This window comes from Manis pentadactyla, chromosome X (assembly GCF_030020395.1).
Source record: "Manis pentadactyla isolate mManPen7 chromosome X, mManPen7.hap1, whole genome shotgun sequence".
Classification (NCBI taxonomy): Eukaryota; Metazoa; Chordata; class Mammalia; order Pholidota; family Manidae; genus Manis; species Manis pentadactyla.
The window spans coordinates 34,846,773-35,135,130 of record NC_080038.1 but is presented as its reverse complement, the minus strand read 5'-3'; the positions used below and the strand labels follow the sequence as shown (position 1 = coordinate 35,135,130).

General features: G+C 38.8%; 4 protein-coding genes and 1 long non-coding RNA gene across 8 annotated transcripts; 2 read left to right on the top strand and 3 right to left on the bottom strand.

Annotated features, from left to right (window-relative positions):
• Window positions 1–77,376: 77,376 nt before the first annotated feature.
• Window positions 77,377–89,366, bottom strand: LOC118917478 (uncharacterized). The gene is made up of 3 exons (XR_008995249.1): window positions 89,227–89,366; window positions 85,497–85,680; window positions 77,377–80,048 (listed from the first exon to the last, which is right to left on the bottom strand). It is a non-coding gene; the product is annotated as an uncharacterized LOC118917478 (long non-coding RNA).
• Window positions 89,367–89,683: 317 nt separating this feature from the next.
• Window positions 89,684–169,364, top strand: MED14 (mediator complex subunit 14). 2 transcript variants are annotated; one of them, XM_036895346.2, is made up of 31 exons: window positions 89,684–89,915; window positions 94,340–94,366; window positions 96,693–96,798; window positions 102,316–102,489; window positions 103,150–103,279; window positions 103,749–103,877; window positions 104,173–104,280; window positions 104,786–104,918; window positions 113,855–114,005; window positions 114,503–114,614; window positions 126,994–127,119; window positions 130,927–131,005; window positions 134,181–134,340; window positions 137,654–137,848; window positions 138,219–138,353; window positions 141,198–141,274; window positions 146,261–146,421; window positions 146,506–146,652; window positions 147,348–147,439; window positions 148,388–148,540; window positions 148,856–149,125; window positions 151,725–151,865; window positions 154,177–154,288; window positions 156,909–157,040; window positions 158,610–158,792; window positions 159,741–159,976; window positions 161,926–162,105; window positions 162,199–162,306; window positions 163,706–163,831; window positions 164,224–164,416; window positions 166,936–169,364. In XM_036895346.2, exons 1-31 carry the CDS (start codon window positions 89,701–89,703, stop codon window positions 167,007–167,009), a joined length of 4,365 nt encoding a protein of 1,454 aa, XP_036751241.1. In that variant the 5' UTR covers window positions 89,684–89,700; the 3' UTR covers window positions 167,010–169,364. The 2 variants fall into 2 exon arrangements, with proteins under 2 accessions (XP_036751241.1, XP_036751242.1); XM_036895347.2 differs by lacking the exon at window positions 156,909–157,040.
• A 1,965-nt stretch (window positions 169,365–171,329) lies between these two features.
• Window positions 171,330–195,572, top strand: CXHXorf38 (chromosome X CXorf38 homolog). 2 transcript variants are annotated; one of them, XR_005026812.2, is made up of 8 exons: window positions 171,330–171,595; window positions 171,755–171,889; window positions 184,445–184,564; window positions 185,776–185,925; window positions 186,217–186,396; window positions 192,953–193,115; window positions 193,559–193,652; window positions 195,356–195,572. XR_005026812.2 is itself a non-coding variant. In XM_036895348.2 (7 exons), exons 1-6 carry the CDS (start codon window positions 171,380–171,382, stop codon window positions 193,112–193,114), a joined length of 963 nt encoding a protein of 320 aa, XP_036751243.1. In that variant the 5' UTR covers window positions 171,330–171,379; the 3' UTR covers window position 193,115; window positions 193,559–195,572. The 2 variants fall into 2 exon arrangements, 1 of the variants encoding a protein (XP_036751243.1); XM_036895348.2 differs by having other exon boundaries at window positions 193,559–195,572.
• Window positions 195,573–205,205: 9,633 nt separating this feature from the next.
• MPC1L (mitochondrial pyruvate carrier 1 like) lies at window positions 205,206–207,297 on the bottom strand. Its single transcript, XM_057495590.1, is given in 3 exon segments — window positions 205,206–205,858; window positions 205,861–205,995; window positions 205,998–207,297. Coding segments are annotated over 3 exon segments (411 nt in total). The 5' UTR covers window positions 206,089–207,297; the 3' UTR covers window positions 205,206–205,673.
• A 34,053-nt stretch (window positions 207,298–241,350) lies between these two features.
• ATP6AP2 (ATPase H+ transporting accessory protein 2) lies at window positions 241,351–269,125 on the bottom strand. Of its 2 annotated transcripts, none has more exons than XM_036895374.2 (9): window positions 268,921–269,125; window positions 263,268–263,398; window positions 261,500–261,631; window positions 249,186–249,281; window positions 248,895–249,032; window positions 247,949–248,002; window positions 246,869–247,018; window positions 245,923–246,042; window positions 241,351–242,410 (listed from the first exon to the last, which is right to left on the bottom strand). In XM_036895374.2, exons 1-9 carry the CDS (start codon window positions 268,958–268,960, stop codon window positions 242,216–242,218), a joined length of 1,056 nt encoding a protein of 351 aa, XP_036751269.2. In that variant the 5' UTR covers window positions 268,961–269,125; the 3' UTR covers window positions 241,351–242,215. The 2 variants fall into 2 exon arrangements, with proteins under 2 accessions (XP_036751269.2, XP_057351272.1); XM_057495289.1 differs by lacking the exon at window positions 268,921–269,125 and adding an exon at window positions 266,529–266,727.
• Window positions 269,126–288,358: the final 19,233 nt, after the last annotated feature.

Sequence of the window (288,358 nt, the reverse complement as noted above, 5' to 3'; positions counted from 1 at the left end):
CTATCCAAAAATATGGGGACTAACTCGGAAGCCTTGTGGCAAAACTGTCCAAGTGAGTTGTTCAGAATGTCTTGTGTATGGGGTCCGTCCAGGTAAAGGCGAAAAAATCTTGGGAGGGGTCCAGAGGGATAGAAAAAAATGCGTCTTTGAGATCTAGGACTGAGAAGTGGGAGGCTGAGGCAGGGATCTGCAATAAAAGGGTGTATGGATTTGGGACTAAGGGATGGATAGGGACGATGGCCATGTTAATGAGGTGAAGGTCTTGGACAAGGCAGAAAGATCCGTTGGTTTTTTTAACAGCTAATATGGGGGTATTAAACGGGGAGTGAGTGGGTCTGAGGTACTTTTTGTTTAAAAGATCTTGAATGATGGGTTGGAGGCCTATGAGGGCCAAAGTGGTTAGGGGGTATTGGGCCTGACAGATATACTGAGAGGGGTCACATAATTTGATAGAGGCAGGAGGACATAGAGCCATGGAGGGGCTTGTAATGTCCCAAACTTTGGGATTTACAGGGTGTATGAGGGCGGAACTGGAGTTTTCATTGGGTAGAGGGGGGTCGTCAGCTATGAGGGCCATTAGAAAGGGAGTACTGGGGGCTGTGGGAGTGGATATAGTTATGGAAACATGGAGGAGAGAAAGGATGTCTCGTCCTAGTAAGGGGATGGGACACTGGGGCATAACTAGGAAGGAGTGGGAGAAAGGTATGGGATTGTCTTGGATTGTGCATAAAAGGGGGGGGGTTTAATGGGAAAATCTGTTTACCTCCTATCCCGACTATAGGAGTAATGGCAGGCGTGGTAGGGCCCCGGTATTCTCGCAAGACTGAGAAGGTGGCTCCTGTATCTAGGAGGAAGGAGATGGGGCGACCGTCTACTATTAAAGTAACCCTGGGCTCCTGTTTGGTGATGGAAATGATCGGGCAAGAAGCCCCCGGGTCCCGTCAATCTTCTTCTGCCAGCCCCACTACAGATGGCTTAGGATGGGGGTTGTTCGTCCAGCCTCCCCTTCGGGTGGCTGGGCAATCAGACTCCCAGTGGCCCTTTTTGTGGCATCTGGGGCATGGGGTAGTAGCCCTTGACTAATGTCCTTCTTGTCTGCACTTGAGACAAGCTCCTGGGGGGTCTTGTTTGTAGAGGGGCGCCCAGGTTGTGGTTTTATCAGCTGGGCCAACATTTGGAAATTGGCCTGATCAGCCTTTTGTTTACGGCGTTCTTTCTCCTCCTCCCAGTTATGGAAGACTTTAAAGGCCACTGTTAGGATCTCAGTCTGTGGAGTAGCGGGGCCCTGTTCTAACTTTTTGAGTTCAGCTTTAATGTTGGGGTAGCTTTGAGCCAGGAAGTATGTCATAAGGACATGTCTCCCGTCAGGCGTTTCTGGGTCTAGGCTGGTATACTGTAATAGGGCTTGAGTGAGTCTGTCTAAGAACTCAGAGGGTGTCTCCTCCCTCCTTTGAATTATGTCTTGGAGCTTTTGAAAATTGACTACTTTACGAGCTGCCTTTTTCAGACCTGTTATTAAGCAGGAGGCAAAAATATCTCGAGAGCGGAGACCCACGGCGTTGTTATAATCCCAGTGTGGGTCTTGTTCGGGGACGGCGGTGGGGCCAGGGGGATAGGTGGGGTCAGTCCTGTGGGTTTTGGTGGCGTGCATTTGAGCAAAGTCCCAAACTCGTCTGCACTCTTCAGGAAGGAGGGTATTGGCCAGGAGCATGAAAATGTCATGATGTGTGAGGCTGTATGACTGGAGGGTCCATTGAAACTCTTTGATATATGTCGTGGGATCAGTGGAAAAGGAACCTAGGCATTTCTCCAGTTGGGCTAAATCTCCTAAGGAGAAAGGGATGTGAACGTGCACGATGCCTTCGGATCCTGCTACTTCTGGGAGGGGGGCAATAATTTTGGGAGGCCATCGGGACCGAGTCTGAGGAGGACTGAAGGGTTCTGGCTCAGTCTGTGGGGGAGAAATAGGTGATGGGGGCAAAGACAGAGGAGGCTCCTGGAAATTAGTTGGAGGGGGGCTGAAAGGCTCAGGCTTGAACTGCACGGGGGGTGAGGTGGGGGACGAGATGGTGGTGGAGGAAGGGGGAAGGGCTGTTGTAGGAGAGGAGGGGGAGGCGGCGGCAACAGCGGTGGTGGAGGAAGGGGGAGGGGCTGTTGTGGGAGAGGAGGGGGAGGCGGCGGCCGCAGCGGAAGAGGGTGGAGGGGTTGTAGGAGGGGGAAGGGAGTGAAAGGGAGGCTTTTGCAGGGGAGATGGCTTGCAGGCTAGGAGAACTTGGGGGGAGGCAGGGGGAGGAGGCGGAAAGCTTCGGTATAGGGAATCTCCTTCCATTTTTTCAGGCGCTGGCAGTAGTTAAAGAGATCGCGAGTGATATTAGGATCAAGAGTTCCCCTGCGGGCCATTGGTTGTTATTGTTTAGGGGCTATGTCGGCCAATCTTGGGAGCGGTATTTGCGGAGAAGTTTTGGTTTTATATCAGGCGTCAGGGAGAGGGTGGCTAGATACTTGAGCAGGCATTCAAGAGGTGAACTTCCAGGGAGGGATGAGGAGGCTCCCATGGCTAAAGGACAGAGAAGGAGACAAACAGGGGAAGACGAACGGAGATCCTCGGACTGGGAGCAGACCGCAAGGAGACAAAGGGCATCCCCGATGATCCTTGGTGGTCTGCGGAAACTCGTATACGAGTCGGTTTCTTAGGAAGTGTGGGTCGTCACCCAGACTTCTCTAAGAAGGCAGAGTGCCGGAGTCCGAGGAACCTAGTACTAGGAGTTTTCGGCGGAAGGAATTTTCGGCGGAAGGGTGGGGGGGGCGAAAGGAAGCGTTCTCATCCGCAAAGGAGTCACCTCGTTTATGGCTGTTGGAGGAGGGGCCTGAGGGTCTGCCGCAGCCGTGAAGGCCTAAGGCGGGGAGAATTCCCTCCTCGTCCCCGAGCGTCAGGGCCTTGCCGGACGATCACGGTCAATGGCGCTGCGATAGCTCGGGGAAGAGTGGCCCGCTCTGGGGGAAAAATTACCCAAAGGCCAAAGAGGAGTGGTGAGTGTGAGGAGCCAGCGCCGGAAAAAGAGGACGAGGGCAAGCTGCTGCTGGTGTCCGGGGGAAGATGGGGCCCAGTTGGGGTGTCCCGTCTCCCGGGTTTCGGCACCAATGAAAGGAACGGAGCAACACACAGCAGCGATTCACCGGAGAATTCCGCTTTATTAGGGAAAGGTGCTGGGTTATATAGGAAGGGGCATGGGGTGATTGTGGTGTTACTTCTACGGGGCTGGTGGCTATTGGCTAGGTGCTGGGATTGGGAGGGGGGCGAGGGGTGATTGGGCTTCAGGTGGCGCCGGCGGGAACCGAGGACCCGGAAGAGAAGCAGGAATTTCGCCATCTTATGGGTGGGGGCCCTTCAATGAGTATAAGTAAAACCAGGAAAATCTGAATAATATCAGTGGATTGTATCAATATCAATACCCTAATTGTGGTATTATAATACAGTTTTCCAAAATATTAACTTTAGTGGAAACTGGGCAAAGCATACATGGGATCTCTGTATTATTTCTTACAATGCATGTGGGTTCACAATTATATCAATAAAAACTTCAAGTAAAAAAAATATATATATAACTTACTGTGGGGCAAGGCAAAGCATTTGGAAGCTACCACAGTACTCTGTAAGGAACTTAAAGTTCCATTCCCCACACAAAATTTTTATTGTTTCTTCCTCAGCTCCATTGTGCTTATCACTTTGTTTTATAATTTTCTGTAGACTGTCTGCCTGATCACACTGGTCTACTTAATGCAGAAGCCATGATTTATTCTTTGTAACCTTAGTGCCAGATCCATTTAAGTCCCAATATGTTTTGGTGGAATTATTCAGCTGTATATACACGGTGCAGTTTTGCATATAATAAATCTTCAATAAATTCAGTTGATATGAACTAAGATACAGTGTAGTACATGCAATATCTTTTTGCTTTGTTTCTCAGCAGAGATGAGAAGGGCTCCTGATCCTAGCAGCATTCTTCTCACCAGGACAAAGATAATGACAGTGAGGGCATTTCTCTGCCATGTCTTTCCTCTGTGCAAAGATGCCATGGGTCATTAGTTGACCATCAGTTTAATAAGAGCTCTTCGGGAGAGAGAAAAGAATCAGGTAGTATGTTTGATTTCAGAAATAAAACCTAAGGTCACTGTGACCCTTTGACTCAAAGAACGACAGTAATGAAAGAAAAGTGACCTTATAGTTGGAAAAGCTGTCTTTTTGTCCTGGGAGGTACAGGTTGGTTTCCTGAATTGGATACTGTAAGGAAAAAATAAAAACAAATTTTCCCTCAAGTATAGGAGGTAACTACTGAAGAAAGTGAATTACCATGTCTGAAGTGAGTGAGTTATACCACATGACCACAAAAAATCTGGAGTGTTTTCTTAGCTAATATTACCCACTAAAACCAAAGGATAGAAGATTATGCGTTCCTGCTGGCTGATGCTGCTGACAGCATGTTGTTTGGACAGAATCCCAGGAACTGCTGGCAGAAGCCTATTTTCCCTTTAACTCTTTAACTAACTGCTAGTGCATTCACTGCCTTTATTGTTCCAAATTCAAGCGTTCTTAGGGACTTTGTTCGAGTCTTCAGGATAGCTCTTGTTCCTAGTTATGACCAAAATAAAATCACTTCCTTCTATGCGATGATTTGGTACTTGCTACCCAAAACAATTTCTGGCTTCTTCAAAAAAATTCACCTCATTGGCCAGCAACAGATTCTTGGAATTCTTCTTTGGCAAAAGGAATTCTCCTTTCCAGCCTTCACATTTAAATGCAAATAATCTCAGAGTGGGGATACAATTTGCTGTAATGTGACCCAGTTTGTCAGGGATTAGCAATGAATCCTTGCTTGCACAAATACAATAAAAAATTAAACATGTATGAATAATGGACTGTATTAGAGACCATGGCCTTTAGAGCCTATTGACAGAGAATAATTTCCTTTGGACACTCATTTTCTGGCGTTTGTTGAACAAGGGTGAAGTGCAATAATTTTTTCTGTTTTTTTTTCTTAAGAATTTTTCATCTTTATTGAAGTATACATAGTTGATATACAATATTACATTGGTTTAAAATATACAACATAGTGATCTACATTATTAAATGCACACCCCAATTAGTGCAGTTACTATCAACACAGAAAGATGTTGCAGAATTATTAACTATTTTCTGAATGCTGTACTTTCATCCTCATGACCAATTTATATTGATTGAGATTTTGTGCCTCTTTATCCCCTTCACCCATTCCTAGTGTTTGAGTGAAGCATTTTCTAATTCAAATAGATAAATAGTCCCCTTTCCATGTCCATGTTCCTATCCTTAACATAAATGGAGAGTCTAAATTCTGTTTTATTATGACACATTTAGGATTAAGGAATATGCCCATGGTTAAGCATTTTGTTATGTAAAACAAAGCAATCCCCTAGAAATAATGTTATATATGGTTCTGGAAGCACTGGATCAGTTCTGTATGCATTTAAAAAAATCATTTTTATAGTATTTTTGCTCATCAAATGTAATTTGTACCTTAGGCATTCCAGACTTCCTTCTTCCCACCATATTCCTGAAGAAGAAAACACAATTGCACTCTAACACTTTAAATAAAGTATCAGAAAATGTTCATATGCCAAAAGTATTCTCCTAGAACGGCATGAAGATGATTTAAAATCAGCCCCCTTTTTAAAGTACCTGCTACTGGTTACATTCAAAGCAGGGTATATTGAAGTGCTCAGGTCAGGCTTGAAAAACTTAGTTTATTCTTTCTTACCAATGTGCTGCTTGTAACTGGTTCTTTCATTTTTGACATTTTAATCTTTAATGTATCCAAGTTCTTCTTGCTTTTATAAGTCTCCTTTCTCTTTAATTCAGAGTTTTTTATATTCTTCAATTGTTTCACTCAAATTTTGTTTTCTTTCCAAATATTCTGCTTTTTCTTTTTCCATTTGCTCTTCTATCTCTTGGACACATTTTTTTGCACTTCTATTTCTTATTTTTCCTTGTTTATTTTGGTATAAGTCTCATTGATGTAAACTGTGGCAGTTGCTTTTTCTTCCTTTGTGTGGTTGAGTGCCAGGACAACCATTTCATGGTTCCTTGCTAGCTCCTCTTGCTTTTCACTTCCAGTTGTCTCCTAATGTTACTGGGAAGAGTTTCCAATAGAAAATATAGTCTGTTGAGCTTTATGCTTTCTGTTAGGCTGGAGGAAGGAAAAACAAGGACATGCAAACAGAACAGAGAGATGCCATAGGGGGAGAACAGACCAGACCCCAAAGTCCGTGCCTTATATGGAAAGGGGACAGCTCTTCCTGAATTCCATCCTTCTGATGTGCCAACTAAGACCCGGATGTCAGCCTCCTCCCTCTTGGAAGGAAAAAAAGTTTCTAGTTGTCTATTATGTCACCTTTAGCCAATCATACCTCTCCACACCCCCTAGGATAGCTTGCCCACTCCTCCCCCTCCTAATCCCTTATAAGCCCCCACCTCCCTGACCGGGTGTGACTTCCCTGGCCTGTGTTTCAGACCATGGAACATCACCCGGGAGTGGCATTCAAATAAACTACCTGGCCCTTTGTTGCCTCTCTTCGCCTGCTTATTTCAGCTAAAATTTATCTTACACTTTCAATTTCCAGAAGATCAATTGCAGCTTTTCTCATTCTTAACAGCCATAGCAATATCCTTAAGAAAGGTCCTAGCTTCTTCATTGCATTCAAAATAGTCACTTTGCAATGATTGTTCTCTGTGCCATGGCTACAGGAGGCACCTCGTGTTCACCTTTAATTTTCACAACAGCTTTGAGGCAGGTCCTTTGAAGTGCAATAATTTTAAGGTAATGTTCAATTCAGCACCTACTGTTTCATGAACTGAACTAGGTATTGGAGATACAAATAAATAGTTTCTAGGCTTAAGGACATCAGGATGAGATGCAGGGAATAAAATATGTGAAGATCAATTATAATATAAATGCTAAGTGTTGAAGGGTAACAGAATATGCTACTCCAAAATATGCCACTGTGACGTAAGGATCATTTTGAGTTGAAGGCAATTGAGAAGAGGCAGATACAAGAAAAGCTCTCTTTCCTGCTCCTATTTGCCTAAAAGCTGGACATAATTTATAAAAGTGCTCTGCCTCCTTTCTCTACCAAGAAGGACATAAGTTAATCACCAGAGACAACTCTAGATCCTTATCAGCTCAGAGACAGGGCCAAAGGAATCTACATACCAAATTTTACTAACTAGCCCTTATCTTCCATTAGATCTCTCCATACACTTGCTTTTCCACAATTTGCCACCCTAGAAACTCAAAATCCTTTTCCTTTGTCTTGTTACTTCTCTAAATATTTATTGATCTTTTATTAAGATGCTATATAAGCCCATGTGCCAACCACTCCTTTGAGTTACTCATCTCTGAGTGCTCCCGTGTATATGTGTGTTCATAAATTTCTGCTTGTTTTTCTATTGTTAATCTGTCTTTTGTTAATCAAATTTACAGGGTCCTAGTCAATGAACCTAAGAAGGGTAGAGGGAAAAAAGATAGGTGGAATAAAGTGAACCTTTATCTTTAGCTGATATCACACATAAAACTTAACTTGAAGTGGCTCAAAGATCTTAATATAACAGCTAAAACTATAAAACTTCTAGAAAAAGAATTGGAGAAAATCTCAGTTTTAAGGTAAGCAAAGATTTCTTAGATGGAAAAAAACATGAATCATAATACAAAAACCTTTGACAAAATGGACTTTCATCAAAATTAAAATGCTACTCTTCAAAATACAGTATTAAATAAATGACAAGACACAGAGAGAAAATATTCACAATACATCTAACAAAGGACTTACATGTTGAATATATACAAAAAATTCATAACTCATTAGTAAGACAAACAATCCAATTAATAAATCATGGAAAGATTTGAAAAAAGACTGCACACACACACACACACACACACACACACACACACACACACACACAAAGATACAAGAGACCTAAAACTAGTAAGGAAATTGAATCAGTGATAAAAAATATCCCAACAAGAAAAGTCCTGTACCTGATGGCTTCACTGGTAAAGTCTATCAAACATTTAAAGAGGAACTCACATTAATCCTTCTCAAGCTTTTCCCCCAAAAAATTGAAGAAGAGAGAACACTTGATACCTCATTCTATGACACCAGCATTACCTGGTACCAAAGTCAGAGAAAGCACTACAAGTAAAGAAAACTAGAGACCAATATACCTTATGAACACTGATGTAAAAATCCTCAACAAGATACTAGCAAACTTGATTCAGCAGCATATTAAAAGGATTATATACTATGAGTAAATGGGATTTATTCCTGGAATGCAAAGATGGTTCAACATACAAAAATCAATCAAGATAATATACTACATTAACAGAATGAAGGGAAAAAACTGCAACACGATCATCTCAATGGACATAGAAAAAACATTTGACAAAATCAACACCCTTTCATGTTAAAACACTCAACAGACTAGGATAAGAATGAAACTACCTCAATATAATAAAAGCTATATATGAGAAAAATGCAGTGAACATCAAACTTCAAAGTGAAAGGCTGAAAGCTTGCCCTCTGAGACCAGGAGCAAGGCAAGGATGCCTGCCTTCACCATGTTTATTTGACATAGTACTGGACATTCTAGCCAGGGAAATCAGGCAGAAAAAGAAATAAAGGCATCTAAATGGACAGGAAGAAGTAAAATTATCTCTGTTTGCAGATGATATCATCATATGTAGAAAACCATAAAGATTCCAGAAAAAGACTGTCAGAACTAATGAATACATCAAAATAACAGGCTACAAAGTTAACATGCAAAAATAAGTTGTGTTTCTATACATTCACAATGAACTATCCAAAAAGGAAATCACAAAAATAATTCTATTTATGATAGCATAAAAGGTAAAAATACTTGGAAATTAACTAAACCAAGGAGGTCAAAGACATGTACAATGAAAACTATAAAACATTGCTGAAAGAAATTAAAGGACATAAATAAATGGAAACACATCTCATGTTCAAGGACTGGAAGAACTAATATCACTAATATGTTAATGCTATTCAAAGCATTCCACAGATTCAATGTAACCCTTCTTCAAATACCAGTGATTTTTTTTCCTGCAGAAATAGAAAAATGCATCCTAAAATTCATGTGAAATGTTGAAGGGGCCCAAATAGCCAAAACAATCTTGAAGAAGAACAAAGATGGAAGTATCACACTTCCTGATTTCAAAATGTATTCCAAAGCCACAGTGATCAAGGGTCACCTTCCATGATAAAAACTCAACAAATTAGGTATAGGAGGAATGTACCTCAACATAATGAAGGCAATATATGACAAGCTGACACCTAAAATCATACTCAACAGTGAAAAGTTGATAGCTTTTCCTCTAAGACCAGGAACAAGAAAAGGGTGCCCACTTTTGCCACTTTTATTCAGTGTGGTATGGGATATCCTGTCAGAACAATTAGGCAAGAAAAAGAAATAAAAGGAATCCAAATCAGAAAGGAAGAAGTAAAATTGTCTTTGCAAATGACATGATCTTATACGTAGGAAATTCTAAAGACTCCACAAAAAAACTCTTAGAACTAATAAATGAAGTTAGTAGTTTCAGGATATAAAATCAATATACAAAAGTCAGTTTCATTTCTTAATAAATGAATTGAATAAAATTTCAAGATACAAAATCAATATACAGAAATCTGTTGTTTCTATATTCAAATAATGAACTAGCAGAAAGAGAAATTATGAAAACAATACAATTTACTTCTGCATCAAAAAGAATAAAATTCCTAGCACTAAATCTAACCAAGCTGGTGAAAGACCCATGTTCTGAAAACCATTCAACATTGATAAAAGAAATTAAAGATGACACAATTAAATTGAATGATATTCCATGCTCATGGATAAGAAGAATTAATATTGTAAAAATGGCCATACTAACTAAAGCTAGTACAGATTAAATGCAATCTCTATTAAAATATGAATGGAATTCCTCACAAAACTAGACCAAATAACCCTAAAATTTCTATGGAACTACAAAAAACTCTGGATAGTCAAAGCAATATTGAGAAAGAGGAACAAAGCTGGATATATAATGATCCCTGATTTCAAACTATACTACAAAGCTACAGTAATCAAAATATATGGTACTGGCCCAACACTAGGTACATGAATCAATGGAACAGAACAGAGAACCCAGAAATAAACCCATGCATATATGGCCAATTAATATATGATAAAGGAGGCAAGAATATATAATGGAGAAAGGACATAACAATAAATGGTGTTGGGAAAACTGGATAGCTACATGCAAAATAATGAAACTGGATCACTTATCTTATATCAAGTACAAAAATAAACTTGAATGGATTAAAGATCTAACTATAAGACCCAACATCATAAAACTCCTAGAAGAAAGCATATTCAGTAAACTATTGAACATCAGCATTCTAATTTTTTTCTGGATGTATCCACAAGCAAGGGTAACGAAAGCTAAAAATAAACAAGTGGGACTACATCAAACTAAAAAGCTTCTGCAAAGCAAAGGAAACCATAAACAAAACAAAAGACAGCCTATTGAATGGGAAAGTATATTTTAAAATGATATATCCAGTAAGAAGCTAATATCCAAAATATATAAAGAACTCATACAACTTAGAACCAAAATAACCCACAAATAATTTGATTAAATAATGGGCAGAGGATATAAAGAGACATTTTCCTAAAGAAGGCACACAGATGGCCAATAGACACATGAAAAGATGCTCGACATCATTAATCAGCAGGGAAATGTAAATCAAAACCACAATGAAATAACACCTCACACCAGTCAGAATGGCTATCATCAAAGAAAACAAATAAGAATGTTGATGAGGATGTGGAGGAAAGGGAGCCCTCATACCCTGCTGGTGGGAATGAAAATTGGTATAGCCACTATGGAAAGCACTACAAAACTTTCTCAAAAAACTAAAAATAGAAATACCATATGAACCAGCAATTCCACTTCTGGGAATTTACCCAAAGAAAACAAAATTACAAATCTGAAGATGCATGCACTCCTATACTTATTACAGCCTTATTTACAATAACAAAGATATGAAAGCAACCTAAATGTCCATCAGTAGATGAAGAGATAAGGAAGAAGTGGTACATATATACAATGGAATATTACTCAGCCATAAAAGAGAATTAAATCTTGCCATTCATGAAAATATGGATAGACTTAGAGGGTATTATACTAAGTGAAATAAGAAAGACAAAGAAAAAAATACCATATATACACAATGGAATATTATTCAGCCATGAAAAGGACATCCTGCCAATTGTGACAACATGGGTGAACCTGGAGGATATTATGCTAAGTGAAATAAGCCAGACACAGAAAGACAAATGCTGTATGATCTCACATATGTGGAATCTAAGAAAGTTGAGCTTAAGTTCAATGGTGTAGAATTGTGTAGCAGAATGATGGCTACCAAATATCAGGGGTTCAACAAATAGGGAGATGTTGGTCAAAGGTACAAACTATCAGTTATAAGATGACCAGGTTCTGGGGATCTAATGTACAGTGTGGTGAATATAGTTAATACCACTTTGTATACTTGAAATTGGCTAAGAAAATAGATATTAAAAGTGTTCTTGGAATGGAGAAGGAGGGGCAGAAGATGGCGGCGTGAGTAGAGCAGCGGAAATCTCCTCCCAAAACAACATATATCTATGAAAATATAACAAAGACAACCCTTCCTAGAATAAAGACCAGAGGACACAGGACAATATCCAGACCACATCCGCACCTGAGAGAACCCAGCGCCTCGCGAAGGGGGTAAGATACAAGCCCCGGCCCCGCGGGAGCCGAGCGCCCCTCCCCCCAGCTCCCGGCGGGAGAAGAGCAGGCAGAGCGGGAGGGAGACGGAGCCCAGGGCTGCCGAACACCCAGCCCCAGCCATCCGGGCCAGAGTGCAGGGCGCTCGATACTAGGAAAACAGGGCAGCAAGAACAGTGAGCAGGCACTGGAGGCTGGGCGACAGAGGGCATAAGAAAAGCGCGCGACCATTTTTTTTTTTGCTTTTTTGCTGTTTTGTTTTGGCGAGCGCTTTTTGGAAGTCTTAAAGGGATAGGGACCCCAATACTAGGGAAACAGGGCAGAAAGACCGGTGAGCAGAGGCCTGAGGCTGGCACTGCAGAATAAAGAAAAACGAAAGACCACCTTTTTTTTTTTTTTTTTTTTAATTAAAAACTTTTTTTTTTTTTTTAATTAAAAAATTTTTTTTTTCTTTTTTTTTTTGGTGGGCGTTGTTTTGTTTTGGTGGGTGCTTTTTGGAAGTCTTAAAGGGGCAGGGCGGGTCACTTAATCCAGAGGTAGGGAATCCGGGATCTCTGGGCACCCTAACCCCTGGGCTGCAGGGAGCAGGGAGGCCCCTTACGGAGATAAATAGCCTCCCAGCCGCTCCTGCTCCAACGCGACTCCACCACTTTGGAGTAGCTGCCCGAGCCAGGCCACGCCCACAGCAACAGCGGAGATTAACTCCATAGCAGCCGGGCAGGAAGCAGAAACCCTGTCTGTGCGCAGCTGCGCAGCACAAGCCACTAGAGGCCGCTGTTCTCCCAGGAGAGGAGGGCCACAAACCAACAAGAAAGGAAGTCCTTCCAGCCGTCACTCGTCCCAGTTCTGCAGACTATTCCTATCACCATGAAAAGGCAAAGCTACAGGCAGACAAAGATCACAGAGACAACACCAGAGAAGGAGACAGACCTAACCAGTCTCCCTGAAAAAGAATTCAAAATAAGAATCATAAACATGCTGACAGAGATGCAGAGAAATACGCAAGAGAAATGGGATGAAGTCCGGAAGGAGATCACAGATGCCAGAAAGGAGATCACAGAAATGAAACAAACTCTGGAAGGGTTTATAAGCAGAATGGATAGAATGCAAGAGGCCATTGATGGAATTGAAATCAGAGAACAGGAACGCATAGAAGCTGACATAGAGAGAGACAAAAGGATCTCCATGAATGAAACAATATTAAGAGAACTGTGTGACCAATTCAAAAGGAACAATATCCGTATTATAGGGGTCCCAGAAGAAGAAGAGAGAGGAAAAGAGATGGAAAGTATCATAGAAGAAATAATTGCTGAAAACTTCCCCACGCTGGGGGAGGAAGTAATCAAACAGACCACGGAAATACACAGAACCCCCAACAGAAAGGATCCAAGAAGGGCAACACCAAGACACATAATAATTAAAATGGCAAAGATCAAGGACAAGGAAAGAGTGTTAAAGGCAGCTAGAGAGAAAAAGGTCACCTATAAAGGGAAACCCATCAGGCTAACGTCCGATTTCTCAACAGAAACCCTACAGGCCAGAAGAGAATGGGATGATATATTTAATGCAATGAAACAGAAGGGCCTTGAACCAAAGATACTGTATCCAGCACGATTATCATTTAAATATGAAGGAGGAATTAAACAATTCCCAGACAAACAAAAGCTGAGGGAATTTGCTTCCCACAAACCACCTCTACAGAACATCTTACAGGGACTGCTCTAGATGGGAGCACTCCTAGAAGGAGCACAGCACAAAACACCCAACATATGAAGAATCGAGGAGGAGGAACAAGAAGGGAGAGAAGAAAAGAATCTCCAGACAGTGTATATAACAGCTCAATAAGCGAGCTAAGTTAGGCAGTAAGATACTAAAGAGGCTAACCTTGAACCTTTGGTAACCACGAATTTAAAGCCTGCAATGGCAATAAGTACATATCTTTCAATAGTCACCCTAAATGTTAATGGGTTGAATGCACCAATCAAAAGACACAGAGTAACAGAATGGATAAAAAAGCAAGACCCATCTATATGCTGCTTACAAGAAACTCACCTCAAACCCAAAGACATGTACAGACTAAAAGTCAAGGGATGGAAAAACATATTTCAAGCAAACAACAGTGAGAAGAAAGCAGGGGTTGCAGTACTAATATCAGACAAAATAGACTTCAAAACAAAGAAAGTCACAAGAGATAAAGAAGGACACTACATAATGATAAAGGGCTCAGTCAAACAAGAGGATATAACCATTCTAAATATATATGCACCCAACACAGGAGCACCAGCATATGTGAAAAAAATACTAACAGAACTAAAGGGGGAAATAGACTGCAATGCATTCATTCTAGGAGACTTCAACACACCACTCACCCCAAAGGATAGATCCACTGGGCAGAAAATAAGTAAGGACACGGAAGCACTGAACAACACAGTAGAGCAGATGGACCTAATAGACATCTATAGAACTCTACATCCAAAAGCAGCGGGATATACATTCTTCTCAAGTGCACATGGAACATTCTCCAGAATAGACCACATACTAGGCCACAAAAAGAGCCTCAGAAAATTCCAAAAGATTGAAATCCTACCAACCAACTTTTCAGACCACAAAGGCATAAAACTAGAAATAAACTGTACAAAGAAAGCAAAGAGGCTCACAAACACATGGAGGCTTAACAACACGCTCCTAAATAATCAAAGGATCAATGACCAAATCAAAATGGAGATCCAGCAATATATGGAAACAAATGACAACAACAACACTAAGCCCCAACTTCTGTGGGACACAGCAAAAGCAGTCTTAAGAGGAAAGTATATAGCAATCCAAGCATATTTAAAAAAGGAAGAGCAATCCCAAATGAATGGTCTAATGTCACAATTATCGAAATTGGAAAAAGAAGAACAGATGAGGCCTAAGGTCAGCAGAAGGAGGGACATAATAAAGATCAGAGAAGAAATAAATAAAATTGAGAAGAATAAAACAATAGCAAAAATCAATGAAACCAAGAGCTGGTTCTTCGAGAAAATAAACAAAATAGATAAGCCTCTAGCCAGACTTATTAAGAAGAAAAGAGAGTCAACACAAATCAACAGTATCAGAAACGAGAAAGGAAAAATCACGACGGACCCCACGGAAATGCAAAGAATTATTGGAGAATACTATGAAAACCTATATGCTAACAAGCTGGGAAACCTAGGAGAAATGGACAACTTCCTAGAAAAATATAACCTTCCAAGATTGACCCAGGAAGAAACAGAAAATCTAAACAGACCAATTACCAGCAACGAAATTGAAGCGGTAATCAAAAAACTACCAAAGAACAAAACCCCCGGGCCAGATGGATTTACCTCGGAATTTTATCAGACATACAGGGAAGACATAATACCCATTCTCCTTAAAGTTTTCCAAAAAATAGAGGAGGAGGGGATACTCCCAAACTCATTCTATGAAGCTAACATCACCCTAATACCAAAACCAGGCAAAGACCCCACCAAAAAAGAAAACTACAGACCAATATCCCTGATGAACGTAGATGCAAAAATACTCAACAAAATATTAGCAAACCAAATTCAAAAATACATCAAAAGTATCATACACCATGACCAAGTGGGATTCATCCCAGGGATGCAAGGATGGTACAACATTCGAAAATCCATCAACATCATCCACCACATCAACAAAAAGAAAGACAAAAACCACATGATCATCTCCATAGATGCTGAAAAAGCATTTGACAAAGTTCAACATCCATTCATGTTAAAAACTCTCAGCAAAATGGGAATAGAGGGCAAGTACCTCAACATAATAAAGGCCATCTATGATAAACCCACAGCCAACATTATATTGAACAGCGAGAAGCTGAAAGCATTTCCTCTGAGATCGGGAACTAGACAGGGATGCCCACTCTCTCCACTGTTATTTAACATAGTACTGGAGGTCCTAGCCATGGCAATCAGACAAAATAAAGAAATACAAGGAATCGAGATTGGTAAAGAAGAAGTTAAACTGTCACTATTTGCAGATGACATGATACTGTACATAAAAAACCCTAAAGACTCCACCCCAAAACTACTAGAACTGATATCGGAATACAGCAAAGTTGCAGGATACAAAATCAACACACAGAAATCTGTGGCTTTCCTATATACTAACAATGAACCAACAGAAAGAGAAATCAGGAAAACAACTCCATTCACAATTGCATCAAAAAAAATAAAATACCTAGGAACAAACCTAACCAAAGAAGTGAAAGACTTATAGTCTGAAAACTACAAGTCACTCTTAAGAGAAATTAAAGGGGACACTAACAGATGGAAACTCATCCCATGCTCGTGGCTAGGAAGAATTAATATCGTTAAAATGGCCATCCTGCCCAAAGCAATATACAGATTTGATGCAATCCCTATGAAACTACCAGCAACATTCTTCAATGAACTGGAACAAATAATTCAAAAATTCATATGGAAACACCAAAGACCCCGAATAGCCAAAGCAATCCTGAGAAAGAAGAATAAAGTAGGGGGGATCTCACTCCCCAACTTCAAGCTCTACTATAAAGCCATAGTAATCAAGACAATTTGGTACTGGCACAAGAGCAGAGCCACAGACCAATGGAACAGACTAGAGAATCCAGACATTAACCCAGACATATATGGTCAATTAATATTTGATAAAGGAGCCATGGACATACAATGGCGAAATGACAGTCTCTTCAACAGGTGGTGCTGGCAAAACTGGACAGCTACATGTAGGAGAATGAAACTGGACCATTGTCTAACCCCATATACAAAAGTAAACTCAAAATGGATCAAAGACCTGAATGTAAGCCATGAAACCATTAAACTCTTGGAAGAAAACATAGGCGAAAACCTCTTAGACATAAACATGAGTGACCTCTTCTTGAACATATCTCCCCGGGCAAGGAAAACAACAGCAAAAATGAGTAAGTGGGACTATATTAAGCTTAAAAGCTTCTGTACAGCAAAAGACACCATCAATAGAACAAGAAGGATCCCTACAGTATGGGAGAATATATTTGAAAATGACACATCCGATAAAGGCTTGACGTCCAGAATATATAAGGAGCTCACACGCCTCAACAAACAAAAAACAAATAACCCAATTAAAAAATGGGAAGAGGAACTGAACAGACAGTTCTCCAAAAAAGAAATACAGATGGCCAACAGACACATGAAAAGATGCTCCACATCGCTAATTATCAGAGAAATGCAAATTAAAACTACAATGAGGTATCACCTCACACCAGTAAGGATGGCTGCCATCCAAAAGACAAACAACAACAAATGTTGGCGAGGCTGTGGAGAAAGGGGAACCCTCCTACACTGCTGGTGGGAATGTAAACTAGTTCAACCATTGTGGAAAGCAGTATGGAGGTATATCAAAATGCTCAAAACAGACTTACCATTTGACCCAGGAATTGCACTCCTAGGAATTTACCCTAAGAACGCAGCAATCAAGTATGAGAAAGACAGATGCACCCCTATGTTTATTGCAGCACTATTTACAATAGCCAAGAATTGGAAGCAACCTAAATGTCCATCAATAGATGAATGGATAAAGAAGATGTGGTACATATACATAATGGAATACTACTCAGCCATAAGAAAAGGGCAAATCCAATCATTTGCAGCAACATGGATGGAGCTGGAGGGTATTATGCTCAGTGAAACAAGCCAAGCGGAGAAAGAGAAATACCAAATGATTTCACTTATCTGTGGAATATAAGAACAAAGGAAAAACTGAAGGAACAAAACAGCAGCAGAATCACAGAACTCAAGAATGGACTAACAGGTACCAAAGGGAAAGGGACTGGGGAGGATGGGTGGGTAGGGAGGGATAAGGGGGGGAGAAGTAGGGGGGTATTAAGATTAACATACATGGGGGGGTAGGAGAAAAGGGAGGGCTGTACAACACAGAGAAGGCAAGTAGTGATTCTACAACATTTTGCTATGCTGATGGACAGTGACTGTAAAGGGGTTTATAGGGGGGACCTGGTATAGGGGAGAGCCTAGTAAACATAATATTCGTCATGTAAGTGTAGATTAGTGATACCAAAAACAAAGCAAAAAAAAAAAAAAAGGGCAGTTCCTGTGTGGTAACCTCCAACGAGTTCTACACAAGGGTATAAAGGGCATATAAAAGTGTAGGCAAAGGGTCTGTTTGTGTTTATACAGAGGATCAAAGCCTAATTGGACTACCCCGAAAATGAACTAAGATACGATATGAAAAAGAACTTCCAACATCTGCACTCTCTGGAAGACTCATGCCAGAAGATGATCATCAAAAAACCCCAACAAAGATCCACGCACTGCTACAGCTGTAGATGCACTCATCCCACCAGTTCCTGGACTTGCCATGGGAATGAGGAAGGAGATATCTAAGCTGGCCTGTGCATACAGTAAAACAACAAATTTGACTGGATCTATACTGTTGGAACTCAACCAAGAATTTGGAGAAGTGCAAATTGTAGCGCTCCAAACTCTTACAACTACAGACTATTTACTGTTAAAAGAATATATGGCATGTGAACAGTCCCCAGGAATGGGTTGTTTTAATTTGTCTGATTTCTCTCAGACTGTTCAAGTTCAGTTGGACAATATCCACCATATCATAGATAAGTTTTCACAAATGCCTAAGGTGCCTAACTGGTTTTCTTGGTTTCACTGCAGATGGCTGGTAATTACAGGTATGCTTTGGTTATGTAACTATACTCTTATTATGTTAATGTGTGTGCGCAATTTAAGTAGTAGCTTAAAACCTATATATGCTGAAGTTACTCTACAAGAAGATATGTCAAAGAAATAATCAATCTTCCCATGTTTTCTTCCGCCTGCTACTTCTATAGCTTTTCTTCTTCCTTCCTAATTACAACCCTTAAATAGAATTCGTGCCTCATATCAAATTTACCGAGTATCATAACTCCTCCAAGTGGTAAAGATACCTCAAGACAAATGCTGGGCATAGAAGCCACAGGGCATAAATAGGCAAAGAAGTAAAAAGCTAACCATTTCAAACAATACGGCTTCTCTCTCACTCACGAACTTTACATTTCCCTGTATGGCCCCGGAAGATGACTGGTTAGCCAGAGACGGGTAAGATTCCTCAAGGGAGGAACAACCTAAGACAGGCACAGTCGCAGGGGGGCCATCAGGTGAGAAATTGGGGATCAACAGAGGTGAGGCTTAGAACCTCACCCCCCCCGTTCTGAGAGAAATCTTCTGCATACGTGGATGTTTAATTGCCCTTGTCTAGCTTGGATTAACACATAGTCTACAGGCACACACCTGATCATCTACATTTGCTCTCTTACAACACTAAACTATGTTTTCTACCTTTATCTTGTATCTGCCTACCACTTCAGCATTTTATTAAAAATAATAATAATAAAGAGAGAAATGTGGTATCCACATATAAATCAAGTATAAAAACCAAATGAGTATTCATATTTGAACTGACTGTTTAGAGTTCATAATGCATGAGCAAAACCGAAAGTTTCTGTGATGACTGCCCTTGTACTGTTCACTATGTAACTTATTCATTATGTAAGAATTTGTTCTCCATGTAAGAACTTGTTTGTTATGCCTCAGAAGATTGGAGACTGATGAAAAGTGGGCTTGGGGTGGATTAATGATTGTGCATTGAGCATTGACTCCCCTATACAGAATTTTGTTGTCGTTAGCAACCATTTGATCAATAAATATGAGAGATGCCTTCACAAAAAAAAAAAAAAGAAAAAAAGAAAGGACAGACTTCCAATGGTAAAATAAATAAGTAACCGGGATGTAATGTATAGCATAAGGAATATAGTCAAGATATTGTAACAGCTTGGTAGGGTGATAGCTGGAACCTAGAATTATGTATATAAATGTTCTACCACTGTGTTGTACACTTGAAACTAATGTAATGTAATACTGTGCGTCAACTACCCTTCAATAAAAAATAATTACTTAAAAAAAAAAAGTGTTCTTGGACTTCTAGCAAAAAAGATTGCAGAAGAGGAAGGCAAGGCAGAAACCTCCTCCGACATACACACTGAGGAAGCAATTACAGCAAAAACAACTAACCCTGAAAACGACCTGGAGACTGCAGACAGACCATCTACACCTGGTGAAGAGAAGGATAAAGTGGCAGAGCTGTGATCCTTTGGGACCCAAGCCATTCCCCAGTCACAGCCCACAAGTGGGAGGGAGAGGAATGGAGTTGAGGTGGGGATAAGGGCTCAGGAACTCTGCACACCTGGTTTGGAGATCTGGTCTGTGCACATGAATCCACATTGCATTTGGCTTTAGTGATTAAAGGGGCTGGACACCAGGGAGAGTTGGAGCACTCTAGGAGACTGAGACTCCTGCCAACTGTGGAGGATAGGCATGCCCCATCAGTCCTGCCTAGACCCAACACAAAGGCAGCAGTGTGAAACATTTATCAGCAGCAGAAAGGGTTCCAGAAGGTGGGGGTTGGATGGAACTCTCTCCACAGGAGAAAGGGCAGGTGGACACTTCCCCAGCCCTCCCTCAACCCAACTGATCAGATGCTCGTGGGAGCTAGCACAAAATGCTCCATCCCCCTTGCTAGCAGTTCAGCCTCTAGGTGCTTCTCGGTGCACCCACCCACCCACCCATCCACCTGGCCTGCTATCCCCAGAAGCAGTCAGACTTTTCTGTCTGGCATGCAGGGGGAGACTTTGCTAACTGGCAGATGGAGGCTTTCCCAGTTTTCCCCGCACTATCTCAGCCCAGCTGGGGAGGTGCCTGCAGGAGCCAGCTCCAAACACTCCTTCCTCACTGGCAGCCCATCCCCTTGCAGTGCTCTCCTGTGCACCTGCCCCACCCACCCCATTGACATAGCAGCATGCCGTCACTGCCAGGCAGGCAGAGGGTGCCCCGTGTGCAATGATTGTGCAGAAACACCACTGCATGGCTCACAAAGGAACTCTGCTGACAGAGACCAAACACTGACAGCAGACAGGCAGAAAGACGGCCCCACCCACAGCCCACCAATACTAACTGTGGCTCTAGTGCAAAGGAGAACCAGGCACTTGAGAGTAGAGTCTTGAGCTTCTGAGCACCACAGGGTGCCTTCTTTATAAAGCCATTACTCTCTAGGCCAGAAAATATAGCAGATCCATCTAATACAAAGGAAGAGACACAGAAACCCAGACAAAATGAGGAGGCAGAGGAATATGTTCCAAACAAAACTACAGGATAAGACATCAGAAAGAGGGCTAAATGAAACAAAGATCACCAATCTTCTTGATAAAGAATTCAAAGTAACAGTCATAAATATGCTCACAGACCTGTGGAAAAGTATTGATGATCTCAGGGAGGATTTCAACAAAGAGTTGAAAAAGAGCCACTTAGAGCTGAAGAATACAGTAACTGACATGAAAAATGGGATGAAGGGAATGAATAATAGATGGCTGGAAGTAGAGAAGACAATCAATGAGATGGAAATCAGGGAATAGGAAAACAACAAAGCTGAGTAACAGAGAGAAAAAAGAATCTCTAGAATCAAGAGGATGCTAAGAGAGCTGTGTGACAATTCCAAATGAAACAATATTCACATAATAGGGGTACCAGAAGAAGAAGAGAAAGACAAAGGACTATAGTCTCTTTGAAGAAATAATGACTGAATACTTCCCTAATCTGGGGAAAGAAATAAATACCAAGGTCCAGGAAGTGCACAGAGCCCCTAACAAAAGGAAATCCAGGAAGACAACTTCTAGACATATAGCAAAGATTAAGGATAAACAAAGTGTACTGAAAGCAACTAGAGAGAGGTAAAAAAATTACTGATAAAGGCTACCCCAAGAGACTATCAGTAGATTTCTCAGCAGAAACCTTACAGGCCAGAATAGAGTGGTATGAAATATTTAATGTATTGAAAGGGAAGAACCTACAGCCAAGAATCCTCTACCCAGCAAAGTTATCATTCAGAATTGAAGGAGAGATTAAAAGTTTCCCAGATAAATGAAAGTTAAAAGAATTTACCACCACTAAACCAGCCTCCTAAGATATGTTAAAAGGACTTCTATAGATGGAAATGTTCTTAAGCCTAAATATTTTTTTTCATCAGTGAAAATAAACGCATAGTAAAGGTAGTAGACTAATTACTTAGTAAGCAAGTATTAAGTTAAAAAATAAAACAAAAGTAGTAAAATCAACTATATACAAAATCAGTCAAGGGACACATAAAATGCAGATTATGACATCTAATACATAAAGTATGGAGGAGGAAGAAGAATAAAAAAGAAGTACTTTTAGACTGTGTTTGAAATAGAGTGATCAAATACAGACTGTTATATATTTAGGAAACTATCTGTGACTCTTATGGTAACCACAACCCTAAAGCCTATAACAAATACAGAAAATTAAAAAAAAAAGAAATCCAATCATAACACTAAAGAAAACCATCAAATAACAAGAGTATAAGAGAGGAACTACGAAAACAACCAGAAAACAATAAGATGACAAAAAGTACATACCTATCCATAACTATGTTAATGTTAATGGACTGAATGCACCAATTAAAAGACATAGGGTGGCAGAATGGATAAAGAAACAAGGCCCATCTATATGCTGCCTATAAGAGACTCACTTCACACCTAAAAACATATATAGACTCAAAGTGAAGGGATGGAAAAAGATATCTCATGCAAATAATAGGGAGAAAAAAGCTGGTGTAGCAGTACTTATATCACACAAAATAGATTTCAAAACAGAAAGTAACAAGAGAAAAAGAAGGATATTACATAATGATAAAGGGGTTAGTCCAACAAGAAGATATAACCATTATAAATATCTATGCACCCAACATAGGAGCAGCTAAATATGTAAAAATACTAACAGAACTAAAGGGAGAAACAGGCTGTAACTCAATCACATTTGTCTTTAACACAGACTTTAACACACCACTTACATTGATGGACAGATCAACCAAACAGAAAATAAATAAGGAAACAGAGGCACTGAACAATAGACTAGGTCAGCTGGGCTTAACAGGCATATACAGAACATTCAACCCAAAAGCAGCAGGATACACATTTTTCTCAAGTGCACATGGAAAATTCTCCAGAATAGATCACATATTAGACCATGAAAAGAGCCTCAATCAATTCAGAAAGATTGGAATTGTACCAAACATCTTCTCAGATCACAATGGTATGAAACTAGAAATAAATAACAGAAAGAAAACAAAAAGCCCACAAACACATGGCAGCTAAACAATATGCTTCAAAATAATAAATTGATCAATGAACAAGTCAAAGAAGAAATCAAGCAATACAGGAAACAAATGAAACCAAAAATTCAACAGTCCAAAATTTGTGTGATGCTGCAAAAGCAGTTCTAAGAGGGAAGTACATAGCAATACAGGCCTATCTCAAGAAACAAGAAAAATCTCAAATAAACAGTCTAAACTCACAAATAAAGAAACAAGAAAAAGAAGAACAAATGAAACCCAAAGTTAGTAGAAGGAGAGACATAATAAAGATCAGAGCAGAAATAAATAAAATAGAGAAGAATAAAACAATAGAAAAAAATCAATGAAACCAAGAGCTGGTTCTTTGAAAGGATAAACAAAATAGATAAAACCATAGACAGACTTACCAAGAAAAAAAGAGAGTACACAAATAAACAAAATCAGAAACAAAAAACTACTAGTCACAATGTTACAATGGATACCACAGAAATACAAAGAATTATTAGAGAAGTCAATGAAAAATTATATGCCAATAAATTGGACAACATAGAAGAAATGGAAAAATTCCTAAAAAAGTACAACCTTCCATGACTGACCCAGGAAGAAACACAAAATCTGAACAGACCAATTACCAGTAATGAAATTGAGTTGATAATCAAAAACTTCCCAATAAACAAATTCCAGGACCAGATAGCTTCTCAGGTGAATTCTACCAAACATTTAAAGAGCTAATACCCATACTTCTTAAAGTATTCCAACAAGTAGAAGAGGAGGGAATACTTTCAAACTCATTCTATGAGGCCAGCATCACTATTAATACCAGAACCAGATAAAAACACTACAAAAAAAGAAAATTTTAGACCAGTATCCCTGATGAATATAGATGCAAAAGTCCTCAACAAGATATTAGCAAACTGAATTCAAAAATACATCAGAAGGATTATACATCATGACCAAGTGGGATTTATTTCAATGATGCAAGGATGGTATGATATTCACAAAGTATTCAACAGGATACACCACATTAACAAAAACAAGGATAAAAACCACATGGTCATCTCAATAGATGCTGAAAAAGCACTGGACAAAATTCAACATCCATTCATGATAAAAACTCCCCCCAAAAATGGGTATAGAGGGTACATACCTCAAGGCCATATATGACAACCCACAGCTAACATCATATTCAATGGAGAAAAGCTGAAAGCTTTTCCCCTAAGATCAGGAACAAAACTAGGATGTCCACTCACATCACTTTTATTCAACATAATACTGGGAGTCCTGGCCACAGCAATCAGACAAGATGAAGAGATAAAAGGCATCCAAATTGGTAGGGCAGAAGTTAGACTGTCATTATTTGCAGATGACATGATACTTTATATAGAAAACCCTAAAAACTCCACCAAAAAACTATTAGGACCAATCACTGGATTCAGCAAAGTTGCAGGATACAAAATTAATACACAGAAATCTGTTGCATTCCTATATACTAATAATGAACTAACAGAAAGTGAAATCAGGAAAACAGCTCCATTTACAAGTGCATCAAACAGAATAAAATACCTTGGACTAACCCTAGCCAAGGAGGTGAAAGACCTGTACTCTAAAAACTATAAGACACTCGAGAGAAATTAAAGAAGACACAAATAAATGGAAATTTATCCTGTGCTCATCAAAAGCATGAATTAATGTTGTCAAAAACCATCCTGCTCAAAGCAATTTACAGATTCAAGGCAATCCCTATCAAAACACCAATGGCATTTTTCAATGACCTAGAGGAAATAATCCTAAAATTCATAGAGAACCACAAAAGACCCAAAACAGCCAAAGCAATCCTGAGAGAGACGAACAAAGCTGGTGGTGTTATGCTCCCTGACTTCAAGCTATACTACAAAGTTAGGGTAATGAAAACAGGATGGTACTGGCACAAAGGGTAGGTTGAGGGGGATAAAAGGGCACAAAAATTCTCAATTAAAATATAATTTGGTCATGGGGATGGTAGTACAGCATGGAGAATATAGCCAATGATTCTGTAACATCTTTCTATGTTGATGTAACTGTATTACTGGGGGTGAGCATTTAATAATGTGGGTAACTGGTGAATCACTGTGTTGTATAAATGAAACTAATATGAGATTGTAGATCAACTATACTTCATTAAAAAAAGACAAAAAAAGTGTTCTCAACACTAAAAAAAGCGTTCTTCCCACTAAAAGTGGGAAGTATGTGAGGTGACATGTTTGTTAATTAGTTTGGTTGTGGTAATCATTTCACAATGTATATGTATATCAATTATCACACTGTATACCTTAAATACATACTATTTTTATTTGTCAATTATACCTTAATAAAGCTGGAAGAAAAAAGATATACAAATGGTCAATAAGCACATGAAAACATGCTCAACATTATTAGTTATTAGGGAAATGCAAATCAAAACCACAATGAGATACCACTTCACATATAATAAGACATCTGTCATCAAAGAACTAGAAAATAACAAGTGTTGTCAAGGATGTGGTAAAATTTGAACCTTCATATATTACTGGCAGAAATATAAAATGGTGCGTCCACTGTGGAAAACAGCTTGTCAGTCCCCTCTAAAGCTAAGCATAGAATTATTATATATCCAGCAATTTCATTCCTAAGTATATATTTAAAAGAATTGAAAATAGGGACTCAAACAGATATTTGTATGCCAATGCTCATTGGAGCATTAGTCACAATCACCAAAAGATGGAAACAGTCCAAGTGTACATCAGCAGATGAATGGATCAACAAAAGTATATCGATTGGTATATCCAACTGTGGAATACTATACATTCATAAAAAGTAATGAAGTTCTGATGCAGGCTATAACATGGATGACCTTGAAAACATTATGTTAAATGATATGTTAGACACAAAAAAAGACAAATGCTTTATGATTCTATTTATATGAAATATCTAGAATAGGCAAATTCATAGAGACATAAAGTAGACTAGGGCTTACCAGGCACTGGGGAAAGGGATAATGGGGGAGTTACTGTTTAACGGTTACAGAATTTCTGTTTGGGATGATGAAGTTGTTTGAGAAAATGATAGTGGTGGTGGCTGCACAATATTGTGAATGTAACTAATCCCACTGAATGATATACATAAAAATGGTTAATATGGCAAATTTTGTCATATATTTTATTGCAATAAAAATTTTTTAAAGAAGACTGAATGAAGAAAACTAATCTAAATAGTACTATACCATATGTATCCTTCATTAGGAGACAATTCCCCATAGGTCTCTCATATTTTTGTACATCTTACAAGCAAGGCACTGACTTTGTTTCGGACTTTTTTTTTTTTCAGGAGGTGTACAAGGAGTGCAACCCTGAAAGACAGAGATAGTATCTCCTTCCAAAGAAAAGGGCAGGCATGCTCACTGTCCAGTATAATAAAGTAATGTTTCTATCCGAAGCAAATGGGAGGCATATTTACTATGAAGTATAATAAAAATAACAGCTCCCTGTGGAGTGAAGGGCAGGCATGCTTCCTGCCCATTATAAAGATTTAGATTCTCTAAGCTCAGAGTTTCTGCTCTGAAACACAACTCACTGCATGTGCAGGTGTCACCTGGTCCTCTCTACATTGCCCTGTGAGAATTTGTCAAGCAGACATACAGATTTGGCTGGTAAGAGGACAATAAGCTATCTTGCCAATGGGTTTCAGCCCTGAACAAGTTCACTATGGATTTAATGAGACTGAAAAAATGACAATGGAACATTCTTGGGGTGAAAGAGTTTATACCCAACTTTATTCTCATGGTGGCAGGTCAATCACTAGAATCCTGTCTATTCAGAGCAAGTCTGTGTACAGCAAGCTGGTCTCTGCCTCTGGGCCACTCTGCCCCTGCAGCTTTCTCAGTCTCTGTCCTTGGAACTGCCACCACTCCAATCTCTGCTCTCCTGAAGCTGTGCCCACTGTGTGGCTGTGTTGCCCAGAGCACTGGTTGGAGCTCCTTATATAAAGGCAATAACAACGTATTGCCCACAGTGTAGTGAGCAAGCTGACTAGCGCCAGGTGAGAATCCTGGCCACAGGAACTTTCATTTTATCCACAGAGGCATTGACTAGTCTTCAGGTTCTTAATGCCTTAGATTGGGTTTATAATTCTGGTGAAGGTTAATCACTGGAGAGTGAGAAACTGAACCTTGATAGATTCTTACCACCAAGCCTGATCCCCTGTAAAACTCCCTTTATTTGAAATTGTGTGAAAATGAAAGAGATGTTATATTGATGAGTCAGCAGATACCCTGGAGAAAGGCAGAATCCTCCAAGACTGATGCTATGCAAGCCAAGCCCAAGTCAAACCCAACAGCTTCAGTCAGGAAGCCACGTGGCTATCACTATTGAGTGAAGTGGTCCCAAAAGTTGAAATTGATAGTGTCAGCCATAAGAACTTTGCTATTCAATATAACATGTTGGATGGGCTAAAAACATTGGAAGTCTGTTTGGTTGTATAATGAACTGCTGCAACACTGCTCAAATGCAAAGCCTTTTTTATTTAATAGCACCACACCACTCTCTCCCTCCATGTCCCCAATCTCTCCCTCTTCCTCTACCCCAATCTTAGCCTCTTTAGGAAGAAAGATGATTAGAGGTGGGGCCAAGCTTTTATTGACCCCATGGGGGATTGTAAACCATATGCACCCATCTAGGGGAATTTGGGGGCAGTGAGGAATTCAAATTCTTATGGTTCTGTTGGATACAGGTACCGATGTCACTGCTCTACCTGACCTAGGGAAGGAAAAGGCCCTTAAATCCAGCTAATGATGCTTAGGTAGGGTTCACAGTGGGGAAGGAAATCTAACTTATGGGTGGGGTCCATTGGGCCAATTTAATATACTGTTGTTGCTTTCACTTCTGAATGCATAGTAGGAAATGAAGTGTTACAACCCATCCCACAAGTATCAGAGGGGATTTTCCATAATGGTAAGAGCAGCAGGGAGAGAAACACTAGTGGGAAGTTGTCTTAGTTGAAGCTGCTATAACAGAGTACTTTACATGGAGTGGCTTATAAACAACAGAAATTTTTCCTCACTGTTCTGGAAGCCAGAAAGTCCAAGATCAAGGCACTGACAGATTCGATGTCTAGTAAGAGCCTGCTTCCTGGTTCATAGATAATCATTTTTCTGTGTCTTCACATGGCAGAAGTGGTGAGGGAGCTCTCAGCATCTGTTTTATAAGGGCACTAATCCCATTCATGAGGGCTCCATCCTCATGACCTAATCATGTCCCCAAGGCTCCACCTCCTAATACCATCACATTGAGGCTCAGATTTCAATATACGGATTTTAGGGGGACACAAATATTCAGTCTATAACAGAAATGTAAACAGCTTCTCAATCCACCTCCCTGTCTCCTTTTTGGTGGTCCCCCAGTGTGGATAAAATGAGAGTTTCTGTGGCCAGGATTCTCACCTGGCCATGGTTGACTAGCTCACTGCACACCTGTGGGCAATACATGGCTGTTGACTCTATAAAAAGAGCTCCGCCCAGTGCTCTGTACATGACAGGGTGGTAGGGCTGCAAGGCTGCAGGAGAGCAGAGGAGAGGCTGGAGTGGTGGCAGTGCTGCGGACAGAGGCCCAGAGGATGGCTGTGTGGGACGACTGCAGAGAGGGCCGGAGGAAGGCTGTGTGGGACAACTGTTCAGAGAGGCCCGGAGGACAGCTGTGCAGACAGAGGGGCCCAGAGGCAGAGACTGGCTTGCTGCATGCAGACTCTCTCTGAGTGAACGGGATTTTAGTGACTGACCTGCCACCTGGAAATAAAGTTGGGCATAATACTTTCACCCCAAGAACGTTTTGCTGTCATTTTCTTTGGTCACATTGAATCCATAGCGAACTTGCCTGGGGCTGAAACCCATTAGCAAGACACCCAGAAGCTTATGAACCCCAGGTAGAGAAAGGGAAATCACAGCCCTGATTAAAGGCTTAAAGGCATCACAGGTGGTAAGTGATACAACATCTGAATACAACAGCCCTGTATGTGAAAAAAGACTAACATGAACTGAAGGCTTATAGCAGATTACTGCCAACTGATTTCAATTGCTGCTCCCATAGCCCTGGATGTTCCAGACATTGTGACTGTGACAGAATCCAGTACTCAGGCTGATGACACTTGTTACGATGTCTTAGACATTACCAACACCTTTTGTGCCACCTTACTGACACTTGATGATCAAGATCAGTTCACATTCACATAGCAAGGCCTCCCACATACATTTATAGTAGTATTCCCCCAGGGGTAACTAAATCTTCTGCCATTTGCCACCAGTTGGTGAGTCACAATTTACCCTTTGATGTACAAAGCTTTCACTATATATATGATACCTTGTTGGCAAGTCAGAAGCCTCAGTCTCAATGACCTTGACATTACTGCTGTCACGGAGGAGTAGCTGATAAACCCTGACAAAATGCAGGGGTCTGCATACCAAGCAAAGTTTCTTGGGACTATGTGGGTAGACTTAAAACACTCAATGCCCCTGGCAGTCAGAAAAACTGCTGTCTCTTTGGTCTTACAGACCAAACAGGACACCCAGCACCTTATTAGGCAATTTAGGTAGTGGAAGTTGTGGCTCACCCAGGCATGCTACTTGGTCTTTTATATCATCTAACCTGCTAATCAGCAATCTTTGAGTGGAATTTATACCAACAGACCATGTTCGACACTGTCTTGCAAGCTATGGCGTGCTCTTTACCTTCAGGGTCCCATAAACTTAATGATCATGACAGATGATTTTGCTGATTGAAGTCTCTAGCAAAGGCAGGCCACCTCCACCCAGAAGTGCCCTTTGGGGTTTTGAACTAGTTGCCTCCTTGACATGGCTACTAGAAACAACCCTTTTGAAAAGCAGCTATTAGCTTGCTACTAGCCTGATATTCCCATTCTGGGGCAGGTCAACTTGAACTCAATGACTATCAAGGTGAGATGGGCCCAATAAGCTTCACTTGTCAAAAGGAAATGGTATATTCAAGAAAGCAGCTGGCCTGGCCCAAGAACCACCTCGACTTTACATGAAAAAGTGACAGCTATCCTTTGGGGGATAATTTATCCCTACCTCTATTGGCTGAAGCAAAGCCACTGGCTCAGTGGGAGGATCTTTAATTCACAGAAGTTCCTCTAATGCCTGGGCCTGGTTCACTGATGGTTCAAACCAAAACCTAATGATGTCCACTGGGATTCTGCCGCTTTTCAATCTCATCACCAGCTATACAGAACCAAACATGAATGTGGCTCCACTTAGTGGGCATTCTTATAGCTCTGACCAGTAGCCCCTTTGATTCACCTTGTTATATTTTTACTAACTTATTGGCTATTGCCAATGGCCTAGTTGCTTGGTCTGCCACTTGGAAAACTATAAAGACACCCCTCTTGGGGGCTATGTATTACAGAAACAAATCATGATTTCTGATCAAACCATCTGAGTTACTCATGTAGATGCCCATGAAAAGGTCAATTCTCTGATGAGACCAACAAAAAGTCAAGCCTCCAAGGCCCAGATTATCATCAGTGCTGCTTAGATCAAACATGGCAACACATCTCTCACAGACAGGGCACAAAATAGTTTACGTTTCTGATGCAGAGGCTAAAACTGCATGCCAGACTTGTGACTCCTGCTGAAAGCTGATCATTTGTCTCTCAATGCAGGAGCCCACATTATGTGGGATATTGATTCCACATGCTCCTGAAAGATTGACTGCATTGGACCTTTGACCCCTTTCAGGCCTATCAGTGGAACCTCACTGCTGTTGACAATTTTTCACGTTATTGTCCTGCTCTTTCAGTCTGATCAGCTGAGTTGAAACAAATCACTGTGGCCCTTGAAGCTAATCTGCATCATGTGCCCTCCTGATCTATATACCATAGTAAGGCAGTTTGGTCACTGAATGCAGTTGTTCCCAAAAAGGAGATATTCCTTCTCAGCCACTTCCTGGGTAATGATCAGAACAAATGAACTGGGGTTACAGAAACCTATTTTGAAAATTCAGGATTCCATCCTGACCATTTCTAGGCATGATGCTTCTTTCTTTCCCTAATGGCAATCCCAAGCCAGCCTGGTTGGTATACTTTCTGGGTGGCAATTTAGTCCAAAAGGATCTAGGGGATTGAAACTTAATTCTGGTTCAGTCATCTGGATTCTTTTGTTGGACTGCCATGGTCTAGATCATAAGGATATGACCACTTGTTGAGTACACTGCTCACTGAATCTCCCTACAATGACCCATATGGGCCAAAGTGGGGGAAATAATGGTCTCTAAGTTCTAAAAATGTCCTTGGCCCTCTTGCACTTGCCCCTTGTGGACAAAAGGTCTGGGTATGATCAGAAAAAAGTGAAGTTATAGCTACTGGAATGGGTCACACTAATTTTGTGCAGATGGAGGGAGAACAACAACACCAGCACCTGGGGAGGGAGCACCTCCTCATACCAAGATGAGCAGAGGAGGGAAGGACACTAATGAAACCTTGTCTTTTAGAACCACACTGGAGCCTTGTTCTCATGAAGGAAAATACCCTGGTGTAGCTCTCCATAACTGCTTTACTTGTGTGCTTCAAAATTTAATTGACTGCTGGGTCTGCTGTCCTCTGCCAGATAGCTCCAACCACAATTGGATCACCATTGCCTTTAATCTTACTGATGACCATAGCTGCTAAACTTTCACACAAAACATCTGTCAGCATCTCCAGATGTCCCATTCCCAAGCCATGACTCATTCCACAGGGTGGACAAATGCCATTCAACAGGTGGTATGGACAACAGAACAGATTTGATAACTGTCCTCAGGCTGACTTTCCAAAAGTGAGGACGAGACTCGATTATTCGAATAGAATTGGGAACCTAAGTTGTAGCAGCTGCCTGGGAGGCCACAGTGGAGGCACTGTAAATCTGTGTTTCCTGACTGATGTAGGTCTCACTGGGGTTCCCCAACAATTGTCAAGCTTAGATTGACAAGTATCCTCGTGATGTCCCTTCGTTGGTAAGTACAATAATAGTCCATTCTTCCACCGAGGGAGCTCTTTATCTCTCATCCCCACCATGCTTCTTGTCGAGAACAATAAAAGCTCCCGTCAGCATAAAACATTAGCACAAGCCTACCACTTTGGCTTTGGCTTTTTCTTTAGTTCTCCTTTCCCTCCCAGATGTAATTACTTTACCTCAGCTGTACATTTTAAAGGATTTTTGTTACATTTTATCCAGAATCCCCAGGTGTTTGTAGTTGGAAGTTTTTAAGATAACTAGGATAACAGGCATGCTATACATGAAACAGAAATGTCCTCTCTGGTTTACTTCTTTCCTTTATTCTATTTTTTCTTTCATATTTATTTATTTATAATTGAAATGTATTTTAATAGAATATTTTCTACTCAATTTTTTATTCAATTTATAAACTGAATTTAATTAAATAGATTTTAATAGAAATATAGTTGATATAACAATATTGGCTTCAGGTGTACAACATAGTGACTCGACACTATGATTACTAAATGCTCATCACAATAAGTGTAGTTGCTGTATGTCAACAAAGAAAGATACTACAATATTATGGACTATATTTCCTATGCTGTATTTTCTTCCCTGTGACTTACTTTATAATTTGATGTCTTTTCCTCTATTCTATATAGCTCTTCTCAACCTCTAAGCATCTGCTGATTCAGTTTCTGCTTCTTTGTAACCTGAGTTTATTTTGCCCTAAATGGTCCCAGTAGTAATTTATGGCCTGTCTCTAGACATGTGCTCATCTTCAGCTTCCTTTACCATCTGTTTCATATTTTCTAAAAAGAGGTAAAATATGATAGAGTATATTTGACTTTTCCCTACTCAATTCCAATTTGACTTTTTGGGTAGGCTATATCAGAGATTCTTGGACTGTCCATGGATTGGCTGCTCTTTAGTCAGGTGTACAATGGCCCAGTCAGCTGTGATGATGAGCAGTGGTAGGGAAGAGAAGCACACTGGGACATATGGAACAAAATAAGAGGTGGCTTTCCAACAGGAGCTGAAGGCAGAGTAGTTTCCCTTAGAAGGAGCTATGGCAAGAAAGACAAGTGATTAATACATCAACCACTTTGGAGCCCTCATCCACTTTTTGGAGGGAGAGGGATCAAGAATACAATAGATTGGTGAGTGACTAGAATGTGAAGAAGTAGAGACCATCAAGTATGAACTATCTCAGAATGAACTTTCTTTTTTCATTGGGTCTTTTATTTATTTATTGCATATATTTCCATATGGAAAATGGAGGAGTCTTTGACTTCTTTGCTTATGAATCTCTTAAAAGAAACTAAAACAAAACAAACAATATAAAAACTACTTACCTTTTCACATATTTGGAAGTTATCTAATCTTTTTCATTATAAGTTTAAACAGTTGTAAAGTATGTGTATGAGTTCTAGGTAAAGGCTATATGCTGTCACAAAGAGATTTCCAACATTTAGTAGCTTAAAGATGTTTATTACCTTTTTATATAATGGTTTTAAGTTTCAGGCTGGTAGGACATTCTGCCATCTTCAACATATGGCTGCTAATATCACTCAATATTATTCTAGCCGGCAAAGAGAAAGAACAGAATCCCAAGGCCAGTGAATTTCTTTTAAGCTAAGGAAGCTGAAGTTATATCACTTCTGCTCACATTCCATTGGTGAATCTTTGTCATATGACCATGGCCCAGCTGCATCAAAGACTGGGAAATGTAGTCCCACCTCAGGCAGCTCTATTGTTAAAAGATAAAGGGATTTAGTAAGAGTGGTTCCTCCAGGTCTGTATAGGTATAAACAAAAAGACCAGTTATCTGCTCCCTCCCTACCCAATATCCAATGGTGATGTGGCAACAGAATAACCATAATGAAACCCCCATTTGGAAAAAGAAAGAATTAGAAATACTATTAGTCATTGAACCATAGTGATTATTAAGCCCACTTAGCACATAATACAAAAACTCCTACTCCTCACACTAGATTAAATTCCTTGACTAGCCTCTCTGTCCTAATTCTGCTGAGTGGGAGAATTCCTATGATCACTGTCCTCTAGGGGGCCTGGCTTTGTTCTCTAGGAATTTCTTCCTTGTCCATTATTCTCCATGATCACATATGAAGAGGAAGTTGGGGAAATACTCTCCTTGGGAGCTGTATTCTTTTCACAACCTTGTTCTTGCTGTTGTAAATTTTCCTAAACATTACCATCCTCTGTGTCATTTAGAGGGTTGGTAATGCTGTATTAGTTAACACTCCACTATTGTCTCTGAGACTTCCCAAGCCATTAGCAAGTTTTGATGCTCTTACTTCTTGATCCTACCAGAAGAATTTGAACCTTCATTAATTAAAAATTTATGCCATGCTGCTCTGTGCCTTTTAAAAACAGTAATTTTTCATTTCAATGTAAAATAATGCTATAATATTTTTGAAAACTTCTAAAATGGCAACTGAATTTAACATATATAGTATCAAGAGTGCATATAACCCAACTGAAGTGATGGCAATATGAATTACAATTGCTAAATTTCTGCATGTTTCAATAATTACAAATATATCAGGACAGATGCTTGACAAACAGAGATTTTAATTCACTATCAATTGTAAGACACTCTTAATTTCTAGAATGTTAGAATGTAAAAAACATGTGTCTTAGAATTGCTGAGTCAAAGATATGTTTGTACCCTCATGTTCCTTGCCCCATTATTTACCATAGCCAAGACACAGAAACAACCTAAGTGTTCATCAAGAAATGAATGGGTAAAGATGTAAATATATACAGTGGAATACTATTCAGCCATAAAAAGAGGGAAATCCTAGCCATTTTCAACAACATGGATGGACCTTGAAGGCATTATGTTAAGTGAAAAAAGTCAGACAAAGCAGACAAATACCTGATTTCACTTATATGTGGAATCTAAAAGTCAAAATAAACAAAAAAACAAAAAAAGGAAACTCATAGTAAAAGAGATCAGATTTATAGTTATCAGAGGCAAAGAGTAGGGGAATTGGATGAAGGTAGTTGAAAGCTACAAACTCCCAGTTTTAATAATCAGTACTGGGGATAGATGATTATAGTTAACAGTACTATACAGTATATTTAAAAGTTGCTGAGAGAATAAATCCTAAAAGTTCTCATCACTAGGAAAAATAATTTTCCCTTTCTTTTCTTTTTCTCATAGCTATATGAGATGCTAGATATTAACTAAACTTATTGTAGTAATAATTTCACAATATACGTAAGTCACATCATTATGCTGTACACCTCAAACTGCATGTCAATTATATCTCAATAAAACTGAAAGGAATAAAAAAGAATTAATAAAATGTGAAAGTAGGTGTCTAGCTGGCTTCCCAGTCACTTTCACATGTGAGTATTTACAACCAAAGTAATTTTCTGGACATAATTCTTAGGCCTGCTTTACTCTTTACTTTCTGATTGTTTCCATGCCTCTCATCTCTTAATGTCAGCTAACTTGTTGCCACCTGAAACAATAGATTTAATGGGAGGAAAGGTGATGAATATAATTTGATTGTTTTTCTCAATGTTTGACACAGAAGTTTTAATGAGTCTTTAAGTAAACTTTGAATAAGAGATTTATCTCTTGGGTACAGAAGCAGCTGGATTTTCTAACCCTGTGAGGCTTTGAGGCTTTTAATATAAAGATTCTCTCCATTCCCTTCTAATTCTGCTTGCAAAGTGACTGTTTCTTGCCTAAGTTCATCTTTTTATTTTAATACCTTGCTAAAGCAGTAAGAAACCTGGTTCTTGCCCTAAAGTTATGGGCTTGGTAGGCATGTGGTCTGCCTTCCAAGTTAACATAGGTAACAGTCATATCAGTTGTCCTGGGATCCCCGGCTTCCTAGCTTGCACTATTTATTTCTTCATCATTTGCTGCTTAGGCATATACAAATGCTGAAAATTTTAAGTTTTGTTATAACAGTGCTCCACTTTGGTGGTACCAATTCCTGTATTAGTTAAGGAGGGCCTAGCTGTTTTAACAAAGAGGCCCCCTAAAATTTAGAGGTTTAAAAACAAAGAAGTTTTCTTTCATGTCACATTCTGAGCTGAGAGTTTTAGGTCTCTATGTAGTTGGACAGGACCCAGGTTGATGACAGATGTGCCATTTTTAATATGAGATTTCTAAGGTCAATGTAGTCATTTACATTTCAGCCAATGGGACAGGAGAAGGAAGGATCATTCAAGGCCAGGGATTGTCTCTTAACAAATATACCTGTACTCATGGAAAAAATTATAAAGCTTTATTAGGAAATATAAAATATCTAAATGAATTGTAAAGATCTACCCTGCTCATGGATTAGAAGACTAATGTTATAAAGATGTCACCTCTCACCTGCATGATCTGTAGATTTGATGCAAACTCAATTTAAACCACAAGAGACATTTCATGGAACCTGAGAAGCCAATCCCAAAATGTATATGTAATGCAAATGGACAAGAATATCTAAATTACTCCTGAAAAACAAGGCAAGGAGAACTGCCTTGCCAGATAAAAAATCAAGGTAAAGGTATATAATTTAAGACAGTATGTACAAAGTACATACTGAGTACAAAGAGACCAATGGAACAGAATTGAAAGCCTAGAAATAGGTCTACATAACCATGGATATAGCACATAGCAGAGCTGGTTTTCCAGATCAGTGAGAAACGATGCACTTTTTAATAAATGGACTGATACAATTGGATATCTGTGTATAAAAAGAAAAAAGAAATCAGACTCCTATCTTACACTGCACAGAAAAACTAATTCCAGGTAGACTAAAGATACTGCCAGACAAATTTATGAATCTTTTTTTCTCTCATGTCAAGCCAGAGTGGGACATTTTTGATCAGGGAGCCATTCAGATCTCTTTTCACTCATTTATTTCAAAGATGGTATGTGCCAAAGAAAATAGGTCTGTCGTGGTCACATACTGCTCCAATCCCTGCCATGACCTCTTTGGGTTCTATAGCCTGTAGGTTAGACTGGGACAGCAGGCAGGGACACAAAAGGAAAACCACCTCTGCTTGCAATGCCAGGACAAATATACACAGTTCTGCTGTCCGTGCTCTAGCCTTAGCAAGAGAGAATTGGTTTTACAAAGCCATGTCCACACAAGCAGTGGCAAGGAGAGCACTAACCATTATCTGCTGACAATCAGACTGGATTATTCTGGCCAATAAATTTGTGTGAGATCAAAGACCTAAATGTAAGACATGAATCCATCAAACTCTTAGAAGAAAGTATAGGCAAAAATCTCTTGAACATAAGTATGAGCAATTTTTCCTGAATACATCTCCTCTGGCAAAGGAAACAAAATAAAAAATGACAAGCTGGACTACATCAAACTAAAAAGCTTTTGTACAGCAAAGGACACCATCAACATAACAAAAAGGTAACATACAATATGGGAGAATATATCTATAAATGATTTATTCAGTAATGGGTTAACATCCTAAATATATAAAGAACTCATATGGGTCAACACCAGAAAAACCAAATAATTCAATTAAAAAATGGGCAGAGGTCCTGAACAGACATTTTTCCAAAGACATACAGTTGGCCCACAGGCACAAGAAAAGGTGCCCCACAGCACTAATCATCAGAGAAATGCAAATCAAACCATAATGAGGTATCACTTCACACCAGTTAGGATGGCTACTATCCAAAAGATAAGAAATAACAAAGGTTGCCCAGGATGTGGAGAAAAGAGAACCCTCCCACACTGTTGCTGGGAATGTAATTTGGCGCAGCCACTGTGGAAAGTAGCATGGAGGTTCCTCAAAAAACTAAAAGTAGAAATACCATATGACCCAGTAATTCCACTTCTAGGAATATACCTGAAAAAACAAAATCCCTGATTCTAAAAGATATATGCACCCCTATGTTTATTGCAGCATTATTTACAATAGCCAAGATATGGGAGCAACCAGTGTCCATCAATAGATGAATGGCTAAAGAAGTGTTACATATACACAATGGAGTATTATTCAGACATAAAAAAGAAAGACATCCTGCCATTTGGAGCAACATGGATAAACCTAGTAGGTTTCACTTATTTGTAAAATATAAAAACAAAACAAAACAAAATGAACACAATAGCAGTAGACTCATATACATTGAGAAGTAACTCATGGTTACCATGAGGGAAGGGCTGGGGTGGGTGGGTGGATGGGGAGGGTGAGGGGGACAAAGGGACACAAAAATCTCAATCATAATATAAGCTGGTCACAGGGATGGTAGTACAACATGGAGAATATAGTCAGTAGTTCTGTAACATCTTTCTACATTGACAGACAGTAACTGAACTAGTTGGGGTGAGGATTTCATAATCTTTGTAACTGTTGAATCGCTATGTTGTATTCTTGAAATCAATATAGTATTGTATATCAACTATACTTCAATAAGGATATTTAATTGCTTTTGAAATTGTTTCTTCAATGTTCAACTGATATTTCTTTCAAAAGAGAACTATATACTATGTATGGTACAGCTCAGCTTTATGTGGGTTATACATACAATTGTTATTTATTTTGAAATATTTTGTGAAAGCTCCTACTTTGCTCAGTTCTTGGGTAGTGGGAAGTATTGCATAGTTGTTAATAGCCTATATCGCATAGATACTCCAAGGATTAAGGAAATCCTATATAAACCTGTACTTTATGTCAAGACTCATTCAGATGACAGATTCAGTTACTAGAAATCAAGTGATTTTCTCTAATAAAGCACCTTGTAGTTCCTTCCTCTTTGTTCATTTTTTTCCCATTCTTCTAAAAACAATCTAATAAATAGTTGTTAGTGCAAATAAGGTAGAGAACCTAGGCAGAAAATTTTATTATAAACATAAATTTGGGGTTTAAAATCCATGCCAAAAAATGCAAATCACATTCTAGATTATGTAGAAAATAAATATTATTGTGCTGATAAGAGCATATTTAGTATAGCTTTTTGGTATTTGAGTGAATTTTGTATTTCTTTTCTGTTTAAAATATCTGTGGATAACACCTCAATAGCAATGAGCATATCTGATGCCCAGACCTCCCATTTGTAGAAATTATATCACACTAAAAGGATCCAGGGCTCCTTGGAGAAGTAGATGATTGTAGGATGGGTAGGGAAAGTACAAGGGGGCTTAGAATATCTTGTGACAGAAAATATGGAAATATTCTAAAACTCATGGGGTCATGTGAAAGGAAGAAGGAAGGCAGCTTGAATGGGATTCCCACTTGCTAAATATGGGACAACTTGAATATCAAAATGAATAATTACTGGAATAGATTATAACACATTGAACAAAAAAGGAATTCAAGCCAACATTACTCTTTTAAAAAATTATGGGGTAGAGGAGGAGGTAAAGAGAAAGTTGTTCATCGAAGAATGCCAACTAATAAATGTAAGATTATTAGAATTAGAAAACCAACATTCTGCAATCACCATTGTAACAATTGATTCAGTCAAGACGTACTGAGTGAAAGCTTTTTAGGGAAGACTATATTCACATAATCTCAAAGTACCACAAGTCATAATTACTAGTTACAAAGAGAAAAAAAGGTACCTTTATAAATGGAGAGGTCTGGTGGCTACCACTGGAACCCAAATGATCAAACAATGTCACCAAAATGAGAAAATTTTACAATATGTGTTCTCTGATGTGATGTGCTGAGACAAATTGTGAATGAAGTATTCTTGTCCAAAAAACAAAAAAGATTCTAATCATAAGGAAAAATTAGACAAACCAAATTCAGGAACATTATGCAAAATAGCCAACCTAGATTCTTCAAAAATGTCAATGCAATGAAAGATTTAAAAGCTCAGGGATTATCTTTAAAAGCAAAGGAACATGACAATTAAATGCAATGTGTGAACTTTAATTGGATCTTGGATTTTAAAAACAGTATAAAAGACACTATTGTTATTGGGGCAATTGAAGAAACACAAATACGGAATGCATATTAGATAACAGTATCACATCAATGTTAAATTTCCTGAGTGTGGTAATTTTCCTGAGTGTGATAAATGGATTACAGTTACATAGAAGAATGTTTTAAGAAAAATGTGCTTGAAGTATGTATGGGTAAAATGTCAAGATGTCTGCAACTTATGCTTAAAGCTCTTGGCTCCTTCCCAAAAAAAGGGTGTGGATATGCATGCACATGCACGCATGTGCACAAAAACATATTTAAATAGAAAACAAACTTAGCAAAATGTTAACAAATGGTCAATCTAGGTAAAGGGTATGTGGATGTTCACTGCACTACTTTTACAACTTTTCTGCAGGATTAAAATTTTTCAAAATAAAAAGTGTTGGAGAACGAAAATAACATGTAAAAAAATGAAAGAATATGCTGAGCCAAAGATAAAATTCAAGAGGCAAAATTGTGATGGGTGAAGTTAGAAATCAAATAAGCACAGAAAGTCTAAATCTATGACTTCTCATGACTCTGTTCTTATGAATCTGCCCTACTGCCTCTGCCTATTTTATTATTGGCCACATATTCTTCAAAGTAGGAACCAAACACACTTCCATAATGCTAGGATCATAAGCTCTTGACCTTGTGTCACAAGAAAAAGATGTTTGAGAAATTCAAATACTCTATAACTTAAACTGCTTTGTGTTTTCTTTCCTATACACATGGTCTCCAGGCCCCTCTTGTTTGAAGGGCTGACTTAATTTTATTTTCCTTGGCTGTATGTTTGTCATACAGATAACAGTTCCCACAGGCTGGAAGGAGAGCTAGATGTCTGCAATTTCAGTCATTTTGAAGTGCATTTTTGAAAGTCAGAGAAAATTTCTTATCTGGTTTGCAAGGCTTCCTTTCTCTAACATTTATGTGAACGTTTTCTGGGCATATTCTGCTTCTGACTCCTCTCTTTTCCCTCATGGTTTCTGCCTGTCCTGATAACCTAGTAGAATACCGCTGCTGATTTTCTCTGTGTGTCACCTGTGAGTATGTGTGTGTACTCCTTCTCGCTTCCTTTGCTCATTATTTATTCATCATGGTAAGTACTTATTTAGGTAGGTCACTTTATTGTAAATGATAGTCTTACAAATGTTTAAGCAGATGAGCATTTGTACTCTAAAGGGCAGGAGGGATGAACAAGAGACACAAAATGTACCACAAACAGCTGGATTAGAAAAGATAAACACAGGCCTGGAATCTCTTCTTGTATCTCCATCATCTCCTGCCTTTTTTATTTTAGAATTGTCCCAATCTCTTGTTTTCAATGGGCCTTTGATATTTTAAATACCCTTGTGATTGTTTTGGAATCTAGTACCTTGAAAGTGAAGCAAGGTTTGTTTGCTATTTTTAAGCAGGAACCATAATGGCTACAAATATGGCTACCCTGAACAAATTGAAGACAGGAGTCTGAGAGTTACAGATCCACACTAGGCCAGGGCCCTGACTGGTCAACCAGTTTCTACTGAGTGCCTAGCATTTGTCAGGTACTATGTTTGGAAGTGGAGGGAAAGACTAAGACACAATCCTAACTTAGCGGTCCAAAGTATTCCATATCAGGTTCACAATGGTCTCATCTGAAAAAGGATATTTGGAAGAAGATGATGCCTACCACATGGATTTGAGTACATAATTTAGGAATTGTATTCAGCTGCTAATAACAGACATTTAAAAAAGGATGACTTAAATACATTGGGAGGTTATTTTTCTCTTTATTTATTTATTTATTTATTTTTATTATTTATTTTGGTATCATTAATCTACAATTACAGGAGGAACATTATGTTTACTAGACTCCCCTCTTCACCAAGTCCCCCCCACATACCAAATTAATCACTGTGCATCAGCGTAGTAAGATGCTGTAAAATCACCACTTGTCTTCTCTGTGTTGCACAGCCCTCCCCGTGCTCCCCACACACACACATTATACATGCTAATTGTAAGGCCCTCTTTCTTCTTCCCCCACCTTCTCCCTCCCTTCCCACCCATCCTCCTCCCCAGTCCCTTTCCCTTTGGTAACTGTTAGTCCATTCTTGGGTTCTCCAATTCTGCTGCTGTTTTGTTCCTTCAGTTCTTTCTTTGTTCTTATACTCCACATATGAGTGAAATCATTTGGTATTTGTCTTTTTTCCACCTGGCTTATTTCACTGAAAATAATACCCTCTAGCTCCATCCATGTTGTTGCAAATGGTAGGATTTGTTTTCTTCTTATGGCTGAATAATATTCCATTGTGTATATGTACCACATCTTCTTTATCCATTCATCTACTGATGGACATTTAGGTTGGTTCCATTTCTTGGCTATTATAAATAGTGCTGCAATAAACATAGGGGTGCATATGTCTTTTTCAAATTGCACTGCTGCATTCTTAGGGTAAATTCCTAGGAGTGGGATTCCTGGGTCAAATGGTATTTCTATTTTGAGCTTTTTGAGGAACCTCCATACTGCTTTCCACAATGGTTGAACTAATTTACATTCCCACCGGCAGTGTAGGAGGGTTCCCCTTTCTCCACAACCTCACCAACATTTGTTGTTGTTTGTCTTTTCGATGGTGGCGATCCTTACTGGTGTGAGGTGATATCTCATAGTGGTTTCAATTTGCATTTCTCTGATGACTAGTGATGTGGAGCATCTTTTCATGTGTCTGTTGGCCATCTGAATTTCTTCTTTGGAGAAGTATCTGTTCAGCTCCTCTGCCCATTTTTTAATTGGATTATTTGCTGTTTGTTTGTTGAGGTGTGTGAGCTCTTTATATATTTTGGATGTCAACCCTTTATCGGATCTGTCATTTATGGATATATTCTCCCATACTGTAGGATGCCTTTTTGTTCTATTGATGGTGTCCTTTGCTGTACAGAAGCTTTTCAGCTTGATGTAGTCCCACTTGTTCATTTTTGCTTTTGTTTCCCTCGCCCAGGGAGATATGTTCATGAAGAAGGCGCTCATGTTTATGTCCAAGAGATTTTTGCCTATGTTTTTTTCTAAGAGTTTTATGGTTTCATGACTTACATTCAGGTCTTTGATCCATTTCGAATTTACTTTTGTGTATGGGGTTAAACAATGATCCAGTTTCATTCTCTTACATGTAGCTGTCCAGTTTTGCCAACACCAGCTGTTGAAGAGGCTGTCATTTCCCCATCGTATGTTCATGGCTCCTTCATCATATATTAATTGACAATATATGTTTGGGATAATGTCTGGAGACTCTATTCTGTTCCACTGGTCTGTGACTCTGTTCTTGTGTGCCAGTACCAAATTGTCTTGATTACTCTGGCTTTGTAGTTGAGCTTGAAGTTGGGTGTGAGATCCCCCCCACTTCATTCTTCCTTCTCAGGATTGCTTTGGCTATTCGGGGTCTTTGGTGGTTCCATATGAATTTCAGAACTACTTGTTCCAGTTCATTGAAAAATGCTGTTGGTAATTTGATAGGGATTGCATTAAATCTGTAGATTGCTTTGGGCAGGATGGCCATTTTGACGATATTAATTCTTCCTAGCCAAGAGCATGGGATGAGTTTCCATTTGTTAGTGTCCTCTTTAATTTCTCTTAAGAATATCTTGTAGTTTTCAGGGTATAGGTCTTTCACTTGCTTGGTTAGGTTTATTCCTAGGTATTTTATTTTTTTGATGCAATTGTGAATGGAATTGTTTTCCTGGTTTCTCTTTCTATTAGTTCATTGTTAGTGTATAGGAAAGCCTCAGATTTGTGTGTATTAATTTTGTATCCTGCAACTTTGCTGTATTCCAATATCAGTTCTAGTAGTTTTGGAGTGGAGTCTTTAGGGTTTTTTATGTACAATGTCATGTCATCTGCAAATAGAGACAGTTTGACTTCTTCTTTACCAATCTGGATTCCTTGTATTTCTTTGTTTTATCTAATTGCCATGGCTAGGACCTCCAGTACTATAGTGACTAACAGTGGGGAGAGTGGGCATCCCTGTCTTGTTCCTGATCTTAGCGGAAAAGCTTTCAGCTTCTCCCTGTTCAGTATGATGTTGGCTGTGGGTTTTTCATATATGGCCTTTACTGTGTTGAGGTACTTGCCCTCTATACCCATTTTGCTGAGAGTTTTTAATCATGAATGGATGTTGAATTTTGTCGAATGCTTTTTCAGCATCTATGGAGATGATCATGTGATTTCTGTCCTTCTTTTTGTTGATGTGGTGGATGATGTTGATGGATTTTTGAATGTTGTACCATCCTTGCATCCCTGAGATGAATCCCACTTGATCATGGTGTATGATCCTCTTGATGTACTTTTGAATTCTGTTTGCTAATATTTTGTTGAGTATTTTGGCATCTATGTTTATCAGGGATATTTGTCTGTAATTTTCTTTTTTGGTGGGGTCTTTGCCTGGTTTTGGTATTAGGGTGATGCTGGCTTCATAGAATGAGTCTGGAAGTATTCCCTCTTCTTCTGTTGGAAAACTTTAAGGAGAATGGGTATTATGTCTTCTCTGTATGTCTGATAAAACTCCACGGTAAATCCACCTGGCCTGGAGGTTTTGCTCTTGGGTAGTTTTTTGATAACCGATTCAATTTCTTTGCTGGTAATTGGTCAGTTTAGATTTTCTATTTCTTCCTTGGTCAGTCTTGGAAGGTTGTATTTTTCTAGGAAGTTGTCCATTTCTTCTAGGATTTCCAGCTTGTTAGCATATAGTTTTTTGTAGTATTCTCTAATAATTCCCTGTATTTCTGTGGGGTCCGTCATGATTTTTCCTTTCTCATTTCTGATACTGTTGATGTGTGTAGATTCTCTTTTTCTTTTTATAAGTCTAGCTATGGGCTTATCTATTTTGTTTATTTTCTCAAAGAACCAGATCTTGGTTTCATTGATTTTTTCTATTCTTTTATTCTTCTCAATTTTATTTATTTCTTCTCTGATCTTTATTGTCCCTCCCAGCAGATGTCCCTCCTTCTGCTGACTTTAGGCCTCATTTTTCTTCTTTTTCCAGTTTCGATAATGGTGTCTTTAGATAATTCATTTGGGATTCTTCTTCCTTCTTTAGATATGCCTGGATTGCTATATACTTTCCTCTTAAAACTGCTTTTGCTGCGTCCCACAGAAGTTGGGGCTTTGTGCTGTTGTCATTTGTTTCCATATATTGCTTGATCTCTATTTTGATTTGGTCACTGATCCATTGATTATTTAGGAGCATGTTGTTAAGCCTCCATGTGTTTGTGAGCCTTTTTGTTTTCTTTGTAGAATTTATTTCTAGTTTTATACCTTTGTGGTCTGAAAAGTTGGTTGGTAGAATTTCAATATTTTGGAATTTACTGAGGCTCTTTTTGTGGCCTAGTACATGGTCTATTCTGGAGAATGTTCCATGTGCACTTGAGAAGAATATGTATCCTGTTGCTTTTGGGTGTAGAGTTCTATAGATGTCTATTAGGTCCATCTGTTCTAGTGTGTTGTTCAGTGCCTCTGTGTCCTTACTTATTTTCTGTCTGGTGGATTTGTCCTTTGGAGTGAGTGGTGTGTTGAAGTCTCCTAAAATGCATGCATTGCATTCTATTTTCTCCTTTAAGTCTTTTAGTATTTGTTTCACATATATTGGTGCTCCTGTAATGGGGTTCATATATATTCATAATGGTTATATCCTCTTGTTGGACTGACCCCTTTATCATTATGTAATGTCCTTCTTTATCTCTTGTTACTTTCTTTGTTTTGAGGTCTATTTTGTCTGATACTAGTACTGCAGCACCTGCCTTTATCTCCTTGTTGTTTTCATGAAATATCTTTTTAACATCCCTTGACTTTTAGTCTGTTTATGTCTTTGGGTTTGAGGTGAGTCTCTTGTAAGCAGCATATAGATGGGTCTTGCTTTTTTATCCATTCTATTACTCTGTGTCTTTTGATTGGTGCATTCAGTCCATTTACATTTAGGGTGATTATTGAAAGATATGTACTTACTGCAATTGCAGGCTTTCAGTTCATGGCTACCAAAGGTTCAAGGTTAGCTTCTTTACTATCTTACTGTCTAACTTAACTTACTTATTGAGCTACTATAAACACAGTCTGATGATTCTTTATTGCTCTCCCTTCTTATTCTTATTCCTCCATTCTTTGTGTGTTAGGTGTTTTTTGGGTATGTGTGCTCTTTTGTGTTTCTGTTGACTGCTTTTGTGGGTAGTTGATTTTATTTTTTGCCTTTAGTTCGTATTTGATTGTTCCGCTTTCTTTGCTGTGATTTTTATTTTTTCTGGTGACATCTGTTTAGCCTTAGGAGTGCTTCCAGCTAGAGCAGTCCCTCTAAAATACCCTGTAGAGGTGGTTTGCAGGAGGCAAATTCCCTCAAGTTTTGCTTGTCTGGGAATTGTTTCATCCCTCCTTCATATTTAAGTAATAATCATGCTGGATACAGTATCCTTGGTTCAAGGCCCTTCTGTTTCATTGCATTAAATATATCATGCCATTCTCTTCTGGCCTGTAAGGTTTCTGTTGAGAAGTCTGATGATAGCCTGATGGGTTTTCCTTCATAGGTGACCTTCTTTCTCTCTCTGGACGCCTTTAACACTCTGTCCTTGTCTTTGATCATTGCCATTTTAATTATTATGTGTCTCAGTGTTGTCCTCCTTGGGTCTCTTCTGTTGGGAGTTCTGTGTGCTTCTGTGGTCTGAGAGGGTATTTCCTCCCCCAGTTTGGGGAAGTTTTCAGCAATTATTTCTTCAAATACACATTCTATCCCTTTTTCTCTCTCTTTTTCATCTGGTATGCCTAAAATCCAGATATTGTTCCATTTCGATTGGTCACACAGTTCTCTTAATATTCTTTCATTTCTGGAGATCCTTTTATCTCTGTGTGCATCAGCTTCTCTGTGTTCCTGTTCTATGATTTCTATTCCATTAATGGCTTCTTGCATCTCATCCATTCTGCTTTTAAGACCTTCCAGAGATTGTTTTATTTCTGTATTCTCCCTCCTTAGCTCTTGCATTTTTCTCTGCAGCTCCATCAGCATCGTTATGACCTTTATTTTGAATTCTTTTTCAGGAAGATTGGTTAAATCTATCTCCCCAGATTCCTTCTCGGGGAGGATGTCTGGGTTAATCTTGTCTGTATCAAATTCTTCTGCCTTTTCATGGTGATAGAGGTAGTTGTAGGCAGTTGGCGCATGTGTCAGCTGGGAGAACCAAGTCCGTTTCCACTTGCTCCTGGTCTTTCTTTCCTGGGAGAATGGTGTCCCCTAGTGGCTTGTGCTGGTAAGTTGTGCGCAGATGGGTTCTCTGATTCTTGCCCGGCCACTGTGGAGTAAGCTCCATGCGGTTGCTGTGGGTGTGGCCACTTTCAGGCTGCTGCTCTGGTGTGGCGGGGCTGCGCCAGACAGGGAATGGCAGGAGGCTGTTTATCGCCATGAGGGGCCTCCAAACTGCGCTGCCGCCCAGGGGGTTAGGGCGCCTGGAGTTCCCCGGGATTCCCAGCTGCTGGGCTAAGTGCGCCGGGATGCATCCATCCAGCTGTGATGACCCTGTCCCTTTAAGACTTTCAAAAAGCACTCGCTTTTCTTTTGTCCCAGGGGCACCAGCTGTGGGGACCCGCTTGCAGGTTTTACTGTTCCATTTCCCTAGTATCCAGCACACCACCCACTATATGTCTGCACTCCCAGTGCAGACAACTAGGGCTGGGTATTTAGCAGTCCTGGGCTCCCTCTCCCTCCTGGCTCCAACTCCTCTCCTCCCGCTGGGAGCTGGGGTGAGGGGCGCTCGGGTCCCACCGGGCCAGGGCTTGTATCTTACCCCCTTCATGAGGCGCTGGGTTCTCACAGGTGTAGATGTAGCCTGGCTGTTGTCTTGTATCTTCTGATTTCTCTTTTAGGAATAGTTGTATTTGTTGTATTTTCAAAAATATATATGTTTTTGGGAGGAGATTTCTGCTGTCCTACTCATGCCGCCATCTTGGCTCCTCCCTCTATTTTTCTCTTTTGCAGGCTGATGTAGGTAATCTAGTAGTAGCCTGACAAGCCCATGAACTCATCCAAGCCCCAGGCTTCTTCTGTTTTGCTGCTTTGCCTTTTTTAGCACACAACTTCCGTGCTAAAATTTGCTTTGTGGTTGCAAGGTGGATATTGCAACTTTAGCCATTGTGTCTCCATTCCAGACTAGAGGAAAGAGGAAGAATTTTATGATTGAGATTTTTGTGCCCCCTTTATCCCCCTCATCCACCCCACTCACCCACCTCCATCCCTCCCCCATGGTAACCACCAGTCACTTCTCAGTGTCTATGAGTCAACTGTTATTTTGTTTTGTTTTGTTTTTAGATTCCATAAAAAAATGAACTCATGTGGTATTTGTCTTTCTCTGCCTGGCTTATTTCACTTAGCATAATACCCTGTAGTTTCATCCATGTTGTTCCAAATGACAGGGCTTCTTTTTTTATGGCTGAATAACATTCCATTGTGTATATGTACCACTTCTCCTTTTGCCATTCATCTATTGATGGACACTTAGTTTGCTTCCATATCTTGGATATTGTAAATAATGCAGTGATAAACATAGGGGTGCATATATTTTTTTGAACCAGGGATTTTGTTTCTTTGGATAAATTCCTTGAAGTGGAATTACTGTGTCATATGGTATTTCTATTTTTTAATTTTTGAAGAACTTCCATAGCGCTTTCCACAGTTGCTGCATCAATTTACATTCCTATCAACAGTATGGGAGGGTTCCCTTTTCTCCACATCCTTACCAACACTTGTTATTCTTGTCTTGTTGATATTAGCCACTGTGACTGGAGTGAAGGGATATCTCATTGTGGTTTTGATTTGCACTTCCCTGATAATCAATCAGTGATGTGGAGCAGCACCTTTTCATGTGCCTGTTGGACATCTGTATTTCTTCTTTGGAAAAATGTCTGTTCAGGTCCTCTGCCCATTTTTTAATCGGTTTATTTATTTATTTATTTTCAGTGCTGAGGCATATGAGTTCTTTAAATATTTTGCATGTTAACTCCTTGTTGGATAAATCATTTATGAATTTATTCTCCCATGCTGTAGCTTGCCTTTTTGTTCTGCTGATGGTGTCCTTTGCTGTACAAAATATTTTTAGTTTGATGTAGTCCAACTTATTCATGTTTGCTTTATTTTCCCTTGTCCAGGGATAAATAGCCAAAAAACAATTTCTCGTGGTTATGTTTGAGATTTTTTTTCCTATGTTTTCTTCTAAGAATTTCATGGTTTCCTGTCTTACATTTAGGTATTTGATCCATTTCAAGTTTACTTTTGTGTATAGAGTTAGACAGTATTCCAGTTTCATTCTCTTGCATGCAGCTATCCAGTTTTCCCAACATGAAATTGTACCTATTGAAGAGACTGTCTTTTCCCCATTGTATATTCATGGCTCCTTTATCATATATTAATTGACCATATATGGGTGGGTTTATTTCTGGGCTCTCTATTCTGTTCCATTGATCTGTGGGTCTGTTCTTGTGCCAGTACCATCCTGTTTTCATTGCTATGGCTTTGTAGCATTGCTTGAAGTCAGGGAGTGTGATACCCCTAGCTTTGTTCTTCTTTCTCAAGATTGTTTGGCTTGCTCCCCTTTCTTGTTTGTCTATAACTTTCCTCTTTGACAGCAAGAAACCTGGACATACCATCCACCATCTGTTTACTCATTTGTTTAACCCTAGTGTGCATGTATAGTGATTTGAAAAATTATACCCACACAAAATCCTGTACACAAATATTTATAGCAGCTTCATTTGTAATGGCTAACAAATGGAAGAAATGAACATATCTTTCATCAGAAGAAGGGATAAAGAAACTGTGATACATCCATACAATGGAATACTATTCGGTAATAAAAAAGGAATGAGCTCTTGATTCTTTCATCAATAGGGATGAACCTTAAGTGCATTCTACTAAATGAAGGAAGGAAGAGAAAAAGGCTACATATTGTATATATTGTATGATTCCATTCATATCATACTATGGAAAAGGCAAAACTATAGGGACGAAAAACAAATTAGTGGTTGCCAGGGGTTATGGAGACTGAGTTGATGGCTACAAGAGAAACACACAGAGGAACTTTAGGGTAGATGAATTGTTCTGTATGTTATTGAGGTGATTGATACATGACTTTGATTGGAACTGTATAGAATCCATAAAACTATATATTGCAATGAGTGAATTCTAATGTATGTAAACTAAAAAAAAGGAAGCTGACCTGTGTAACTTTGGAAAATGTTGTTTTAACTGGAAGCTATAATGCTATAGAGAAAAGAAACTATACATAACCATGGTATTTTAATTGGCAAATTTTTCTCTCATGAGGGTATGAGTTAAGAAATATACTATAAGTATAAGGATATAAACTAGGTTAAAAGGATGGAAAAAGATATAACATGTTAACACTAATCAAAAGAAAATGTGAGCAGCCTTAATATCAGACAAAGATTTCAGAGCTGAGAATATTATCAGGAATAAGGAAGATGACTTTATACTGATAAAGAAATCAATTCATCAGGACATAATCCAAAATACCTCCAATAACAGAGCTTCAAATTACATGTGGCAAAATCTGAGAGAATTGCAAGGAGAAATAGTCAAATCCACAATTATAGCTGATTTTAATACCCTTCTCTAAACAATTAATAGAACAGCCAGAAAGAAAATCAGTACAGCTATAGACAACTTGAACACAATAAGCCAATTTGCCCTAACTGACATTCACAGAAATGCCATCCAACAACAGTAGAATACACATTCTTCTCAGCTGCATATGGAACATTTACCAAGGTAGACCATATTATTAGCCATAGAACGAGTCTCAATAAATTTAAAAGGTTCTAAATCATATAGGATATATTCTCTAAAGACAATGGAATTAAGTTAAAAATCAATAACAGAAATGTATTTGAAAAATCCATATACATTGAAAGATAAATAACATACATCTAAATAGCCCATAAATCAAAGAAGAAATCAAGAGGTATATCAGAAAGTACTTTGAATTGAATGAAAATGGAAACAACATATCAAAATTGTTAAGTCACTAAAGCAGTACTTAGGGGGAGTTTTATAGCACTAAACACTTAATATTGGAAAATAAGACAGTGAATCAATTACATCAGCTTCCATTTTAAGAAACTAGAAAAAGAAGAACAAATTAATGCTAAACTAAGCAGAAGAAATGAAATAATAAGATCACAGTAGAAATCAATGAAATAGCAGAAAAATTATGAGAAAACAATGAAATGCAAAGCTGCTACTTTGAGTGCAATAAAATTGATTAGCTTTTAACTAAACTGATTATGAAAAAGAGAGAAAACACAAATTACCAATATCAGGAATGAGAGATATAAAACCACTACAAATTCTACAGATATATAAAGGGTAATAGGGAAATATTATGAACAAGTCCATACCAATAAATTTGACAACCTAGATGAAATGGACAAATTCCTTGAAAATACAAACTATCAGTGTTCACTTAAGAAAAAAACAGAAAACTTGAAAAGTCCTACATTAAATAAATGGAATTTTTAATTTAAAACTTTTCTACAGAGAATAGCTGGCCTAGATGGCTCTACTAGTGAATTGTATGAAATATATAAGGAAGAAATAATATCAATTATTTGCAACTCTTACAAAAAGTTGAAGAGGAAGGAACACATCCCAACTCATTCTGTAAGGCTGGCATTACCTTGATATCAAAACCAGACAAGGGCATTACAAGAAGAGAAAATTAGAGGTTAATATCCTCATGAACATAGATGCAAAAAAATTTAAACAAACTTTTAGCAAAGTGGATCCACCAATATATAAAAGGACCAAGTGTTCTTTTTCCCAGGGATGGAATTTTGGATCAATACACAAAAATCAATTGTATTTTTATATACTACTAAGAAATAATCAGAAATTAAAATTTAAAAATACCACTTAGAGTGGCATCAAAAAATATTTCAAACTTAGCAATAAATCTATCAAAAGGTGTAAAAACTCTGTATGCTAAAATCTACAGAGCATTGCTGAGAGAAATTAAATAAGACCTAAATAAATGGAGAGATATACCAAATTCATGGGTCATAAGATTTATTATTAATATGTCAGTTCTCCTCAAACCGATCTATAGATTAAATGTAATCCCAATTCCAGCAGGCTTTTGGTAGAAACTAGTGAAATGGTTCTAAATTTCATATAGAAGATCAAATGACCTAGAATAGCCAAAATAACTGAAAAAGAGACAAAATTAAAAGATTAAAACTTGATTTCAAAAACTTATTACAAAGCTACAGTAATGAACAATGTGGGATTCATGTCAAGGTAGACAATTAGATCAATGGAATGGATTATGGTACTGAAATAGACCTATGCATATATGGACAGCTGATTTTTGACAACGAAAATTCAGTGAATAAACGATAGTCTTTTCAACAAATTGTGCTACAAAAAAAGGCTATCCATACATTAAAAAAATGTATTTGACTCCACACCTCACAGCATAAACAAAAATGTATTCAAAATAGATCAATGGACCCCAAACAGCCAAAGCAATCTTGAGAAGGAAGAATAAAGTGGGAGGGATCTTGCTTCCCAACTTCAAACTCTACTACAAAGCCACAGTAATCAAAACAATTTGGTACTGGCACAAGAACAGACCCACAGACCAGTGGAACAGAATAGAGACTCCAGACATTAACCCAAACATATATGGTCAATTAATATACAATGAAGGAGCCATGGACATATGATGGGGAAATGACAGCCTCTTCAATAGCTGGTGTTGGCAGAACTGGACAGCTACATGTAAGAGAATGAAACTGGATCATTGTCTAACCCCATACACAAAAGTAAATTCGAAATGGATCAAAGACCTGAATGTAAGTCATGAAACCATAAAACTCTTAGAAAAAAACATAGGCAAAAATCTCTTGGACATAAACATGAGCAACTTCTTCATGAATATATCTCCCCAGGCAAGGGAAACAAAAGCAAAAATGAACAAGTGGGACTACATCAAGCTGAAAAGCTTCTGTACAGCAAAGGACACCACCAATAGAACAAAAAGGCATCCTACACTTTGGGAGAATATATTCATAAATGACAGATCCAATAAAGGGTTGACATCCAATATATATAAAGAGCTCATGCACCTCAATAAACAAAAAGCAAACAATCCAATTAAAAAATGGGCAGAGGAGCTGAACAGACACTTCTCCAAAGAAGAAATTCAGATGGCCAACAGACACATGAAAAGATGCTCCACATCGCTAGTCATCAGAGAAATGCAAATTAAAACCACAATGAGATATCACCTCACACCAGTAAAGATCGCCACCATTGAAAAGACAAACAACAACAAATGTTGGTGAGGTTGTGGAGAAAGGGGAACCCTCCTACACTGCCGGTGGGAATGTAAATTAGTTCAACCATTGTGGGAAGCAGTATGGAGGTTCCTCAAAAAACTCAAAATAGAAATACCATTTGACCCAGGAATTCCACTTCTAGGAATTTACCCTTAAGAATGCAGCAGCCCAATTTGAAAAAGACATATGCACCCCTATGTTTATTGCAGCACTGTTTACAATAGCCAAGAAATGGAAGCAACCTAAGTGTCCATCAGTAGATGAATGAATAAAGAAGATGTGGTACATATACACAATGGAATATTATTCAGCCATAAGAAGAAAACAAATCCTACCATTTGCAACAACATGGATGGAGCTAGAGGGTATTATGCTCAGTGAAATAGACAGATGGAGAAAGACAAGTATCAGATGATTTCACTCATCTGTGGAGTATAAGAACAAAGAAAAAACTGTAGGAGCAAAACAGCAGCATAATCACAGAACCCAAGAATGGACTAACAGTTACCAAAGGCAAAGGGACTGGGGAGGATGGATAGGAAGGGAGGGATAAGGGGGGGGAAGAAAGGGGGCATTATGATTAGCATGTATGATGTGGCAGGGGGCACGGGGAGGGCTGTACAACACAGAGAAGACAAGTAGTGATTCTACAGCATCTTACTAAGCTGATGGACAGGGACTGTAATTGGGTATGTGGGGGGGACTTGGTGATAGGGGGAGTCTAGTAAACATAATGTTCCTCATGTAATTGTAGATTAATGATACCAAAAAAATAGATCAATGACTTAAAAGTAAAAATTATATAACAATTAGAAGGAAACATTAGAGAAAAACGGTGGCCTTGAGTTTTGCAAATATTTCCTTGAAACAACACCAAAAGCCCAATCTGTGAAAGAAAAAAATGATAAATTGTATTTGATCAAAATTAAAAATATTTTTTCTTCAAAAGATAGTGTTCTGAGAATGAAAATATCACACTGGGAGAAAATACTCTAAATCATATTATCTGATAAAAGGCTTGTATTTAGAATACATGAAGAATTCTCAAAGCTCAATAATAGGAAAACAAATCAATCATAAAGTGAAGGATTTGGACAGATGCTTCACCAAAGATAAACGGATAGACAATAAGCATATGAAAAAATGTTCAAACTCACTAGTTACTTAGGAAATGCAAATTAAAACCACAATGAAATACTACCTCATATAATTTTGAATGGTGAAAATTAAGAAGGCTGACCCTACCAAGAATTGGTAAGGATGTGAAGGAACTGTAACTTGCACATACTGATGATTGGAATGTAAAATGTACAACTGCTTTGGAAAACAACTTAGAAGTTGCTTAAAAAGTTGAGCATATATCTACCCTATGATCCACCTATTTCATTTCTATGTATTTATCCAGAAGAAATGAAAGCATATGTCCATACAAAAACCTGTACATGAATTTTCATAGCAGCTTTAATTTAATAGCCCCAAATTTACTCAAATATCCACCAATAGGTGAATGAATAAATAAATTTTGGCCTATCATTCATATGAAGAAATACTATTCATGATTAAAAAGGAATAAACTATTCATACATACAATGACACATATGAATCTAAAAGTAATTATTCTAAGTGAAATACAGACAAAAAGAATACACAGTAGTATAATTCCATTTATATGTAATTTTAGAAAATGCAAACTATTCTACAGTGTCAGGAAACAGATCAGTGGTTGCATGGTGGGTGGTGGTGGTTATGAGGAGCAAGAGCAAGAGAGAGGAGGATGAGGAAAATTGGGTATGCTGAATATGTTCATTACCTTAAATATGGTCATAGTTTTATATATACATAAATTATCAAATTGTATACTGTAAATATATGCAGCTTCTTATATATCAATTAAACCTCAATAAAGGTGTTAGAAACAGGATTTTACAATGACTGCTTAATATTCATTGCATAGTTATCCTTAGCCATATTCTCTTTGATTATCACCAAACTTTTGGTATTATCTTTGTTCATAAATCTTTGAATATATTTTAAATTATTTCTTAGGATAGTAAACTCCTCAAAGTGGAATTACTGGGTGAAAGAGTGTTAGGGTTTTTTTTTGAATGCTTGAAATAGTTTGGCAAATCGCTTTCCATAAAGATTATGGCAATTTACACTTCTACCACCACTACGTGAATGGGTCATTTAAAGAAAATTGTGTTCAGAATTCACTGAACTCTTCATAAACTCACTATTTTGCTTTCTGAGCAACACTTACTAATACTATTGCCCTGGTCCACAATTATCTGAAACTATTTACCTCTTGCTCAATTATCCTTAATTTTTGCTTGTTATGCTCTGTCACTGCTTGATTTCACATTCTTCCATCTTTAAAAAAATTTATCAACTTTATTGAAAAATAATTTACATATAATTCACCCATTTAAAGTACACAATTAAATTATTTTTTAGTAAGATTAAGTTCTGCAACCATCACTATCATTAATTTTAGAACACCTTTATCACCTCAAAAAGAAACACTGTATTTATGAGCAGTCACTCCTTATTTCCCCCCAAACTTGCCAGCCCTAGGCAACCCCTTATCTACTTTGTCTCTATGGATTTGTCTGTTCTGGACAATTCATATAAATGGAATGAATACAATATGTGGTCTCCTGTTACTGGCTTCTTTCACTTAGCATACTGTTTTCAAGGTTTATTGATATTGTAGCACGTATCAGTATTTCATTCCTTTTTTAGTGCCAAATAAATTCCATTGTATGATATACCACATTTGGCAATTCAATGGAGAAAGAATAGACTATTCAACAAACAGTATGAAAGCAATTGGATATCCATATGCAAAAAAGTGAACCTGGATCTAAGCTTCAAACCTTATCCAAAAAGTAACTCAAAATGAATTCCATATCTAAATGTAAAACACAAAACTGTAAAACTTTTATAAGCAAAAACAGAAAATAATCATTGTCAGTGGTAAGGCACAGATTTATTAGACATGATACCAAAAGTATGATCTATTAACAATAAAAGGACTTATATCCAGCATATATAAAGAACTCTCAAAACTACACAATAAGAAAATAAACAGCCTAATTTTTTAAATGGATGAAAACTTAAAATACAATCCAGTGGTCATATTCCTGGGCATATGAAAATTTATGATCACAAATGATCACAGCAATGTTATTTTGAATAGCCAGAAACTTGAAACAACCAAAATATCCCTCAGTAATTGAATGGTTAAACATAGTGTGGTACATCTATACCATGGAATCATTACTCAGCAATAAAAAGTAATGAACTATTGCTGCATGCAACAACTTGGATGGATCTTGACAGTATTACATTGAATGAAAAAGACCAATCTCAAACTGGCCTGTACTATATTATTCCATTCATATACCACTCTCAAAATAACAAAAGTATAGACATGAAAAACAAATTATTGGTTGCAAAGGGTGAGAGATAGTTGGGGCAAGGTGCATGGCTATGACTATAATAGGGTAACACAAAGCAGATATTTGTGGTGATGGAATAGTTCTGTATCATGCTTTCTGTGGTTACACAAATCTACACAAATGACAATATGGCATAGAACTACACACATACATCATAACAATGTCAATTCTTGGTTTTGATATTACGTAATATGTAACCATCGGAGAAAACTAGGTGAAGAGTACTTGGGATCTCTCTGTATTAGCTTTGTGATTTCCTGTGAATTTATAATTATTTCATAACTAAGTGTTTTTTTTTAATGGCAAAACATTTGGACAAACATTTCACCAAAGAGGATATATGGATTACAAATAAGTACATGAAAAGATGTTCAACATCATTAGCCATTAGGAAAATGTAAGTTAAAACCACAAGGAAATACTACTAAATACCTATTAGAATGGCCAACTAAAAAATACTGACAACCCCAAGTGCTTTTAAGGATGCAGAGCAACTAGAAGTATCCTACATTATTGGTGGGAATGCAAACTGATACAGCCATTCAGGAAAAAGTTGGGCAGCTTTTTATAAAGTTAAACGTAAGTTAACCATATGACCCAGCAATCCCACTCCTAGGTATTTACCCTAGAGAAATGAAAACTTACATTCACTTATATTCATCTGTACATGGATGTTCATAACAGCTCTATTCATAAATGCCAAAACTGGTAACAACAAAATTCCAAAAACTGGAAACAACCCAAATGTCCCTCAACAGACGAATGAATGAACAAATTGTGAGACACCCATATAAAGGAATTCTACTCAACAATAAAAAGAGTTACTGACAAATCCAGCAACTTGGATGGATCTCAAAGGCATTGTTCTCCAATGTTTCAAAAGGTTACATACTGTATGATGCCATTTTCCAAAAGACAAAACTGTAGTGAAAGAAAGACGAGTGGTTTCCAAGAGTTAAGGGTGGGGCGCAGGAATGACTGTAAAGCAAGTCAGCAAACTTTTTCTGCAGAGTCACATAGTAAATATTAGGCTTTGTGGGCCTCATATGGTCTCTTGCATATTCTTATTTATTTTTGTCTGTTGCTTTTGTTCTTTTCACAACACTTTAAAAATGTAAAAACCACTCTTAGCTTTGGAGCCCTAAGGAAATAGGCTACTGACCAGATTTGACTGAGATGTAGTTTGCCAATGCTTGCTACGATGAGATAGCATGAAGGAGTCTGGAGTAGGGTGTTTGTATCCTAACTGTGGTGGTGGTTAAATGAATCTATAAATGCATTAGATTCATAGAAGTGTGTGCACACAAAAATGTCAATAATATTTTATGTTAAGAAAAAAGCCCCAGTGACCTATTAGATCAGTTAATCTCTGTCACAAGAGAGATCAAAAATTGTCTTTTCCCTAAGATATATATTATAGATCAAGAAAAAATTTTAAAGATATGGCTTCTTCATATCAAATTTACCAAGTATCATAATTCTTCCAAGTGGTAAAGATACCTCAAGACAAATGCTGGGCATAGAAGCTACAGGGCATAAATATGCAAAGAAATAAAAAGCTAACCATTTCAAACAATAAGGCTTCTCTCTCACCAACTTTACATTTCCCTGTATGGCCCCGGAAAATGACTGGTTAGCCAGAGACGGGTAAGATTCCTCAAGGGAGGAACAACCTAAGACAGGCACAGTCGCACGGGGGTCATCAGGTGAGAAATTGGGGATCAACAGAGGTGAGGCTTAGAACCTCACCCCCCCTGTTCTGAGAGAAATCTTCTGCATATGTGGATGTTTTATTGCCCTTGTCTAGCTTGGATTAACACATAGTCTACAGGCACACACCTGATCATCTACATTTGCTCTCTTACAACACTAAACTATGTTTTCTACCTTTATCTTGTATCTACCTTCCACTTCAGTATTTTATTAAAAATAATAATAATAAAGAGAGAAATGTGGTATCCACATATAAATCAAGTATAAAAATCAAATGAGTATTCATATTTGAACTGACTGTTTATAGTTCATAATGCATGAGCAAAACCAAAAGTTTCTGTGATGACTGCCCTTGTACTGTTCACCATGTAACTTATTCACTATGTAAGAATTTGTTCTCCATGTAAGAACTTGTTTGTTATGCCTCAGAAGATTGGAGACTGACGAAAATTAGGCTTGGGTTGGATTAATGATTGTGCATTGAGCATTGACTCCCCTATACAGAATTTTATTGTTGTTAACAACCATTTGATCAATAAATATGAGAGATGCCCTCACAACAACAACAACAACAACAACAAAAAGTACACACTTCCAATTGTAAAATAAATAAGTAACCGGGATGTAATGTATAGCATAAGGAATATAGTCAAAATATTGTAACAACTTGGTATGGTGATAGCTGGTACCTAGAATTATCATGTATATAAATGTTGAATCACTATGTTGTACACCTGAAACTAATGTAATGTAATACTGTGTGTCAACTACCCTTCAATTAAAAATAATTATCTACAAAAAAAAAAAGATATGGCTTCTCTCTATTCTATTTATAAAATTGCTTACTTTAGTAACTCCCTCAATTAAAATGGCACCCTTGTGTAACTGATAGAATGAATTCAGTTATAACTTATTAAGTTATTAAGTGATGACAACTGTTTCTTTCAGGGTAGGAAAGGCACATGTCATTCTCTGTTATGGAGACAGAAATGCATTTAGCACTTACAATAATGTCCAATTTATTAGCTGACCAATAAACATTTAAGCTCAAAGCAGTATGTGAGCTTCAGTCTTTAAATAGCAATTCAAGCTGAATTGTTTTGAATAACGTGCCCTTGTGAGTGTCAGAAATTATAACTTGTGCTACAAAGAATATGCCCTTTCTCAAGTTTTCCAAACTAGAGAAGAGAATCTGACACTTAGTTGAATGCTCTGGACAAGAGGATCACTGTGCCACAGCAGTAGCACTTTTCTGCAGGCTGTGGTTACTGGCAGAGAGAATACTCAGCATTTTGTATTTAAAAAATTGGGAGAATTGACTTCTGTGGTCTGGCCAAATGAATAAGTTTTTAATGCTCCCCTAAAAATAGTCTTTAAGAATATTTCATCTTTAGTAGTGATTCTTGTGGTGGAGTGTGTACATACCTGAGGGCTGGGGATGCTTTAAGAAATTATATAGCCTAATAGCAGAATCACTGGCTTGGTGAGCCCTTTGAAAAATAATGCAGAACCTTTCATCTAGGTACTCTTTCAAACTATACTTATCAAGTATATACTTCAGATAATCATGCCACATACAACAGAAATCTTTCCTTACATTTCACTCTGGACCCAAAAGGATCTCAAAGTTAAGCATAAAACATGAAGTATGAAAGGACAATGGGTTTTTCTGTCCCTACAGGATAGTGTTATACCAATGGCTGGCTTGGCATTTCTCTCTGTGTTTCTTTAGGCACCATCTCTTCCCGTCATCCCCAAGTGCTGCCCCACACTCGAAACCAAGTGCTTGTGTTTATGTGATAGACCTTTTTTCTCTTTATGCCCCCCAAAATATGTTCATGCAGTGAAAATTTATTGAGCGCCTACTATGCACCAGGTAATAGTCTGTGCTTGGCTTATATAAGCAAGCTAAAGTCCTTTCCTTCATAGAGCTTGACTTCTAGTGGAGGGAGAGAGACCACAAGCAACAAAAATGATAGATAAGTAAATTATATAGTATGTTAGATACATTTGGATTGCTTAAGGTGACTGGTTGGCTGTCTTTGCCAAGCTGCTGCTAAGTTATAATTCTCCCCTTCTTTTGCACCATCAGTTTTCCCCTCTCTACTAGACTATTCCATCAGCATACCCACAAATAAGTTGTTAGTTCTTTAATCTTAAAAGGAAGCCCTCTCTTGATTCACTCCTTCTCATCACAGCTGTCAGAATGGTCTTGTTAAAACATAAGTCAGTGAAACGACTCCTTCCAGTACCTCTGCTTGCTCAGTCATATTCTAAGACCTCATTATGGGTTGGGCATGAGCTGCCCTCAATTACCTCTCTAACCTCATTCTTTTTTTTTTCTTTTAGGTCTCCAATGTCTTTCAGTAGGGTTTTACTTTTGTTGATTTTTTAAATTACATTTTCAGCTTTTTATTTTGAAATAATTATAGATTCATAAGAAGTTGCAGTGATAGTAGAGAGAGATCCCAGGTACCCTTCACTCATTTTCCTTCAATAGTTACATCTTATCCAACTGGAGAAAAGTATCAAAACCAGTAAGCTGACATTGGTACAATATGTTTAATTAATAATAAATTTATTAATTTATCATATTAATACATAAATCTAATTTATTTAGATTTGTGAAACTACCACTGCAGTCAAGATACAGAACATTTCCATCACCACAAAGAACTCCTTTTTGTTACTCCTTTATAGTCACATCCACCTCTTTCCTACACCACCCCACAAACTTTAACCCCTGGCAATCACTAATTTGTTCTCCATCTCTATAACTTTGTCACTAGAGAATGTTATATTAATAGAATCATACAATACATGACCTTTTGAAATTAGCTTTTGTTCACCTAAGCTGCTGCACTTATTAATAGTTACTTTTTATTGCTGAGTAGTATTCCATGGCACAGATGTACCACAGTTGTTTAACCATTCACCTTGAAAGACATCTGACCTGTTTCCAGTTTACGCTATTACAAATAATACTGCTGTGAACAATCATGCATAGGTTTTGATGTGGACATAGTTTTTATTTCTGGGATGAATGCTCAGGAGTGCAATTGATGGGCTGTATGGTAAGTGTATATTCAGTTTTTCAAGGAACTACAAAACTGTTTTCCAGAGTAGTTGCAACATTTTACATTCCACCAGCAATGTATAAGAGGTTCTGTTTCTCCACATCCTTGCCAGCACTTGTTGCTGTCATTATTTTTTACAAGTTTTACTGAGATATAATTGAAATATAACATTGTACATGTTTATGGTATACAGCATAATAATTTGATATGGGTATATACAGGTTTCCCCCACTATCCGAAAGCAGAAGTTTCCTAATAAAACCTTTTACAAGCCAAAATGACTTAAAGCAAACAAGCAATTACCATTACCATTAGTTTATATGGAAAATATTTTGAGTGTTACCAGACCCAAAAAACAACCTCTCTCTTAGGCTTTTCTGATAGGACATATCTTGCTCAGAGATGCACAAAATAAATTGAGATCAAGCACAGATGTGAACAGACACAGTTCAAAGCTGTGGTAGTTTGATGACTGAGAGGCTGAGCGTAGTTGTGGGGAAGGAGCTTGGCGGCCACTCTCACTGCTGGGAGTTTGCACTGCCTCTAATATGGCTCGCTGCAAAATGCTGAACACTATTCTCGCTTTTTGCCTCTTTTTGTAAACGAAAATCTTTGGATCTCTTTCAGTTAGTGAAAACAGGTACTAATGAAGGACTTTTGTAAAATCAAACTTTCGAAAAGCAGGGAATGCCAGTATTGCTAATGATTACTACCATGAGTTTAATTAACATCCATCATTTATTCATTTGTCAGACCACAGATGTCAGTTCTGTTTATACTGTATACTGTATTATCTCACTTACCTGTGGGATCTAAAAAATCCTAACTCATAGAAACAGAGATCAAATTGGTGGTTGTCATAAGCCAGGTCAGGGTTAGGGGGTACAGGAGATGAGAGAATTGGGTGAAGATGGTCAAAAGGTACAAACTTCCAGTTATAAGGTAAATAAGTTCAGGGAATGTAATGTACAGCATGGTGACTATAGTTAACAGTACGGTATTGTATATTTGAAAGTTACTGAGAGCAGATCTTAAATGTTCTTATCATAAGGAAAATAAACTTGTAACTATATGAGGTGACCTCAACTCTTATTTCTCTTGCATTCACTTACTCTGTTCCAGCCACACTGGCCTTCTTGTAATTCATCCAACACATCAGACAAGCTCCTGTCTCAATGTTCTGGCATTGTTCTTCCCTCCGCCTGGAATGTTCTTTCCCCTACTACTCTCACTTCCTTCGGATATTACTTAATGTCACCTTCTTATTCATCTCCACCACTGCTACTATCACCCCTGCCCAAGACACACTAGTCTTCTTCCTGGCTTTGTTTTTTTCTCTTTAGTGCTGAGCACTATTGATACAACTCTTTCTGTTTCTATAACTTCATTTATCCTGGTTTTGTTTATCCCACAGAATATGATTTTATGAAGATATGAATTTTAATCTGTTTTCTCTTTAGTCTGTGGCTAGAACCATACCTGGTACATATTAGGTGCTCAATAAGTATTTTAAATGAATCACGTTGCCTACTCTATTTTAACAGGACACTACTGGCGGCCTATTGTGCTTTAAGGTCTACATTGTTGGTCACTGGGCAAGTATTTTCCATAAGCGATTTATTCCACTTCCTTCAGTCACAGCATTTTGGTTTTATCAGTAGGTATAACTCTAAATAAAAAAAGATAATTTTGTCTGTCAGATCCCCATTCAATGTATATATAAGAATTGGGAATGTGGGCTCTTCCTTCTTTAAGATCTAAGGACTGTAGATTTTAATGAGCCAGGGTTTTGTTTGTTTTGTTCTTAGCTTTACATTTTTTATTCTCTCAGCAATTCCCTTGTAATCTATTTCCTTTCTTGTGTCATTCATCTTCTTCCACTTCCTGCCCTAAAAAATTTGGGAGACTGGTTGATATCTAGGAAACCTACAATCTTTTACCTTAATCACTTTTTCAGTGTTACCTCAATTTTGAGCAGGCTTAAGTAAAAAAAAAAAATTTCTTAGCTACTGATATTATTAGACATACAGTTTTATTCATCAAGCTCTGCTTACTATAAATCTCTCTCCTCTGACAACATGTACAAATTGCTTTGGTGGGATGAGGAAGGAAGCAGGTGAGGCTTCTGGAACTAGCATCTGTGTTCCTCAAATATCAGAATTGCCTGATACTGTTTAATGAGGCACTTGTCCATTAATTTTAAGTTGGATTTTCAAGTTATTTGGACATCATTGCTTGGCAATGTATATTTAATTTTCCTGAGTAAAACTTTAATTATTCTTCCTATAATTTTAAAGCATAACCAGTCATTATGGTATTTCATCGGCATATACTAGGCAGCTGGATAAATATTTTAAACTATATTGATTTAAAAATTAAAAATTGCTTTCAAATTTATGTACATTAAAAATATTTTGCAAGTATATATGTTTCCTTCTATGGCTCCTAAATAAAATACAATGACTAAATAAATATATTACTTTTTATTATGAAGGCTCAGTATTCAAGATAATGCTCCTTGTTAATCTTTACTTTTCTGATTATTTGTAATTTTTATAAGGTTACTCTTAACTAATGAACTGAAATTAACAGTTCCACACTTGGACACCATTAAATAGCTAAGTGTTTTAGGGATATTTTAAGGTTTAAAACCCATGACTTTATGCACTTAGGGAATTTAAAACAAAAGCATAAAGTTATTTGTGGAGAAATTTAAAATGTTACATGATGGCTGAAATAAAATTCTTGGAATAAGAATAGTGTGTGTGGAGGTGGGTTTGAAATATCCAAAAGACCAACATTTTACTTTTTAAAAATGGAAATTCCCTGTCTTAGTCACTAAGAATTATAATCACATAGCATGCCAGATTTAAAAATATTTATTTTTAAATTTGAATCTATAGATTTACCTTCTTATAAGTCATCTTATGGTACAGTCAGAGAGGCACAGTGATTTGCTTTAAAAGTATGTACCTAGAGCTTCTAGATTACTTTTACTGGTTTTAAATTTGTTGGACTTTATTGAGTTGTTACTTATACTCAGGTCATGAGTATTTACTTATTTTACTTGTCTTCTGATGGCAGTTGTGAATAAAATCCACTCTCAAGGTCTCCTTTCTTGAACAGAGAATATACTATAACAACAGGTCTCATTATCCCATCATGATAAGAACCTCACACATCTTTATTTGAAGGATTCAAATTACATCTATTGCAACACCAAAGCATGAACTCACTAATAAGCTTTCTTCTCCACTCATACTTACCTGAATAAAATATAACTCCAGACTCCATAATGTAACTTAATTTTCATTAAAAATTTAGAAAAGAAATTAGCAAGTTGAAGTAGTAGAGGTGAAGAGTGTCACTTTTTTATTGTTTACTCCCTGTTCATACCCAATTATTTTTGCCACCTGGTGCACAGAAGATATGGTCCAACCAAAGGGATTCTCTCTCTCTCTCTCTCTTTCTCTCTCTCTCTCTCTCTCTCTCTCTCTCTCTCTCTCTCTCTCTCTCTCTCACACACACACACACACCTGTCACAGTCCTGGTCCCAGTTTCCCATTTTTATGGTCAAGTTATACAGCTGCTAGATTTCTTTTGAGTTATTTGTACAACAAAACTAGATGATAAATTCCCCCTGCACCCACAAAAAACAAAAACAAAATATGAGCAAGTTGGGACAAACTGGTGACAGCTACAACACCTATAGTGTCAGCTTATGTGCAGAAAGAAGCACAGGGAAGGAACAAACCTCTCACTATCCTGAGGACAAAAAAAAATCAATGGCTACTCACTGAAAGCTCATAGAGCCAACATGAGGACAGGAACTAAAACTGTAAAGCGCTTAACATTCCAATGGCAGTTAAGTACCATGGGTCTGCAGTAATGTCTAAGAGGACTAAAACAGTCTGATTAAAACATATGAGCTCTTAGAACTAACCAGCGAAAGTGTCCTTTGAGGATAAAGATCCACATGAAGAGATCCACTGATGAATCTAAATTGAACAGGATAGAGACAAAGAACAGGTCCAGAAAAGTAGGATAGGGGAAGACAGGATAGAGATCTCAGAAATTAAGCCACCATAATTTTGGGCACTTCACAAAAAAAAATAGGAGAGAGCTCTAGCCATAAAGTTATAAAATCCATGCCTCTCTTTTAAAAATTCTGGAAAACTTAATTTACCTGAAAATAAACAACATAATAAAATAGAGGACAGAAACTACCTGATCATCTTGATACAGAAAAAAAGCATATGACATTCATAATACAAACTCTCAAAAAACCTAGAATAAAGGGGAAATTCCTCAATCTGATAAAGACATGTACAAAAAAACTTGCAGTTAACATCATACATAATGACAAAAGATTGAATGTATCCATAAGATTGGGAACAAAGCAAGAATGCCTACCTACCCTTGCCACTCCCCTGTTGCCACTTCAACACTGTACTCGAGGTTCTGGCCAGTACAATGAAGCAAGAAAAATAAAAAGTATCCAGATTTTAAAGGAAGAAGTAAAGCTGTATTTGCAGATGACATGATCCTATATGTAGAATCCTAAGGATTCACACACAAAAAAACTATTGGATCTAATAAATAAGTTCAGCAAAATAACAGGATACAAAATCAATATATGAAAAGCAACTGCATTACTATTTGCAAGCAATAAACAAAATAAAAATTAAATTAAAGAAACAATTCCATTAACAATAGCATTGAAAAGAATAAAAATGCTTAGGAATAAATTTAAGAAAGTAAATGCAAGACAGGTACACTGAAAATTTAAGAATACTCCTGAGGGATTTTTAAAATTAAAGTATCATTGATATACAGTCTTATGTTGGTTTCAATTATACAACGCAGTGGTTCAACAGTTACCCACATTATTAAATCCTCACCCACAGTAGTGTGGTCACTATCTATTAATGTAGTAAGATGTTACAGGATCATTAAATGTATTCTCCGTGCTGTACTATCATCCTTGTGACCAACCTGTATGGTGATTGTGCCCCTTTATCCCCTTCACCCTCCCCCCAGCCTACCCTAACCCCTCCCCCTTGGTAACCACTAATCCCTTCTCGGTGTCTATGAGTCTACCGCTATTTTGTTCCTTCTAAAAACACTGCTGAGGGATATTAAAGATCTAAACAAATGGAGAGACATCCAATGTTCATGGACTAGAAGACTCAGTATTGTTAATATGGTAATTCTCCCCAAATTGATCTATAGATTTACAAAATCCCTACTAAAATTCCAAGAGATCTTTTTTTGATGGGAGTTGACAAGCTGGTTTTTGGGTAACAATTCTGCATTTATTTCACAGTTCTCCACAGTGCAGGTCTTCTGAACAAAGAACATGTTTGAACAGCAAAGGCTTTGGAAGCTAGTGATTTAGAAATATGTCTCCCAAAGAGACATTTGCTTAAATTCCAACATAATAAATCTACAGACTTTTCCCTCCCCTCCCTAGAGAAAATTTGTTCCCATTCCAGAGTAAAAATGAAGTCATTCTCTCTCTCTCTCCCTAAATGGAAGGACAGGCAGATGTCCCAGAAAGCCTTACATAAGCATCGAGTCTCATAATTTGTTTGGGGTGTTCTTTCATGCAGTGAAATCCACTATATGTGCAGGTAAACATCTGACCCTCACTTGTGTTGCCTTATGGAGAACTGCCATATGGGGAACTGATACAAGATGCTACTCTAGGTGCTGCTTTTACTGTGAGTAATAAACCACCTGTATCCCTGACACAGGGCTCTGATCTCCTGTTTGAGTATATGTATGTGAAACTGTGACGATCTAACTTAGCTTGAAAGTAGGGTAAATCTCAGATCCTTCACAGATTCTGATTTAGTATGGATCCTAAATTAATACAACAGACCTAGAATACCCAAAACAATTCTGAAAATGAAAAACAAAGTTGAAGGACTTTCACTTCCCAGTTTCAAAACCTATAAACTGTAGTTATCAGTACCATATGGTGTTGACATAAAGACAGAAAAATAGATCAACAGAAAAGAATGGAGAATATAGAAATAAACTTTTCTGTTTATGGTTAATTGATTTTTTTCTTTGTAGATAATTATTTTTTATTGAAGGGTAGTTGACACACAGTACTACATTAGATTAGTTTCAGGTGTACAACATAGTGATTCAACATTTATATACGTGATAATTCTAGGTACCAGCTATCACCATACCAAGTTGTTACAATATTTTGACTATATTCCTTATGCTATACATTACATCCCGGTTACTTATTTATTTTACAGTTGGAAGTGTGTACTTTTTGTTGTTGTTGTTGTTGTTGTTGTTGTTGTGAGGGCATCTCTCATATTTATTGATTAAATGGTTGTTAACAACAATAAAATTCTGTATAGGGGAGTCAATGCTCAATGCACAATCATTAATCCACCCCAAGCCTAATTTTCGTCAGTCTCCAATCTTCTGAAGCATAACGAACAAGTTCTTACATGGAGAACAAATTCTTACCTAGTGAATAAGTTACATGGTGAACAGTACAAGGGCAGTCTTCACAGAAACTTTCGGTTTTGCTCATGCATTATGAACTATAAACAGTCAGTTCAAATATGAATACTCATTTGATTTTTATACTTGATTTATATGTGGATACCACATTTCTCTCTTTATTATTATTATTTTTAATAAAATGCTGAAGTGGTAGGTAGATACAAGATAAAGGTAGAAAACATAGTTTAGTGTTGTAAGAGAGCAAATGTAGATGATCAGGTTTGTGCCTGTAGACTATGTGTTAATCCAAGCTAGACCAGGGCAATAAAACATCCACGTATGCAGAAGATTTCTCTCAGAACGGGGGGGTGAGGTTCTAAGCCTCACCTCTGTTGATCCCCAATTTCTCACCTGATGGCCGCCCTGAGACTGTGCCTGTCTTAGGTTGTTCCTCCCTTGAGGAATCTTACCCGTCTCTGGCTAACCAGTCATCTTCCGGGGCCATACAGGGAAATGTAAAGTTGGTAAGTGAGAGAGAAGCCTTATTGTTTGAAATGGTTAGCTTTTTACTTCTTTGCAGATTTATGCCCTGTGGCTTCTATGCCAAGCATTTGCTTGAGGTATCTTTACCACTTGGAAGAATTATGATACTCAGTAAATTTGATATGAGGCATGAATTCTATTTAAGGGTTGTAATTAGGAAGGAAGAAGAAAAGCTATAGAAGTAGCAGGCGGAAGAAAACATGGGAAGATTGATTATTTCTTTGACATATCTTCTTGTAGAGTAACTTCAGCATGGATAGGTTTTAAACTACTACTTAAATTGCGCACACACATTAACACAATAGGAGTATAGTTAAATAACCAAAGCATACCTGTAATTACCAGCCATCTCCAGTGAAACCAAGAAAACCAGTTAGGCACCTTAGGCATTTGTGAAAACTTATCTATGATATGGTGGATATTGTCCAACTGAACTTGAACAGTCTGAGAGAAATCAGACAAATTAAAACAACCCATTCCTGGGGACTGTTCACATCCCATATGTTATTTTAACAGTAAATAGTCTGTAGTTGTAAGATTTTGGAGCGCTACAATTTGCACTTCTCCTAATTCTTGTTTGAGTTCCAACAGTATAGATCCAGTCAAATCTGTTGTTTTACTGTATGCACAGGCCAGTTTAGATATCTCCTTCTTCATTCCCATGGAAAGTCCAGGAACTGGTGGGATGAGTGCATCTACAGCTATAGCAGTGCGTGGATCTTTGTTGGGGTTTTTTGATGATCATCTTCTGGCATGAGTCTTCCAGAGAGTGCTTATATTGGAAGTTCTTTTTCATATCGTATCTTAGTTCATTTTTGGGGTAGCCCAATTAGGCTTTGATCCTCTGTATAAACACAAACAGACCCTTTGCCTACACTTTTATATGCCCTTTCTACCCTTGTGTAGGACTCATTGGAGGTCTCCACACAGGAACTGCCTTTTTTTTTCTTTTGGTATCATTAATCTACACTTACATGACGAATATTATGTTTACTAGGCTCTCCCCTATACCAGGTCCCCCCTATAAACCCCTTTACAGTCACTGTCCATCAGCATAGCAAATGTTGTAGAATCACTACTTGCCTTCTCTGTGTTGTACAGCCCTCCTCTTTCTCCCACCCCCCATGCATGCTAATCTTAATACCCCCCTTCTTCTCCCCTCCCTTATCCCTCCCTACCCACCCATCCTCCCCAGTCCCTTTCCCTTTGGTACCTGTTAGTCCATTCTTGAGTTCTGTGATTCTGCTGCTGTTTTGTTCCTTCAGTTTTTCCTTTGTTCTTATATTCCACAGATGAGTGAAATCATTTGGTATTTCTCTTTCTCCGCTTGGCTTGTTTCACTGAGCATAATACCCTCCAGCTCCATCCATGTTGCTGCAAATGGTAGGATTTGCCCTTTTCTTATGGCTGAGTAGTATTCCATTGTGTATATGTACCACATCTTCTTTATCCATTCATCTATCGATGGACATTTAGGTTGCTTCCAATTCTTGGCTATTGTAAATGGTGCTGTGATAAACATAGGGATGCATTGCTCTTTCTCATACTTGATTGCTGCATTCTTAGGGTAAATTCCTAGGAGTGCAATTCCTGGGTCAAATGGTAGGTCTGTTTTGAGCATTTTGATGTACCTCCATACTGCTTTCCACAAAGGTTGAAGTAACTTACATTCCCACCAGCAGTGTAGGAGGGTTCCCCTTTCTCCACAGCCTCGCCAACATTTGTTGTTGTTTGTCTTTTGGATGGCAGCCATCCTTACTGGTGTGAGGTGATACCTCATTGTAGTTTTAATTTGCATTTCTCTGATAATTAGCGATGTGGAGCATCTTTTCATGTGGCTGTTGGCCATCTGTATTTCTGTTTTGGAGAACTGTCTGTTCAGTTCCTCTGCCCATTTTTTAATTGGGTTATTTGTTTTTTGTTTGTTGAGGCATGTGAGCTCTTTATATATTCTGGACGTCAAGCCTTTATCAGATCTGTCATTTTCAAATATATTCTCCCATACTGTAAGGTTTCCTTTTGTTCTATTGATGGTGTATTTTGCTGTACAGAAGCTTTTCAGCTTAATATAGTCCCACTTGTTCATTTTTGCTGTTGTTTTCCTTGCCCGGGGAGATATGTTCAAGAAGAGGTCACTCATGTTTATGTCTAAGAGGTTTTTGCCTATGTTTTTTTCCAAGAGTTTAATGGTTTCATGACTTACATTCAGGTCTTTGATCCATTTTGAATTTACTTTTGTATATGGGGTTAGACAATGGTCCAGTTTCATTCTCCTACATGTAGCTGTCCAGTTTTGCCAGCAGTATCTGTAGAACAGACTGTCATTTCGCCATTGTATGTCCATGGCTCCTTTATCAAATATTAGTTGACCATATATATCTGGGTTAATGTCTGGATTCTCTAGTTTGTTCCATTGGTCTGTGGCTCTGTTCTTGTGCCAGTACCAAATTGACTTGATTACTATGGCTTTACAGTAGAGCTTGAAGTTGGGGAGTGAGAACCCCCCCTACTTTATTCTTCTTTCTTAGGATTGCTTTGGCTATTCGGGGTCTTTGGTGTTTCCATATGAATTTTTGAATTACTTGTTCCAGTTCATTGAAGAATGTTGCTGGTAGTTTCATAGAGATTGCATCAAATCTGTATATTGCTTTGGGCAGGATGGCCATTTTGACGATATTAATTCTTCCAAGCCACGAGCATGGGATGCGTTTCCATCTGTTAGTGTCCCCTTTAAAATCTCTTAAGAGTGACTTGTAGTTTTTAGAGTATAAGTCTTTCACTTCTTTGGTTAGGTTTATTCCTAGGTATTTTATTTTTTTTGATGCAATTGTGAATGGAGTTGTTTTCCTGATTTCTCTTTCTGTTGGTTCATTGTTAGTGTATAGGAAAGCCACAGATTTCTGTGTGTTGATTTTGTATCCTGCAACTTTGCTGTATTTCGATATCAGTTCTAGTAGTTTTGGGGTGGAGTCTTTAGGGTTTTTTATGTACAGTATCATGTCATCTGCAAATAGTGACAGTTTAACTTCTTCTTTACCAATCTGGATTCCTTGTATTTCTTTGTTTTGTCTGATTGCCGTGGCTAGGACCTCCAGTACTATGTTAAATAACAGTGGGGAGAGTGGGCATCCCTGTCTAGTTCCCGATCTCAGAGGAAATGCTTTCAGCTTCTCGCTGTTCAATATAATGTTGGCTGTGGGTTTATCATATATGGCCTTTATTATGTTGAGGTACTTGCCCTCTATTCCCATTTTGCTGAGAGTTTTTATCATGAATGGATGTTGAACTTTGTCAAATGCTTTTTCAGCATCTATGGAGATGATCATGTGGTTTCTGTCTTTCTTTTTGTTGATGTGGTGGATGATGTTGATGGATTTTCGAATGTTGTACCATCCTTGCATCCCTGGGATGAATCCCACTTGGTCATGGTGTACGATCCTTTTGATGTATTTTTGAATTCGGTTTGCTAATATTTTGTTGAGTATTTTTGCATCTACGTTCATCAGAGATATTGGTCTGTAGTTTTCTTTTTTGGTGAGGTCTTTGCCTGGTTTTGGTATTAGGGTGATGTTAGCTTCATAGAATGAGTTTGGGAGTATCCCCTCCTCCTCTATTTTTTGGAAAACTTTAAGGAGAATGGGTATTATGTCTTCCCTGTATGCCTGATAAAATTCCGAGGTAAATCCATCTGGCCCGGGGGTTTTGTTCTTTGGTAGTTTTTTGATTACCACTTCAATTTCATTGCTGGTAATTGGTCTGTTTAGATTTTCTGTTTCTTTCTGGGTCAGTCTTGGAAGGTTGTATTTTTCTAGGAAGTTGTCAATTTCTCCTCGGTTTCCCAGCTTGTTAGCATATAGGTTTTCAGAGTATTCTCTAATAATTCTTTGTATTTCTGTGGGGTCCGTCGTGATTTTTCCTTTCTCGTTTCTGATACTGTTGATTTGTGTTGACTCTCTTTTCCTCTTAATAAGTCTGGCTAGAGGCTTATCTATTTTGTTTACTTTCTCGAAGAACCAGCTCTTGGTTTCATTGATTTTTGCTGTTGTTTTATTCTTCTCAATTTTATTTATTTCTTCTCTGATCTTTATTATGTCCCTCCTTCTGCTGACCTTAGGCCTCATTTGTTCTTCTTTTTCCAATTTCGATAATTGTGACATTAGACCATTCATTTGGGCTTATTCTTCCTTTTTAAAATATGCTTGGATTGCTGCATACTTTCCTTTAAAGACTGCTTTTGCTGTGTCCCACAGAAGTTGGGGCTTAGTGTTGTTGTTGTCATTTGTTTCCATATATTGCTGGATCTCCATTTTGATTTGTTCATTGATCCACTGATTATTTAGGAGCGTGTTGTTAAGCCTCCATGTGTTTGTGAGCCTTTTTGCTTTCTTCATACAATTTATTTCTAGTTTTATGCCTTTGTGGTCTAAAAAGTTGGTTGGTAGGATTTCAATCTCTTGGAATTTACTGAGGCTCTTTTTGTGGCCTAGTATGTGGTCTATTCTGGAGAATGTTCCATGTGCACTTGAGAAGAATGTATATTCTGTTGCTTTTGGATGTAGAGTTCTATAGATGTCTATTAGGTCCATCTGCTCTACTGTGTTGTTCAGTGCTTCCGTGTCCTTACTTATTTTCTGCCCAGTGGATCTATCCTTTGGGGTGAGTGGTGTGTTGAAGTCTCCTAGAATGAATGCATTGTAGTCTATTTCCCCCTTTAGTTCTGTTAGTATTTGTTTCACATATGCTGGTGCTCCTGTGTTGGGTGCATATATATTTAGAATGGTTATATCCTCTTGTTGGACTGAGCCCTTTATCATTATGTAGTGTCCTTCTTTATCTCTTGTTACTTTCTTTGTTTTGAAGTCTATTTTGTCTGATATTAGTACTGCAACCCCTGCTTTCTTCTCGCTATTGTTTGCCTGAAATATGTTTTTCCACCCCTTGAATTTTAGTCTGTACATGTCTTTGGGTTTGAGGCGAGTTTCTTGTAAGCAGCATATAGATGGGTCTTGCTTTTTTATCCATTCTATTACTCTGTGTCTTTTGATTGGTGCATTCAGTCCATTAACATTTAGGGTGACTATTGAAAGTTATGTACTTATTGCCATTGCAGGCTTTAAATTCATGGTTACCAAAGGTTCAAGGTTAGCCTCTTTAGTGTCTTAATGCCTAACTTAGCTTGCTTATTGAGCTGTTATATACACTGTCTGGAGATTCTTTCTTCTCTCCCTCTTGTTCCTCCTCCTCGATTCTTTATATGTTGGGTGTTTTGTGCTGTGCTCTTTCTAGGAGTGCTCCCATCTAGAGCAGTCCCTGTAAGATGTCCTGTAGAGGTGGTTTGTGGGAAGCAAATTCCCTCAGCTTTTGTTTGTCTGGGAATTGTTTAATCCCACCATCATATTTGAATGATAGTCGTGCTGGATACAGTATCCTTGATTCAAGGCCCTTCTGTTTCATTGCATTTAATATATCATGACATTCTTTTCTGGCATGATAGGGTTTCTGTCGAGAAGTCTGATGTTAGCCTGATGGGTTTTCCTTTATAGGTGACCTTTTCCTCTCTAGCTGCCTTTAAAACTCTTTCCTTGTCCTTGATCTTTGCCATTTTAATTATTATGTGTCTTGGTGTTGTCCTCCTTGGATCCTTTCTGTTGGGAGTTCTGTGTATTTCTGTGGTCTGTTCGGTTATTTCCTACCCCAGATTGGGGAAGTTTTCAGCAATTATTTCTTCCAAGATACTTTCCATCCCTTTTCCTTTCTCTTCTTTTCTGGTACCCCTATAATACGGATATTGTTCCTTTTGGATTGGTCACACAGTTCTCTTAACATTTTTTCTTTCCTGTAGATCCTTTTGTCTCTCTCTATGTCAGCTTCTATGCGTTCCTGTTCTCTGGTTTCAATTCCATCAATGGCCTCTTGCATCCTATCCATTCTGCTTATAAACCCTTCCAGAGTTTGTTTCATTTCTGTAATCTCCTTTCTGGCATCTGTGATCTCCTTCCGGACTTCATCCCATATCTCTTGTGTATTTCTCTGCATCTCTGTCAGCATGTTTATGATTCTTATTTTGAATTCTTTGTCAGGAAGACTGGTTAGGTCTGTGTCCTTCTCTGGTGTTGTCTCTGTGATCTTTGTCTGCTTGTAGTTTTGCCTTTTCATGGTGATAGGAATAGTTTGCAGAGCTGGGACGAGTGACGGCTGGAAGCACTTCCCTTCTTGTTGGTTTGTGGCCCTCCTCTCCTGGGAGAACAGTGACCTCTAGTGGCTTGTGCTGGGTAGCTGCGCGCAGACAGGGCTTCTGCTTCCTGCCGGCTACTATGGAGTTTATCTTCGCTGTTGCTGTGGCCATGGCCTGGCTCGTGCTGCTGCTCCAAAATGGTGGAGTCACATTGGAGGGGGAGTGGCCTGGAGGCTATTTATCTCCGTAAGGGGCCTCCGAGCTCCCTGCAGCCCAGGGGATTAGCTTGCCCAGAGATCCCCGGATTCTCTACCTCTGGATTAAGTGTCCCGCCCTGCCCCTTTAAGACTTCCAAAAAGCACCCGCGAAAACAATACAACGACCAGAAAAAAAAATTTTTTTTAATTAAAAAAATAAAAAAATAAAAATAAAAATAAAAAATGGCCACTCGTTTTTCTTTATTCTCCAGTGCCAGCCTCAGGCATGTGCTCACTGGTCTTGCTGCCCTGTTTCCCTAGTATTGGGGTCCCTATCCCTTTAAGACTTCCAAAAAGCGCTCGCCAAAACAAAACAGAGAAAAAAAAAAGTGGCTGCTCGCTTCTCTTATGTCCTCCGGTGCCAGGCCTCCGGTACCCGCTCACTGTTCTTGCTGCCCTGTTTCCCTAGTATCCAGGGCCCCCCGCACATGCACTGTGTCTGCGCTCTGGCCCGGATGGCTGGGGCTGGGTGTTCGGCAGTCCTGGGCTCCGTCTCCCTCCGGCTCTGCCTACTCTTCTCCCGCTGGGAGCTGGGGGGAGGGGCGCTCGGGTCCCACGGGGCCAGGGCTTGTATCTTACCCCCTTTACGAGGCACTGGGTTCTCGCAGGTGTGGATGTGGTCTGGATGTTGTCCTGTGTCCTCTGGTCTTTAGTCTAGGAAGAGTTGTCTTTGTTATATTTTCATAGATATATGTGGTTTTGGGAGGAGATTTCCACTGCTCTACTCATGCCGCCATCTTGGCTCCAATCCCCTAATTGATTTTTGACAAAGGTGTCACGGCATTCAGTGGGGGAAATGATTGTCTTTTCAACAAATGGTGCTGGGAATATTGGATATCCACATGCACATCATACTAAAAAACTAATTCAAAATGAATTAGAGACCTAAATGTGAAAGCTAACACTATAAAACCTGTAATAGAAAAGAGGAGAAAGTCTTAAGTTCCGGTTAGGAAAAGATTTATTAGAAATGAACCCAAAAGCATGATTCATAAAAGAATAAGTTAATAAATACAGTGTCATCAAAATTCAAAACTTCTGAACTTCTATATTCAAAACATCACTAAGAAACACCAGTAAACACCACTAAGAAAATGAAAAGAGAAGCCATAGACTGGGAGAAAATATTTGCAAATCACATATCCAGATAAAGGACTTATGTATCCAGAATATACAAAGAATTATTAGTAAGAAAATAAAACAATTTTATAAATGGACAAAAAGCTGGACTTGTTCCCTACACCTAAACAGTACTACTGCTAAGAATGATTAAGTGATTAAGTAGGATCCAGAGCCTCCATAAAAAATATCCAGATACAATCAAAGATGACTCACTATACCAAAAATCTAGGACAATCACAACAGATGCCAACATTGAGATGACTCAGATGTTGGAATTATCTGACAAGGATTTTTAAAGCATCAATCGTAAAAGCATTTCAATGAGCAATGACACCCTTGAAACAAATGAAAAAAAATTCTCAGCAAAAAAATGGAAGATATTAAAAAAGAAGAAGAAATTATAGAACTGGAAGATGATTACTGAAATAAAAAACTCACTGGACAGATTCAATAGCAGATTGGATAGGACAGAAGAACTAATCAGTAAACTCTAAGACAAATAAATGGAAATTACACAATCTGAAAAACAGAGAGCACTTACATTTAGATCTTTGATACATTTTGAGTTAATTTTTGTACATGGTTTGAGGTATCAGTCTAAATTCATTCTTTTGCATGTGGATATCCAGTTTTCCAAGTGTCATTTGTTGAAATGGCCAATTGATTTTTGACAAAGGTACAAAAGCAATTCAATGAAGGTAGGACTGTCTTGTCAAAAAATTGTGCTGAAACAACTGGGAATCCACAGAAAAAAGGTAAGAAAAAAGTGAGACTTGACCTAAACACCACACCATATACAAAAATGAATCCAAAATGGATAATGGACTTAAATGTAAATCTATGAAACTTTTAGAAGAAAACATGGGAGAACATCTTCAGGACTCAGGGCTATGTGAAGAGTTCTTAGAAACAACACGAAAGCATGATTCATAAAAGAAAAAAAATAAACTGGACTTCATCAGAATTCAAAACTTTTGTGCTATGAAATACTCTATATTAAGAGGATGAAAAGACAAGCCATAGTGTGGTCAGAAATATTTGCAAATCACATTTCCAGCAAAAGCTTTCTTTGTAGGTTCATTTCTAATAAATCTTTTCCTAACCGGAACTTAAGACTTTCTCCTGTTTTCTATTACAGGTTTTATAGTGTTAGCTTTCACATTAGGTCTCTAATTCATTTTGAGTTAGTTTTTTAGCATGATGTGCATGTGGATATCCAGTAAAGAACTCTCAAAACTTAACAGAAAAAATCCAATCATAAAATGGGCAAAAGTCATGAACAAACATTTCACCATGGAAAGATATGGGTGGCCAATAAGTACATGAAAAGATGTTCAATATCATTATTCATTAGGGAAATACAAATTTAAACCACAATGAGATATCACTACAAACTTATCAGAACAGCTAAAACAAAATATAAATAATGATAGCAAATGATATCACATCTCCTATAGAGAGAAACTAGATCTCTCATATACTGGTAGGGGGCATGTAAAATGGTGCAGCCACTCTGAAAAATAATGTGGCAGCGTATTAGTTACCTAGTGCTGCCATAACAAATTAACACCACGCTCTTGTTAGCTTAAACAACAGAAATTTATTCTCTCAGTTTTGAAGGTTAGACTTCCAAGATCAAGGTGTCAGCAGGGCTCTACTTTCTCTGAAGACTATAGAGAAGAATCCTTCCTTGACTCTTCCTAGCTTATGGAGGTTCCCAGCAATTCTTGATTCAAAACCCTGCTTGTTTGCCAGGGATCAGATCTGCACTATGATCTACAGGTGTACAGGTGCACCACTCCAATCTCTGCCTTCATGGTCCCATGGCCTTCTCCCCTCTGTGTGTCTCTCTATCTAAGTCTCTCCTTCCTTTCTCTTACTCATCAATCCAGTCACTGGATTTAGGGTCCACTCTAATCCAGTATGACCTCATCTTCACTTGATTACATCCTGACTTTAAAATACTCTACCTCCAATTTACCTTTCCAATTTCACATGTCATTGCCAGTATTTTAATCCCACCTTGTTTTTGATATACCAAAATTAATCATTATTGTCATCTTTGTTGTTTTTTTAGTAGTCAATGTCTATTTATATTTATCTGCATATTTACCAATTTGTTTCCGACATGTTCACCAATTTATTGGCTCACCATTTCTTCCTGTATCCTACCTACACTGTCCTTCAGGATTCAAAATATTTCTTTCCAGAGTGAATCCTCTAGTGGTTCTTAGGGTGACAGTCTGTGAGTGATAAGCTTCTTCAGTCTTTGTTTGAAAATGTCTTAATTTTGCCCTTCTTTGAATACAAAATTTAATCACATGGTGTGGCAGCTATGAAAATATACCACTCAGATCTCTTGCTACAAGGAGTGTAATTGACAGATGGCCTCAGCTGCTGTACTCTGAATCTATCACTGTGTTAGCATACAGGCCACACAAGCCCGCCCACACTTCACACAGGCCGCTCTCAGTCGGTGACTAAGCACGGCAAGGATACTCAGGCAGGCCCATTCCAGCAAGACATGTGAATCCTCTGACAGGCTACTTTCACTTAAGGATTCCTCGTCTGCCTGGCTGAACCTTTCTTAGAACTCCCCTGCAGTCTTAGAATCTGCCTGTGCAACCCTGCTTCTTTGCCAGGGGGTCAGATCTGCATTGTGATCTAAAGACTCTTCCACCTTCTGGGGCTCCCTCCCCCTTTACACTCATAGGTATTGCCCCCATCAGTCTCTTACATGTCCAATCCCATCTTGGCTTCTGCTTCTCAGAGGACCTAGACTAACACACATGGTTGGTAAATTAACCAATATAAAATATAGTCTCACTCCCAGCCTGGCCACATCTACTGTTTCTCCCCACCACAACCACATTCACACAGATGTACTACTTTTCATCATTTTTTGTGTGTGTACCCTTTCAGTTTTTTATGGAAATATAATAAAATATGAACATATAGCCTTACTTTCTTCTTTCTTATGCAGAAGGTACCATAGCATAAACACTGCTGTAAGTCTTAAACATTTTTATCTTCCAGGCCTTTTAAACTTTGAAAAATACTTTCAATCTTTGTGTCCAAGAGAATTTTGGGACATTTACTCAAATCTGTTTTATGGTTCATTTAGTCTCTTTTTATCTGTGTCTGGTTTGGTTTTCAACTCACCCACTAAATTGCTTTTCAGTGCCTGTATTTTTTATCTTTTTACTTCTATGGTTATTTTCCCTAATCTATCTCTTCTTTTTTCATAGTGTCTTGTCCTTTCCTTAGTGTTTTGATTTTTCTTTTGGGTTTCTAATTATCTAAAATCTAAGAGAATGATTTTATCTTCTCTTTCCAATTTTATTCTATTCTCTCTGGTTGGGGGGCTCTACTCCTTTCATTTATTATGTTTGTTGATTTCTGTTTATGGTGGGTTGTTTCCTCGTGAGGCTTAATAATTTTTTATTGTAAGTTCAGTGTGGTGGGGCATTTATTTTTCTTTGTATAGCCAATGCAACCTGGGATCTTCACCCTTACTTTTATCAGGCATATCAATTAGGGTACCATCAGAAGAGAGAAATCTGAACATAATTAGTACAAAGAACTTTAACCAGTTAAAGGTGATTATTAAAAGGATAAAGGAGAACTCTGAAGAACACAGGAACAGCATTGCAGGGAGCAGGTACTACTTCCAGAGTTGAGAGAAAAAATCCAAGAACAAAAAAACGTGAAAAAGCACTACCCCTTGTCCACCCACAGGCTGAGACTCAGACACTGTCAGAGAGGGTGCAGCCCACTGAATGATGGAAAAGTCCTCTGAGGTGCAACAGATCGGAGCTGCTCCACAGCTGGCAGGTCCAGGCTGGTGAACAGGAAGCTGCTGGCCAGAGTGCTGGTGAGCTGGGCCTGGCAAACAGAGAAACTCACTGTGGGATGTGTGCCCCTAGGTCTTCTGTACAGGGTTAGCAAGGATGCCTCCTGCTGGGAATCTGGTGAAAACTGCTGAATGGTGGGCACCACTTGGTCTCCTGCACACCACTGGCAGTTGCAAGATAGGTTCAGGAAAAGAAGACACCCCAGACCAGGGAGAGAAGCCACTGCCTCTGCTATATTCTCTGCACTGTTCCTCCAGCACCCTCACATGACAAAGCCTAACATTACACTATCCAGCCACGGAGAAATGTTTACAAGGTCCAGTATCACACACAAAGCAGGGCAAAGAAGGGTGCATTTAGAGCTGAGAAGCCACAAACTGATAACTGGCACATCAGGTTCTCGACGACGTTTTACTGGACCAGGACAAATTTTTTAAGTTGATTTTATAGCTTGGGATTACTGAACCATGTAAGTAGTATAAATTTGGGCTTCAAACCCAGAAGGGGCATATCCCTGGGGTTTTAACTTTTTAGGTAGACTGCCTCCCATCAAAGCTTCTCTACAGGATTGCCTGTTCATAAAGCAGGACCCAATTCTATGTGGCATGTAATCATACAACCATAACAATGTCCATGCAAGAATACTTATATGTTATGGTACTAAAAGTATTACACTACAGATTAATTCAGATAACTGAAACCTATCTAGAACCTCTCATTACTAACAATGCCAAATTCATTCATGGATAAAAATTCATAGACAGAATAAAAGAGTATTTCAAGGAAATAACCAAGAACAACCATGACAGAAAATTAGCAAACTCCCCAAATGGAAGAAACAGTTAACATAGCAAAACTAAGGAAGATTTTAAAATTAAGTATAATATCCCCAGAGAGATTCCAGAGGAAAGTGAATAAGGGAAAAGATATAACTACACCTTTGAGAAATGAAATATCTGATCATTGAAATAAAAACTCAAATGATGGGCTAAAAAGAATAACAAACACACCTAGGAATTATATTAAAAATATTTACTGACTAATATGACTCAGGTATCAAACAATTGGACTATGCATCTAACCCATTAGAACAGTATGCCCTAACAGTGTATACTGGCTTAATTTTAGCTGTAAACACAGATGACAATTGAGCCAGGAGATTTTTCTACAATACAGTACATAGGGACAAAACAATGAAAAGTATAAGAGACATATCAAGAGACATGGAGGATAGAACCAGAAGTTTAAATAATCACATAATAGTGATCATTCATGGGTAAAACAGAGAGAGTGGAAGGGGGGAAAAAAGAGTAAACAAAATATCATTAGAGCTCAAGATACCAGTCTTCAGGCTACTAGGTCCCACCTAGTGCACAAATGGGTTTGTTTTTTTTTTTTTTACAAAATCCTCCGCACCTAGATATATTATGGTGAAAATTCACATCTTATAATTTAAAGAACATCCTACAGGCATTCAGAGGAAAAAAAACCTGATTACTTATAAAGAAATAAAAATAAAACTGGCAACAATGGATGCTATGAGACACTATCTTAAAAGTTCTGAGGGAAAACTGTTCTGATCCTAGAATTTTATACCAAGCCTCACTTCCATTCAACCTGAGGGCCAAAAGAAATATTTTTACTTAGCACTTCTAAATTGTTTTTCCTAGACACCGACAACTGAAAAATTTCTCAGTGCCTAGGTATGCAAACTATTTTTTAAAGAATTATTTGAAGATGTACTAAGGCAAAATAAATATGAGTCAAGAAGGAAGAAAAAAGAAAACTAAGTAAATACGCTGCATCCTGAAAAAACAATCAACAGTCCAACTCAATTGCCAGGTGATCTCAATATGTGAGGGCAGAGGTAGAAAAGGAAACAATTCATGTTAAGGTTCTTGTTTGTTTGGGTATTAGTGCGGAGTTAGAAACAAAGATATACATATTTACTAATGTTACATGTTTAAGAAAAGTAAACTTAAACAATGTAACAGGAACATTTGAAACAAACAGAATTACTCAGTGAATTGTTTGTAGCATTATATTTACATCATGGCCTGTTAGGTAGGCCCATCTGAAAATGGTCTCTCATAGCATCTTTAATTTCAATTTTAAAAAGGCTATCAGGAAAATAAATAATAGCTAACATTTATTGGGCAGTTACTTCATGCCAACACTGTTTTAAGTACTTCATATGTATTATTTCACTTAAACCTAATAAAATAACTCTATAAGACAGAGAAGGGGTCATTATTCCTATTTTATGGATGAGAAAATTGTGTTATAGGGTAGATAAATAACTTGCTCAAATTAAGTAAGGATTTAAACTCAAATAGTCTGATTTCTTATCTTCTTATGTACTATTTTGCTGCCATATTGACAGAACCTTCAGTTTTACTTATTTATTTAATAACTTTTTGAGCACCTCTGAATTTCAAGGCAGAGGGTGAGTAAAGGAGGGGAGGCTAGTTAGACGTCAATCAGATGCTGTTCCTATTTGATTTACCCTCTTGCAGCCAGTGGATATAGAGAGAAAGCAGTACGGCATAGCGTTAGAGAATGGATTTTGGCATCATAAAGATGGGGCTTAAGCATCGCTCCAGCACTTACAAACTAGGTGCTGCTGACCAAATTAATTAATCTTTCTAAACTTTGGTTTCAACAATCACAGAATGGGAATAACAATAGTACCTACCTCATTGGATGGTTGTGAAGATTGAGATAGCTATGTAAAGCACCCAACCTATTGTTATTTTAGCTGATAATAATGTGCCTTGGGAGCTCAGAGATAATTTCCATTTGGGGAGATTAGGGAACACTTCATGGGAAGTTGTGAAGAACAAGTAAAATGTTTAATATGTAGAAATGGGAAGAGGTCTTTTCAGGCTGAGCTAGTTATCATGAGCAAATGCATGGTGGCAGGAAATTAAATTAGCCAGATCATACAGTACATTAAAGAGAATATTAGTAAATAAAGCTTGAACAGTAGTTTTGATTTGTATTTTGGCAAAATAAATGAAACAAGATTATAAACTCCTGGCAGACAAAACTTTTTTGATTTCCTCCTTAATTTGCTAGCCTGGGTCCCACTGACTAGCACTGAACAGCATAAAAGTTACATGTGTTTCACATGTGGTGCTAGGCTAACCCAGTGTCTGTACCCATCTGCTTTTACCCTTGCCTTGCCTCCATTCTAAAAGCTACAAAAAGCCTTGGTTTTCCAGTCTTCCTAGCAGCCAGGAATGGCCATGCTTTATAGTCTGACTAACTGTAAGCAGAAATATGATGGAGGGCTTCTGGAAGAGTTTTGCTTTACAATGAAAATGATAAATATTCTGGGACTATTTCTTTTTCTCTACTTCATGTCATGTCTGGAATTACAGCAACCATCTTGTGACCATGAAGTACAGAGCAGAGGATGCAGATAGAGCTGAGACACTGAACCTGTTCCCCAGCAGAGACTTTATTATGTGAGAAAAATGAATTCCTGTCCATTATTAGCCACACTGTCTGTTCCTGCAACCAAAATCATTCCTAGCTGATACAATAGGAAATATTCTAGCTTTGAGAATTTTAAAACATTACATGGAACTCAGACAGGGTTTCATTTATTCTATTTTTCTCAAGTCAATACCCACAGTCCTAATGATTTTGAAACCTAATCTACTATTTGCCTGAGGTCAGTTTAGAACTGAGAAAGTCTGTAATGGGCTGCGACAACTACATACAAGAGACAGATGGGTTCAGTGTTCAGTACCACTACTCATCAATATAGGTTTTCACATGGTCTCTTAAATCCATTTAGTATTTGTTCTATCTGGAAAAGTGTTCTGTTGTCAAAGAGAAAATGCTTTGACATTAAATAATGACCTACAATATCAGAATAATCAAGTGTAACATCCAGAAAGAGGAAATAACTGACTGATATGAAAATGTAGCATGACAGAACTGTTACTCTGCTGCCAAATATAAAGCAATGTAGTCTAACTTTCCTGCAGTGAAAAAATTGTTCTACAGTGATTCCAAGGGATGATAAATATTTAACCCAATACCTGATTTCAAGATATAGACTCACCCACATGTATTTTTATATCTTGGTGGGCCTCATCAAAGAGTTTGGGTTCAATATAATCTAAGCTCCACTACAAGAAATACATTTTTGGTTGGGTTAGCAAAACGATGAAACTGAAAAGTTAATAAAACATATAAATTATATTACTGAAGAAATGACAACTTCATAATATTTGGCAATCTTATTTTGGACTCTTGGCTTAGTGAATATGCTGCTATAACATTATACCTATCTTTCACTAGTACCTAAATCAACAAGCTTTTGATAACATTCAGAGGAAGTAATCAAAATTTTGGTATTCTTCATAAATAACAAATAAAAACCAAAGTTGTAATTCACATTTTCCTGAGGAGCACCGCTTTCTCCCTAAACTTTGCTTTTAGTTTGGAATTATTTAAATGTACATGTTATATGTCTTTGAAAGTAAAACACAGTTTATTACATTTTTTCTTTCTTTCTCATAGACATAACTATTGATCTGTATTAAATATTTCTAGATTATGCACACCATGAGAGAATGATTTTTCTGATCAGTTATCCTTAAAGTTTCCCAAGTGAGGAAAAGAGAAAAAGAAAAAAAATGTAAAAGAAGAGAAGGAGCCAGTTTTAGAATGAAATTATCACTGTAAAAGCAAAACACACACTTCCAACATACAGTCATACACACACACTTACAACAGTCATCAGAAATGTTTTAAACAATAACTTGGGGCCTTGATAATTTTATCAAGTCATGCCATTAAAAAGCCAGTACTTATTAATGCTTGATATATAGGGAGAAAAAGTCTCCCTTTAGACAAGCCAGTTTCCTCATAAGGTTTATTCCTCTTTGTTCAAAAGCACCTCAGTGAACAATCTTATTCATGTCAAACTTGTCCAAAGTGGCCATTACAATTTCAAATTGTCCTTAGTGAAGTTATGCCAGAAGTTAGTACAAGTTTATTAGCAAGCAAACCCATGAGAAATTGGCTGACACTCAGTCAAACGTAAAAAAAGAACAGAGTACAATGTATCCATGGAAGGAACTCCCATGTATCCAACATCAACTTTAACAAACGGCAACATTGTATCAGTCGTATTTCAATTATCTCCCCCAACTATTTTTCTGAAGTATTTTAAAAGAAATCCTAAACACTTCATTTCACTTGTAAATATATGTAAGTCAATCTTAATCCTAAACAAACACAATATAAATAGAACTACATTGTATAGATGAAGGAACATACTGATCCCATTCATTTTTAAAGCCAGATAGCTAGGCACTATGCTGGGTGCTGGGAATGTCAGAACCACATGAGGGCAGGGGAAGACAAAAAGTTCATATGTTATTAGGTGAAAAAACAAATACAAAAATTATTACTTCTAAGTGATGATGATGATAATAGCTAATATTTATAGATCACTTACTGTTTTAAGCTCTTTGCAAACATTAACTCATTTATTCTTCATAATCATCCTCTGAGGTAAATACTATTGTTACAGATGAGGAAACTGAGGTCCTGAGAAGTGAAGTAACTTGCTGAAGAGCATTCAGATTGTAAGTGGTCGAGCTAGGATTTTAATGTAGTGGTCTGATTTCAGCAGCTGTGCTCTAAGGGAAGAAAAGAGAGATGACTATTGTAATATTGTGGTAAACAACAATGCTATTTGTTCAACAAACCATTTCATTTTCTTCCTAGACACCTTAGGAAAACTGTATTTCCTAGCTCCCTAGCATTGAAAATGGGCCATGTGACTACTGGAATGTGGGTGGACATAAAATAAATCTGGTTAAACTGACGGCTTCCCAATACAGAAGGAGCCTGAATCTCTGGGTTACTACTTAGAGGAGAGCATTTCCATCAGTTACATCATGACTGAACTTTGTGAGCACCACAAATAAACTCTTACTGTGGTAAGTCACTGAGATTTTGGGGTTTCTTATGGTCCCTTGTGTAAATTATACTAATAGAAACATTTTAAGTTAAAACTTAAAAAAAATCATGGAATATTTTTTAAAATATTGAAAGGTACAGAATACATGAACAATTGTATCCCTCTCCCCAGATGTGAGATATTAATATTATTGCATTTCCTTCAAGAAAATTAATATTGTTGCATTTCCTTCAAGAAACCACTAGATGTAACTAACAGCTAACAACCAATAAAGCATCACCTCATCCTTTTCCTCTCCCTAGAAGTAACTACTCTCCGGAAGGTGGTGTCTATTATCCTCACTTACATTTTTTACTTTGACTACAATATATTAAATAAAATGGTTTTTTTGTGTTTTAAAAATGGACAGAAATGATCATTAAAGATTACTTTTTGAGACGTATCCATGTTGGTACATGTAGGTCTAATTCATTCATTTGAAGTTATGTAGAAATATAGTAATTTACCTATCCATTCCCCTACTGAGAGACAGTTATGATCTTTTATATTTTTCCTCTGCAAACAATGCTGCAGTGAACGTCCCTGTACATACTTAATATCATAGTCAGGTAGTCAGGGGGGTGGGGCTCACTGAGGATTTTCTCATTTGAGCCATACTGGAAGAACGAGAAGCCAGCCACTTGGGAGCCAGGAAACAAGTGTTTCCAGTATCTAGAACAGTGGACAAGCCCTAACAACTTAGAGAATGGCACATACTAGACCCAGCCGGGTTGCAGTGTAGTGAGTGAAGTAAAGAGTGGTAGGAGATGGAGGTGGAGAAGTAGGCAAGGGCCACTCTGTTAATGGCTTTAGAGGCTACAGTAAGAAATTTTTTTTAAAGTGTTCTCATTTTTTTCTAGGTTGGTAAGACCATACTCACAGTATTGTGAGTTCCTTCAACTTCACTATGAATGGAGCATCTGTTGAATGAATGCAGTTACTGCTTTTGCTCTGCTTTGGAGGAACTGACTGCAATATCTTATAAAAAAGAAAATTACTTTTCAATTCCTTTCCCACTCTTTTGTTGTGTTTAGGGGGCAGCTGTATGTTTTCAAAATGAAGCTGTATGGATCACAATTTCGTTTTTCCATCAAAAGAGTTTAAAAGGAAATGTTCTTTTTTCCTTCATATTTTACAATTAATTTGTTCCTTTTATTAAAGTCTGATTGACTTCATGAAAGGTCTAAAGTGTTTAGGTCACTTTAGGAGCTGAGGAAATATGCTCCTAGTTCTGAAACCATCTGAGGTGTGATAAAATTTGGTGATGATCAAATAGAGGAACAACTGAAAAATGTGAATGAAAGAATTATGTACACAAACTACAGTGCCGAACATTGTACTGTATGCTTTAAAACTGTAAATTACATTACTTCCAAAAGTGGTTTGGATGTGAGTCATTCCTTTAGTAACGCAGCCAAACAAGCTAACATTTTTTTCTCCTTTCCCATTCATTTCTTCTATTGGCCTAGTGGCTATTCTACCAGTTTGGGAGGTAGGCTATCTCCTTTTTCAGGAGCTTTCCTACAATACCTCCCCATCAACAAACTCTACATCAGCAAGTCTCACAGTCCTATTCCTATATTTTGGCCCTATTTTCTGTTAAAATATCCTTTGAAAATAACTAGTACTTTTCAATTTTCAAAGGTGTTTATTCAAACTCACAGGAAGAAAACCTTTTCTGATGGATGTGGGTGAAATTTTCTCTTTTCTAAAACAACCCTCATCCACCCATTAATTTTTTTATTTTATTTGCAAGTTGGCTGTACCCTGCGCAGGTAGAATCTTACCACCAAATAGAATGAATACCAAAGGGTATGGTATATAACTGTGCTTAATATATGCAATAAGTAAAATCCTACCAACATAACACAGAATCAGAATCAGAGGGTTAGGAAAAGACCTTAAGGATCATCTTGTAGAACGACTTATATTTTGTGTGTGACCACAAGAATATTTTAACTTAAGTCAATAGTTTTCAAAACGGGGAAAGAACTTCAATAAAACAAATAAAAACAACTGCAAAAGAAATGGTACTATTGTAGTTAACTTATAAAAAAATATTTGTTCCCTGAGGTAGCTTGCATAGGGATGAATGACGGTCTCTGTCCCCCAGCAACTGCACCTGCAGTGGGTATAAGTAATCTCAACGCCTTTTGATAAGTACCATAACGACACTGTGTGCAAATATGCTTTAGGGCCACAAAAAAGGGAGCAAGCAATTACACTCCAAAGGTTACACCTTCAGAAGACGTAAATGGCCTTCAAGAATGACGAAGAATTACACAAGTGGACAAGATAGAGAGAGTATATTAACCTTAAGGAATAGTAATAACATCTCTCACACCGGAGAGTTACATATAGAAATCTGCAAAGAGATGTTTGAAAAGGGTCGCGGCAACTGACACTTTTAAATAGTGCATTTCTACCTTAGCTGAACATTAGAATCACCTAGGAAGCATTGAAAAGTCCCAAAGCCCAGACTTCACATCAGACCAATTAAAGCTGAATCTGTGGGAGTGGCATGAGCATTCGTAGGCACAACATGTTTTAAAGTCCTTCCCTTCCCGTGATTCCAACGTGCAGGCGAGGTTGAGAATCACTGTTTTAAAGCAGGAAGCAAAATATTAAACGTGTATTTTGAGGGGGGAAAGTGGCGGAAGGACATAGACTCTGAGCTGAAATCTCTTGAAAGGCAGGACAACTACTGCAAGAGCAGGGAACAAGAACCTAGTGAGAGCCAGTAGTAGAGGATTTAAAGGCCGTTTCTGTGGCAGAGCTCCCGGGATTTGGAGATTAATAATGAGATCAGCATATATCCAATTCCATTAAACGAAGTTACTCTGTCAGCGGCCCTCCTTCCTACCCCCAATCATATTTCCTTGCATCTTTTCCCACAGTCAAAAAAAAAAAATGACGGGAACGTTTTCTATCCCACGAAAGGCGCATGGGCAGACTGTGGGAAGTGCAAAGATGTGAGAAGTCACCATCCCGCAGCCAGTACAATTCCTTCGTGATTCCAGAACCACAACTCACGAACATCTCGGGAGTGAGGCCTCCCCTGCCACGTTTACGCCCCGCAGAAAAGCTCTGATAGATACCTCGAGGCAAATTGGAGCCTTTAAAACCCCAGAGGCGGCAAAGGCAAGGGCAGGGCAACCACTGACATTCGTGGTGACGTCGCAGGTCTGCCCCCACACCATCTTCCGGCTGCGCTGTCCCCCACCTTTCGTTTTTCCTGCCCCAGCACCGGGGCCGCTCCACTCCTACGCGCCCCCAAGCGTCCCAGCACCATACAGCTGGGACAAAGGCACAGGTCTCTGTCGGAAGCCCCTGCAGTTCTCCCTCCTTTCTGCCTCACGACTTCCGCTTTGGGCAGTCAACATGGATGCTGCAGCTGCCTAGCCAACGGCCACTGATCGCTAGTGGAGACTCAGCCACCCAGTGGCAGCCGCCCTGCTTCCCCGCCCTCCCCGCACCCCCTTCCCCGCCCCTCACCCCTGTCCCTAGGGCTGCCTGGCTCATCTTTACATGGGGGCGGGGCCTCCGCGGTCTGCGCTCGGCTTCCTGTTAAGAGGCGGCGCGGCGGTAGGCAGCTGCCACTCTGCCGCGCTCCCACATCATCGTCCGTTGACCGAGCGCCCAGGAGACGTAAGGGGCTTATCTTGTGCCGTCGCACCAAGCCTGGCTCTGTGCCGCCATGGCCCCAGTGCAGCTGGAGAATCACCAGCTGGTTCCACCCGGAGGCGGTGGCGGGGGCAGCGGTGGCTCCGCTTCAGCCCCGGCGCCGCCTCCTCCTGGAGCCGCGGTGGCGGCGGCCGTTGCGGCGGCGGCTAGCCCTGGCTACCGGCTGAGCACCCTGATCGAATTTCTGCTGCACCGGGCCTACTCGGAGCTCATGGTATTGACGGACCTGTAAGTGCCGCGAAACCCATGCCTGCTGCCCAGCCCCCGCTTCCCGCCCAACCGGCTAAGAGAGATTCGCACCTCCCTCTCCTCTAGAGGCTGCTGTTTTGTCCTCTCCGCTGGACTGCTTGGTCTAGGATTTCTGAACTGGGGCTCAGCGGAGGTGGAGGAGAAGCTTTGCATTTGGGGTCTTTCTGGAGATGAAGCCAACGAGATTTGTTAATTATGCATGTTGTTAGACTTTAACTGAAATTGCGATCCTTGGGATTTTTGCTCGAGTTGCTCACAGAACCCCATTGATTAGGGTTTTAGTAGTAATACCTTAAAAAAATCCCCAAGACGGGAAATCTGTTTCACAGCTTTTTGACCATACATTTTAAATGTAGGTTATAATTGTTTCTGACAAAGTTTAAATTCAGGAGATTCAATGTATTTCTGGAACGTTTGAATGTGTTTGAAGTTTTCACGCGTTTTCTCTAAGTAAAGATTATTTTGTAACTGGTCTCCTGTTGTCTTTTGGAGTATAAAGGGAGTTTATAAAATGCTACCAGTAAAATGCCTTGGGACACGGTTAGGTTGTAATCCCTTCAGAATAGGATCAGAATACACTTTAATGATTTTCAGTGTATGAAGAAACGGTGGTATAAAATTTGGGGGTGTTTATAGTTTAATTACGGCTTTACATTTAACCCAGGTTCAGAAAAAGTAGGAATGATTAGTTTTTATCTTTGATCTATTGCTAGACTCCAGATTAGTGTTTTCAATTGAAATATGTAGATATTAGGCTGTGAAGTGTCACAGTAATTTGTAACTAGACACTTAAAATATTTGTAGATGACTAAAAGAATTAAAATAGGTCCCACTTAATGACGTAAAACATTCTCACTCAGTTTGATATACCATATATTTCTTTATTGAATGGAACAGAAAGCAGCCTACCCTTGTCTATTGAGAAACTTAAGCAGCTGTCATGATTAGGGATTATTGTAGTAGTATACTTCTCTACACCATTTATTGTTGGATTTCATAAAAGTCCGGAGTATCCATAAGGAAATTTCATGTATGTGAAGGTCAGCTGTCCTATCATATCTATGGAAAAATTTTGAAAAGTGCTAACAGTGGTTGTGTGATTTGTATAATTTGCTTTTCCATAAGGTATTTGTAGAAATTCTTTGAATTGTGTTCTTTTCATTGTTTTAGGACTTAATTATGAAGAGAGAAACATCTGTTTTATTGCTGTAGAATAAATATATAGTTTGTCCCCCACCCTTTATATAATGATGACTCTCATATTTCCAGCACAGCATCTCCACTGAACTCGAGACTGTTTATTCAGATGCTTACATGTAAATACCTAATGGACATTTCAGTGTAATTTCAGTGTACCACCTCCAGAACCAAACCGCTGATTCCACGCCATCCTCCCAAACTTTTCCTGTCTCACTAAATAATATGTATCTCCATTCTTCCTGCTGTTGCTTAGGCCAAAAATTTTGGAGTAATTCCTGGCTCCTCTTTCTTGCAGTCTCACACTCAGTACATCATTAAGTCTTGTCACCTCCAACTTGAGAATCTGACCCCTTTTAAACATTTTCATCAAGCGTTAATCCTTTGCTTGTGTTACTGCAATAGTTTGCTTAGTGGGTGTCTCTACTAGCTACTCTTGCCCTCTTGCCCTTCTATAGTTTTTTCTCCATAAAATAGCCAGGATGACCTTTTTAAAACTTCTTTGCTCACAAGTCTCCACGGGTGAATTTTTCCCATTAAATTCTCCGTGGTCTACAATGATAATTCTAAAAATTAATTTGTTGAGCCCCCAACTATGTGCCAGATATTGTTCTAGGCCCTAAAGGACTCATTTAGAGTAAAGTTTTAATAGTCGCCTATATAGGGAGAGTGACCATAAAATGTATGGACCAGATCAGGGCACTTTTGTGCATGAAAGGTGGTGCTGTTAATAATAATGTTGGAACAACACGCATAAACTGGGACTATCTTGGGGAAACCAGGACCGGTAGTCATCTTACCTTTAAGGCCCTTTGTGATCTGTGCCTTCTCTCCCTTACCACTTTAACTTCATTTCCGAAGACTCCTTGCTTATTCTGTTTCAGCCACACTACCCTTCTTAATGTTTCCCGATATGCAAACACACTCTCATCTTCGAGCTGTTGCTCTTTCCCGGGAAATCTGTGTGGTTTGCTTTCTCATTTCCTTTAGGTCTTTGTTCAGATACAACTTACCAAAAAGACTTTTTGAGAACGAATACCCAGGAAAAATACTCTGCCCCTTCAGTCTGTCCTTCTTTACTCACTGCTTTTTTTTTTTTTCTACAGCACTTACTGCTACCGGACAATATTGGTTTATTGTCTTTCTTCTCCCCAGTGGAAGTTCCATGAGGACAGGGATTATGATTTGTTTGCTACTTTCCCTAGGGCCAAGAACAATGTCTGGCACATAGTTGGTGTTTAATTGGGTTAATACATTAGTGAACAAACTTGTAGAGTTGTTATTATAGACCTTGGAGAATTTAATGGGAAAATTCACTGTTGCTTTTGATACATAGGTCTATAAAATAATGTTTTTCGGTTTGTGGTAACCAAAGTTAGTTTAGGAACTTAACTTGTAAGTTCTTAAATCATGTATTTTTGCTTGTTCCAGGCAGAAACGGTCAGGATTAATGCATTAATGTAAACCCAGTGTTATAGGTACACTTCATAAGAATCTTATTTCTGCTGCATTTGATTCTCATCTGTAAATGATTGAAAGCAAAAAAGGACAGACCTGGCAATTTTGGGTGATTTGTTTTTTTGGCCCTGGATTTTTGTTATTTTTTTCCTTCTGCATATCCACTACTCCCCCCCTGCCCAGCATACATGTTCTCATCTTGGAGTTTACACTCTGCCTTGACTTGTAGAGACTTAGGTTCTACTCCTTTTTTAAAACCTGTTTTAATTAAAATCAGAAAATGCCAGGATCTCAGTCATGTCTTTTCATGTGGTAAGACAAGATAAACATGTCTTATCACACTTTGGTGTAGTTTTTGTGATGTTCTATCAATTTGCATTTGGGGGCTTTTACCCCAAAGATGGATTTGATACAAAGGAATTTTAAATAGGAGGAATTGTTATCCATAAAGGAATTTTAAATAGACAAGAGATGCAGGCAGCAAGACCTATCCTTTGTCCCTGAAATGACACCACCTCTGATCCTTTAGGGTCTCTGGGGCAAGTGGAAAGAGCTGGAACAATTCCTGTTCTTTCTGCCCCCAGAGGCTCTACTCTTGTTTCTCTCCCTACTGTACACATGCACAAGCATCCATGGTTTTCATTCTCCCTGCCTTGAGGACAAGTGTTGTGACTTCTTGAGGAGTGTTCTCTGGAGCTTTCATATGTAGAAGAACTTGCCAGAAGTTACTTTTACTTCTAGTCCTGTAATAAGACCTTAATTTCTGCTTTAACCTCTGGTCGGCTGGTCCTTTCAGCTCCCAGCTGGTTTCCTTTACCACTCAGATCCTAAGTTCAGCTTCCATTTCACTGTATACGCTAAGGAATGTAGTTATCTACAAGCCAGAGCTCATTTTAATAATTTTCCCTCCTTGCACCTTGAATCTCTGGAAGTGGTTTTAATTTTTCAGCACCTGTGGCATGTGGGTAGAAGAGGACCCAAGCATCTCAGTGTGTATTCTTCAAGAACTGATTAGATGTAGGGTAGGCTTTAGAGTTGTTCAGGCTGTTGAATCTGGGACCATGGGATAGAGGTTCACAGAATAGAAGGGAAGCACACCAAGTCCTTTGCTTAGCATCAGTGGATGTGAAAGTGTTAAATGGTATATGTTATCAAGGAAATTAATGACATTGGTTGTTAGCTGTCAGTACTGGAGAACTAGAGAAAAGGAATTCAGAACCTTGCTGGAGCTGTTTAAAAGTAATCATTTACATCTAGCCACCGTGCAGTATCATAAGGACTATAAAACCCTTGGCTGACACTGGCCCTTTTGTGTGCTTAGCTTTCAGTTTGGCCCACCATAACAAAACATGGCATTGCTTGGAAGCAAGGTTTCACTGGGTACAGAGGAAGCTAGCAACCAAGTAGTACTCTGCATCTGTGACCATTTTGGGCTGAAAGGAATATTTTCCCTGATTCTCTATGATATAATGTGCTAATGTAAGACTTAGGCTTTTTAATGTTTGAGGTTCATGTAATACCTTTTGAAGTATTTTGAATGGAGAGAAATGTTCCTTTGTTGGTTTTTCCCTTAGAGCCATACTGCTGGAACCTCATAAAAACAGAGTAGGTGACCACACAAGCCTATAGTGGCTATTTATCCACTTTTCTGAAACACAAAGATATTTAATAGAGTCAAAGTAAAGACCATTACCATATCTTGATGAAGGTACACATACATTTAGTCAATTTCTTTTTTTTCTTCGTAGACTACCAAGGAAATCTGATGTGGAAAGGTGAGTATGAACAAACCTTAAATCTGAGTCTGCGTTGATGTATCTATGGGTGTGTGTGTATGAGAAAGAGTGAGAGTGTGTGGGTGGGCATGGGTGGTAGGGCTGTGGATCAGACAACTAAGTCCAGAATTTCTAGCATGATTTTTACACCATGTGTTTAGGGAGCCCTGGGAAATGTAATTTCCTCATTCTTGACAATTCCTGGTGTGAGACCAGCTCTGGACCTTCTGCTCTAGAAACCTTTATTGAGTCACTGACCAGGTCAAGTCCTTGAGGGGGATTGAAAGATGTGTAGAAGATACAGACCTTAATGGAAGAAGCAGAGGAGCAGACTGACTTTAGAAAGTTGGCTGCTAATTTACCATTTGCTGCAATGGTGCTATTAAATATCTTTAGAGAATTGACATTTGACTACTGCTTTTCCTGTTTTATAGTTAGAATTTTCATTCAGTTGGATTTGGGGGCTTAAGGCAAAACTGAACAGTATGTTTCCATAGACCAAAGTAACAAGGTAAATTAAGGTTTCAAAAAAATCATGTGGTGGAGATTTAAATTGTAGCCACAGTATGGGCTACTTGACTGTATCTTTGGCACTACTTCTGCTGCTTGGTTGATTTTTTTTTGTTGTTACCAAGTCACTAGGGAGTATTTTAGCATTAATGACTACACTCTATGCCCACCCTCAATTGACCTTTCTGATAGATTATACATATTTTGAAAATGTAGAGGTAGAAGAAATGTTTGAAGCATACCTGTGTTAGGGTTTAGCTGGTCAGTTTTAAAGGAAGGAAATGAAAGTTGGGATTTGTTCTGACCCTTCTGGGGTAAGGAAATGGCCTTGAAAAACCAATTCATGCTGTGTATCTCTTGAGACCGTGTTGTCAAAAAAAAAACCCTTGTATTATAATAGTTTACAAAATGGGGTGTCACCTTTTCAGTAGAGGAGCTCATTTGAGAAAACAGAGTTAATACACAAATATGTTTTGCTATAGGAGGGGAGCAGAGACCTTGCATCCTCTGTAAGCTGCTGCTGACTTAGAGTGACAGTACTAAGGCTCCTAGCATGAGGTGGCTGCCAGATCTTAATGTACATTTAACATTTCTGCTGTGTCCTGGTCTTGCTTTTGATGCTCTGCTTGTTTTATCTCCTAGGATCCTTCAGAGACACTGGCAGAGTCATAATCATATCTGTCTTGATTCTTCTCTTTGTACTACCAATAATCATATTGCTGGCTGAACCTAAAGGAAGCCTTTCAGGTTATTTGTGGGCTACGTATGTGCTCACAGTAGGAGCTAGACTCTGTTGTCTTCATTCAGAATTATACTTCAGCAAAAACGTATTTTGGTGCATTGCATCATACTATTGCTATTGGGGAGATGCAGAGATAGGGGTTGGATCTGTAGGTCATTGAACACTGTACCAAGATTAATAGGTCAGAGTCTACTTGGAGGGAGGTTGGTGTCCACCCAGGTCCTGTCATCAGTCCTGGTCTGTTGAATATTTTCTTCAGTGTCTTAAAGTAAAAGATGAAAGGTATGCTTATGAGTTTTGTAGTTGACATGATGGTGAGAGATTTAGCTCACACATTGAGTCACTATGTAAAGCTTTTAAGGCTTTATGGGGAGATGATGAAAATGCTGATTAGTATTGGAGAGAAAACATTGTAGAGGGTATAGCATAAAAATAGATACGTGACAGACCTTCTAGCTTTAATTATTAGTACTCAACTTACTTTAACTTTGCTTGGATAATTTAATATCTAAGTATGTCATTGAAATTAATTTGGTAAGGAGTTATATAATTAAGTTCTTTCATTATACAAATTTTTAAATCATTCTCTTGTAAGATGAGAAATGGGCCCATTTGTAGAAATAATACAGTTTCAAGCTTTGGTAAAGATCTACTTCAATTCCTTTCTCTTAACAAAATGGTCACTAATTTATAACTTATTTCAATTATGAAATTCATAATTGAAACTCCTAATTTGGTCCCCTCTATAATCCATTATATAGTAATGTTATACCTGTGAATTTAGTGTATTTTAGTAAACAACTTCTATTATATCATAAAATTAACATTAAAAATGTGATTCATTGCTAAAACATTCCATTGGATTTATTACTCAAAAGTAAAAAAAAATGAAGCATATGTAGGTGGTATAAAAACTATGACAATAATTCATATTTAGATAAATAGTTTAGGTGGTTCATTGTAATGGTTATAAGGTTGTAAACAAAGATGGATTCATATTTTAGCTCAGATGAAAAAAATTGTGAAATACTCTTTCAAATCTGCTGATTCATTAAGAATTGTTTTATTTTATAGGAAAATAGAAATAGTGCAGTTTGCTAGCCGGACACGCCAACTCTTTGTTCGATTATTAGCTTTAGTAAAATGGGCTAATAATGCTGGCAAAGTGGAAAAATGTGCGGTGAGTTAAACTTCTGATTTTATTTAAGATAACTTTTTGGAATGTTAACTTACAATAGACACAGTTTCTAATTTTAGCTTTAATTTATATCTGCTGATTTTACTTACATGAGTAATCATTGCTATATGATAATGTATAATACATTTCTGTAGAAACTTAGTATTTGTTCATGGACACCTGATCAGAAAAAAACTGATCAGAAAAAAGGAGTAGGCAATATCTGAAGACATCATTACACTGCAAGATATTAAATATGAAACTTGAAGTAAAGGGGGAAAACAGCTTACATTTGTACCATTCCTTAGAGTTTGCAAATTACTCCCTAAATTTTGACTATTGATTCTTGACAACCCTCTGGTAATGGCAGAGTTGATATTTTCTTCTTATTTGACAGATGAGGATATAAAGTTCCTAGAAGTTAAATGACTTATTCAAGGTCATTGATCGATGAGCATTTATGAGTTCATTTGTTTATTCATCTACTCATTCTCCTAACCTTTATTGAGCACGGGGTATTGGGGATGGTGGATAGAGACTTAAATAAGGCACAGTCACTGCCCTTAAGAAGCTCATAAGCTTTTGACTGTTTAATCACTCTTGAATTCAGAGGGGTCATGTGTAGTGAATTCTACCAAAGGTGCTAAAATCTGTTTTTACCAAAAAAGTTTTAAGCTATGTTTAAGAAGTGTTAAGGAGGAAAAACATCAATAGGGATTTTGTGTTGTTAGCCTGTTGAGCTCATAACTTGGGGAGGATAGTGTAGTGTCCACAGAGGAGACATACAGTTACTCCCTCCTGTTTTACTTCAGTTGCTTCTAATGAAGAGCATGGAGTTCATATTGGAAAGGGTGGAGTAATTACTATAAAATGAATGAAGTCCTAAAATAATGAGAGCATTTATTCACTTTAAGATCAGCTTTCCAGGCTTAGCCCTGCAAGGCTAAGTAACCTAGCCACTGTCAATTGTATTTGGAAAGTGGGAAAACTGGGTAGATTCTCTAAGTAAGCTTGACACTGATGCTCAAATTTCTTTTTCCATTTACTTATGTAGTGACTTATAAGAATTTTACCAGTTTTTATAGGTGAAAGCAGAGAAACACCTTTACATTGGTTAAATTATATTCGAGTCATTTTTAAATTCTCTTAAGTTTATCAGAATTCCTGAATAAATAAAAATTAGCAGCTACTCAGTGTAGAAGTACCGTAATAAATTTATTTTTCATGCTCTGACAAGCTAAGTTGAAAATATTTTTATATAGTACTATTATATTTGTAAATCTATTGGGTTTTGCCTATTCCATAAAATTCCACTCCAGAAAGAAATTTAACACAATTGTATTTCTGCCTATGATTTCCTGACATCTCACCATTATTTTAGTCCACTGCATTTGCTGTCCTCAGTGTCACTAGGTTCTCTAATCATTAGACATAAAGCCTATATGAAAGTTGATAAAGTGAAAGAAGAAAAGAGGTTATGAAGAAGTTGGAGGATTTGAAATTCTAGAAAAATGTTATTTTAAGTTAAAAAAAAAAAACCTGATTTTCACTGAAGTTAATGTCAATTCCAGCTCTGCCAGCTAAGCCAATGACAAGACTGGTAGAATTCTGTAAGACACATTCTAGCCACATACTCTTTGTGTCTAGGAGCAAGCTATCATCCTTTCTGTATAACACAGATCAAAGTTTGTTTAGTGGGAGAATATTTTGTACCAAATACCATTTTCCTTACGGTGGCGGGGGGAAGATCCTTTTATTCATCTGTTTGTTGATGTGATTGGGAAATTAAAGTTTATAGACAGAAGGTCATTTGTACACTGTAAAGCATCATTCAAAGAATAGTTTTTATTGTAAATATTAATAAACAGACTTATTCCAAGCTTATTTATCAGAGAGTTTACAATTCACTTCGTTGTTTTGAAAATTTGGGCAGCAAGTCTAATGAATCTATTTTGGCTAAAATGAAGAAGCATAGTATAGTATTTCTTAAAAGCCTAAGGTTTCTTTTCAATAATTATTTAATTTGGGATAATGTTTTCTTAAAGATGTTCAAACTTTCAATGAAAAGTTATGTATTACTGAAGTGTATCAAATCCAAGTGTTCAGTTTTTCAAATCTGGTATTAAATCCCTAATTATATCATGGGTATTTGAATTACCTGTTTGATTCAACTGAGTTATGCTTCAGTAATAAAATATAAAATGAAATCCAAAACTCTTGGTTTTGATATTATATCATATTGTATTCATCTTTCATTAACTCATAGTATAGCATAGCATTCTTCTATTCATTTTTTGAATTGGCTTATCAGTAAGTCACGTTCTGAATATAGTCTCATATTTAACTTACATAAAGTTTTGTTATTTTTGTTTTGTGAATGTAGATACAGATATGTTTATGTGAGTGATAAAGTGCATCAGCTAGGGAATCAAAGGATTATTCATGTTTTTACACTTCTGTTCTCAACCGAATAATTATTTTACTAGTCTCATTAGAGGTTTTTAACAGATAATGATCTTTGGCTATGCCAGACGTATCATATGTATAGCTGAGTGTATAAATACAGCAGTCCCCGCTTATCCGTCAGGGAGATGTTCTAAGACTTCCAGTGGATGCCTGAAACTGTGGATAGGCCCAAACCCTATATATACTATATTTTTTCCTACACATACATACCTATGATAAAGTTTAATTTATAAATTAGGCACAGTAAGAGATTAACAACAATAATAATAAAATAGAACAATTATAACAGTGTACTGTAGTAAAAGTTACGTGAATGTGGTCTTTCTCAAAATATCTTATACTCTACTTACCCATCTTCTTGTGGTGATGTGAGATGATAAAATGCCTATGTGATGAGACAAGTGAGGTGAATGATGTAGGCATTGTGACATAGTGCTAGCCTACTATTGACCTGACAATACCTCAGAAAGAGGATCATCTGCTTCCAGACTGGTGTTCTGTGGGTAGTTGAAACTACAGATAAGGGGGAACTACTGTACACAGTTTATAGAACTCTGAGTAATGATAAAACATTCTGGATCAAGTTTTATCTAAGAAAAAGAGAAAATATCTCTCATTCTCCTAGAGTTTTTTAAAAAACAACTCAAGATATATTTAACTATATAATCCACCCATTTAAAATGTACAATTCAGTGGTATTTAGTATATTCATGGATAATTGCAGCTATCACCCCAGTCAATTTTAGAATATTTTTATGGCCTCAAAAAGAAAACCTGTACCCTTTAGCTGTCACCTGCAAGCGCCCCCCACTCCCCACCAGCCCTAAGTAACCACTAATCTTCTGTCTCCATGGATGTGCCTATTCTGAATATTTCATATAAATGGAATCATAATACGTGGTGTTTTGTGACTGATTTCTTTCACTTAGCATAATGCTAAGGTTCATCTATGTTGTAGCATGAAGCAGTACTTCATTCTTTTTTATATTTGATTTTATATTTGAAATGTATGGATCTACTGCACTTTATCCATTCATCAGTTAATGGACATTTAGGTCAGTTTTGGGCAATTATAAATGAGGTTGCTAGAAACATTCATGTATAAGTTTCTGTGTGGACGTATGTTTTCATTTCTCTTGGTTATATACCTAGGAGTGGAATGGCTGGGTCATAAGGTAACTATGTGTAATCACTTGAGGAGTTGTCAGACTGTTTTCCAAAATGGCTATACCATTTTGCATTACCACCAGCAGTGTATGAGGCTTCCTCATAGACTGTGTGAAGGTGGTAACTCATTGTGGTTTTGATTTGAATTTCTCTGATGACTATTGATATTGAACATCTTCTCATGAACTTTTGGCCATTTATATATATTTTCCTTAGAAAAATGTGTATTCAGTGCTCAGTTAAATTTTAAAGGAGAATATTATCAACTGTATTAACAACTGGTGTGTGAGTACTTAAAAAAAGAATTTGATGATCATTAGGAACATAGGTGGATTCACTAGTAAGTTACTCAAACCTGAAGTTTTATCTTTATTAGATTTCTAGGTCAAAGGGCGATAGCTGAAGCTAGTGTGTTTTGAGTTGAGCAAGGTAGTTTAGAGAGTGTTTCATTAATTGCCTATGTTTAAGGTGGAGCAGTATGGGCTGGATAAACTGTGGTACTTCACTAGAGTAGTGCATGTCTTCCTGGAGTGAGGTCTTGGGTGTTTTTTGGCCTTGGCTTTGGTCTGATAAGCATTTTTACAGTGTTCTGACTGAAGTGAGACTTGGGATGATCTAAAAAACCAGCTCAGAAGCTGAGAGAAGCAGGATTCAAGATGGTTTTAATATGTTGAAGTCAGACAGACTGCAGTCCTGCTTTAGGTTCAGGATAGGAAAGGGGACCTTGCTTGGTAGAGATTCACATACAAAAGGTCAAGGCCTTTTAAGTGACTCTAAGCTCACTATGTGCTAGCAGCATTGTGACTGCTAATAAGAAGTTAATGTTGGTGGCATTGGTAGACATCTATTTTAGCAGTCATAGAAGGCAGCACTTCTACTGGGTTATGCAGGTCTACCTAAGAGTTAGAAGAAAGGTTTTTGGTTTTTGGTTCTAGCTTCTCTGATTGTTGGATATCCTTGGGCAAGTATATTGACCTAAGCTTCAATTTTTCATATTTCTAAGGTGGTATAATTATCTGGTTTTGTCTATTTCTTAGATTTGTGAAAATCAGATAATAAAATTAGCGTGGAAGTACTGAGAAAATGTAGGGCATGGTGTTTGCCAGAGAAAGAGATACATAGTATTAACTCTGGATACAATGTTGTAAGTTGGCCACTGATAAATTGTAGCATTTCCAGGCAGAGGAGTAAGGATGGTAAGTTCCAAGAAATAGTTCTCAGCTCTGTGATGAGCTCTACTAGAAGTGCATTAAGTAGAAAACTGATGGAAAGGATTTCTGTACTGGGTGTGAAGTTGACCTAGGTCTCATAATGGACAATGTTTATCGAGTATTTTTTTGTGTTCTAGGCACTATTCTAAAGGTTTTATATGCGCAAACAACTTCATGAGATTGGAAATCTATTACCATCTCCATTTTACAGTTGAAAAAAACTGAGGCACAGAGAGGTTAAATTACTTGTCTAAGGTGATAGGGCTAGCAAGTTGCAGAATTAAAAATTGAGACCAAGGCAATCTGGATCCAGGTGTCCATGCTTTTAACTACTTTACTAACAAGTACTTCTAAAAGTCTGTAAGAGTAAAAAGCATTTTATTTTACTTATTTTTCCTAACTTCTGATATTATGTATGTGTAATGTTAAAGATGGAGAAACAAATTAGAAAACCTTTTACTTAAAGTGATAAAAAGTTACAATTTTAAAGTCAAATACAAAGGTATCAAATACTTTTTCTTCAAATTGCTAGGAATTTTTTGAGGAAATATTCTGAAATATGGAAATATCTTTATTAATTCCCCTTGAAGTTTACTTTGGAATGAACCAATAATATTTGAAGTGAAAAGCAGGTAGTTGTCAAGGAAGGTAAATACATTTACTCTTTGCTTTAAAGATGATCTCAAGCTTTTTAGATCAGCAAGCCATCCTCTTTGTGGACACAGCTGATCGCCTGGCCTCATTAGCTAGAGATGCCCTAGTCCATGCACGCCTGCCTAGTTTTGCCATCCCATATGCCATTGACGTACTGACTACTGGGTCTTATCCACGACTGCCCACCTGCATTAGGGTAAGTCCACTGCCCACCCCTCCCACCCCACCAGACCACCCTGTTCTTAAAAGTTGAAGGCTTTGGCACTGGATTCTACTCTGTTATTAAATAGCCCATCAAGAAACTGTTCTGTATTCTTAAAACAAGTATTTCATGTAGCTCACTTTTTTTCTCTATCCTAAAATTGTGGGGGTTTGAAATAAATTGAGGCCAGAATGTGAGTAACTATCAAAATGAGTGAATCATTTTTTGTGTGTGAGAGTGAACAGATGTACAAATATGACTTACATCTGTTTCAGATGTGAAACTACTGCATGCCAGTTGCTTTTTGGAAGTTTGTTTTTCTCTAATTTAATGTTGTGGTAGTTGTTTACTGACTTGGTGCTATTGTGTTTTATACTTTCAAGAAGTAGTGGAAGTCATCTAGTGACATTAAGGTGGGTTTCATAAATAGAGCATGAAGAAGATTGTGTTGCATTACCATCTTAGCTGGGTGGCTGGTGGAATAATTGGAATACTCAAGCACGATAGTAATCATCACTATTACTGGCTATAGATTGCAGAAATGAGAGTTGAGTTTCTCTTGGGTAAAGTAAGAAAATACTGTGTTAAGACAGGTACAGGTAAAAATTAAGCATCCTTATACATTATTTTAAAATCACTTAAATTCTTTTGTAGGATAAAATTATTCCTCCAGACCCAATTACCAAAATTGAGAAACAAGCCACCCTTCACCAGCTGAACCAGATTCTTAGACATAGGCTTGTAACCACAGATCTTCCTCCTCAGTTAGCAAATCTTACAGTTGGTATGTACCTAAAGTTTTTTTTTTTTTTAAGAATTGACTTTTTAGAATTTTTTTAGAAATAGCTTTTGGCATTTTATTCAAAGAAATATCATTATGAAGTTTTGACCTACAGTTCTTATGGTATTCGAATCTGTGACTTTGCCAGCCCTATCATTTCTCTTCAGTACCTGGAAATACAATGTTGCTATTTGAAGCTGGAGAGTGGGTGAGATCCCTTGGGGCTGGAGGAGACACAAAATCCCTGGATTGAGCCTCAAGAAAATACTGTTCATTGATGTTAGAAGAGTTGCCTTTAGTTTCTTTATGATCCGGATGCTGGCTACTGCTTAGCAGGAATGACTGAATTGTGACACTTTTGAAGGAACATTCAACATGTTTAAAATTTCTTATAACCAAAACTGAAAGTTCTAGGTTAGCAGGAAGCTGCTTATTTTCTAGCAAAGTATATACTTAATTCTTTTTCTAAAAGCAAATGGCCGAGTGAAGTTTCGAGTTGAAGGAGAATTTGAAGCCACCTTGACCGTGATGGGAGATGATCCTGATGTTCCATGGCGTCTTCTCAAGCTAGAAATTCTAGTCGAGGATAAGGAAACAGGAGGTGGGTGAATCATAAATACTGATTAAATCATAAGTATTGATTTAAGTGTTTGATGTTTTTATATTATTGAAACATTCTCACTAGCAATTTATCCTATAATTTGGAGCAGAGTTTATGATACTCTTGACTACCTACTAACCATAGAGGTTTCAATGTTTCTCAAGTATAATGTTCTGTAGTTTCCATAGATAACTTCAGTTTTTTTTTTAATTCATTGTCAGTTACTCTACTCTTCCTTAGTTGGTACTATAACTCTTTTCTGATTAACCACCTTCTTTTCTCCTGCCAATGAAAGATGGGAGAACCTTGGTTCATAGTATGCAAATCGACTTTATCCATCAGCTGGTGCAATCTAGGCTTTTTGCTGATGAGAAACCTCTTCAGGACATGTACAACTGCCTACGTATCCTTCTGAAATTTGAGACATGTATTTGTAAGGAATTTGTGTCTCCCTCTTCCCCCACATTCCTACTTGCTCCTAGTCCTGAACCATAGCAGCCTAGACTTCCTTTTCTACTTTTTTGGGCAGAAATGGGGCTGGGGAACTGGTCAATGTGAAGAGTAGTGATAAACCTGTGATAAACCAAGTTTTAAATATTACTTTGCAGGTAAGAACAAAAATGATGAGTTAGAAACAGTACTATTTGGTCTACCTGTGTTCTCTAAGCTATGATGAATTAAGGGTTAGCTTGGACAATGTAATTTGTTTAGATTAGTTAAAAGACCTTTTTCTAAAATTGTGCTACAAATTATTAACACTTTTTCAGGAAAGTCATTGGAGAAATAAAATTCCAGAGAGTTTTTTCATAGTCACCTTTTTGGAAATAGAGCTTTGGTTAAATTAAGTTGGCTTGTACTTTATTGGCTTTTGTGCTAATATATTAAATTGGCTTAACAAGATCCATCAGATTCTTTCTGCTTATCACTTCAGTTAGAAGTGCTACACTCTCAAACTCTAATGTTAATCCGAGAGCGGTGGGGAGACCTTGTGCAGGTGGAAAGATATCATGCTGGAAAGTGCCTCTCTCTCTCAGTTTGGAAGTAAGTAAAGTTGATGCTGGTGGGTTAAGCTTTGTGAATACTGTCTTTTTGTTTCTCTTTTCCTCTCATACATCTGATTTACTATATACCAGTAGCTGTGCACCTCTAGCAACATGATTTTGTATAGTAAGGTCCTGTGGTATCGTACAAACTACATAGGACAGCCATAACTGACACCTGTCTTAGAACATGGCATGTTTGAAATACGTAGACATCTATGTATTTGTACTAAGACTTACTTTTCTTTAAAAGTTAGATTACTCTGGGCTCGAATCCAATTGCTAAAAGATCATTGATTTAGATTGGTGGGTATTATTTTCAAAAACACTCTTCCTTATCACAGTTTTACATTTTGAATTGTGCCTTTAAAAATATTTTTTGGAGAGGCGGAGCCAACATGGCGGCGTGAGTAGGACAGTGGGAATCTCCTCCCAAAAACATATATACTTTTGAAAATACAACAAACCCAACTAGCCCTAAAAGAGAGACCAGAAGACGCAGGACAGTGGCCAGACTGCAGCTACACCAGCGAGAACCCAGCGCCTGGTGAAAGGGGTAAGATACAAGCCCCGGCCCGGCGGGACCCGAGCGCCCATCCCCCCAGCTCCCGGCGGGAGAACAATAGGCAGAGCGGGAGGGAGACGGAGCCCAGGACTGCCGAACACCCAGCCCCAGCCATCCGGGCCAGAGCGCAGACACAGTACATGCCCAGGGGGCCCTGGATACTGGGGGAACAGGGAGTAAGACCTCTGAGCGGGTGCCGAAGCTGATGCCCCTGTGACAAAGAAAAGCGGGGGCTTTTTGAAAGTCTTAAAGGGACAGGGACTTAACAGCTTGACGGAAACAACCCAGGTCACAGTACAGCAGCTGGAAATTACAGGGAAAACCGGGTGCACTAACCCCCTGGGCAACAGCTCTGAGACCCCTCACGGAGGCAAACAGTCAAGCAGCCCCCCCATCCATTACCCCACTGGGCGCTGCGAAAGCAGAGAGGCAGCCTGAGACAAATTCCGCCCACAGAAAGGGAAATTTCTCCCTTCCGGCCGGGCAAGACACAAAGACCCAGTCTACACGCAATTACCCAACACAAGCCACTAGGGGTCGCAGTTGTCCCAGTAAAGAAAGGCCAGTAGCAAGTGAAAATTTTGGCCCTCCCAGCTGACAGTCAATAGCACCTGTCAACATGAAAAGGCAAAAAAATATGATCCAGACAAGACTAACCCAGACAGCTTCGGCATCTGCTACATCTTCCCCTGAGAAGGAACCTGGGGAGATAGATTTAGCCAGTCTACCTGAAAAAGAATTCAAAACAAAAGTCATAACCATGCTGATGGACTTGCAGAGAAATATGCAAGAACTAAGGAAGGAGAATTCAGAAATAAAACAAGCTCTGGAAGGACTTCAAAACAGAATGGACGAGATGCAAGAGACCATTAATGGACTAGAAAACAGAGAACAGGAACGCAGAGAAGCTGATGCAGAGAGAGATAAAAGGATCTCCAGGAATGAAAGAATTTTAAGAGAGCTGAGTGATCAATCGAAAAGGAATAATATAAGAATCATAGGTATTCCAGAAGAAGTAGAGAGAGAAAAGGGGATAGAAAATGTCTTTGAAGAAATAATTGCTGAAAATTTCCCCAAACTAGGGGAAGAAATGGCCTCTCAGACCACAGAGGTACACAGAACTCCCATGACAAGGGATCCAAGGAGGGCAACACCAAGACACATAATAATTAAAATGGCAAAGATCAAAGACAAGGACAAAGTATTACAAGCAGCCAGAGAGAAAAAAAAGGTTACCTACGAAGGAAAACCCATCAGGCTATCATCAGACTTCTCAACAGAAACCCTACAGGCCAGAAGAGAATGGCATGATATACTTAATGCAATGAAACAGAAGGGCCTCGAACCAAGACTACTGTATCCAGCACGAATATCATTTAAATATGAAGGAGGGATTAAACAATTCCCAGACAAGCAAAAGTTGAGGGAATTTGCCTCCCATAAACCACCTCTACAGGGCATCCTACAGGGACTGCTCTAGATGGGAGCACTCCTAAAAAGAGCACACAACAAAACACCCAACATATGAAGAAGGGAGGAGGAGGAATGAGAAGGGAGAGAAATAAAGAATCATCAGACTGTGTTTATAATAGCTCAACAAGCGAGTTAAGTTAGACAGTAAGACAGTAAAGAAGCTAACCCTAAACCTTTGGTAACCACAAACTTAAAGCCTGCAATGGCAATAAATTCATACCTTTCAATAATCACCCTAAATGTAAATGGACTGAATGCACCAATCAAAAGCACAGAGTAATAGAATGGATAAAAAAGCAAGATCCATCCATATGCTGCTTACAAGAGACTCACCTCAAACCCAAAGACGCGCACAGACTTAAAGTCAAGGGATGGAAAAAGATATTTCATGCAAACAACAGAGAGAAGAAAGCAGGTGTTGCAATTCTGGTATCAGACAAAACAGACTTCAAAATAAAGAAAGTAACAAAAGACAAAGAAGGACATTACATAATGATAAAGGGCTTAGTCCATCAAGAGGATATAACCATTAAAAATATATATGCACCCAATACAGGAGCACCAACATACCTGAAACAAATATTAATAGAACTAAAGGAGGAAATCGAATGCAATGCATTCATTCTAGGAGACTTCAACACACCACTCACTCCAAAGGACAGATCCACCAGACAGAAAATAACTAAGGACACAGAGGCACTGAACAACACATTAGAACAGATGGACCTAATAGACATCTACAGAACTCTACATCCAAAAGCAACAGGATACACGTTCTTCTCAAGTGCACATGGAACATTCTCCAGAATAGACCACATACTAGGACACAAAAAGAGCCTCAGTAAATTCCAAAAGATTGAAATCCTACCAACCAACTTTTCAGACCACAAAGGCATTAAACTAGAAATAAACTGTTCAAAGAAAGCAAAAAGGCTCACAAACACATGGAGGCTAAACAACACGCTCCTAAATAATCAATGGATCAATGACCAAATCAAAATGGAGATCCAGCAATATATGGAAACAAATGACAACAACAACACTAAGCCCCAACTTCTGTGGGACACAGCAAAAGCAGTCTTAAGCGGAAAGTATATAGCAATCCAAGCATATTTAAAAAAGGAAGAGCAATCCCAAATGAACGGTCTAATGTCACAACTATCGAAATTGGAAAAAGAAGAACAAATGAGGCCTAAGGTCAGCAGAAGGAGGGACATAATAAAGATCACAGAAGAAATAAATAAAATTGAGAAGAATAAAACAATAGCAAAAATCAATGAAACCAAGAGCTGGTTCTTCGAGAAAATAAACAAAATAGATAAGCCTCTAGCCAGACTTATTAAGAGGAAAAGAGAGTCAACACAAATCAACAGTATCAGAAATGAGAAAGGAAAAATCACGACGGATCCCGCAGAAATACAAAGAATTATTAGAGACTACTATGAAAACCTATATGCTAAGAAGCTGGGAAACCTAGGAGAAATGGACAACTTCCTAGAAAAATACAACCTTCCAAGACTGACCCAAAAAGAAACAGAAAATCTAAACAGACCAATTACCAGCAACAAAATTGAAGCGGTAATCAAAAAACTACCAAAGAACAAAACCCCCGGGCCAGATGGATTTACCTCGGAATTTTATCAGACATACAGGAAGACATAATACCCATTCTCCTTAAAGTTTTCCAAGAAATACAAGAGGAGGGGATACTCCCAAACTCATTCTATGAAGCTAACATCACCCTAATACCAAAACCAGGCAAAGACACCACCAAAAAAGAAAACTACAGACCAATATCCCTGATGAACGTAGACGCAAAAATACTCAACAAAATTTTAGCAAACCGAATTCAAAAATACATCAAAACCATCGTACACCATGACCAAGTGGGATTCATCCCAGGGATGCAAGGATGGCACAACATTCGAAAGTCCATCAATATCATCCACCACATCAACAAAAAGAAAGACAAAAACCACATGATCATCTCCATAGATGCTGAAAAAGCATTTGACAAAGTTCAACATCCATTCATGATAAAAACTCTCAGCAAAATGGGAATAGAGGGCAAGTACCTCAACATAATAAAGGCCATCTATGAAAAACCCACAGCCAACATTATATTGAATAGCGAGAAGCTGAAAGCATTTCCGCTGAGATCGGGAACTAGACAGGGATGCCCACTCTCCCCACTGTTATTTAACATTGTACTGGAGGTCCTAGCCACGGCAATCAGACAAAACAAAAAAATACAAGGAATCCAGATTGGCAAAGAAGAAGTCAAACTGTCACTATTTGCAGATGACATGATACTGTACATAAAAAACCCTAAAGACTCCACCCCAGAACTACTAGAACTGATATCGGAATACAGCAAAGTTGCAGGATACAAAATCAACACACAGAAATCTGTGGCTTTCCTATATACCAACAATGAACCAACAGAAAGAGAAATCAGGAAAACAACTCCATTCACTATTGCATCAAAAAAAATAAAATACCTAGGAATAAACCTAACCAAAGAAGTGAAAGACTTATATTCTGAAAACTACAAGTCACTCTTAAAAGAAATTAAAGGGGACACTAACAGACGGAAACGCATCCCATGCTCATGGCTAGGAAGAATTAATATCGTCAAAATGGCCATCCTGCCCAAAGCAATATACAGATTTGATGCAATCCGTATGAAACTACCAGCAACATTCTTCAGTGAACTGGAACAAATAATTCAAAAATTCGTATGGAACCACCAAAGACCCCGAATAGCGAAAGCAATCCTGAGAAAGAAGAATAAAGTAGGGGAGATCTCACTCCCCAACTTCAAGCTCTATTATAAAGCCATAGTAATCAAGACAATTTGGTACTGGCACAAGAACAGAGCCACAGACCAATGGAACAGACTAGAAATCCAGACATTAACTCAGACATATATGGTCAATTAATATTTGATAAAGGAGCCATGGACATACAATGGGGAAATGACAGTCTCTTCAACAGATGGTGCTGGCAAAACTGGACAGCTACATGTAGGAGAATGAAACTGGAACATCGTCTAACCCCATATACAAAAGTAAACTCAAAATGGATCAAAGACCTGAATGTAAGTCATGAAACCATTAAACTCTTGGAAGAAAACATAGGCACAAACCTCTTAGACATAAACATGAGTGACCTCTTCTTGAACGTATCTCCCCGGGCAAGGAAAACAACAGCAAAAATGAACAAGTGGGACTATATTAAGCTGAAAAGCTTCTGTACAGCAAAAGACACCATCAATAGAACAAAAAGGAACCCTACAGTATGGGAGAATATATTTGAAAACGACACATCTGATAAAGGCTTGACGTCCAGAATATATAAAGAGCTCACACGCCTCAACAAACAAAAAACAAATAACCCAATTAAAAAATGGGCAGAGGAACTGAACAGACAGTTCTCCAAAAAAGAAATACAGATGGCCAACAGACACATGAAAAGATGCTCCACATCGCTAATTATCAGAGAAATGCAAATTAAAACTACAGTGAGGTATCACCTCACACCAGTAAGGATGGCTGCCATCCAAAAGACAAACAACAACAAATGTTGGCGAGGCTGTGGAGAAAGGGGAACCCTCCTACACTGCTGGTGGGAATGTAAACTTGTTCAACCATTGTGGAAAGCAGTATGGAGGTACATCAAAATGCTCAAAACAGACATACCATTTGACCCAGGAATTGCACTCCTAGGAATTTACCCTAAGAATGCAGCAATCAAGTATGAGAAAGACCAATGTACCCCTATGTTTATCGCAGCACTATTTACAATAGCCAAGAATTGGAAGCAACCTAAATGTCCATCGATAGATGAATGGATAAAGAAGATGTGGTACATATACACAATGGAATACTACTCAGCCATAAGAAAAGGGCAAATCCAACCATTTGCAGCAACATGGATGGAGCTGGAGGGTATTTTGCTCAGTGAAACAAGCCAAGCAGAGAAAGAGAAATACCAAATGATTTCACTCATCTGTGGAATATAAGAACAAAGGAAAAACTGAAGGAACAAAACAGCAGCAGAATCACAGAACTCAAGAATGGACTAACAGGTACCAAAGGGAAAGGGACTGGGGAGGATGGGTGGGTAGGGAGGGATAAGGGGGGGCATAAAAAGAGGGGTATTAAGATTAGCATCCATAGCGGGGTGGGAGAAAGGGGAGGGCTGTACAACACAGAGAAGACAAGTAGTGATTCTACAGCAGGTTGCTACGCTGATGGACAGTGACTGTAAAGGAGTAGATAGGGGGGACCTGGTATAGGGGAGAGCCTATTAAACAAAGTATTCGTCATGTAAGTGTAGATTAATAATTAAAAAAAAAAATGCAGTTCCTATGTGGTGACCTCTAATGAGTTCTACACAATGATATAAAGGGCATATAAAAGTGTAGGCAAAGGGTCTGTTTGTGTTTATACAGAGGACCAAAGCCTAATTTGGCTACCCCGAAAATGAACTAAGATACGATATGAAAAAGAACTTCCAACATCAGCACTCTCGGGAAGACTCATGACAGAAGATGATCAGAAAAAAAAAAAAAAAAAAAAAAAAAAAAACTTCAACAAAGATCCACGCACTGTCACAGGTGTAGATGCACTCATCCCACCAGTTCCTTGACTTGCCATCGGAAAGATGAAGGAGATATCTAAGCTGGCCTGTGCATACAGTAAAACAAAAATTGGACTGGATCTATACTGTTGGAACTCAACCAAGAATTAGGAGAAGTGCAAATTGTAGCACTCCAAAATCTTACAACCACAGACTATTTATCATTAAAAGAACATATGGGATATGAACAGTCCCCAGGAATGGGGTGTTCTAGTTTATCTGAATTCTCTCAGACTGTTTAAGTTCAGTCGGTCAATATCCACCATATCATAGATAAGTTTTCACAAATGCCTAAGGTGCCTAACTGGTTTTCTTGGTTTCACTGGAGATGGCTGGTAATTACAGGTATGCTTTGGTTAGGTAACTATATTCCTATTATGTTAATGTGTGTGCACAATTTAATTAGTTGTTTAAAACCTATATATGCTGAAGTTACTCTACAAGAAGATATGTCAAAGAAATAATCAATCTTCCCAGGTTTTCTTCTGCCTGCTACTTCTATAGCTTTTCTTCTTCCTACCTAATCACAACCTTTAAATAGAACTCGTGTCACATGTCGAATTTACCGAGTATCATAATTCCTCCAAGTGGTAAAGACACCTCAAGACAAATGCTGGGCATAGAAGCCACAGGGTATAAATATGCAAAGAAGTAAAAAGCTAACCTTTTCAAACAATAAGGCTTCTCTCTCACTTACCAACTTAACATTTCCCTGTATGGCCCCGGAAGATGACTGGTTAGCCAGAGACGGGTAAGATTCCTCAAGGGAGGAACAACCTAAGACAGGCACAGTCGCAGGGGGCCATCTGGTGAGAAAATGGGGAGCAGCAGAGGTGAGGCTTAGAACCTCCCCCCTCATGTTCTGAGAGAAATCTTTGGCATACATGGATGTTTATTGCCCTCATCTAGCTCGGATTAACACATAGTCTACAGGCACACACCTGATCATCTACATTTGCTCTCTTACAACACTAAACTCTGTTTTCTACCTTTATCTTGTATCTACCTACCACTTCAGCATTTTATTAAAAATAATAATAATAGAGAAATGTGGTATCCACATATAAATCAAGTTTAAAAATCAAATGAATATTCATATTTGAACTGACTGTGTATAGTTCATAATGCATGAACAAAACCGAAAGCTTCTGTTATGACTGCCCTTGCACTGTTCACCATGTAACTTATTCACTATGTAAGAATTTGTACTCCATGTAAGAATTTGTTCGTTATGCATCAGAAGATTGGAGACTGACGAAAATTAGGCTTGGGGTGGATTAATGATTGTGCATTGAGTATTGACCCCCCTATACAGAAATTTATTGTGGTTAACAACTATTTGATCAATAAATATGAGAGATGCCCTCACAAAAAATAAAATAAAATAAAAATAAAATAAAAAAATATTTTTTGGTATTCTTCAGCCACAAAAAATAATGAAATCTTGTCATCTGCAACAACATGGATGGACCTAGAGGGTATTATGCTAAGGGAAATAAATCAGAGAAAGACAAGTACCTGTGATTTCATTTATATGTGGAGTCTAAACAAACAACAACAAAACAGAAATAGCCTCATAAATACAGAGAACAAACTTGTGGCTGCTAGAGGGGAGAAATATGGGGGGGAATAGATGATGGGGATCATGAGGTACAAGCTTCCAATTATAGAATAAATAAGTCATGGGGATGAAAAGTACAGCATAGGAAATATAGTTAATAATACTGTAATAACTTTGTATGGTAACAGATGCTAACTATATTTACCATGAGCATTTCACAATGTATATGTGTCAAATCACTGTGTGGCACACCTGAAACTAATATAATATAATATCAAACAAATAATAAAATCTTTTTTGGGGAAAGTTTTGGAAGAGAATCGGTATCAAGCTGTTCACAGTCTCCGATTCCCTGTTTGAATTTTGATTCCTATTTTCTGTAAAGGAATCAGAGATGAATAGACACCACTTAGAAGACAGGGTATTTTGTCCTGGAGTTTTTGGTTTGTAAGCATGTATTTTGTTTAAAAATTTTTTAAAATGTGTTTTTTTTAAATAAAGTCATCAAATTTTGTGTTGGATTATAGAATAACTGTCTTCCCAATATTAATTTATTTAACCCTCCACAGGCAATGAGGGTCTGCCGTGTCCTAGGCCCTGGTTAAGGTGCACAATAAATTTTGTCTCTATTTTATTCAGAATGTTAACAGGCTGTGTTCAAAAAAAATCATTAATATTTCTTTTTTCTCTTTAGTCAACAGGTTCTTGGGAGAAAAACTGGGACAGCATCTGTTCACAAAGTTACAATTAAAATTGATGAGAATGATGGCTCTAAGCCTTTACAGATTTTTCATGATCCTCCTTTGCCAGGTTCTGATTCCAAGTTAGTAGAAAGAGCCATGAAGGTAAAAGATCTCAATATATTTTAATATTGGTTTGATTAAATGAATATAATGTAACTTACCATTTATACTTAGACTTTTAGCACAAATTCTTTAAAATACGTAATTGTTCTGAAACCTTTTATGAAACTTGTTTTAAAGTAATGTTATGCTTCTACATTTGTTCTTTAACATCTAATATTATAATGTAAAATTTTTAAGATGTTCTTTGAAAGTTTGTAATTTAAATGAGATCACCATTTCATTTTTAAGGTCCACCATTTAATCACAATAACTGATACATATAGTATCTTGATCTATACTTGCCAAAATATTGACTATAGTCCTTAAGCTACAAGTGCCATATGAGTTTTCTTTAACTTTGCTTTTTTTTTACTGATTACCACTTAATCAGTGTGATTCTAAAAGGAAGTATCTCAAAGCACAATAGTCTACTCTAAGTCTTTTAAAGTAAAAATGTTTAAATTGTACATACAGTTCTGTTGTTCTTGTTTATGCAGATTGATCACTTATCAACAGAAAAACTCCTGATTGACAGCATCCATGCACGAGCTCATCAGAAACTCCAGGAACTGAAGGCCATTCTTAGAGGTTTCAATGCCAATGAAAACTGTAGGTTCTTTTAAATTGGCATTTCTGTCTTTTGTTTAAATCAGTGTCTACATTAATTTTATGAAGGGTCTTTCTTACTATGACTTTTTTCCTGATATACTTGTTTTGTTGTGGAGAGTAGGCATTTCTGCATTTTTACTTGTGATCTATTGAGTTTGTCCCGACTTTTCCCTTATTTTCTTCTTTCTTATTTGGGTTGGCCCTGTTTTTGAAATGTATGTGTATTTTGAAATGTATGCATATGAAACTGAAGGGCAGCTTAACATTTTAATATGAATCTTACTTATTTTAGTTCTTCTAAGAACAGCTTTGCAAATATTTATAACATATTTATAAAATATGCCTCTTTGAGTGATGCAGAATTTATCACTTAAAAAAAATTTTTTTGAATTGTTAATGCATTAGCAGGATTCCAAATATGAAACACAGATATGCATACATAGTGAAAAATCTTCTAAGTATAACTCAGAGTTCTGGGGGACAATCATTCAGAAAGGAAGTGCTTTCATGCTATGAGTATAGTTTCACAGTATCATCATGAACATACTTACTATCCCAACCCCAGTTGTTGTCCATGATTACCTTTTGCCCACAGTGAACAGCCTTTTGTTAAGATGATATATGTGAAGTGCCATATAAATACGAAGTCTTAGTAGCACTAGTAGCAAAGGTAATGCCATTCATCACAGAACCCAGCTCAATCCATTATACTTAAAAAAGCAGCTTCTTAGATATGGACTGGTATCACTGGATTAAAATCACTTTGACAAATTACATAAAAACACTGCCTGAAGAAAAGACATAAAGTCAGGAAAGTAAATTTGTATTTAGAATACAGTATTCATTCAAGGGAAGTGAAAGAATAGAGGTGAAAAAAAGGGTCTAAGATAAGCTAAAGACTTAGAGGAAGGGTAGCTTAATTAACAAAAATGCAATATGGGCCTTAAAGAAATAAAGGGTATACCAGATATCTGGTGAATGTAGTGGTTAAATCTATTTTGAGGGGGCATGTCCATTGGCCCCATCAGGGCTTACCATTAGATTCATCAGATCCCAATAATTTTAATTAAAGATGAAGTGGAGTTAACCACACTGACCCCCCACCCCAAACATTTTAATCCCTGAGGCCAAGATGTTCAATACAGACCTAATACTATGGTTGAAAAGTATAAATGAAATTCTCTTTAGGGTTAGAAGCACACTTTATAACCCTCCCCACCTTTCGTTCTTTTTTTTTTTAAGCTTTGAAATATAATTGACATACAATTCACTCATTCATTGGTTTTTAATGTACTCAAGAAGTTGTGCAACCATCACCACAGTCTAATTGTGGAACATTTTAATCATCCCAAAAAGAAACCCTATACCCATTAGCAGTCGCTCCCCATTCACTTCTTCCCCCAGCCCCTGGCAACCACTGATATACTTTCTGTCTTTATAGAATTGCCTGTTCTAGACATTCTGGATAAATGAAATCATGTAATGTGTGGTCTACCACATATTGTTGTTAGCGTAATGTTTTTGAGGTTTGTCCATATTACAGCATGTTTCAGTACTTTGTTTTTATTGTCAAATAATCCATTGTATGGATATACTACATTTTGTTTATCCATTCATTATTGATGGGGTTGTTTCTACTTTTTTTGCCTATGATGAATAATGCTGCTATGAACATTCGTGTACCAGTTTTTGTGTGGACTTATGTTGTCATTTCTCTTGGATATATGCCTAGGAGTGGAATGGCTGGGCCATACGTTAACTGTGTGTTTTATCTTTCGGCATGTCTATAACACCACTTTATAATCCCACCAGTAGTGTGTGAAAGTTCTAGTTTCTCTACATCCTTACCAACACAGAGTGTCTTCTTGTTTCTAGCCATTCTGGTGGGTGTGGTATCTCATTGTGGTTTTGATTTGCATTTCCCTAATGATTGTTGAGCATCTTTTTGTATATCTTCTTTGGAGCAATGTCTGTCTCCATCCTTTGCCCATTTTATAATCACATTATTTATCTTTTTATTATTATGTTAAGAGTTCTTTGTGTTTTTCTGATTAAGTCCCTTTTTATAGATCATGATTTGCAAGAATTTTCTCTCATTCTGTGGGTTGTCTTTTCACTTTATGATATTGTTTATAACACTAAAGTTTTTAATTTCGATAATGTCCAATTTGTCTTTTTTTCTTTCATTGCTTGTGCCTTTGGTATCATACCTATAGAATCCATTTCTTAACTCAAGAACATGAAGATGTGCTTCTGTTTTCTTCTAAGAGTTTTGTAGCTTTAGCTCTTACATTTAACATTTAGATTACTTTTAATGTTCGTGCATGGTGTGAGGCAGGGATCCAGCTGCATTCTTTTGTGTGGGGATATGCAGTTGTCCTAGCAACATTTGTTGAAAAGACATTTTTTTCTTCACTTAGTTGTCTTGGCACCTTTGTTGAAATTCCCCTTCTATTCTTAAAGAAGACTTTTAAGTATTTTTGCAATCTTAATTTTTCTAATTTCTCAAAATAGTAAAATTCTAAAATTTCATTTGTTGGGATTGCAGAAAATAGGGGTTTGTGATATTCTGATAGGCTATGGTTTACTTTAGCTGTAAACAAGGCTTAGTAAGTAAAAAACTCAGTATGGTTGCCCAGGGGATATTTAAATTTAGTTGACCCTAGAACAATGCAGAAGTTAGGGGCCACATCTTCCCTCCTTCTCTCACCCTTGGCACAGTTGAATTTCCAGGTATAACATTTGACTCCCCAAAAAGGTAACCACTAATAGCCTACTGTTGACCAGAAGCCCTACTGATAACATAATTGATTAACACATACTTTGCATGTTATGTGTATCATATACTGTATTCTTATAAAAAAGTAAGTTAGAGGAGAGAAGGTATTTTTTCAAATTGTTGCAAATCTCCAAACAAAAAATTTTCAATACATTTATTGAAGAAAAATTTGGCATATCAGTGGACCCATTTAAGCTCAAACCTTTGTTGTTTCCATAGAATAGTTTTGTGTGCTGTTTGTGTAAGTTGTGAAGATTTTTCTTTAACAGCATTTTGTAGAGATGTCACTCCTTGAGTAGCCAGAAGATCTGAGCTCAGCTGCATGCTCTTGAATAAGTCATACTCTTTGAGCCCCATTCTCTTCATCTGTAATTTGACAATGATAGTGCAGGCTCTTCCTAGATCTCTAACCATAGTGGGGGTGGGGGTTGCTACAGCAGTGGTCTTCAAGCCCTAGGTGTCTGTAGAGACCATAGTTTTAGAGAATGGTGCTTTGGAGACCATGGTTTGGAGGGGATGGGACTCTTGCCCGTGGGGTTGGACCCCTCAGTCTGGCTTTAATCTGAACAGTTCTGGAATGTGGACTGCTATAGGAAAGGATCTCCTGACCCACCATTTTAGGACATAATGCTTTAACTTGTTCTGTTTTTTCTTTATTTTGGTATCATTAATCTACAATTACATGAGGAACATTATGTTTACTAGGCTCCCCCCTTCACCAAGTCCCCCCCAAAAACCCTATTACACTCACTGTCCATCAGCGTAGTAAGATGCTGTAGAGTCACTACTTGTCTTCTCTGTGTTGCACGTCCATCCCCGTGCCCCCACCCCCCCCATTATACATGCTAATTGTAATGCCTCCTTTCTTTTTCACCCCCTTATCCCTCCCTTCCCACCCATCCTCCCAAGTCCCTTTCCCTTTGGTAATTGTTAGTGCATTCTTGGGTTCTGTGAGTCTGCTGCTGTTTTGTTCCTTCAGCTTTTTCTTTGTTTTTTTTTTTAAATTTAATTTTGGTATCATTAATCTACAATTACATGAAGGACATTATGTTTACTAGGCTCCCCCCTTCACCAAGTCCCCCCACCACATCCCCGTTCACAGTCACTGTCCATCAACATAGTAAGATGCTGTAAAATCACTACTTGTCTTCTCTGTGTTGCACAGCCCTCCCCGTGCCCCCCCAACAGTGTACATGCTAATCGTAATGCCCCCTTTCTTTTCTTCCTGCCCTTATCCCTCCCTTCCCACCCGTCCTCCCCAGTCCCTTTCCCTTTGGTAACTATTAGTCCATTCTTGGGTTCTGTGCTTCTGCTGCTGTTTTGTTCCTTCAGTTTTCTTTTGTTCTTATACTCCACATATGAGTGAAATCATTTGGTACTTGTCTTTCTCCGCCTGGCTTATTTCACTGAGCATAATACCCTCTAGCTCCATCCATGTTGTTGCAAATGGTAGGATTTGTTTTCTTCTTATGGCTGAGTAATATTCCATTGTGTATATGTACCACATCTTCTTTATCCATTCATCTACTGATGGACACTTAGGTTGCTTCCATTTCTTGGCTATTGTAAATAGTGCTGCGATAAACATAGGGGTGCATGTGTCTTTTTCAAATTGGGCTGCTGCATTCTTAGGGTAAATTCTTGAAGTGGGATTCCTGGGTCAAATAGTATTTCTATTTTGAGCTTTTTGAGGAACCTCCATACTGCTTTCCACAATGGTTGAACTAATTTACATTCCCACCAGCAGTGTAGGAGGGTTCCCTTTTTCCACAAACTCACCAACATTTGTTTCTTTTGGATGGTGGTCATCCTTACTGGCATGAGGTGATATCTCATTGTGTTTTTAATTTGCATTTCTCTGATGACTAGCAATGTGGAGCATCTTTTCATGTGTCTGTTGGCCATCTGAATTTCTTCTTTGGAGAACTGTCTGTTCAGCTCCTCTGCCCATTTTTTAACTGGATTATTTGCTGTTTGTTTGTTGAGGTGTGTGAGCTCTTTATATATTTTGGATGTCAACCCCTTATTGAATATGTCATTTATGAATATATTCTCCCATACTGTAGGATTCCTTTTTGTTCTATTGATGGTGTCCTTTGCTGTACAGAAGCTTTTCAGCTTGATGTAGTCCTACTTGTTCATTTTTGCTTTTGTTTCCCTTGCCCGGGGAGATATGTTCATGAAGAAGGCGCTCATGTTTATGTCCAAGAGATTTTTGCCTATGTTTTTTTCTAAGACTTTTATGGTTTTATGACTTACATTCAGGTCTTTGATCCATCTCGAATTTACTTTTCTGTATGGGGTTAGACAATGATCCAGTTTCATTCTCTTACATGTAGCTGTCCAGTTTTGCCAACACCAACTGTTGAAGAGGCTGTCATTTCCCCATTGTATATCCATGGCTCCTTCATTGTATATTAATTGACCATATATGTTTGGGTTAATGTCTGGAGTCTCTATTCTGTTCCACTGGTATGTGGGTCTGTTCTTGTGCCAGTAGCAAATTGTCTTGATTACTGTGGCTTTGTAGTAGAGCTTGAAGTTGGAGAGTGAGGTTCCCCCTGCCCCACTTTATTCTTCCTTCTCAGGATTGCTTTGGCTATTTGGGGTCTTTGGTGGTTCCATATGAATTTTTGAACTATTTGTTTCCGTTTGTTGAAGAATGCTGTTGGTAATTTGATAGAGATTGCACTGAATCTGTAGATTGCTTTGGGCCGGATGGCCATTTTGACAATTATTCTTCCTAGCCAAGTGCATGGGATGAGTTTCCATTTGTTAGTGTCCTCTTTAATTTCTCTTAAGAATGTCTTGTAGTTTTCAGGGTATAGGTCTTTCACTTCCTTAGTTAGCTTTATTCCTACGTATTTTATTATTTTTGATGCAAATGTGAATGGAATTGTTTTCCTGATTTCTCTTTCTATTAGTTCATTGTTAGTGTATAGGAAAGCAACAGATTTGTGTGTATTAATTTTGTATCCTGCAACTTTGCTGAATTCGGATATTAGTTCTAGTAGTTTTGGAGCGGAGTCTTTATAGAGTTTTTTATGTACAATATCATGTCATCTGCAAACAGTGACAGTCTGACTTCTTTTTTTACCAATCTGGATTCCTTGTATTTCTTTATTTTGTCTGATTGCCATGGCTAGGACCTCCAGTACTATGTTGAATAACAGTGGGGAGAATGGGCATCCCTGTCTTGTTCTCAATCTTAGAGGAAAAGCTTTCAGCTTCTCACTGTTCAGTATGATGTTGTCTGAGTGTGTATCATATATTGGCTTTATTATGTTGAGGTACTTGTCCTCTATACCCATTTTGTTGAGAGTTTTTATCATGAATGGATGTTAAATTTTGTCGAATGCTTTTTCAGCGTCTATGGGGATGATCATGTGATTTTTTCTTTCTTTTTCTTTGAGTGGTGAATGATGTTGATGGATTTTCGAATGTTGTACCATCCTTGCATCCCTGAGATGAATCCCACTTGGTCATGGTGTATGATCCTCTAGATGTATTTTTGAATTCGGTTTGCTAATATTTTGTTGAGTAATTTTGCATCTGTGTTCATCAGGGATATTGGTCTGTAATTTTCTTTTTTGGTGGGTCTTTGCCTGGTTTTGGTATTAGGGAAATGTTGGCTTCATAGAATGAGTTTGGGAGTATTCCCTCCTCTTCTATTTTTTGGAAAACTTTAAGGAGAATGGGTACTATGTCTTCTCTGTATGTCTGATAAAATTTTGAGGTAAATCCATCTGGCCTGGGGGTTTTGCTCTTTAGTAGTTTTTTGATTACCGCTTCAGTTTCGTTGCTGGTAATTGGTTTCTTTAGGTTTTGTGTTTCTTCCTTGGTCAGTCTTGGAAGGTTGTATTTTTCTAGAAAGTTGTTCATTTCTTCTAGGTTTTCCAGTTTGTTAGCATATAGGTTTTCAGAGTATTCTCTAATAATTCTTTGTATTTCTGTGGGGTCCGTCGTGATATTTCCTTTCTTGTTTCTGATTCTGTTGATGTGTGTTGATTCTCTTTTTCTCTTAATAAGTCTGGCTAGAGGTTTATCTGTTTTGTTTATTTTCTCGAATAACCAGCTCTTGGTTTCATTGGTTGTTTCTATTGTTTTATTCTTCTCAATTTTATTTATTTCTTCTCTGATCTTTATTATGTCCCTCCTTCTTTGCTTTTGCTGACTTTAGGCCTCATTTGTTCTTTTTCCAATTTTGATAATTGTGACATTTGACTATTCATTTGGGATTGTTCTTCCTTCTTTAAATATGCTTGGATTGCTATACACTTTCCTCTTAAGACTGCCTTCGCTGCGTCCCACAGAAGTTGGGGCTTTGTGTTGTATTGTTGTCATTTGTTTCCATATATTGCTAGATCTCTATTTTAATTTGGTCGTTGATCCATTGATTATTTAGGAGCATGTTGTTAAGCCTCCATGTGTTTGTGAGCCTTTTTGCTTTCTTTGTACAATTTATTTCTAGTTTTATACCTTTGTGGTCTGAGAAGTTGGTTGGTAGAATTTCAATCTTTTTGAATTTACTGAGGCTTGTTTTGTGACCTAGTATGTGGTCTATTCTGGAGAATGTTCCATGTGCACTTGAGAAGAATGTGTATCCTGCTGCTTTTGGGTGTAGAGTTCTATAGATGTCTATTAGGTCCATCTGTTCTAGTGTGTTGTTCAGTGCCTCTATGTCCTTACTTATTTTCTGTCTGGTGGATCTGTCCTTTGGAGTGAGTGGTGTGTTGAAGTCTCCTAAAATGAATGCACTGCATTCTATTTCCTCCTTTAATTCTGTTAGTATTTGTTTCACATACGTTGGTGCTCCTGTATTGGGTGCATATATATTTATAATGGTTATATCCTCTTGTTGGGCTGACCCCTTTATCATTATGTAGTGTTCTTCTTTATCTCTTGTTACTTTCTTTGTTTTGAAGTCTATTCTGTCTGATACTAGTACTGCAACACCTGCTTTTTTCTCTTTGTTGTTTGCATGAAATATCTTTTTCCATCCCTTGACTTTTAGTCTGTGTATGTCTTTGGGTTTGAGGTGAGTCTCTTGTAAGCAGCATATAGATGGGTCTTGCTTTTTTATCCATTCTATTACTCTGTGTCTTTTGATTGGTGCATTCAGTCCATTTACATTTAGGGTGATTTTTGAAAGATATGTACTTATTGCCATTGCAGGCTTTAGATTCGTGGTTACCAAAAGTTCAGGGTTAGCATCTTTACTGTCTTACTGTCTAACTTAGGTCACTTATTGAGCTATTATAAACACAGTCTGATGATTCTTTATTTCTCTCCCTTCTTATTCCTCCTCCTCCATTCTTTATATGTTAGGTGTTTTATTTTGTGCCCTTTTGTGTTTCCTTTGACTGCTTTTGTGGGTAGTTGATTTTATTTTTTGCCTTTAGTTAGTATTTGGTTGGTCTGCTTTCTTTGCTGTGATTTTATTTTCTCTGGTAACATCTATTTAGCCTTAAGAGTGCTTCCATCTAGAGTTGTCCCTCTAGAATACCCTGTAGAGGTGGTTTGTGGGAGGCAAATTCCCTCAACTTTTGCTTGTCTGGGAATTGTTTAATCCCTCCTTCATATTTAAATGATAATCGTGCTGGGTACAGTATCCTTGGTTCAAGGCCCTTCTGTTTCATTGCATTAAATATATCATGCCATTCTCTTCTGGCCTGTAAGGTTTCTGTTGAGAAGTCTGATGATAGCCTGATGGGTTTTCCTTTGTAGGTAACCTTTTTTCTCTCTCTGGCTGCCTTTAATACTCTTTCCTTGTCCTTGATCTTTGCCATTTTAGTTATTATGTGTCTTGGTGTTACCTTCCTTGGGTCCCTTCTTTTGGAAGTTCTGTGTGCTTTCTTGGTCTGAGCGACTATTTCCTCCCCCAGTTTGGGGAAGTTTTCAGCAATTACTTCTTCAAAGACACTTTCTATCCCTTTTTCTCTCTTCTTCTTCTTCTGGTACCCCTATAATGCGGATATTGTTCTGTTTGGATTGGTCACACAGTTCTCTTTATCTTTCATTCGTGGAGATCATTTTATCTCTCTCTGCCTAAGCTTCTCTGTGTTCCTGTTGTCTGATTTCTATTCCATTAATGACCTCTTGCACCTCATCCAGTCTACTCTTAAGTCCTTCCAGAGATTTTTTTATTTCTGTATTCTCCCTCCCAACTTTATCCGTTAGCTCTTGCATTTTTCTCTGCAGCTCCATCAGCATTGTTATGAGCTTTATTTTGAATTCTTTTTCAGAACGATTGCTTAAATCTATCTCCCCAGGTTCCTTCTCAGGGGATGTCTAGGTTATTCTTTTCTGTATCAGATTCTTCTGCCTTTTCATGGCGATAGAGGTAGTTGTGGGCAGTTGGCACGTGTGTCAGCTGGGAGAACAAAGTCTCTTCCCGCTTGCTTGTCACCTTCCTCTCCTTCAAGAACGGCGACCCCTAGCAACTTGTGTTGGGCAGCTGCACGGCAACGGGGTCTCTGATTCTGGCCCGGGTGGCTGCGCAGGAGGCTCTGTGCAGCTGCTGTGGGCGTGGCCGGTCTCAGGCCGCTGCTGCTCTGTGGCGGGGCCAGGCTGTAGGGGGAACATGTGGGAGTCTGTTTATCGCTGTGAGGGACCTCAGAGCTCCGCTGCTGCCCAGGGGTTTAGGGCTCCCGGAGTTCCCTGGGTTTCCCAGCTGCTACGCTGAGTGTTCCGGGATGCTTCCATCCAGCTGTGAGGTTCCTGTTCCTTTAAAACTTTCAAAAGGCACTTTTGTCCCTGGGGTGCCGGCTGTGAGAACCCACTCTCAGGTTTTACTGTTCTGTTTCCCTAATATCCAGCCCACCATGCACTGTGTGTCTGTGCTTCTGGTGTGGATGTCTAGGGCTGGGTATTTAGCAGTCCTGAGCTCCCTCTCTTTCCCTGCTCCGACTCCTCTCCTCCCACTGGGGAGCTGGGGTCGGGGGCATGCTTGGGTCCCACCAGGCCGTGGCTTGTATCTTACCACCTTCGTGAGGCACTGGGTTCTCACAGGTGTAGATGTAGCCTGGTCGTTGTACTGTGTCTTCTCGTCTCACTTTTAGGGATAGTTGTATTTGTTGTATTTTCAAAAATATATATGGTTTTGGGAGGATATTTCCGCTGCCCTACTCACACCGCCATCATGGCTCCTCTCCCTTAACTTTTTAAAATTCATGTTCATGTGTTTATACTCTTCGTGTAGTCTTACTTGATAATCTTTTGTGATAGGAAAGCATGCTTTAGGCAGATCTTTTACTGGGACCAAGGACTGTTCTTGGAATCCCTTAGTGCAATCACCTGACTTTTCTTACAGCTCCTCCCTGAAATAAGTTGAGGAAATGAATAGCTTGGAGAATGGAACATTTCAAAGGAGGCTAGGGGAATGAATCTACAGACAGTGGGCTTTGGACAGCTCAGATGGCAGCATGTGGTATTTTGAGAGTGGGAAGTGGGGGTGTGAATGCCTCAGGGAAGAGTAGGCAGGACTTGGAGAGAAATTCAGAAAGGCAGTGCAAGTCACTAAAGGTAACTTGCAGTGTGGTCCGTTTTGCAGCATTGCCTGACTCTTGAAAGTCGGGCACTCTCCCTTGTGTTGTACTCTGTCTGCACCAGAATTAGGGTATCAAAATCAGTTTGGAAGCAGTGAGCCACACACAGTCATTGCAAATTGGGCTTAGTTGCTTTTCTTCAGTCTTCACACTTGATGTTACTGTCTGTTGGTCCATTCTTCATCTTGTCCTCAATAAAGAGATAGAAATAAAAGAGGAGATAGGTATATATTACTGCTGCAGGAAAAAGCAGGGTTCAGTCCTACCATCTAACACATCCTTTAATTCTCCCTTCTATATTTTCTTCATAAGTTTCTCCATTTTTGGATACCTTAAAACCTATTGCCTTTAAAAGCTTAGGGCCTTATATATTTTATTTTTTGTGAAGAAAAATATGGGCATTGGTGATCATAAAATACATTCAGAAATATACATCCAAGTATCTTCTATCGTTTGGACTGTGTTATGTATTCTTCTCTGATGCCCTGTTTTTTTCAATAGTACTTAGTTTTGACAGATGGAAATTATAGTTGTTATCCCAACTGTCAAAACTAGTTTTACACCGTGGCTACATTTTAAAAATATTTAATATATCCTTATCCCATTAGGAATTATAACAGTATAGATATGTATGTTTTAAGAATCAGCAACCCTGGTTCACATCTGTAAGCACTTTTTATTATATTAAAACAGTAAAGTCAGCAAAATATGATTTGAACTAATTTGTTGCACTGGTCTGAATTATAAAATATCATAAAATATTCCTGTTTGTGCCTTTCTGGTTTTTGGTTTTTGTTCTGTCTTGTTTGGTGTTTTGTTCATTTGTTTTACGTGAGAGTTCTGCTGGACCTGAATGTTAACCATTTGTATACAAATATGTTTTAGGTACTTAAAATCAACTTTTTTTCATTTGGTTAAATATGTCTCCTGCAATCTTGTTGCTTTATTTGTTTGATCATTTGTATAGACAGTACCAGTGGTAACTTTACCCATTTTAATTACTGCAAATTCATAATAGGAGGTTTTAGTTTGTTTCTTTGTCTCATAAAGCGGTACAGATAATATACATTGTTGAGCACTTTGGTTTTGAAGGCAGCTTTGCAAACTTGTTATTTCCTCCTCCTAAGGACCCGTGGCATGGACAGGAAGATGTTACTGTCCTTGTTTAACAAAGTAGCACAGAGAAGTCACACCTGGTGAAAGGCTGGGCTTGCATTACCACTCTCCCTACTACCTGCCTTTCTTCTGTGCTGTAGCTTAGAGGAACGTGGTAACCAGAAGAGCATATTCCTTTTACATCTCCTTAATCTGATAAGCATGTGGCGTGCTTTCAATGCTTTGCTCCTTCACTGGATTTTGTTTTGCCAACTTGTGGGATTAAGGGAAAAGTTAATTGGGCCTGGTAGAATTACTATGAAACTCTAGAACAAATATATTGGCAGCTTTGGGAATTTGTTTTCAGCAATTGCCTATGTGTTCTTATTTCATCTGTGGCTTGAAAATGAGGTATATAAAAAATAACTTAAAAAATTTTTCCAGTATAATCAATAGCATTAAATAGGTTTCAAGTGTTTCTTTAAACACATGGGCTCTAATTACCAGAAAACCTCTCTTTATGAAGAATAGCATTGAAAATATTTAGGCCATAGATGAAATTTATCCTATTTACCAAACAACTAATTTTCTTCCCACTATGTCAAAAAGAAAATCCTTAAGGAAATGAATTATTAGTAATTACTGAGTGAAAGCAAAACTGAAACTCAGCTCACTGTGGGGTTAAATTTTCACTAGCTATTTTAAACCTTTTTAAAGAAATCTTGGAATTTTTTTTGCTGTAATATTTGAGATGGGTATGTTTGTTTCAAGTCATCTTGAAGATTACATTCTTCATTCAAGCTATTAATTGACATATTAGTACTATTCCAGTTTCACAAAATCATGGTTTTCCTCTAACATTCAGGATGGTTCTATAGTTGGTTGTTTCTACTCAGTGAGAAATAATTTTTTATTAATATTCAGATAGAAATATAATTTTTAATTCTTAATTGTTCAGCTTCCATAGAGACTGCACTTCCAGCTCTCGTTGTTCCCATCTTGGAGCCTTGTGGTAATTCGGAGTGTCTACACATTTTTGTAGATTTGCACTCTGGAATGTTCCAATTGATGCTTTATGGAATTGGTAAGTTACTAGATGATACAGTCACTCAGTATAAGGAAAAATATTTGTAACAAAAGCAAAATAAAAAGTTCCTGCCATTATATATTAGGGGAGGGGTGTTGGTATAAGCAATGTAGAAAGTAGATATGGAAGGAATAAACTGACTGATATCTGTTCCTTTGGGCCCATTTTAATTCTACTTTAAATTTTCTTGCACCAAAAGTTAAACTTTCCAGCATCAGGTGCATTCATGCTGTTTCTCTTATGTAAAAGTAATAATGATGATGACTGATTTTAAGTTAGCTATTTTATCACTAATAGTTGGGTGACATGGAAATGACTCCAAGGGATTCTAATGTCTTTAATGGCTGAAGAACATATTTATGACAGTAAAAACATCTAAGATGACTTGGGATACAGAACCCTGGAGGAAAGGATTTTTTTATGGCTTAAACACAATAGAAATTAAGGTTTGATTTCTAACATGTTCTATTACCAAGTTGTTATTCTGAAATGATGAAATATTAGGAACATAGTTTTTATATTGCTAATGGAACACTGTTCTTGAATATGTTGGCACATTTACTATTTGAAATTACTATTAAGCAAGATAGTTTGATGATAATAAAAGGTTTTCTGGTTATAGTATATGGCTGTAAAGATAGATTTTCTTTCAACTGCTCATGGAAAGCTGTCCTCATTGCTTTGAATCACATCACATTTATGATAGCTAAATGATGTGACTCATTCATGAGTTATCTTCTGACTATGGGTCCCAAATCAGCAAAGCAATTGTTTATTCTTCAAGACTTTTTATTTTAACTATTTTCTTGATTATTAACATAGTATACACTCATAAATAAAAACCTAAAATATAAAAATGGGGAAGAAGCAAAAAATAGTTACCTATTGGCAATCATTGTTATTTTAGGGGATATATGCTTGTCTTAGCTCAGGCTGCTATAACAAAACCACAGAGTGGCTTAACAACAGAAATTAATTTTCTCGTAGTTCTGGCTGTTGGAAGTCTGAGATCTGGTTGCCAACATGGTTGACTTGTATGGAGGGCTCTCTTCCTTAAAATTCATATGGAACCACAAAAGACCCCAAATAGCCAAAGCAATCCTGAGAAGGAAGAATAAAGCAGGGGGGATCTCACTTCCCAACTTCAAGCTCAACCACAAAGCCACAGTAATCAAGACAATTTGGTACTGGCACAAGAACAGACCCACAGACCAGTGGAACAGAAAAGAGACTCCAGACATTAACCCAAACATATATGGTAAATTAATATATGATAAAGGAGCCATGGATATGGATATACAATGGGGAAATGACAGCCTCTTCAACAGCTGGTTTTAGCAAAACTGGACAGCTACATGTAAGAGAATGAAAGTGGATTACTGTCCATACACAAAAGTAAACTCAAAATGGATCAAAAACCTGAATGTAAGTCATGAAACCATAAAAGTCTTAGAAGAAAACATAGGCAAAACTCCCTTGAATATAAATATGAGCAACTTCTTCATGAACATATCTCCCCGGGCAAGGGAAACAAAAGCAAAAATGAACAAGTGGGACTATATCAAGCTGAAAAGCTTCTGTACAGCAAAGGACGCTGTCAGTAGAACAAAAAGGCTTCCTACAGTATGGGAGAATATATTCATAAATGACATATTCAATAAGGGGTTGACATCCAAAATATATAAAGAGCTCATGCACCTCAACAAACAAAAAGCAAATAATCCAGTTAAAAAATGGGCAGATGATCTGAACAGACAGTTCTCCAAAGAAGAAATTCAGATGGCCAACAAGCACATGAAAAGATGCTCCACTTCGCTAATCATCAAAGAAATGCAAATTAAAACCACAATGAGATATCACCTCACACCAGTTACAATGGCCAACATCCAAAAGGCAAACAACAACAAATGTTGGCAAGGATGTGGAGAAAAGGGAACCCTCCTACACTGCTGGTGGGAATATAAATTAGTTCAACCATTGTGGAAAGCAGTATGGAGGTTCCTCATACCATCTGACCCAGGAATTCCACTCCTAGGAATTTACCCTAAGAATGCAGCAGCCCAGTTTGAAAAAGACATATGCACCCCTATGTTTATTGCAACACTATTTACAATAGCCAAGAAATGGAAGCAACCTAAGTGTCCATCAGTAGATGAATGGATAAAGAAGATGTGGTACATATATACAATGGAATACTATTCAGCCATAAGAAGAAAACAAATCCTACCATTTGCAACAACATGGATGGAGCTGGAGGACATTATACTCAGTGAAATAAGCCAGGCAGAGAAAGACAAATGCCAAATGATTTCCCTCATTTGTGGAGTATAACAATGAAGCAAAACGGCAGCAGACTCAGAGACTCCAAGAATGAACTAGTGGTTACCAAAGGGGAGGGGTGTGGGAGGGTGGGTGGGGAGGGAGGGAGAAGGGGACTGAGGGGTATTATGTTTAGTACACATGGTGTCAGGGATCACGGGGAGAACAGTGTATCACAGAGAAGAGACATAGTGGATCTCTGGCATCTTGCTGCACTGATGGACAGTGACTGCATTGGGGTATGGGTGGGGACTTGATAATATGGGTAAATGTAGTAACCACATTGTTTTTCCATGTGAAGCCTTCATAAGAGTGTATATCAGTCATGCCTTAATAAAAAACTTTTAAAAAAACCTTCAAAAAAAATAAAATAAAATAAATAAACCGCAAAAAAAAAAAACCACAATGAGATATCACCTCACACCAGTTACAATGGCCAACATCCAAAAGACAAACAACAACAAATGTTGGCAAGGATGTGGAGAAAGGGGAACCCTCCTACACTGCTGGTGGGAATGTAAATTAGTTCAACCATTGTGGAAAGCAGTATGGAGGTTCCTCATACCATCTGACCCAGGAATTCCACTCCTAGGAATTTGCCCTAAGAATGCAGCAGCCCAGTTTGAAAAAGACATATGCACCCCTATGTTTATTGCAACACTATTTACAATAGCCAAGAAATGGAAGCAACCTAAGTGTCCATCAGTAAGATGAATGGATAAAGAAGATGTGATACGTATACATAATGGAATATTATTCAGCCATAAGAAGAAAACAACTCCTACCATTTGCAACTACATGGATTGAGCTAGAGGGTATTGTGCTCAGTGAAATAAGCCAGGTGGAGAAAGACAAGTACCAAATGATTTCACTCATCTGTGGAGCATAAGAACAAAGCAAAACGGAAGGAACAAAACAGCAGCAGACTCACAGAACCCAAGAATGGACTCACAGTTACCAAAAGGAAAGGGGCTGGGGAGGATAGGTGGGAAGGGAGGGATAAGGGGCATTACGATTAGCACACATAATGTAGCCGGGTGCCACCGGGAAGGCAGTATAGTGCAGAGAAGAAAAGTAGTGACTCTATAGCATCTTACTACGCTGATGTAATGGGGTATGTGGTGGGGACTTAATAATGGGGGAAATCTAGTAACCACAGTGTTGCTCATGTAATTGCTCTCAGTTAACTGGACTGAGAGTTTGGGAGTTAAAATATGGGCAAAGAACTAATTCATATCTTGTTACTTATTCTTCCTGCTAATGTACATTTGCTATTAATTAGTTGTCTTAACTATAACTCTCTCTAGATGTTAAAGAGGGAAAACAAGTCAGGTTAATTTACACCTAATGATGGATTTATTTTTCTCTGAGTCAAAAATAACACTACTTTCTGCCTAAAACAGTAATTTTCATTTAAGCTTTGGGCTTCCTAGATATTTTGTGTCTTGTGTAAGCAATTAATAAATGAAGTGCTTTATTCTGTAGACCAGGCCACACTGGATGACATGGAGAAGTCTGTGAATGATGATATGAAAAGGATCATTCCTTGGATTCAACAACTTAAGTAAGCTTATTTATTTAGTAGCTCAAGACTAAAAATAGAAACTTATTTTGACAAGATATTTTCTTCATCATTACTCTTTATCATCACTGTCCTTAATGTTTATGATACGAAATTTGAGCACCTTTTGGCACTTAGTTGCTTATCATGTGTTTTCCTGTACAAGCATTTTACAAATAACATGATAAAAAAATTTTATTGTATGTAGTGCTTGGTGCAGTAGAGTCTTTTCTGTTTTTACCCAGGATAATCTTCATTGTATGAATCTACAAGCTGGCACTTTCAGAAGAATCAACTTTTAAAAAATTAAACAAATTCCAAGGTATAAAAATAAATTTCAGAGATTAAAGCCAAAACGGGCAGATGGAGGAGAGGGAGGCTAGACTGTTCCTGAGATCTGTTGATTTTGTGATCTTCTAGCCAGCCGATCCTTCTCCTTTTACCTGTTTTGTTTTTGTAAATATTTGAAGAATTCAGTATAATCTAGTAATTTTTTCTTTAAAAGGACATGGCTTTTTAATGCCCTTAGATAGATAATATATGCCCTTTCTTCTGAACATCTGTTTAGTTTATCTGTAGATGAAAAATGATAGTCATTACTCTTGGTAACAATTTCTAAAGGTTTTAGTGGTTTAGCATCATTTTTTGTGCATTTTAGCTAAATAAGCAGTGTTTAAATACTTAAATGCTTAATAACTCAGATCTTGCATAACTTGAGGTTGTTTATCTGGCAGTTCCAGCTAGCAGAAATATACCCTAACACCAGAAAACTAAGTCCTCAAAGCCTGAAGTTTATCAACATGCATGTCTGTACCCTAAACTCACATAAAGAAGAAAGGTCTCCTGGTTGTCACTTATAATAGTGCTTCTCAAATGATCTTTGGTGAATGACTAGTTTATCACTAATCTATCATGGGACATTAATCTTTTTGAAATAGCCATCAAAGTATAATTTACACACCATAAAATTCACCAACTTTAACTGTACAGTTTAATGACTTGTAGTAAATTTACCAAGTTTTGCAAAAAACAATCTAGTTTTAGAACATTTAAAACATGTCTGTCCCCTCACAAACGTGCTACTTTATAATTAATCCCCATTCCTAGCCTCAGCCCTAGGCAACTATGAATCTACTTTTTGTTTCTGTAGATTTCCGTTTGGACATTTCATATAAATGGAATCCTAAAGTATGTGGTCTTTTGTGATTGGCTTCTTTCACTTAGCATAATGTTTCAGTGTTCATCCATATTGTAGCGTGTGACAGTACTTTGTTCCTTTCTATAGCTGAATAATACTCCACTGTATGGATTTGTTTTTCCATTCATCAGTTGATTGACATTTGGTTGTTTCTGCTTTCTGGCTATTATGAATAGTGCTGCTATGAATATGTGTGTACAAGTCTATATGTGGACTTAGATTTTCATTCCATGAGGAGTGGAATTGCTGAGTAATACAGTAAGTTTATGTTTAACTTTCTAAAGAAACTGACAGACCGGTTTCCAACGTAGCTGTGTGATTTTATGTTTGCTTCAGCAGCATATAAGGGTTCCCATTTCTCTGCATCCTTGGCAACACTTATAACTGCCTTTGGCTGCAGCCACCTTAGTTGAGTATGATGAGGTATTTCACTGTGGTTTATTTAAATTTCTCTAATGACTAATGATGTTGAGCATCTGTTCATGTGATTACTTTTTTATAATATACAATGAAAACAAATTCTAGAAAAAGGAAATGAAAAAATGTACAAAATATAAGCTGCAATTTATTAGTAGAGCCAACCGACATAAAATTACATTTCAATAAATGTGATCAGAGCAAACAATATAAAAAAAGAATAGAAAATTCTGAACCTGTACATGTTTTTCATTGAAAGTGTACATATAGGCAGTTAATAGAGAAAATTCACTTTTCTGTTCAAATTTTTTGTTCCACATACATACCATGACACATACATAATTCATGACAAAATAAAAAGTTGAGTAAAATAGCAATTCCATACATGCTTTGAAAAGAATACCTTGTATTTATAATTTATATATACTTTATGTATATTTATCATATCTTGTATTTAGAATTTTAATGTGACAAATGAGCTTGTTTCTTGCTTGTAACTTAATCTAAGTTGGATTGATGATGCTAATCACAGGAGATAACACGTCTTAACTTTCCCTATGTTTTTCTTACTGTTTTCTTCTCATGTTCATGTTGTTTAAACATTCAAAAAATGTTTTTCTTTGAGAGCAATTTTATCAAGTTCAGGATATTCATTTTTAACTTTTATGTAAAATGAAGCAAGTATTGGCATATTTTCAAAATGTATCTTTATTCCTTCATTAGTAACCAGTTCTAGCAATTGATTCTGTGAAGTTGCAGTTAAATTTAAGTAGTTTTTCCAAGAAAAAAATGTTTTCCAGATTTTATATATTTTGGTGATTGTTGACAAACTACCCTTAAAATGTCATGTTATGTAGCATGGTTTTACAGCACATGACTAGTACACAGTTTGTACCAACACAGTTTGTACCACTTGCAGCTCACAATACACAGGCAGCAGCACCCTAACTGGTCTATATATCCTCTTCAACAAGGTGAACCTGCTGATCATGAGCTTAAATGGTATAGCATTGTTATGTTGCTATGAAAAGTTTCTAAATATGTATTATTTTCTGTAGTTAATCTCATTGTGGAGCAGTGAGAGTTTCTGAACCAATCATTTTATCCCTTTTTCACATATCATATAGTGACCTAGCCTCAAGGATAGATATTCAGATAAAAAGAATGAGAGGAATACTATAAAAACATAACCATCAAAGTGAAATCTGGTGGCTTACCTAAAAGCAGTGAAAGAAGGTAATTAATACTTACTGGCACCTGCTAGGTATGCCCATCACTTTACACATATACAGTATAAAAACTGAGACTATATATTTTCAGTTATACCAAAAAAATGAGCTACTTTTTTATTTATTTGTTCTTTTTTATTTTATAAACACTTCAGGCATTTTTATAAAGTAGTTTGGGATTAGTTTGTGCTGTATTATGTACATAGGAAATCTGTAATAAACTGATAGAGTGTCTCAGCCTTAATACTAGTTAGTTTTATTTATAAGTCAACAGCACACAGTTAATCAGAGAAATCTATGATTTTATGATGTGGATTATCTCTTTTAAATTAAGGTTTTGGCTTGGACAACAACGTTGCAAACAATCTATAAAACATTTGCCTACAATAAGCAGTGAAACATTGCAGCTGTCCAATTACTCTACCCATCCTATTGGAAGCCTTTCTAAGAATAAGCTATTCATTAAACTTACCCGTCTTCCACAATACTACATCGTAAGTATGCAAAGAGGTGATTTGGGGGATCGAGTTCAGTAATTCTATTAGTATCTTGAATAATTTATTATTTAATTTAATTTGCAAATGTATTTTATTGGATATTTGACTTTCATATAGTGATTCTCAACCCAGGAGTTAGAGATGGGAGAGAGAGGAAAGTCATGTCTCTAAGAAGTGCTATAATCGTATTGGTCATGGTTGGGAAATAAAAGGTATGCCGCCATCCCTCAACCTAGGATATCTCCCACAGTGAGCCTAGTAACTGCTTAGAAAAACACATCTCTGAATTTTAAAAAAATTGAAAGCAACTTTAGTTAGATCTTTTGGTTTTAATTACATGTTAATTTGAATAATGCAGCTGCTTAAATATGGGCTGCCTGAAGTAGCTTTCTCATCCTTAATTGATTGAAGGCATTATATCCATTTCATTGACTGCATGTACCTTTCAGTGCACCGTAAGATCCTCTTATTCCTTTTTCACTCTTGGTGTTTTCCAGTTAGTTTCTTTGAGATGTTTTGGATTTGTTAAAATTTGCATGAATTTGAAATATGAGCTCACCCTAAATATATATATTTATTTATAGTAAATATATAAGTAAATAAATATACTTCCCTGCTTATAGGAATTTCTATGTCTACCAAATAGATACTTCTGGCTAAGAATCTAAGGTCTTTGAAAAACTTAATTCGGGATTGTTGGTTGAAGGTAATGGGAGTGAATTTTTAAGGTTTCCTGCTGTACTTTTAAAAGAGAATATATTAAAAGGTACCCCATGTAGCCTGACATATCAGAACTTAAGGTTATTTATGTAGACTAATAAATCTGTCTTTGATGTGAATTCCATTTTTTTTCTGAATACCAGCTGTGGAACTAGATTTGGCACGTGACAAAAGATTATTGATTAAGTCCTCCGTGAGCTACATTTGGAATGATATGCATGATACACGCATAGTAATAGTAACAAAAACATGTGAACACAAAATATCTCATACTCAGTCACACACAAAATAAAGTGGTTATAATTTATTATTTTCTGAACTTATTTAGTATCATCCAAAAGCCAGGCATTAGCTTCAGTGACTAGTGATTTATTTTGAAGCAATGCATAATTTGTTTCACATACTTTAGACCAAAACTGAATGTACGCTACTCTTCATCCTCCATATTTGTCACTTAGGGATATACAGTCATGGAAGTGGAAAAAACTACCAGTGGACATTAAGAAGAACAGAAGAAAGCCTTGTTGCCTTTAAATGTCTTCCTGCCATTTTACTTTTATCAGCTTTAAGATAGAATTCACATACAGTAAAAATTCAAACTTTTTAGTGTTTGAGTTTTAAGTTTCATAACCCCCATTTCAACAGAACAGATTAACCCCCAGAATTCCCTCATGCTGCCCCTTTAAAATCAGACTCTTCCCTCACTCTAAGCTAGTGACCACTGACCTGTTTTCTCTCAAGTTTTGCCTTTCAGTCTATAGTTTCTTTCACTCAGCATGTTGTCTTTGATTTTCATCCATATTTTTGTGTGTATAATAATAGTTCATTCCTTTTATTGCTGAGTAGTATTCCATGGTATGTATGTACCACAGTTTGTTTAACCAGTCTCCCATTGTAGGGCATCTGGGTTGCTTCCAGTTTGGGGCAATTATGAATAAAGCTGCTCTAAGTATTTGCATATTGAGTTTTTCTTTTTTTGTAAACTTCAGTTTTCCTTTCTTTTGTATAGTACCTAGGAGGGAGATTGTTGGGTCATATGGTAAGTGTATGTTTAGCTTTATAAGAAACTGCTAAACTGTTTTCCAAAGTGGCTGGACCATTTTACATTCCTGCCAGCAATATGTGAAAGTTCTGGGTGCTCCACAATCTTGCCAGCTCTTCATATTAGATTTTTTTTTAATTTTAGCCATTCTGATAGATATGTAGGAGTATTTTATTGTAGTCTTAATTTATGCTGCCCTAATGATTGATGATGTTGAATATCTTTTCATGTGCTTATTTGCCATCTATATATCTTCTTTGGTGAAGTGTCCATTTTACTTTTAATTCCATTTCCTCAGATGCATCAGTGTGATGCTTAGGTGTTGGCCAAACAATTTCCTGAAGAGAGTGTGTGGGAAGGAGGGAAGGAGATAGAGAAGGGCAGGAAGAGAGACAGAGAAGTGTGTGTTGGTCAAGTGCCTTGGTCAATTGTATTTATTTCTCTCACTGAAGTATTCAGAGGACTTTTCTTAAATTTCAGGTAGACCTTGAAAATACTAAGGTGATACAGTGGGTAAGAGTAGGTCTCCAGAGCCAAACTTTTGGGATCAAAGCATGAGTTTATTACTTCTTAGCTCTGAGTCCTAATTATTTTGTGTCTCAGTTTCCTCATCAAAAAAGTGAAGGTAATCCTACTTCACAGAGTCATTAGGAGGATTAAATGTGTTAACGTCTGTCAGGTACTTGGATAGTTCATGGCACATAGTAAGCTCTATATCAGTGTTAACTGCTGCTGATGTTGTTAACCTTATTCTCACAGTGACCATAGTTTTCAGCTAAAAAATCTGGGTTTATTTTTATATGCTTCCAATAATGAGAGATAGTGGTCATTTTTCTCTGTCATAATAGTGGAATTCTTAGGATGTTTTAATGGTTAAAGGACATAGCAGGGCAATCTAAAATACATACCATTCTAGAAAATCTAGCAGACCTGCTGGGCTTAAGCATAAAATGTTTTCAATTTATTAGTTAAGGTGTGAATATCAAGAACACCTAATGATTGGAGGGGGTAGGGCAATGGGTGAAATAGGTGAACGGGGTGAAGAGGTATAAATTTCTAATTATAAAATAAATTAGTTATGGGAATGAATGTACAGCATAGGGACGATGGTCAATAATGTCATAATATCTTTGTATGTTGACAGTAACTATACTTATTGTGGTGAACATTTAATAGTGTCTATAATTGTCAAGTCACTATGTTGTATACCTGAAACCAATATAATACTGTATGTCAACTATATTCCAATTAAAAGAAAAAAGATTTTTAAAAAAGAACACCTAATGCTAATATCTAAATGTCACATTTCCTGTAGTTTATGGTTGCTTTTACTTTATCATTCTTTAGTCTGATCTATTTTTTGGAAAATGAATTACATATTTAATAGGAATGCTTTTTTCAGATCATAATTGATTTGTCCTAATTTAAAGAAAAAAGACTAGATCTACATTAGATGTATAATTCTGAGACCTACTTGATATAAGAAGGCAAATACCAACACTTACTAATTATTTCTCTGAGTCTTATTTCTGATTTGGGCCATTTTAGGTTGTGGAGATGTTGGAGGTTCCCAATAAACCCACCAAGCTATTATACAAGTACTACTTCATGTCTGTGAATACTGTAGATCGTGAAGACGGCCCTGTCATGGCACTCCAGCTACATCAGTTCAAGAACAGCATCCAGGAATCGGATTTTTGTTCAAAAAGTAGGAAGCAGCCTAGAACCGGTACCAAGCACAAGGTATGATCATGCATGGATGACCCAGGAATGGTGTGCATTGACTTTGTTGTGTTCTTTAACCATTTTTAATATGGGAAAGAATTAGATAGGGTTTTTAAGAAACTAGGCAGCAGTAAGGTTTAAGTAACAATTGTCTCCATTTTCTTAAAATACTTCCCTTTTAATTAATAATTGTATACCATTTTCCATAAGAGAACTTGCTAAATACACAATACTTACCACCAAATTTCCAGTGATTAAGTCAGTATTTGCTCAGTAAGTATTTGTTGAATGAATAACTTTTGTTTTAGTTAACCAGGAGCTTTGTTAGCTGCCTTAACTAATTGAGTCATAATTTTTTTACCCATTTGTGTTCTTTTTAAAATTCTAGTTGTCTGATGATCCATGTCCTGCAGAATCCAAGAAAGCTAAGCCATCAGGAGAAATGCGTGCCTTCGATAAAATTCTAGCTCACTTTGTTGCTATGTGTGATGCAAATATGCCATTTGTAGGACTTGGATCTGAGGTAATTTTTTGGAATGATTTTGGGTACTCTAACTGAAAGCAATTTTTTTGAAAACCTTGCTTAAGCTACATAGATTTCATTAGGAGAACCAGAATGGTTGTGATCTCATTTATTTTGGGAGGGGTAGGATTGAAATTACAGTGTCTCGTGGTATATGTGTAAAACATGACTTAAATTGTTTCATTTCTCTGATTCCTAATTGTGGGCCTTGTGCTCTTTAAGGAAATGGAAAATAAAATCTTCATGGTTTAAAAAAAGGGGCGGGACAACTTTTGAGAATTAACATCTTACTTATATACCTCTTAGTAGGAACATTATTTAACTCTCTTAGAGATGGTTAGTTTATAAAGGGGTGGCTTATTTTTGAATTGGTGAAACCATACATATTGCTTGTACCCTAATAAAATTGTGTTCCTTTCTGAGAAGCGGGTTAGAAAGAATATTAAACTAAATTTTTACTTTGGTCACATGGCAGAAGCAACAGACTAATGGAGAATTTGTGTCTTCAGGAATACACAGTTGTGATATCCTGCATGATCCCCAAATAGGAGAGTAAAGGGAGATAACAGAACCTGTATTTTTATATTTCAAAGAAGTGCTTTGGCCAAGGATCAGCAACCCTTAAAAGTGATACACCAAAACCTTAGTTATTTCCCTCTAGTTTAGATTTTTACTTTTTGTAAGACTCCTCCCCTCTATAAATTATTATGAGTGAAGAAGAGACCTGGAAATATGGAAGTAGATTATTTCAGTTGAGCAGATAATGATAGTCTTAGGAAGACTTTCATACTTTAGGGCAGGGATTCACAAACTTTTTCTAAAAAGGGCCAGATAGTAAATATTATAGGCATTGTGGGTCATATGGTCTCTTATTACAGCTATTCAAATCTGCTGTTGTAATGTGAATCAGCCATAGCTGATATTTAAACAAACAAGTGTGTCTATGTTCCAGTAACACTTTATTTACAAAGATAGGCAGTGGGCTGGATTTGGCATGTGAACTGTATTGTATGTTGACTCTTGCTTTATAGACGTTTGGGATCTAAAGGCAGAGGATAAGAAATGAAATTGTAAAGCATAGCAATAGCCCAGAGAAAATCAAAGCCTAGAAACAGGCACCTAAAATAGGCTCTCATGTCCCCAATGTCCCAGCTCCTAGAACTGTGTGTGTGCTTAATGAATGTCCTCTTGTCTGGGTACTGACCATAGCTCCTAAACTGTACAGGCAGCATTCCTTTCTACTTAACTGTATTCTTGGGCTTTTTCGTTGTGCCATGTGGACTGATTACATGAATGTCATATAGTTACTACCTTTGCAGTGGGAAGGGAGGCTACATGATACCCAGGGGCCATGAAATGCAGTGTCTCTCTCCCACAACCTACGGGCTAGAAATCACAAAATCTTGTGTCTTTGTAGTGCCCACATAGATTAACCATGTAGACATATGTCCTTTCTGTCCCCCTTCTCTGTTCCTATAACTGTTGGACACATAAGACATGTGAGAACATTCTATAGTGTTCTGTCGAACTCAATCAAGCTCTGAAAAACTTAACCTACTTTTTCTTTTCTTAATGAAAAAGATATGTTGAAGACAAAAGCACAGTTTCTGCTTAAAGTGATTTACCCTGAGATACAAATAACTAAACCTAACCTTATCAGGGATATTTATATCCCTGATCCACAGAAAAGAGGCAGTATTTTTGAGCCCTCCCACACTTTGCTTCATTTTGAATCTCAACTCCTATGGCCTATTTGGTCAGTTTCTATTTTTCTAAACCTCTGCTCTTCTCAGGCCCAAGAGCAGGGCTCAGTCAAATACTTCGGGCTGCCTTAAATCCGCAACACGATGGGGTATAAGTAGTCTCCCCTAGTAGACTGGGGAATATGCCTAAGGTAAGCATCTCTCTTTGGTAGCTCAGATGACTTTGTGGCATAGCTAAATAACCTGTAGTTCCACTGATAGAGTCTCAGGCACTATCTCTACCTTCATCTTTTTAACTCACTTTCTGAATCCTCCAATTAGGAAAGGTATCTCATTGTGTAAATGTATAAACTTGAAATCTTTTCTACTTGGGTTTCAGACAAGTAGTTTAATTGTTGAAGATAAAAATGTATTCCAGATGTTAAACTAAAAATTATTGTGATTAAAAGTGAGGTATGACTGTGACTCACTTTGTTTTGAACAAACATAATTAAATTTCATAAGAAAGCCAGTCTTATTTTATAGTTGCATCATTTGAAACCACCAGAATTGATTCTGGGTTACTTTGGGCTCACTGCAAAAATTAGGTCAATCTCCCGAATTTTGAAGATTTGCCACCTGTGGAGGTGTTTTTTTGTTTTTTTGTTTGTTTGTTTTATTAAGGTATTACAGATATACACTCTTAAGAAGGTTTCACATGAAAAAACAATGTGGTTACTACATTTACCCATATTATCAAGTCCTCACCCATACCCCAATGCAATCACTGTCCATCAGTGCAGCAAGATGCCACAGATTCACTATGTGCCTTCTCTGTGCTACACTGTTCTCCCCGTGATCCCCCACACCATGTGTACTAAACATAATACCCCTCAATCCCCTTCTCCCTCCCTGCCTACCCACCCTCCCACACCTGTGGAGGTGTTTTTTTTAACTAGAAGCTCGGGGTCATCTTTGAGTTTCACTGGACTTATTATACTTTACTAGGAAGTCAAATGATGGAGGACAATGCTCATGCCTAATATGTTGTAATTTTGGGACAGAGTAGCCGTAGAACAAAAGTATAGATGGGAGTACTTAGAAAAGGTGGTTTCCTTCATAAAATTGGTGGTCTGATTAAACTGTGTTTTTCTTATTCCAGTTGTCCAATCTGGAGATTCCACATCAAGGCGTGCAGGTGGAAGGTGATGGCTTTAGCCACGCAATTCGCTTATTGAAGTAAGTTCCCATCATTTGTTTTACTTGATGCCATACATTGCAGCCCCACTGCCAGAGCTGCTCCTCTCCTTCCATGTGACAGAATAAGGTGGAGTTCAGAACCTGTGGAGATCCAGCACCCCTTGGTATTTTAGGTTTTCTTTTTTCTGCATTTCTTTGATTTGTTCAACAGATATTTACTGAGTTTGATGATGTGTCAGGCTTGCATTCTGACAGGGCCCTTCAGGAAGCTGTGCATTCTCATAGCAGGGGGATCTGGGCCAGTTCAGAAGTCAGGAAGGGTATCCCTGAGGAAGTACCAGTTGTACTCAGACTGGAGGAGAGGTGAAAATTAACCAGAGGAAAGGGAGCTAGGGTGGGAGTGGGCAGTCCTAACCAGAAGAGAAAGCTGCTAATGTGAAGGCTTGGAGACAAGAGAAAACTCTGCCTCCTCGAACTGGAAGAAGTCCAGCATGGTGGGAATTGGGACAGATGAGGCCAGAGGTGTCAGCAGGGAAGGGGTCAGATCCTTTAGGGCTTTATAAGTGTCTTTAAGGAATTTAGACTATCCTAATGGCAATAAGGAGCTGTCAGATGATTTTAAACAGAAGTTGTCATCATTGCATTGGTGTTTTTGAAAACTCACCTTGATAGCAATAGAGAATAAATTATAGGGAAACAAGACTGAAGTAGTGAAACCAGTTGCTGAAATGGTTCACACCAGAGTTGTTGGTAGCTTGGACCAGGGAAGGTTCCACAAGGACTGAGGGGATGAAATATTCAAGGGCTGGTGATTAGATTGATGTTGAAGGGGAGAAGGTAGCAAAGGTGACTCTTAATTTTGTCTTGGGCAAATGATGTATGATTATGGGGTTTCCTGAGATAAAGGATACTGAAGATGTGAGTTTGAAGGGCCTTTGCTAAGTTTGAGGGGTTTGAGGAGCCTAGACATCCCTTTGGGCAGGCAAAGATATGTCTCAAGCTCAGGTGACAGGTCTGGGCAGGAGAAGTAGATGAGTCAGATAATAAGTGAGCTGGGATATAAGTTAGATTACCAGCAAAGAATATACAGGGAGATGGGCAAAAGGCTTGTTTCTAAATGGATAGAGGACAGGGGCCAAAGGAGGCTTAGCAGGAAAGCTGATGCAGTGCATGTACCATATACAGTCACCAGGATGGACTTGCAAAGCTAGATTGCCATTTGAGAGAGCAGCTTTTTTGGTGCAGAGAACAGTTGTTTTTTTTGGCATATGTATTGTTTCTTAGATGTTGCTTAATAATATAAGTCATGCAAGCAGTTTTTATTATTGGATTACTCTGCCTGCCAAGACATGGCAGCTCTGCAGTTTGAGCCAGTGGGGCTTTAATTTTGTTACTTAGGAATCAACTTGTTTCTGTAGAATATCAGAAGCGCAAGTAGCATGCGCTCCACCCTTGTGTCATGGTGCTCACTTTAGATAAAGAGTTGACGAGCTACAATAACTTCCCTGGCTATCTTAATGCCATCCCTACAAAAAGTATTCAGAAGAGAGAACTGTTCTTAGGAAAATGTCATACTTTTAATTTAATGGCCTTTGGTTTTCAATGACGCTGCCTAAAATACAGGTTTGTTTTATTTTCCTTCTTACTCTTCTTGGCAACTACAGTTAAATAGATCATGTTAACATTTGTGTTCTGTTCTCTTATATTTTCATGTTTTGTAAGAGTTTATAAATATATTACTCTAAGCATTTTTATGAAAGAAATTTCAGTCCCCTTTCTTCTTGAACTCAAGAGAACTCCTAATAGTCCTATCTGGGAAAGAAGTACTTCATAATTTTTAGCTTCATTTCACTGGTAATTTTTAAGAAAATCTTGACTGTATTCTGGCTATTTTCTTGATTTAAAAGTTAAAAGGAAAATATATAGAAGTGGATAAATTAAAGCCATGTGTTTTGTACATGCTGTCCATTATGGGGGTGGGGTATAGAAATGAAGAAAAAAAGTAAGCAATAAATGTTTAAACATGATTTTATTAAATTAAAATCTGGCATAGATCTAATTAGTATGTAATTGTTCTAGTGCATTTAATTTTCAGAAAAACTCTTTTTAACCTTTTAGTCCTAGATATATTAATATTAAATGAGAGAATGAGTTGATACTTCAGAGCTTTAAAATTAAGCACATTTTTATCCTCTTTGCTAAAAATATTTTCTGTTCTTGTTTAATGTATCTCCTTGAAGATCTGTTGAGCATGCCTCCTTGGTGTATCTGAGAATCATGGTAAACACCTTAGATTGCCCTGGTTTATGGACCAGTTGCCTTGTGCAGATTCAAAAGAGCCTTGATCCTGCAACACAAATGACCCAAGCCTCCAGCAGCATCTCACTAGTGCCTAGTTCAGAGCTCTTGAGCAAACATCCCACCCTCTCCTGAACTAACATTACAGTAATGGGCAGTGGGGCCGCTCCTCGAGCCACACCCACACGGTTATTTTCATCTCATCCATTGTGTTTTTTTTACCTCTTGTGGCTTATGCAGAAAATGCAGAGGCATAGCTCTTTTTTGCAAGTTGTGTGACTCAGCTTGTATCTTCTATGTGACTCAGTCCTTCTGCGTATTCATGTGCAACCTTTACAAAACCCTCTTCACTTCCCTTGTAGGCATCATTATACTTCTTTTCCTAGCACCTACAGTGATACCTTCACTTTTGCACCAATGGTTACTGGTGTTTGCAAAACCCCTCAGCACGAAACCAACATACAGCAAGTGACTGTGGAAAAGGAGCAGTGTTGACACACCTGCCCTAGAAGACCGAAGCCTAGTTCCTCACTTCATTCACTACTCGGAATTATAGCAGAAAAATCAGTCAGGAGTAGCTGTTTACATCGAAAAACTTTTTTGAATTGGTAGAAATTTTCAGAGAAGGCTAATCCATTCTCCATAAAACATCTTCCTCAGTTCTTAATTTTTGGCAAATATAATAGTATTTTGCAGTATTTGAGTTTGTAACAATTTTTCAGGTTTCCTTTTGGGGAACCTTTTTTTCCTCCTCACATGATCATGCTGGGAGGATTAAAGTTATAATTATAGTTTATTTTTACTCTTACATTTATAACCTTAAAAGCAAGTAAATATTTTACAGGCTTCTTGAAGTATAGCCAATTGTATCTGTATCAAAGATTAAGGAAATGACATAGAAGGCCTTGGCAGGGTTGTGTTATCTGTGAGAGCATACATTGAAAAGAGTCTTATCCTTACCTCTAGTTCTTATGTGAAAACATGTTGGTTTCTGTGTATTCATTTTCTAGCCAGATGGATTTCATGAAACACCTATTTTGGTGAAAGGAAGTTAATGTGCTGCATTTATATTTTCAAAATAAAGATTTAAAAATCTGAGTTGGCTGCTTCATAACTCCTGTGGGTTAGGGTTATATTTTGAGAGATAAGGGCAGGCAAAAATCCTCAGCATACCTGTGAAGTTGAAAAGCATATAGGCAGTGGATGTGACTTCTATAATAACTATCCCAAATAATGTTGGACAAAGTCTTTCTGGTGGTAAGTGGTAGAAAGTATGTACTATGAGAGATTAACTTTTGAAAACATAAAAACCTATGCTTAAATTTAAGAGGAGCTGTGGTAGAATTTTTAATTAAATTGAGAAAATTTCAGTACTACATTAGTTCTATTTTTATACAACCTATGTAGCTCTCTTCTCCATATAAATCCATGTTCAATCTGTGTCTCTTTTCTCTTTTAAGTTGTTTATTCTGGGTCTGTGGTTCTCAACCCCAGGGCAGTTTTGCCTCACAGCGGACATTAGGCAATGTTTGGAGACATTTTTGATTGTCATTAACTGAGAAGACGGGGTGGGAGCTGCTACTGGCATCTGGTATGTAGAGGCAGGGCTGCACAGGACAGCCCTCACACCAAAGACTTAACCAGCCCAAAATGTCAGTATTTCCAAGACTGAGAAACCCTGTTCTAGGTGTTTTGAATAAGGGGCCTGAACCAAGAGTCCGTATTTCATATTATATTTTTTGTTTTTTGCCTTAGATATTTATAATCATTACGCCAAGTCTGAGAATTATCCTACCTTCCCTAGGAGTTAAAGGATAATATGTAATTAGATATTATCTCATTATTCATTCATTACTGAAAAAAACAGCTAAAATATATTACCTCATAACGTTTTACAACAAATAAGGTAGTCCATAAAGCTGCAAGAAGAAAATGGATAGTTAGGTATTTTAAGACACTGAAACTAATATAATCTTGTATATGTGATGTATATGTGTGAAATATGTAGGTTAAATAAGTTAGTGCATATAAAGCTCCATCCCAATGAGTATTATCTCTGCAGGGGTGATGGGGAAGTGGGAAATAATGAACTTAGAATTTTGTCATGGCAGTCAGTCATCAAGACTTGGTTTTACTGCAAGGGGGAATAGACATATATGAATGCTGTATCAGCCACCATAAGCACTTTGTGTTTTGTTATGTTTTATAATCAATGACCCACAAAGTAATTATTTCTCTCCATATTGTAGTTTGGAAACTGAAATTCAGAGAGGTTAAATGTCACTGAGTCAGAATTAGAATGCAGGTCCCTGATACCAAACCCCTGGTTCTTTCCACTGTTATCTTCCTGCCTTCAAAGAATGGTTTTACAAATATTTTGTTCCCTTAGCTTTTCCTTGAGGATGCTCTAGGTAGATTTCATAGAAAGTCAATGTCCTTGATTTTCATTCTGAAGAAAGGTGGTCTTTTCTAATAACAAGATTAAGGATGAAGACAAGCATCACTTTGTTTAAGTTAGTCCTAATCCATGTTGATATGAATGGAAATGGGTTAAATGCTATTAATTGCTATGAATTGCTTTGAATTGCTTCCTTCTTTTGCAGAAGGTGCCTAGTAGTGGAGTTTGAACTGAAGCTCTAACGTGATACCTCGCCTGTCATTGTGTAGATTGTGCTTTTGTCTTTCTGTGATGTGAAGTACACTTCATATGCTATCTTTCATCACCAGAATTCCTCCCTGTAAGGGTGTAAATGAGGAAACCCAAAAGGCTCTGGACCGCTCTCTTCTCGAGTGCACTTTCCGACTGCAAGGTAGAAATAACCGCACCTGGGTGGCAGAGTTAGTATTTGCAAATTGCCCACTTAATGGCACTTCTACCAGGGAGCAAGGTGAGATGCTTCACACACTTTGCCTTTGCATATCTCTGTATTTTTTTTAGTATTAATCGCTGTTCAACTCTTTTAATCCCATAGGACCATCCCGACATGTTTATCTGACATATGAAAACCTGTTATCTGAACCTGTTGGTGGTAGAAAAGTGGTTGAAATGTTCCTTAATGACTGGAATAGCATTGCACGATTATATGAGTGTGTGTTGGAATTTGCACGTTCTCTACCAGGTATATATGATAATCTTCCTTTTGGGGAAAAAAGAAAAAGCATTCTTCCCCCCCACCCCACCCTTTTTAATTGAAGAAGTAAAACATGCACCTTGTAAAAAAAGAAAATTCGAAAGTATATCTAATGAAAAATTCATTTCCCTTTTACCTCAGACTTCAATTTCTTTCCCCAGAGAGAACGATTGTAAAGTTTCTGCTGTATCCAGAAATTTTTACAGACAGGTATATACCATATTATAATAATAGTTGGTACTTACTGAGATTTTACTGTGAGCTATATGATGCAGTAAACAGTTTGCTTATGTTAACTCGTTTAAGTATCACAATCACCCTATGAAGTAGGGCATTTATTGTTTCTCATTTTACAAATGAAGAAAACAAGTCACAGAGACTAAGAAACTTTGCTGGTCACATAGCTAGTAAATGGCAGAGTTGGAACTGGAACCCTTAACTCCTAGACTTTTGTGCTTCACTATGTCTCCACCCTTGCCCTGGCCCCCTTTTTGTAGAAAGGAAAGCCTACTACCTATTTATGCTGTTGCTTTCTTTTTTTTTCTTTTTTCTTTTTCCTGAAGTATATGTTTAGAGATCGTTCTACCTAGGCGTATAACATTGCCTAAATGCCCTCTTTTTCAAATACATATTTTTAAATTTTACATGTATGATCTTGATCTTTTTATTTCCATTCTATTTAGACATACCTGCCCATCTAAATATTTTCTCAGAAGTTCGTGTTTATAATTACCGAAAACTTATCTTGTGTTATGGAACCACCAAAGGAAGCTCAGTAAGTCTGTAATTTAATTAAAACCAAAGCTCCTCTCATAAATCTTTTAAAAATCAAGAATTCAAAAGTTATGAAAATTGCCTTGAAACAATTGAGGGCTCAAGTAAAAATCAGGGATAAAATGGTGAATTTTAAATACTTTGTTGATATAAATATGGCATACTATAATGCTTAATTCTTTAAAACTGAAAATACAAATTATACCCTCTTTGATGGGTATATAATCTTAATGGGTTTTGGACAAAGTAATGTACTTCGGGTGTTTGTATCTTTTTCTTCACTGACTTCAAATCTACTTAGCAACATGATTACAATAGTGAAGATTATGTATGAATGGTTTTGAACAATATGGTACATCTATGCTTTTGATCACATGATTATTAACATTATTTAATCCTATCTTAATCTTAACAGTATTCCCCATAATCTATAGTTCCTTACCTTTTCCCCACCCCATATATAAAGTCCAAGAAAATTAGTATAAAAATTCAGCCAGCTGGCTTTTTTCGGACTCATCCTCATCAAATAATACCAGAAATTACTTGAGTGTTTTAAAATTTGTTAGCTTGAAGGTGTCTGTGTTGGGAGTGGCTTCCTTTCCCTTTCTGACAGTGCTTACCTAGAGGGTGATTCTTCAGTTCAAGAAAAATGAAAAATGCGAAACACCAAAGACAATTTTCAAATAAAGTTTAATCAAAATGTTTTCTTTAGCACCTGCTCTTTCTGTTTTACTTAGTAGAAGTGGGCTATCTAACACACATACTCCGCAAATATACTGGTCCATAGTGATAGCACATTTGGAATTTACAGAATTCCAGTCTTATGAGTTACTTTCAAAAAAGACCTCATTTAGATCTTTGGCATTATGCTTTACTGTTTAAACATTATTTATTCTTCTACTTGAATCTGCTTTGTCAGTTTCTGAAACATGCAATCTCTTTAATTTAGATTAGTATCCAGTGGAATTCCATACATCAGAAATTTCACATTTCCTTGGGAACTGTCGGCCCAAACTCAGGTTGCAGTAACTGTCACAATACCATTCTCCATCAGCTTCAAGAGATGTTCAACAAAACACCAAATGTAGTTCAGTTATTACAGGTAATTATGTTTATTTTCTGTTTAAAAATAAGAGTCAAATGTTAATGTCTCATTTAAAACTCCTCAAAAAATCATGTGGACTTGTCTTTAATGACAAGTTGGTTGGGTACCTTTGTCTTTTATATCTGGCCCTCTTGGAGAATTTTATCTGATTCAAAATGGACATAGTGATCTGGTTTGCATTCTCTTCAAGAGAAAGTTTTATGGCATGTGCCAGAAGAATATATCTCATTTATGATTATTATACATCAAAAATTCTAAGGCTTTAGCATTTTTACAGAAATTGGCTCTGCTCATTGTGTTTATTCCTTATAGGTACTATTTGATACTCAGGCTCCGTTAAATGCCATCAACAAACTCCCCACTGTGCCAATGTTGGGCTTGACCCAGAGAACCAACACCGCTTACCAGTGCTTCTCCATTCTGCCACAGTCATCCACGCACATCAGACTGGCCTTCAGGAACATGTATTGCATTGATATATACTGTCGGAGTCGAGGTGTTGTAGCAATACGGGATGGTGCCTATAGTCTTTTTGATAATAGCAAGTTAGTTGAAGGTTTTTATCCTGCACCAGGACTAAAGGTAATAGACTTTAGTGTTATAGCATAAGTACACATAAATGAAATGTCTAAAACAATTCCTTTGAGGGGGAAATAATGGGGAAAAGCAACAAATTCCTGTTTAAATTTTATAAGTAGCCATGTTAATTCATCATATCTGCAACTTCATTCAGAAGTAGCTGGAAGTTCTGATAAACAAGTTCTGTGCCTACATATATGAGATGATAAAGTGTCTTTCCTTTATTTCCTTACCTTGTTTTGAGTAAGGCAGAAGATACTGAAGAGAGTCCTATTTGCTATTTGGAACTTTAAGGAACTTCAAAAGTAGTCTTTATCATTGATTATTGAAAAGGTTTGATTCATCACTTCAACCACGATGCTTTATTAAAGTGTAGGATCCTGGGCCACAATCCTTGGAGATTCTGGTATAATAGCTCAATTGTGTGTGCTTATAGTTTAGTAACAAATAGTTCCAAATGGCTTGTTTTGAAAATTAGTCCCTGTAACGCACTCTTGCCATTTTTCCTGCTCTGTTTTCAACTCTTATATGGTGATTTTCTGGGTATTTACATCCTTCTCTCTAAATACCATGCTTACAGTGCTATTTATTGACTTCTCAGTTGAGGGAATTATCTGATACAATAGAAGATGGGGAGTTAATTCTATTTTGATTCTTTGTTATATGCCCCTTCCCCTTCCAGGCTGCACCTAGTTATACATACACCTTCTTCATTTCCTTCCAGCCTTGCAATATGGTTAGGAAGCAGTTTTGATTAGATACAGTTTTGGTGTTCACATTATTATGAATATGTAAACACTATTCTACCAAGCTTACTGTGGTTACTTTTCAATATTGTTCTGGGGAGTCTTAATGTACTCTTTTTTTTTTTGCTTAGCCTTCTCCGTACTTACTATTAACTCAACCTTAAAATCTCTCTCATATATGTAACTCTCCCCTCAGTACATTCACATATCAGATACCTTACTCGTTTCATCTTGAAGAAATCTGTTCTGCAGTGTTCTGAACTCCAGTCTGGAATGGTAGTGCTCCAGACCTTTTGTACAGTTTTGATTTAGGAATCTGCAGAAGGATGGTGAAGGGGAATATGCCTTTTCTTCTCTCTTGTGTTGCCTTCCCTGTGGCTTGGACCCCATATCTTTTTCTTGGTTTACTCCATTGTTTTGGTGGAATACCTCCTAAGTAGCTTCTTGTAAGGTGGTACATGAGAGATTAATTTGAGATCATGTATGTCTGAAAGCTTCTTTAGTTTACCCTCATCTAATTGAGAGTAGCTAGGTGTAGAATTCTGGGTTGCGATAATTTTAAGAATTTTGAAGGCGCTGCTCCTTTGTCTCTTCTAGCTTTCATTATGACCATTGAGACATTTAATACTGTTCCAATTCTTGAACCTTAAGCAACTGAGTGGGCTCTTTCACTCTGGAAACTTACATTCTTTTGCTCTGAGGAATTTCCTTGCATTGTTTATCAACTTTGTTTCCTCTGTTAGCTCTTTCTTGTACCCCTACTATGCTGGTATTGGGCATCCTGGACTCAGTCCTCTAATTTTTTTATCTCTTTGATTCTGGGAGATTTCCTTATTTTTTTTCCTTTCAATCCTTCTGTTTTTCATCTTTGCCAAGTATTTTTTCTTTGTCATCTTTTTTAAAAGATGCTTCCAAGAGATTTCTTGTCTCTACATGTTCATTTTATGATATTCAACCCTCTGTGGCTACATTTATCTTTTCTTACCTCTTTTCTTCCTATATAATCTCTATTACATCCATCTTGCTTGTTTGTTCATTTTGCTCTTTTTTGTTTGTTTTGCTCTCTTTCATATTAGTGTCTTTTCTCACATATTAAGTGATTCTTAACTCTCTGCTCCTGTGTAAAGGTGAGACTTGTTGGATGTGGTCTTTACTGCAGAATTGGGCCATTTCTCTGGATAATTCCCAGTGTCAGTAGCTTTAGGTCTTTTTGTTGATTCTAGAGTCCCCCAAGTCAGAGACTGTCCTCTAGGGTGGTAGAGGTCAGCCTAACTCATTGGGAGTGACGGGCTATGGGAGGGTTCCAGGGTCTCTAAAAGGGACTTTCAACCCTTCTATTCTTAGTCCCACTTTAATCCCCATTCCAGAGGTGTCTGGTGCTGCCAGTTCCTATGTATCTTGGAGATCTGTACAGAAAAAGCTTTGATTCTTTGCTTTCCCCACTGCTTACTTTAAGATACAACTTCCTCACATCAGATAGTTCAGTTACCACTCAACCATCTGCTCTGTGGCCCTCAGAATTTATTGCTATTTTTCTCTTCTCCCATTCTGTCTTTGTAACTTAGTGCTTAAAAATAATTTTTTTTAGAGTATTTCAGCGGGGTATTGGGAGAAGATTAAATACATGCTGTGAATCCATCATCTTGAATTATAAATCAGGCTAATTTTGAAGGAAGACTCCTTCCTTCAAAATTATCAATATCTCATTCAGGTTGTCCTAATTATAGTGGCCATGTATTCAACCTACATTTCAGAGATGGACATAGTATGTTTGTTTCTGTTAAAGCATTCTAAATAATTAAAGATATCTTATTAAAGTTAGATAAAATCTGAATTTTACCTGTTTGTATCCATAGACATTCCTGAATATGTTTGTTGACAGTAATCAGGATGCTCGAAGAAGGTCTGTAAACGAGGACGATAATCCCCCTTCTCCAATAGGAGGGGATATGATGGATTCTTTAATCTCACAGCTCCAGCCGCCACCCCAGCAACAGGTGATGTCTAGCTGAAATTTCAAATGGTAGCACATTCCTGTAACTTAACAGGTTCTCAGGTGTCTGGGCTTCATTGTTGAGAGGCAAGGAGGTCCTTGGCAGGCCCAAGATGCCTAGTAAGTCCATATGAAAAAATAGTGACAGAGGGAGATGAGGAGGTGGCTTCCAGTAATGGGAAGTGGGTGCTACCAGAAATAGCAGTAAACATACTGGAAATAGCATTAAGCTCAGACTCATGCTTAAAGTAATGTCAGGTAAATCACCTGTGTGATGACAAAAGAGGGTGTCCAAATGGCCCCTAAGTACAGAAAATGTATTCAGCATCATTTGGCATCACAGAAATACAAATTAAAACCTCAGTGAGATAATACTCCATACCCACAAAAATGGCTTTGAGGAAAAAATTGATAATCCTTGCCAAACTTGGTATTAGGAGTAACAGAAACTCTCATTTACTACTGGAGGGTGTGTAAAACGGTACAACTACCTTGCAGTGGTGTTTACCAGTATTCCAGAGTGCTAAAGCTGAACATCAGGCATACCTATGGTATAGTAATCCTCTTAGGTGTATACACAGCAGAAATGTATCAAAAAATGTAAGAATGTTCATACCAACATTTTTATCCGAAAATTGTGAACAACCCAAACACCAGCAACAGTAGAATGAATGAATAAATTGGGGTGTATTTCTACAGTAGAATATTTAACAGAAATGAAAAAAACAAACTTGCTATATGCAACAACATGACAAATTTTGCTTGACATAATGTTGAGTAGAAGAAGCCAGACATTAATGAGTTCATTCAGTATTTACATAAAATGCAAAAACAGGCAACACCAAGCTTAAGTGATGGGAGGCAAGATAGTGCTTACCTTTGGAGAGGCAATAAAGACTTGGAAGGTGTATGAGGGAGGCCTCTCAAGTTCTGGTAATGTTCTTCATGATCTTGATTTATGTGGCAGTTAAACTTTTAAAAATTCATCAGACTGTACATTTAAGATTTGTGCGCTTTACTATATGTGACTCGTACCTCATAGTATATGTGACTCATACCTCAATTTAAAAACATAGACTAGGAAGGCTTGCATGGTCATAGGTTTTTCATTACTGGAGATGAAGGTAAAGGTAAGTCAAAGTCATGTTGAACCACCATATTCATTGACTCTAAAACTCCACCAAATGTAAGATGCCTTATTTATTTATTTATTTTTTTGAGAGGGCATCTCTCACATTCGTTGATCAAATGGTTGCCAACAACAACAAAACTCTGTATAGGAGACCCAATGCACAATCATCAATCAACCCCAAGCCCAATTCTCAACAGTCTCCAATCTTCTGAAGCACAACGAACAAGTTCTTACATGGTGAACAAGTTCTTACATAGTGAATAAGTTCCTACATGGTGAACAGTGCAAGGGCAGTCATATCACAGAATCAGTTTTGATCACGCATAACTATAAACAATCAAGTCAGATATGATTATTCGTTTGATTTTTATACTTGATTTATATGTGAATCCCACATTTCTCCCTTATTATTATTATTATTATTATTTTTAATAAAATGCTGAAGTGGTAGGTAGATGCAAGATAAAGGTAGAAAACATAATTTAGTGCTGTAAGAGGGCAAATGTAGATGATCAGGTCTGTGCCTATAGACCAAGTATTAATCCAAGCTATACAAGGACAACAAAACATCCATGGATGCAGAAGATTTCTCTCAAAACAGGGGGGGTGAGGTTCCAAGCCTCACCTCTGTTGATCCCCAATTTCCCACCCGACGGCCCCCCTGTGACTGTGCCTGCCCTAGGTTGCTCCTCCCTTGAGGAATCCCACCCGTCTCTGGCCAACCAGTCATCCTCCGGGGCTAAGATGCCTTATTTTTTATGCACTGATAGAAACAACGTTGCCAGTTAAGCTGTGACATGTCATGAATTGAAAGATACACCCTGATTCCAGAGATGTTAAAATGTGGGAAAAAAATATCTTAGAATCAATGAAGTAGTAGATAATAGAGTTAAGTCAGTGACATGGTAGATAAAATGAGCATAAACATCTTTAAGGGATGTAAGTAATGGTATTACAAGGTCAGGAATGAGGATGTTGCTATTTTTAAAACATTTTGAAAGTCAAGAGTTTTAAAAAATGTGTATTAATTGATGTGTATTTTGCACATTTTCATACCTCACAGTTCCTATGTGGTAATCAATGAAGTGTGTTAATTGTAACACTGTAGCTAGATGCTATATATTATATATACTTTAAACTATATGCAGTTGGCCATTTTTACAAATATTTTTCTTCTTTTCAGCCATTTCCAAAGCAACCAGGATCATCAGGTGCTTACCCTCTTACTTCACCTCCTGCATCTTATCACAGCACAGTTAATCAGTCTCCCTCTATGATGCACACCCAGTCTCCAGGTAAGAGACTACTTACTGTCGTGTTAACTCCCAAATATACACACACATACTGAGAATCATCGCACATGTAGCCCTAGACTTCAGAGAGTACTCCTTTTCTAGTCTGTGGCTAGATAGTTGCCATTCATTCATTTTGGCAGGGTTGTGAAATCTACGTTCATGATTCAGGAGCACTTTAAAAGGTTTGAATTAAGTGAAGGTATTGTCACCCAAAGCCAGACTCATGGCACAACTCCAAGATGTGCTAATCACAACATGATCTATGAGGTTGACAAACTAAGGCCAGTGGGCCAAGCACTGCCCCACCACCTGTTTTTGTAAATAGTTTCATTGGAACACAGCCACACCCATTTATGTCGTGTCTCTGGCTGCTTTCCTGCTATGATGACCCCTTACAGAGGAAGTTTGCCAAGCCCTTGTATATGTGAACAGTGCCCCACCCCTTAGAATTGGCCAGTGCACAGCCTGCTTGTCCAAACAAATGGCTCTGCTGGCAGCCCCATGAAGTATGCTATAAAATTGCTCAAGAATGCCAAATTTTTACTTTTAACTGAACAGTTCATTAGTACCACTGAAGCACTTGCTTTGTGCCAAATACTGCATGGTGCTGAGATTCATCAGTGAGCCCCATAGCAGCTCTGCTCTGGAACTTACCATCTTAAGGAAGATGGGTATCAGATTTTTGTGGGTAGATATAATCCCTTACCTGCTCATGAGAGATGGTTCGACCACAGATGAAGACTTGGAAGTCATTGTTTTGTCACTGACGGTCACTGAGGCCTGAATGGGCGGGTGAGCTCAGCCCCTGAGGAGCCCTGGCAGTGATATAGGAGCCTGAGAAGGAGCAGCCAGGGAGCAAGGAGGAAAACGGGAGACATGGGCATAGAGCCCAGAGGGAGTGTAGGATATAAGTGGAGACTGGTTTTGCATAGAAGGAGAAATCATTCTCTTGAAATAATTATAGGAGCAGGCAGGTATATAGTGCTTACTATGTGCCAAGCTATGTTCTTGTAAGCACTTTACCCATGTAATCCGCACAGCAAACCCGCAGGCCAGTATGTAAATATAACACTCAAAAGTTAAGTTGATCAGTGTATTTATTGAATGTAAGGCACTGCATTGGGTGCTACAGAACATAGAACATACGAGGTCCTCTTACATTAGCAGACAATTTGAAACCTGCTGATATTGAGGCTATTTATGGTAATGTAGCAAGTATTTTCATGTTTCATTCATAGTTTTGGTAACCATGGTTTCCCCTTTCATAATCCTGAATTAAATTAGTCCTCTGTCTAAATACCATATTTAAGCTCATGTCTCCCAGTTTTTTTCTCTCTCTCATCTAGGCCTCTCCCCTGAAATAGAGTGCTATATTTTCCAACTATCTATTCAGCATTTCCATGTAGATGTCTAGACATCTGAAACACAGCATGGCTGAAACTAAATTCTTAACACCTGCCCTACCCTGCCCTGGGCTGCTTGTCCCACAGACACCCCATCTCTGAAAATGGCAGCCCCTTCCTTCCTGCTACTTGGGCCAGAGCTGTTGGCCATGTCAGACTCCTCTCTCTCTCACCCACTCAGTCAGTTACCAAATACCGTCAGCTCTCTATTCAGAGCTGATCCAGCTAACCACTTTTCAACACCTCAGCCTTCACACTTGCCCGAGCTACTAACCATCTCTCCCCTGGATTATTACAGTTGCCTCTAACTGGTTTCCCTGCCATTGCCCTATATTCTGTTCTTCACACATTAACTAGAATGATCCTTCTGGAACAGAAGTTAGTTTATGACTCCTCTGCTCCAAACTCTGCTGTGGCTTCCCATCTTACTCAGGTTCAACCTGAGTCCTAAGAGTGGCCTATGAGTCCCTGTGTGATCTGGACCACCCCCCACCCCCCGCCCCCACCAAGTCCTCCCACACACACACACCTCCCTGACCTCATCTCCTCCCACTTCCCTCTCATGCTGTTCCAGCCACAGTGGCCTCCCTGTTAAATTTATAACTACTGCTACTTTTGGGGCCTTGGCACTAGATCTTCTGTTTGCCTGGAATATCTTATCCCCTGGATATCCTCATGCCTTCCCCTTCACTTTCTTTTGTTTCAGCCCACACGTCCCCTTCTTAGAGAAGTCTTCTCTGATTGCTTTATATAAAGAGCACCCACCTCCACCACTACATGATGTCACTTCCTTACCTTGCCCTGTTTTTCCCCATAGTACTTATCACTACCTGACTTATATTTGTCTTTCTCATTCTAGTAGAATATAAAGCTCCATGAGGGCAGGAATTTTTGTCTCATTAACAGCTGCATCCCCAGAGCCTGCAGCAATGCTTGGCATGAAATTAACATTCATGCTTACTTGTTGAGTGAGTGAATAAAAAGTACACGGGGTATTTTTTTTTTTAATTAGCCGATATACGTGCTAGAATTTGGGTCCCATGGAATTATCTCTCTCTGTTTTTTAATAATGAAATCCTTCCAGTTTTCTTTGTTCTATTTATGGGAGCTTTATTACTTGTTTCTTTAGCCTGCAGAGAAAGTCTTAACTTGGGGGTTCTTGGACAGGACATGATGTGTGTCCTGCAAGATCATCTATGATTATTTTCCTTTATTAGGAAATCTGCATGCTGCCAGCTCCCCTAGTGGGGCTTTGAGAGCCCCATCACCAGCGTCATTTGTTCCAACTCCTCCCCCATCCTCGCATGGAATCTCAATAGGACCAGGGGCCAGTTTTGCTAGTCCACATGGTGAGTCCATACATGGAAATCGTGATAGCATAAGAATGTGACATGAAAGTAATTTTTTGTTAAATAATTTTCTTATGGCCAGATTAGCACTTCTTTATTAGAAAAGTAACAAAAGAAAATAAATTTTTCCTAATCCCATCACACAGAGATCTACTGGTTAGTCTGTCTGCTCTGGACTCTCTCCCCCATCGCTCTGCCTTGCTCTTCCTCTGCCACACACCCGCAGCCTGCCTGCTTGCTCACATCTCTGTTGCTCTCGCTTGCTCTGTACCTTTCTGCCTGTCTCCTCCTCACACACACACCCCCACGAAATCGGACCCTACCATGTGTGTTGAGACTTGAATTTTTTAAAATTTTAAACTAAAAAATTCTATTTTGAATTGGTTCAAATAGATAAAGAATAGAAAAGATAGCCAGTGAAGTGTTTCTTTACTGTTCCACCACCCACCTAGTCCCTCTTCCCAGAGGCATTTAGTGTTATTAATTTCTCATGTGTTCCTGCCAAGATGTTTTATGCACACACAAGTGAGTATGTGTAAATGCTCTTTCCCCCTCTCTTACACACATGGCAGCATACTGCACATGGTATTTGGTGCCTTACTTTTTCCATTTACTATCATGAATAACAGCCAAATCACAACATAAATCACAGCTTCCTCAGTTTTTACAGCTGTATATGTAGCATCTGTGATTTTACTCTTTATTATTAATATTTGCAAGCACATTTCTGTCAGTAGAAACTACATCATCATACTAAATGGATTTATAGTATTCCCTAGTTTGGGCATGCCATTATCTAACTGCTCTCTTTATTATACATTTAGAATGTTTCATTTATTTCACAACTAAAAATGGTATCATCTCTGCTCACATGATTAGTTCCTTAGGTAAGTTCCTAGACATGGAATTGCTGTTTCAAGGGGTTTGAGAAATGCTAAGCCTTTGAAACAAATTGCAAATTGCTCACCTAAAAGGCTGTACCAAGTTCCTCCAGCATCATGTAACAATGTATCTTTTCCTTTACCATTGCCAACACAGGGAATTATGATTTTTTTAGAATCTTGGTCATTTTGATAGGTGAAATATGGTATCTTATTCTTTAATATGTGTTTCTATGATTGTTAGTGAAATTGAGCATTTTAAAAAAATGTTCGTTGGTCTTTGGTGTTTTTTATTTTACGCTTGCTAGTTTGTATCCTTTATATGTTCTTGTGTCTTTTTCTTACCAATTTATAAGACTTTTAAGATAGGCTTATTTGCTCGCTGATACATTGTAAAAATATTTTCTCAGTGTGTCATTTGGTTACAAAGGGGTATAAATAACATGTTAACAGTATCTGCAGAATGAAATTTAAGTATCAAATTGTTCAGGATGTTGTTACTTTCAAAACAATTCTTGGTACGTTTCTTAGTCAATACTATGTTAAGAAGCATCATGCTTCAGTGAAATATCTTACTGAAAGACAAAGTAAAATTATCACTGTGTAAAGTATAAACATTTGCCATTGTCAAATACTTTTCAGTTATGAAAATACAGGTTTTGAAAACCATTTGTTTATTTGTTTACAGGAACCCTGGACCCGAGTTCTCCATACACTATGGTGTCACCAAGTGGGCGAGCAGGGAACTGGCCAGGATCTCCTCAAGTGTCTGGCCCCTCACCAGCAACACGCATGCCTGGAATGTCACCGGCTAACCCATCACTACATTCTCCAGTTCCAGATGCTTCTCATTCCCCTCGAGCTGGAACAAGCGAGTATCATCAACCTTTTTATGTTTGATTTTAGTATAACCTCCAGGTGACCTATTCTTTTTTCCATCCTCACATTTGAAAGCCATGATCTACTTGTTGAATGGGAATACTTAATAACTTAAACCTTTATCCATTTAGTAAATTGGCTAACAATAGTTAATTTGCAATTCAGGCAAACTGTAAGAATGGTGAATGTTTACTCCAGAAATCTTCCAAGGTGAGTCCCAATACCTCTGTTATGACTACTTAACTTAGCTGCAATACTAGACCTTATGGGACACCTAAAGGTAACTGACAAGGTTATGCAAATTAACACAGAAGAGAAGAATTGTAGAAATGTGTTAGCTTTGCTATGTAACTTTTAGAAACTTAAAACAACAGTCATGTATCAGCTCACCATTCTATAGGTTGGTAATTTGGGCTGAGCCAAACTAGGCAGTTCTTCCAGGCTCTGCTGGGCTTGCTTATGCGTCTGCAGTCAGCTGTCAGATGGCTGGGGCCTGTCTGGTCTAAAATGACTCCAGCTGGCATGGTTTCTCTCTGCTCCATGTGGTCTCATAACTTGATCACAGGCTTGTTCACCTGGTAGCTGGACAGAGTTCCAAGAGAGTGAGTGGGAGCCTAGGTTTGCAACTGGCACCATATCACTCCCACTGCACTCTGTAGTCCATAGCAAGTTGCAAGGCCAGCCCAGATTCCAGGTAGAGAAATGGACTCCATCCCTTGAAGGAGTTGCTCCAAAGTCACATTGAAGAGACCTGGCTACAGGGAGGAGAATTTTTGCTATGGCTTTTGCTAACAGGAAGCTAATATATGATTGTTGCACCACAAGGAGTAACTAAAACAGTATAGATTGCTTTAGAATATCAAAGATTGTAATGAAAGCAAAACAGGGAACAATGAGATAGTATGTATTTGTAAATGAAATGACATATCCTTCCCAACAGGTTCCCAAACGATGCCAACAAACATGCCGCCTCCTCGTAAACTACCTCAGCGCTCCTGGGCAGCCTCCATACCTACCATCCTCACCCACAGTGCCTTGAACATCTTACTGTTGCCCTCTCCAACACCAGGCCTCGTGCCTGGCCTGGCAGGTAGTTACCTTTGTTCTCCGCTTGAGAGATTCCTGGGATCGGTCATCATGCGACGACACCTTCAAAGAATTATTCAACAAGAAACGGTATGGGTACCTAGTGAACTCCTAAGGGGTGACTGTCAAAGGTCGGTGCTAAGTTGGCCCACAGAATAGAATCTGAATTAAAATGATATTCCTTTACCTCCTTTAACTAGCTTGTTACAATTGTGCTTTTTACCCTGCTCCAGCATTAAAAATGGACTACTTACTGTTTTCTTTCCCATTCTAATGTGAACATATTGCTGCATTTTGTAGTTTGCTGTGCTGTGGCTAACATAGATAAACCTGGAGATAGGTCCCCACAACACTATAGGACAAGTGTGCCCAGGATCTGACTTTGTATCCAAGTAACTGTTTGCCCTCTGAAATCCCCTTGCAGGCAGGCTGACTTTGAATCTGAGTCTCCGGTGAAATAAAATTATGTTCACACGGAAGAAAGCTGCTTTTTAAATACATGTACAATTGAACTGATTTAAAACCCTTATAGATGAAGACTTCTCACTTCTCCTATGGTGATGCCCTTAGGAAACAGTTGAAAGTTTATAGCACCAGTTCTAGAGTCAGGCCGCCTAGGTTTGCAGCAAGGCCATGCCACCTGCTAGTATAAGCCTGGGCAAATTTCTTTACCTTTTTGGTAATAGAGGATAACAGTATTTACCCAACTCATAATAACTGTGGAAATTTGAGATATTTCATATAAAACCCTTAACAGATGTTTTGATACTCAGTATATATGTTATTTACATTTATTGATATATGTATGTGTTAATGAGGTAGTCAGAATGGCGAATGTTTAAAATATCCATCCCATGGATGGCACCAAGCCCTTTTGCAACCTTTATATTCAGATTTGAAATGAAGAAAAGTTTTAATGTAAGTTAATAAATCATCAGACCTGTTGTGATCTAGCCTCACCTCTGCCACTTACAAGCTCTTTGAGTCTCAGTTTGCTCATCTGCACAATCAACATATTAGGCTAGAGCTGAAGTCAGTAAATTGGGCCTGGGGGCCAAGTCCTACCCACCACCTGTTTTTTTTTTTTGTAAATTAAGTTTTATCGGAACACAGTCACACTCAGTAATTTACTTACTGTCTATGGCTATTTTCAGCTATGTTGGCATCACTCAGTAGTTGTGACAGAGATCATATAGCCTAAAATGTTTACTCTCTGGTCCTTTACAGAAAAAAACTGCCACCCCGTGGGCTAACATAAGGTCACAATCCAGATTGAACATTTTGTAATTATATTCTTTATTTCTTTTTTCTTGTTTTTTAAAAAACATCTTGTGGAAAACTTTGCAAATACAAAAGGTGAGAGAAAAGTATAATGAACTTTTATGTTCTTGTCGCCCACTTTCAACAGTGAACTCATACCAGTATTATTTCATCTATAGCTCCTCCCCCAGATTGTTCTATAGCAAATGCCAGACATCATTTCATCCATAAATACAATTTCTTTATCATCACCTATTTAGTTGGTGTCCAGATTTTCCAAGTTATCACAGTTTTTAGTCTGAGTCAAAACCCAAACAAGTTTTTAAGTCCCTTTTAAACTATGGGTTCCCCCTCCATTTCTCCCTATACAATTCGTTTGTTGAAAATACCAAATCATTTGTCCTGTAGAGTTTCTCATGGTCTGGATTTTGCTGATTGCACACCTTTGAAATCATTTAACATGTTCTTTTGATCCCTGTATTTCTATAATATTGATCAGTCCTATGGGTCTAACTACTAAATTTAGGTTTGAGTTGTTTTGCAAGAATATTTCATAGGTGGTGTTATCTTCTTCCATTAACAGACACATAATGTCTGCATCTCTCTTTGCAATGTTCTTAGCAGTTGATGTTGTTCAGTGCCTAGATTTTTGTTTTGGAAAACAGGTATCAACTTAATTGTTTTCCTTTTGAAACAATTCTCTCCACAATATTTTCATTTTCTCTTTATTGTACATACTGTCTCACATGTTGATTGAATGCATCCTTCTTGTTTTGCAGCTACAGCTGATAAATTCTAATGAACCTGGAGTTATCATGTTTAAGACTGATGCGCTGAAATGCAGAGTAGCCCTTAGTCCCAAAACCAACCAAACACTTCAGCTAAAAGTGACACCTGAAAATGCAGGACAGTGGAAACCTGATGAACTTCAGGTTTTGGAGAAATTCTTTGAAACAAGAGTATGTGTTTATTAATGCGTAATTTTCATATAATCAATGAAACACAAGAGTCAAGGTAGAATGAAGTGTAATTTGCTTTATTTATCCCTGTAGGTTGCAGGACCACCATTTAAAGCCAATACATTAATAGCCTTCACCAAGCTATTAGGAGCTCCTACACACATCCTCAGGGACTGTGTGCATATTATGAAGCTAGAGCTGGTAAGTTACAGAGAAACACATACTTTTATAGCAAGGCCTGTTTGAAGAGGTTGGAGTTGGTGGGAGCAGTGTTTATTTGGCTGTCACCCATTTATATACTTCGATTTTTCTCTTAAATTCGTCTTTTAGCTTAAATGTTATTTATCTTTGATGGATAACACAATCTTCTTGTATCTTTTGAATTTAGAACATGATACAGTGAGGAATTTCCCATCCATCCCTGTCTGACACTATCCCCCTCCCCACAGGCAACCCGTTACCAGTGGCTTACCTCTTACAGAAGCAAATAAGTGTAATATGCTCTGTCTACTCACAGATAATGAAATAATCCTCCCACGGTTTCTTCTAATACTGTTACAGATTCATTTTTTTAATTATTTACATTTTTGGTCCATTTTAAATCTATCTTGGTATAAAATGTGAGGTATGGATCTAACTATTTCAGATGCCCGCAATGGCCATAATGCCATTTATCAAAAAAAATCTATCTTCTCTGGGGAGATTTTTAATTGTTCTTCTTCCCTATGAAAGTATATAATAGATAGAACCCAGGTGGCAGCTGGTTGTATTTTACCAGTCTTACAGTAGTCCTTCCATTTTAATGTTTGTGGTATTGCTGTAATTCCCATACCTCTCACTACTTTGTTCAGTTGGTGTTTTACTATTAATATTGGGACAGCGATGTTCCTTTTCTCGTAGTCTCAACATTTGGCTTCTGCTCTGATAGGCTATAGGAAACATTATTTATGCCAAAAAGATAACCATTTGAGTTTTGAAAGGAATAAATATTTATGTGGCTAAAAAAGCACTAGTGAATATAATTTAAAATGATTAACTCAGTTTGATTAGTTTGTTTTAGGGAAGGATCTGGAAAGCCTGGGAAGTCTAGACTGGCACCAGTTAAGAAGGGCCTTGAGTGCCAGGTCTTGCCAGGAGGGTCTTGCCAAGGGGAGGAGGAACTGCATGTCACTGAACATTTGTGAGCTGGATTAGTATGCTCTAGGATATTGGTCTGGCAGTGGTATAAGCATGGACTGAGAGAGGTACCCACTGGAAGGGACCATTGGAGGCCACGGGTGAAGTAACAAAGCCCTGAGCTTTGTGGCATCAGTGAAAATAGAAAGGAGGGAACAGATGTAAGAGACACTGAAGCAGCAGAATCCATAGGCCTTGGGGATTAATGAAGTGGGAGGGAAGGAAGGGGGACATAGCACATAAATCCAGAGTTAACTTTTCATTTAGTAACTTCACATATGTATTTCCTTTGAAATATTGCAGGTGATCAACTTTATGTTCTGTTAGTAATTGAGTATAAAAATTCTAACCTTTCAGACTCCTATACTGGGGTATAATTTTAAATGTTCATATGATTTTATCATGATTTATTTTTTCAAAACAGTTCCCTGACCAGGCAACACAGCTAAAATGGAATGTTCAGTTTTGCCTGACGATCCCTCCCAGTGCACCGCCAATTGCACCTCCTGGGACACCTGCTGTGGTGCTAAAATCCAAAATGCTATTTTTTGTAAGTGCCACTTGGCGTGTGTGTGTGTGCACGTGTACAGAGCTTCTGAGGAAAAAGCCATATGAGGATAATAAAGCAACTTTTGGAAAACTGCAGAAATGAACTGTTGCTGCCAAATATTGGCCCATGTTCCTTCATTGTCAGTTTACACTTCATGTAATCCTGGTTCCTTTAGTAATCACAGAAATTTATTGAACTAGATAATTGTATGACACAGTTGCATCTTAATTATAGTATTTAGTTGTTTGTTACTTCTTTCGTCATATTTAATTTTCTTTTGCTTGATGTATCTTAATTTGATAGTAAATAATAGTACTTCTGATAAATGTAGTCAAATGTTTTTTTTTTCTTACTGTGTTTTTATTCTCTTTGTGTGTGTTGTATGTCTTCAGCTTCAACTAACTCAGAAAACATCGGTCCCTCCCCAAGAACCTGTTAGTATTATAGTTCCAATCATTTATGACATGGCTTCAGGTACCACTCAGCAGGCAGACATTCCCCGACAGCAGAACTCTTCTGTTGCTGCTCCCATGATGGTCAGCAACATTCTGAAGAGGTTTGCAGAGATGAACCCACCACGACAAGGTACATGACCAGTCAATGATATTTTATTGCATATATGTGTTACAGAAGTACTTTTGAGAGATCCCCCTTCTCTTCTCTGCTTCCTCCTTACCTGCCTCGCCCCCAGTCCTAGAATAGAGCCTGTTGCTGTGGCCCTCTTAATGTCTGCCTATTGCTTTCTTCCTTTCTCACTGGTTCTTCATTTTTGTCCATGTCTCTGCTGCCTGGACTTTATTTTTGTTAGTGATTTACTATTGGGACTGTCCAGTTGCTGATGCCAGAAGTTTGTATTTATAGTGCACATTGCCACAAAGCCCTAGGTTATGATGATAGAATTTTCCATGGCTGTGAATTCCTGCCCTACCATCGATACCTGCCACTCTGTACATCACCAAGTTGAAATGCACGTTGGTTTCTCATATTTCATGGTTCAGTCATGAATAGAATATCATTCAAAATTCTGTATCTTCTAAATGTTTTGTGAAGAATAAAAGCTGATACAAATGGCATCACTGCTTTTGGGCTTCTTATATAAGTGTCAGGCGGGTGCAAGTGAACCTTTCACCAAGTGCACAATGAAGCTCTCAAACCTGAACATTTTCGAGAAAACCAGAATGTTTCTACCATATAAACAAGGTCCCTTCAGTACTGTAGTAGCCTACACTTAACACGCAACGCCTGGTAGTGCTCAGTTTTTGGTTTCAAAACATAAAGCTCAGCTAAGAGAACATCTCTTCCATTTTGCTTATTTCTAATATTAAGGAAATTAAATGTTATTTTTAATATTAAGGCAGTTCTCTATCTGTTTAGAATAGCATAACAACATTAATGTTTTTAAATGAGGGAAAGTTGGTCTCTGAAACATTTTTAGATACCACAGTGTCAAAATTTTACTAGGAAGAGGAATCATGGGAGAAATTCTATTTTTAGCTATTTGTTTCCCCATACTATACACATAGGCAAGTCCTCACTCAAGTATAGTTTATAAGGAATGTACTGGGCAGTAAAGAAGGGTATGTTGCTTTTGTTGTAATACTTGCAATTCTTACAATTTTCTGCTTTCATCCTGACTTAATTCTTCTTTCAGCTAAAAATAAGTCCTTAAGAATCAAAGTTTAAAGCTATCAGAATTTTCAAAGAAGCAGTCCCATTGAACTTGGATAATAAACACTATTCCTTCACAAGCAGATGACTCTCATCATTTTGTCCTGTGGAAGTTAAAATTAAAAGGAAAGAGGAAAGAATGTTCTAATCCTATTGGGATCAAGCAAGGTTGTCTACCTATCAATAATGAAAATGCATTTTTGAAAAAGAAAAAGAAAGATGTAACTTCTCCTTTTATTTGAGAAATTGTTGGGATATTTTGGAAGTGTCTATCTTTTTTTCCTTTTATTTCTACCCTGGACTGGGAAAATCTTTGGGTTTCGTTTACATTCTGTACCTTAATTTTCCAGTGGTTGGAGAGAAGGTTGCATTAACTTGCATGTAGTCAAGGCACATCCTGCCCTCTGCTGGAAGGCCATTATTCAGTTGAGGTCTTCAGTTCTGTCACTTTCAGCCACTGTAGTGTTAGGCCATGCTCTAGGGAAAGGATCCAGCTTTTGGTTTATAATATTTACAACTGGTTTTGGTTTACTATAAATATATGTAATATTTACAAGAAGTCAGAGGCAGGCTATTTGGTTTCTTTCAGCAAAGAGAAAATTGAGAGGATGAATCATTAGCTGCCCGCCTCCCCCAAACAGATCTTGTTTTTGGATTTTTGTTGTAGCATACTTCAGCCTCCCTCCTTTCCTCTCAAACCCATCACTTCCCCCTTGGTGAAGTGCTTGTAAGGAAAGTCACTTTATTTTTGTATTAATTAATTTTAATGTTGAACTCCAGAAGTTGATCGCTTCCTTGAAATTTGGGAGAAAACTCCAATAGATGTCATAGAACTGCACTAACCAATGTAACTGCCACTAGCCACATGTGGCTATTTAGATTTATGGTAATTAAAATTAAAGAAAATGTAAAATTCCGTTTCTCGGTCACACTAGCTTACATTACAACTGCTTGGTAGCCTCAGCACACATACAGAATATTCCCTTCACCACAGAAAGTTCTCTCTGGCCTTTAATGCAACATTAGAAGGACACTGTTGATAAAGTAAACTAATGCATAAATATAAACTAGATCTTTTCATTAGATTCAAAATGCATAAGCTAGTTGTCAGGAGCTTTGCAGCCCAACTTTGAAGGGCTTATCCAATGCTTGAGTGTTTCTATAGAGAAATTCTAGGTGTATATTCTTAAATTCAAACCTAATTGGGACTTGCCCAAAATCTCCTCATGAGAAAAAAACAAACCCCAAACCAAATACCATTTGATACTTATGACCAAAGCTTAATCTCCTATAACCTATGCAGTTATAACTTAATCCTTTATTTCAATCCCTAAAGTTCTTGTTAATTTTAGATTTAATCACCTTACCCACACCGGTCTGTTAACATCATCTTTCCTGTATTGCGAATAGCTAATGACCATTTTTCTCTGTTGCAGGTGAATGCACAATATTTGCAGCTGTTCGTGATTTAATGGCTAATCTTACACTGCCCCCTGGTGGGCGTCCATAGACACTATTGTTTTTAAACCAGGAAGGCTGACAAATGAGACAAAACAACAAAAAAAAAATCTGAAATCAGCCTTCAGTTTAAAAAAGCAAAAGGACTTTTTGATTTTAAGAGCTAAATATCCTAAACTGGCAGAAATTTTCAGGGTGCACTTCTTTCATCAAAAAGACCGTCAATCTTTTGTATAATGAATTTGTGTGTTTAAATGGGACACATTTCAAACTAGGAAAAACATCAGTGTCCGCTTACCAGTAATAGATTTAATATTGTTTTATACTACAAAGTTATGGAATTGCCAAATTTGTTTATTTAATTGTTTTCTTATGTTTTGGGTGTAATAGTCCTTTTTGGGTTTGATTTTGTTTTCTAAGGCAGGTCTGTCATTTTTGAATACTGTAAAACTGTGACAAACTTTATATTGAAGTTGTATTTTAATATGACCGCTTTGAATCCTTACATGAAAATGTTCTGGGAGTTGTTATAAACACATCCCAAAGAAGCAATATTTAATAAAACTAGGTAAAAAAAAAAAACAAAAAACAAAAAAAACAAAACAGTGACACTCACTTGTGTATATATCAGCTCTATAGACTTCTCAGGGCCTCCCTTCATGTTTAACCTGGCGGGGAGCAGTAATTAATTCCTGCTATCTAATTTCTTATGTCTAATTTCAGTAGTAATTAATTCCTGTTATCTAATTTCTTATGTCTAATTTCAGTAGTAATTAATTTCTGCTGTCTAATTTCTTATGTCTAATTTCAGTAGTATGCGTCTGAAATTTGACCAAAAACATCTGCTTCTTTGTTTCAAGGTTAATTAATTTTCTTGAAACATTCATAACTTGACTGGTGGTGAACATTTAGCACCTTGGTTCTTTCAATATAGGATTTGGGTAATAAAGAAAGAACCCAGTCTTTGAGAAGAGATAGTGAGTAGTTCATATTGATCAAGGATCCCAAGTACTTCAATCATTCTCATCTATTGAGGATGCAGGAACTTTTCTGTTAGATAAATTCAGTGTACAAGATACTTGTGCATATAGCATTAAATAGGAAACAGAGAACTTGAACGTTCTACCCCTGCATGAAATTTCTGTGATGTCTTTTTATCTTGATTAACTTCTCCCCTTTACCTTCCCCACCAAAATTGGGGTTCTAAACAGTCGCGAATTAATTTATTGTCAACAAAACCATAAAATGTTTTGCTTGGAAGAAACCCAGGACAATCCTCTTACTTTGAAGAATCCAAGATCCAGTGCCTGTCCAGGGCCAAATGAAGTCCTTGATACCGACACATCTCAGCAGTTTCTTTTTGGAGCACTGTGCTGTCTCTCCCTGTCAGAGACTTTTTTACGCTTCAAAGAATATGATCGGAAGCAAAGATCTTCTGGTGACTTGATGTTATTTGGGAAAGTTTTTAAAATGGTAATACTATACTGAGTTACCTGGTCACTGTAATATTGATTTTCCAGTAAATTTTAGATGCTTTGTCTAATTCCATGGTAAGATGAATTTGAGCTTCTGTAACTTCGCACTACCAAATTCTAGTTTCAGATATTTCACTGGAACTATTAGTGTATTGGTTCTCAACTTTGCTTGATTCTCCATCCATTTCCAGTCAGGGTTGAGGCCTTCTTTGCCGTTCTTCTATGTCTTATTTCTGCCTTCATCTCCTGCTTCTCGCCCAACTCTGCCGCCATTCAGGAGCATATGACTAAACTTTTATCCTTTCTTTAACTTACATTTATCCTTCTGTTTCAGTTCTCCTTACAATGGTAACCATTAACAGTTCGGCAATCTAAGAAGTCTTTTATCAAGGGTCAGCCCTTTTCTATTTGGAGCTGAATCCTTTCTTTCATGTAGGAATCTCCATGTATATACAAGAAATGTATTTTTATCTGCAGTATATTGTCTCATATTTTATTAATAGAGTAAACTTTTCAAGTATTGTCTCTTTTAAGTAGTTTTGAAATGTTAATTGTATTTTTAAACATGGTGCATTCAGTGGATACTTTTTTCCTGATCAACTCATCTCTGAATGCATAATATAAATCAAAAGATAGGAACCAGTGAACAGTTTGTTTTTGATGCTTATTAAGAATAAACCCATGAATATGACTTTTATGCTTGGTACTTGGAATTGGTATATACTTTATTAAAGCTTGAAAACACTAGCATTCAAATCTTAGGTTTCATCACAAACCATGTCTTTTGCCTCTTTTGTTACCCAGGTCAACCAAAGGGACTGGATGCCCATAGTGATTTTTCCTATTAGATGGTTTGGGTATTAACTTCAAGGTGTTTTCAGTGTGATTCAGTCAGTTCGGTAATAAATAAAATGTATACAAGTTTCAGAGAACTGCCAACTGTCTCTAGTTAACTTTCAGAAAGATGTTTTAGAGAATAGTCTGATGTAGTATTAGTTTAGCCTTGAAAGAAGAAATTGGTTCTAATGTGCCACTGTTTTTCCATCTGCTGAAATGCCATTTCAGCATGTATAGAAGTACTTTGAGAATTAGAGAGGAAGAAATGAGAACCTGAACAAACATACCACATTATTAATAATGGGCTGACGCTTATGTTTGAAAGTTAACTGAGTTGAGTGTATGCATCAACTAAAATACACATGATTTGAATTTAAATAGCACTAATAACTTTACTACGTTGCAGTTAACAGAGTAAACTGTTCAGCCACAGGATACTAACAGTTTGTTAGTCCTTCTTTGGACCATGGTTAATTTGGTAACTTCAAGAATAATTTTGCTACTCTAAATTTGGATCCAATTTCAACATAAAAACTTGTTCCTTTCTTTCATGATTTTAACCTCAAAGAAATAGCTATTACATTTTAGTTTAATATTTATTTATCATCCAAGTGTTCTTGATATAAAATCAATATACAGAAAATTTTAAGAGAACTTACACCCAGGAACCTTTAGGGACAGAAATGGGAAAGATTAATGTGTATTTCATTGTGGAATTTTTCATTTGGTTTGATGGCAGTGGACAGTGTGTCTAAGGGAATAGTTCGAAGTTTACTTAGGATGGACTCAGTGTTGAGATTTTTAAGAAAAAATTAGCAGAGGCCACCCATCATGTGCTGCACAGCTCCAGGAGACCATGATCTGCTCATAATTTTCTATAAATTGCCTCCCCCTTCAAGTGACCAGTGATTTGTTAAAATACCTCATCTAGGAATATGACTGATTGATGAAAGGGCACATTTAGGTCAACATAAAACAACAGCTAATATTTACTGAGAGCTTACTATTGCCAGGCACTCTTCTAAGTATTTCAGTGTGTATTTAATTCTCCTAAAAACCCAATTGGGTAAGTATTAATATCCTCCTTTTACAGAACTGAGGCCCAGAGAAATGAAGTAATTTGCAGAGATCACATTAGGTTTGCCTGATCTCAAACAGCTAAGAAGAGGTAGTTTGAGTGCATATTTAGTGCTCCTAAACACTGCCACTTTGCCGTGAACCACGAAGTCAGGGAAAATCTTCAATGGTTAGATTTTCCCTCAGAGCCTTTTGACTACACACAATTTTAACATTTTTTTCCAAGCTCGGGAAACTCACTAAAAGACCACTGAAACTGAGATGACCTCTTGTCATTTGGAGGTGACGATCCATTACCTTCTAACACTCATGGCATTTATTTCAAGCTTAAATTAACTTAAGACTGCTTTGTGCAAGGAGCATTACCATATAACCGAGAACACCAAGTAATCATCATTTAAGCTGGATGCTTCAGGACCATAGGTTTTCAGGGCGGTGGAGCCCTGAAGGAACCAGGGGATATGCTGTCCAGCTTGCCTCTGCTTAGGTGGCCCAATGGCGGATGTTTTTGAGCTTTGTGCCACCTCAGTACACCTCAAGCGCGGTACTGGCAGCCAGCAGTCACATTTCACTAATGCCCCTATTTGCTACAGCTAATCTATGGGCTTAGGAACCAGTTAAGTAAACTTTATACAATTGTATAATGCAAGGAATATATGGAATTCAAGAAGTATGCCTTCAGCACTTTCTGTATCTCTACATAAACAAGAAACAGAAGCACAGACAGGAGAGGTAGTTGAATCGGGGGCTGGCCGAGTCTCAGCTTGGAATAAGAGAGAACACAGCGTAAGAGTTTCACGTAGAGGTTTTCTGGGCCAACACCAGATGAGGTACTTACACGTCCGTGGTCACCTAAGACGGGTGGGGCCAACGTGCCGGGGTATCCTGGGCGTGCTGCGACTGGCTCTGCTGCCCCCGCCCCGAACGTTCGGGTAGCCTCCGGGCGTGACCACACGCCCAGCGCCGGCGTGGCCAAGGCTTCCGCGCGTGCGCAGTGTCGTTCGCCCCGTGGCCTTCTGGGCCCGAGTAGGACATGGTGCTGTCAGAGTTGGCCGTGCGCCTCAACTGTGCCGAGTACAAGAACTGGGTGAAGGCGGGTCACTGCCTGCTGCTGTTGCGCGGCTGCCTGCAGGACTTCGTTGGCCGCGAGGTGCTCTCCTTCCACCGCGGCCTTCTCGCCGCCGCCCCCAGCCTGGGCCCCCGCGCCTCCTGCCGCAGCGGCTCGCGGTGCAGCCCACGCGCCCGCCAGGTGAGCACCTGGCCCCGGACCTTGCCCATAGCCTCTCACCGCGTCCCCGAGTGCAGTGTCCCGTACCCTTTTGGGGCCGGGCCCACCGCAACGCTCAGGGCTTGCATGTCCAGCCACCGCCCCTTCCTCCCAGGCTCCTCCTCACCACCGCCCCTGTAGTTTCAGCCTCAGTGTCAGGTGTGCGCAGAGTGGAAACGGGAGATTTTGAAACATCACACCAACAGAAATGGGGACGTCCACTGGGGAAACTGCCGGCCGGGCCGGTGGCCCGTCGATGCCTGGGAGGTGGCCAAGGTAAGTATCTGCGGTCGGGAGGGTAAGCGGTGACCCACAGGTAAGGGTCACCTAGAGCCCGGGGCCTCATGAACAGGTGCAAAGAGGGGATTAGATGTTTGATCTAGGGTCTAGTGTCTAGGCAGTTCAGGGCTGTTATGTTGGACCCAATCCCAGGTTAGTGAAATACAAGTTTTCTTCAACTTGTCTGTTTCCTGAAGACATTTGTGTTTGCTAGCCCTGCTTAGAAGCTATAGGAGAGAATTTAAGGAGAGATGCTGGGGCAAGATGTAGAGCCAGGATAATAAGCCCAGGCAGAGGGAGAAACATGTAAGGTGAGGGTAGGCTCCCTGAATAGTTCATTTTGGCTGTGGGGAGCCATGAGGATGGCAGAATAAGCCAAGGGAAGTTAGGGATAGAATAGGAGGGACTTTAAGTGTCCAACTAAGGAATAAAACTTTGGCATGGGGTGGACAGCCAGATAGGAGGAGACTCTTAGGCCTGTTTTCAGATCCTGGCAATCTGATTTACTAGCTGGGCCAACTGGGGGGATTTTTTTGACCTTCTGATGTTTGCCAGAATCCCAGTAGGGAGTGGGGAGGGGCACTCAAAGTCACCTGCTAACACAAATGAACTTTTTGGAGTCAGTGTACAGACTAGTTAGCAGCAGGCACAGGCTGGGCTCCTGGGAAGCAGGGATCAGAGTCCCAACCCAGCTGCTGTGATGTGACATTGGCCAGTTCTGTTCCCTAACTGCAACCATGAGGAAGTTGGGACTTCCCATACTTTTGGCTGTCATGGACCAGTAAACCGACCCTCTTCCCCATTTGTTGTTGTTGTTGCAGTCATAGAATGCCAGTTTCTACTTTTGCCTAGAAAAGAAAAAAACTTAAAACTGTACCCTTTAATGTGACTGTCCCTCTCCTGTTTGGTCTCTGTTGCTGCTTTCATTTGGAATCCTCTTAAAGCCCTTGCCACCATTTTATGCCACCTTTCGTTGCTGTCACCTACCCACTTTCTCGTCTAACCCCCTGTTTATTTTCTCTCTCCAACCCCATCCTCCTTTTTTTCTCCCTTCTCCGAACTTGCCTGGCCCACCTGCAGCCCTCATGACACCGTCATCTGCTTCTGCACAAGGGAAAAATCTCACAAGGGAGCTGACTGGTTTCATTTTCAGTTCTTGATCACAAGCCCCAGCAATCTGGCTGTGTCTCTATAGGCTCCTGTTCCTGGAGACAATTTTGCTGCCTTTTCCTGGCCAAGCTCCCTTTCCTCTACTGGCACTCCCAGCCAACAACTTTGCTCTTGCTTCCTGGAGTTGACTGATGGATGTCCCCCGATACACACTTCCTCATCCTTTTACCAGACCTACCAACCTGCCTCCATATACACCCTCTGCTTCCTTCTGCTACAAAAGGAGGAGGGGTGTCCCTCCTCTCACCACCCTGGCCCTCCACTTGTATGTTGGACCTTATTCCCTCTCACATGCCCAAGGACTTTGAGTCTTTAGCCATCCACTCTTCTTTACTGCCAGCTTATTCCCATCACCATACAGATAATTTTACTATTGCCTTGGTTTATTTAATATTTTAAAACAAGAAAGAAAAGACTAAACCTAGAGTTTCTATATGACCTAGCAGTCCCACTCCTAGGTATCCACCCAATGAAATGAAAACGTACATCCACACAAAAACCCATGCACAAAAGTTCATAGCACTATTCACAATAGCCAACAGGTAGAACCAACACACATGTCCATCAACCAGTGCGTGGATTAGCGAAGTGTGGTCTGTGCATACATTGGAATGTTATTTAGCCATAGAAAGGAATGAAGTACTGATAACATGCTACAATACTGGATGAACCATTATGCTAAGTGAAAGAAGCCAGTCATGTGGTATGATTCCATTTATTTGAAATGTCCAGAGTAGGCAAATCTATAGAGACAAAAAGTAGATTCGTGATTGCCAGAGTGTAGGGGAGGGGAGGAGGGTGGTAGCTAATGGGTAGAGGGTTTCTTTTTGGGGTGATGAAAATGTTCTAAAATTGACTGTGCTGATGGTTGCACAACTCTGAATATATGAAAAATCACTGAACTGTACACTTAAAAAGTTTTTTTAATTGGGGTGCATAATTGACATGTAACATTCTATATGAGTTGCAGTTGTACAGCATAATGATTCACCATTTGTGTAGAGTGAGAAATGATTAGCAGGCCCGTGGTTTAAATAGTGGATACTGCCTTTATGCTGATGGCTTCCAGATTTGTAACCCTAGCACTGTCCTCTCTTCAGAGCCCCAGATGCCCATATCCAACTATTGACTTGATCCTCCTCTTCATTGCTTCCTGGGCACTTTGTCTTTACTTGTGAAGCAGGACTCTTCGTGTCTACCCCCAAACCTTCTCCCTTGTGCCACCACCAGCTACCTCTAATCATTCTTGCTTCATCTCTTCCGCTCTCACTACCCCTGTTGTTTGTACCTGCAAAATATTTCCAGAATCCTTCTCTGCATTTCTGTTTTGCAAACCGCTCCCTGTCCTGCCTGGGCTCCAGCTCCAGCCTCGCACCTGGCCGCCTCTGCTGCTCAGGCTGCCTCTTGTTGGTCGTGCACACAGTGGGGTGTTCAGTCTTCACATGGGAAGTGGGTCGTTTTCTTCCCTTGCCTAAAACCCATGCCTGGCTTCCTGATGGCCTTAGAATAAGCTCCACACTCCTTTCCAGAGCCAGTAAGTCCCAGCACAATGTGGCCCCTGTTAACTTCTCCAACCTTGTCTCCTCCCACTCAATGACAAGACAGTAGAAGGTAGTGGGAAGCAGTAAGGTGTGTTATCTCCACTGCGCACATAGCATATGCAACACGGTGGTGTGCAATACAGTGTTTAAGAAATGATTTCAGTGGCATGGAGGCAGCAGGGCCTCCCTGTGGGCTTGTAGTTCTGAAAAAAGGGAATAATTACTAGAATAAAACTTAAACGTGGATGAGACAGGTTTATATTGGTGAGAAAATGCTGTACAGGACATACCTTGTAATTGAAGAGAAAAACTACCTTGTTTTGAGGCAAGTAAAGGCCCCCGCTAACTTTGGGTTGTCCTCTTGGCTACAGCCAAACTCAGCAACTTTTCTGAGTTTCATTGCGTTGCTTTACCTCTGATACATTAGTTAACTTATTTGTTAACATCTGTTGCATCCATAGCAGACTTCTTTCAGAGGATCTGTAGGTCACTGACCATTAAAACATAGAAAGGCAGTGATGGCCCTGGCTACTGTACCTTTTGATAGGGGGCATTCATTGTATGCAAAATTTTTCTTAATCATGTGAGGGTCAAGTTGGTGTTTCTCCCACCATCAGGAAGAGCCCTGACTCTCCTTGGGGTGTGTCGGCACCCACCACTATTATGAGCAGCATGCTAGGAGGCATTGTGGTTGCTTGCCTGATGAAATGTGTTTGTTCTCAAGGGAACAGGACTCAGAGTTCTTACTGGAAGTAATTTTTCGTATGTCATCCTTTCTAGTCTGTTGGCAAGAATGTATTCTTGAGCTTCTAGTTTGGTAAAGTTGTTGCATTCACATGTAAATTTGGAACTATTTCAGGGAAGAAATATATCCAAGCCTTGCTCTAACACCATTTTGGGGATCCATGCCATAAAATCCTGCAAAAGGCAAGATCATGATAGAATGAGGCCCTTCTGATATATCTAATTCTGGGATGCCATTTTTATCTCCTATGTAAGGTCCTATTCACCTTAAACTGTCAGCATAATTGCCAACACTTATGGCCCACTTATTAGCAAGTGACAGGCACCATGCAAGTGTTTTACCTGCATTAACTAATTCAATTCTCCCAACATCCTTCAAGATAAATGAGTACAGTTATCCCCCATTTACTGATGAGGAACCTAAGGTTAAGTTAACTTGCTCAAGGTCGCATGGTTGGCAAGTGGCTGAGCTAGGATATGACCCCAGCCCTGTCACACTCCCAAACCTAGACCCCTGACTTTACACTACCATATACTGAACTTCTCAGCTCATTTTATTTTATTTTATTATTATTTTTTTTAAATAATTATTTTTTATTGAAGGGTAGTTGACACACAGTATTACATTACATGAGTTTCAAGTGTACAACACAGTGGTAGAACATTTATATACATAATTCTAGGTTCCAGCTATCACCCTACCAGGCTGTTACAATATCTTGACTATATTCCTTATGCTATACATTACATCCCGGTTACTAATTTATTTTACCATTGGAAGTCTGTCCTTCTTTTTTTTTTTTTCCTTTTTTTTTGGTGAGGGCATCTCTCATATTTATTGATCAAATGGTTGTTAACGACAATAAAATTCTGTATAGGGGAGTCAATGCTCAATGCACAATCATTATTCCACCCCAAGCCTAATTTTTGTCAGTCTCCAATCTTCTGAGGCATAACAAACAAGTTTTTACATGTAGAACAAATTCTTACATAATGAATAAGTTACATAGTGAACAGTACAAGGGCAGTCATCACAGAAACTTTCGGTTTTGCTCATGCATCATGAACTATAAACAGTCAGTTCAAATATGAATACTCATTTGGTTTTTATACTTGATTTATATGTGGATACCACATTTCTCTCTTTATTATTATTATTTTTAATAAAATGCTGAAGTGGTAGGTAGATACAAGATAAAGGTAGAAAACATAGTTTAGTGTTGTAAGAGAGCACATGTAGATGATCAGGTGTGTGCCTGTAGACTATGTGTTAATCCAAGCTAGACCAGGGCAATAAAACATCCACGTATGCAGAAGATTTCTCTCAGAACGGGGGGGTGAGGTTCTAAGCCTCACCTCTGTTGATCCCCAATTTCTCACCTGATGGCCCCCCTGCGACTGTGCCTGTCTTAGGTTGTTCCTCCCTTGAGGAATCTTACCCGTCTCTGGCTAACCAGTCATCTTCCGGGGCCATACAGGGAAATGTGAAGTTGGTAAGTGAGAGAGAAGCCTTATTGTTTGAAAAGGTTAGCTTTTTACTTCTTTGCATATTTATGCCCTGTGGCTTCTATGCCCAGCATTTGTCTTGAGGTGTCTTTACCACTTGGAAGAATTATGATACTCAGTAAATTTGATATGAGGCACGAATTCTATTTAAGGGTTGTAATTAGGAAGGAAGAAGAAAAGCTATAGAAGTAGCAGGCGGAAGAAAACATGGGAAGATTGATTATTTCTTTGACAAATCTTCTTGTAGAGTAACTTCAGCATATATAGGTTTTAAGCTACTACTTAAATTGTGCACACACATTAACATAATAGGAGTATAGTTACATAACCAAAGCATATCTGTAATTACCAGCCATCTGCAGTGAACCAAGAAAACCAGTTAGGCACCTTAGGCATTTGTGAAAACTTATCTATGATATGGTGGATATTGTCCAACTGAACTTGAACAGTCTGAGAGAAATCAGACAAATTAAAACAACCCATTCCTGGGGAATGTTCACATCCCTTATGTTCTTTTAACAGTAAATAGTCTGTAGTTGTAAGAGTTTGGAGCGCTACAATTTGCACTTCTCCAAATTCTTGGTTGAGTTCCAACAGTATAGATCCAGTCAAATTTGTTGTTTTACTGTATGCACAGGCCAGCTTAGATATCTCCTTCCTTATTCCCATGGCAAGTCCAGGAACTGGTGGGATGAGTGCATCTACAGCTGTAGCAGTGCGTGGATCTTTGTTGGGGTTTTTTGATGATCATCTTCTGGCATGAGTCTTCCAGAGAGTGCAGATGTTGGAAGTTCTTTTTCATATTGTATCTTAGTTCATTTTCGGGGTAGCCCAATTAGGCTTTGATCCTCTGTATAAACACAAACAGACCCTTTGCCTACACTTTTATATGCCCTTTATACCCTTGTGTAGAACTCGTTGGAGGTTACCACACAGGAACTGCCCTTTTTTTTTTTTTTTGCTATCACTAATCTACACTTACATGACGAATATTATGTTTACTAGGCTCTCCCCTATACCAGGTCTCCCCTATAAACCCCTTTAAAGTCACTGTCCATCAGCATAGCAAAATGTTGTAGAATCACTACTTGCCTTCTCTGTGTTGTACAGCCCTCCCTTTTCTCCTATCCCCCCAAGCATGTTAATCTTAATACCCCCCTACTTCTCCCCCCCTTATCCCTCCCTACCCACCCATCCTCCCCAGTCCCTTTCCCTTTGGTACCTGTTAGTCCATTCTTGAGTTCTGTGATTCTGCTGCTGTTTTGTTCCTTCAGTTTTTCCTTTGTTCTTATATTCCACAGATAAGTGAAATCATTTGGTATTTCTCTTTCTCCGCTTGGCTTGTTTCACTGAGCATAATACCCTCCAGCTCCATCCATGTTGCTGCAAATGATTGGATTTGCCCTTTTCTTATAGCTGAGTAGTATTCCATTGTGTATATGTACCACATCTTCTTTATCCATTCATCTATTGATGGACATTTAGGTTGCTTCCAATTCTTGGCTATTGTAAATAGTGCTGCAATAAACATAGGGGTGCATCTGTCTTTCTCAAACTTGATTGCTGCGTTCTTAGGGTAAATTCCTAGGAGTGGAATTCCTGGGTCAAATGGTAAGTCTGTTTTGAGCATTTTGATGTACCTCCATACTGCTTTCCACAAAGGTTGAAGTAACTTACATTCCCACCAGCAGTGTAGGAGGGTTCCCCTTTCTCCACAGCCTCGCCAACATTTGTTGTTGTTTGTCTTTTGGATGGCCGCCATCCTTACTGGTGTGAGGTGATACCTCATTGTAGTTTTAATTTGCATTTCTCTGATAATTAGCGATGTGGAGCATCTTTTCATGTGTCTGTTGGCCATCTGTATTTCTTTTTTGGAGAACTGTCTGTTCAGTTCCTCTGCCCATTTTTTAATTGGGTTATTTGTTTTTTGTTTGTTGAGGCGTGTGAGCTCTTTATATATTCTGGACGTCAAGCCTTTATCGGATGTGTCATTTTCAAATATATTCTCCCATACTGTAGGGATCCTTCTTGTTCTATTGATGGTGTCTTTTGCTGTACAGAAGCTTTTCAGCTTAATATAGTCCCACTTACTCATTTTTGCTGTTGTTTTCCTTGCCCGGGGAGATATGTTCAAGAAGAGGTCACTCATGTTTATGTCTAAGAGGTTTGTGCCTATGTTTTCTTCCAAGAGTTTAATGGTTTCATGGCTTACATTCAGGTCTTTGATCCATTTTGAGTTTACTTTTGTATATGGGGTTAGACAATGGTCCAGTTTCATTCTCCTACATGTAGCTGTCCAGTTTTGCCAGCACCACCTGTTGAAGAGACTGTCATTTCGCCATTGTATGTCCATGGCTCCTTTATCAAATATTAATTGACCATATATGTCTGGGTTAATGTCTGGATTCTCTAGTCTGTTCCATTGGTCTGTGGCTCTGCTCTTGTGGCAGTACCAAATTGTCTTGATTACTATGGCTTTATAGTAGAGCTTGAAGTTGGGGAGTGAGATCCCCCCTACTTTATTCTTCTTTCTCAGGATTGCTTTCGCTATTCGGGGTCTTTGGTGTTTCCATATGAATTTTTGAATTATTTGTTCCAGTTCATTGAAGAATGTTGCTGGTAGTTTCATAGGGATTGCATCAAATCTGTATATTGCTTTGGGCAGGATGGCCATTTTCACGATATTAATTCTTCCTAGCCACGAGCATGGGATGAGTTTCCATCTGTTAGTGTCCCCTTTAATTTCTCTTAAGAGTGACTTGTAGTTTTCAGAGTATAAGTCTTTCACTTCTTTGGTTAGGTTTATTCCTAGGTATTTTATTTTTTTTGATGCAATTGTGAATGGAGTTGTTTTCCTGATTTCTCTTTCTGTTGGTTCATTGTTAGTATATAGGAAAGCCACAGATTTCTGTGTGTTGATTTTGTATCCTGCAACTTTGCTGTATTCCGATATCAGTTCTAGTAGTTTTGGGGTGGAGTCTTTAGGGTTTTTTATGTACAGTATCATGTCATCTGCAAATAGTGACAGTTTAACTTCTTCTTTACCAATCTGGATTCCTTGTATTTCTTTATTTTGTCTGATTGCCGTGGCTAGGACCTCCAGTACTATGTTAAATAACAGTGGAGAGAGTGGGCATCCCTGTCTAGTTCCCGATCTCAGAGGAAATGCTTTCAGCTTCTCGCTGTTCAATATAATGTTGGCTGTGGGTTTATCATAGATGGCCTTTATTATGTTGAGGTACTTGCCCTCTATTCCCATTTTGCTGAGAGTTTTTAACATGAATGGATGTTGAACTTTGTCAAATGCTTTTTCAGCATCTATGGAGATGATCATGTGGTTTTTGTCTTTCTTTTTGTTGATGTGGTGGATGATGTTGATGGACTTTCGAATGTTGTACCATCCTTGCATCCCTGGAATGAATCCCACTTGGTCATAGTGTATGATCCTTTTGATGTATTTTTGAATTCGGTTTGCTAATATTTTGTTGAGTATTTTTGCATCTACGTTCATCAGGGATATTGGTCTGTAGTTTTCTTTTTTGGTGGGGTCTTTGCCTGGTTTTGGTATTAGGGTGATGTTAGCTTCATAGAATGAGTTTGGGAGTATCCCCTCCTCCTCTATTTTTTGGAAAACTTTAAAGAGAATGGGTATTATGTCTTCCCTATATGTCTGATAAAATTCCGAGGTAAATCCATCTGGCCCGGGGGTTTTGTTCTTTGGTAGTTTTTTGATTACCTCTTCAATTTCGTTGCTGGTAATTGGTCTGTTTAGATTTTCTGTTTCTTCCTGGGTCAATCTTGGAAGGTTATATTTTTCTAGGAAGTTGTCCATTTCTCCTAGGTTTCCCAGCTTGTTAGCATATAGGTTTTCATAGTATTCTCCAATAATTCTTTGCATTTCCGTGGGGTCCGTCGTGATTTTTCCTTTCTCGTTTCTGATACTGTTGATTTGTGTTGACTCTCTTTTCTTCTTAATAAGTCTGGCTAGAGGCTTATCTATTTTGTTTATTTTCTCGAAGAACCAGCTCTTGGTTTCATTGATTTTTGCTATTGTTTTATTCTTCTCAATTTTATTTATTTCTTCTCTGATCTTTATTATGTCCCTCCTTCTGCTGACCTTTGGCCTCATCTGTTCTTCTTTTTCCAATTTCGATAATTGTGACAGACCATTCATTTGGGATTGCTCTTCCTTTTTTAAATATGCTTGGATTGCTATATACTTTCCTCTTAAGACTGCTTTTGCTGTGTCCCACAGAAGTTGGGGCTTAGTGTTGTTGTTGTCATTTGTTTCCATATATTGCTGGATCTCCATTTTGATTTGGTCATTGATCCATTGATTATTTAGGAGCGTGTTGTTAAGCCTCCATGTGTTTGTGAGCCTCTTTGCTTTCTTTGTACAGTTTATTTCTAGTTTTATGCCTTTGTGGTCTGAAAAGTTGGTTGGTAGGATTTCAATCTTTTGGAATTTTCTGAGGCTCTTTTTGTGGCCTAGTATGTGGTCTATTCTGGAGAATGTTCCATGTGCACTTGAGAAGAATGTATATCCCGCTGCTTTTGGATGTAGAGTTCTATAGATGTCTATTAGGTCCATCTGCTCTACTGTGTTGTTCAGTGCTTCCGTGTCCTTACTTATTTTCTGCCTGGTGGATCTATCCTTTGGGGTGAGTGGTGTGTTGAAGTCTCCTAGAATGAATGCATTGCAGTCTATATCCCCCTTTAGTTCTGTTAGTATTTGTTTCACATATGTTGGTGCTCCTGTGTTGGGTGCATATATATTTAGAATGGTTATATCCTCTTGTTTGACTGAGCCCTTTATCATTATGTAGTGTCCTTCTTTATCTCTTGTTACTTTCTTTGTTTTGAAGTCTATTTTGTCTGATATTAGTACTGCAACCCCTGCTTTCTTCTCACTGTTGTTTGCTTGAAATATGTTTTTCCATCCCTTGACTTTTAGTCTGTACATGTCTTTGGGTTTGAGGTGAGTTTCTTGTAAGCAGCATATAGATGGGTCTTGCTTTTTTATCCATTCTATTACTCTGTGTCTTTTGATTGGTGCATTCAACCCATTAACATTTAGGGTGACTATTGAAAGATATGTACTTATTGCCATTGCAGGCTTTAAATTCGTGGTTACCAAAGGTTCAAGGTTAGCCTCTTTAGTATCTTACTGCCTAACTTAGCTCGCTTATTGAGCTGTTATATACACTGTCTGGAGATTCTTTTCTTCTCTCCATTCTTGTTCCTCCTCCTCGATTCTTCATATGTTGGGTGTTTTGTGCTGTGCTCCTTCTAGGAGTGCTCCCATCTAGAGCAGTCCATGTAAGATGTTCTGTAGAGGTGGTTTGTGGAAAGCAAATTCCCTCAGCTTTTGTTTGTCTGGGAATTGTTTAATCCCACCGTCATATTTGAATGATAGTCGTGCTGGATACAGTATCCTTGGTTCAAGGCCCTTCTGTTTCATTGTATTAAATATATCATGCCATTCTCTTCTGGCCTGTAGGGTTTCTGTTGAGAAATCTGACGTTAGCCTGATGGGTTTCCCTTTATAGGTGACCTTTTTCTCTCTAGCTGCCTTTAACACTCTTTCCTTGTCCTTGATCTTTGCCATTTTAATTATTATGTGTCTTGGTGTTGCCCTTCTTGGATCCTTTCTGTTGGGGGTTCTGTGTATTTCCGTGGTGTGTTTGATTACTTCCTCCCCCAGTTTGGGGAAGTTTTCAACAATTATTTCTTCTAAGATACTTTCCATCTCTTTGCCTCTCTCTTCTTCTTCTGGGACCCCTATAATATGGATATTGTTCCTTTTAGATTGGTCACACAGTTCTCTTAATATTGTTTCATTCCTGGAGATCCTTTTGTCTCTCTCTATGTCAACTTCTATGCGTTCCTGTTCTCTGATTTCAATTCCATCAATGGCCTCTTGCATTCTATCCATTCTGCTTATAAACCCTTCCAGAGTTTGTTTCATTTCTGCGATCTCCTTTCTGGCATCTGTGATCTCTTTCCGGACTTCATCCCATTTTTCTTGCGTATTTCTCTGCATCTCTGTCAGCATGTTTATGATTCTTATTTTGAATTCTTTGTCAGGAAGACTGGTTAGGTCTGTGTCCTTCTCTGGTGTTGTCTCTGTGATCTTTGTCTGCCTGTAGCTTTGCCTTTTCATGGTGATAGGAATAGTCTGCAGAACTGGGACAAGTGACGGCTGGAAGGACTCCCTTTCTTGTTGGTTTGTGGCCCTCCTCTCCTGGGAGAACAGCGGCCTCTAGTGGCTTGTGCTGCGCAGCTGCGCGCAGACAGGGTTTCTGCTTCCTGCCCGGCTGCTATGGAGTTAATCTCCGCTGTTGCTGTGGGCGTGGCCTGGCTCGGGCAGCTACTCCAAAATGGTGGAGTCGCGTTGGAGCAGGAGCTGCTGGGAGGCTATTTATCTCCGTAAGGGTCCTGCCTGCTCCCTGCAGCCCAGGGGTTAGGGTGCCCAGAGATCCCGGATTCCCTACCTCTGGATTAAGTGACCCGCCCTGCCCCTTTAAGACTTCCAAAAAGCACCCGCCAAAACAAAACAACGACCACAAAAAAAAACAAGAAAAAAAAATTTTTTAATTAAAAAAAAATTTTTTTAATTAAAAAAAAAAGGTGGTCGTTCGTTTTTCTTTATTCTCCGGTGCCAGCCTCAGGCCTCTGCTCACCGGTCTTTCTGCCCTGTTTCCCTAGTATTGGGGTCCCTGTCCCTTTAAGACTTCCAAAAAGCGCTCGCCAAAACAAAGCAGCAAAAAAGCAAAAAAAAAAAAAAATGGTCGCGCGCTTTTCTTATGTCCTCTGTCGCCCAGCCTCCAGTGCCTGGTCACTGTTCTTGCTGCCCTGTTTTCCCAGTATCGAGGGCCCTGCACTCTGGCCCGGATGGCTGGGGCTGGGTGTTCGGCAGCCCTCGGCTCCGTCTCCCTCCCGCTCTGCCTGCTCTTCTCCCGCCGGGAGCTGGGGGGAGGGGCGCTCGGCTCCCGCGGGGCCGGGGCTTGTATCTTACCCCCTTCGCGAGGCGCTGGGTTCTCTCAGGTGCGGATGTGGTCTGGATATTGTCCTGTGTCCTCTGGTCTTTATTCTAGGAAGGGTTGTCTTTGTTATATTTTCATAGATATATGTTGTTTTGGGAGGAGATTTCCGCTGCTCTACTCACGCCGCCATCTTCCGCCCCTCCCTCAGCTCATTTTAAAGTGTCTGTTTTGGAGGAACTATTATTTTAAAATTTTAAATCTTCTTTAACAACTTAGCCACTGAAACCTAAGTTAGAAATAAAAAGGCCGCTTTCTTCCCATGCTTCCTGCTTATATACCATTAGAAAGGATAGAAAACCTGTTATGTCAAGTGTGTGTCTCTGATAGCAGAGGGACAGATAGAGCAACCCTTCGGTTATTGCCCTTGGCCAAGGCTTAGCTGTCATGCTGCTTCCTGACTTGTGTTTTGAACTCATGAAGGTCTAACTTGAAGCCTCAGTTAAGAGAATTTCTGTCATCTTTTGGGAAACAGGCAAATAACATTTGTTCCACTGGCTTCTAGAGTTGAAGGAGACTCAGGTGCCCCTTTTGCTTCCCCGCTGTAGGCTTTTATGCCCCGAGGACTGGCAGATAAAGCAGGACCTGAGGAATGTGATGCAGTTGCTCTTTTAAGTCTCATCAACTCCTGTGATCACTTCGTGATTGATCGAAAGAAAGTCGTAGAGGTAAGAGCTGTCATATTTCAGACCATACAATCAGAGTCAGTCTGGGACAGTGCTGTGATGGACAGCCCAGAAACACACCCCATGATGCTAAAATGGACAGACAGGTGTAGCACACAGTCTTGCCCCAAAACAGTGGTTGCAAAGAAAGTTAGACTTTGGTTCAAGGTTGGCATCACTAAGCAGGCTAATGAAGCTCGTTACACATATCCCCAGTGCAAATGGCTCTCAGGAGACTGACCCTGTAGGTCTCCCAAAGTGAAGTTTTCTGACAACTTGCTGGTCATCATTAAAATAGATGAACCTCAAATTTTTCTTCCTTGTTCTGCCATAAACAGAAGCAAAGTAATTTTCTGAGTTAAAAGAAATGCAGAACAGTGCATCATTCTTTCCATCATATGCCAGTGTTTGAATCCTGCCCTTCTAAATCTCATGGCTTAAACAGTTGCAAGACCAAGTTACATAGAACAGAAAGAAAATATAAAACACTAATGGACAAACAACATCAGAATAGTTGGCTATGCTTGTCAGATTTCCTCTGGGATTTAGACTTTCTGTTTCACCAGAGAACAGCTCTTACACATTTATTATTCTGATGTTCATCGAAAAAAATATATAGCATACCTGGATTATATATAATATGTAGAGAAAATGCATGTATATTTTGCTAGTATGCCAGCAGCTGAAAGGACTAAGAATACTTTTTTGATCATCAGAAACAAAAACTATCATGGTATAAAGTTGACCCCTTGATATCTTTTAACCAAAAATGTGGAAGTCTTTATGTGAATTGTATATAAATATATGATTAGGCAGTATTCTTTATCACAAAATACAGGCAAAAGTTGATTTTCTTTTCATCATAGTTTCCACATAAAAAAACTGCCTTGGCCCAACTTTCTGGAGCTTGAGCAATACTGAAAATATATTTGCATTATCTGCTTCAGCCGGTGGGGTATACTCAGAGCCAGTAGCCAATACTCTGGCTCTTTGGCAGGTGATTTTAAGTTAAGGGATTTGGGGGATTGTATAAGAGATATCCCGCCCATCACAAGATTTCAAGAGCTAAGAATAGTAACAGGCTTTTTTTTGTTTATTACTGCAGTTAACTTATTATTCAAGTAGCAAGAGGTTGAACATCCCCACAAGCCTTGACAACATGTACAGGCACATTTGTGGATTTTGTAATTTCCAAAGCCTCTATCTTTCTGTAGGTGATTAAGTGTCGTAATGAGATCATGCACTCTTCAGAGATGAAAGTATCTTCTATGTGGCTTCAAGATTTTCAGACAAAGATCCAAAATTTTCTGAATGAATTCAAGAATATCCCAGAGATTGTGGCAATATACTCCAGAATAGAACAGGTAAACATCATGCTTGACCATTCTGGCATAAAGAACTAAGGGCAAAAAGCAACCACAGTCACACTTTTAGACTTTGAGGTTTATTAGATTTAAATGAAATTTTGGAATGTAAGTGGGAAAAGCATGTTGATACAAAATCTAGAATTATGCTGGGCTGAGGGGCTTTTCTGTGGTCACAGGATGTTATTAAAGTGGATCTAGTCAGTGATGTTTAATTATAAATCCTTTAAGTAACCCAATGGAATATCTTTTCCATTCAGTCAGTCATATATTTGTTTGGTAATCCAACAGCTATTGACCTCTGACTGGGCTGTTCACATCCCTGAGGAAGATCAGCGAGATGGATGTCAATGTGAAACAGGAGGCTACCTGAGTGAGAGCCAAATAAATGAAATAGAAATGGAATTACTAAAGGAGAAACTTGAAGACATATATCTTCAAGCAAAAGACCAAGAGGTGTTGCCTGAAGAGGTAAAAAAAAAAAAAAGTGTTATATCTTTTGTGTTTTTCTCTGCCACACCAAGGGGTTTGGACCTGATTCCCAAAAGCAGTAGTGAACCAACAGATGTTTGTAAACAAGGAAGAGTAAGTGAAATAGATTAGATACAACTTTTAGAAAGTTAACTCTTAATGGCAGTTGGAGGTCGGTGACTAGCCCAGAGGCTCTTGCAGTCATGCGAGAAAGAGGATAGAATCTAGAGGGTGCCTGATTCTGGAGACATTGCCTGGGCAGAGCTGATAGCTGGTTAGATTACTTGGAGAGTGGCATGGCGCTGGAAGGAGGTGGAGGAGGAGGGCGTTAAGGGATCAACGAGGTTTCTACGTGAAGATACTACAAGCTAGTAGTGATGGCCTTAAGTCCTGATAGGGGGCACAAGAGAAATGAATTCCCTTTGTTACATGTAAAGTATAAAATAAAAGGAGCGGTAGTAGAATTGTATTCTAGTAAGGTTCCCAAATATTCTAGCACTTGCTGGATAAGAATTCTAATCACCAGGTGATCTTGGACAAATCATTTCACCTCTCCATTCCTCCCTTTCTGAAGAGAGTAACTTTGCTGGTTACCTCATTAAACTGTGTTTTTATCTAATACAAGGTGTGTATTTCATTGATCAGCCATGCTCCTTACTGGTCCATATGCCCATGTTAACCATTCTGACCTTCACCCAAATACTTCATTCAGTTTGGGGAGCTCCTTTAGCATAGGGACTGAGTACCACTGGTCTTTGGATATGCCCACCCTGGCATACCATAGGTATTTGAAATGATGAATAACACTGTTAAATGTTCTATTTTCTAAATCCATGTGTTTTATCTTGCTTTTTTTTAAAAAAAAAGCCATTAAAACCAGCCCCAGTTTTCTTTCTGCTGCTTCTGAACAGAAGACACGTAGGGGATCCAGCTCACAGCCCCTAAGTCATCAGTACTTCTGTCTTCTCTCCTGAGGGAGCTACAGTTCTTTTCCTGTTTGGGTAACAAAGAGCAAACTGCATCAGTAACAACACTCTCAAGCCAGGAGTCTATGTACGTTGAGAGCTGGAAGGAAACCTGTCAGTCAGCATATCCTCTGCTTTACACATGAGCAGTGACCCCAAGGAGCAGGCATGGGTGCAGGGCCCCATAATGGTGTGTAAGGGCTGGCCAGAGCAGAGGTCTCTCTGCTCTGGCCCTGGGCCTTTCCACATGCTGCATTGCAGATCTTGTATCACCTGGGAACTAGCAACTGTACATTTTGAACCCTCATTTTCTCTGTTTTACAGAGAGGAAATTGGGGTTAATTCGTTTGTCCTCTGGGTCCCAACATCTCTAGATAGAGTTGCTAAATTCTTGTTTTTATGCTTTCTGTTCAGTAGACCACAGCATTTCTCTTGATATCTCAATTGATCGAAATGTAAGTTAGGATTGATTGGCATGTTATCTTTAAGAAGTTGAAGGGTGCTTTTCCATGATGTGTGGAATTGACCCCTTTTGAAAGTTTAGTATGATATGTGGTTGTTCATGTTCTTTAGGGTTAGTCTCCAAAGCCAGAGGATTTGATAAACCAAATTCCAGTGAATCTAAAATGCCATCAAGTGTAAGACACACTATTAATTCAGTTACCATTAAAGAAGGAAATAAATGCTGCCAATTTATTGTCAGACTGTTGATGGTAAGATGCATAAAAATGCCAAAAAATATGCATGTAGGAATCAAGAAATACAGTAGTTGTATTATGACCATGGGACTTTTTTGTGAATAATTAACAAAACCTGTTTCTGGTGCTCATTAAAACAGTAGGGCTCAGATTAAAAAGCCAAGTTGAGAAAAAATGGTTAATGGTGGTAATTCAGTGTGACGGGTCTCACAGACGCATCACGGAGCATGGGAGTGCCAAGAAGCACAGAGCAGAGAGAGCTTATCATCTCCATTCTTTTCTGTTCTATTGTTGAGCCTTAATGTTGTATAACATTATAACGAGGGAGTCCTATTAAAATACACTCAGCATGTATAACTGTGTGGTTGTAAAATGCGTTCTGCCTCCCAGCCAAATGGGAGCAGCAGCTGCTCACGCCCCTCTGGACTCATGTGGAATGTGTCTGCCAGGGGCCCATCTGCAGCAGAATATTCAGCTGCCACCCAAGAACCCTTCACATAGTCCTGTTATGCTGACTTTTCAATCAGCCTATCCTCTGCTTGGTGCTGTTAGGATCTGGGGGTTTAAAAAGTCAGCTAAAGAATGTTAAGCACAGTAAGTGGCTATAACACATGTAGAGAATTTGCACATTTTTTAAAACCATTACTGATTTCTTAAACCCTGGTGAGAGACCCTTCTCCACAGAGACCCATGGGCAAACTCAGGCAGATGGGCAGTGACTAAATGTACTCAAGGCAGAGGAGGAAGGATCACAATGGCCCTTCATGTGTTCTATCCCAGAAATATTTACTGAGCAAGTGGCTCCTATGTGCCAGGCACAGTTCTAGAAGCTTGGTATGCATCAGTGAACAAAACCAAGATCACTGGAGGGGGAGACCGATGGTAAACAGTCTGCACAGGCAGTAAATAATGTGGTGTGTTAGAAGGAGCATGGGGGAATCAGTACTAGCAGCGTGGGGCAAGTGTCAGGTTGCAATAGGGTGGTCAGGGTAGCCTCACTGAGAAGGTGAGACTTACCAATACCTTGGAAGAGATGAGGATTGGCCATGTGCACATCTGGAGCAAGAGCATTCAGGCCGAGGGCACAGCAAGTTGAGCCAGGCAGCTGGACTGGGGTGAGAGCAAGAAAAATGGGTGATTTGGTGAGAAAAGGGAAGGCGGAGCCAGCAGGTCACATCAGGCCCGTGAGCCATCAGAAGAACCTAGGCCTTTTCTCTAGCCATGGCAGCCATAGGACAGAAGCAGGAGACCTGGTAGGAGGCTGCTGCCATGATCAGGTAAGAGAGGTGATGGTTCAGACTCTAGGAGGAAGGATAGAGGTGGTGAGGAGGTGGGAGATACAGTCTGTGACAGAAAGAGAGAGAATTACCAAAGACAAGGCCAAGAGTTTTGGCTTACCTGCCTGAAGAGGTGCTAAGCATCTTTTGCCTAGAAAAGGGCATGACACATAGCAGACTGACTTTCAGTAACCATTTGTTAAATGAATGGAGGAAAGAAGGAATGTACCAGACACAATGCTAAGTGCTTTTAGTAGCTTATTTCTAATCCTTGCAAGAATCCTAGGTGATGTTATCATCTTTTATTTGCATGTATAGAAGTAAGCTCAAAGAGGTCAAGTGTCTTGCCCAGAGTCAACACAGCTGGTTAAGTGACAAAGCTGGGCTTCAAAATCCAAATCTGACTTCATTCCATAATTTTTCTGGTACTTTCAGTTTTTCCATCTCTACTTCCTCTACCCCCTTTGCATATATACATGCATAAGCCTTCCCCATTTTTAATAATGAAGACTTTTGACTCTTTCTCCCTTCCAAGCTAAAATAATTGCGCCTCCTAAGCACATTTCAAGGGCAGAGAGGGTCAGGAGGTGACAGCAAAAAGGATCACAGCTCCCAAGCCATCAGATGAAAAGCAACAGGGGAGGGAGGACCCCACTCCATCTTAGAGCATGAGTGTGGGGCAGAGACCTAGCCAGCAGGGTCACGGGCATCTGATGGGAACCACAGGAAGGCCCCTGGGGTGCGCCTAGGTCACTAGGCTCAGGCAGTAAGCACTGACAGTGCCGTCTCCCCCTCACTAATGTACACCATGAATAATGCAATTAGTATAATCTTCATTTGATGTTTTTATGGTGTCCAGACTTATTATTTAAAGCCTAGGCATCTTTCTGGAGCTATAGGCTTGTTTCCAGCTGTGCAATGAACAGCTCCAGCTGAAGGGCATGCCCCATCTACTTACTCACCTATCTGGAGAACTCCAGTCATCTTCCGCTCTTCCCTGGCCTTCCCTGCCCCCTGTTCATCCTGGCCACAAGCGGCAGCCTCTCCTCCCCGCCCAACGGTGGCAGCCATCCTCTAGCATCTGGCTCTTTCATTCACTTACATCACACTACCCTGAGGGCCCGCGTAGGTTCCCTCCGAAACCCTCTGCATCAGAATCAATTATGTAATTGGCTTAAGAACCATTACTCTGCTAGACTAGCGTGCCCCATTGCTTTTCTTCCTTAGATGTAGGTCATCTTGACTTGTCATGGAGTTGGGGGTCCCCCATTTAAAAAGTTGACCACACCCCCAAATTTGAGTATATCATGTGCAATAAGCACAGTGACCAGTGAGGGTATCCTGGGATAAGCCTAGAGAAAACACTTCCATGGTACTATTCTGAGAGTATTTTTATTAGTTTAAATGTCAGGCAGGGTGTTACTTATGGGAGTTTAAATTGGCATAACTGCTATGATGGCAGTTTGGCAAAATCTGTTAACATTAAAACTGAAAACTCTGTCAGAATTAAAACTGCATTCCGCTTCTAAAAACAGATCCTACAAATAGCTTGTCACTTATGCAAAATGACACATGTACCAGGTTAGTTCCTGCAGCATTATTTCTCTTAGCAGAAGGTTTGAAATAATATGTTAAAATATGAAACATCCATAACCAAAATACTATTCAGCTATTTTTTAAAAATTGGGGCCACTTTTTATAATCTAATATAGAAAAAAATAAGTTGAAAAATGGTGTCTAGCTTGTTGTCGTTCGTGTCTTTAAAAAAATGTGTTATGTGTCAGTTACACCTCAGTGAAGCTGACATTTTTTTAAATGTCTATATATACACGTGCTCATATGTAAATGCATAAATATCTCTGGAGGAAATGCAAGAAACTTCATTGTGGTCATCTCTGAGAGGAGCTGGGTCACTGGGAACAGGGTATGGAAGAGGACTGACTTTTTAGCTTGTACCCTTGTGTTCATTTGAATTTTGTACCTGTACATTTCTTTCATTAACTATATGTTTATTTTCTAAATATTCATAACAATAAATAGATTTATTCCATAGTAATAAACGTACAGGTAACAAAATTCAGAATGAAAGAGCCTTATATTTGTGAGTGTATGTATTTGTGTATATGTGTGTGTACATATGTATGTATATATATTTACTAGTAATAAATGTGTGAGTACAAAATTCAAAATGAAAGAGCTTCATTTTATTTTTATATATATGTGTTTACATGTATGTATGTGCGTGTGCATGTGTACATACATACAGCAATAATATATAGCCCTTTCTTACAAAGGCAGGAAGTTTTAAAGCAGAAAAACTATTTTAAATTTGTTTCCAGTTTTATTAAGGTATACTTAACATACAGCACTACATAAGTTTAAGGTGTGCAGCATAATGACTTGACTTACGTATACTGTGAAATGATTACCACAGAAATTTAGTTAATATCCACCATCTCGTATAGATGCAAAAAGAAGAAAAAAAAGGGTTTTTTTTCCTTGCGATGAAAACTCTTAGGATGTACTCTCTTAACAACTTTCATATATACCATACAGCAGTGTTAGCTATAGTCACTATGCTGTACATTACATCCCCAGTACTTACCTTATAACTGGAAGTTTGTAGGTTTTGACCACCTTCCTCCAATCCCACCCCACCCTGACATCCAGCCCCCAGCTCTACTAACCACAAATCTGATCTCTTTTTCTTTGAGCTTGTTGTCTTGTTTTTGTTTTATTTTTGATTCCACATATAAATGAGGTCATACACTATTTATCTCTCTGTCTGACATCTTAGCATAATGCCCTCAAGGTCTATCCATGTCGTCACAAATGGCAGGATTTCCTTCCTTTTTTATGACTGATTAATAATAGTCCATTGTGTATATGTATCACAACTTCTTTATCTGTTCATCCATTGATGGACACTTAGGTTGTTTCCATGTCTTGACTATTGTAAATAATGCTGCTGTGAACATGGAGGGGTACAGATATCTCTTGGACATAGTGTTTTTGTTTCCTTCAGATATATTCCCAGAAGTAGGATTGCTAGAAACTATGGTACTCTATTTTTAGTTTTCTAAGGAGCCTCTCTACTGTTTTCCGTAGTGGCTATACCAATTTACATTCCCACCAACAGTGCACCAGGATTCCCCTTGCTCCACATCCTCGCCAGCATTTGTTATTTCTTGTCTTTTGGATAGTGGCCATTCTAACAGGTGTGAGGTGCCTACCTCATTGTGATGTTGATTTACATTCCCGTGATGATTAATGATGTGGAGCATCTTTTCATGTGCTTGTTGGCCCTCTGTATGTCTTTGGAAAAATGTCTATTCAGGTCCTCTGCCCATTTTTAGTTGGATTATTTGGAGTTTTTTGCTCTAGAATTGTATGAGTTTTTTTATGTATTCTGATATATTTTGGGTATTAACTCCTAAAAGAAAAAAAAAGAAAAAAATTGACAAGACAAGCAAACATCCCTGTGTGTGGCCCCAGAACCAGCTATTGGTGGTTACATGAACAGGAGGCCACACTCAGAGTTGGTAAGTTTTTCATCTAAATTACAAATCTGCTAGAAAATTTTCTAAGCTGTATGTTTTATGGTGTCCTCTTGCAGATCTTAAATCAACTGGAAGTGGTGAAAGAATTTCTGAGAAACAATGAGGATCTTAGAAGTGGTCTTACAGAAGATATGCAGAAGCTAGACAGCCTCCATCTACAGCATCAAAAACCAGATTCAAAGGAACCTGGGGCACAGACACCTAAAGGGAAGGCCTGAGGTGAGTTCATACATATGATGTTAAATAAGGACAAAAGAGCCTCATGTCTTTGATGTCTATTCTTTTATGTAAGGCCATAATGAACACTCAGTTTTGTCTAATCTGAAGTTTCCCAGTGTCCTTATTATTTGAAAGAAAGGCCACTGAGTTTTGTGCTTTCGAAAGTGATGGGGCTCGCATCTGGGAAGTAATTGAACAGAAACTCCATCAGCTTTGTTTAGTCGGACATACCTGAAGTGAGTGGTCTAGTCGTGAGTGAATCAGCTTTATAACATAATCAAAAAGTATGTCAGCCCTCTGGTGGTGCCGCTGGTGCCTGGCTAAGCTTCGGCATTAATAACCACTTGTTAATTTCCATAAGAAAAACTTATTAAATAACTGTCTTCAATGTTTTATGTTTTTTCCTTCAAGTATAGAATATTAAATATTTTCTCTTATTTTAGGTGGCCCTTAGCAGTGATCAGGCATATTCTGTCAGAGCCAGCACAGCTTCCATCTGAGCCATCCTCTCCTGTTCATGAGGAAAAACTTACCGGAGTACTGTACCCAAACAAAAAGGAATTTCTTCCTGAACTTTCCTTCAACTCTTGGGACTATTTTTTTATGTTCATAAGCTTGGTGTTTTGTGATCTGTACCAATCAAAAAATATTAGTTGCTCTTGTACCAAAACTTGCTGTCATCCAGGGTTTTTTGTTTTTTTGCTGTTTAAATGGCAGGATTCTTTTCTGTTCCTAAATTCCAGCTGCTTAACACAGGCTGTGTTTGGCCAGGCCTGTGGAAGAAGTTTTCTGCCCACTGGCACACAACCTGCTTTCTTGAAGGTCTCGTTCATGAGAATGTCCAAGGGGTGGGCTGTGATGTAAATGTTGAAATATAAATCCTTTTCTTGGAAGAAGGCCTAAAAAAAATTGCGTGACGTGAAAGGGCATTTTCTAGCCATTTCCAATTAGTGCAGAACTGTTACTACCCACTGCTGGTGGCCTGGGGCAGTAGGATAAGGAGGTGGGGCCGGGCTGGTCACTGGGAGCTGGAGAACTGACTCCACTAACTGGGGGAGCGGCAGGGCGGGGGCTGGGCCAGTTCCAAAAGCAGGGATGTCAGGGAAAGCTCCAAAGGTGTTGGCTTGTGGATGGTACTCTTGTAAAAAGTAAACTCCCATGGCAGTCAGAGCTCTGTCTGCTCAACTGTATCCCAAGTGCTGAGCATGGGCCTGGCCCTGGGTGCTCTTTGAATATTTGTTGACTTAAAGGGTCAACTGTTAGCGTAGGGTTTTTCACAGATACTTAGTTATACCATTAAGTAAACCTGGTCCTTCATTACTAGATTTATGAAATTTCAACATTCTTATGGAAATTCAAAGATGTGATTTTATTTAAACAAATTCACAAATTCATTCTTACTCTGTCTGTTCTTTTACCCAAAAAGCCATCCACTGCTGACTTTGTCCTGCTTGTTTCCTGAACTGAGAAACCATTGTCCCATTGTGTGCAGTGGTTTTTGGGGTCGGACTCACCCTCAGCTGTCCTCTACATTGGCTCCTTCCCAAAGCCAGTGGTACTTGATTGGGCCATGTCGCCTCTGGAGCTTCAGGCCCAGAATTGGCACGTCCCTCACTGCCTGGAGGAAGCACTTCCATCCCGAGCCCAAGCTATGCTCCCTGGCTTGCCTGGCCACCCATCAAGGATGTGATCTGTGGTGAATGGGCGGAGGGTAGGGTATATTTGGTGTATCTTTACATTAAAATCCATTTAATATAATTCTGTAAAACCTGGATGAATGCAGATGTGCCCGTAACTTCCGGCTTTAATCTTTTCCATTACTATTTGGTCTTTAATCTTGTATTTCCTTTCACTCTTTCATGGCATTCCTTTAGAAGACTTCCCCCAAACCAAGAAATGTAATGAAATATTAACTAGCGTCTAGATAAAAGGTAAAAACTTGGGATCAAATTAAATCTTGATTCACTAACCAATTTAAGACCTGATTTTTAACTTCAGGAACTTTGAGGTTATGAACATTTTGATTTCATACCTCTTGTGTCTAGTTAGCTCTTCCTTGTCTAGCCAACAAACATTTATCGAGTGTCAGCCACATGCTGTGCCAGGCACTGAAGCAGATGCAAACGTGAGGATTTGTAAGGTATGGATGATGGTATCCACACTGTCATCTTACTGGATTTATTGTCTGCCTGATAAAGATACTCTTCAGAAAACATTATACTGGCAATATTTAATTACAGTGAAACTGGAGCAAAGAAAGGAAGACATGACCAGAGAGGGCTTTGAAGCAAACGGAGCCATACAGGGCCTCTCTTCCACAGATGTGTGCATGTGGGCGCAGGGTGTGCACAAACGGCTGTTTACAGCATTGGCAGCCAGCCTTCAAGAGAAAACTGATTAAATCAGCACATCCATGCTACAGAGTATTATGAAATTGTTTTTTTTTTGTTGTTGTTGTTGTAGATAATTATTTTTTATTGAAGGGTAGTTGACACACAGTATTACATTACATTAGTTTCAGGTGTACAACATAGTGATTCAACATTTATATACATGACAATTCTAGGTACCAGCTATCACCATACCAAGCTGTTACAATATCTTGACTATATTCATTACATCCCGGTTACTTATTATTTTACCATTGGAAGTGTTACTTTTTTTTTTTTTTTGTGAGGGCATCTCTCATATTTATTGATCAAATGGTTGTTAACAACAATAAAATTCTGTATAGGGGAGTCAATGCTCAATGCACAATCATTAATCCACCCCAAGCCTAATTATCATCAGTCTCCAATCTTCTGAGGCATAACAAACAAGTTCTTACATGGAGAACAAATTCTTACATAATGAATAAGTTACATAGTGAACAGTACAAGGGCAGTCATCACAGAAACTTTCGGTTTTGCTCATGCATTATGAACTATAAACAGTTCAAATATGAATACTCATTTGGTTTTTATACTTGATTTATATGTGGATACCACATTTCTCTCTTTATTATTATTATTTTTAATAAAATGCTGAAGTGGTAGGTAGATACAAGATAAAGGTAGAAAACATAGTTTAGTGTTGGAAGAGAGCAAATGTAGATGATCAGGTGTGTGCCTGTAGACTATGTGTTAATCCAAACTAGACAAGGGCAATAAAACATCCACGTATGCAGAAGATTTCTCTCAGAATGGGGGGTGAGGTTCTAAGCCTCACCTCTGTTGATCCCCAATTTCTCACCTGATGACCCCACTGCGACTGTGCCTGTCTTAGGTTGTTCCTCCCTTGAGGAATCTTACCCGTCTCTGGCTAACCAGTCATCTTCCGGGGCCATACAGGGAAATGTAAAGTTGGTAAGTGAGAGAGAAGCCTTATTGTTTGAAATGGTTAGCTTTTTATTTCTTTGCATATTTATGCCCTGTAGCTTCTATGCCCAGCATTTGTCTTGAGGTATCTTTACCACTTGGAAGAATTATGATACTCGGTAAATTTGATATGAGGCACGAATTCTATTTAAGGGTTGTGATTAGGAAGGAAGAAGAAAAGCTATAGAAGTAGCAGGCGGAAGAAAACATGGGAAGATTGATTATTTCTTTGACATATCTTCTTGTAGAGTAACTTCAGCATGTATAGGTTTTAAGCTACTACTTATATTGCGCACACACATTTACATAATAGGAGTATAGTTACATAACCAAAGCATACCTGTAATTACCAGCCATCTCCAGTGAAACCAAGAAAACCAGTTAGGCACCTTAGGCATTTGTGAAAACTTATCTATGATATGGTGGATATTGTCCAACTGAACTTGAACAGTCCGAGAGAAATGAGACAAATTAAAACAACCCATTCCTGGGGAATGTTCACATCCCTTATGTTCTTTTAACAGTAAATAGTCTGTAGTTGTAAGATTTTGGAGCGCTACAATTTGCACTTCTCCTAATTCTTGATTGAGTTCCAACAGTATTGATCCAGTCCAATTTGTTGTTTTACTGTATGCACAGGCCAGCTTAGATATCTCCTTCCTCATTCCCATGGCAAGTCCAGGAACTGGTTGGATGAGTGCATCTACAGCTGTAGCAGTGCGTGGATATTTGTTCGGGTTTTTTGATGATCATCTTCTGGCATGAGTCTTCCAGAGAGTGCTGATGTCAGAAGTTCTTATTCATATCGTATCTTAGTTCATTTTCGGGGTAGCCCAATTAGGTTTGATCCTCTGTATAAACACAAAAAGACCCTTTGCCTACACTTTTATATGCCCTTTATACTCTTGTGTAGAACTCATTGGAGGTTACCACACAGGAATTGCCCTTTTTTTTTTTTTTGGTATCACTAATCTACACTTACATGTCGAATATTATGTTTACTAGGCTCTCCCCTATACCAGGTCCCCCCTATAAACCCCTTTACAGTCGCTGTCCATCAGCATAGCAAAATATTGTAGAATCACTACTTGCCTTCTCTGTGTTGTACAGCCCTCCCTTTTCTCCTACCCCCCCATGCATGCTAATCTTAATACCCCCCTACTTCTACTCCCCCTTATCCCTCCCTACCCACCCATCCTCCCCAGTCCCTTTCCCTTTGGTACCTGTTAGTCCATTCTTGAGTTCTGTGATTCTGCTGCTATTTTGTTCCTTCAGTTTTTCCTTTGTGGAAATACAAGAATATTCCACAGATAAGTGAAATCATTTGGTATTTCTCTTTCTCTGCTTGGCTTGTTTCACTGAGCATAATACCCTCCAGCTCCATCCATGTTGCTGCAAATGGTTGGATTTGCCCTTTTCTTATGGCTGAGTAGTATTCCATTGTGTATATGTACCACATCTTCTTTATCCATTCATCTATAGATGGACATTTAGGTTGCTTCCAATTCTTGGCTATTGTAAATAGTGCTGCGATAAACATAGGGGTGCACTGATCTTTCTCATACTTGATTGCTGCATTCTTAGGGTAAATTCCTAGGAGTGCAATTCCTGGGTCAAATGGTAGGTCTGTTTTGAGCATTTTGATGTACCTCCATACTGCTTTCCACAATGGTTGAACTAACTTACATTCCCACCAGCAGTGTAGGAGGGTTCCCCTTTCTCCACAGCCTCGCCAACATTTGTTGTTGTTTGTCTTTTGGATGGCCGCCATCCTTACTGGTGTGAGGTGATACCTCATTGTAGTTTTAATTTGCATTTCTCTGATAATTAGCGATGTGGAGCATCTTTTCATGTGTCTGTTGGCCATCTGTATTTCTTTTTTGGAGAACTGTCTGTTCAGTTCCTCTGCCCATTTTTTAATTGGGTTATTTGTTTTTTGTTTGTTGAGGCGTGTGAGCTCTTTATATATTCTGGACGTCAAGCCTTTATCGGATGTGTCATTTTCAAATATATTCTCCCATACTCTAGGGTTCCTTTTTGTTCTATTGATGGTGTCTTTTGCTGTACAGAAGCTTTTCAGCTTAATATAGTCCCACTTATTCATTTTTGCTGTTGTTTTCCTTGCCCGGGGAGATATGTTCAAGAAGAGGTCACTCATGTTTATGTCTAAGAGGTTTTTGCCTATGTTTTCTTCCAAGAGTTTAATGATTTCATGACTTACATTCAGGTCTTTGATCCATTTTGAGTTTACTTTTGTATATGGGGTTAGACAATGGTCCAGTTTCATTCTCCTACATGTAGCTGTCCAGTTTTGCCAGCACCATCTGTTGAAGAGACTTTCATTTCGCCATTGTATGTCCATGGCTCCTTTATCAAATATTAATTGACCATATATGTCTGGGTTAATGTCTGGATTCTCTATTCTGTTCCATTGGTCTGTGGCTCTGCTCTTGTGCCAGTACCAAATTGTCTTGATTACTATGGCTTTATAGTAGAGCTTGAAGTTGGGGAGTGAGATCCCCCCTACTTTATTCTTCTTTCTCAGGATTGCTTTGGCTATTCAGGGTCTTTGGTGTTTCCATATGAATTTTTGAATTATTTGTTCCAGTTCATTGAAGAATGTTGCTGGTAGTTTCATAGGGATTGCATCAAATCTGTATATTGCTTTGGGCAGGATGGCCATTTTGACGATATTAATTCTTCCAAGCCACGAGCATGGGATGCATTTCCATCTGTTAGTGTCCCCTTTAATTCATCTTAAGAGTGACTTATAGTTTTCAGAGTATAAGTCTTTCACTTCCTTGGTTAGGTTTATCCCTAGGTATTTTATTTTTTTTGATGCAATTGTGAATGGAGTTGTTTTCCTGATTTCTCTTTCTGTTGGTTCATTATTAGTGTATAGGAAAGCTACAGATTTCTGTGTGTTGATTTTGTATCCTGCAACTTTGCTGTATTCCGATATCAGTTCTAGTAGTTTTCGGGTGGAGTCTTTAGGGTTTTTTATGTACAGTATCATGTCATCTTCAAATAGTGACAGTTTAACTTCTTCTTTACCAATCTGGATTCCTTGTATTTCTTTGTTTTGTCTGATTTCCGTGGCTAGGACCTCCAGTACTATGTTAAATAACAGTGGAGAGAGTGGGCATCCCTGTCTAGTTCCCAATCTCAGAGGAAATGCTTTCAGCTTCTCGCTGTTCAATATAATGTTGGCTGTGGGTTTATCATAGATGGCCTTTATTATGTTGAGGTACTTGCCCTCAATTCCCATTTTGCTGAGAGTTTTTATCATGAATGGATGTTGAACTTTGTCAAACGCTTTTTCAGCATCTATGGAGATGATCATGTGGTTTTTGTCTTTCTTTTTGTTGATGTGGTGGATGATGTTGATGGACTTTCGAATGTTGTACCATCCTTGCATCCCTGGGATGAATCCCACTTGGTCATGGTGTATGATCCTTTTGATGTATTTTTAATTCGGTTTGCTAATATTTTGTTGAGTATTTTTGCATCTACGTTCATCAGGGATATTGGTCTGTAGTTTTCTTTTTTGGTGGGGTCTTTGCCTGGTTTTGGTATTAGGGTGATGTTAGCTTCATAGAATGAGTTTGGGAGTATCCCCTCCTCCTCTATTTTTTGGAAAACTCTAAGGAGAATGGGTATTATGTCTGCCCTGTATGTCTGATAAAATTCCGAGGTAAATCCATTTGGCCCGGGGGTTTTGTTCTTTGGTAGTTTTTTGATTACCGCTTCAATTTCGTTGCTGGTAATTGGTCTGTTTAGATTTTCTGTTTCTTCCTGGGTCAATCGTGGAAGGTTGTATTTTTCTAGGAAGTTGTCCATTTCTCCTAGGTTTCCCAGCTTGTTAGCCTATAGGTTTTCATAGTATTCTCTAATAATTCTTTGTATTTCTGTGGGGTCCGTCGTGATTTTTCCTTTCTCGTTTCTGATTCTGTTGATCTGTGTTGACTCTCTTTTCCTCTTAATAAGTCTGGCTAGAGGCTTATCTATTTTGTTTATTTTCTCGAAGAACCAGCTCTTGGTTTCATTGATTTTTGCTATTGTTTTATCCTTCTCAATTTTATTTATTTCTTCTCTGATCTTTATTATGTCCCTCCTTCTGCTGACCTTAGGCCTCATTTGTTCTTCTTTTTCCAATTTCGATAATTGTGACATTAGACCATTCATTTGGGATTATTCTTCCTTTTTAAAATATGCTTGGATTGCTATATACTTTCCTCTTAAGACTGCTTTTGCTGCATCCCACAGAAGTTGGGGCTTAGTGTTGTTGTTGTCATTTGTTTCTATATATTCCTTGACCTCTATTTTGATTTGTTCATTGATCCATTGATTATTTAGAAGCATGTTGTTAAGCCTCCATGTGTTTGTGAGCCCTTTTGTTTTCTTTGTAGAATTTATTTCTAGTTTTATGCCTTTGTGGTCTGAGAAATTGATTGGTAGAATTTCAATATTTTGGAATTTACTGAGGCTCTTTTTGTGGGCTAGTATGTGGTCTATTCTGGAGAATATTCCATGTGCACTTGAGAAGAATGTATATCCTGTTGCTTTTGGATGTAGAGTTCTATAGATGTCTATTAGGTCCATCTGTTCTAGTGTGTTGTTCAGTGCCTCTGTGTCCTTACTTATTTTCTGCCTGGTGGATCTATCCTTTGGGGTGAGTGGTGTGTTGAAGTCTCCTAAAATGATTGCATTGCAGTCTATTTCCCCCTTTATTTCTTTTAGTATTTGTTTCACATATGCTGGTGCTCCTGTGTTGGGTGCATATATATTTAGAATGGTTATATCCTCTTGTTGGACTGAGCCCTTTATCATTATGTAGTGTCCTTCTTTATCTCTTGTGACTTTCTTTGTTTTGAAGTCTATTTTGTCTGATATTAGTTCTGCAACCCCTGCTTTCTTCTTGCTGTTGTTTGCCTGAAATATGTTTTTCTATCCCTTGACTTTTAGTCTGTGCATGTCTTTGGGTTTGAGGTGAGTTTCTTGTAAGCAGCATATAGATGGGTCTTGCTTTTTTATCCATTCTATTACTCTGTGTCTTTTGATTGGTGCATTAAGTCCATTTATATTTAGGGTGACTATTGAGAGATATGTACTTATTGCCATTGCAGGCTTTAAATTCGTGGTTACCAAAGGTTCAAGGTTAGCCTCTATAGTATCTTACTGCCTAACTTAGCTCGCTTATTGAGCTGTTATATACACTGTCTGGAGATTCTTCTCTCCCTTCTTATTCCTCCTCCTCCTTTCTTCACATGTTGGGTGTTTTGTTCTGTGCTCTTTCTAGGAGTGCTCCCATCTAGAGCAGTCCCTGTAAGATGTTCTGTAGAGGTGGTTTGTGGGAAGCAAATTCCCTCAGCTTTTGTGTATTATGAAATTGTTAAAAGGAATGAGGTAATGCTGCAATATAGTAATATGGCATTAGCTCTAAGACATGTTAAATAGAAAATCAGGATGTTGAACAATGCATAGAATGCTGTAAAACTGTTTGTATTTTCAAATAATATTGGTCTGGAAAGTTGTGTGATTTTCCCCAGCTTTTTTGCTGTTAGCTCTGTGAAAGGAATTGGGGCTTGGAGTGGGGGTGGGGAGAGGTTAGAAGAAATCTAGCTTTTTTACTTTCTGTATACTGTCATATGAAATTTTTACAACAAACATGCACTCCTGTATTTTGAAATGTTTAAAATTTTAAATTTCAAAATAATAGACATGAACAATATAAATTCAAACTGCAAGACTTACAGGTCACATTTCCTGGAATACGTCCTAGCCTCCATATTTGTGGGGGTCAGCTCTACCTCCAGGGACGGGTCAGGAGAAGCTCCGCAAGTGGTTGCCTGTTCTCTCAGAGTGCCTGGTTTTCATCCAGCATTATTATTTGCTCCCAGACTCTGCCTGAGACACAATTTGTGGTTCATAGTTTTGGAAGAATTAGAGAGAAAACAGGGTTTTAACATTATAGTTGCAAAGGTAATGTTCTTTGGGTTTTAGCCTGTGGTTTCCACAGAACTCCAAGGACCTAAGGAAAAAGAAACTAAACTCAGTACAGACGGTTCCCAACTTAGGATGGTTCAACTTTAGGATGGTGCGAGAGCAATGCCCATTTAGTAGAAACCATACTTCGAATTGGGATCTTTTCCCAGACTAGCCGTACGTGGTCCAGTCTTCTCTCATGCTGCTGGGCAGGGCAGCAAGCCGCAGCTCCCAGTGAGCCACACGGTCACAAGGATCAACAAGCAATACACTTAACAACCGTTCTGCTTTCACTTTCAGCAGAGCACTCAACAAATTCCATAGTATGTCCAACACTTCGTTCTAAAATAGGCTTTGTGTTAGATGATTTTGCCCAACTGTAGGCTAATGTAAGTGTTCTGAGGTAGGCAGGCTAAGCTCTGTGATGTTTGATAGGTGTATTAAATGTGTTTTTTTAATTAAGGTATCATTGATATATACTCTTAATGAAGGTTTCACAAGAAAACCAATGTGGTTATTACATTCACCCTTATTATCGAGTACCCCCCCATACCCCATTAAATGCATTTTTTACTTAACGATGCTTTCGATTAACTGAAGTAACTCCATCTTCAGTTGAGAAAGGTCTGTATAAAACTTGAATTCTGGGAAATAACAAAAGTGTGTCAGTAACAAAAACTGGCAAAATAGCTCTGCCAACTCAAAGGATATTATTATTGGCTTCATAAAGTAGTGGTAGAGGTATGTAGACAAGTTTAAAGTTAAATTGACAAAGCCAGAAAGGATTATGTTAGAGACCTTTTGGATTAGGAAATACTTGTTACCTTAGTGATTTGAAAGGTTCATTTTTATTAAAAATTCATCACTCACATGGCTTTAAACCCTAATGTCCTAGGCAATAGAGGGCTAGACCTCTTAGTTGGGCAGGCATATTACAGATTAGATCCTATAACCTAATCCTGTAAGTGGAGCGCTGTGTTAGAGTAGAGGTTTCTGTAAGGATTTTGTCCTCTAAATCATAAATGTAGAGTGATAGGAAATTACCAGCAAGGATTACTTCCTTTTTCCTTACTACCAGGTTAATTAGAAACCTACCTGCTCTGAAATGTCTTCAACAGACAAGTGACCTTTATTGAAATATAATATTTAAATTATAAAACACATTTTATAAGACAAATCTAAAAATATAGTAATCTCTAGTCATGTAGTAATGAAGGGAAAAAATTCCTGTAAGGTCTTAATAAAAATCTTGATAGAAGGTTATTTCAGAACTTTAAGAACTACTTTCTATTACTGTATTATAGTCAACTATCTAAACTATTAGGAGCTGCCTCCATCTTCCAAAGACTTCTTTCCTGCTTCTCAAACCCATCCCCTAGATGTATGCATGTTAGTAATGACCACAAAAACTAACAGCATTTTGTGACATCGCTTTGGGAAGGTTGGCAATGACCTTACATGCTTCATTACTTCCTGCTGAGTTTAGAAAGGCATGAGAATTACTTCAGAACCATGTGTGATAACCAGCCTCCAAGATGGTCCCCAACAATCCCTGCCCCCTGGTATTCCCACCCTTGTATTGTCCTCCCACAATGTATACCAGGGTTGGTCCATGTAACCAACGGAACACAGCTGAAGTAATGTTGTGTCACTTCCCAGATTAAGCTATAAAAGACTATGGCCCCCATCTTGGGCTTTCTCTCCCTTGGAACACCTTCTCTGGGGGAAGCCATGTCATGAGCAGCCTTATGGCCTGCATGACAAGGAACTAAGGCCTCCTGCAAATGTGTGAGTGAGCTTGGAAGTGGATCCTCAAGCCCTAGACAACTCTTCAGGGACTGCAGCCCCAGCAGACAGCTGAGAGACCCTGAGCCAAAAGCACCCAGCTTAAGCACTCCCAGATTTCTGAACCTCAGAAATTGCACGATAGTATTTGTTGATTTAAACTAAGTTTTGGTGTGATTTGTTACACTATAGCTTTCCAGAGTTTGTTTTTTCCCTCTGCAGAATGTGAAATGCAGAAACTGCCTCCAAGAGGACTACCTCTTAGATGCCACAGAAGATAAAGGGGAATCTTCCAGAGTTCCCCTAATGTGCTTGTCTTATCCAAGACCTGCTGTTTCCAGAACATCTTTCAGAGCGTTGTTTTCAATGTCTTTGCATTTGCAATCTTTAACAAAAGCAGAGGCACTCTTAAATACATAATGGGGGCTCCCCAGCAGACCACTCTGGAACTTCCTGCATCCTCAAGAGGAGGGGGAGATTTGGAGTCAAGTCATAGAGGGCAGATTCTGCCACAGAGGTAATGGCCTCACACCCACAGCCCCACCCTTTTCTTTTACTTCCCTATGCTCCCTGGTTTAAGAAAAGTTCTTAGCACCCACAGGATTCCTAGGACACTCTGGGATAATACTGTTGGCCACTGACCCTCATTCCCACCTCTAGCTAATGTTCAACAGGATTAACCCAGTTTTACAAACTGCCATTTCCCCCATTTTTAGGCGTGAGGAAAAGAGGAAAGGATTATGACTTTGTCGTTTAATTATTTTCTATTTACCTAGAATCCCAGTTTGACATCAACTGACCTGGGAGTTGTTACCATGGAAGATTACATAATCACTCTGCCTAACAAAGAGATTCCAGGTTCTCTTAATAAATGCTCCTTAAAAGTCTAAACTGGATTTCGCTGAATTCATTTAAACCCACTTCAAAATATTTCCCTCAGTAGAAAGAGCCCCTGGACTTATTATTTTTTTGGTGTAGAGGGATTTATGGCTATACCAAGTTTTAAAAGTCACGTGCTGCTAAGCACCCTCACTTGGCCCAGATACCCAAAACAAGTAATAAAATGTTCCCAAGACAGCTTTAAGAAAAAAGGGGAGTTAAATAATTTGAAGTGTCACTCAGTCTTCCCTATATACACTAACCCGCAAGTTGCAGGTCATGTGAAGGGGAAGATCAGCCAATCTACAATCACCTTCTAAAAAACATTTTTGCAGCTCACAAAATAAACAACACTGAACAACTTCAGTTCTGTGGTGCTATTTTTTTAATTAACCAAACTGCAAGTTTAAATCAGATTTGTTGTAGAGTCCAAACCGGACTTTTCATAGGTCTTGTCTTCCAAGGAATAATAGTTCCATGCTTGCAAGCTGCAGAGATTCGACCTGGCCCTCTCAGTATTTTTCAGGGGCTGCGGACTGGGGCCGACAGGCGCCTAGCAGGGGCTGGCAGCAGTAGGGTCACTGGCGGTTGCAGAAATCTCAGTGGTGGCAGCAGCAGTGTCGGTGGTAGGAGCAGTGGGGGCGGTGGCTGGCCCAGCGCCACCACCATAGTGGTAAATGAGGTAGTGGCCTGCCTCCACACTTTGTGCCACCACGTTGGTGCCGTGACACGCCATCACAGTAAATTTCGAGGCTGTACACGGTAAGCGAAGCACAAGAAGGCCATCGAGTATATGAGCGCCGTCGTCATACGGCCGCTGGTGATGTCCGGCTGTGCGTTCATGTCCTTAAAGGCGGCCAGTGGTAGGCCCCAGGACCCCAGAAGTGCAGGCTGGTCAGATGTTCCAGGAGCTCCTTGCTCTTCATATAGTCCCTAGCCCTTCACCACAGGGCCACCACCACCGCCATGATCGTCGAGCATCAACGAACAAATGAACGGTCTGCCCACAGTGACGTGGGGCTCAGAGCCTGTACTGATACAGAGTCTGTCCGTGGCTTCGCGCCTTCCCGCGACTGCTGTCAAGGGCACCAGGCAGCCAGTGGCCTCGCACTTTTGCCTTTGTGTTACTGCCATAAAGTGCACCGGTCAGCACCGGCAGCTGTCGTGCGTGTCTTTGCAGGTGGCAAGTGTGGCCTTGCCCTTGCGCTTTCGCTTGACTGCCATAAAATGTGTTCGGTGTGGGCACGCACATGCATGCGTGTGTGAGTGTGCCCTTGTCCTTTGCTCTCCATCGTGCTGCGGCCACCTTAAGACTCTCAGAGTTCCACATGCCAGGCCAGGGAGCTGAGTGTCCAGCTGCCTGCTTCTCTACAACTATACAAAGGGAAACTGCCAGTTCTGTCCAGTCTGTGGACAGTGTTGACTCTCAGAGCTTGATAGGAAATTCTTCAACCAGGGACAGAATTTTAGTCCTGACACAGTTTGCCTGAGTGTTGCAGACACAGTGACATTTCACCCCGAAATTCAGCATCTGGCTCTTAAGAAAGACATTCTCCTACTTACAGTATACAGTGTAGTCACTCAAGATACTTAATATTTAGTACAGTACTATTATCTAATATGCAGTACATATTTAAGTTTTATAATTTTATGGCTTGTTGGAGGAGGAAGATCCAGAATCCAGTCAAGATTCACATTGAGTTATCATCTCTTTTAGCTTAATCTCAGAGTTCCCCAGCATGTTTTGTCTTTCATGACACTGACATTTTTGAGGAGTACAAGTCTGGTTTTTCAGAGTGTCCTTAATTTGGACTTGTCTGTTTTCTCATTATCAGATTTAGGGTAAACATTTTTTGGCAAGAATACTACATGTGATGTTATTCCTGGTGCATCACAATGGGAGGCACATGACATCACTTTGTTCCATCATTGGTAATATTAAATTTGGTCATTTGGTTAAGGAGTGTCTACTAGGTTTCTGCATCATAAAAGTACCTTTATCGCTCTGTAATCAACAAATAATCCAGGGGGAGCCTCTTTGAGAGTATATGGATATTCTGTTCTCTAGCAGTCTTTCACCTAATAGTTAATATCTGTTGATGAAAATTCTTAATGGCAAAACTGATTATTTTCATAGTGTTTTTTACTTTTCTCAATAAATTAATTGTTGAGCAGCCAATATACATTGAAATATTAATACTTTAGTGCTTCATAAACAAGCACATTATGCCTTTAAAAATTAATAGTCATTATCTATGATCACTTATATCCCAAATATTTTACAAATATAGCTTAAAAATCTATAGTGTAGCCATTGCTCAAAGGAGAGCAGCATAATTTTTAGATAACCCTTTTAAAATGCTAGGCTTTCAAATATGGATGACTGGCATGCTGGCGTAAATCAGTTCAGTGTAAGTTTGAATTAATAAATCAGCAAACATGAGCTGAATGACATTTCAGGCCTACACTGCCAGATGCTCCATTGTCCTAGAAGAAATATAAGTTACCACTCCAGGTTCACAAAAAGCTTTCAGTACTTGTAAATCATCTTACTTGAGTTGTTACTTTGTTTCAGTTACCTATTGTTGCGTAACAGATCACCCCAAAACTTGGTGGTTTAGAACAACAATCCTTTATTTAACTCACAAATTGCAATTTCGGTGGGACTCAATAGAATGCTCATCTGCCCCTTGCATCACCAGCTGGGGCAGCTCAGCTTGAGACTGAAAGAGTGCCTTTCAAAATGGCTCACTAACTGGCTGGCAAATTGATACTGGTTGTTGGCTGGGAGTTTAGCTAGGACAGATGGCCGGAAGGCCTCAGTTCCTCTCCACAAGCTGCTTGTGCTTCTTTACAGCAATGGTGGCTAACCTGCAAGAACAAGCATAACAGGAGAATCAAACAGAAGCTGTGAGGTAGGCAGAGTTCTAAGATGACCCCCAGTGGCCCTTACCCTGGCATGATCTCCCCTTGAGTTGAGTGGAACCTTTGGAATTAATTAGATTTCACTCCCATGATTATATGACAAAAGGAATTTTGCAGATGTAATTAAGGTCCAAATCAGTTGACCTTAAGATAGATACATTCTCCAAGGGGGCCTGACCTAATCACATGAGCCATTTAAATCTGAGTTTAGGGGTCAGAGACAGAAGTAGTGTGAGAGGGATTTGATACGACGGACATTCTCTGTAGCTGGCCTCAAGGGTGGAGGTGGCCACATAGCAAGGAATTTGGGCAGCTTCTAGTTGCTGAGTGTAGCTCCAGTCCTACAGCCACAAAGAACTGAATTTTGCCAACAACATGGATGAGCCTGGAAGTGGATTTTCCCCTAGGCCCTCTGAGAACTCAGTCCAGCCAGTACCCTCATTTCAGCCTTTTGTGATCCTGAGCAGAGAACCAAGTCAGGCTATGCCCAGAATTCTGACCTGCAGACTGTGAGCTAATAAATGGGTGTTGTTTTAGGCCACTACAACTTACCAAAGCGAAGTAAAACTTACCTTGTTGGTGATCAGTAGTTCCACAATAGACACTACCTACCATAAGCTATATTGGTTTTTATGGTTTAGCCTCAGAAGTCACATCACCTCTCTAGTCACAAGCGCACCCAAATTCAATGAGGCAGGATGTCAAAGTCACACTTTACAAAGAGCAAGTGGGGTGGGAAATACTGTGGCCATTTTGGAAAATACAGTTTACAGTATTACTTAACTCGACATCCCATAATTAGAGAACACTGGAGTTGAAATTTCTCCCAGAATATCTGTAAAACAGGGGTGATAGTGGTACCTACCTCTGAACAGTATTGTGAGGATTCAAAGTGTTAATCCTTGTTCAGTATAGGGCCTGGTACATAATAAATGCTCAGTGAATATGTGAATAGTGACCTTCAGCTATTATTGTCATCCAGGCCAAACCCCTCATTTTTTTTATACCTCAGGCATGAAGCTGTAGGAGATCATGCTATTTGCTATTGTGATGCAGTGAATTCATGATAGACCAGGATTAAGATTTCCAATTTCTCACATCAATTCTCTGCACAAGTAATTTAACATCTGATGGTTTCTGCCTTTCCACCTATGTTATAAGTTCCCTTAGGCCAGGGAAAGTATCACCGAATGAAATATTCCCTCTCTGCACAAGCCTTTTAACGTGTTGACTGGATGTGGCCCAAATTGAACACGACAAGTTCTGCCTGTTCAGAGGAGCATTTTACAGCTAGAGAAATGGAGGTATAGACAATGTGTAAGTGACTTTCCTGGATGGTGGCTGCCTGCTAAATGTCATCTTTGTATAAGGTTTGTGCCTGCTAGCTATTTGTTGGTGGTTACAGTTGGGATGAATGGCCCAAGCAGAGGGTAAGGCATTGTAATGGAACTTGGCCAGCGCTTGAAGGGAGACTTGAGAAAGATACAATGCTAGGAATAAACAAAGCTATAGAGAATTCTGTCTGGCTCAAGCAGAGTGACAAAACAGTTTTGGGATTAGAGGATATCAGTGATGCTGGCCAGTGACTACCCCTCCCCACAGCTACATTAGTTCTGCTGTACAGCTAAAGCTCTACCATTATTTTAAATAACATTTCCTTACCATTAATATCACCAGCAGTGGTGTTTCTGCTCTGTGCTGCCTCTCCAGCATAAAGCCGTCAGGGCCCACGGTGGGGCCCAACCTAGGGACACTAGTATGAGCATGGCTGGCAAGTTCACGTCCCTGTCATCTTTTGAAGGAAAATGATGAGAGAAGACAAGCAAATACAAAGATAGATTCAGACCTACTCCCAGTCTCTTCAAAACTTGCCACTGCACACTTTTGACCAAGATTCCAGGCCACAGGTCCTATGAATTCCTGCTTGACGTTGGCGACCCTGGACCTACACAACTCTTCAGTGAGTTCCAATCAGCAGACCATAGAGAATGCATCTTTTTATTTTAACTGTTCTTTTTTACTTTTTTATTTTGAAATAATTCAAACTCGCAGAAAAAAACAGTTCAGAACAAGAATAACAAAGCAAGTGCTGCATTCACTTTAAAGTTTGCCCTACCCCCAGGGCATTTCTTAGGGATGCTAGTGTGTACTTCCTAAGCGTATGGACACTGGACTTCCTTTTACATTTACCACAATACACCCCTCAAAACCAGGACACTTACCATCGTTACAAAACTGTAATCTACAATCCTTGTTCAGGTTTTGCCAATTGTCCTAGTAATGTCCTGTGTAACAAATTTGCTTTTCTAACCTAGGCTCACACATTGCTTTTAATTGTGATGTCTCTCTAGTGTCCTTTAATCTAGAACGGTTCCACCTTCCTTTGCCTTTCTTTGGCGTTCATGACCTTGACAGTTTAGAAGAGTACAGGCCAGCTATTTGAAATATTACCCCTCAATTCGGGTTCATTCGATGTTTCCTCATAACTACATTCAGGGTGTTCATTTTTGGCAGGAACCCCATGGAAATGACGTTCTATCCCCAGCACATCACATTAGGTGGCACATGATGTCTGTGTGTCTGATTGTTAGTGATATTAAAGGTAGCGTTCGCAGGATTTCTCCACTGTAAAGTCAGTATTTTCCCCTTTGCAATTAATAAGTAATTTGTGGGGAGATACTTTGAGCTTATGTAAATATTCATTTCCTCTACAAATATTTAACACGCTAATTTTAGCATCCATTGATGGTTCTTGCCTAACTCATGCATTACTCCAATGATGGCAACATTTTACTTTTTAAAAATGATTTCCTGTCTTGTGGTTTAAAACAAAAGTCAGATATATATTTCATTCAAGTTTCCCTGGAAGGCTGGCCAACATTATAAAACATATGACTGTTCCTGAAATTATAGCTGTGAAAACTGAACACTTAGGAGTTAGGTATTGTGTGAAAAAAAAATTTTTTTTTGCCACATCCTATGCTGATTTCCTTGGAATATTTGCTCTTAAATTCCACCAAAGGGGATAAATAGCATAGGGCCTCAGGAGAGGCTGGATGAATAAAACAATAGGTGGATATATTGGCTCTGCTATTTGCAGTTACTGCTGAAAATAATTTTTAGAGCCATCTGTGGCTCTAATTCTAATCTTTTGCCTTCTTATGCTGCTTTTTTCTCATGTGAATACTGTCGCTGAAGGCAGAGTGGTTATCTAGCAACTCCCAGAGGCTATGACAGTGTCAGCTAAGTGTGTTGTACCTCGGTTTCTCTAGCTATAAAATGCCCCTTGTGTCGTAGTCCTGTCTGGGTCCCTTGGTGCAATCAAGTGGCAAGAGGGGATGGGTTGGGTCCTGCCGCCAGTGAACTGCTGTCTCTGCCTTATTCATGTGTCCTCAGAGCAGGTCAGCAGTGAAAGAAGCAGAAGGCTACAGAGTCTTCCTCCACCTGCTGCTTTGTCGGGGCCTCATTTGGAGGGTCCTCTCAGAGGAAGTAGGTTAGTGCCTATTCGTGGCACTTAGTTTTTGCACTAGAAATGAAAAATCTTTTTTTTAACCTTTTAATGAGAGGATCAGTCAGTATTTAAAATCTTAGAGAAATAGATAAAAACATAGAACTCTGGATTTATAATACTTTACTTTGAAAATATTTCACACTTAGAAAAAAGTTGTAAGAGTAGGGGAATTCTCATATACCCTTTATTCAGATGCACCAATGCCAGGGCTCTGTGAGGGAAGCAGGGCCACTGTGAGTTAGGAGGGATTTATTAGCGGGAATTGAGGGAAGAGAGCTATGGGGGAGCTGGGAAGGTGACCGTGTCTGAAAGGACAAGGTGGAGGGTGAAAAGTCACCAACTAGCCAGTGTGAGCAGCCACGTGCGGCCAGCTGCCAAAGTGGGGCCTGGGGCCCTGAAGGGAGGCTGGTGGAGAGGCCTGGGCAGGGTGGTTGCCTCTGAGGTGCCATAGCCAAGAGTGTGGTGATGGATCTGGGGAAGGGGCACTGTTGGTCAGTAAGACCGGCAGCTGGGAAGAAAGGCTGGCCATGGAGCGAAGGAGAACAGAACAAACTGGACTCCAGCAACAGCACTGTCTGTGTTCCGCTGCATTTAGCCCTGGGTGCCTTCTGAGAGCAGTGCTTTACTGCCCTGTGACAGATCTCTTACAATGATCTCTGAGCCAGCACGGACCTAGAACCGCACGGCAGAGGGGATTCTGGGAAACATGGTTCTGGTTCGGCCAGGCTGATACCATACAGACCACTCCAACCAGTTTAAAATTTTGCCATGTTTGTTTTACCATTCTCTTTGTAGATGTGTGTTTGTGTATATACATGTATATACATACACATGTTTATATGCACATGTATATCTATATATGTAATATACACACATATGTGCAAACACACACCATTTATTTTATCCAAGCCGCTTGAGAATAGGTTACAGGCATCACTCTGCTTTACTCCATAATACTTGATTGTGTATTTCCTAAAAACAAAGATATGCTCTGTTGAAACCTCAGCACAGCCATCACTGATGGAACATTGTATTCAATACTTGCCATAATTATAGTCCCTATTTCAATGTCATCAGTTGTCTCAACAGTGTGCCCTGTAGCATTCTCGTCCTTCAGTAGCGGATCCAGTGCAGTATCACGCAGAGTATCTTAGAGTCCCCTTTCGGTTCCTCAGCCTTTCTTCATTTTTCATGAGATGGACATTGTGGAAGAGCACAGGCCAGTGGTTTTAAACAATGTTCCTCAGTTGGGGCATGCCAGATGTTTCCTCACAGATGCAGGTTACACTTTCTCAGGCAAAATGCTATCAAAGTGACCTGTGCCCTTCTCACAGTAGCACAGCCAGAAGCACATGTCTATCTGCAGCTTGCCAGTGGTGTGTACTTTGGGCACCTAGCCCAGGCACTGTCCAGTTTCTCCACTGTAGAGTTACAGCTCTGTCCCTTGCAGCTAATAAGCCATCAGTAGGTAGATACTTTAAGACTATGTCAATATCCTGTTTCTTATCAGACTCTCTCCCATAGATTTAGTATCCATTGGTGATTCTTGTCCAAATCAATATTTACTAAGATGGATGCAAAGTGAAGATTTCCTAGCTCTGCCAGTCCTTCCATATTTGTCAGTCTGCATTACTGTAAGGAAGAACCTTCCTTCTCCCCCCATTTATATATTTACCTATTTATTATTCATATGGTCTCATGGATTCCTAATATACTCAGTGGGTTAGAATCCTTTACTGTCATCTTAATTTTTAAGCTCCATTTGGCCCGTGTTTGGAGAGTGGGAGCCCCTTGAAGCTCTGACCTTTCAGCATTAAACTACACACAAAGATGTGCCATGCGACAACTGTTTCCTCCCCGATTTATGCTATCCACCCCGCCACATACACACACACCCCTTATACATAACTACCTTCATTGTTTTGTGGCTCATCCTTCCCATGTTTCCTTTTGCAAAAATAAGGAGATTTCCACACATTGGAACAAACTATACTCTTTTTCATGTTAGAATATTTCCTAGAAACTACCCCTTATCACCTCATAGAGATCTTCCACATTCTTTGTTTCACAGCTACATAGTACTCCATTATGTGGATGTATCATAATTTATTTAGCCAATATCCTTTATTTAGATACTTAGGTAGTTTCTGCTATTTTGCAAGTACAAGCAATGCTGAATGTCCTTGCACATGTGTGTTTTGTTGTCATAAGTGTATTTTAAGAGTAAGACCCTAAAATAGTATTGCCAGGTCAAAAGGTAAGTACAAATGTAGTTTTGTTAGATATTGCCAGAGTTGCCTTCTAGCTTGCATTCTCACACTGTACAAGAGTATCCCACAGCCTTAGCATCAGAGTGCACTGTCATGCTTTAGGAGGTCTGCTGATCTGACAGATGAGAAATGGTATCTTGCTGTTATTTTATATAACAGCTGTATCAAGGTGTAATTCACACACCATACAACTCGCCCATTTTAAGTGCACAGTTCAGTGGCTCTTAGATCCCAGAGCTGTGCAGCCATCACCACAGTCAGTTCTAGGACATTTTCATCACCCCACAGAGAAAGTCTGTACCCATTAGAAATCACTCCTCATTCTCCCCTCCCTGAATCTCCTGGTAACCTCTGAACTACCTTCTGACTCTGAGGAATTGCCTATTCTGGACATTTCTTAGAAGTGGAATTATACAATGTGACCTTTTGCATCTGGCTTCTTTCACTCACTCAGCATGTCTTTAGGGCTCACGTGTGTTGTATGTAGCATGTAGTAGTACTTCGTTCCTTTCTGTGGTAGAATAATATTCCACTGTGTGGCTAGACCAGACTTTGTTTATCCATTCCTTAGCTGGTGGCCATTTGGGCTGTTTCCACTGTGGGCTGCTCTGATTTGTGTACAAGTTATTGCGTGGCTGTATGTTTTCACATCCCTTGGGGAGAGAGCTAGGAGTGGAACTGCTGGCTTATGTGGTAATGCTATGTCAGATCTTTTGAGGAACTGCCAGGTTGTCTCCCAAGGTTGCTGCGACGTTATACACTCCCTCCAGTAGTGTATGAGGGTTTCAACTTCTCTGCAGCCTCACTAATACTTGTTATTATCTGTCTTTTTTATCATAGCCATCCTAGCCAGTGTTCTCAGTATAGTTGTAATGTGAAAAGTATCTTCTCATATGTTTAAGGGCCATTTTAATATCTTTTTAGATGAACTGACTCTTCCTGTCTTTGGCTCATTGTTAAATAGGAATTTGGGACTTTTTCCCTTTGAATTTTGCAAGCTTTTCATATACCAGAGATATTAGTATTTTATCTGTGATGCATGTTGCACATATTTCTCTTAGTTTGTCATTTGTCTTTTGACTTTTTTTTTTTGAGAGGGCATCTTTCATATTTATTGATCAAATGGTTGTTAAAAACAATAAAATTCTGTATAGGGGACTCAATGCACAATCATTAATCAACCCCAAGCCTAATTCTCAACAGTCTCCAATCTTCTGAAGCATAACAAACAAGTTCTTACATGGTGAACAAGTTCTTACATGGTGAACAGTGCAAGGGCAGTCATATCACAGAAACTTTCAGTTTTTGTTTTTTTTTTAAGTATTTATTACTTTTAACTAAAGTTGTTTAATGCTTATAAACTGAAAATGTCCAGAGAGATTTAAACATTTTTTTTCCAAATTGATGAGAACAGTAAGTTTCCAAATAGATAACTACTTGTTTACATGCTATAGCATTTTGAATCTGGAGTTTCTTTTAAAAATTAATGTTTTGCTATGTTTAATTTGTCTTAGTTTTTTTTTTTTTTATTGAAGGGTAGTTGACACACAGTATTACATTACATTAGTTTCAGGTGTACAACACAGTGATTCAACATTTATATACATGATAATTCTAGGTACCAGCTATCACCATTCCAAGTTGTTACAATATCTTGACTATATTCCTTATGCTATACATTACATCCCGGTTACTTATTTATTTTACAATTGGAAGTCTGTTTATATATATATGTATATATATATTTTTTTTTTGGTGAGGGCATCTCTCATATTTATTGATCAAATAATTGTTAACAACAATAAACTTCTGTATAGGGGGGTCAATACTCAATGCACAATCATTAATCCACCCCAAGCCTAATTTTCGTCAGTCTCCAATCTTCTGATGCATAACGAACAAGTTCTTACATGGAGTACAAATTCTTACATAGTGAATAAGTTACATGGTGAACAGTGCAAGGGCAGTCATCACAGAAGCTTTCGGTTTTGTTCATGCATTATGAACTATAAACAGTCAGTTCAAATATGAATATTCATTTGATTTTTAAACTTGATTTATATGTGGATACCACATTTCTCTATTATTATTATTTTTAATAAAATGCTGAAGTGGTAGGTAGATACGAGATAAAGGTAGAAAACAGAGTTTAGTGTTGTAAGAGAGCAAATGTAGATGATCAGGTGTGTGCCTGTAGACTATGTGTTAATCCGAGCTAGATGAGGGCAATAAACATCCATGTATGCAGAAGATATCTTTCAGAACATGAGGGGGGAGGTTCTAAGCCTCACCTCTGCTGCTCCCCATTTTCTCACCAGATGGTCCCCTGCGACTGTGCCTGTCTTAGGTTGTTCCTCCCTTGAGGAATCTTACCCGTCTCTGGCTAACCAGTCATCTTCCGGGGCCATACAGGGAAATGTAAAGTTGGTAAGTGAGAGAGAAGCCTTATTGTTTGAAATGGTTAGCTTTTTACTTCTTTGCAGATTTATGCCCTGTGGCTTCTATGCCCAGCATTTGTCTTGAGGTGTCTTTACCACTTGGAAGAATTATGATACTCGGTAAATTCGACATGTGGCATGAGTTCTATTTAAAGGTTGTGATTAGGTAGGAAGAAGAAAAGCTATAGAAGTAGCAGGCAGAAGAAAACCTGGGAAGATTGATTATTTCTTTGACATATCTTCTTGTAGAGTAACTTCAGCATGGATAGGTTTTAAACTACTAATTAAATTGTGCACACACATTAACATAATAGGAATATAGTTACATACCCAAAGCATACCTGTAATTACCAGCCATCTCCAGTGAAACCAAGAAAACCAGTTAGGCACCTTAGGCATTTGTGAAAACTTATCTATGATATGGTGGATATTGTCCAACTGAACTTGAACAGTCTGAGAGAATTCAGATAAATTAGAACAACCCATTCCTGGGGACTGTTCACATCCCATATGTTCTTTTAATAGTAAATAGTCTGTGGTTGTAAGATTTTGGAGTGCTACAATTTGCACTTCTCCTAATTCTTGGTTGAGTTCCAACAGTATAGATCCAGTCAAATTTGTTGTTTTACTGTATGCACAGGCCAGCTTAGATATCTCCTTCATTCCCATGGCAAGTCCAGAAACTGGTGGGATGAGTGCATCTACAGCTGTGGCAGTGCGTGGATCTTTGTTGGGGTTTTTTTTTTTTTTTTTTTTTGCTGATCATCTTCTGTCATGAGTCTTCCCGAGAGTGCTGATGTTGGAAGTTCTTTTTCATATCGTATCTTAGTTCATTTTCGGGGTAGCCAAATTAGGCTTTGATCCTCTGTATAAAGACAAACAGACCCTTTGCCTACACTTTTATATGCCCTTTATATCATTGTGTAGAACTCATTGGAGGTCACCACACAGGAACTGCTTTTTTTTTTTTATCATTAATCTACACTTACATGACGAATACTTTGTTTACTAGGCTCTCCCCTATACCAGGTCCCCCCTATATACTCCTTTACAGTCACTGTCCATCAGCGTAGCAAACTGTTGTAGAATCACTACATGCTTCTCTGTTTTGTACAGCCCTCCCCTTTCTCACACCCCGCTATGGATGCTAATCTTAATACCCCCCAACTTCTACCCCCCCTTATCCCTCCCTACCCACCCATCCTCCCCAGTCCCTTTCCCTTTGGTACCTGTTAGTCCATTCTTGAGTTCTGTGATTCTGTTGCTGTTTTGTTCCTTCAGTTTTTCCTTTGTTCTTATATTCCACAGATGAGTGAAATCATTTGGTATTTCTCTTTCTCTGCTTGGCTTGTTTCACTGAGCATAATACCCTCCAGCTCCATCCATGTTGCTGCAAATGGTTGGATTTGCCCTTTTCTTATGGCTGAGTAGTATTCCATTGTGTATATGTACCACATCTTCTTTATCCATTCATCTATCGATGGACATTTAGGTTGCTTCCAATTCTTGGCTATTGTAAATAGTGCTGCGATAAACATAGGGGTGAACTGATCTTTCTCATACTTGATTGCTGCATTCTTAGGGTAAATTCCTAGGAGTGCAATTCCTGGGTCAAATGGTAGGTCTGTTTTGAGCATTTTGATGTACCTCCATACTGCTTTCCACAATGGTTGAACAAGTTTACATTCCCACCAGCAGTGTAGGAGGGTTCCCCTTTCTCCACAGCCTTGCCAACATTTGTTGTTGTTTGTCTTTTGGATGGCAGCCATCCTTACTGGTGTGAGGTGATACCTCATTGTAGTTTTAATTTGCATTTCTCTGATAATTAGCGATGTGGAGCATCTTTTCATGTGTCTGTTGGCCATCTGTATTTCTTTTTTGGAGAACCGTCTGTTCAGTTGAAACTTTCAGTTTTGATCACGCATCATGAACTATAAACAATCAAGTCAGATATGATTATTTGTTTGATTTTTATACTTGATTTATAAGTGAATCCCACATTTCTACCTTATTATTATTATTATTATTTTTAATAAAATGCTGAAGTGGTAGGTAGATGCAAGATAAAGGTAGAAAACATAATTTAGTTGTCTTTTGACTTTTTTACAGTGATTTAGCAGCTTAGTCATCATACCCCAAACTGTGAATGGATAGATACAATGTGGTATAACCCTACAAAGAATACTGTTCAGCAATACAAAGGAGCAAACTATGGCTCCATGCTCTGTTATAATGAACCTCAAAAGCATTATGCCCAGTGAGAGAAACCAGACAAAAAAGGCTACCTGATGTCAGTAAATAAAATGTCCAGAAAGGGTAAATCTGTAGAGACAGAAAGTAGGTTAGCAGTTGTCTGGGGTAGGGGAAATGGAATTAACAGTAAATATGCAGGAGGGTCTTGTTGGGTTGATGAGAATGTTCTTGTGATGTCACACAACTTGGAAAATGTACTAAATGTCATTGAATTGTACACTTGAAATAGGTACATTATGTGGTACTTAAAATATGCATCAATCAAATTATAAAAAATTTAAAATTTATCATTTTCTTTTATTGCATCTGGATTTTGACTCAAGTTGAGTGGCTGTTCCCTACACTTGGGCGATAAAATAATTCATCCTGTTCTAGTACTTGCATGTTTTTTTTTTCTCTTTTTAAAATTTACATCTCTATCAAGGACAAGGAAAGAGTTTTAAAGGCAGCTAGAGAGAAAAAGGTCACCTATAAAGGAAAACCCACTAGGCTGTCATCAGACTTCTCAACAGAAACCCTACAGGCCAGAAGAGAATGGCATGATATATTTAATACAATGAAACAGAAGGGCCTTGAACCAAGGATACTGTATCCAGCACGACTATCATTTAAATATGATGGCGGGATTAAACAATTCCCAGACAAGCAAAAGCTGAGGGAATTTGCTTCCCACAAACCACTTCTACAGGGCATCTTACAGGGACTGCTCTAGATGGGAGCACTCCTAAAAAGAGCACAGAACAAAACACCCAACATGTGAAGAAAGGAGGAGGAGGAATAAGAAGGGAGAGAAGAAAAGAATCTCCAGACAGTGTATATAACAGCTCAATAAGCGAGCTAAGTTAGGCAGTAAGATACTAAAGAGGCTAACCTTGAACTTTTGGTAACCACGAATTTAAAGCCTGCAATGGCAATAAGTACATATCTCTCAATAGTCACCCTAAATGTAAATGGACTTAATGCACCAATCAAAAGACACAGAGTAATAGAATGGATAAAAAAGCAAGACCCATCTATATGCTTACAAGAAACTCGCCTCAAACCCAAAGACATGCACAGACTAAAAGTCAAGGGATAGAAAAACATATTTCAGGCAAACAACAGCGAGAAGAAAGCAGGGGTTGCAGAACTAATATCAGACAAAATAGACTTCAAAACAAAGAAAGTCACAAGAGATAAAGAAGGACACTACATAATGATAAAGGGCTCAGTCCAACAAGAGGATATAACCATTCTAAATATATATGCACCCAACACAGGAGCACCAGCATATGTGAAACAAATACTAACAGAACTAAAGGGGGAAATAGACTGCAATGCATTCATTTTAGGAGACTTCAACACACCACTCAACCCAAAGGATAGATCCACCAGGCAGAAAATAAGTAAGGACACAGAGGCACTGAACAACACATTAGAACAGATGAACCTAATAGACATCTATAGAACTCTACATCCAAAAGCAACAGGATATACATTCTTCTCAAGTGCACATGGAACATTCTCCAGAATAGACCACATACTAGCCCACAAAAAGAGCCTCAGTAAACGCGAAAATATTGAAATTCTACCAACCATTTTTCAGACCACAAAGGTATAAAACTAGAAATAAATTCTACAAAGAAAACAAAAAGGCTCACAAACACATGGAGGCTTAACAATATGCTTCAAAATAATCAATGGATCAACGAACAAATCAAAATAGAGATCAAGGAATATATAGAAACAAATGACAACAACAACACAAAGCCCCAACTTCTGTGGGACGCAGCAAAAGCAGTCTTAAGAGGAAAGTATATAGCAATCCAAGCATATTTAAAAAAGGAAGAACAATCCCAAATGAATAGTCTAACATCACAATTATCGAAACTGGAAAAAGAAGAACAAATGAGGTCTAAGGTCAGCAGAAGGAGGGACATAATAAAGATCAGAGAAGAAATAAACAAAATTGAGAAGAATAAAACAATAGCAAAAATCAATGAAACCAAGAGCTGGTTCTTCGAGAAAATAAACAAAATAGATAAGCCTCTAGCCAAACTTATTAAGAGAAAAAGAGAATCAACACAAATCAACAGAATCAGAAATGAGAATGGAAAAATCACGACAGACTCCACAGAAATACAAAGAATTATTAAAGACTACTATGAAAACCTACATGCCAACAAGCTGGAAAACCTAGAAGAAACGGACAACTTCCTAGAAAAATACAACCTTCCAAGACTGACCAAGGAAGAAACACAAAAGTTAAACAAACCAATTACGAGGAAAGAAACTGAAACGGTAATCAAAAAACTACCCAAGAACAAAACACCTGGGCCAGACGGATTTACCTCGGAATTTTATCAGACACACAGAGAAGACATAATACTCATTATCCTTAAAGTTTTCCAAAAAATAGAAGAGGAGGGAATACTCCCAAACTCATTCTATGAAGCCAACATCACCCTAATACCAAAACCAGGCAAAGACCCCACCAAAAAAGAAAACTACAGACCAATATCCCTGATGAACGTAGATGCAAAAATACTCAATAAAAAATTAGCAAACCGAATTCAACAGTATATCAAAAGGATCACTCACCATGACCAAGTGGAATTCATCCCAGGGATGCAAGGATGGTACAACATTCGAAAGTCCATCAACATCATCCACCACATCAACAAAAAGAAAGACAAAAACCACATGATCATCTCCATAGATGCTGAAAAAGCATTTGACAAAGTTCAACATCCATTCATGATAAAAACTCTCAGCAAAATGGGAATAGAGGGCAAGTACCTCAACATAATAAAGGCCATCTATGATAAACCCACAGCCAACATTATATTGAACAGCGAGAAGCTGAAAGCATTTCCTCTGAGATCGGGAACTAGACAGGGATGCCCACTCTCCCCACTGTTATTCAACGTAGTACTGGAGGTCCTAGCCACGGCAATCAGACAAAACAAAGAAAGACAAGGAATCCAGATTGGTAAAGAAGAAGTTAAACTGTCACTTTTTGCAGATGATATGATATTGTACTTAAAAAACCCTAAAGACTCCACTCCAAAACTACTAGAACTGATATCGGAATACAGCAAAGATGCAGGATACAAAATTAACACACAGAAATCTGTAGCTTTCCTATACACTAACAATGAACCAATAGAAAGAGAAATCAGGAAAACAACTCCATTCACAATTGCATCAAAAAGAATAAAATACCTACGAATAAACATAACCAAAGAAGTGAAAGACCTATACCCTGAAAACTACAAGTCACTCTTAAGAGAAATTAAAGGGGACACTAACAGATGGAAACTCATCCCATGCTCATGGCTAGGAAGAATTAATATCATCAAAATGGCCATCCTGCCCAAAGCAATATACAGATTTGATGCAATCCCTATGAAACTACCAGCAACATTCTTCAATGAACTGGAACAAATAATTCAAAAATTCATATGGAAACACCAAAGACCCCGAATAGCCAAAGCAATCCTGAGAAAGAAGAATAAAGTAGGGGGGATCTCACTCCCCAACTTCAAGCTCTACTACAAAGCCATAGTAATCAAGACAATTTGGTACTGGCACAAGAACAGAGCCACAGACCAGTGGAACAGAATAGAGACTCCAGACATTAACCCAAACATATATGGTCAATTAAAATTTGATAAAGGAGCCATGGACATACAATGGGGAAATGACAGTCTCTTCAACAGATGGTGCTGGCAAAACTGGACAGCTACATGTAGGAGAATGAAACTGGACCATTGTCTAACCCCATACACAAAAGTAAATTCAAAATGGATCAAAGAACTGAATGTAAGTCATGAAACCATAAAACTCTTAGAAAAAAACATAGGCAAAAACCTTTTAGACATAAACATGAGTGAACTCTTCTTGAACATATTTCCCCAGGCAAGGAAAACAACAGCAAAAATGAACAAGTTGGACTGTATTAAGCTGAAAAGCTTCTGTACAGCAAAAGACACCATCAATAGACCAAAAAGGAACCCTACAGTGTGGGAGAATATATTTGAAAATGACAGATTCAATAAAGGCTTGAAGTCCAAAATATATAAAGCGCTCACCCACCTCAACAAACAAAAAACAAACAATCCACTTAAAAAATGGGCAGAGGAACTGAACAGACAGTTCTCCAAAAAAGAAATACAGATGGCCAACAGACACATGAAAAGATGCTCCACATCGCTAATTATCAGAGAAACGCAAATTAAGACTACAATGAGATATCACCTCACACCAGTAAGGATGGCTGCCATCCAAAAGACAAACAACAACAAATGTTGGCGAGGCTGTGGACAAAGGGGAACCCTCCTACACTGCTGGTGGGAATGTAAGCTAGTTCAACCATTGTGGAAAACAGTATGGAGGTTCCTCAAAATGCTCAAAATAAACTTACCATTTGACCCAGGAATTGCACTCCTAGGAATTTACCCTAAGAATGCAGCACTCAAGTTTGAAAAAGACAGATGCACCCCTATGTTTATCGCAGCACTATTTACAATAGCCAAGAATTGGAAGCAACCTAAGTGTCCATCAGTAGATGATTGGATAAAGAAAATGTGGTACATATACACAATGGAATATTACTCAGCCATAAGAAGAAAACAAATCCTACCATTTGCAGCAACATGGATGGAGCAAGAGGGTATTATGCTCAGTGAAATAAGCCAAGTGGAGAAAGAGAAATACCAAATGATCTCACTCATATGTGGAGTATAAGAACAAAGGAAAAACTGAAAGAAGAAAACAGCAGCAGAATCACAGAACCCAAGAATGGACTAACAGGTACCAAAGGGAAAGGGACTGGAGAGGATGGGTTGGTAGGGAGGGATAAGCGGGGGGGAAGACGAAGGGGGGTATTAAGATTAGCATGCATAAAGGGGGGCGTGGGAGAAAGGGGAGGGCTGTACAACACAGAGAAGACAGGTAGTGATTCTACAGCATTTTGCTATGCTGATGGACAGTGACTGTAAAGGGGTTTATAGGGGAGACCTGGTATAGAAGAGAGCCTAGTAAACACAATATTCTTCATGTAACTGTAGATTAATGATAACAAAAAAAAAAAGAAAGGGGGATTACTCCCTGATAGGATAAAACTAACTGTAAATCAATGATTAATGCATGCTTTAAATATCCTTAATTTTGATCATTTAAAGGGTGTCAGATGATCAGCTATGGAAGTACATTTTTCTGATAATATTCCTTTCTCTTAAAAAAAAGCAGTTCCTCAAGGGGCGGAAGATGGCAGCATGAGTAGAGCAGCGGAAATCTCCTCCCAAAACCACATATATCTATGAAAATATAACAAAGACAACCCTTCCTAGAATAAAGACCAGAGGACACAGGACAATATCCAGACCACATCCGCACCTGAGAGAACCCAGCACCTCGCGAAGGGGGTAAGATACAAGCCCCGGCCCCGCGGGAGCCGAGCGCCACTCCCCCCAGCTCCCGGCGGGAGAAGAGCAGGCAGAGCGGGAGGGAGACGGAGCCCAGGACTGCCGAACACCCAGCCCCAGCCATCCGGGCCAGAGCGCAGACACAGTACGTGCCCAGGGGGCCCTGGATGCTAGGGAAACAGGGCAGCAAGAACAGTGAGCGGGCACTGGAGGCCGGGTGCTGGAGGACATAAGAAAAGCGCGCGACCAATTTTTTTTTTTTGCTGTTTTGTTCTGGCGAGCGCTTTTTGGAAGTCTTAAAGGGATAGGGCCCCCAATATTAGGGAAACAGGGCAGCAAGACCGGTGAGCAGATGCCTGAGGGAGGCTGGCGCTGGAGAATGAAGAAAAACGAGCGGCCAATTTTTTTTTTTTTTTTGGTGGGCGTTGTTTTGTTTTGGCGGGTGCTTTTTGGAAGTCTTAAAGCGGCAGGGCAGGACACTTAATCCAGAGGTAGGGAATCCGGGGATCACTGGGCACCCTAACCCCTGGGCTGCAGGGAGCAGGGAGGCCCCTTACAGAGATAAATAGCCTCCAGGCCGCTCCCCCTCCAACGCGACTCCACCACTTTGGAGGAGCAACCTGAGCCAGGCCACGCCCACAGCAACAGCGGAGATTAACTCCATAGCAGCCGGGCAGGAAGCAGAAACCTTGTCTGCGCGCAACTGCCCAGCACAAGCCACTAGAGGTCGCTGTTCTCCCAGGAGAGGAGGGCCACAAACCAACAAGAAGGGAAGTTCTTCCAGCCGTCACTCGTCCCAGGTCTGCAAACTATTCCTATCACCATGAAAAGGCAAAGCTACAGGCAGACAAAGATCACAGAGACAACACCAGAGAAGGACACAGACCTAACCAGTCTTCCTGAAAAAGAATTCAAAATAAGAATCATAAACATGCTGACAGAGATGCAGAGAAATACGCAAGAGAAATGGGATGAAGTCCGGAGGGAGATCACAGATGCCAGAAAGGAGATCGCAGAAATGAAACAAACTCTGGAAGGGTTTATAAGCAGAATGGATAGGATGCAAGAGGCCATTGATGGAATTGAAACCAGAGAACAGGAACTCATAGAAGCTGACATAGAGAGAGATAAAAGGATCTCTAGGAATGAAACAATATTAAGAGAACTGTGTGGCCAATCCAAAAGGAACAATATCCGTATTATAGGGGTTCCAGAAGAAGAAGAGAGAGGAAAAGAGATGGAAAGTATCTTAGAAGAAATAATTCCTGAAAACTTCCCCAAACTGGGGGAGGAAATATTCGAACAGACCACGGAAATACACAGAACCCCCAACAGAAAGGATCCAAGGAGGACAACACCAAGACACATAATAATTAAAATGGCAAAGATCAAGGACAAAGAAAGAGTTTTAAAGGCAGCTAGAGAGAAAAAGGTCACCTATAAAGAAAAACCCATCAGGCTAACATCAGACTTCTCGACAGAAACCCTTCAGGCCAGAAGAGAGTGCCATGATATATTTAATACAATGAAACAGAAGGGCCTTGAACCAAGGATACTGTATCCAGCACGACTATCATTCAAATATGACAGTGGGATTAAACAATTCCCAGACAAACAAAAGCTGAGGGAATTTGGTTCCCACAAACCACTTCTACAGGGCATCTTACAGGGACTGCTCTAGATGGGAGCACTCCTAAAAAGAGCACAGAACAAAACACCCAACATATGAAGAATCGAGGAGGAGGAATAAGAAGGGAGAGAAGAAAAGAATCTCCAGACAGTGTATATAACAGCTCAATAAGCGAGCTAAGTTAGGCAGTAAGATACTGAAGAAGTGAACCTTGAACCTTTGGTAACCACAGATTTAAAGCCTGCAATGGCAATAAGTACATATCTCTCAATAGTCACCCTAAATGTTAATGGGCTGAATGCACCAATCAAAACACATAGAGTAATAGAGTGGATAAAAAAGCAAGATCCATCTATATGCTGCTTACAAGAAACTCACCTCAAACCCAAAGACATGTACAGACTAAAAGACAAGGGATGGAAAAACATATTTCAAGCAAACAACAGCGAGAAGAAAGCAGGGGTTGCAGAACTAATATCAGACAAAATAGACTTCAAAACAAAGAAAGTCACAAGAGATAAAGAAGGACACTACATAATGATAAAGGGCTCAGTCCAACAAGAGGATATAACCATTCTAAATATATATGCACCCAACACAGGAGCACCAGCATATGTGAAACAAATACTAACAGAACTAAAGTGGGAAAAAGACTGCAATGCATTCATTTTAGGAGACTTCAACACACCACTCACCCCAAAGGATAGATCCACCGGGCAGAAAATAAGTAAGGACACGGAAGCACTGAACAACACAGTAGAGCAGATGGACCTAATAGACATCTATAGAACTCTACATCCAAAAGCAACAGGATATACATTCTTCTCAAGTGCACATGGAACATTCTCCAGAATAGACCACATACTAGCCCACAAAAAGAGCCTCAGTAAACGCGAAAATATTGAAATTCTACCAACCATTTTTCAGACCACAAAGGTATAAAACTAGAAATAAATTCTACAAAGAAAACAAAAAGGCTCACAAACACATGGAGGCTTAACAACATGCTTCAAAATAATCAATGGATCAACGAACAAATCAAAATAGAGATCAAGGAATATATAGAAACAAATGACAACAACAACACAAAGCCCCAACTTCTGTGGGACGCAGCAAAAGCAGTCTTAAGAGGAAAGTATATAGCAATCCAAGCATATTTAAAAAAGGAAGAACAATCCCAAATGAACGGTCTAATGTCACAATTATCGAAATTGGAGAAAGAAGAACAAATGAGGCCTAAGGTCAGCAGAAGGAGGGACATAATACAGATCAGAGAAGAAATAAATAAAATTGAGAAGGATAAAACACTAGCAAAAATCAATGAAACCAAGAGCTCGTTCTTCGAGAAAATTAACAAAATAGATAAGCCTCTAGCCAAACTTATTAAGAGGAAAAGAGAGTCAACACAAATCAACAGTATCAGAAACGAGAAAGGAAAAATCACGACGGACCCCACAGAAATACAAAGAATTATTAGAGAATACTATGAAAACCTATATGCTAACAAGCTGGGAAACCTAGGAGAAATGGACAACTTCCTAGAAAAATACAACCTTCCAAGACTGACCCAGAAAGAAACAGAAAATCTAAACAGACCAATTACCAGCAACGAAATTAAAGCGGTAATCAAAAAACTACCAAAGAACAAAACCCCCGGGCCAGATGGATTTACCTCGGAATTTTATCAGACATACAGAGAAGACATAATACCCATTCTCCTTAAAGTTTTCCAAAAAATAGAGGAGGAGGGGATACTCCCAAACTCATTCTATGAAGCTAACATCACCCTAATACCAAAACCAGGCAAAGACCCCACCAAAAAAGAAAACTACAGACCAATATCCCTGATGAACGTAGATGCAAAAATACTCAACAAAATATTAGCAAACCGAATTCAAAAATACATCAAAAGGATCATACACCATGACCAAGTGGGATTCATCCCAGGGATGCAAGGATGGTACAACATTCGAAAGTCCATCAACATCATCCACCACATCAACAAAAAGAAAGACAAAAACCACATGATCATCTCCATAGGTGCTGAAAAAGCGTTTGACAAAGTTCAACATCCATTCATGATAAAAACTCTAAGCAAAATGGGAATAGAGGGCAAGTACCTCAACATAATAAAGGCCATCTATGATAAACCCACAGCCAACATTATATTGACCAGCGAGAAGCTGAAAGCATTTCCTCTGAGATCGGGAACTAGACAGGGATGCCCACTGTCCCCACTGTTATTTAACATAGTACTGGAGGTCCTAGCCATGGCAATCAGACAAAACAAAGAAATACAAGGAATCCAGATTGGTAAAGAAGATGTTAAACTGTCACTATTTGCAGATGACATGATACTGTACATAAAAAACCCTAAAGACTCCACCCCAAAACTACTAGAACTGATATCGGAATACAGCAAAGTTGCAGGATACAAAATCAACACACAGAAACCTGTGGCTTTCCTATATACTAACAATGAACCAACAGAAAGAGAAATCAGGAAAACAACTCCATTCACAATTGCATCAAAAAAAAAAATACCTAGGGATAAACCTAACCAAGGAAGTGAAAGACTTATACTCTGAAAACTACAAGTCACTCTTAAGAGAAATTAAAGGGGACACTAACAGATGGAAACGCATCCCATGCTCGTGGCTAGGAAGAATTAATATAGTCAAAATGGTAATCCTGCCCAAAGCAATATAGAGATTTGATGCAATTCCTATGAAACTACCAGCAACATTCTTCAATGAACTGGAACAAATAATTCAAAAATTCATATGGAAACACCAAAAACCCCGAATAGCCAAAGCAATTCTGAGAAAGAAGAATAAAGTAGGGGGGATCTCACTCCCCAACTTCAAGCTCTACTACAAAGCCACAGTAATCAAGACAATTTGGTACTGGCACAAGAGCAGAGCCACAGACCAATGGAACAGAATAGAGAATCCAGACATTAACCCAGACATATATGGTCAATTAATATTTGATAAAGGAGCCATGGACATACAATGGGGAAATGACAGTCTCTTCAACAGATGGTGCTGGCAAAACTGGACAGCTACATGTAGGAGAATGAAACTGGACCATTGTCTAACCCCATATACAAAAGTAAACTCAAAATGGATCAAAGACCTGAATGTAAGTCATGAAACCATTAAACTCTTGGAAGAAAACATAGGCGAAAACCTCTTAGACATAAACATGAGTGACCTCTTCTTGAACATATCTCCCCGGGCAAGGAAAACAACAGCAAAAATGAATAAGTGGGACTATATTAAGCTGAAAAGCTTCTGTACAGCAAAAGACACCATCAATAGAACAAAAAGGAACCCTAGAGTATGGGAGAATATATTTGAAAACGACACATCTGATAAAGGCTTGACGTCCAGAATATATAAAGAGCTCACACGCCTCAACAAACAAAAAACAAATAACCCAATTAAAAAATGGGCAGAGGAACTGAACAGACAGTTCTCCAAAAAAGAAATACAGATGGCCAACAGACACATGAAAAGATGCTCCACATCGCTAATTATCAGAGAAATGCAAATTAAAACTACAATGAGGTATCACCTCACACCAGTAAGGATGGCTGCCATCCAAAAGACAAACAACAACAAATGTTGGCAAGGCTGTGGACAAAGGGGAACCCTCCTACACTGCTGGTGGGAATGTAAGTTAGTTCAACCATTGTGGAAAGCAGTATGGAGGTACATCAAAATGCTCAAAACAGACCTACCATTTGACCCAGGAATTGCACTCCTAGGAATTTACCCTAAGAATGCAGCAATCAAGTATGAGAAAGATCAGTGCACCCCTATGTTTATCGCAGCACTATTTACAATAGCCAAGAATTGGAAGCAACCTAAATGTCCATCGATAGATGAATGGATAAAGAAGATGTGGTACATATACACAATGGAATACTACTTAGCCATGAGAAAAGGGCAAATCCAACCATTTGCAGCAACATGGATGGAGCTGGAGGGTATTATGCTCAGTGAAACAAGCCAAGCGGAGAAAGAGAAATACCAAATGATTTCACTTATCTGTGGAATATAAGAACAAAGGAAAAACTGAAGGAACAAAACAGCAACAGAATCACAGAACTCAAGAATGGACTAACAGGTACCAAAGGGAAAGGGACTGGGGAGGATGGGTGGGTAGGGAGGGATAAGGGGGGGTAGAAGTTGGGGGGTATTAAGATTAGCATCCATAGCGGGGTGCGAGAAAGGGGAGGGCTGTACAAAACAGAGAAGCATGTAGTGATTCTACAACATTTTGCTATGCTGATGGACAGTGACTGTAAAGGGGTTTATAGGAGGGACCTTGTATAAGGGAGAGCCTAGTAAACATAATATTCGTCATGTAAGTGTAGATTAGTGATACCAAAAAAAAAATGGGCAGTTCCTGTGTGGTAACCTCCAATGAGTTCTACACAAGAGTATAAAGGGCATATAAAAGTGTAGGCAAAGGCTCTGTTTGTGTTTATACAGAGGATCAAAGCCTAATTTGGCTACCCTGAAAATGAACTAAGATACGTTATGAAAAAGAACTTCCAACATCAGCACTCTCAGGAAGACTCATGACAGAAGATGATCAGCAAAAAACCCCAACAAAGATCCACGCACTGATACAGCTGTAGATGCACTCATCCCACCAGTTCCTGGAATTTCCATGGGAATGAGGAAGGAGATATCTAAGCTGGCCTGTGCATACAGTAAAACAACAAATTTGACTGGATCTATACTGTTGGAACTCAACCAAGAATTAGGAGAAGTTCAAATTGTAGCGCTCCAAAATCTTAGAAGTACAGACTATTTACTGTTAAAAGAACATAAGGGATGTGAACATTCCCCAGGAATGGGTTGTTTTAATTTGTCTGATTTCTCTCAGACTGTTCAAGTTCAGTTGGACAATATCCACCATATCATAGATAAGTTTTCACAAATGCCTAAGGTGCCTAACTGGTTTTCTTGGTTTCACTGGAGATGGCTGGTAATTACAGGTATGCTTTGGTTATGTAACTATACTCCTATTATGCAAATGTGTGTGCGCAATTTAAGTTGTAGCTTAAAACCTATACATGCTGAAGTTACTCTACAAGAAGATATGTCAAAGAAATAATCAATCTTCCCATGTTTTCTTCTGCCTGCTACTTCTATAGCTTTTCTTCTTCCTTCCTAATTACAACCCTTAAATAGAATTCGTGCCTCATATCAAATTTACCGAGTATCATAATTCTTCCAAGTGGTAAAGATACCTCAAGACAAATGCTGGGCATAGAAGCTACAGGGCATAAATATGCAAAGAAGTAAAAAGCTAACCATTTCAAACAATAAGGCCTCTCTCTCACTTACCGACTTTACATTTCCCTGTATGGCCCCGGAAGATGACTGGTTAGCCAGAGACGGGTAAGATTCCTCAAGGGAGGAACAACCTAAGACCGGCACAGTCGCAGGGGGGTCATCAGGTTAGAAATTGGGGATCAACAGAAGTGAGGCTTAGAACCTCACCTCACCCCCCCGTTCTGAGAGAAATCTTCTGCATACGTGGATGTTTTACTGCCCTTGTCTCGCTTGGATTAACACATAGTCTGCAGGCACACACTTGGTCATCTACATTTGCTCTCTTACAACACTAAACTATGTTTTCTACCTTTATCTTGTATCTACCTACCACTTCAGCATTTTATTAAAAATAATAATAATAAAGAGAGAAATGTGGTATCCATATATAAATCAAGTATAAAAATCAAATGAGTATTCATGTTTGAACTGACTGTTTATAGTCCATAATGCATGAGCAAAACCGAAGGTTTCTGTGATGGCTGCCCTTGTACTGTTCACCATGTAAGAACTTATTCACTAGGTAAGAATTTGTTCTCCATGTAAGAACTTGTTTGTTATGCCTCAGAAGATTGGAGACTGACGAAAATTAGGCTTGCGGTGGATTAATGATTGTTCATTGAGCATTGACTCCCCTATACAGAATTTTATTGTTGTTAACAACCATTTGATCAATAAATATGAGAGATGCCCTCACACACACACAAAAAAGTAACACTTCCAATGGTAAAATAATAAGTAACCGGGATGTAATGAATATAGTCAAGATATTGTAACAGCTTGGTATGGTGATAGCTGGTACCTAGAATTGTCATGTGCATAAATATTGAATCACTATGTTGTACACCTGAAACTAATGTAATGTAATACTGTGTGTCAACTACCCTTCAATATAAAAATAATTATCTACCAAAAAAAAAAAAAGTCCCTGTGTGGTGACCTCCAATAAGTTCTTCACAACGGTATAAAGGGCATATCAAAGTGTGGGCAAAGGGTCTGTTTGTGTTTATACAGAGGATCAAAGCCCAATTTGGCTACCCAGAAAACGAAATAAGATACGATATGAAGAAGAAGTTCCAACATCAACATACTCTGGAAGAGTCATTCCAGAAGATGATCATCAAAAAATGTCAACAAAGATCCTGGCGCTGTTGCAGTTGTAGCTGCATTCATCCCACTGGTTCCTGGAATTGCCATTGGAATGAAGGGGGAGATATCTAAGCTGGCCTGTGCATACAGTAAAATAACAAGTTTGACTGAATCTGTACTGTTGGAACTCAACCAAGAATTAGGAGAAGTGCAAGTTGCAGCACTCCAAAATCTTGAGACTACAGACTATCTACTGTTAAAAGAACATATGGGATGTGAACAGTTCCCAGGAATGTGTTGTTTTAATTTGTCTGATTTCTCTCAAACTGTTCAAGTTCAGTTGGACAATATCCACCATATCATAGATAAGTTTTCACAAATGCTTAGGGTGCCTAACTGGTTTTCTTGGTTTCACTGGAGATGGCTGGTAATTACAGGTATGCTTTGGTTATGTAACTGTATTCCTATTATGTTAATGTGTGTGCACAATTTAATTATTAGTTTAAAACCTATACATGCTTAAGTTACTCTACAAGAAGATATGTCAAAGAAATAACCAATCTCCCCATGTTTTCTCCCATCTGCTACCTGTATAGCTTTTCTTCTTCCTTCCTAATTACAACCCTTAAATAGAATTCGTGCCTCATATAGAATTTACCGAGTATCATAATTCCTCCAAGTGCTAAAGATACCTCAAGACAAATGCTGGGCATAGAAGCCACAGGGCATAAATCTACATAGAAATAAAAAGCTATCCTTTTCAAACAATATGGCTTCTCTCTCACTTAACAACTTTACATCTCCCTCTATGGCCCCGGAAGATGACTGGTTAGCCAGAGACGGGTAAGATTCCTCAAGGGAGGAAAAACCTAAGACAGGCACAGTCGCAGGGAAGCCATCAGGTGAGAAATTGGGGATCAACAGAGGTGAGGCTTAGAACCTCTCCCCCCCTGTTTTGAGAGAAATCTTCTGCATCCGTGGATGTTTTGTTGCCCTTGTCTAGCTTGGATTAATACTTAGTCTACAGGCACACACCTGATCATCTACATGTGCTCTCTTACAACACTAAGTTTTCTACCTTTATCTTACATCTACCTACCACTTCAGCATTTTATTAAAGATAATAATAATAATAAAGGGAGAAATGTGGGATCCACATATAAATCAAGTATAAAAATCTTACGAATATTCATATTTGACCTGATTGTTTATGGTTCATAATGCGTGATCAAAACCAAAAGTTTCTGTGATGACTGCCCTTGCACTGTTCACCATGTAAGAACTTATTCACTATGTAAGAATTTGTTCACCATGTAAGAACTTGTTCATTATACATTAGAAGATTGGAGACTGTTGAGAATTAGGCTTGGGGTTGATTAATGATTGTGCATTGAGTCCCCTATACAGAATTTTATTGTTGTTAACAACCATTTGATCAATAAATATAAGATATGCCCTCTCAAAAAAAAAAAAAGAAAGAACCAATCTTCCCATGTTTTCTTCTGTCTGCTACTTCTATAGCTTTTCTTCTTCCTTCCTAATTACAACCCTTAAATAGAATTCGTGCCTCATATCGAATTTACCGAGTATCATAATTCCTCCAAGTGCTAAAGATACCTCAAGACAAATGCTGGGCATAAAACCCACAGGGCATAAATCTGCAAAGAAGTAAAAAGCTAACCTTTTCAAACAACATGGCTTCTCTCTCACTTACCAACTTAACATTTCCCTGTATGGCCCCGGAAGATGACTGGTTAGCCAGAGACGGGTAAGATTCCTCAAGGGAGGAAAAACCTAAGACAGGCACAGTCGCAGGGGGGCCATCAGGTGAGAAATTGGGGATCAACAGAGGTGAGACTTAGAACCTCACCCCCTCTGTTTTGAGAGAAATCTTCTGCATCCATGGATGTTTTGTTGCCCTTGTCTAGCTTGGATTAATACTTAGCCTATAGGCACACACCTGATCATCTACATTTGCTTTCTTATAGCACTAAACTATGTTTTCTACCTTTATCTTGCCTCTACCTACCACTTCAGCATTTTATTAAAAAATAATAATAATAATAATAATAAGGGAGAAATGTGGGATTCACATATAAATCAAGTATAAAAATCAAACGAATATTCATATCTGACCTGATTGTTTGTAGTCCATAATGCGTGATCAAAACCGAAAGTTTCTGTGATGACTGCCCTTGCACTGTTCACCATGTAAGAACTTATTCACTATGTAAGAATTTGTTCACCATGTAAGAACTTGTTCGTTGTGCTTCAGAAGAATGAAGACTGATGAGAATTAGGCTTGGGGTGGATTAATGATTGTGCATTGAGTCCCCTGTACAGAATTTTATTGTTGTTAACTGTTAACAACCATTTGATCAATAAATATGAGAGATGCCCTCTCAAAATATGAGAGATGCCCTCTCAAAAAAAAAATTTACATCTCTAATCCCCTTGGAGTTTATTCCTTTGTATGTTGGGAGACAGGAATCTAGTTTTATCTTTTCCCAAATGGGAATGCTGTTGCCCCAACATCATTTTTTAAAAATCCTACTTTTACCCAGTGATCCAAATGCCACCTTTACCATATACCAAATTTCTGTATGTGCTTCAATCTATAGTTTCTAGACTTTCTATTGTATTCCATTGGTTTCTCTGTCTATTAATGTACCAGTACCGCACATAATATTTTAATCATGCAGGCTTTATATGTTAATATCTGGTAGGGCTAATTCACCTTTGTAACTTTTCCTTTTCAGTGTTTTCTTAGTTTTCCATGTATAAACTTCAGGATCAACTTTTCTAGCTCCATAAAAATATTTTTATTTTCACTGGGATCACATTAAATTTAATTAAGGGAGAACTGACATTTTGATGATGATGCTGTAGGTTGAATTTTGTCTACCAAAAAGATAGGTTGTAATTCTAACTCCTGCACCACAGAATGTGACCTTATTTGGAAGAAGGGCATTTGCAGATGTAATTAGTGAAGATGAGATCATTCTAGAGCACATGGTCCCTTAATCCAGTATGACTGGTGTTCTTATAAGGAGTTCTGCTTCAAGACTGTAACATAGACATACTGCCTGTTTCCAGCCTACTTGTCTGCCCTCACAATCACAGGAACCAATTCCTTAAAATAAACTGTGTGTGTGTGTATAAATATAAAACTATTTTTTAATATATTCTCTGACTTATACATGTTGTTTTCCTATTCAAAAAGATGTCTTCTCATTTGTCAAGTCTATTTTTGTGTCTTTTAGGAGCATTTCAGAATTGAAACTTGTTTTCTATATACATGATTTTTAAAGGGCAGCCAGACTAGATATATTCTTGGCTTGCATTTTCTTTCCTTGGGTTTCCTGAACATACTGGTCCACTCTTGCAATACTTTGTGTATTATGCTTGGGAAGTCCAATGCCAGGTAAATTTTCTTATTTATATAAGTAATTTGACCATTTGCCTCAAAGCCATGATGATCTTTTGTCTTAAAATTCTAAAATTTTATTAAGGTACATCTCAGAGTTCATAGATTCAGGTGAGTTTCCCCAGTACATGGCAGCCCCTTTTGATATGTGGATGTAAGTTTTCTCTTATTTCTGGAGAGTTTTCTTGGATTACAGTTTTAAAAAATTAGTTCTCTTCCATTGTTGTTTTTCTCCAGGGACTCAAATCAAGTATATATATGTTGGAGTTTTCCTGCCCATTTTCCATTTCAACCACTTTTTCTCTGACCCTTCTTAAAACTTTTTTATCTGCTTTTCATGTCCTTGGGTTTTTTCTCCATTTTTATGCAGGATCATTTATTAGCTTTTCATTTGAATCCATGTTCCCTGAAGTGCCTTGTAATTTATTAAATTCTGAGGTGGTTGTTTTTCACTTTGACTTCAATTTCTTTCCTGAATTCAAGCAACTCTTGCATTTCAACCTGTCTTTTGCCCACTTCCATTCTTAGTTTTTTACATTTCTGATTTTACAATTTTTTTGTGTTGAAAAATGTGTTTAAGAATATTTCATTCAGTTTGGATTTTTGTATTAGAGTTTTCATCTGCTTCATGATTGGCTTATAGGGGGTGAATTTTTGTCAGCTGATTTTTATTTTGTTTTCTTCTTAAAGAAGTTTTGCATTGAGTTAGTTTAATTATTTTTCTTTCTGTACCAAGGTACTTTGTGGGCACAGTTCCTAGTTCAACAGCACCTTCTTCTTTCTCTCAAAGAGCAAACAGGGTTGTTGCCACATGAGGCAGGAGCTGGGAGGAGGGACAGGCGAGGTTCCACTGTACGGCATGGCTGTGCTATCTGTGGTAAAGGACCAGTTTTTAATTTTCTGTTTCAAACCCACTGTGGACCAGTGTTTTTATAAAAGACAATAAAAATGAATTTTTTAAAAATGACATTGCATGATTTCCAGACACATAATCACCTTGTTGGATAAGGTGCAGACGAGTTTGGGTGCTGTAAAGCTTGCATGGTGAGTCACATAGAGAAGAAGCTCTGTCCCAGTCATGAGTAACAAATTCAGAATTTATATTCAACTTTTACATCCCACATTTAAAAAATTACAAGCCTGATTGTTTTATTATATTGAACAGATTAAATTGCATATTTAATCAATATAATCAGATGAAACAAAAAATTATAAAAACTGTATATGATTTAAAGTAAATATAAATAGGAGATAATCACTAATTATATTCATAGCTTTATCATTTCACATTTGTAAGTAAAGTTATGAGTCAAAGCAATTTCCCTATATTATGTACCCATATGCAACTTTGCAAAACAAAATGTATATTAATATTTAAAGTTTTAAATGTGACAGATAAACTTGGTTGCTTATTAACCTATCTAATTGTGGTTGGACTGACAACAGCGCTACATGTAAGGGATGATATGTAGCTCAACTATTTCTCTATTTTTTCTTAACATTCGTAGTAGAGAAACCAGTCTCACAGTTATGTAAATAGGAATGGAAGAAGACATTTTAAAGTAATTCAGCAAGCTCAGGATATTCATTTTTAATTTTCATCCAAAATAAAAGTGACTTTTTTCCCAAAGTACTTCTTCAAATGTTCATCCAGTTCCAACAATTTATGATGTAAAGCAGTTGAATAAAAATTCTAAATTCATTATACTTTTAGGTAACAGTTGGTAAACTAACTTTAAAATATCTCCCATTAGGACATGGTTTTGTTGTACATGACTGGGACAGAACCTGTTCTCGATGTGACTCACTGTGCAAGCTTTACCGCACCCAAACTGGTCTGTACCTTGTCCAATGAGTTTATGGATCATGTGTTTGCATATCACGTAATGTTAAATTGCTGTAAAAATTTCTCAACACTTTTCTCAATTTTTGTACTTATCACATGGCAGATTGGTAACAGCCCCCAGACAAGCACCAGTCCAAGGGCCACATTGAGTGGCCCATTTGGTCCACTGGCAAGTTTCTGGACGACTTTGCCTTTTGGGGATAGAAGGTTTCTGTGATGAGTGAGAACGTAGTTGAGAGGTTAGCTAAAGGTAAAGGGAGCACTGAAGGTGTAGTAGACCAAAAAACGTCCTAAAATCCAGCCGCGACCTTGTTATCTTTTCAGGCAACAAGAACAGGAAGAGCCACCCCGAATTCCTTCACCACATTATGTATATTTACACGTTCCAGCTGATAACCACTTTCTCTTTCCTTACCTGCTCCCCCATACCCTGTCTGTCTTTCTCCCCACCAGACGAAGGTATGCTGGTGGTTAACTTGAAAACTGACTCCATAAATGTCAAGTGGTGCAAGAAAGTAAACAAGTGCTCTAAAAATGATGGGAATATGTCAAAAGGACATCAACTAAAAGGGCTCCCAGTGGCCAAGCTGAACAACAAAAGTGATAGTAGTGGATTATAACACAGAGAGCAAAACAAATAACCATGAGTTCATGATGATATAAATAACAGAATTAATAAATTAATGGGGGAAAAGAGAAAGCTGTTCTTTAAGGAACCTTTATATTGTTTTCTCTAGTGGATGCACCAGTTTATATTCTTACCAACAGGGCATGAGAGTTCTCTTTCCTTGTCAACACATTATTTCTTGTCTTTTTGATACTAGTCATTCTGACAGATGTGAGGTGATTATCTCATTGTGGTTTTGATTTGCATTTCCCTGATGATTAGTGATGTTGAGCATCTTTTCATATGTCTGTTGGCTATCTGCATGTCTTTGGAAAAATTTCTATTTAGAGCCTCTGCCAATTTTTTAATTGGATTTTTGTTTTGGTGTTCTGAGTTCTTTATATATTTTGGATATTAGTCCTTTATCAGATATATCACTGGCAAATATATTCTCCCGTTCGGTAGGTTGCCTTTCATTTTGTTGGTTTCCTTTGCTGTACAGAAAGCAGATTTTTAGTTTGATGTAGTCCCATTTGTTTATTTTGGCTTTTGTTTCCATTGTCTAGGGAGACATATCCAGAAAAAAATTGCTGAGGCTAATGTCCAAGAGTTTACTGCCTGTTTTCTTTGAGGAGTTTGATGGTTTCAGGTCTTACATTTAGGTCTTCAATCCATTTTGAGCTTATTTTTGCATATGGTGTAAGAAGGTGGTCCAGTTTTCACACCATTTATTGAAAAGATTATCTTTTCCCCATTGTATATTCTTGCCTCCTTTGTCATTGATTAATTGACCATCTAAGTGTGAATTTCTGGGCTATTTTGTTTCATTGATTCATGTCTATTTTTGTGCCAGGACTATACTGCTTTGTTTACGATAGCTTTATAGTACAGTTTGAAATCAGGAAGCATTTTGCCACCACCTGTGTTTGGGAGATTGCTTTGGCTATTAAGGGCCTTTTTAGTGGTTCCATACAAATTTTAGGATAATTTGTTCTAGTTCTGTAAAAAATGCCATTGGTATTTTGATAGGTATTGCATTGAATCTGGAGATTGATTTGGGTGATATGGACATTTAACAATATTAATTCTTTAAGTCCATGAGCACAGCATCTTTCCACTCATTTGTATCATCTTCAGTTTCTTTCATCAATGTCTTACAGTTTTCAGAGTAAAGGTCTTTCACATCCTCGGTTAGACTTATTCCTAGGTATATTATTCTTTTTGATACAGTTATAAATAGGATCGTTTTAATTTCTTTTTGCTTTCATTATTAAGAAGTATATAGAAACACAATAGATTTCTGTATATTGATTTTGTATCCTGCAACTTTATTGACTCCATTTATTCTAAGTTTTTTGGTGGAGTCTTTAGGGTTTTCTATATGGACGATCATGTCATCTGCAAATAGTGAGAGTATTACTTCTTCCTTAGCAATCTGGATGCATTTTATCTCATTTTCTCATCTGATTGCCATGGCCAGCACCTCCAGTACTATGTTGAATAAAAGTGGTGAAAGTGAGCATTCTTGCCTTGTTCCTGATCTTAGAGGAAAGCTTTCAGCTTTTCATCATTGCCCATGATGTTAATTGTAGGTTTGTTGTGTATGGCCTTTATTATGTTTAGATATGTTCCCTCTATACCCACTTTATTGAAAATCTTTATCTTGAATGGATGTTTAATTTTGTCAAATGCATTTTCAGCATCTATTGAGATAATCGTATGGTTTTTATCCTTCTTTTCGTTAATGTGTATCACATTGATTGATTTGTGGATATTAAACCATCCTTGCATCCCTGGAATAAATCTCATGTGGTTTGTGCTGAATGATCCTCTCAGTGTATTTCTAAATTGTTTGCTAGTATTTTTTTGAGGATTTTTGCATGCAGCTGTTCTTTTCAAGAAGCCAGTGCATAGTCAGTCACTCTGTCACAAAAAGGCTAGAAACTTGGCTTAGGCCCAAGATTAGTGGGCTTAATGCCACTGCGTGATTCAGTAGGCTTGTAAAATCTCAGTTCTTATGTCCCTTGGAAATTGTTGGTTTGATCATCCATTAAAAAGTACATTTATGGCTTCTACATTATTTGGTACCAATGAAAATGTATTCAGAATATCATTCTTTCAAAAAAGACATAGCCAAAGAAAAGAAAAATGGATTCTATACAATCCTAAAAGAATTAGTATCTACCACACATAGAATCTCAGATATTTTATAAATCTGGAATATTCCACCACTTAGATATAAAGTGATTGAATTTTCTCTTTTAATGTCAATGGAATGGTCTGCTATCAGTCTGGCTTTCCTACCTCTCACACAAAACTCAACATAGTGATTTATGTTCCTGAACAAATTAGACTTAATTTAAGAGCAAATCATCAGTATAACAGGTATAATAATCTTGGCAGAACATTTATTTTAATTAATTGCTTTCTGCCTAACATAGATAGAAGGGTGCTCATGCATTTACCCTATAAGCATTAGTGCTGTCATGTAAATTTTTTCTTTAGAACTTAGTCTCATCAATTTTAAATTCAAAGGCATTGGTTTACTTCTTATATAATCATAATAATCTATGGTGATGTTTATATAAGAAACTTGCGAAAGGAAAATGGATTTTAATCACTCTGCAGCATTATATATTCCTGATCCCCAAATGTAATGCCCTGTCAAGTTTCATGGGGTGGGGTTGGGGGGAGGCAGTGTTTGGGGCTAGGCAGCTGAAAACATCCTTAATGCCCATAAACTTGGCAGGGATAGCAGTGGAGGAGAATAGCTGAGTGATTTTGGAATGTAGTTTTTCTTCCTTGTGGAGCTGATTTGATTGTCTGCTTCATTTATTTATAGTTAAATGAGAAGCAAAAAGAAAACAAAAATTTATTCCACTTTATGGATATTTAACACTGTAATTGTCAAGAGTATCTTGCATTAAATGGTAGAAAACACAACTAAATAGATTCCATCTTCTCAAATCTGCCAATGTCAATGTTACTTATAAGTGATTTGGTGAGCTTTCCAAAGAGGTAGAAACAGCTAATAGTAACCCGAGTAGGGTTCCCAGGGGGCAGAGCAGCACAACTCACATACAAAAATAATTTTGCTATGTGATCACAAAATTAAAAATTTTAATATGTAAGTCTCTTAAGAAATAAAATAACCTTTAAGCTTTTACCTTAGCTAGTCCATCATATCCTGACTTATCAGTTGCTTATCCACCTTTTAAAACGCTATAAGGAAATTTAAGCCTTTCCTACTTAAGTCTAGTATGAGTTTATCATATACTCTGTATCAATTCAGTAACAAGAATGGTCATTGAAATGTCTTGTCTTGGTATAGAATCTCAGGAGGCAGTGAGAATAAACAAATGTTAAAAAAACAGCATGAAACCATTTGTGTAACAAAACAGCCAATTCTGATTAAATAAAACCCTGTCTAGTTATTACAATGTAAAATATATTAGTATTGAAATGACACAAATTTGGAATCAACGACTTTATTTGTCACTCTTTATAGACATTGGTCCACTTCCACATGAAAAGTAGGGAGCATCTACTTCCACTTAACATTCTGTAGAATAACACTGTACCACAAACCACAGTAACTTACACAGGGAGAGAAGTTACTGAAAGAAAGATTTTATATTCAAGCCCCAAGATGTCCCCAAATATTTGCTTCTGTGCACGTAATTACAAGCATCTTTAACTCCACAAAGCTAGTTTCCCCTTACATCAGTGTAGTATTTTTAATATCCAGACTAGACCATTCAGATAACCAAACTTTTAGAAGAGGTTCAACAGCTACTGTCTATCAGTCAGATGAGTTCCAAATCTAAATGACTATATAAACACATTCATAGTTTAGAGCTGCTGAAAGTTAAAAACTTTTTTCTTTTGTTTCAGATATTTACATCAAATTAAGACATTTATAATGGTTCATATTATATAACAGCCCAAATATCATTTTTACCTATGCTATGTAAGGAAGTTAAGCATTCATAAGTTTTCTAATAAAATTCAGTGCATTTTCCCAACATAAATAACACAAACTATTCTAAATGTTTTCTATTTATTTCAGTGCATATTTCCAAATATTGAATGGAATGAAATTATATTAAATGGTTATATCATAATATTTGAGCATATTACAGAATCTGTATCATAGGAATCAGTTCACATCAATACTATAAGTTACTCTAAAAGAAGATCACAGGCACACACAAAATAGAGAACAAAATTTGCTTCTTTATAAATTTAAAGTGTACTATTTACTTTACACTAAAATATTTATTTTAACAAAACAGCCAATTTCCAAACCCCTTTTCTAAGTTTGGCATAAGGAAAGTTCAATCCATTCGAATCTTCTGGTTTGTCATCCTGTAAATGATGCTATCATATCCAGGATCCATGTTCCAAATATTGTAAGAGGTGATAATCACAGCCAAGGCCAAAGCGATCATTATCCAAAGTACCAAGTTGAAAACCACTGAGTACTCAAAATTATACTTATATGCAAGGTTATAGGGACTTGACGGGTTCTTCTACAATAAAGAAAAGGAAATCAAGAGGAAAGAATGTTAAGATAGTAAATCATCCCCATTTAGTAGCTATGGTTCACTTATGGAACAGTTATTCACAGTGGCAGTGAGAACTGCTGATACTGGGAGGAACCAGTAAGGGAGGCTTCCTGGAGAAGACAGGCACCCAGACGGTAGAAGTATAAACTGGTGCACCTGAGTGAGAAAATCTGAGTGATACCAATAAAGTTGAAAATATGCACAACATGTGATCCAGCAAGTTTATACCCTAGGGAAAACTTGTATTTGTGTACCAAGAGACGTGTACGAGGACATCCATCAGCAGAACAGATAACTGGCGCATCTGTACAGTGGAACACACAGCAGTAAACGAACCAGACTACAGCCGTGTCTAGCAGCCTGTGTGGCTCTTAAGAACAATGCCGAGCAGAGAACACAGAAAAATGCCTTAGAGTATAATTCCATTTATACAAAACTCAAATGCAGGCAAAACCAAACAACATTAAGTTTAGAAAAGCAAGGGAATGATTAACATAATATTGAGGACAGCAGTTACCTCCAGCTGGGGAGAGTAGAGGGTTAAGACAGAGCTTCAGAGGAACAAGTGTTCTCTTTGGCTATTTAGTGCTAGAATTATTTTTAGTTTTTAAATTAAGTGGTATCACATATGCTATATACTTATGTATAATCCACTAAAAAAATTTTTTTTTCATTTTAAAGAGGAAAACAAAACATGGTTCAGTCAACCACATCTTCACCCTGTTGGACCTAGGTGGGGTGGAGGTGAGTCCAGGCCTGTGCAAAGGCCTTGTCTGAGAAATGTAATCCCTCTGCCAAAGGCATATTTTGGGAAACTTAGTTCATTCTGGCTAGAGAACAGAAAATTAAAAAATAGCAGGAGATGAAGCTAGAGGCAGGGAAGCTATGAAGAATCTGTCCTTGAGCCTGTGGGCACTGAGAAGCAACTGACAAGTTTCAAACAGGAAGTGGGTGACATGACAAAGTTTGTCTTAAGAAGAAAACTTTGATGACCATCTGTAGGATGGATCTGGGAAGATCAGGCTGGGAAGCAGGGAGATGAGTTAGTGGGGTGGGAGAAAGGAGGGCCGGGGGCCTGGCAGTGAGGATGGAGAAGAGAAGGTAACCCCCACAGCCCCAGCACCTGGCATGTTGCGAGCACCCAAATGTTTCCAGAACCTCTGGACACTCTCCTTAAACTAAACTAAAGGAAGGCTGTGATTTTAATTGGAGAGGATGGGTACACAGACCTGTGGGGAGCTTAGAGAAAAGGCAAACATTAAAGGATTTCACCCTTGAAGATTTCTTTCTTTCTCTTTCTTTCTTTTTTTTTGTTAAATGGGTTCTTTCTCCCCACTCATTTTAAGTATATGATTCAGTGAATTTTAGTATTTTTACAGAATGCACAGTCCTCACCACCATCTAATTTAGGACATTCTCATCACCCTAAAAAGAAACTTCAAGCTGAAGGCCTCTTTCTCTGTGAGGTAGGCGAACCTGTTAGCAGAGAGGTGAGGGGCACACACTGCGTACAGAATGATTAAAGAGGCTGGAGGTCCAGGCAGGATGGGATTCCAAGGAATGCCTGGTACCAACCTCCCGTCTCAAAGTGTTTCAGTCTATTAGGTTTAACAAAAAATAAATCTCAGATTTTAGATTCCATATGTAAAATGGTATTTCACTACCTTTCAGGTAAAGAAAATCCAATGATACCACCTGATTTTTGCCCCTCACCATATGCAATAATTTCAGAAGCTATTGTTTAATAAACTCAATTTATCCATTAAAGAGGCTGATTCATAAATTCTACCTAATATCTCAGAGAAGACAATATAATTCACCTCTGCAAAACTGTTTGTCAAACTTCCGAAACAAGGGTACCTTCTTCAAACTGTTAACACTTCTCTTGGGTATCACTTCACGTAAAACTAGCAGGCCTAACATGGACAATGGTGAAAAGAATGTAGTACTTAAAAGGTCTCTTGTTAAATTCAAATCTGCCCTTTAAAAAAGTATCTTGTTCTTTTTTTGTTATTTGACTCCTGTCTTACTTCTTTAATCAGTTTAAATCATTACTTTACAGCCATTACCCACTTTCTATTACTTTAAGTTTTGCGGGGTCTAATTCTAATTGACACTTTAGCTACATTACAGACCGGTTTTACAATGTTCTCAGTTCACAACTGGGGAGACTGTAGCTCTGAGGATCCGCCTCCATCATGGCTTATAGGGCGAGTGTGTCCTGCCAGAGAGGTTTTACATTTACTCCTGCTGCACCAGCCTGGGACCAGAGTTTGTGTTACTTTCTTGGACTGGGGCTTCTTAGAACTTGTAGGTAGTATAAATTTGAGTGCCAACCTATACAAAGATGATTCTGGGGTTAAGAATTCTGTACAAGACATTCCCACCCTTAACAGATACCGACTAGACACAGCTCAAGTGACCTGTCTGGGGGACAGACTGTTTTCTCTGCCCCTTCCAGGGTCCCAGCTTTAAAGGGAGGTATCAGTCCCAACCAACCATGTTCAGGGAACCAAAGGCCTTATTTCCAGGCTCTAGGTAACCCAACTGGGAACGTCCCCAGGACACCCTGCTTACTACAGTTTTCAAGTTCCTCTTTATTTGCTCCTTAAGAATTTCCCTTACTTTCTTGAGAACTAAACTATGCACTCAAAAAGAGGTTTATTTTCTATCCAGAATTTCCAGATGCTCTACAGTGAGAAAAATTTCCAGGCTGTGTAGCCTGCCATACTGTCACTGTCTTCAACAGGTCCTTCCACTCCAATTTAGAACGAGGTAATCTCAACCCACCAGGTCTAGGGTATCTTGAGCAGGCATTACCTTTGACCATCTTGCTCTAAGTTCCACACTGCGATCAGAAAACCTGAGCAGGGTAGGGGCTGCAAATGAGTCCAAAGGGGAGTACCTACAAATGACTGGGTAACTAACTGCTCCAAGCAATGAAGCCAACCTTAAATGATGTTCTTGGCCACACAACGTGTTCGAGTACCCATGCTACTGCTCTTCTCTATGTGCATGTACACACACGTTTTTCTATGGCTGGATCCTTGCCTGTGACATTCTAAATGCTTAAAATCAAAGCAAGATCCAGACCAGAAAATGGAAGAATCAAATTATAAAGACTGTGCACGTGGCTCCCGAACAAAGAGGGACTGTGCCACACAATGTACCTCCTGGAAAAGCAGTCCTCCGCGTTAACTTCTCACATCTCTTTGGCATAGCAATATTTGAATTATCTTATTGATTTTGACAGAGTTACTTTTATTCCTAACTCAAATTCTTGCATTATCTAATTACAACCTGAAAGAACTGAGCCTCACTGGCAAAACACACATACCTATACCTGTGAATAAGAAACCTGTGTTTTGATATTTGTTTTTCAGAATTACTGGCTGCCCATAAATGATACAGGACTTAGTGGGTTTTTTTAAAAGCTAACTTTATAATTTTACAGCAGGGTCTAAAAGTATACTCACCTCCAATTTTGCCTCAAGGATAGTCCTTGTCTTCCTCACAAGGGATGTGTCAAATGATCTGACAGTCACTAACTCTACCACTGCATTCCCACCATAAAGGTTGTACATGTCATCTGCAAACTGAAGAGTTACTGACATTACTATGAATCTCAAATACATATTTTTCAAAATTACTTGTAAAGCTGCTGTGCACCCAAAAGAACATAAACTTACCTACTGGCTCATGAAATACACTGTGTCTTAAGATACGCAAGTCTCAAAGGTTGTGATTATGTTAAAATAGAAAAGTATTTATCTTCAACATATATTCAATGCTTCAAAATAAAATTAACAGACTGAATGTGTTGGCAAATTGGGGGCAGGGAATTTAGGAATGAAATCTTCCTAAGTGGTCTCTGGTTAATCACAAATATCAACAAAGATTTAACTATGAAGCCTCACTGAAGGTTTTCAGGTGAATAACTTAAAAGGCAGAGGAAAACTAGCATTTATTATGTATCTACTCAATGACTGGTACTGTGCTAAGTGTTCTCCTTGGATTATTTCATAGGTTTAATGGGGACAGAGTTTCAGTTTAGGGAAGATTAAAGTTTTGGCAATGGATGGTGGTGACATTGCAAAACAATGTGAATGTACTTAACGCCATAGAACTGTATACTAAAAAATGGTTAAGATGGTAAATTTTATGTATATTTTTATCACAATAAAAGAAAAAGGAAAAAGTATTGTGCTGGAATTACTGGTCATTTCCTATGCTACTTCTGCCAGCATGAGATAGAGATGTCCCAACATACACCTTTGACTTACTCCACCCTTGGTCACTAAAATTAGAGGTTCTCCAAAGAAGGAAATATTTCAATAGTATTTCACTAAGCAGATTTTTCCATTAACGGGCTAAAGGTAAAATGGTCATACTCTGACCTGTCATACCCCACTGATAATTTACCTTCTGCAGAGCATCAACAAGGATCTTAGAAGCATCTCTGAATTGTTCAGAGTCTTCCCCATAATGTTTCCCAATTTCATCCAAACCTGCCAGCTCCAGCGAATATAAATCAGGAGAATGATCTTTGGCTAGATGCTTATGTCGAGACAACTTAGGAGAACAAACAAAAAGATGTAGATAAAGTAATGTCAAACACAGCCAGTTGAAGTTTTATACCTAAATCACGCAGGCTGAAAACAACCAGACCAATATGCCACAATTTACAAATAGTCTAAAATGGTGGCAAATGGGACTGGTTTAAATGAGAGTTTCTGATACCTCCAATACAAATCTCATTTTCAGGAGCAGTTACAAAACTGAATATTTAATAAAAACTGTTCTTAAAAATGCCTTAGTTTTAAAACTACATATATAGACCAGGGTGTAAAAGAACAGACAGTTGGAATAGTTTGACCCTAGGAAAGCATGAGCCGTCAGTGCTCAGAGAGCAGGTACCTCCCGCATGCCCTCCCAGACCACCTGGCCACCCCCTGGGACTACACTTCCAGACTCCCAAACCAACCCTGCTGAAAAAGTTTAGGTAATAGCTTCAGAAGGTAGCACACAGGTAAGTTTTTCTATTTCAGTCACAGGAGAGGTTTTTTAAAAAATCATTCTCCAAGAAAAAGAATACACTGCAGGCATATTTATTCCTTCCTAACTTGGCTGACAGCACTATTAGACCAAACTATTATTTCTATTTTAGACCCAAAGATAGAGACATAAAAATTAAGTTTTAATGTCTGGCAAGAAATCAACAGCCAAGTCAGGACTATAGCCAGGATGGCCTTACTCCCAGGTCTGTGTTCTTGGAGGATATACTTACTGTCTCTCCTAAAAGCAGAAATGAAAAGTAATTTGACTATAAAATGAGATGAGTTCAAAATTCCCACCACCACCACTAATTTCTCAGCCTCCATGGGATCATGAATCCAGAGCATACTTAATCAAACTTTTCAGTTGGTTTCACTATCTTTCAGGATTCTCTAGAAATGTCTTTTGGAACCAAAATAAGTGGAACTATAAGAGTAGCCTACTTACCAAACTTGAAATATCATGTAGCACCTGCAGTTCAGAAAGAAAGAGCAGATCAACCTGCAGAGAGCAGAAAGAAATGAGTATCACTTAAATGAAGCTTCTGAGGTGTGTACTACCATTTATCAAGGCATAGGACATTACATTACAAATGTTAAGCACATAAGTGAATTTATTCAACAATTGTCCTCCACTTGGTAGGTTCATTTTAATTGAAAATGCATATAAACATTATTTCCTAACAAAAAGGTGACAGTCATTCCCCAGCACAATGACTACCACTCAATAGCTCTATTTTTCATAAAACTGATAAAGCATCCAAGCTCTAAAGTAGTTTTCCCTTGGAATCACAATATTCTGGCACACTGCAATGAGGTCCTACCAATGGCCCCATTTGCTCACATCCCTTCAACATGTTCTATGTCAGAGAATAGAAGATGGTGGTCCCAGTCATTGTAGTTAAGTCAAGAGGGAAGGCTGCCACAAAGGTGGCATGCCATGTGGCTAAGAGGATACACAAGCAGGCAGTCAAGCTGACAGAAGTCTAAAGTAGAGGTGGCTCCCTCCACTGTTCTGCTGAGAATGAATTAGAAAAATGAGGTACCACATCAGAAGTGGCAGTGGATAATGGCTCTCACAGGACCAGATCGACACAGCTCCACCAACCCACTGAGGAGTTACTGTGATTTCTGGCCTGTCTGAATTAACTGTTGACAACCCTTACACTACAATGTAATACTGTTTACCACAGCTCATCTCATAAAAAGAGTCAGTTTATTCCTGAGATTCATGAAAAGACTACACTAGAGGAAAGAAAGAGATCTACTCCAGGCAGTAAATTTGTAAAACTTACCATTTTCTAAAATTTCAAGTTTGCTCTAAAGTCAGGAGCATAAGAAATGGGAGATTAGTAATGACATTCATTTCTTCATTCATTAACTGTACTACTTACTTCATTGTTCCTGCTCAGAGAATTGACAGGAAGTGAATTGAGAACAGAGTTTTCTTGAAACAGGCGATTGCGGAGCTGTCTTAATGTTACTGAGAGATCTTCAAAAACTGAGTTTGCCTTCCCGACCATATACACTCTCTGAAAGAACAATCCAGAATTTTGTTACTCCCTCTACAGATTAATTCCAATATAGAGGCCTGACAACATTTTTCACAAAATTTGTTTTAAATTGCCATTAAATAACTAAAACTTATATTTTAAAGTATCTTAAATAAAAACTGTACCACTTACTTCCTCACTGGGAGCCAGCTGCAAAACTACAGGAGTTTCTTCAGAAAATAAGGAGTGAATGGAATTTGCAATGCTGTCAAGACTAAAAGGAACTGCCTGAAATTTAAGAGTAAAACTTTAATTATTATCTGAACCAAAGTGGAAAGAAAAATCATTCAGATCATATTTTTTTTAAAAAAAAGAGCCTAAAAACACCAGCATTTTTCTATGGAAAATCAGAAGCCCCAAATAATATCCAAGCACAAGCCCTTTTGAGGGCAGGGAATATTCAACAGCCCCTTAGTGGGCCAAGGACTTTTTACCTCCCAGTGTGCCTAAATGGAAACTAACTTGCAAATATGAGGAACACAACAGTACCTTGCACAAACCACCATTTTCTGGTGGTCACTCATATACTTTTAAGGAGTAATACATTTGGTTTCAATATTGATTAAACATGCAACAATGAATATTTATGCTACAAGAAAGAATTAACTTGCATTTAAGAGGAGGTCAGAGGAATTTAAAGAAATGAATTTAACTGAAGGAAAAGCAGACCTCATTTTTCATTTCAAAATTTTAAAAATGTTTGATAATAGGCGGAGCCAACATGGCAGCATGAGTAGGACAGTGGGAATCTCCTCCCAAAAACATATATATTTTTGAAAATACAACAAATACAACTAATCCTAAAAGAGAGACCAGAAGACACAGGACAACAGCCAGACTACAACTACACGAGCGAGAACCCAGCGCCTGGTGAAAGGGGTAAGATACAAGCCCTGGCCCAGCGGGACCCGAGCGCCCCTCCCCCCAGCTCCCGGCGGGAGGGAGAGGGAGCCCAGGACTGCTAAACACCCAGCCCCAGCCACCTGCACCAGAGCGCAGGCACAGTGCATGCGTGGAGGGCTGGAAACTAGGGAAACAGGGCAACAAGACCTCTGAGCGGGTGCCGAAGCTGATGCCCCTGTGACAAAGAAAAGCGGGGGCTTTTTGAAAGCCTTAAAGGGACAGGGACTTAACAGCTGGACGGAAACAGCATAGGTCACAGCCCAGAGGCTGGAAATTACAGGGAAAACCGGCGCACTAACCCCCTGGGCAACAACTCCGAGACCCCTCATGGAGGTAAACAGCCAAACAGCGCCCCCATCCATTACCCCTCCGGGCGCTGCGAAAGCACCCACAGAAAGGCAGAAAGGAAAATTCCTACAATTCGGCCGGGAAAGACACAAAGACCCAGCCTACACGCAATTACACAACACAAGCCACTAGGGGTCGCAGTTGTCCCAGTAAAGAAAGGCCAGTAGCAAGTGAAAAGTTTGGCCCTCCCAGCTGACAGTCAATAGCACCTGTCAACATGAAAAGGCAAAAAAATATGATCCAGACAAGACTAACCCAGACAGCTTCGGCATCTGCTACATCTTCCCCTGAGAAGGAACCTGGGGAGATAGATTTAGCCAGTCTACCTGAAAAAGAATTCAAAACAAAAGTCATAACCATGCTGATGGACTTGCAGAGAAATATGCAAGAACTAAGGAAGGAGAATACAGAAATAAAACAAGCTCTGGAAGGACATCAAAACAGAATGGACGAGATGCAAGAGACCATTAATGGACTAGAAAACAGAGAACAGGAACGCAGAGAAGCTGATGCAGAGAGAGATAAAAGGATCTCCAGGAATGAAACAATTCTAAGAGAGCTGAGTGACCAATCAAAAAGGAATAATATACGCATTATAGGGATACCAGAAGAAGAGACAGAAAAAGGGATAGAAAGTGTCTTTGAAGAAATAATTGCTGAAAACTTCCCCAAACTAGGGGAAGAAATGGCCTCTCAGACCACAGAGGTACACAGAACTCCCATGACAAGGGATCCAAGGAGGGCAACACCAAGACACATAATAATTAAAATGGCAAAGATCAAAGACAAGGACAAAGTACTAAAGGCAGCCAGAGAGAAAAAAAAGGTTACCGACAAAGGAAAACCCATCAGGCTATCATCAGACTTCTCAACAGAAACCCTACAGGCCAGAAGAGAATGGCACGATATACTTAATGCAATGAAACAGAAGGGCTTCGAACCAAGGATACTGTATCCAGCACGAATATCATTTAAATATGAAGGAGGGATTAAACAATTCCCAGATAAGCAAAAGTTGAGGGAATTTGCCTCCCACAAACCACCTCTTCAGGGCATCCTACAGGGACTGCTCTAGATGGGAGCACTCCTAAAAAGAGCACAGAACAAAACACCCAACATATGAAGAATGGAGGAGGAGGAACAAGAAGGGAGAGAAATAAAGAATCATCAGACCACGTTTATAATAGCTCAACAAGCGAGTTAAGTTAGACAGTAAGATAGTAAAGAAGCTAACCCTGAACCTTTGGTAACCACAAACTTAAAGCCTGCAATGGCAATAAACTCATACCTTTCAATAATCACCCTAAATGTAAATGGACTGAATGCACCAATCAAAAGACACAGAGTAATAGAATGGATAAAAAAGCAAGATCCATCCATATGCTGCTTACAAGAGACTCACCTCAAACCCAAAGACATGCACAGACTTAAAGTCAAGGGATGGAAAAAGATATTTCATGCAAACAAAGAGAAGAAAGCAGGTGTTGCAATTCTGGTATCAGACAAAACAGACTTCAAAATAAAGAAAGTAACAAAAGACAAAGAAGGACATTACATAATGATAAAGGGCTCAGTCCATCAAGAGGATATAACCATTATAAACATATATGCACCCAATCCAGGAGCACCAACATACCTGAAACAAATATTAACAGAACTAAAGGAGGAAACAAAATGCAATTCATTCATTCTAGGAGACTTCAACACACCACTCACTCCAAAGGACAGATCCACCAGACAGAAAATAAGTAAGGACACAGAGGCACTGAACAACACACTAGAACAGATGGACCTAATAGACATCTACAGAACTCTACATCTAAAAGCAACAGGATACACATTCTTCTCAAGTGCACATGGAACATTCTCCAGAATAGACCACATACTAGGCCACAAAAAGGGCCCCAGTAAATTCCACAAGATTGAAATCCTGCCAACCAACTTTTCAGACCACAAAGGCATAAAAAGCTAGAAATAAACTGTATAAAGAAAGCGAAAAGGCTCACCAACACATGGAGGCTTAACAACACGCTCCTAAATAATCAATGGATCAATGACCAAATCAAAATGGACATCCAGCAATATATGGAAACAAACGACAACAACAACACTAAGCCTCAACTTCTGTGGGACACAGCAAAAGCAGTCTTAAGAGGAAAGTATATAGCAATCCAAGCATATTTAAAAAAGGAAGAATAAGCCCAAATGAATGGTCTAATGTCACAATTATCGAAATTGGAAAAAGAAGAACAGACGAGGCCTAAGGTCAGCAGAAGGAGGGACATAATAAAGATCAGAGAAGAAATAAATAAAATTGAGAAGGATAAAACAATAGCAAAAATCAATGAAACCAAGAGCTGGTTCTTCGAGAAAATAAACAAAATAGATAAGCCTCTAACCAGACTTATTAAGAGGAAAAGAAAGTCAACACAAATCAACAGTATCAGAAACGAGAAAGGAAAAATCACGACGGACCCCACAGAAATACAAAGAATTATTAGAGAATACTATGAAAACCTATATGCTAACAAGCTGGGAAACCTAGGAGAAATGGACAACTTCCTAGAAAAATACAACCTTCCAAGACTGACCCAGAAAGAAACAGAAAATCTAAACGGACCAATTACCAGCAACGAAATTGAAGCGGTAATCAAAAAACTACCAAAGAACAAAACCCCCGGGCCAGATGGATTTACCTCGGAATTTTATCAGACATACAGGGAAGACATAATACCCATTCTCCTTAGAGTTTTCCAAAAAATAGAAGAGGAGGGGATACTCCCAAACTCATTCTATGAAGCTAACATCACCCTAATACCAAAACCAGGCAAAGACCCCACCAAAAAAGAAAACTACAGACCAATATCTCTGATGAACGTAGATGCAAAAATACTCAACAAAATATTAGCAAACCGAATTAAAAAATACATCAAAAGGATCGTACACCATGACCAAGTGGGATTCATCCCAGGGATGCAAGGATGGCACAACATTCGAAAGTCCATCAACATCATCCACCACATCAACAAAAAGAAAGACAAAAACCACATGATCATCTCCATAGATGCTGAAAAAGCATTTGACAAAGTTCAACATCCATTCATGATAAAAACTCTCAGCAAAATGGGAATAGAGGGCAAGTACCTCAACATAATAAAGGCCATCTATGAAAAACCCACAGCCAACATTACATTGAACAGCGAGAAGCTGAAAGCTTTTCCTCTGAGATCGGGAACTAGACAGGGATGCCCACTCTCCCCACTGTTATTCAACATAGTACTGGAGGTCCTAGCCACGGCAATCAGACAAAACAAAAACATACAAGGAATCCAGATTGGTAAAGAAGAAGTTAAACTGTCACTATTTGAAGATGACATGATACTGTACATAAAAAACCCTAAAGACTCCACCCCAAAACTACTAGAACTGATATCGGAATACAGCAAAGTTGCAGGATACAAAATCAACACAAAGAAATCTGTGGCTTTCCTATACACTAACAATGAACCAACAGAAAGAGAAATCAGGAAAACAACTCCATTCACAATTGCATCAAAAAAAATAAAATACCTAGGAATAAACCTAACCAAAGAAGTGAAAGACTTATACTCTGAAAACTACAAGTCCCTCTTAAGAGAAATTAAAGGGGACACTAACAGATGGAAACTCATCCCATGCTCGTGGCTAGGAAGAATTAATATCATCAAAATGGCCATCCTGCCCAAAGCAATATACAGATTTGATGCAATCCCTATGAAACTACCAGCAACATTCTTCAATGAACTGGAACAAATAATTCAAAAATTCATATGGAAACACCAAAGACCCCGAATAGCCAAAGCAATCCTGAGAAAGAAGAATAAAGTAGGGGGGATCTCACTCCCCAACTTCAAGCTCTACTATAAAGCCATAGTAATCAAGACAATTTGGTACTGGCACAAGAGCAGAGCCACAGACCAATGGAACAGACTAGAGAATCCAGACATTAACCCAGACATATATGGTCAATTTATATTTGATAAAGGAGCCATGGACATACAGTGGCAAAATGACAGTCTCTTCAACAGATGGTGCTGGCAAAACTGGACAGCTACATGTAGGAGAATGAAACTGGACCATTGTCTAACCCCATATACAAAAGTAAACTCAAAATGGATCAAAGACCTGAATGTAAGTCATGAAACCATTAAACTCTTGGAAGAAAACATAGGCAAAAACCTCTTAGACATAAACATGAGTGACCTCTTCTTGAACATATCTCCCCGGGCAAGGAAAACAACAGCAAAAATGAGTAAGTGGGACTATATTAAGCTGAAAAGCTTCTGTACAGCAAAAGACACCATCAATAGAACAAAAAGGAACCCTACAGTATGGGAGAATATATTTGAAAATGATACATCCGATAAAGGCTTGACATCCAGAATATATAAAGAGCTCACACGCCTCAACAAACAAAAAACAAATAACCCAATTAAAAAATGGGCGGAGGAACTGAACAGACGGTTCTCCAAAAAAGAAATACAAATGGCCAACAGACACATGAGAAGATGCTCCACATCACTAATTATCAGAGAAATGCAAATTAAAACTACAATGAGGTATCACCTCACACCAGTAAGGATGGCTGCCATCCAAAAGACAAACAACAACAAATGTTGGCAAGGCTGTGGAGAAAGGGGAACCCTCCTACACTGCTGGTGGGAATGTAAACTTGTTCAACCATTGTGGAAAGCAGTATGGAGGTACATCAAAATGCTCAAAACAGACCTACCATTTGACCCAGGAATTGCACTCCTAGGAATTTACCCTAAGAATGCAGCAATCAAGTATGAGAAAGATCAGTTCACCCCTATGTTTATCGCAGCACTATTTACAATAGCCAAGAATTGGAAGCAACCTAAATGTCCATCTATAGATGAATGGATAAAGAAGATGTGGTACATATACACAATGGAATACTACTCAGCCATAAGAAAAGGGCAAATCCAACCATTTGCAGCAACATGGATGGAGCTGGAGGGTATTATGCTCAGTGAAACAAGCCAAGTGGAGAAAGAGAAATACCAAATGATCTCACTCATCTGTGGAGTATAAGAACAAAGGAAAAACTGAAGGAACAAAACAGCAGCAGAATCACAGAACTCAAGAATGGACTAACAGGTACCAAAGGGAAAGGGACTGGGGAGGATGGGTGGGTAGGGAGGGATGGGGGGGAGAAAAAGGGGGGTATTAAGATTAGCATGCATAGGGGGGTGGGAGAAAGGGGAGGGCTGCACAACACAGAGAAGGCAAGTAGGGATTCTACAACATTTTGCTATGCTGATGGACAGTGACTGTAAAGGGGTATATAGGGGGGACCTGGTATAGGGGTGAGCCTAGTAAACAAAGTATTCGTCATGTAAGTGTAGATTAATGATAAAAAAAAAAGCAGTTCCTGTGAGGTGACCTCCAATGAGTTCTACACAATGATATAAAGGGCATATAAAAGTGTAGGCAAAGGGTCTGTTTGTCTTTATACAGAGGATCAAAGCCTAATTTGGCTACCCCGAAAATGAACTAAGATACGATATGAAAAAGAACTTCCAACATCAGCACTCTCGGGAAGACTCATGCCAGAAGATGATCATCAAAAAAACCCCAACAAAGATCCACGCACTGCTACAGGTGTAGATGCACTCATCCCACCAGTTCCGGACTTGCCATGGGAATGAAGAAGGAGATATCTAAGCTGGCCTGTGCATACAGTAAAACAACAAATTTGACTGGATCTATACTGTTGGAACTCAACCAAGAATTAGGAGAAGTGCAAATTGTAGCACTCCAAAATCCTACAACTACAGACTATTTACTGTTAAAAGAACAAATGGGATGTGAACAGTCCCCAGGAATGGGTTGTTTTAATTTGTCTGAATTCTCTCAGACTGTTCAAGTTCAGTTGGACAATATCCACCATATCATAGATAAGTTTTCACAAATGCCTAAGGTGCCTAACTGGTTTTCTTGGTTTCACTGGAGATGGCTGGTAATAACAGGTATGCTTTGGTTACGTAACTGTATTCCTATTATGTTAATGTGTGTGCGCAATTTAATTAGTAGCTTAAAACCTATACATGCTGAAGTTACTCTACAAGAAGATACGTCAAAGAAATAATCAATCTTCCCATGTTTTCTGCCACCTGCTACTTCTATAGCTTTTCCTCTTCCTACCTAATTACAACCCTTAAATAGAATTCGTGCCTCATATCGAATTTACCGAGTATCATAATTCTTCCAAGTGGTAAAGATACCTCAAGACAAATGCTTGGCATAGAAGCCACAGGGCATAAATATGCAAAGAAGTAAAAAGCTAACCTTTTCAAACAATAAGGCTTCTCTCTCACTTACCAACTTTACATTTCCCTGTATGGCCCCGGAAGATGACTGGTTAGCCAGAGACGGGTAAGATTCCTCAAGGGAGGAACAACCTAAGACAGGCACAGTCGCAGGGGGGCCATCAGGTGAGAAATTGGGGATCAACAGAGGTGAGGCTTAGAACCTCCCCCCCCGTTCTGAGAGAAATCTTCTGCATACGTGGATGTTTTATTGCCCTTGTCTAGCTTGGATTAACACATAGTCTACAGGCACACACCTGATCATCTACATTTGCTCTCTTACAACACTAAACTATGTTTTCTACCTTTATCTTGTATCTACCTACCACTTCAGCATTTTATTAAAAATAATAATAATAAAGAGAGAAATGTGGTATCCACATATAAATCAAGTATAAAAATCAAATGAGTATTCATATTTGAACTGACTGTTTATAGTTCATAATGCATGAGCAAAACCAAAAGCTTCTGTGAAGACTGCCCCTGTAATGTTCACCATGTAACTTATTCACTATGTAAGAATTTGTTCTCCATGTAAGAACTTGTTCGTTATGCTTCAGAAGATTGGAGACTGATGAAAATTAGGCTTGGGGTGGATTAATGATTGTGTATTGAGCATTGACTCCCCTATACAGAATTTTATTGTTGTTAACAACCATTTGATCAATAAATATGAGAGATGCCCTCACAAAAAAAAAAAAAAAATATATATATATATATATATATACACACACTTCCAATTGTAAAATAAATAAGTAACCGGGATGTAATGTATAGCATAAGGAATATAGTCAAAATATTGTAACAACTTGGTATGGTGATAGCTGGTACCTAGAATTATCATGTATATAAATGTTGAATCACTGTGTTGTACACCTGAAACTAATGTAATACTGTGTGTCAACTACCCTTCAATAAAAAGTAAGTATCTAAAAAAAAATGTTTGATAATATTTAGGGTTTGTCTTCAGATAGACTGAAGACTTTTAGATAAGGCAGCAAGTAATGTCACAAGAATTTTGCAGCCTTTATCTTGGGACTACAAGATGGTATTATTAAACTGAAATAACCAATTATGGTTAAATCTACCTTTTCCTTTATTTTTTATTAAAGTGTAACATAGTACAATGCACATATCTTGGGGTAATAGCTCAAGGAATATTTGCAAATGGATTTTCAAATGGATAACCCAACCAGATCAAGAAAGAACATTATTAGCACCCTAAAGGCTCCCTACCCACTCCCTCCATCCCCAATGGTAATCAAAAGTCTGACTTCTACCCCTATAGATCTGTTTTTGCCCCATATTATTTTAAAAAATAAATTATGGTAACTTTTCCCTTCAAAACATTGTTTTATTTTAAACATTACTGTATTAAAACAAGCAGTATTCTAGTAGTGTTTTTGTTTTAATGGAGATTTCTACAGTGATTTTTTTTCAGTAATTCCCTTTACCATTAAAAGGTTCACATTGTAAGTAGCATATTAATGCTAACATGGTACAGGCAGAAATAAATGTGAGTAGTAACTCTTACTGATGAATTCCCAGCATCAAAAGTAAGTTTATCAATTTCATGATACTGTGAAATGCAATTTTCTTTCTTATTCAAGATATGGATCAACTCTTTGCAAAATTCTCTTAAAATAATGCATAGCTGAAGGGGAAGAGAGTTCAAGTTTGCAAAAGCATCCTGTTACAGGGCCCGAGTCAGTCACAAGTGCCCTCCCTTTGCCGTCACTCAATTTGCCGCCTCTGGCTTTGGAGGGAATTTGAGAGCAGGTAACAAGCTCTCCCGCCTAATTTCACCAAGTGAAAGGGCACTGTGTCGGGAAAGTTGAAGACTAAAGGTAACACATCCCTAGCAATCAAATTGGAGAAGCTATTGAATCCAATAAGCACCAAACTGTGAAAGCAAAGAAAAAATTATATAGACTTCTAAACTCAAAAAAGGAAAAAAGCACAGCTGCTTAAAATCTGATTGGTTTCTTCCACAGCATTGTAAGGACATGCACGTTTGTCCTGGAGGAAATGGAATTTCTGTATCTATATGACTTGAAATTCTAATGAAAACAGCTAATCAAAGAGAAGCCTCACTGGGGGGTCTTATAAGACATTCTACTTTTTTTTTACATTCTGTGGGTTTTTGGCCTTTGAGTCTTATGTCTCATTCACCACCTACTACCAGGAAAAGTATTAGGAGCAGTCAATCAGGGTCAAGCAGTAACAAGAGCTTTTTTCAGTCTTGTACGTAAAATGAAGCTGGTCTTTTTTAAATGTTTAGTTTTGGATTGTATGCTAATGAAAAATCTTAAATGCATTTTGGATTTTTATATATACTTATTTTAAAGGGATCTTCCACAATGATTTTCATAGAAATCACATATCACATATTTAATAAATAATCCCTGAGAAGCTTAAAAAATTCTTTTAATCTGCCTTTTGATTTTTATTTGCCCTTCCTCCCATTTACTCTGAAATTCTTCTGGCTTTTTTAGCTCATTAATTTCCAGTATTTTAAATTGTCTAATATGTGCAGTTAAGGCTATAAATTTTCCTTTTCTTACCACTGTAGCTGCACCCACAATTTTATTTATATATGGTACATTCACTGACATTCAGTTCCAAATAATTTCAAAATTTCCACTGTGATTTTCTTCTCAACCCATGAGTTATTTAAGAGTACATCTATTTTAATTATCTTTTCTTATTGACTTAAACAATTTTTTTCAAGAGTTATATAGGAAAAAAAGAGATAGACACACATGGTTTAAAGAGACAAATAATTCTTTTTATAAGACTTTTTATAAAAAGTAAGTTTGCCCCTCTCTCCCCTCATTTCCCATTCCTCTGAGGCCCTCACTTACAAATCCTCTTTCCTTTTCCTTTTCCTACCATCTCTAAATAATTTTTCCATTACTACACCTTAATTTTTCAATTTTAGGCATTATCAATTTATCACCTGTTATAGAAAATTAGGGTTTAGCTCTCCCACATCACCAACCACAACCCCAGCTCCTGCCCACATAACACTCTGTTTCTCTCTCTCCACCCTCCCAGTAGTTATACCCTAATTTTCATCGGATCCATATCACTTCATTATTGTGACTACAAAAACAATATTCCATGCATCACTGCTTTTCCCTTCTTGCTTTTCTGGTCCTTAATGGCAATGATGAGAAATCTGCTATCATTCTACTCTCATTCCTTTGTAATGACAATGTCTTTTCTCTGATAGCTTTTAAGATTTTCAGTGTCCTTGATGGTTCTTCATTTTCACCATGTCTAGGTCTGCTTTAAGCCTGAGGAGTCCTATCTTTTGTTTGTTTTTACCATTTCCAAATACATACATACTTATTTTTATGGATGTATAGTTGCCATACATTTTTACTAGTTTTACTAGTTTCAGGTGTGTACAAGTCATTCAACATTTATATATATCTTACAAAATGCTCACTATACTAAGTCTAGTTACCATCTTTCACCATACAAGGTTATTACAATATTACTGACTATATTCCCTATTATACTGTACTGTATGTACATCCCAGTGACTTATTTATTACTAGCAGTACCTCTGAATCCCCCTCACCTATTTTGCCCATCCCCCTACTCCTCCAAACATACTTTTAAGGTTATCATTTTGTTATTGTTTTCAGATTTAACTGTACTGTAATCAGACAGGGTGGTTTATATGACACTGATTCTTTATTATTTGTTAACATTTGCCTTCTGGCCTAGTACATGGTCAATTTTTTGTAAGCATGTCATGTGTGCTTGTAAATAATCTATACTAGACCACAGCAAAGTCTGAAAAAATTCCCCCCAAATCATCATACAGACTGGTCTTACAAGGCAATGAAATTAGAAATTGAAATATTAAAAATATTAAAAATTATTTAAGAACTCACACATTAAACACTTCTAAATAACTCATGGGTTAAAGAAATTACAATATAAATTATGAAGTATTTAGAAGTGAGTATCAATGAAAGCTCCACATTACCAAAAATGTCTTACAACTGCCTCATAGTTTCCATCCCTTACTTTAACTCTTTCACAATTTTTATGTATTTTCAAATTTTGTGAGACTGGTCTCTTACCTGTAGGTTCTCAGGGGATGAATTCTGTTTGTTGCACCTGCTGACTCATAGCATTTTTTCCTTCAGGTGCTTTGTATATTTGACTCATCTTCAATTTTTTTTTATACCAAAGGAGCTCTGGGCTGTGGTGGAGTCTGTATAAGGTGAGTCGTGTGAATTTGGAGCACACCAAAAGCCTGTAGTTCTGATTTCTCTTACAAGACTCTGGGCCTTACAGCCAGGGGCAGTAAGCCAGCTCCTCTGTAGCCCTGGAGCAGCTGGGGTTTTACTAGCCCCCTTTCAAGAACAAGACAGCATTTTACAGCCCCTGGCTTTCTTCAGGGAACACAATTCCAGCTTTAGCTCCTGCTCACCACTGTGGCTTTTGAGTTTTCTATATGTATTTGGCACCTGTGTGTATCCTTTCCTTGCTTCCAAGTTTAGTCATACATGTAAAAATATTCTGGTAACTTCTAGATGCTTTCAGTGGAAGGCAGGCCTCTCACAACAGCTCAGTCAGCTATATGGCCTGAAAGGCCAAGGAAAGAATCAGTGAGTCAACAAAATTGCCTCCAGTCTCCTCCTTATGCAAAAATGAGGTAAAAATTTGGAAGGGAAGGTCGCAAAGATAGTGCCCAAGCAAATGTAAAGACAAGAGAAGTGTGCTTAGAACACAATTCATAATGACAGCTTACAAGACAAAATTAAAAATTCATCCCTTTAATTTTTTAAAATAAATACTCACATTCTCCAAAGGGTACGAAATGACATTGCCTGGGTTTAGAGTGAGTTTGTCCACTCCCTTCACCAGCACCATAACGGTGGCCCGAGGACGATGGAAGAGGTTACCCACTGCAAGTCCCGGCCAAGGAAGATCCTAAACATTGACAAGCATGAAGTGGTGCTTACTTATCAACTCAGGAAACTGTTTCCCCAATAACATCCAAGAAGCAGAGTTAAGGGGCTCTGGGATGACACTGGCAATGAAAATTCACAGGGAGTGCAAACATACTAAAGGCAGTAGTAGCTGCAATTTCCTAGTTGAGGATGCTGATTTCTACCTTCTTCATTTTCTTAAACTTCTACAGACGTGAAAAAATAAAGTATAATAAATCATCTCAAACCTTTTGTGGAAAAAAATGGGGAAGTAAAAATATAGGTACTTTTCAAATTCCAGATTATAAAATATTCTCTTCTTCATGTAATCATGGACATTTTCTTTCCCCACATCACTGCTTGCCCTTATCTACTGCATCACTTATCCTTCTATTTCTCTTTCATAATGACATAGCAAGACTGTCATAAAAACATTCTTTTAAGACTAAGTATGCTCTTTATAAATAAAATTCCTGCTGAAAGGAACTCATCTTAATTTACTAATAATTTCTAAAGGTTATTGTGATAGCCCTTTGTAGTCAAATTTAAGTTTATAAAGAATCAGGTAAAAATTTCATCCTTAAATGTGAACACCCAGTCATGTTCCCACAAGGAGCTCAGGGGCTAGACCCATAGGCCCAGCAGAGAAGCAGTTCCCATACATTGCTTCTGGTTCGAAGGGCAATTAGGAGCTAGGAGGAAAGTTCCTTTGAGTGCTGATGATATCTAGAGACCACGTAAAAAGCCCCAAACTTATAAAGTGGGAGGAGATAATGATAGGAAGACAGAGCAAACCACACCTCCTTTCCTCTAGTCCTTAACTTCAGATTGCTCATAGTGACTGCATCAAGGCCCCCTCCACTACATCACGTAAGCAGCCAGCTACTACAACAGTTATGGCTTAATTGTGGGAAACCAAGGTCCTAGGCTACTCCACAGTCAGTGACCACACTATTTTCCTAAAGGCAGTAAAATGAACATATACATTTGATCATTCATAACAAACTGCAATGGACTCAACATTTGTGTCCCCCCCAAAATTCATATGTTGAAAGCTAACCCCCAAAGTGATGGTATTAGGAGATGGGGCCTTTGGGAGATAATTATAAAAGGGACCCCAGAGCTCTCACCCTCTCTCCACCATGCCAGGATACAACAAGAAGTCAGTGGTCTACTATCTGGAGGAGGACTCTCACTGGAACCTGACCATGCTGACACCCTGATCTTGGACTTCCAGCCTCCAGAACTGTAAGAAGTAAATTTCTGTTGTTTATAAACCAGCTAGTCTATGGTACATTGTTAGAGCAACCTAAACTAAGACACAAATCTATCAGGGGTACTGAAAAAATAAATAAAGTTATACATCCTATTAATAGCAGGGCAGATGCATTCTCTTGTAATACAAAGAATATCACTACTATGAATAAGCTATTACATGGCTAATGATTTATAATGATTTGGTTTCATAAGCCAAGCTTGAAACACTTATCCCGATCTCCTTACCACAAATGAGCTTCTGTAACTTTTGTAATCTGTACCAAATATAACTACGTTTACCTGTTGCTTTCTTAGGCTATTAGCAGAAATCAACAAAAATGCTTTAAAAAGTAGCTCCAAATTAAAAAAAATACACATACTTCTTTCACGGAGAAGCCCATGGACAAAGCAGCCACATCTGGGATGCGCTCTCCTGGTATAGGCCAATTTCCATCTCGGAAAACAACAGATCCTGGTGATCTTAATATACTAAACTCATTTCCCAAAGCACCTGAGAAGAAAACAGATTAGTAAATGAATGATCAGCATCATAAATCTTTTGAACTCATGTTAAGAATTATTAAATACAAAATGTTTCTCCACTCTCCACTGACCTAGCATACTAAATATTATTGGACAAAATGTTAAATCCTAAACATCAACAATTCTTCTTCAAAGTATCACCCTAAGAACTTAAATCCATATGTTCTGCTGTAACAAAGGGACAGCCACGACACAGGATCACCCTAATGATCTAGACACCTTCCTATGGACAGTCCTTACATGGGGGCATGTGGCAATTTGGCAAGAATTAGAAATGGCACTTCTCCAGAATTTAAAAAGCAAAAACCCAAAACCCTGGCACAGACTAAAAAGGAAAAAAAGAAACCTAAAATCTCTAAATTGTCTCTACCATCGACCCTCTCTTCAAAATGCAAATTCATAAAATTCCTAGTATTTCACTCTAAAAGTGTAGCAGGTTAGCCTATCTTAAAAGGGAGAGAGCATATCTTTCCTGACATCTCATAGGCAAACCTAGTGAAATAAGGACTGTCGAATGGGGGGAGGGGGCCCATGTTACCAGTCAGAATATAAAACACTTTAGACTTTAGAAACAAAATCCAGGAAATAGTATTTCCAAAAGATATAACAAGAGGCCTGGAAAAGGTATTTTGTAAGAATAATGCAACTAGTCTAGGGGTATGGAGCCTGGGGGTATGGAGCCTGGGGTTACAAGGGGAAGGAGGAGACGAAAGTAACTGTTTTGTAAGCCCTCCAAGGCTGAGGATGAGGTATTTGGCCTCTTCAGCCATGGTGTGTTAACCCAGTGATGTCTAGCTTACAAAAGACAAATAGCTAATGGAAACTTTCAGAGTCCTATGAAAAGATTAGCTACAAGTCCAAAACAAATCTTGGCCATGCCTCCCTATGATGGGAAAATTAGACTTTAATAAAGCATCACTGTTATTTTCTTGACCTAAGGAAAGTATCACTTACAGGTATGGGAATAAAGTTGGAAGTAAATGTTTTGGTGTTGCAGTATTGACAGTAAATAAAAGGCCTCAGGATGGTGCTGATACAACATGAAGAGTTATGAGTTTCAATTCAGCATAGCCACCAGAGCAGGAATTTCCCAATTGTTCTAGCCAAAGGCAGACAAAAAAAATCTTAGCAGAATGGACTGGCCATTTGTAACTGATAGACATCCTGGTTCACTAAAGTAGTAGTTATTGCCAACTCTAAGGAAAATGGGGCAGCAAGAGACCTATACTTCCCAAGTACCGTGCACATTTAAAGAACCGTATTTGGATCTAGAGATAGCCCCATCTTGAAACCGGCCCTACTCACTCAACCCCAGCACAGAAAGCTATAAATTAAATTAGTCTGCCTCAACTCTGTAGTTACATTCCATTTCTGTGCCTGCACGACAGCCCTTTAGGAGCCTGGAGCTATAGGAAACCTCACAATCATGTTCTCCTACACCAAGAAACCGCTGCTTAACACAGACATCTCCAGGATGGCTGACAAGGTCGCCCATCCCATACCTGAAGGGCACCACCACAACTCGCCGACATCATACCTGCCAACAATCATCTCCACTGTCCCGACATTCTAATCCTTCGAAGCTTTTCCTTATACTGAACTGAAATGGGCTTCCCAGTTTTGTTCAGAGTCCTGTATTATCACTCCTGACTCAGTCTCGCCAGATAACCTCATCTCCAGCTTCAAGAGAAAGCAGAGGAATTCCTCCTGCTACCAGCTTCCTCTCCCCACCACAAATTTATCTCCACAAGCCCCTATCCTTATCTCCTCTCCCTCCAGAGGAGGGCAGAGATGTTCTTCCTCCAGTCTAAAATAATCCTATGGTTCAGCCTTCTTAGGGACCTTCATTCATTCACCTGCTGAAGTATTCATTCAATGTTTATTAAGCCACTGTTCTGGGACAGAAAACATATCAGGAGTTAAGGGGCTATATGGCTATAGGCATAAAAAGCTGGCCCTGTAGAATATAAGATCCATGAAGCCAGGGACTTCCATATCCCTAGGGCTGAGAACAGTGCCTGACACACTGGTGCTCAATAAACACCTGTTGAGTTAGCGAATGAAGGAAGCCACACCTTATGTAGTACCAATGTCCCCCTCTTAACTGGCTCTTTCACTTCAGCACAAAAATACACTTAGGGTGCTCCTGTTCTAAAATTGAAACCACAAAAAAACCTCCTTTGGTCATACAGCCTCCACCAGCCAATGCTTTCCCCTTCAGTAGAAGACTCCTGGTAGCCACCCACTGCTTCTACTCCAACTCACAGTTACTACTTAACCCCCAGCTTCTAACCCCACCACACCACTGAAACTATTCCCCAGATCCAAAGGACAATCTTCAGGCCTTCCTTTATTTAACATCCCAAAGCATCTGATACTGGCAACTACCTCCTTAAAAATGTCCTGCCTTGGCCCTCATGATGCCGGTACCCCTGGTTTTCCTCTGGCTGCTTCACCTCAGTTTCCTTCCCTTTCTGTCCTTTAAAGTGGTGTCACCCAAACTTTTTAGATTTCAACCCTTTCAGTACAAAATTTGAAAGTAGCATACCCCAATATACATGTATTTATAAAAGCATACACTTATAGTATAATAGATTATATAATCCTAATATATTTCAAAGCACACAAAAATAGAAATTTTAAAGAAGGATGGGATACCTGCGTATTCTTCCCAAGTTAATCACAGGAAAACATCAAACACAGATTGACGGACATTCTTCAAACTATCTGACCATTACTATTCAGAAAAAGATGACAAAGAAAGTAGATATAAATAGAAGTTCTAGTGTATTCTTCTGGCAACCCAAGAGATCACCTGGCATTCTCCACTTTGAAGGGCTGAAGGCTCCTTTCCTGACCCTTACAGCTTTTCTACTCTACATCCTTGTCCCTGGCTGAGCCCATCTACTCCTGTGGTCACAAACACCAAAAACAGTGATGGCTCCTGGATGTTTATTTTCAGCCTAGACTTCCCCTGAGCCTTAGACCCAAAAGTCAACTGAGCATTTTCCTTCTAAGTCTTATGGTTCAACATTTTCAGAATTCACTATCTTTCCACAGGCTCCTCCTGTATTCTGTTAGATGATACCACCACCTACCAGCTGCTCCAACTGGTCGTCTTTAAATCCTCAGCACCACAGTTAATCAACCACTGAATTCTGTCGATCTTTTTTTTCTTGTTTTCTCACGAATCCTTCCCCTCCATGTCCAGTGCACACTCTTCAGGTCCTCCCCAGGTTTGCTAGAACTGGCTTCTTTATGACTGGTCATGCCGCTCTCCAATCCATCAGCCTTCCTATCACCTTTTCAAAATACAAATCTGTTCATCCACTCAGCAGCGTAATCATCTTCACTCACTGCCCAAAGCCTCTGAGACAAAAACCCAGAAAATAACATACAATGCACCTCACCAACATTACTTCTATGGTCTCCCCAGCTTAACCTCTTTACATTCTGGTCCCACCAAACGATCTGCTCTTTTGCATTCACACCTTTCTGCTTTTGCACGTGCTGTTCTGTCTAAAATGCCTTTTCTTCCCCCCCTCCAACCACCCACCCCAACCAGGGAAATTTCCCTCAGCCTCCTCAGTGTAGGCTGGATGGTAAGTATCCTTCCCTTTGGGGACAGCCACCACACTATGCAGCGATCAATGAATGGTGGATAGAATCAAGAAGTGAAAAGTAGGTCCTCCTGTTGACCTCTGGGGCATCAGTGAGCAAATCGAGGGATGTATACATGACATCTCTTCAAATTTCATGTGTCTGCCATTGGCCTCTTCCCTCCAGGCTAAACATCTGAATTTTTTCCAATATTCCTCATGACATGGTATTCATAAACCTGGTTCCCTTCCTCTAGTCTCTCTCTAAGTTAGTAATACTGCTTTAAAGGACTTATGTTTTTTCCTCCGATCGAGAAGTCAGATCTCTTAAAGATGTTTCCCAGTAAATCACATTTAGTCATTGTGGAGAACAGTAATTTAACCTCATCTGACAAAAGCAAGCAATGCAGAAGCTGACAGGATCATATTCTTGGCCTGTATGAACTAGACTATCCTAGAGTAAAACAGATTCAAACCATGTGCAAAAGCAGTTATTTTTGCCTCAGACCAAAAACAAACAAAAAAACCCTAAACCAAAATAATCCCAGTCATAGCGTCAAAACATGGAATTTCAACAGATGTTTAGTTAAGTCATGGAATCAAAGGGAAGATTTCTAAATTCTAAAAACTGAACTTAAAAAATTAAATTAGAAAATTTCCCCTAAGTAACTTACTAGATAGCTCAGAATGACCTCTCCAGAGCCAGAAACAGAAATGAAAGGGACAAAACAACCCTACAACTTGGAGGCATGAAAGTAAGTGTAAGGATCATCAACACACAACTTTGGGCTCCTCCAGGGATGGAGAAAATCTGCAGATTTCAAGGTCAGTGGTCTATACCCCCTCACAGAATCAAATCACCATTCCAAAAGTGGGTGCTTCCAGCGCGTCACAGAGCGGACGCACAGGCCTCCTAAAGATTTTTAACCTATAGGTTTTACACTGAGACCCTGGGGAATACAGTCCCCATTCCTCCAAGTCGGTCTCAACTTGGTCTCTTGGTGGCCACCGGGTCCCAGCCCCCATCATTCCATATTCTCACACTGTAGTAGCGTTTCCATGACCTCTGCCTCACACACACACACACACACAGGAAAAGGCCCATGCTTTGGAGCCAGCACTCTGTAAAGGAGGGTGATACTCTCTTCTAAGGACTGCTGTAAAATTAAATTACATGATACACAGTAAAAGGCCAAATATTAGCTGCCTTGCACTCCCCTCGCTGAATACTAGGAAACTTAGGTTCCACTGAGCAAGCTACCATTCATTTGACACGTGACCAGACAAACATGACTCACATCTTAGTTTCCAAATCCTTAAAATTGGGAACTATGACTATTGAGAGGTACTTCGAATTCGCCTTTAGAAATAATCATACAACAATTACTCCACCTCCAACTTTTATATCCTGAAACATATGAGGGAGGAGGGGACTTCACCAGTTACTGATGACAACCGTCAGAAACGAAGACACTCAGAAAATGCAAAAAAAACCACAGCAGCTGGTGGCAGCTAAGAAGTCTGGTTTCCCTTCTTCACAGAGGGCGACGCTTCAGCAGTTAATTGAGAAATGCATCTCCGTACCGCCCGAGCTGGAAGAGGTCGGACTGACCGGAGGCCGGTGGCATGACCTGTGGACGCGCCTTCCTCAAAGGGGCGGAGGGTGGAGGCCAGCTCAGGTGGCCCCCCACGCAGCCCAGCCCCGCAGGCCGCGCCGCCACAGGTCTGCCCGCAGATAAGGCCGAGAGGGAGGCGGCTGGGGCGAGGCCAAGGCTGGTTGCCCGCACTGCGACACCGCCCCGCTGCAGCCCACCCGCGGCCGCCCCCGATCCACCAGCCCCGCGGCTCACAGCCTCTCGGAGTGCGCCCCGCCCGCCCTCCGGGTTCTCACCCGCCACCAACAAGGGCAGGAGCATAAGGAGCACAGCCATAGTTCCGCGGCGGCCGCAGCAGTGCAGGGAGACACCGAACAAGCTCGCGGTACGCGAGCGACCACCGCAGCGCGAGAGGTGACACTCTCGGGCGCGTCCTGACTCTCTGAGCCCACCCCGTCGTCGCCTAGCTGGGGCAGCTGCCGCCTTCTCTACCAATCGCCAGCTACGCCGCGGCCTGCGGGAGAGACGTAGCCTGGGAAACGTCAGCCTAATGGGCGTAGCCTAACGGGATGGATGGCAAGCCCTGCCAATGGTAGGCAGCGATTGAAGAGCCGGGCAGTCCTGCCCCCCGGGTCCATGACCACAGGTCACGAGATAGAGTGTGGGGCAGGTGATCCGGGCGGGGGATGACGGGGCCTGTCAAGGGGTTTGGAGAGCCCACCGGGTGGGCCAGCCTCCCTCTTAGGCCAATCTCTAGTGAGGTCTCCAACTGGGGTGTTTGTGTTTCTCCTCCGCGTGGCTCCGCCCCCTTACGGGTGCAGCTGTGGACGCGGCGGGGCTGGTTTGGTTTTCACTCTAACAATTACACAGATGCTGAGAACCTGCTGCGGGGGAAGCTAGGCGCCTGGGGGAACCCTTGCCCCCAAGTAGGGGTGCCAGATAGAAATATAGGATACCCAGTTAAATATGAATTTCAGGTAAACAACGAATACGTTTTAGCATAAATACGTCGTGAATATTTCATGAGACACACATATTTATGCTAAAACGTATTCGTTGTTTACCTGAAATTCAACTTTAACTTATCCTGTATTTTGATTTGCTAAATCTGGCAACCCTCCCTCCTAAGACTTTGTGATCCCAGGAATGATGGGACAGGAACGGTAGTTAATTACTTCCTTCACCCATTCACTCAGTGTTATGTGAGAGCTAGACGTACTAATTAGACCAGGATCCTCCTCACATCTCATAGTTTCTTGCCTATGATTTGAGGCAAGAAGTGACACAGTGTGGCATCTGCAGTCAGAAAATGATGTCCCAGCCGCTAACCTTGGAAAATGGATGTAGTTTCAATAGCAAAAATAGGAGATAAGGAGGTTCTTCCAGGTAGCAAAAAACTAAGGTGTGGCAGGGAGAAAGCATTTTCAGGTTGAGCATTAGCTGTTTACTTTAACCACTGAAGAGGTTCATGAGGGAGGGGGCACATAGAGCTAAAAATTTCAGTCAGAGACATGTGCATTGAGGATGTTGAAATTTACATCAAAGAACTACACTTCATCTGGTAGGAAGTGGGGAAAATGCCCTGTTTCCTCAGTTCCCAGTCTCCATTTTCTTCTTGGGATTAACTGAAGGAGAAAAAAGGAGAGTGGGTTGAAAGCAGTGAACCCCAGGAGTTTCTCAGGTAGTGGACCTCTTAAGTTTATCCTCGGAAAAACTTGCTAAACTGAAAACTGGACCTAGACGGACACTGCCTGAATATTCAGATTTGAATGTTCTGGAACCCACTATGCTTACCAAAGCTACCCTCAGTTTAGGGACTGGAATCTGGATTTCCTCACTCAATTTCAGGAAGCTCTAGATGCTTAAATTTACATTCTTTCAGAGGAGAATTTGCACAAATGTGACTTTAAGGAAATCTGCAAGGGGAAGGGATAGTTTTCCATTAGGAATGTGAAATGAATGTAGATAATAAAAAATGTCTGAAGCAGTTAATTTCCAGAACATCAACACTAAAATGACTGGCTTGAAAAATAAGTATCAACAAGGATTTAAACATTTTCTGGAAATTTGCTTATAAGCATGATGGAGTCATTTCTCTTCACATCAACTAAAATTTCATTCTTTGTCCATCTTGCTGCATATCCTAGAATAGGTTCTAGACCAAAGGCCCTGAAAGAGCTTGTCTAAATACACCTTATTTAGCAGCATCAGCTGAAAGTGGAGCAGAGCTCCTGCACTTCCTTCCAGCCTAAAGAAACAGAAAGGAGTGAATTTTTCTGTTCTTGTAAGAGTTCCAGGACATTCTTACTTCTTTTAATTTGGAGAAAACCGAAAGATTTATAAATGGACTGGAACATAGAGTAAGTCCCTCCACTTCCTCTTCCCCCCAAGGAAACCTCAACATCTCAAAATCTTTCATAATCTACGTCTTGAGAAACAGCATCTTTTTTTGAGCTAAGGATGAATAGCTTATCCTTTAAATCTAAGGCCTATTTTCCTCTGAGGTCTCAAAGGGGCATTGCTGCTTCTTATATCCTTGGAATTCAGTAAGATAAACACTGTAGGAAGCCTTCCCCTTGTTTCATAGATGGGGCGATTGAAACCTTGGAGGAGGGCATATGTACTCAAGGTCACATTCTGAATTGTCAGCAGTTCTGCTTTATGAATGCAGTCCTTCTGATTAAGTCTTTAGTGTTCAGTAAACAACCAGTGATGTGCAGTTAACTTTTCCATTGAAGCGTTCAGAGTTGAATATGTGTGTGACGGGATAATATTTGAAGTAATGAACCATGATAGCCTAAAAGATGCCTCCTCCCCTGCCACACCTCTCCTCCCAGGCCAAATCATCAACTCCAGCCATCCACTGCCCTGAGGGCAGGACTCAGAGAAAAACCAGAAAACAAAGATGTCAAATTCTTGGCTTTTGAATTTCAAAAGGAGAGGTCCAGATTTAAGATTTGAAAAATATATAATTCAGTTTGCTTCCCTAAAGCTGGCCCCTCCATTGCCACCCCTCCCATTCATTCCCACAGTAAGTTTTGAGTGATACCAGAGAGCATGGTGAGGTGGCCTGTTCCCTGCCAGTCAGCCATCCGGGAGCCTTGCGGAAACCAAGATCATGCACCCCAGACCAGGCATCGCCTACTCAATTAAAATTAAGAATTTATTTTCAAAAGGCACATATATAAAATAGAGAAGGGAGGTGGAGAGAGAGAGTAACTTCACAGTAGAGAAGCCTGACAAACACTACCTCAGCCAGGTGATCAAAGTCAACATCAATAGTGACAAACCCTGTCGATAGTACATACACTTCATACGATGTGATGAGAAAGCCACTGTACCTCTGTGGCCTTCCTCCCAAACCCATAATCCCTGTCTAATTGCTGCAGGGCAGCTGCGTCTGGGGAGGTCTCTCCCTGTGCACTGGGTGAAGCACTAGGAGAAACCTCAACCTGGACCGGGAGGGTTCTTGACTCTGAACGAGAAACAATTCTCAAGCAGGTCCGAGGAGTGTAGGTAAGGAAGGAATTCATTTAAGCGAGAGTAGAAGCAAATGTCAGCAGGTGTGCAGACAGCAGAGAGCAAGGAAGAACAGAGAGAGGAAAGGGAAGCTCACTGAACTCCTGCTCTGCATAGGGCAGATCCCTTGCCAACTCCTGAAGGTAGGGTCACCTGGCATCCAGTGTCTGCTTGGATCTGCAGAGCATGAGAACTAAGCCCTTACCACCTCAGGATTTGAGGGAGCCTCACAGCAGTGGATGGAGTGACATTATGTTCCGAGAATTTCCCACAGGCAAAGAAAGGAGATTTGGGGGCAGGCTAAAGAGCATGATCATGCAGCTACAGTCCTGTCTGGGTCACCCAGGTGATGGGAACTTGCAAGCCTAAATCAGAGCTCTCAGTAGCCCTTTCCTGTTTGTCTGAAGTAGGACAGAGAGAGTGAAGACATGTGCTTAAGTTTAGAAAATAGAATGAAATAGTGAAGTAAAAGAAGCTTACCACTGGTAGAGTGCAGAGACAAAACACAATAAGCTGAGCAGCGAGAAGGCTTTATTTAAGGCAAAAAGTGCACACTCAAAGAAAGGGGAGTGCAGGCAGTCTCAGAGAGGAGGTGTGCTTAAGGGTTTGTGGGTTGGGGTTCTATATAGCCTATTGGGTAGGGGTCAGCTTAAGGCATGATATGTATATAGGTGATTCATAATTCCTTTGAAGTTTTGTCTTAAGAACAGGGTTGTTTAAGTGACTGCATTGGTCCTGATCTTGGCACTCTTTATCCAAGTAGGTTCATTTACACTTCTGAGGTCTATCTCCTGTCTTGGTTACAAAGTTACTTAATTGATTTAGAGGCTGGAAGAAGAGGAACAGCATATAGATTAAGTGAAAGAATAAGCTGGGCCTTTTTCACAGGCTAAGTAGATTTTACAATGGCATGACCCTTGTCCCATTTCCCTGCCCTACCTCATAATCATGAAGAAAACCAAATGCATGACATCATACAAAATATCTGACCAGGACTCTTCAAAACTGTGAAGTTCTTCAAAAGCAAAGAGAGTCTAAGAAGCTGTCACAGCCAAGAGGAGCCTAAGGGGACATGACAACTAACATAATGTGGTGTCCTGCACCACAAAAAGGAAATCTGAATAAAGTATGGATTCTAGCTAGTAATAATGTATCAATATTCACTCATTAATTATAACTGGTAAGGAAAAATTCTGAAATGTCCCAAATTAAGTAACATAAGAGCCAGAGAATGAGGAGGGGAGACAAGGGAAGGTCATCAGTTAATAGCCTCTGGCCATAGCTAACCAGAAACTCCACATTCCTGGATGAAGTCATTTCAGCAATCATCTAGAAGGTCGACAGAATGGCTGAATCCCTCTTACATGTGAATGGTGTCCGACCATCAAAAACCAATCCATGAGGTTTCTCTATGAGCTAACCATCTACCTCCAGACTTTCCCTGCTTCGTGTTAGCCCACCTTCCTTATCTGAAGCCAGTGTGAACGTAAAGGGCTTTCTTTTCTTGAAACCCCTCATAAATGTGCCCTGTTTCTTGAGTCTAGTGGACAAGATGTTTCTGTTAACTGGCCTTGCTGCTGGTGAAGCAGAAACTTTCTGCCCCAGGACTCAGACCTTTTTCTAGCTAGTATCTGTAATGGTTCGATAAACCCTTTTCTTTCAGAAATCTCTGGGTCTCTAGAGTTTTTGATTTGTCATGACAAACATGTCACACTAATGTACAATGTTAATAATGGGGAAAACTGAGTGTGAGGTATACAGGAACTCTCTGTATTATCTTCTCAATTTTTCTGTAAATCTAAAACTGTTCTAAAAAATAAAGTCAATTAAAAAAACACCATAAACTAAGTGAAAATACAAGCCTCAAATGGAAAAAGAAAAGTTGTACCCAGAATATATAAATCACTCCTACAAATCAACAAGAAAAATATAACCTGATAGATCAATGAGGGACAGACTTGAACAGGTCTACCTTTACAGACAAGGAAATCCAAAAGGCCAGTAAATACATAAAAAGATGTGCAACCTCACCAATATGGAAATCATATTGAAACCATAGATACCACAACATACTACTAGACTGGCAAAAGTTAAAAAGTCTGACCATGCCAAGTATAGGCAAGGATATGAATCAACTGAAACTCTCATAATATGTTGGTAGGAATATAAATTGATGAAATGATTTTTTAAAACATTCTCTTATCTAGTAAAGTTGAAGATATACATACCCTATGACCCAGCAGTTCCATTCCTTGAAATAAATACTGTAGGAATGCCAGAATACACATACAAGACTATTCATAACAGCCAATAACTAGAAGCAATTTAAATGTCTATTAACAATAGAATGGATAATAAATTGTGGTATGTTTCATACAGTGAGATATTATACCACAATGAAAATGAATAAACATAAATTATGTACTATATATCACATATATATTATATATAAGTAAGAAATGAACAGTATGAGTCCATTTCTATAAAGTTGAAAGGAGGCAAAAAGATAGTTTATTGTTTAGGGATGCAGCCTAGGTGGTCAAAGTATAAAGAAAAGCAAGGAAATGATTACCATAAAAATACAATAGTGTTTACCTACAGGGTGGTGGAGAGGAGGATGTGTCCAAAAGAGACATGCAGAAAGATTTAGGGGATGCTGGTAATTTCTTAATGCCCTAGGTGGGTGGTGCTTGTTACACTAGTATTCATATCATGATTATCTGTATTCTTAACATTGATGCTGTGTGTTCATTTGTGTTATATTTTACAATAAAAAGGTTTTAAAAATCTAGTTTGCGGAGAGCCAAGGAAGATGGCGGCGTGAGTAGAGCAGCGGAAATCTCCTCCCAAAACAACATATATCTATGAAAATATAACAAAGACAACCCTTCCTAGAATAAAGACCAGAGGACACAGGACAATATCCAGACCACATCCGCACCTGAGAGAACCCAGCGCCTCGCGAAGGGGGTAAGATACAAGCCCCGGCCCGGCGGGAGCTGAATGCCCATCCCCCCAACTCCTGGAGGGAGAAGAATAGGCAGAGCGGGAGGGAGACAGAGCCCAGGACTGCGGAACACCCAGCCCCAGCCATCCGGGCCAGAGTGCAGACACAGTACGTGCCCAGGGGACCCTGCATGCTAGGGAAACAGGGCAGCAAGAACAGTGAGCGGGCACTGGAGGCCGGGTGCTGGAGGACATAAGAAAAGTGCGCGACCATTTTTTTTTTTCTGTTTTGTTTTGCGAGCGCTTTTTGGTAGTCTTAAAGGGATAGGGACCCCAATACTAGGGAAACAGGGCAGCAAGACCGGTGAGCAGAGGCCTGAGGCTGGCACCGGAGAATAAAGAAAAACGAGTGACCACCTTTTTTTTTAATTAAAAAAAATTTTTTTTTTCAGTGGTCGTTTTGTTTTGGCGGGTGCTTTTTGGAAGTCTTAAAGGGGCAGGGCAGGACACTTAATCCAGAGGTAGGGAAGAAGAGAGAGGAAAAGAGATGGAAAGTATCTTAGAAGAAATAATTGCTGAAAACTTCCCCAAACTGGGGGAGGAAATAATCGAACAGACCACGGAAATACACAGAACCCCCAACAGAAAGGATCCAAGAAGGACAACACCAAGACACATAATAATTAAAATGGCAAAGATCAAGGACAAGGAAAGAGTTTTAAAGGCAGCTAGAGAGAAAAAGGTCACCTATAAAGGGAAACCCATCAGGCTAACATCAGATTTCTCAACAGAAACCCTACAGGCCATAAGAGAATGGCATGATATATTAAATGCAATGAAACAGAAGGGCCTGGAACCAAGGATACTGTATCCAGCATGACTATCATTCAAATATGACGGTGGGATTAAACAATTCCCAGACAAACAAAAGCTGAGGGAATTTGCTTTCCACAAACCACCTCTACAGGACGTCTTACAGGGACTGCTCTAGATGGGAGCACTGCTAGAAAGAGCACAGCACAAAACACTCAACATATGAAGAATCGAGTAGGAGGAACAAGAAGGGAGAGAAGAAAAGAATCTCCAGACAGTGTATATAACAGCTCAATAAGCGAGCTAAGTTAGGCAGTAAGATACTAAAGAGGCTAACCTTGAACCTTTGGTAACCACAAATTTAAAGCCTGCAATGGCAATAAGTACATATCTTTCAAAAGTCACCCTAAATGTTAATGGGCTGAATGCACCAATCAAAAGACACAGAGTAAAAGAATGGATAAAAAAGCAAGACCCATCTATATGCTGCTTACAAGAAACTCACCTCAAACCCAAAGACATGTACAGACTAAAAGTCAAGGGATAGAAAAACATATTTCAAGCAAACAACAGTGAGAAGAAAGCAGGGGTTGCAGTATTAATATCAGACAAAATAGACTTCAAAACAAAGAAAGTCACAAGAGATAAAGAAGGACACTACATAATGATAAAGGGCTCAGTCAAACGAGGATATAACCATTCTAAATATATATGCACCCAACACAGGAGCACCAGCATATGTGAAACAAATACTAACAGAACTAAAGGGGGATATAGACTGCAATGCATTCATTCTAGGAGACTTCAACACACCACTCACCCCAAAGGATAGATCCAACGGGCAGAAAATAAATAAGGACACGGAAGCACTGAACAACACAGTAGAGCAGATGGACCTAATAGACATCTATAGAACTCTACATCCAAAAGCAACAGGATATACATTCTTCTCAAGTGCACATGGAACATTCTCCAGAATAGACCACATACTAGGCCACAAAAAGAGCCTCAGAAAATTCCAAAAGATTGAAATCCTACCAACCAACTTTTCAGACCACAAAGGCATAAAACTAGAAATAAACTGTACAAAGAAAGCAAAGAGGCTCACAAACACATGGAGGCTTAACAACATGCTCCTAAATAATCAATGGATCAACGACCAAATCAAAATGGACATCCAGCAATATATGGAAACAAACGACAACAACAACACTAAGCCCCAACTTCTGTGGGACACAGCAAAAGCAGTCTTAAGAGGAAAGTATATAGCAATCCAAGCATATTTAAAAAAGGAAGAATAAGCCCAAATGAATGGTCTAATGTCACAATTATCGAAATTGGAAAAAGAAGAACAGACGAGGCCTAAGGTCAGCAGAAGGAGGGACATAATAAAGATCAGAGAAGAAATAAATAAAATTGAGAAGAATAAAACAATAGCAAAACTCAATGAAACCAAGAGCTGGTTCTTCGAGAAAATAAACAAAATAGATAAGCCTCTAGCCAGACTTATTAAGAGGAAAAGAGAGTCAACACGAATCAACAGTATCAGAAACGAGAAAGGAAAAATCACGACGGACCCCACAGAAATACAAAGAATTATTAGAGAATACTATGAAAACCTATATGCTAACAAGCTGGGAAACCTAGGAGAAATGGACAACTTCCTAGAAAAATACAACCTTCCAAGACTGACCCAGAAAGAAACAGAAAATCTAAACAGACCATTTACCAGCAACGAAATTGAAGCGGTAATCAAAACACTACCAAAGAACAAAACCCCCGGGCCAGATGGATTTACCTCGGAATTTTATCAGACATACAGGGAAGACATAATACCCATTCTCCTTAAAGGTTTCCAAAAAATAGAGGAGGAGGGGATACTCACAAACTCATTCTATGAAGCTAACATCACCCTAATACCAAAACCAGGCAAAGACCCCACCAAAAAAGAAAATTACAGACCAATATCCCTGATGAATGTAGATGCAAAAATACTCAACAAAATATTAGCAAACCAAATTCAAAAATACATCAAAAGGATCATACACCATGACCAAGTGGGATTCATCCCAGGGATGCAAGGATGGTACAACATTCGAAAGTCCATCAACATCATCCACCACATCAACAAAAAGAAAGACAAAAACCACATGATCATCTCCATAGGTGCTGAAAAAGCGTTTGACAAAGTTCAACATCCATTCATGATAAAAACTCTCAGCAAAATGGGAATAGAGGGCAAGTACCTCAACATAATAAAGGCCATCTATGATAAACCCACAGCCAACATTATATTGAACAGCGAGAAGCTGAAAGCATTTCCTCTGAGATCGGGAACTAGACAGGGATGCCCACTCTCTCCACTGTTATTTAACATAGTACTGGAGGTCCTAGCCACGGCAATCAGACAAAACAAAGAAATACAAGGAATCCAGATTGGTAAAGAAGAAGTTAACCTGTCACTATTTGAAGATGACATGATACTGTACATAAAAAACCCTAAAGACTCCACCCGAAAACTACTAGAACTGATATCGGAATACAGCAAAGTTGCAGGATACAAAATCAACACACAGAAATCTGTGGCTTTCCTATATACTAACAATGCACCAACAGAAAGAGAAATCAGGAAAACAACTCCATTCACAATTGCATCAAAAAAAATAAAATACCTAGGAATAAACCTAACCAAAGAAGTGAAAGACTTATACTCTGAAAACTACAAGTCACTCTTAAGAGAAATTAAAGGGGACACTAACAGATGGAAACTCATCCCATGCTCGTGGCTAGGAAGAATTAATATCATCAAAATGGCCATCCTGCCCAAAGCAATATACAGATTTGATGCAATCCCTATGAAACTACCAGCAACATTCTTCAATGAACTGGAACAAATAATTCAAAAATTCATATGGAAACACCAAAAACCCCGAATAGCCAAAGCAATCCTGAGAAAGAAGAATAAAGTAGGGGGGAATCTCACTCCCCAACTTCAAGCTCTACTATAAAGCCATAGTAATCAAGACAATTTGGTACTGGCACAAGAGCAGAGCCACAGACCAATGGAACAGACTAGAGAATCCAGACATTAACCCAGACATATATGGTCAATTTATATTTGATAAAGGAGCCATGGACATACAGTGGCAAAATGACAGTCTCTTCAACAGATGGTGCTGGCAAAACTGGACAGCTACATGTAGGAGAATGAAACTGGACCATTGTCTAACCCCATATACAAAAGTAAACTCAAAATGGATCAAAGACCTGAATGTAAGTCATGAAACCATTAAACTCTTGGAAGAAAACATAGGCAAAAACCTCTTAGACATAAACATGAGTGACCTCTTCTTGAACATATCTCCCCGGGCAAGGAAAACAACAGCAAAAATGAGTAAGTGGGACTATATTAAGCTGAAAAGCTTCTGTACAGCAAAAGACACCATCAATAGAACAAAAAGGATCCCTACGGTATGGGAGAATATATTTGAAAATGACAGATCCAATAAAGGCTTGACGTCCAGAATATATAAAGAGCTCACACGCCTCAACAAACAAAAAACAAATAACCCAATTAAAAAATGGGCAGAGGAACTGAACAGTTCTCCAAAAAAGAAATACAGATGGCCAACAGACACATGAAAAGATGCTCCACATCACTAATTATCAGAGAAATGCAAATTAAAACTACAATGAGGTATCACCTCACACCAGTAAGGATGGCGGCCATCCAAAAGACAAACAACAACAAATGTTGGTGAGGCTGTGGACAAAGGGGAACCCTCCTACACTGCTGGTGGGAATGTAAACTTGTTCAACCATTGTGGAAAGCAGTATGGAGGTACATCAAAATGCTCAAAACAGACCTACCATTTGACCCAGGAATTGCACTCCTAGGAATTTACCCTAAGAATGCAGCAATCAAGTATGAGAAAGATCAGTGCACCCCTATGTTTATCGCAGCACTATTTACAATAGCCAAGAATTGGAAGCAACCTAAATGTCCATCTATAGATGAATGGATAAAGAAGATGTGGTACATATACACAATGGAATACTACTCAGCCATAAAAAAGGGCAAATCCAACCATTTGCAGCAACATGGATGGAGCTGGAGGGTCTTATCCTCAGTGAAACAAGCCAAGCGGAGAAAGAGAAATACCAAATGATTTCACTTATCTGTGGAATATAAGAACAAAGGAAAAACTGAAGGAACAAAACAGCAGCAGAATCACAGAACTCAAGAATGGACTAACAGGTACCAAAGGGAAAGGGACTGAGGAGGATGGGTGGGTAGGGAGGGATAAGGGGGGGTAGAAGTAGGGGGGTATTAAGATTAGCATGCATGCGGGGGTAGGAGAAAAGGGAGGGCTGTACAACACAGAGAAGACAAGTAGGGATTCTACAACATTTTGCTATGCTGATGGACAGTGACTGTAAAGGGGTTTATAGGGGAGACCTGGTATAGGGGAGAGCCTAGTAAACATAATATTCGTCATGTAAGTGTAGATTAGTGATACCAAAAACAAAACAAAAAAAAAAAAAAGGGGCAGTTCCTCCAATGAGTTCTACACAAGGGTATAAAGGGCATATAAAAGTGTAGGCAAAGGGTCTTTTTGCGTTTATGCAGAAGATCAAAGCCTAATTGGGCTACCCCGAAAATGAACTAAGATACGATATGAAAGAGAACTTCCAACATCAGCACTCTCTGGAAGACTCGTGCCAGAAGATGATCATCAAAAAACCCCAACAAAGATCCACGCACTGCTACAGCTGTAGATGCACTCATCCCACCAGTTCCTGGACTTGCCATGGGAGTGAAGGAGATATCTAAGCTGGCCTGTGCATACAGTAAAACAACAAATTTGACTGGATCTATACTGTTGGAACTCAACCAAGAATTAGAAGTGCAAATTGTAGTGCTCCAAAATCTTACAACTACAGACTATTTACTGTTAAAAGAACATAAGGGATATGAACATTCCCCAGGAATGGGTTGTTTTAATTTGTCTGATTTCTCTCAGACTGTTCACGTTCAGTTGGACAATATCCACCATATCATAGATAAGTTTTCACAAATGCCTAAGGTGCCTAACTGGTTTTCTTGGTTTCACTGGAGATGGCTGGTAATTACAGATATGCTTTGGTTATGTAACTATACTCCTATTATGTTAATGTGTGTGCGCAATTTAAGTAGTAGCTTAAAACCTATACATGCTGAAGTTACTCTACAAGAAGATATGTCAAAGAAATAATCAATCTTCCCATGTTTTCTTCCACCTGCTACTTCTATAGCTTTTCTTCTTCCTTCCTAATTACAACTCTTAAATAGAATTCGTGCCTCATATCAAATTTACCGAGTATCATAATTCTTCCAAGTGGTAAAGATACCTCAAGACAAATGCTGGGCATAGAAGCTACAGGGCATAAATATGCAAAGAAATAAAAAGCTAACCATTTCAAACAATAAGACTTCTCTCTCACTTACCAACTTTACATTTCCCTGTATGGCCCCGGAAGATGACTGGTTAGCCAGAGACGGGTAAGATTCCTCAAGGGAGGAACAACCTAAGACAGGCACAGTCGCAGGGGGGCCATCAGGTGAGAAATTGGGGATCAACAGAGGTGAGGCTTAGAACCTCACCCCCCCTGTTCTGAGAGAAATCTTCTGCATACGTGGATGTTTTATTGCCCTTGTCTAGCTTGGATCAACACATAGTCTACAGGCACACACCTGATCATCTACATTTGCTCTCTTACAACACTAAACTATGTTTTCTACCTTTATCTTGTATCTACCTACCACTTCAGCATTTTGTTAAAAATAATAATAATAAAGAGAAATGTGGTATCCACATATAAATCAAGTATAAAAATCAAATGAGTATTCATATTTGAACTGACTGTTTATAGTTCATAATGCATAAGCAAAACCAAAAGTTTCTGTGATGACTGCCCTTGTACTGTTCACTATGTAACTTATTCATTATGTAAGAATTTGTTCTCCATGTAAGAACTTGTTTGTTATGCCTCAGAAGATTGGAGACTGACGAAAATTAGGCTTGGGATGGATTAATGATTGTGCATTGAGCATTGACTCCCCTATACAGAATTTTATTGTCGTTAACAACCATTTGATCAATAAATATGAGAGATGCCCTCACAAAAAAAAAAAAAAAGGACAGACTTCCAATGGTAAAATAAATAAGTAACCGGGATGTAATGTATAGCATAAGGAATATAGTCAAGATATTGTTACAGCTTGGTAGGATGATAGCTGGAACCTAGAATTATGTATATAAATGTTTTATCACTGTGTTGTACACTTGAAACTAATGTAAAGTAATACTGTGCGTCAACTACCCTTCAATAAAAAATAATTATCTAAAAAAAAAAATATTAAAATGAACTGTTTTTTATTCAATAACCAAGAAAATGTTTCCAGAAGGAAATGTATACTTCTGAAACTGCAAATATTCCAGCCAGAAGTACAAGAACTAGAACACTTTGCTAATTTAAAGAGCCTTAAACCCATACATATATCCACAATTATAGTTTAACATATGTGAAAAATAAATTTTACTCAGTAAAAAAAAAAAAAAAATCTAGTTTGCATTTTTGAATCTTAAGAAGGTCTGCTGCAATGGAATATTACTCAGCTATAAGAAAAAAACAGATCCTACCATTTGCAACAACATGGATGGAGCTAGAGGGTATTATGCTCAGTGAAATAAGCCAGGCAGAGAAAGACAAGCACCAAATGATTTCACTCGTATGTGGAGTATAAGAACAAAAGAAAACTGAAGGAACAAAACAGCAGCAGAAGCACAGAACCCAAGAATGGACTAACAGTTACCAAAGGGAAAGGGACTGGGTCGGATGGGTGGGAAGGGAGGGATAAGGGTGGGAAAAAAGAAAGGGGGCATCACGATTAACATGTATAGTGTAGGGGGGGCACGGGGAGGGCTGTGCAACACAGAGAAGACAAGTAGTGATTTTACAGCATCTTACTATGTTGATGGACAGTGACTGTGAACGGGTATGTGGGGGGGACTTGGTGAAGGGGGGAGCCTAGTAAACATAATGTCCTTCATGTAATTGTAGATTAATGATACCAAAATAAAACTAATAAAACTAAAAAAAAAATCATCTTGTAAAAAAAAAGAAGGTGTGCTGTATCTGCCTTTGACCTGGTAGAATTATTTGTATGTGATTTCAACTTATGTTTGAAGAATCTTTTGTTTACAAAACATGTCTTCATTGAGTGTGGAAGTTTCCAAAGAAAGGCCGGAGTTGTTAAGGCTGGTACGGTAAGGCCTGTCTTCCAAGAGATCCTAGAAATGGTATCTACCATGGGAATTCACTGCAGGGTAGATTCCAGGCCTCAGCCTTCCAGCCTGAGAGCCCCAGTCTGTCAGTGTCCCGGAGTGAGTTGACTCCATGACATTGACCCCAAATGATAAACTCATAAGATCTTCATGTTGGAGGTAGCATTTTGTTACTTTACGGTAAGGTATAAGTATGTGGTATTCTGCATATTCATGTCAACCTGGTCAGTGTATTCCCTCCAAAAACACAAATGACACAGAAACCCTAGTTACTCAAAATCAACTTGGTGAGTGTACATTTAGGGTGGCTGCTCAGACCACCATTGGTGAGAGCTTCCCACCTCCTTCCATGGTCCCTACCATGTTTGCTTTCCTGATTAAACCCTGACTGAGAAGGAAATCTTATTTTCAAGTTTTAGTGGGCACTTCACTTCATCTCACCGACCTAGTGGCTGCTGATTTCAGTGACTTTGGGATAGTTCTTTCCAACCCTCCTGAGAAACCTAATCAAAAGTGCTGTGTCCTCTGAATGTGATAATAGAAAGCAGCATATTCATTATCTCTGAGGGTAAGAGAGGTAGACTGAGAAAAGGTGCAAGAGAACTTTTGAGGGTGATGGAAATGTTCTGTCTCTTAATCAGGATGGTGTTTACCTGGGGGATATAGATAGAAGAAAATACAACACATTGTTCACTTAAGATTTGTGAATTTTACAGTATGCATGAATTATACCTGAAATTTTTATACCTAAATGTTTTTAAGTAGAGCATTCTCAGTTTGCACTTAGTGGATGAGCATATTTAAACTAACATGAATAGAGCCATTATTTATTTAGTTTGTTCATTCATTCATTCACTGATTCATTCGTATATCCAGTGTTGTGTGTTTACAATGTACTACAGGAACCCTGGACCCTGAACCTCAGGGCCATAAACTGAGAATTTATGTCCCATTTGAAGGGGAAAAGGGGAACAGTTTCTTTTCATATGATTCACCTCCAAGTCAGCAGGACCTGTGTTCCCAGAGTATGTTGTAAACACACCACTTTGGATACATGAATGATTAATGAATGAGCGAGTGGACAAATTAACAAACGATGGTTTCTATTCGTATGTGAAGAATGAAATGAAAGGATTCCTCTGCTAGTGACGTGATCACAGTAAGTTCAATTTCCAGATAATAACAAAGGGAAGAAAAAGGCGAGACAATGCCTCAGCCGCAGTTGTTTTCAAGACAGTCTCCACAGCCCACGGGAGCTGCTTGGGATGCTTGATCATCCGAGCAGGCCCTTGGTCCTCTACTTCCCCCATCACCCTCGTTTCTGTCTTTTCTGCCTTCCCCATCTGGCTTTGGACCCATGAAGTACCCCCTCACTCTTTTTCTTAACCACACCTGATCCCCTTTCCTCTCAGATCTTCTCTTGGATCTACTAGACAGAACCCTGATCCTGGAACCAGGTGGCTGCCCAACTTCTCTTCCTATAATGGGCTGCTGATTACTGCTGTGGAAATTTCCCTAGCCTTTGGGGTTGTCTCTCAGCTGGGCCCTCAAACCCGCCTGGCCATCCTTTCTCTGGAGCCTGTCACTGCCTCCTCCTTTCCTCCCCTGCCCCCACAGCTATTTAAAGCTTCCAGCAATGTCTTCAAGCCCCTACCCTCACTTCCTGCTGGCCCCCTGGAGACTACACTCCTAGCTCCAGCCAGCTGTTGGGCATCCATCCTGCTGACCAGAAGGGGAAAGAGTCTAGACTCAGGAGCGTGACTTGGTCATTACGGATCCATTACCAGTGTAAGGAAACCAACCTCTTCCCTCTTCACCTCTGGCAGCTACTTCCCCTTCTTTATGAATGTGATGACTTATGAATGAAAAATCTCCAGTCTCCAGACACCCGCTCTCACCCTCGGGAGAGCCACTCCAGTGACCCTGCACGTGGTAGCCTACAGGGGTGCTGTCGGGAGTTAGTGAGATTGGAGAGAGCCGAGAGGGGAGCATCTGAGCCTGGCTCTGCCGTCCTTGCCCTCACACGGCCCCCCACCGCCTGTGTCTGGACTAGGGGTGGTGCCTGGGGTTGGGAGTAGAAGGGAGGATCAGAAAGTGTTGTGTTTCTAACTTACTGGTGTTCGACTTCTGGTCTGGAGTTCGCTCTCTCTGTTGTCCACCATCAGGCTGTTTCTTGGTGCCCAGTTCAGCCTTCCAGTTGCAGTTTGTTTGTCTGTTTGCGTACATTTTTTATTTTAGAAGTTTTATGTTTATAGACAAGTTGTGAAGGTAGTACAGAGAGTCAGTCGCCCAGGCCCCACACCCAGTTTCCCTTGTTGTAGCATCATACGTTAGTATGGTATGCTTGTCCTATTCAATCATATACATGGTTTCATTTTTTTACAAAAATAAGTCATATTATATATTCTTGCTTATTTTACTTCAAAATGTTTCCATTATCTTGCCATGACTAGATGTAGAGATGTTGTTTACTGTTTTTTTTTAAATAGGTGCACAGTTTTTTGCTGTGTTATGATGTCTGTGATTTACTTTAAATATGAGCAGTGTGTTATGAATGAGCATGTTATTTAGTTTGAGCCAGTCAGTTGCCCTTTGCTGGAATTCACACTGCAGTAGTGCTCAGCTAGTTTTAATCAGAAAAGTCACCCTCTAAGTGCTTCCTCTGCTTTTGTCTCCCATCAACCAGATAGTTTACTAATTCGCATAGGGATTGCTCAGGTGAATCTGCACAATGAATATTTGAAATGGGCTCTTATTTTTGAACTATTCAACAGAAGTATTCAAGGCATATGGGCCGGCTGAGCTCTTCTAGAGATACTCCTAATACTTCCCTGAACAGGTGGTTCAATCTGAGCAGGCTTGTAGCCTGTGCTCAGTGGCACCTAAAGCTAATTCTCTAATGGGGCCTTGTCTGGCCATGAATTTGGACATTCTGATTGCCTGATGCTGCCTATAAGGCTAACAGATTCCTGGTCCTAGAATACTATATATAGCCTTAGCCTCAAATGAACCTTGCATGCAAGGATTGAGCTGGGACTCCTTTATGTGCACAGAAGAGGTGATGCCACTGTTTCTAGGCCTGCATGTTACAATATACCTGATTGCTTTGGGCCTGAGACCCACTTCCTTTATAACCTGGTGGCAGGGTGGGGCATAAGTAGATCCTACCTACCTTGGACTAATGGGGACTACAAGACAGCCTCGTAAGAGTGCCTTGACCAAGTTGGCCTTGGTCAGTTCACATCATTACGGATATATCATCATATAATTTTCCAAACTCATTTCAATATTTAAAATACTTCCAATGCTCGGCGTTTACATGAAATGCTACAGTACCATACATTTCATCAACTGTCTGCATCAATCTTTTAAATAATTACCTAATACTTCATTGTGTGGATGTACCCTAATTTCCTGCTCTAATACCTATTTTTGTATCTTAGGTTTGGGCAGAATCTAGATCTGAACCCAGCTCTGGTTGACGGAAGTCCAAGTCTTTTCCAATACTTCTCAACAGAATTTTCTAGAAGAGAGTGAAAGTGCCTGGAACTAATTGTGGGTGATGTTCTTTTCCCAGTTCTTTTGGGGATTCCATTCCAGACCTCCACTGACTATTCATCTCTCTGAGTCAGCTTAAAATGATTCCCCATCCTTGTTATAGGTGTGATTTTCTGAACAAACACAAGAAATTCTGTTGTTGCAAATCTAATTTTCAACTCCAAGAAGGTGCAAAGCTCAGATTATCAGTATATGGAGTTAAATATAACCTCGTGCAGTGAGCAATATATTTAACGTCCTAATTAATAATTCAGAGCATCAAGTGCAGTGTGGAAAGATATATGTCTGCACTGCCTGTTTGTGGGAAAATTTGCTACCTTAACCGCATTACACTTACCTTTCACCCATCAACCAAAAAGCAAACCAAAGACATTTGCCAAGAACTGGCAAGCATATATTAATGACAAAGGGCCGGCATAGTATTATTCTAATATATCAGTGATAGTGCTACTGAGGAGGGAAGGACTTTTTTAAATTCCATTTTCTGAGACAATGGAGATTTTGATGTGGATTTTTGCCTTCATTATAGTGTTTTATAGTCTGTGTTCCTAAGAACTGGGTCAAATTTTGCATTATGTCTGTAATTTATTTTGGAGTGCATGATATTTACATTCCTAGGCAAGGAGTATATATGCCATGTTAATACTGGAGTTCTTAAGTTAGAGGAGGTTCATTCTTTAAAAATTGAAATAATGACTCACCCCTCCCCCTTACCGTACATTCTATACATAGTTCAATCTGACTTAATTTTTCCTAAATAAATTCATCTGTGATTTCCCCTCCTGCAGATTCTCTCTCCTACTCCAGCCCTTCTCCCTGGCCCCAGCCAGCCAAAAGTACTTTCTATCTTTTCTGATTCTCCGGAGTATTTTATCATTCTTTATCTTCCATGGCAAGGTGCCACCTTAGTTGAAATTTTAATTTCTTCCTAAGCAAGAGAAGTTGCCTGGGTCCTGTTGTTAAGTGTGTGTAGTACAGTGTTATTTGTACTTGGAAAGACTGCCAACAATCTGAAAGTCTATCAAAAAGATGAATTTTGGTTAAATAACTTAAAATACATTCAAATACTTTGGAATACTCTGCAGCTGTAGTAAGAACAGAAAGCCTCATAGATAGGTTGTAAAGATATACTGTTAGGTGAAAGAAAATCAAGGAACAGAACATATGTATTGTATGCCACCATTTATGGAAAAAGGGAGGGAATATATATATATATATACACACACATATAGAGGCTTGTATAAACATAAAAACATTTCTGAAGGAAACACAAGAAACTGATAAAATTGGTTGCTTTGGGGCAGAGGGTCTGGGTGGCTGAGAGTAGGGTAGGTGGGAGACTCTACATATCCTTTGGTATCTTTTGAATTTTGGATCATGCAAATGTATGACCTGTTCAAAATAGAAATGAACTGTAAGTCTGGGGAAAGGAAATCCCGGGGCAAAATACCTCTAAAAACTGAAATCAGTCAAAGGGAGAGATAAAGTTTAAAATCCATTTATTGCTCACAAACTGCAGTCCCGGGCTGTCACTCTTTCCTGCTCCAGCAGAAGCAAAACTGGCCCTCCT

What these genes read in the sequence shown, in the direction of transcription:
- CXHXorf38 (XM_036895348.2), top strand. Translation starts at nt 171,380, where the DNA reads ATGGTGCTGTCAGAGTTGGCCGTGCGCCTCAACTGTGCCGAGTACAAG. An exon ending in ATGCCTGGGAGGTGGCCAAG is followed by an intron (nt 171,890 to 184,444) that starts GTAAGTATCTGC and finishes TCCCCGCTGTAG; the next exon opens with GCTTTTATGCCCCGAGGACT. An exon ending in AAGAGGTGTTGCCTGAAGAG is followed by an intron (nt 186,397 to 192,952) that starts GTAAAAAAAAAA and finishes GTCCTCTTGCAG; the next exon opens with ATCTTAAATCAACTGGAAGT.
- MED14 (XM_036895346.2), top strand. Translation starts at nt 89,701, where the DNA reads ATGGCCCCAGTGCAGCTGGAGAATCACCAGCTGGTTCCACCCGGAGGC. An exon ending in GACTGCCCACCTGCATTAGG is followed by an intron (nt 102,490 to 103,149) that starts GTAAGTCCACTG and finishes ATTCTTTTGTAG; the next exon opens with GATAAAATTATTCCTCCAGA. An exon ending in CACGCAATTCGCTTATTGAA is followed by an intron (nt 141,275 to 146,260) that starts GTAAGTTCCCAT and finishes TTTCATCACCAG; the next exon opens with AATTCCTCCCTGTAAGGGTG.
- ATP6AP2 (XM_036895374.2), bottom strand. Translation starts at nt 268,960, where the DNA reads ATGGCTGTGCTCCTTATGCTCCTGCCCTTGTTGGTGGCGG. An exon ending in TGGGCTTCTCCGTGAAAGAA is followed by an intron (nt 261,632 to 263,267) that starts GTATGTGTATTT and finishes GTCAATGTTTAG; the next exon opens with GATCTTCCTTGGCCGGGACT. An exon ending in CTCTGAGCAGGAACAATGAA is followed by an intron (nt 248,003 to 248,894) that starts GTAAGTAGTACA and finishes TGCTCTCTGCAG; the next exon opens with GTTGATCTGCTCTTTCTTTC.